The sequence below is a fragment of the Scatophagus argus genome, chromosome 10 (assembly GCF_020382885.2).
Source record: "Scatophagus argus isolate fScaArg1 chromosome 10, fScaArg1.pri, whole genome shotgun sequence".
Classification (NCBI taxonomy): Eukaryota; Metazoa; Chordata; class Actinopteri; family Scatophagidae; genus Scatophagus; species Scatophagus argus.
The window spans coordinates 19,632,378-19,920,735 of NC_058502.1; the positions used below are offsets into that span (position 1 = coordinate 19,632,378).

Genomic DNA, 288,358 nt, shown 5'->3' on the forward strand with positions numbered 1-288,358 from the left:
CACTGCGATGGTGCCAGCACCATTACCCACTTAAACAATGACTCCCTTGTTCACTAACAGTTGGCCATTGGAGCTGATTAAACTTTTAAATGTCATTTAATAGAAGCTTAATGTTGCTCCGATGTGTCTGTCAGCAGCTTGAGGGGGGGTAAAAGGATACCTGGTCACCCTCCTGGTGTGTCACACTGTCTGCTAAATTCCTCAGCTGGCTAGTCATCACCCCTAGTGTGGGATGTGGTGATGAGAGTGAATGTGGCCTAGACTTTAAGGGGACATGAGGGAGCAGCACCTCTGAACCTGCCACCTCTTTGTTTGACCCTCTTACTGCTGGCTGGAGTTTCTCAAGGTGTTATACAACAAGAGAGAGAAGGGAGACAGAGCCAAGTGGGTTCTGTGATACTGGGAGGCCATTTTAGTTCAGCACAATGTCAATGAATGAACAATGGCTTCTCTGTTTGAGGATTTGTTTGTTTGGCGACCTTTAGCTTGGACTCAGCAACTGATAATGGCATTCGTCTCATACCAGAATTGGATTATGGGTATTTTTGTGTAACCTCACATTCTTAGGAAATTCCAGCGGTCCGCCTTCGTCATCATTATGGAGCAGGGTCACATTTTCTCTGCGTGTTGCCCTGAGTTAGCTGTTAATCTGACCTCCTTGACTCCTGCCCGCTGAGTAGCAGGGTCACCTCCTGTTATAAATTGCCAGAAACACAGATTTATTCCAGACACCTTTGATGAGCTACATTGTTTCCTGAATGTTGACCGGATCTTATTGAGCTGTTCCCAAAAGCTAAAGTTGATGTTTGGACTGCCAGTGTGACCTGCCTTGACACCAGATGTTCTCATGACCTTTAAATGATATAATTACTATGTGCCACCACAAGTTGCATCTTTAATCACACTCTCACTACCCTTGACAGGAAATGCTGCCATAGATGAAAAGATAATATGTGTGTGGTTAGCTTTGTGCAGTGCCTAACATGCTGCTCATTTTCTCTGCAGTGTTGATGCAAGGTCCACTTTAATATTTCTGTAGAGATTTTATAAAAATTAAAATCCAATGGGAAAAATGAAGTAGTAGTTTTTATATCTGTACTTGCCCATAGATCCTTGAAGAAATGAGTGCATGTGTGTGCATGTGTGTGCATGTGTTTGCAGGTTTGCGCATCAGTTTGCAAGTGTGTTTTTAAAAAGCAAAGGATCACAAGAGCATGTGTGCATAGTGCATTCATTGCATTGTGCAGCTGCGTGCATATTGTTTGAAGCAATGTGTCTCTACGAGGGGGAGCTTGATTGACAGTGAAAGAGCGGGTGCCCAGCCGTGCCTGTGGTCGAGGCAGGCTGTGGGAGATGGAGGGTGTTAAGTCGTCAGTATGAGGCATATGTCAGAGATCAGTGCTGGACTGTGGAGATCACTGAGATGAGAAGGGAGGAAGGGCGTTGGGGGTTGAGAGAGACAGAAATTACTGGGGGCTTGATGCCTTGACCACAGGCAGAATGGCTGCTCATATCACACACGCACACACACACACACACACACACACACACAGTTCACATCACTCTCATTGCATCTTCTTCACAAGCAGTGGATACACATGCCCAGGCTCCAGATGTTGCTTGCAAAGCCCCATTTTAATAAGATTGTCTTCCTCCCTTGGTGGAAGAGTGCACCGCTTTGTCTGCAGAATAATGACAGGAGGAATAAGAGCCAGGCTCTTGAACCTCTTCAAGCTCAAGTGTAAGCAGCTGAAGGAAAACATTGGTGGGGATTAAAGCTGACCAAGTAGATGTGCCATGATAACGTTCTGTACAGCTCTCTTAACTGTTGTCCCAAACAAAATGGCACACCTGATGTCAATAAATGTTAAGGAGTCAGTCCAGTGTCTCATTATGTACTATATGTCACTAATTCCAAAATCCACCTCATCACTAACCAACTGCCATTGGAATAAGCCTCTGCTTCTAGTGTAGCCCATATTTTATGTCCCCTTGCTCTTGATCAAGAGACAAGAGCAATCCCTACCAGCTTTAGCGATGCTGCTCTTTCAGCTGACCCTCCGGTGATGGTGGTCTAAGATGTTTTGTGAATGTGAACAACTAGCCAACGCTAAAATTCAGTGACCTCATTGCTTGGAAAGTTACAGGTGAAAAACATAAAATTTCGTCCTGGCATCTAAATTCACAAAGAGACAAGCGGGTCCCTGTTTGTCACAGATGGGTAATGTTGAGTGAGCACCTAGCTGAAACAAGTATCTAGTACAGATAATGTACTTTTAGTATGGAGTATGAGTGTCATCTGTGTGAAATGTGTCAATATCTGTGCTCTTGATGAAGGAAAATCCTCACAGGGTAGCCAACTAAAGTTTATTCATTCAAGTTTATCAAAAAATACTCTGTAAATACTTGTGATCAAAGGCATTAATCCAAAGCTCAATTGGCTGTTCTGTAAATCGTTTTTGAATGAAACAATAATAATAAAGCAGCAACTACTGAACAACTCCAATTTCAGGCTCGAAATAACAACTTCTGGAGTGTCACATACAGTTCCAGTTTAAGAACTACATACTTCCTGTTTAAGCCCCGCCCATTCCTAGTACAGCTATACAGACAGTTTAGTTAGTTGTACAGATACAGATAATGATGAACCTGCTCATACCTGTGGGCGGGGCAAGGAAACAGCAAGCAGCTCAATTGATGACAATTTGGGAGGAGTTATTGTTGATTCCAGTCACACTACTTAAGTGGCTACATCCAAATGGGCTCAAAAATAAGTTTGATGCCCCATCAAATCCATGTGACTGATTCTGTGTTTGGTAATAGCATTATGACAACTCCTTGCTTGTTGCTATGGTGATTATTCATGCTCTAGAATCAAAACCACACCAAAATAAAGCACAGGAAAGTGGGCTGTAAATTTCTTTGTTCATGTTTACACCCTTGGATCTGATAACAGACTCCAGGTGGGCTGAATGGATGAATATAGCACAGCAAGTTCTGGAATACTGAGTGCATGTGTGCTTAGCAAAACCCTTTTCTGAATAAATAAATTATAAAAAGAGAATTGTCCAGGATCAACAAATTTGCAATGTGTTTGTGTTTATTCTCCAATTACCTAGATTACCTATCCACTGTTGCACTGTAATGTACACCACCATCCACGCAGAGGTGATTCCCTTCACTGTTGTTCTCTGTGTAGCAACATTACTGGCTGTGTTTGTTTGGTTTGTCAAAAGAAAGAGTATGCAGAGTAGGTAGCGATAAGAATAGCTGTTTTATTGTGTGCCACTGCCTTGGCCCCTAATACTGAAAGTGTTATCTGGGGGTGCAGCATGCCACACTAAGCTATGTGCATGTGACGCATGGCTGAGCAGCATTCCTCCTCCTGAGTGCATCGCAGGGCAGAGATAGTAGGAAGGCAAAGCATCCTGACTGCCAACAGAGAGGGAAAGAGGAGCGAGAGAAGGAGAGAGGAGAGATGGAGGGAGAGAGCAATGCTGGGAACATGTAGTTAAGTGGAATGAAGTACTCTTTGTTGCAGATAAGATCATTCTGCTTGCCTGGCTGGTGTCACTAAAGCGATTTGAGCACAACAAATGTAGCTTATTATGATGTCAGACCACAAAATACCTCAATGACAAGCAGATAAAACTAGTCTAAGTAATAAGAGACCGGAATTTTTCTTTCTCTTGTGCATTCATGCTGTTACTTTTATTTCATAATTAGGTACACGTGTGTGATCTGCAAGTTAAATTGACAGGACAAGGGAATGGGTGTGGAAGCAGGGCACTGTAGGAAATAAGATTCACATTAGACAGTGTTGCGGAAGAAGAGGCTGAATGATGGATCTATAGCCTCTGTGCTGACAGGGTCTCCCAGCTTCCAGCAGGGTTCATAGGCCCCAGGTCCTGGGGTCTTCTGTGGAATACACGGACAATACAGACTCCCAAACATACAAATAGTTTTTTCATCATGTCACCACTTTGAGAAATAAAAGTGGGAGGCTCTTATCCAAGAGAAGTCTGTTCTGAGACTCTCATTGGACATCTATGTCTGTGCTCTTTTCTTATCTATATGAGCTATGTTTAAATTGGTGCACCTTTTTTGTAAAGGTGTTATTTTCTATGACGTGGTATGGCAGTTATTCATAAATTCATAGTTTTAGTCTACAACAGATGGTCACAAACTAGCCACACTACTATTAATATAGTGTTGGACACAGATGTCCTGTGTGCAATATGAAATATTGGACTCACTGAGTGCACATAGTGGAGTCGTGGCAAGGTGGATTTGAAGCAGGATGTGATGCCTTTTGCTGATCTGGTCTGTGGATTATAGTGGCATGGAGAAGGTCCATCCTTCTGGTGAGATAGAAGTTATTGCAGACCGATGGACTAAGTAATTGACTGATTTGTGATCAAGCTGTAGACCACGGTTAGCACAGTTATTTATTTATTTATTTTTTTTCTTGTTATTTTTTTGTCAACATTGTCTCTATTAAAATTGTCAGTTAGTAGTAGCTTGTAGGAAGCAGTTTGTGTATTGGATAGAGATTTGGTAACTCGACAACTTAAAACCAGCCTGTTTAAACTTCAGCAAAGGATGCCACTCCTCAACTTCAGTATGTTGCAAACCAAGCAGAGCATATAATAACACAGCTTTCTTACCTTTGGTCAGATAATAAACTTATGGAGAAATGGGTTTCTTGTATTATTTTCATCTTAGGCTTACCTCACCTCAAAGAATTATTAGCATGTAATCACAAACATGGTTTCTTTACTTTGATCATGGAAGAACCCTCCTGCCGCGTGAACACAATCTTTTTTTTTTTTCCCTGTATTTGTTTTTCTCCCTTGGGCCTATAAGCTCATGGAAACCTGTTTTTCTACCATGCTGATACTCAAGTCATCAGAAACATGAAAATGTTAGAGGGACTAACATTATATACCGCATCTATTTTGGGGTCCCGTAGCCATATTTATAAGACCTATGACATTTCACTTGACTCCTGTCTTTATGACCTTTGTCGGTATCTGGGTGTGTTGTAGTTTTTTCACAGATGTGATCCCTGTTTCTGGTTAGTTTCTGTCAAAAGTGAGTCTGTCTCCTCTTCTCTCTCTCTCCTTGCCTTTCACTTCTCCTTTCCTCTTACCCACTAACACACATACTGGTCATCACCAGCGGCGTGCCACGCAGAAATAGCATCAACCCCCACCACCACCCTCCTCCACAGACATAAAACTGTCTCCCTGTCCCTGAACACATGACCAGCCTTTCATTTTTCAGCTGCTCTCTGATTCTGACAAAAAGAGACAAGAAGGTGTCTTTTCCTCTCATCTGCTGCTTGGAGGGATGACTACTATCATTACATGCCATTTGATCCCAGTTGCCTGCTAACTTGATCCTTGGCAACTGGTCTGCTGGGCCCCACATGCTTGCTTGCTTGATGTCCCAAGAGCAGCTAATGCAGGTGTATTTCACAGGAGCTGGCGGACAGTAGTAAAACTCTGTCACAGGTGTGTAAGTATGTGTGTTTGAGCCCAGGCACCTGTCCTACTTTAGAAAATGCTCTCCTGTGTGGTGTAGGTAACTGGCACATACTGTGAATGTCTGGGACACTATAAAATCTTGACCTGTTTTTGATAGTTGAATCCAAGAACTCACCAAATCATCTTGCTTTTTTGTCTTCTGAAATGACATGAGGTGCAATTAAAACACCATATCATTGATTTTCATGGATTGGAAATAACAGTCTCCATAGACATAAAAAATTATTGCATTAAATTGCACAGCAATTGATCCAGTAATTGTTGAGATATTTCACTCAAAAACACATATGTCAACCTCATGGCTGTTGTAGAGGAAAAGTCAAAGGATCACCAGGGTCATTAAGAATGATCCTATGGGGACCATGACTGTCTTTTCTGTAAAAACTTTAATGGCAGCCTATCTCATATTTGACAAGATTTTTCAGTTTGGACCAAAGTGATGCAACAACCAACAGACCAACATTGCCATGCACAGAGCATAGAAACTACAAGGCAGAATACATTCAGGCAGCAAGTTTTCGTGCTGCAGTTAAAGGTTGAAACACTCCTATGTTACAGCTACAGAGAGGAGGACATTTATTCATATGAAAATGTCTGGGATTATGACTTTAATTCAAACGGGTTTGAATCTCAAGGGAGGATTTGTTCCTTCTGAGCAGCACGTGCAGTCGATATTGCAAAAAAGCACAACATGAAAATCTAGGACACACAGTGGCCCCAGGATGGAGAAATTAAGTCAAATCAGAAAAAAGAGAATATATATCTTTTTTGTTGTGTTCCCAAACACCCTCGGCTCATTGGAAGTTGTTCTTTGGATGTGTGGAAATCTACTTCATTCTATTAAGGGGTAAGACGCAAGGCTCAGAGTAATGTGAAATTCTTCTCTCCTGTCCCAGGATGGAGCAAGAATCCCAGATGTAAACCATTAAGGCAGTTCATTTTGATCAGCTAATGTCTGTCCACATCCATCAGTTCAGCTGTCTGAATGGTCTCCGCTTTCAGTTAACTTCGCTGCGGGATTTGTGTAGCTGCTTAACCTTTGACAATAAACTTGTCTAAGAGTCGCTGTGACACCACTAACATCAGAAAACTGCTCCCAACTCTGCAGTAATAACACCCTCGGGATTTCTTAACGCCTTTCCTTCTCTGTCAACACTCAGCAGCTGCCAGCATGGCTCAAATACCCATCAGCTACCAGCATAGACACAAGGCCAAGGCTGCAACACTGCAATATGAACCAAAGCTGACTGGTCAGCTAGCACAGTGCCATAACAGGCCCTTAAATAGGGCAAATGATATGATCAGACACGTCGTGGCATCGGTTTTCCTTGACCCCTGTAGTTGTCATAACTAGCTCCTGTACAGCACACACCAGATACACATTAGGTCATGGCTAGTAACCAAAAGCTATTGAAAGTGCATTGTAATTAAGCCTTTTTGTGGGCAATGGAAAGACTTAATGGTCCTAATAACTAGTCTTGGTGACTGGATACTTACAGGTGGAAAGCTGATCCGTTGCACGGTCGAGCGAAACATCACATGCCTGCAGGGAAAGGAGAGAAGGAGGGGGAGGAGGGGGGTGACTGTCAAAACAAGAAAGAGGAAAACAGTGAGAGGAAAAAAAAAGTATAAAGACGTGCATGATCACAGATCACACAAAGAAAATGAGAGAGCAGGTTGGTGATTGCTCCTCCATCTTTGTGCTGTGAGGAGATGAGAGAGGGAAGGAGAAGCCGTATGAGGAGGAAGGATTCAGTGATCAAGCGATGACTCATGGATTGTCTGCTCCGCAGTGACCTGAGAGTTAAAGACAGGCTGTTTGTCGGGTTCTTACTTGCAGGGAATCTTCTCCAATGGTTTTGCTGTCACATTGTAGTCACATGGTGAAGTGTTTATGTGCTGGCACAGGGAATAAAGATAAAGAAGTGTTTAAATATATATATATAACAGTATCACCATGAGTTTGCTTTTTGTCTGCTTTTTGTCTGAGTCATATCACCAAAAGCTGGCTTCTGTTTGTAACACATCTTGTTTTTCATGGACAGTTAGCCTGCTGCAAGCACATTTTGAAGAGCATCTACTGTATTTTTAAGTAAAGTACTGCTTTGATGATGTGCAACAGTCAACTATACTTATATCAAAACAGAACAATTCATATGCAAGCAGCATATGAAATATGCTGAATCCAGGTGTGTTTATCTGATACTCATAACAACTCAAAATATAAAATAAACAGTAGCTTTTACATCACAGTGTGCACCCATTTTTAGGCAAGTAACAACAATATGGGCTACAAAGAGAGTACATGCCTTTAAACTGCTAGATAAAAGTGGTGATTAGCCTAGCTTAGCATAAGGACAGAAAGTGGGGGAAGCTGCACAGACTTTGAAAAAAACCCTGGAAAAATGGAAATTATTGGTTTAAGGGCGAATTGTGGTTTGGACTATTGCTTTGCAAACAACAACTGGACTGCTTCCCCAAATCTGGTCATCACAGTTAGGTTGCAAGGTTTGAAATTGTCTTGCCTGTAGCCAAGGAGACACTGCATAGAAGTATCAGCAAGGACGTGCAGAGGATGTTAAAGGACCAAAAGTTTCAAAATAAAATGAAAATGAACACTATATTTGTACTTTATTTGGCCAATTAATGTCTTGCTACTCATAACACTCAACGACACCAAATACCAGAAAGGAGGCATGATAAAGGGCTCCCAAAACTGATATTTTGATTCAGTGAATTTATTTTTCATCAGGGCAGGCTGTGTGCAAACAGGAAATTATTCATGTAAAAAAAGAAAAAGACCTCAGAAAAACAATAATTCCTCAAGGCCCCTTTGATGCATATGGAAGTGCAAGCTGGGCAGATGGATCAACTTTTGCTGCTAAGAAATGGCTTCAGCATGTAACTACTCTAAAACTTGCTTTTATAATACTGGTGACAAACAATGGTTTTTCCCTCCATCCAATACATGAACGAAGCGTCTCTATGCATGTCATGGTGATAAACAAGACTTTGACACATTGCTGTTCCTGGCTTCTTTTAGCCAAGAAATGGCTATAGTGCCTACACTACATAGACAAAAGTATTGGGGCAACTGACCATTACACCAACAGGGATTTCAGTGACATTGCGTTCTAAATACACTGACAGCTTTGCAGCTCATCAGCTTCCACTCTTCTGGGAAGGCTTTCCACAAGATATTTCTGTGGGAATAAGTAAGCTTTAGCTGGGTAGGTAGGTGTATTTTTCACTATTTCTAGTCTTCATCCTAATTTAAGCTAATAAAACTCCTTGCTTTAGCTCCATATTGAAATGTGTTTCTCACCAAAACATATTACTTGTGTTATTTAGAACAAATATGTTGAATAGATTTTCCTTCCATATAAAACATTTGTAAAGCCAAATCTTTAACTATTCTTAACCTACATTGTTTGCATCCATTCTTGCAGCTATTAGAGGTGGGAAAGCTAAACTTGGCACCTTTAAGGACCAGTGTTATCAAACTTCTTATATAACTCTCAGAAAGAAAACAAATAAGTGTATTCTCAAAAACTGTGAACTCTTCCTTTAACATGTGGTCAATGTCATATGCTAACAAGATCATTAAAGGTCATGTCTGAATCCCACCTTGTCTCTGATGCCCAAGGTGACAATGTCAGGCCGTGGACAGTTTTTGAAAGAGTAGGACGCCTGGTGCATCAGGACTTCCTGGATGGAGCTGGTGTGGTCATATGCCCCGGGTAACAGCCAATCCCCATTACGTCCGCCCAGAGTTTGGGCTTTTCTGCCCATGCCTTTGAACCCATAGGTCTTCCTCACTGGGTTCAGCTCAGCCTCTTCAATGAAGTCACGGATATGATAGAAACCTGGGATGGGTGTGTCCTGACAGGAGGGAAAACACTTCCATAGCCATTACTGGACTTCTGAATAAAATGGCTATTTCAATAAGCAGAGCTCATGTGTATTAAAAGCTATGTTTGCTGTTCATTTACAAAGAACAATTGTGAAGCCACCTAGATTGCTCCTATAGTATATATTCATTTAAAGAAGAAGGCAGTTAATTAACAGCTGAGCCTGAGAGCTGGGATCACATTAAGATTAACTGATAATAGATTAGTTCTATGCATTATTACCATGAATGCACTGTAAGACATTTAGAGACTGGACTTGATGGAGTGTAGGTGTATCAATTAATTTCTGGCAGACAGAACACTTTGGACACAGACAATGGGATAGTGCTTTGCAATAGAAGCCATTAACTGAGAATCTACTGATTCTACATGCGTAGCTAATAAGCCACGTTTGACAGCCCAGTGGCAAGTGTTTGGGTTGGCACGGAAGCCAATATGGCAGCCTCTCCTCCACAGACAGGCTATGAAACCATACTCACACCTACTTTCAGTGTTCCCAGCCACCAGTTCCCTCTGCCACACGGGTCCAACTTGTCATCGCCCTGAAGATAAGGACAGAATACAAGCCAAGACACAGTAGATTGTCACTGCTATAATGACACTGCTCTGCCAACAATGTGTTGATGCATCTGCTTCATAGTTCAGTGTCCCCATTAACCACACAGAGCTCTTTGGGGTTTGATGAGCCTTACCTTATCTGTTCTGTTATCACCCCTGGACATGTCACTGACTTTAGAGATGGCTTTGTTTTTCCATGTGGCAGTGTACTGCGCTGTACTCATTGTCGTTCACTATCTACTTAACTGGAGATCCGGTGACACCTGACCAACATTAGAACTGCAACTGTTACTATAGCAGCGACGCCACTATAGATCAATATTTCAACAAGCTGGCCTGGTCGCCTGCTAAATATAGACTCACCGGCCAGTTTAACAGGGAGTAAGACATAATGGTAAGCCAGTGCCGAGGTATATTCTGCACTTAGTTACTAGGTCATCCACCATCATGTGATATCTGGAGTTGTACTGTGACATTATGTAGAATAAAGATCATAAGTCAGTGCAATTTGCAATCCAGTACAAGACAAAACAGGAATACATCTCATTGTTCCAAAAGTCTGGAAGGGGTGAGGCTATTTATAAGCCCTTATTTCAATTCCAGACAAGGGCTTTAGGACCACCTAGGGCCTGATAAAATGAGGAACATTTTTATTACGCAACTTTTCTCCTTTGACGTTAGTAAAATAGGAGATCATTTTGATCCTCCTTCTGTTGTCACCTACCATGTACACAGCAGTGTAGCTGTCTATATTAAAAGAGTGAGAATGATACACTGAAAGAACTGCAGGTTTTAAAATGTGATGATCACACTGAGAAATTCTTTCAAAGTCGCCCTCTTCTTTGCGTATGTAGTGAAGTATCTCACCTCTCGTGGCATACTAAGCTGCAGTATGATGTCAGGCACAAGCACAAGCAGATACGCACACACACACACATTGCCTCTCTCAGTAGGGCAGAACTACAGACCATCACCTGAAGTGAAAAACTCGCTTAGGGAGCAAAAGCGCAACATTCGGCCTCGTTGCTAGGCTACATGAAACACATGGTTCGGAGGAACCAAGAATTCATGTTTACACTGCTGTCAAGGAAGTCTCATGTGACCTGAGAGTACATGAGACACACAGAACATAGAAAACACAAAGGTAGGAATAGGAGCTGCTGTCTGAGGTTCTGCTGTACATTGTCCTTTCCATCATGGATGATACACAGTCTTTTGGTCATTTGTTTGGACAATGCATGAAGGCAGAGAACTGGGACTAGTGTTACATGTGCTGTGTAATTAACAGCTTTTTTTAAGTAGACTGTGATGACACTTCGACTGTGAGTTCTTTAGGTCTTGTGATAATTGGTTTTGACAAGATGAGAACCACTTGTGTAATCAATTCACAGCTGACATTGCCGTGGGTCATGGTGTTTCTTTTTGTTCCATCTTGGAACTTAAGTTATTCCTATGCAGACTGAGAAGATAAACCACTATTTTTTACATACATGAGATTAAAGAAAATCAAATCAAGGGGTAATGTAAATTAATTTACAAGAATCCTTGGTTCATGAGTCGTTACTAACATTTCATAATGCTCTAAATGTTTAAATGTACTTCCACAGGGACCACTGAATAATATGCATGACTGACCAAGACAAACAACTACAACCCATAGTACTCCCAACAGGCGAAAACAGACAATCACATACCTTCATAAAGTAATGGTCTCATGTAATTTAGATGACAAGCACCAGTAAAAACACTGCATAGCAGCAAGGGCACAACCTTAAAGCAGTTAGCATAAAATTCATACAGGAGACAAAGCAGAGGTCCACAATAGAGCTTTATTTTGTCATTCATCAAAATAACAAACTTTGTATCTCTGCAAGCTACTGTAACAAACTCAATCAGAAGTTAACACAAAAAGAAAAAAGAAAAAAAAATAACAGGTACACCTCTATTTACACCATGTTTCTGACGTATGCTCAATCACCTGCACCTCATCACTGACGGCAAATGCCACATAAGACAAGGCAGTTCCTAGATGGTGCTGTGCCAGCAGTAGCAGACAACACATGGTCTATGTATTCAGTAGGGAGCTGGACAGTACAAGGCTAATCCAATGTTGAGTACCATCGTGTGCACTTCAAAATAGAAACCTTTGATCCCACTCAGTGCTTTTATTTTAATGACAATACAGATTTGATCTGAGCTTATCTGAACATTAAGAGGCATTGGCTGATGCTCCTCAGTGCTTTTGGGAATTAATGGGACACGTTAAACATTGTATGTATTCTAAGCAAAAAAAAAAAAAAAAATCTATCAAAAAAATAGAGCATCCTGTCCTTATTACAAAATTGGGAATTACAGGGTATACAAACGCAAGGATTGATTATAACTGAGAAAACAAGACAATTTTCAAATCTGGGTAGATTGTAAATTTTATTGGAAAACAAAAATATACAACTTGGAATGGATTATTTCAGGCATGACCAGAGGTCATAAAAAAAAAAAATAAAAAGAAAGTAAAAGTAGTGAGTAAAACATTAAAAAGCATGGTAAGATTACTCATTTTCTGGTATATAGAACAGCAGATACAAAAAGAGTTTGTACGAGTACCTAGGAGATACACCCGTGTCATTTTTTTGCAGTAGTGCAATGCTGAGAGATTTCCATATATACTTTGTCCGTAGTCCATGCAGAGTTTAAACTCCTCTACATTGTTTCCATGCCAACAGTGTTGCCAAGTGACAACCAGCTGACAGGTTTCCAATGTCGCCATGCGTGGAGGGGCCCCGAGCACACAAGACGGGAAGATTCGAAGTTCTCCGGCTCCCAGGGGCCTCCACAGGCATCTGGTTGTATGACCATTCCGTCACGCCAAAACACCATGACAGCAAAAGAAAGGGACATGGGGACAAGAGCCTATGCAGTTTACATGCAGTTCCTTTGGACAGCAGAAGGGGCAGGGACAAAAGGGGGCTATTAAGATTTTACAGATAAATTACACAAAGAAAAAAAGGCAAATTATTTATATACGAAATCTGTACAAGGCCTTCACTTCGCCGTCATCATTTGTACGAACTCTGCAGGAAAGGGGGAGAAAAAGAAATGTTGCTATTCAGTATCTGATGAGACCCAAACAGTATTTCTCCAATTACAATATTCTCATGTACACACTCCACAACTACCAACCTTCATAGTTGACCTGACCATCTCCATCAATATCTGCTTCTCTGATCATCTCATCCACTTCCTCATCAGTCAGCTTCTCCCCAAGGTTTGTCATCACGTGGCGCAGCTCTGCAGCACTGATGTATCCATTGCCATCCTGAAATATACATCAGTCAGTGAGCAAATTTTTAAAAACTGCTGTACATACACATACTGTACGTAGGAGTGCAGACAGCATTTACCTTGTCAAAGACACGGAATGCTTCTCTGATCTCCTCCTCGCTGTCTGTGTCCTTCATCTTCCTGGCCATCATTGTCAGGAACTCTGGGAAGTCTATCGTTCCATTTCCTGATGACAAAAAACATTGACTGAGGGATTTCAGTCCACCACATCAACACCATGTGTTTAAAGGCAGAATGAGTTCTCACCATCGGCATCCACTTCATTGATCATGTCTTGCAGCTCTGCCTCTGTGGGGTTCTGACCCAGAGAGCGCATGACTGTGCCCAGCTCTTTGGTGGTGATGGTGCCATCTCCATCCTTGTCAAAGAGTGAAAATGCCTCCTTGAACTCTGAAGGAAAAAAAAAAATTGAATGGGATTCTTATGTAAAAGCCAAGATGTCACACCTATAGCTACATATGCACAACAAAACTGACAAGATGGTAAAACAAACTGTAGGGCTAGGTCTATGAAAGAAAATATAAAGTTAAAGCCCATGTAAATGCATTCAGTCCTCCTACATAGCAAACGCTTCACCTTATCCTTCTGTGAGCCAATCACATTGACCTTAACCTGAATTAGCTCAAACTCAAAAGGGCATTACATCACTCATGTTTCTGTTATAAACTAGCCAAAGCATACAGATGAGCCCTTTTGTTTTGAGTTCCAACTGCATTCGTTTTTGGCTAAACAAGAACGGCAACCACGAGACGAAGCAGCATGGCAGTCAGGCTACATCAGCAGCAAATGACGGTCTGTGTGGTTTGGTGGAGCTGTGAGGGATGAGCAACAATGACACACTCATTAAGTGTGATGAGGCCAATGGGCAATGTGTAGTGGCATGCAGCAGCTTGTCAGCTTCACAAAAACTACAACCTGCCCTGCCATTTGCAGGGTCAAACACATAGAGCAACACCCTTTTTGTTAAGAGGGAAAGGTCTGCCATCTGCATCAATGGCAGGAAATATCAGGGGATCCAACTTCTTTTGCACAGGCCACTAAAATGACACATCACTGCAGTCACTTAGTGCACACGTTAATATTCCCAATTCAACAGAACACATCACTCTGGTCAGATCTGTAAGAATCCCTCCCTTGACGACATGTCAGCAGTCAAGCATGGTTTACTGAATAAAAGCTGATGCCATGAAATGCATAAAGAGTGTGATCAGCATACTGTAAAACCTGAGACCTGAGTAAAGTCAACAGAAGCCAGAAGATATCAGGGAAAGCACTACAACTGTGCCACATCTTGGACATGAAGTGGATACATTACAGCAAGTGTTCCTGGGCACTTACTGGCAACAATACCTTTCTCTTGCATAATTTAGATAACTAATTGTTGTCTTGGGCCACCATTGTACTAAGGCCAAGTGTCTGCTGCAACTGTTCTTGAAGCATTCCATCTAATGAGAACACTCCCTGGGCAAAGGACACATCATACACAGCATCTAAACTGACTGCTCACACCTCACCAGAATACACAACCATTCCAGATTACATCATTTATTACATAGCAACCATGAAAATGCAAAGTTTTCCATGAGGGAGTCCTTCCGCACTACAGAGCCAGCAGGCAACAGCCGTTTCATTCATTCCAGTTTTATGACCTGTAGGCTGCCCTGTGGAATGCCTTAAAAGGGAAAAGTATAAATCCACTGCAAGGGAAGCAAGGATCCATTATGCAGGTCACCTTTGCTGAATATGAGGGAAATAGATCAATGCAGCAATGTCTTACCTGCAATCTGCTCTTCTGTAAGCTGGTCAGCCTGCAAAATACCAAATGAAAAATTAACATACCAAACGGCAAAATATCAAGAATTAGCTATACTATTTCAGAACAACTTAAATAGTCATCTGAACTCATTACATTACATGGACGGCCGAAAAAAAACTATTTCAAACGCTGTAAACGCACCTTTCTGCAGCTGGTAATTACTCTGGATTACGGTTAGCAAAGACAGCCGTTACAATGTTAACATTACAGCTACACAAAATCGAGACGTTATCGTGCCGGTTAGCCCATAGTGATGACTGAAGTTGGGAGAAAACAAAAACGCGTTAATAATGCAATACTACGCGTGCCCTTCAGACGTTAAATTCAACGTTATCTGTATTTGAATGTACCGTGACACCAACTTCGCCACAGACAATGAATGACTTACAATTTGGCGGTAAATGTTAGCTAGGGAAGAGCTAAAGTTAGCTAGTTGTTGTTACGTACCGGCTCACAGATAAGACCCAAGATAAATGCCCATGTTGCACTCCTTTAGCAGAATGCCTCAATATAGCAGCAATCCAAGGCATCGGTTCGAAAATAACGTTTATCATAACATTACTTCATAATAATAACGCGACGTGGGACACGAATTTGACAAAACAGAGCTTGGCCACCATCACAACTTCGTGAACCAAAGAATGAAGACTTGCACAAAAGCAAGATTAAGGAAACTAACGCTGGTGCATTTTCTCGAATTCAACTAAACTAATACGGGAAGCAGAGTATTCAGACTAACACGGGTTTAGCTAAGGCTGCCCGAAAAGCTAGCATTACCTTGCAACTAGCAAGCTGTCGTTTATTCGGTAAGCACTGCGGTAACGTTCCTTACAGCGCACCGCTAACATTGGCTTCAGCTTAACCACTAGTGACGTTACGCGTTATTGACTTTAATTTCACAAATCTACATAAATGACAACTGCTAAGGCACTGCAAACCGATTCTAGACTAGAGTAGAGTTAAACCCCCGTTTTTCTTACCATTTGGATGTAGTTGCAGCGGCTGGTTCACGACAAAATCCGTAACAAACCAAACCTAATACAAGCCCAAACTTACTAACAACCTCTATGGACACACTGAGAAAGAGGCAACTGGACTCGCCTTTAACGGCTATCCTAAACTCCTCCTCTTTCTGATATCCATCCGCCAACTTCCCTTTTCCTTAGTTATTAAATTAATCAAAGTGCATTTTAAGGAATGACTAGTTACAGGAAACAATCAAGAAACAATTCAATACCCACGTGCAACTGCCGCGATGGGTCTGTTATCGATTTTACACATTATATAGCGTATAGTTAATGGTCTTTATAACGGCGTATGAATACTTTCTGCTACTCTGTGATCTGGCACAAGACGTTGCTGAAAGAAATCGCGCTCTCTGATTGGTGTGTTTGTACCTGCAATGCGTCACTCCAATGGTCTGCGCTGCCGCTGCATCTTGTCCATAGACATCACAGTCAGCGCCACAGGCGTACTGTAGCAGACACTCTTGTTGCATAGCGTGTATACATATGGGCATCATCTTTAGGGAGACCCAATAAGATAGTTTCGATAAGCAATTAGCCACCAGGATTATAGTTTGTTACTTGTAACTGGGGTACTATTGACCCAATTTGTGCTTGCATGAGTTTCTTTATTTTATACTGCTGCTGTTTTTTTTTTCATTTCTGATTGCACCATTTGTGTTTTCATTAGCATACTGGTATCCTTTTTTAAAAAAAATTGTTTCCACATGGTTACCAGAGGCTGATAGAGTTCAGTGTGACTTGTGAGTTAATTTCTTCCAGTCTGCTGTGTAAGTTTTATGCATAATGGAATGCAGTGTCAGGGCTGAAGTGTTTGTAATAGTCTGAAATAGGTAGTACTTTGTACATGTGTGAGTATATGTTCTGTCTGTCACTTAAATGTGTGGGTCTATGGCAGGTACTTCTGTCAGATGACTGTGGATTCTCAGGTATAATTGTGCTGCTGGTATGGATGGGAGTATCTGATAGCCTGATTGCTTATGCCTGACTGCTTTCCTGTCTCCCAGTGGCCACCTGTCTCTGGCTTGGTCCCATGGGAGATGCTCAGGAGGAGGAGGGTGGAGGAGAGTGGACAGGGATGTTCAAGGAGAGACATTTGAAGAACCACTCAGAGAATGTACTAGAATCTCCATGTCCAAAAACTGTCCCCCATCCTCTCAATTCTGCTCTCTCTCTTGCTATCAGACATTAGTGTTGCACTGAAGTAAAAGAACAGGGATTGAGAAAAGCTCTCTATCTCTTATGTAGATGTAAGAAATGTGGATCCAAAGTGGTTCCCATTTCCATCTGCACTGTTTGCAGAGGTGACGCTGTCTGTGCCATGTGATCTGCTGAGCAGCTTTAGAGCCAGCCAGGCTTTTTCCCAACCTACCTAATCTGGAGCACATTGGATTCTTTTCATTTAAATCTGTTTTTCTGCCACAGGGTTTTTGTCACTGTGCAGATTATGTAATGCCAAAGGTGACGGCACAAAGGCCTGTCACAAGAACTAGATAAGCCTGAGCATGTGTGAACGACTGTATGTGGAGGTGTACAAATTCACCTTTTGCCTCTCTGAAGATACTGTAAAATGTGAACCTAGATGCTGAAATGCAGTTGCCATGAACTCTTAGCTGCAGTTTTTCTCTGGTATTCACATGCTTCAGACATTAGGAACATCTATATGATACATTGCTCCAGTGAAACTGTTGTTTACAGACAATGGTTTACTGTTGGGTCATAAACATTTCAAATCAGAATAGCTTATTACTTTGTCCTTGTGCCCAATCTGCAGAATCAACTGTTTGGTTGGTTGATGACATGCCCTTCAATGATCCCCAGGTCTCACAGGACCTGCTCCAGGTCAAAGGTGATTTCAGGTTGGAGGTTAATATGGATGGGGAATATCGGAACTCAGGAGACATGACTTAATGCTCTACAAAACCTGAAACCAATCTCCATGAAGTGATTCAAAGAAGACTTAATTCACAACATGAAACACAATACATTATATGTTAGTGTTGTTTTTGCATTATGGATGTTAGGTGTTATGTTAACTCCATTATTTTTTTCTCAGATTGATCCATGTGTGTGCAATCGCACATGGATACACACTGCTCAAACCACTGCTATTCCTATTAAGTTTTGCCTACTCTTATCAGCTCTGTGAATATGTAACCGTCTCACATAATGACTCCTTATCAGACACAGCCCAACCCGGAACGTTTTTGTAAAACGGCAGCTTTCATTTCCATACCACAGGGGTCAAAGGTCACATTAGTTCAGCAGACGCAGGGCTAAAGTCACCCCTCCATCTTCATTAATGTCACCTCCCAGCGGCCTGTAACATCACTCCCACTGATAGCAGTTAGCATTGTTCCTTTTGCAGAAAAACCTACCATGTGGGTCAGTTCAGCTTTTGGTAATGGGGGCGGGTTGGCATGCAGCATGAGATACAGTCTGTGGTTGCACTGTGCAGTGGGGTGTTATTGCACAGTCGTGTTCTAAAATAAAGCAGCTTTCAAACAACAAGCTTAAAGAAAATGTTAATTTCTGTACCTGGGTGAGGACTTTGAGAGATGGATCGCCAGTGACAAATATGAGAAGATGTTTACCTGTGTAACTGAAAGACTTGGACGCCATTATTAATGAATGGGGCTTTGTAATGCACCTGCTGGTTCCATGCCAAGGGAGAGGATCACCTTTCATGGGAGAGAATGGCAGTTGTTTGTGCGTCATGGATGTCAAGCTACTGTTAGTGAAAAGAAATTTACATTGTGTGAGTGTGCATCTCTGTGCACACGCAGGCCTGCGTCTGTTCCTAGTGTGCTTGAGCATCCACATGCGTGTCTTCATGTGAGATTAGCCTAGACGCCTCTGTGCAAATGCTTCATACACTGATTTTAAATACGATGCAGGAAGAGGAGTGTTCATGTGTGCATGTATTTTTTATGACCTACAGGCAATTTCGTCTATAAACCTCTGAGAAGAATTCCTGATTATCAGTAATGTTTCCCAGCATATGTTGGCCAAAGGTTGTGGCCCAGTCAATGGACAAAGCTGACAGCCCACAGCAAATCAATCCCAGTGGGCGTGGATGATTTTACAATCGTGCAATAAGGGCAATTGCTGTATAAGATCCAACAATGGGCTAGCTGCATATGAGCCAATTCCAATGGCATTCTGGCCTACCTGTTACTGAGAAATGACATGTCTTCTAAAATTACATCATGAGGCAGAAATGATTAATGGCCTCAAATCGGATAAGAGGATTTGGTTGGTCCTGCTATTCCCTGCCTATTTCAATCATGTTGTGATGAAATGGATATAGTGTTAAGCATGCACTTAGTTTTCTAACCCCCTAACGTTTTTCTGTTTTGTTGAGCCTGGCGCTAGATCATTGAGTGTCACTAAACTTGCACATGTCAGTTGTTTTATTTGAGGGGATCTGAGGGACAAAACCACTTACTGGCTGTCAAATAGAATCCCTTCTGTTGATCTTCACTCTCTCACTTTTCATTTCCCTCCCGTCCTCTCTCTGGTTCTCTGACTCAATCTAACTCTGTCCCTCTCTGTTCCCCCCTCTTTCCCTCACTGGCTTGCCTCCAGCTTGTCTGCTGCAGTCGGTATGGAGCCCGAGTTCAAACACTGCAGACTTCAGCAGCATGAAACAGAGCCACTTGGAACCTTCCAGAAGTGTGGCACTACAAAGCTCTCTCAACAAGGTGATTTCATCCTCACTGGCTGCTATTCACTGTTAGCTGTACCTTTGCCTATAACAGGTGTCAGGAGCTGTACTTGCTGTGGATTTTTACTCTTTCTAAAAGTTTTCTGCACAAATCGTGTAAGTAATGTTGTAGCATAGCCTAATCTCAGTTTACTCTCTCAATCAATCGTGTAGAAGCTGAAACCAGTGGAATTGAGAAGCACTGCGGAGGTTATGCAGGGGCAGTTGTGTACTTTGGTCCCGAGACATAATAAGGAATTGACAGAGGCAGAGTGTTATAGCAGAGCCCTGTCCTTGACCCTGTCTGTAGCGTAGGCCAGGTCTGTCTCTGCAGTGGCAGGGACCTGCAGGGCTGTCTCGCTCCACACCCCCTTCAGATGATCTCATTCTGCGGGGGGCAGCAAGCTCCCCCACATGCTGCGGCCACTTCCAGCTGAAGGCTGCAGAGCAGGTGTCTTGTCATCTGTGCATGAATGTGTGTGTGTATGTGTATGACCATATGTGTGTCTGGGGCAACAAGAGTTCTGCCTTTCTGCTTAAACCTTACTCATAAACAAAAGGGATTGAGCTGCTTTGTGTGGAAGACTCAGCTGTGTTACCTGGTGGCCAGAGACGAAATTGCAGGGATCTGGCAAAACAGTAAAATTTGTAGCAAAACTTGTCTCAAGTACACTTTACTTGTGTATTTCCTTTTTACGCATACTCCTCTATATTTATATATACAGCCATTAATCACTAATTATGCTAATTACTTTGTGCAAAAAGACAAAATATGAGCATATTGTGCATTTTTATAAATTAAACTATGCAACAGCCTATAAAGTAGTTAACAGGGCGTTTCTGCACAGTGAGAACCTTTGATATTCAAAGTACTTATTGCTGATTTCTCTAAATGTTTACTGAAACAAAATGTTGAATGCAGGATGTTTACTTGTAATGGTATTTATTCCACTGTGGTATTGTGTCCTTTACTTACTTACAACTTCAGTCAAGAATCCAAATATTTTTCCACCACTGGGAATATTGTCATTTTCACTGTACTACGCTTTTTTAAACAACTATAGTTATTTGTTTCTTTCTTTTTTTGTAGATCAAGATTTAACTTAATATTTGACTTTAAGCATTGATTATCTTACAAGATATCATTTACTATTATCAGTTAAAAATAGTATGGCCGGGTTAACTTGTTTTAATGCAGGACAAAACATTTGTTGATGGTCCTCCTTTGTTTACCAGTGACCCAAAGCTAACCAGTACTAATATGCTCCAATACCTGGTCTTCTGTGTGTCAAATACTGTGGGACAGTTAAATAAAACGCAATTTAGAGACCCACCTCAGTTGTAGGTGGTGTAAATTCACAAAGAATTACCCAGCTATTTAAATTATTTACAGTCAGTCGACAAACAGTGTATCTTGGGTCCTTGGGCTTGCTCTGGGTCTGATGCAATTGTTTTTCTTTTCCTGCTTTATAATGCAGCTTTTCCAAAAAGAATGTGAGTATTAAAGTAGCTCTATTTTGACTAACTACATCATTTAACTACTACTTGTATTTTAATGCATCATTAATTAACATCCAATAACCCAATGCATTGTGAGTACTTTCACAACTTAGATCATTTTCCTGATAATACATTAACTTATATGGAGGTAACATTTTGAATTCTAAGACTGGAGTATTTTTTACTTCCTCCACCACTGAATAGATCAAAGATTCTTTGATTTAAAATCAGCATGTCAGCCTACATGTTGATGGTGATACTGAAGTTGATTTGACTTTGATTAAATGTATAAACTGATCAATATTGCACTGATCGTCATTGGAAAGCATGATTACAATACAGTAGCAATATTAGTGGTGGCTTTGAGTTCAGTATGTGACAGGCTTTCCCATCCTGGCAAAAAAAAAAACATCTGAAAATGACATGATTATTTTGCTATGATTGCTGTACTTACACGACTATGAGTTCTTAGCAGCTGCAGCTTGAAGCTTATGAACTTGCAAAAGAATGACAGTCCGGTGTTCATTTTTCCCTGTAATTGCAGGTCAGAGGTCACAGTGAGTTATAAAGAAAATGGTTGGTAAGGACTGACTGTCTCGGCCAAGGAATTCACTTTACCAAGATAAAGTTGCAGACCTTCATGTTAAAGGAAGTCTTTAAGGTCCAGTGTGTTGGATTAATGGCATCTAGTGGTGAGGTTGCAAACTGTGACCAGCAGAACAGCCCTTGTTTCAGCCTCTGCTAAGGTGGCTGCTAAAAATACTGAAGGCCCTCTGTAGAGCCAGTGTCTCGTTTGTCCATTCAAGTTCATGTAAAAAGACAGTGGCGGACAGGCGGGCTACGTGGAAGGGGACCTGCTCCTATATAAAAGGCTCATTCTGAAGTAATGAAAACATAATGATTGTTGATTATACACTAATGAAAACATAATTATGAATAATATATTCAATTTCTGCCCTTAAATCCTCTTAAATCCTACATACTGAACTTTAAACACTACCATTCTCTTCCCCCAGTAATAAAGTGGCATATTTGTCACAGCACCAACATCCAAGTTCCTTTGTTCTTAAAATAATATCACCACAACTCAATGTTGCTAAAGTGGCATTTTTAATGATTTATATTATATCAACACATTGATTTCTGACTTGCAATGACAGTCCAGCTTTACAAAAGAAAGCTGCCAGGACTGAATTACTCTGCTGTGTTAATTTAACTGGGATACAATCCAGCAATGAACAGTAATTTAGAGCATAAGTGAAATAAATGTTTTTAGAAACCAGTGATGCCTACTTGAAGTGTTTGCAAATTAATAACATATATAAATGATCTATTACGATTATGAGACTAAACTTTCTGATGTTAATGAGATACTGTAGATTCTGAACTAGAATCATGACAACCTTGATACTTAATATAACTGAGGGCAGGAACCTGATGCCAGGTATTCTGGCAAATACTAATGTTGCTATCAAAGAGACTTTTGGCCTGCTATCAGCTGGAAGCCAAAGACCACTGCAGTGGTTTACTTTTCATCACTGTCTCCAGCCAAGAGGTGGTCGAGTTCTGCTGGGTCAGACTCTGGCTGTAAACAGTTGTCGGGGCGAAAAGTCTTCTAGCTCGAACTTGACAGGTCCATCACTCAGCAGAGAGGTTTGGAAATAATTGACTTTAAAAGTCACTCAGTTTTAATTACTTATTACAGTAATAAATAAGGGTTGTTTAACTTGTTGTATAGAATATACATTGGCTCCAAAAGCACTGTATGGTTTTAGTCTGTGTTATCTGAGGCGCTGCCTCGGTGTGATATTGTCCAGGATCCGTGGGCTGAAGTGGGTAACGTAGTGAAGGGCAGGGTCAGAATAGTTGAAGGGTGGAGGGTTGTACTGCTCCTGGACGTAGTCTGGCAACAAATGGGGGAGGCTGGAAGAAAAAAATAAGACAATCAGAAGGCAGGAGTAGACAAGTCTACTTTTCAAGATGATGTAAAGTGACAAATAGGTTATCAATAAATATGTAAAATAATAAAAAAAACAGAGTTGTTGGCCTGTGCCAAGTGGATCATTAGTTGGTGTAAAGGTGATATATCTCCATCAACATCTACGTTTCTGCACCTTTGGCAGTGAATTTGAGGCTCTGATTAGTGTTGTCTATGATTCTCCATAAAGTAAACAATTAATTCAGGCAATTTATGGAAATGTTTGGATAGGCGGCAATTGTTGTGGAATATTCAGTGATTCATGAATATTCATGCAAGCTCTAACCTAGAAATTCTGGATGTTGAGAGATGCTGAAATCTGGGACTAAAGCTGATTAAAAACATGGTGCGAACATCTGCAGTGCTCCTCAAATCCAGATGTTTTGGATTGTATATCATTATAGTTGTACTTTCTGCAAATAAATGTATTCTCTCTGACAATTTGGCACAGCAACCTGGTGTGCCATGTATCCAAGAATTCTATGACTCAAAGTTGAAAATAACAACCCTTGCCAATGATTCCTTGGGAACTTCACTGTTAAAACCTTGTGACCTTTTGTTTTGTCCCTGACTACAGTTATTGTTGTGAAGTGTTGTGTTCAAAAGCGTAGTCCAAAATACAGTGTATAGATTTTAGATATTTTTTTTTTTAGACTAATTTATAGTACTTTATACATGCAATGGTCCAAATCTACATGGAAACATAGATTGTATGTTACTTAACTGACTTACTTAAATCATCATATCCTTTACCTTTAAGACCTTCAGGACTATTATATCATACCATATAATCCAAGTATGTCTCTGTCTTCACTGGTTTTTACATATTCAGTCTAATCTAACAACATAATCCCACAATGCTGGCGCTGACCATTATATCCATAGGGTCTAGTTTACAGACAGCAGAGAAAGCAGGACAGTCATCAGGGGGATTATGTGTCTCTATGGCCCACTAACACCTGGCCCAGATGCCATACATCTGTATACACATGCTAGAGCCAAGGACACATTATTATAATCATGCACAAACTCATGAATAGATACACTGCTGTGCACATTCACACACACACATATATACATGTGAATATAAGATGTACTTTAGCAGTTACAGCAGATTTTCCACATGGTGCATTCAGCTTTGCATGAAATCCTACTGTGACCCAATGTTTTTCTATGTGTCACTGAGAGTGTGGTTAAATAATTCCAGTCTCTTCACTGTGACTGATTTTTCGATCTGTATGGTCTGGTTAGCTAGTCTCCTCCTTTATTTAAAGAAACACTTCAACATTTTGAGAAACATGCTCTGTTAGAGAGTTAGATAAGAGGATTGATGGAATTCTTATATCTGTACGGTAAATATGAAGCTGCTTACCTTAGCTTAGCATAAAGACTGGAAACTTTATATCTTTGTTTAATCTGCACAAAAAAGAAAGCTACTGGTTGCAGCTAAGAAACAGTACGGCACATGATCTGGTTTAAAACCACAATGAGTCATTGTTACACTGAAAATAAGATAGGCCTAGCAAGTTAATTAGTGAGCTTTAGAGGGGTTGGTATGCAGATGTTGTTTTTCTGCTAAGCTAACCAGCTGCTGGCTGTAGCTTCATATTTACCATACAGATAAAAGCGACAGGAAAGCAAGCTATGAGATTCATTTAGCATTTTACATCACAGGGTTATGATGTTACATCACAAAACATTAGTTGTAGTCCCTTCATAGTACACACAAAGAGGCAGCAGAGTGAACAAGCTGTGTCTGGGGTGGGTGTTTTCTTTTAGCATACTGGGCTCTGCACAGGCACCTCACAATATCACTGATGCTCAGTAGATGGGGCAATGAGCCTGCATAGCCTTCCTCTCTTGGGCCATGCACATGCCAAAAGTAAAACTATTCTGTTAAGGAATTATATTGTTTGGTTTGATGATGCTGTTTTACCCATTTTCCTGTAAGTAAACAGAACCTCTCATCTGTGGAAGTGTTACCCTCATCATTACCTCAGTTTACTGTATATTCAATCTGCAAACATCCCTCAGTGTTACCCAAGTGCAGTTTCATAACTCAGACCAAAGCTGTTAGTAGGAAGTGTTTTTGTTTAATATAGTAAGAGAGTGGGCAGTCTGTCCTCCAACTGAGAAGTTAAATACAAGAAAACAGTGCTGCAGAAGACAGGATTTGAAGCCTTCAAGTTGCTTAGCAGACCTACTTGACTACTGTACCTTGGAACACTATCTCTCTCTCTCTTTTTCTTTCTGTGTGTGTGTGTGTGTGTGTGTGTGTGTGTCCTGGACATCCTCTACAGTAGTACATTGTTTGGCTGGCCAATCTAAATCTTTTTATTCATTAGTTTTAGTGATGGCCATTTAGCTAATCTATAAATATAGTATTAGTTGGCTGTAATGTTGATTACATATCAGAAAACATGTCTTATTTCCTATTTTTATATCCTTAGCGCTAGAGAGGCTAAAAACCTTTGTGCCAGGAACAGCCACATTGATACATAAATTAAAAGCACTGAAGCTAAAGTCTCTGGTCTTCTTGGAGTCTCCTAGTGGCCGTCTTTGATAACTCCTCAGTCTTAATTTTGGTGGGGAACTTCTATGTGGCCAGTCACAGAGAAGCCTCATTGGGATGACTGAGGAATTTTGTTTTTGTTTTTTGTTTTGTTTTGTTTTGTTTTGTTTTTGGTGGAGCATTCCTTTAAATACATTGTTTATCAGCACCAAATAGCCTGTGTAATATTTTTATTAACTTTCAAAACAACACTCTTTATAAGTCGGTCAGTCATGCGTGTTGTGTAGAAAGTGAAAAAAGAAACCATGTAAATTCTACTTCCTGTGCTTCTGGTGTAACTCACTCTCCCGTAACAGTCTTCTTGCAGCAGCAGAAGCAGGCCAGTGCAGCAAGGAGCAGCAGCAAAAGCAGAGGGATGCCGATGCCCAGAACCAGGCCAAGAACAAGATCCACCTCCCTATCATTCATCTGGTCCCTGTCTGCATAGGGTCAAACTAAATCAAGTCATGACAAATATTTTCATAAAATGCTTTCATCAAAGTGATAAAATGACTTTTTACAGAGTGTGAAATGACATAATAAATGTTAATGTGTCATTTGTAGGTTAGTAACTAGACAATGATTTTCTCCTAAATCACTGACATATGCTGTTAAACAGACAAAAAGCATTTCTGAGATGCATTTTGTGTGTTCAGCACAGCCATAATGCTGATTTTGACAGCTTAATAGCTTAAGATCCAATGCTGTACCTGCAGGATGGCTGTAAAGTGTGCTCAGAACCTCACCTAATATACACGACTGGGTTTCGTCCACATCAGTTGTGCCATTGCAAACACATCTGTAGCCTCCGTAAGTGTTGGCACAGAGGGCGGGATGGACACACACCGCCTCCCTGGCCTTACACTCATCCAGATCTGTAGGTTGGACAGTCCGAGAGCAAGTGGGACGGTAGTTATCTTACCAGTTTGTGCTGCAGTATATTATACAATACTATGACTAACTGAAATAGTGCAATATACTGTATGATATTAGTTATAGGTGTCATGTTGAAAATAGTGACAATCACTAAAAGCATAGCTAGTTTACCATCAACTTCTATGGCGCTGATGTCATAGTGGCTGCTGACTCGGGCCAGGTAGTCTCTGATGTACCAGTGGGGCGTGTCACTAGACACGTTGATACGATATTCAGCCACACTTGGACTGGATCCTTGTGCTGGATTCTTCTCACTAGCACTGTAGAATTTGTTCTGGAAACCCATCGACAGAATATCCACCAGCTGAGAAAGCAGGAGATAAATAATAAATGATCAATTATATCGCACTATAGACATTTGTCAAATTGTATTGTTATTGCTAATTATTATGTTACCAGCCCCCCACCTGTTGCAGTCCATCAGATCTGTTCTTCGTCCAGCCCACAGAGACATTGAACACATTACACCCTGCAGACACAGAACAGCAGCAGCAGCTGTATGGTGACTGAGAGTGTTCACCACAGTAAGACCAGAGGAAGAGCACAGCTATGATAAAGCTAGTGAAGCTTTACAAACAACCACATGGGAAGTCTTACCTGGAGGATTGGCAGAGTCACCTGCAGAGAAACACATCATTCAGAGCTCAGTTACATACACAGGTGGCAGACCGGACATGCACTCTACTGTAGAGCATTTTATTATTATTTATTGTAACTATAACAATGACAATTTCAGTTATTCTGGCTGATTATAGCTGAGTTGGAAATTAGTTGTTATTATTCATATTGATCTTGTTGATATTTAAAAATATTTTATAATTCCTCAGATTTGATGTTCAGTGAAGGTGTACTCTAAGTGAATACACTTAAATAACTTACATTTTATTTGTGCATGTCTTCATATTCTTATAAATTCATGCACATTGCTTTGAGACTGACCAGTGATTCTGCAACATGTAACAAGCACTTTAAGGTAGTTAGCGGCAAGTAAAGAGTAGGGACACACAGTTTTATGACTGTGTTGTGGACTTTCTGGATATTGTTTTGGACTTTTGCAATAAATAGATACAACTCTGATTCCAAAAAAAGTTAGGAAGCTGTGCAAAACATAAATCAATGGTTTGGCACAATGATTTTACTAAAGGTTCCTGAGCCTGAGTAATAATATCCTTTATACAGTCATATGTTTCACAAAGTGGTGAACTTCACCCCATCTTTGCTTATGAACGACTGAGCCTTTCGAGGATGCTCCTTTCATACCCAGCCATGATACTATCACCTGTTACTACTGAACATGTTTACCTGTGGATGTTCCAAACAGGTGTTTTTTTTTTTTTTTAGCAGTGCACAACTTTTCTTTTGTCTTTTGTTGCTCCTGTCCCAACATGTCTGAAATGTATTTCTGGCATCAAATTCAGAATAATAAGTTAATGAAGTAACCCATTAAATGTATTGTCTGCTAGCAAATTAATACATTTTGTTTTATTTATATATTATAGAGTATCCCAACCTTTTTGGAATTGATGTTATAAAAAGTGCCTAATTTTGTATATGGATTTGTGTGAAATCGAAGCCTGTTTTGTTTCATCTGCAAGCGAAGTAAGGTGAGCTGTGTGTGCAGTTTTACACTTTTAGATCCTACAGAAGGTACAGTATGCTGGGAATTATATGAGGTGACCAAAATCCATGTACATATTAGTATAAGGGGTCCCATCCTGTAAAGACAAGTATGATACAGTGTTTACATGGGCACTACTTCCACAATTATGTCACAAGGAAATTACAAGTGCCAGTTTTTACTATATAATAATATGGAATTGCCAGCCAAACATGGATGCTTCACGTGAGCCATATTCTTTATTTTGAGATAATGATGTGTGAATTTAATTAATACAGCGCCACAGTGTGTTTAACGCTCACAAGACCAATTCTACAGTCACATCTTGACTTGTTCACAGACATTTAAAATCTTGAAGTCATAAACATGGGAATCTGTCTTATCAGAATCTCCCACATCATATGACTTCTCCATAAGTCTTGAGAAGGGAGCTGATTAGGGAAAATGAATAACAACACCTGTGAAGGTGTACACCCCAAATCACAAATGCACTAAGACAATATATTTAATGTTTTATCTCATCAACGTTTTTTGTGAATATATGCTTATTTGGAATTTGATGCCAGCAACATTTTTCAAATAAGTTGTCTATTACCATTAGTAAATTGAACATATTATATAAGACATCAAGTGCTATTAAGTATTTGTAAATAAGGCTTGTACAGTACATTTGGCCTCTATGTGACAATGTTTCTAACTTACAGATTATCTTTTTTGTGAAATAAATGACTTGGGAGAAATAAACAAACATTATTGGTATATGTTCCCTTTCATTCTGTAACCTTTTTGTGAATGATTAAATATTACACTGCTGGCTAAATGTTAATGAACAGTTACAATTGTTCACTCACCGCATCCATCAGTGTCCTTCGAGTTCTGGTATCTACAAAAGCAGTCGACAGACCCGGGCTTGTTCTTACACTCAAACTTAGCATTGGGACAGGTTGAGAGCTCTGCACACTCATCTATATCTGCAATCGAAGAAGAATTTTGATTTGTTATATACAACTCATACTCATACCACAAGGAGAGCAAGCAAAGTTCACAAAGAAAGCCACACTCAAGGATTAGGACCTTCTTGATGTGAGGCAATAGTGCTGACAAGGACAGCTGTGTGGTTAGAACACTGTAAATAAACGTCTTGTTATTCATACTGAGGTGTTTGTTACCTGTGCAGTTGTGTCCATTTCCTGTAAATCCAGGCCTACATGTGCAGGTGTAGTTTTGTTTTGTGCTGCGGCAGTTGGCATCTTTGTGGCAGGGGAAAGGGAAGGGAGGGCTGCACATGTCTGACAAGGTATGCCGAGAAACAAAAATGAAATCAACGACAGGTAACGGACTTAATTTTGTTTTTCTCCAACCAACAAAGAGAAAATTCTGCCTACAAAAATCACAAATATGCTACAGACCACGTTCAAAGCACTTGTATCCCTGTTTTCCCCCAGAGACAGTGTTATCTGGACACTCCCCACAGGTGAACTGGTCAGGCTTTGACTCGGACTGGCACTGCACTCCCCGGAAACAGGGTTTGCCTCGACACACGTCTGGAGTGCTCCCACAGAACTTTCCACTGAATCCCTTTGGGCACAGGCACCCCACCACCTGGGAGACACAAACACGAATAACACAAATGGGCAAGGGACAGACGAAAGATTAAATTTTGACAGATTAAATTTTGTGGACAGCAATATGCTCCTCTTGCTTTCATAAAGGATGCTTAAGGGGAACTCTGAAACACCCTTTGTTAACATTTATAGAGTATGACCTCTTATCATGACTGCCACTATAATAATTCTATATAAGTTCACTTATGTAGAAATCCTCCTAATGCACTACACCTGTTTGTTCCTTTTAAAGGTCAGCATCAGCACAATCTAGAAAATTTGATGAATAAGTAAGAAAGAGTGGATAAGAGCATCTAAACTCAAAAATGTACCTGAAACCTTCCCTGCAGGTGGTTCTCAGTGATGCTGTCATATTGGCAGGTTCCTCCGTTGAGGCAGTTGCAGACGCGTACAATAGGGGTGAACAGAGAGCTGGTGAGCTCGTCACTGACTTTGATGGTCAGCTGGACAGGCTGTGTGGTGAGGAGCGTCCATGTCAGGAGGCCGTCACCTGCAGTGGAAAGCACAAGGGTTTTATTAACAGCAGTGTGACTTTGACTCAGTGTGACTGGGATTCGAACCCTCTTGCTGTGAGGCCAACCACTGTGCCACTGTGGGGGCTCTCTTTGGTATGTAGATTAGAGGTAAAAGTGTGTGTGTCTCGCACCGCTACTTATGGAAGCCCGTGCAGGCCTGGGGTAGAGCAGCGAGTAGGTGATGGGGTCTCCATTTGGGTCCTGAGCAACAATCTTAATGCTGATAGTAGAGTTGACTTTACAGCGGATCACTGTGGGCTCTGTCACTATGGGAGGCATATTACCTAGGAGACGACAGTGAAATCACATTGAATTAGTACAGATCGATGATGAAAGCACAAACTCATTTACAAAATAGCATCTTACCATAAATCCGAGCCAGGTCTTGATATTGCTTCTCGGCATCCAGAGTCCACTTGCCCAGGTCAGAGCTTCCAGAAGCTAGTGTGTCATGGACGCACTGCATGCTGCCTTTACAGCTCCTCCTCAGCTGCTCCACCTCAGCAGGACTGATGGTTTCCAGCAGACTCTTAAAAGAGACAGATTCCAGGGGAACCAGTGCAGGTGGAGAAAACAACAGGCTCTCCGGAACTGGAACTGCCCCTAGAAACACACACACACACACACACATCAGTACAGATGTGGGGACAGGTGTGTGTAGCTGTGCAAAACACCCTATCAGTTGTCTAGATGATGACCACCATACTGGACTGCATGATCACATGAATGGTGGAAAAGTGGAAGGATTTTACTCTTGGAAAGGCCTGAACAAAATGTTCAATACAGGGATTCCAGAAATTGTTCAGTGTCGTGCATGAACATTGTAGGGTCCATAATACATATGATAAAGTCAAGGTGGAGACCCGTGGATGCTATAGGCATGGTAGATCTTCAAATACTCAGCATGGTCCAAAAGAGAAGAAACTCTTGGGGGTGTGGGAGAAGAGGCAGCATGGATGAGGTGTTGAACTGTATCCTGAATCCTGTGTATTCATCTCATGTTCCAGGCAATCCTCAGTACCCATGAATATGAACATTGAAGCATAATTCTAATGTAGGATTAGATGGCAGAACCCCGAGAGGACTGGATGGATGGCTAATGATAGGACTGGAGGGCTAATGATAGAACGGTCCAGGTATTATTATTTGGTGCAACACTGCAATGAACAGGGGTCGAGGGCTCACTGTAAGCCAGCTAGTCATCCTGATACCAGGAGACATCAGCGCAATATTAATTTTATGCATTCAGTATTTTACAAGCTTTGTATGATTTAACTTTTATAAATTACTTCTCAACGTTTCTCTTCAAACACAGTTAAAGAGTATAACCATATCCATCTATGGTCTACTCACAGGACAAGCCAAAGTTATGCAGTTTCTCTTCTGAGGGTGGGTTGTGGTCCTCTGAGGGGAGGAGTCTGCCATCGGACATGAGGAAATCATCAGAGCGGTTGGAACTCCAGAGACCCATGAGACCCACAGTGCGGTTGTAGAAGGTCTGAGGAACCTCCACCATGGCCGCCAGCTGACTGTGGCCTTCAACCCGCCACACCACCACATGGAGACCACCTGCGTACACCGCTGTGCAGTGTTTCAGTGAGATACAGCGCACAGCAAAGTCCTTCTCACCCATGTGGATGATACCTGAAAGGTCAGTTAGGACATATTTGTCATCATGTCAGTAGATCATTTGGTCAACCACAGCATTTAGGTCTTAACTATATACTTACATTATACATTATACAGGCTTTTTAAAACCTGCTTCCACACTCTGGTGTCTCACACAAAAACAAAACTGCTTTTTACTTTTATGTCAGGTGTGTGTGGTGATCTTTACCAACTTTGACTGGGACCTCAGCATCATCCACAAAGACCTGCAATTGGTCTCCTTTCTCTGCACATCTCCATTCAATCTGAAAATCATATGTGAATATTAGGAAGAGGAAATTACTGATGCTCCTTGAAATTGATATTGATACTTTTTATAAGAGTAGAAATGTTCTCATTCTCTCTTTTCCCAGAGTTATCAGAGAAGATTGTGTGTTTTTAATAAGCTGGAGGCCATTAGCTTATCTAAAACACAGAGACTGGAAGCAAATGCAAATAGCCAACTTTGAAGTTAAAATATGCAGTATGTATGCAATATCCAGCATCTCTAAAACTCATTAGTTAACACATTAATTTAACACAGCTTGTAGCTGAAGTGGTAGTTATGTGCTGTAACCATTTCTTAACAAACAACAGCTTGTCTACCCATCCAGTACTTCTATGCAGCACCTGCACCTACAGGTCAGGTTGCCAGGTCTCTTTTCAGGTGCAATGGTGCCAAATCCAATAACCTCAGGGGGATGACGAGACTACATGAAAATTGGTCACAGTGTCTGCCAAATTAAACACCAATAAACAACACTGATTAATGAGTTTAGAAGTTGTTGGCAGGTGTATTTTTGAACTAGACTAGCTGTGCTAAGTTAGACTAATCAGTACCAGCTGTTTACATGTGAAAGAGGCATTAATCATCTATCTGTCACAAAGAAAGTAAAGAGGCTTATTTTTTCAGATTTAACAGTTCCTTTAAGACACACAAACTGCTTGTGGAATACACACACAGTCACGCTGTCTTCACTTCACAAACATCCTGACCTTGCCGATGCCCTGGTGGAAGGCAGCCATGCGCACCACTACTGGGACTTCAATGATCCCCTTTGCATCTATGTGTAGCTTGTCAGTCTGTCCTTGCAGAGTGAAGATATTAGAGCCTGTGGTGGAGGAAAGACGCAATATAACAAACTCTCCCAGGGCCTTGAAAGAGTACTCAGTCCCATCGAAGGTGATGAAATGGAGACCACCATACACCATCGCTGCAAGGAAAACAATGACGAAGGAGATTTTCAGAAAAATAATTTAAATTCATCACACTATATTCCTTGATGAAAGGTACAGTAAGTTTTCTGGCAATGATTGGATATATACACCAGTGTTTCTTTTCACTGGTTATTGTACAGATGGTGCTCTTTTGCTGGCTTTTGCTTGTGTATGTTTACTGGGAACAATCCCTCACCTACACCCTGTGTGGCCTTCTTGGCTGGGTTACAACCATTGGGACTGGCCCAGCTGTAACCTTGGCAACGGTCCAGTGGTCTCTTGTTGAGGTAAAGATGGCACAGAGGAGACTCAATACAACACCACTGGAATGGGAGGAGATCTTCATCTGGAGAGAGAAGTTTGATGAGATACAAGTGACTGTGGCAGCATGGGTTTCTGGTGAAAGGTTTGATCCCAGCAACAGACATGCATCACAGTAATCCTAATAGTGTAAACTAAAAAAACAACATTTTCTCCTTAATAGTATGTGAAAACATTATTATTTACAAACATTATTATTATTTATATATGTATATCTACAGACACCTTTGCTGTGTATCTCTCTCTCACACTTTGAATGCTGTGTTTACAAACAGCAAATCCTGCAAATTATGCCTTTAATTAATTCATTTCTGCTGTCAAGACTTTTTTTTGGACCTTCTTTGCAGCAAATCTTGACTTTGATTCAAATAATGCAGTATTTAAAACAACCCTGGGTAAAAACATTCTTACTTTTATGGTGGATTTAACCAAAAATCACATGTATTACCGATATGTTTCTGTATGCTGTGTCCGAAGAAGTAGCGTTCATTGTACCCAGCCAGCAAGGGACCATCCAGTTCATACACACATCTCTTTCCTGAACCATGTCTGTTAGAGAGGATGGACTGGAACATGTGGCCCCCGGTACCCCCCCATCGCTGTCCCCTCAGCTTTGTCACAATTGAACTTGAGTCAGTGGTATCCTGCAAAAACGACTGGTCCTGCAGAGCCTGGGTGCGGGTGCAGGGACATGAAAACAGCCCCTTTGTCCACTCAGCAGGGTCAGGCTCCTTCATCGCCCACACCTGGCACCTGATACGGGGATCTGACCCTGCTGGTCCTGTCAAATCATACACCAGCTGACCTGACTTCCCCATGGTCCCTGTTATCTCCTGAGGCCTGTACCTGCCCCCAGGCCCAAAAAGGTTTTCTGGGGGGACAGTGGGCTCCTTGTGGTATGAGATTCCATCTGTGAAGCCGATGAGAGCGTTATGGTATAGTCTCTGGCCAGGACCCCAGCGCATGTCCCCGTATCGCAGGAGAGCAAATGAACGCACTCCATCCGTGGTCAGGATACATTGGAAAGTGTTAGTCTGAAAATGGCAAAACAAAACTGTTTCAGTAATCAAGTGCAGTGAAAGCTCATATTAACTCGTTAATATGAAAAAACGGACATTGCAAAAAGACATACAATAGACATATGGCAGCAACTACATTCAAATCTTGATGATGAAACAGCCCCAAGGTGGCAGCAGAGTAAACAAAATAGAATGAGTCCTCTAAATGACAGAACAGCTGCTTTCCCTGAGCTGACAGCACGCATTGCATACAATAACAGCGTGCAAAGTAGGACAAGCACGCAAGTCAACAGTAACAGTCCCTGCTCCATCACACCTTTCACTAAGACTGGAACATTTAAAGGACAGGTAGAGCTTCAGTCAGACAAGTATGAAGTGATGATGAGTTTGTATTCTTATTGTGTTTAATATAGATGCTGGCATTATTACGCCATGTAAGACATGTTTATTTAGCACATGTCTTACATGGCATAATTATTTTTAGTAAACTATTCTGTTCAATTACCACTTAATCATCAATTATTGTGTATGTACTTTGTACTAGGGCTAACACAATATAAGATTCACTGATTTTCACTGTACCATTATAGTGGCCATACAAGTTCACAATAACAATATAAGATATCTATAGAAAATTAAAAGAAATACCATTGGTTAAATTCATGTTTAACTTTACTCATTGTGTGTTTTGTCTGTTTTCTGGCAAATGAATTACACTCAAAATACAAGTGTAGGCAGGTGGAGAGTCTGTTACTATAACTGTACAATATTGTACAAAAAGAGCAGTTACACTTAATGAACAGTGAAGTGGCAACCAGACAAATAGATAAACGAAAGATCCACAAGGCCTGACATTACCAGTAATATTTCATTTTTTAAATATGAAACATGACAGTGTTATTGATAAATATGTGTTGGAATACTTTTTCTTAATTTGGGGTGCAATTTTAGTTTTTAGAAAAAAAGAAAAACCTGTTTCAGAAGAATAAGATATATTCATGCTTTGTAGCTTGAAAAAAACAAACAAACAAATTTTTACCTCTGAGATGTTGATCTTCTGGTAGAAGACAGGCATTACATGGTCCCAGGTGATTTTGAGGATCCAGGAAGGGGTGAAGACAGGCTTGTTTTTCCGCTCCTCAAACTTTGTCACTTCCTCTGCTGTGCGATTAAACACTACCTGGGAGTAGATATCCGATATATCCGGCTCATGGTATTCCTGAAAGATTAAAACAAGAAACGGAGCAGTAATATGAAGCACAAGTTTCAGCATAAAGCTATTAATGATAACATATGGCAGGTGGAGACATCTAGCCTGATAGAACAGCCGTCCATTCCCATGGGTGAGGTCAGCATCATCCCAAAACACCGCTAATAGGGACAGATTCATGTTGTCAGGGAAACCATTGGCTAAGGGAGCTGGGAGCAGGTACTGCTGGTTCTCAGCAACAGATTGAAACTGAACAAGGCCATTGTCAGAAAACTGAGGAAGGAAAGACAGAGAGAGAGTTGATTTGAGACCGATATCCAACAGTCATCTTCGGCATAAAATCACAACTTGTAGCTAACTTTACTGGAGTTACAGCAGCTCGTCTCTTTTATTTATTTTTAATTTCATTTTGTCATTTATTTTAAGCTCCACAGGGATCACTTTTTGTGTGGGTAATGTTATGCTGCGATCTACACATTATAGATTGAAGTAAACCATGTTTGCTACAGTATCAAATATTACACTTCTGAATGTTATTCAGAGAATCCTTTATATTCCATTAAGCTTTACCGTTACTTCTGCCAAGGAGGTTATTAGATATGATGTTTGAAAAATATGTCAAAACCTTATCAAAACATACAAATCAAATGCATATATTTGTGTGCAGTGACATTTTGGATTCAGATGTAACTTTTCTCAATATTCTAAATTATTTGAAAACAACAATTTTTGAAGATTACACAACTGTCCCTTCAATCTTTCTGATGTTGTAGATTCAGTAAGACACTTACATAAACCCTGTCATGCAATTTTCCCATAAAGGGGAAACCCATTGGTGGTGTGATGTATGGGGAATTTCCATCCTCTGTGTCCATCTTTACTCCTTTATCACCAACCTCCGCTCCAAAAGGGTACAGGCTACTCTCTATTAGGAAACACAGACAGTTAAATGGCAAATTAAAATAGCTTTTTTGTGATCAAACCAAACATGTTACCAGCATGTGAACTGGCTGTTTAAACTGTTATTCAGAAATCAATTTAATTCATTTACTTAAGTACTGTATTTAAGCACAAATCCTTTCCAATTACTTGACTATTTCCATTTTTTCCACTTTCTCTTGCATTCCGCATTTTGCACACCCATATTGTACTTGAGAGCACATAGTGGGGCCAGACACACAAGGCTACAAGGCTACATTAAAGCCAAGTAGCACATTTTTAAATGCATTTATTTTATCGTCAATTGGACCAAAAATCCCACTGATAATAAATACCAAAAGCTTTAATGGACCAGGCCAATCATCAGTCTCTGATCTCTCTAATCTCTCTATTATGAATAAATTAAAAAAAACATACAATGACATACACAAACATAGATATTGAAGTATGATTATTAAGACAGGTGATTAACAAAGACATAGCCAACCCATTCTGCAGATTGTGCTGTTTTGGGGACAGGAACAGCTGTAAGACCCTGGCAGGTTTGTGCAAGATGTTTGCTTAGGACATGCCAAGGAAGACACGCACTCATTCAAGTCCACACATCCTCCTTTTCCATGACCGTTGTCTTTGGTAGCATTCCAGCCTCGACTGCAAGAGCACCCGAAGCCTCCTACATAGTTGGAACAGGTGGCAGTAGAGTGGCAATGCCCGTTAGCCTGTTGGCACTCATCCAAGTCTACACAGAGTGACCCAATACTGACGAAACCAGGATCACACACACATACAAATGACCCTGGGGTGTTATAGCATTGAGCTTGATGGTGGCATGGCTTGGTTACGGCAACACACTCATCCACATCTTTGCACCATGAGCCATTTCCTGCAAAGCCCAGAGGGCAGTGGCATGAAAAGGAGCCAGGAGTGTTCCAGCACCGTGCCAAGGGGTGACACACTGAATTCCCACATTCATTGGTGTCGACACATGCTTGTTTCTCCTCATGATATCCGGGAGGACAAGAGCAGTTATAAGCTCCAGGCAGGTTAGTACACAACTGGTCAAAGCGGCAAGTGGTGTTGTCCTTGCATTCATCTACATCCTCACAGCCCAAGCTAACAGACTTGTACCCAGGAGAACACAGACAGAAGAAGGACCCTGCTGTATTGTTACATAATGAGTTATCAGGGCAAGGGGTGATATCTGGGTCATGACACTCATCCACATCCTGACAATCTGCACCATTCAGAATAAACCCCTCATTACACGGGCAATGATATGAACCAGGGACATTGACGCATGTGGAATGGGGCTTACACACTGAAGAGTTGAAGGAGCATTCATCAACATCCATGCACTCTGTCCCATTATTCCAAAATCCTTTGAAGCATTCACAGTAATATGAGCCGATAGCATTCACACACGTGCCATTTGCACAGAGTTCCCCCAGCTCTGTGTCACTACATTCATCAATGTCTACACACAAGTCATCCATGCTGGAAAATCCACTGTCACAAATACAGAGGTAGCTTCCATTGGTGTTGATGCATGTGCTATGCTCAGGGCAAGTAGAGTTGACAAGGCATTCATTGATATCCTGACAGTCAGTGTTGTTGCCTTGATACCCGTCCCAACACTCACAGTTAAAAGATCCAACTGTGTTTAGGCAATTGGAGAAATTAGGACACTGGATGATGTCAAGAGAGCACTCATCTATGTCCCAACACAGGGAGTCATTGCTTGAGAAGCCTAGGTCACAGGTGCATTCATAGTCCCCCTCTATGTTAGTACAGGTACTGTTGTCAGGGCAGATGAAATTCCCCATCACACATTCGTCCATGTCCTGACAATGTGTCCCATTGCCTTGGAACCCTTCCCAGCACTCACAGATGTAGGAGCCATTAGTGTTGAAGCAGTAGGAGAAGGCAGGGCAGGTTTGGTTTTGTGATTGCTTGCATTCATCCACGTCCCAACATTCGGTGCCACTTCCTTCATAACCAGTTATGCACTGACAGTAGAAGGAACCCTGGTGTGTGTGGCACTTGGCAAATGAGTGGCAGACACTACTAGCATTCAAGCAGGTGTCTTCACTCATGCATGTTCCCTGGTCGTACACCATATCCAAGATACATGAACATGTGTAGGAACCAGGGGTGTTGCTGCAAGTCATATTCCTGCTACAGGTTGTGGCTAGCTGACACTCATCCACATCCTCACAAACAAAGCCATCGCCCTGGTATCCATCCTGGCACTGGCAGATGTAGGACCCGTTTGTGTTGTGGCACAAAGCCTGGACACTGCAGTTGTGTGGCAGAGTGGAGTTCTGCTCGCATTCGTTAACATCCTGGCAGTCAAAGCCATTGCCCTCCATACCAGGTGGGCAGGCACAGTAGAAAGATCCAGGCGTGTTAGTGCAGGTGGCAACAGGATGGCATCCTCCATTTTGGACTTGGCACTCATCAAATTCTATAATTTATCCAAAATTGTACAGTGTCAAGGAAGCAGCCCCAAATGGTGCTAAAAGAAATCTCACAAAAGAGTCTACTTATGAAGGGAAAACACACAACTGGTGCAATGGATGTTAATAATGAGCAATTGATGCTTACCAGAGCAGTTCTTCCCGTCACCTGTGAAGCCACTAAGACAGGAGCAGGAATGGCTGCCTACTGTGTTGACACACTGAGCAAATTCACTGCACTCCTGCTGCCCTGTCTCACACTCATTCACATCTAGAAAGGTAATAGACAAATACAGAGGTTAGTAGGCAGAAAGAGATGGAGGTTAACAGCTTCCCATTAGAGGACACTCAATTATAAGAGTTAACAAGTGATGTTAAAACCAGGTTTTACAGATAAACTTTCATTTTGAAGTGAGGCAAAACAATTTTTTTATTCTGGTATCATGTCAAGCTGAAATGTGGATTTACCTTATCAGCTTATCTAGCAAGAAAAGTGGCATTGTACACATTATGTGCATTTTATGAATTTTCCTTTCAAATTAGCACAGTTCATCATAGCCTGAATTGTTATTTTTGGTTCACTTTATGATTTGTTCATATGAATCACAGACAAATCACACTTGTGGGCAGCAAAGCAGAGTTTATAACCAGGCTAAATTAGCCACAGTTTATAGATTTATCAGAATAACAATAAAAGAACTGCATTTTACCAAGACATTGTGTTCCATTCAGAGCGTAGCCTTTCTTGCAGACACAGGCAAACGATCCTGGGATATTCGTACACTCAGTTTCATTTTGGGGACAAATGTTTTCCCTCTGGCATTCATCTATGTCAGAGCAAGTCAGGCCATCACCCACGTAACCCAGGTCACACACACACTGGTATCCAGCAGGCGAACGGTGGCACAGGCCGTGACTATGACAGGCAGGGTCACACAACGGTTTGGGTGGCACACAGGAGTCATTGAAGGCCACCGTACCATTCAAACATGAGCAGACGTAAGCACCAGGGGAGTTGATACACCTTGAGAAGGCTGGGCATTTGGTGTTAGAGAAGGTGCACTCATCCACATCTTCACAGGAAAAGCCGTCACCTGTGAAACCCTGCTGACATGAGCAAGAGTAGTCCCCTATGAAGTTGTTGCATAGTGCTTGTGGGTGGCATGTATCCTCTGCAGAGCACTCATCTATATCTTCACACCGGGTGCCATTTGCTGAAAAACCTCGCTTACAGGTGCAAGTGTGGGACCCAAGGGTGTTGAGGCATGTGGCATTGACATGGCAAGGGTTGTCTTTACACTCGTCCATATCAACACAGTCCATGTTGCTGGCAGGGCGGTAGTAACCAACTCGGCATGGGCACTCAAATGATCCATCGATGTTCTTGCACTCTTCATTTACTCCACATGGATTGTTCAGTTCCATACACTCATTTATGTCCTGGCAAAAAGTTCGGTTAATCAAAATGAAGCCTGACTCACACTGGCAGGAGAAGGAACCCTGTTTATTGACACATGTAGCTTTATTTCGGCAACCTCCATTATCCACCAGACACTCATTCACATCTTTGCACTGGATCACCCCATCTCCAGAATAACCCACCTGGCAAGTGCAGTTGTAGGAGCCCGGAAAGTTAATGCAAAGAGCATCGGAGTGGCACTGTTTAGCCAGCGAGCACTCATTCACATCCACACAGGTGAAACCATCTCCTGTATACCCTGCTGCGCACTTGCAGGAGAAGGAGCCAGGTGAATTTGTGCAGGCTGCATGACGGCTGCAGTGCCCTGCCACACACTCATCGAGGTCATGGCACTTAGAGTTATTAAAGATGAAGCCGCTGCCACAGTCACAGTAATATGACCCGGCAGTGTTGACACAGGTAGTGGTAGAAGGGCAAATGTTGGGTGTTGCACACTCATCGATGTCTTCACATGATCGGCCATCTCCTACAAAACCTCCTAGACAGGAGCACTCGTAACTCCCCAGTCTGTTGATACAAACAGCATTGGGGTCACACTGATTGTCTTCATTGCATTCATTTATATCTGCACATGTCAATCCATTTCCTACAAAACCACTTTTGCAGGTACACTGATATGACCCCATTGTGTTCACACAGTCTGCATATAGACTGCAGATGTTGCTTGCGCATTCGTCGATGTCCACACAGCTCTGGCCATTACTTTCAAAGCCATTGCTGCATGTGCAGCGGTAACTGCCAGGCAGATTTTTACAGCCTTTGTAGCCAAGTGATGAAGAACACACACGAGGAGTCTCTGAACATTCATCTATGTCAAGACACAGGTAGTTTCCATTGCCCTTATAGCCAGCATTACAGGTACATACATAAGACCCAGGGTTGTTGGTGCAGGTGGCATTCCAATGGCAGATTCTTTGGTTAGCACATTCATTAACATCAGTACACTCGAAGCCATTACCCTTGAAGCCAACTTTACATTGGCACTGTCGCCCACCCTCATAGTTTGTACAGAGTGCACTAGGATGGCAACCCCCATTTTTTTTTTGGCACTCGTCAATGTCCTGGCAGTCAATGCCATCTCCAACATATCCATTGAGGCAGACACAGCTGTAACTGCCCAGGGTGTTGTTGCAGTGGGCTTTCGGGTGACATCCGTGCAGGCCACTGAGACATTCGTCAATGTCACTGCACAGCAAACCATTGCCCTCGTAGCCCATGGTGCACACACAGGTGAAGTCGTTTCTGACCTTCAGACACTCGGCCTGAGGGTGGCACTTGCTGCCAGCTGCCTCACATTCCTTCAGGTCAACAACTGAAAAGAACATGAAAGTTAAACAATACTGGTTTTAATTATGTATGTGTATATGTGTTCTTTGATGGTCACAAAAACTTTTGTGATTTCGTGTCTGCTGTCTGGTAGTTGGGTAAAACAGTAATGACAGTTTATTCAAAGGTAATATACCTGCACAGCAGCATTTCAGCAATGCAAATAGACTTATCAACCACAGGGGTGGAAACCTGAGAGGGCAAAGAAAAGAAGATCATGAGAATAATCCATCTTCCTAATCCAATCCATTTTTTAGATTACATACTAATTTTTTTTTTAGTCTTCATATTCAGTACAAGAGAGATACGGGTGCACATGACAGTGCACTTTTTAAATCAAAAATACAGAATATTAATGCCACAAAGTTCTGTTCTTTAAGCAGCTGCACATCACATGAAGTCTGAAATGCCATCCAGCTGGGAGGTAAAGTCTCGATTTGACCTAATTGCACAGTATGTGTTACCTGTACTTTGTGTTTCCACAGCCTACTTTCATACCACTGAACAATGATCTGGTGTCTGTTGTTATAGTCAGTGTAACACAGAGAATGTTATTGTCTTATTCTGACTCACCACCCAAAGAGGTCATTTACCGTCTCCTTCTCTTGCTAATCCCACATCGTAAATGATCTTTACAGCCTATAGTTTGCCTATGTACTTTTTATTGTACTCAATTCAACACCATATTTATCTATTTTTCAATGTTTGTTATTAATTAAAGTCTAGTTTCAATACCTATATAATTCACTTATATGATAGAGGCTCTATGAACCACAGTCTGTAAATGCTGGACTTGTATTTTTTGAATTTTACGATGTTTTCAGCCTCAGTCTTTGAGTCACGGAGTGACTATGGCCTTGGGAGTGAGCACTCTGATGGATTGTTTGGATTTATGGTCTTATCATATGATTTAAGAACACTGCAGCTGATTGGTTAACTGATATCAGACTAGACACACCAGAGTGGTCTGGTTTAGAATCTGTTCTTCCACAATGATCTGTGCATGTCTGTCAGTCACCCCACTACTTTTTACAGACAATAGCTCAAAGAAGTATTTGAGTTGAATTCTGAGAATAATGACAACAATCCCATTTTGTTCTTATTGGGTTACCATCAAAATGCCAGTATTCTCTCCAGGCCTTTCAGGGCTATTGTCTGTCTATCAGGAGAGGCTCTGGATGAACAGTGAGAGTATGAGGCATAGTCCTATTACATAAAAGTAGGACTGTCTACTGTAAATCATAGCTTCCCTGAGGGACTGTAACTATGACAAAGATGATTATGATGGCTGTCATAAGGTCCAACGCCATCTGCAACACTTGTAGCCTTAAGACAACTTAAAACATGAGTAAATTGCCAGTGCCATTAAAGTCCACAATAGCACTAAAGCTATTGTTTTCTATAGTTTTCTATTTTACTCTAACATTCAACTTTTCCCTAAACTGAACTCATCTGATATTTCTTGTCTATATGAGTATTCTGTTCATTCCATTTTATAAAAACACTTTGACACTTTCAAAAATATGCTTAGATGCTTTCTTGTGGACAATTAGATGAGTAGACTGGTACCACTTATCTGTTAAATATAAAGCTAGAGGCAGCAGTTTACCTTTGCATAGAGTTGCAGAGTGTAAACAGTGGGAAACAGTCTCACTCTGACAAAAGGTACTATAAAAAATGCTGTCTACAAAGAACCTTAAAGCTTTCTAATTAATGTGTTATATCTTCTTTATTTGATATGTACAAAAACCAAAGTATGAAAACAACAAATTATGCCAGCTTGCCTACAACAGATCATGTGGCTAAAAAGTTTTAAGGGAGCTTGGGAAAATAGCATTTTGATCCTAAAACCAAAATGTGAACGCTTGCTCATGTCATGTGCCTTTACTCAGGAAGTTAGTGCTCTGCTCCAGTGTAGTGTGGTTGAAAGTGAGACAATATGCATCCCTCTCCTGCTGTCTATTGTGACATCATAGTAATATGTATATTTTATTTTACATGTTTACTTGCATCTCTTCACAGTTATTACAAAAATGACTTACATTCTGCTCTGCTGCATTGTATTATGTTTGTAAACTACCTGATTTGTTTTGTGTTCAAGTAAACTGGAATTTCCCTTTGAGATTAATAAACTACTTTACCTATATATTATATCTATATGTCATAATACGTAAGACCCATAAGGTTAGGCTTATGATAACAAAGTATATCATCAACTGACCTGTATAGTAATAAATCAACTGTCCTTTACATCCAGTTTAAACCTTTGTGCTTGAATTATACCACAATGAAATAAAGATCAACGATCAATTAAAAAATATTTAGAAATGTGGGCCAGGGTCACAGTAAATGGATTCATGTTGACTTCACCAATGAATCTTGTTAAGTATAAAAAGCTGTAAGAGTGTTCTGCTTCTACTAAAAAAAGGGCTCAGTGATATGAACAAACTAACAAGTACAGAATTCAGCAGCAGAGATTTCCACTTACCACATATCTCCCGGTCTCCTGGTGGTCTTTCTTGGGGGAGAAAGTGCAAACTCCTCTCCTGTGGATGTCTTTCCTTCTCTTTGTCAAACCTCTGTCATCAAGAAGCTCTTTCCATTTCCTTCTCCTCCAACTCTGTCGAGATTCCCTCACCCCTGGGACTTGGGACAATGGTCTACCTCACCATACTAAGCACTGCCCTGACATCTTAAACCTCTGGGAAGGGGAACACCCATATTCCCCTGGTTATGTGTCAGCTCTCACACAATAGGTGTACCAGTCCCCTAAAGCATTCATTTGTCCTCCTCACGGTAGACAAAAAAGCAAGACACCAAAAAACTTTGATTTACCTGTTCATTAGGGGAGAGTTTTGGATTTAATGCAGTGTCGTGACATTTTACTGTTTGAAACCTCTGTATTTGTTACAGATAGCATAAAAGATGTAAATTAAAAACATGTGGGTGACTGATACCCATGTAACAACTCAAATGTTTACTCAAAGCAATTTTCAAGAGGCAACAAACTGTATCAAGCTTTATATTTTTGCTTCTGGTTTAACTCATATTTGTATCATATGTGCCAAATCTCAGTTATATGACATGAAAATAAGCTAAAACAAACCAGGAATGTTTCTTTTTAAATACTTTATCCAGTTCTGCCAGGGGAATTTGCCTTGGAATAACTAATTCAAATTCCACTATCTGATTTTATTAGGTCTGGCATTTTTTCAAGCAGTGATCTTATAGACCTTCCATTCAGTCCTGTATACAGTATATGACACACAGAGCCAGAAATCCTTGGCAACAGCTTCTGGAGCAATAAGACGCAGATACTGACCTGGGTTATGAGCTCAGTCCACAGGTGGGAAAAGTGGGAGTGTTTTTATTGCAAGTTGTTGAGATTAGTATCCGATCAGTAGGTCCTGCACAACTTTTTAGCCTTGCTAAACCAAATAATGATATTGCCATTTTCAAAAATTTAAAATAGCAGCCATACTGATTATTTGGAGAATGACAAATGTTGTTTTCTAACTGGTTGTTCTATATAATTGTCAAAATGGTTTCCAAATCTGCAAAATGATGCTTCTGCCCATACTAATATTTTTTTGTGGTGCAAGGTTCTAAAAGATCTGCTTTTGGAATAGGCTCAGGCCTTGTCTTTGCTACAGAACTCAAAACAAAATTCATTTTACTGGAAGATGTCAGTTTGTACTCTTTACGTGGACATGGTCTACAGAAAGTGCCAGAGCCGCCTCCACTTTCTGAGGCGGCTGAGGTTCTTCAACATCTGCAGGACGATGCTGAGGATGTTCTATGAGTCGGTGGTGTCCAGTGCCATCACATATGCTGTTGCCTGCTGGGGCAGCTGCCTGAGGGTGAGGGACACCAACAGACTCAACTGCATCATCAAGAAGGCCAGCCATGTTGTGGGAGAGGAACTGGACTCTGACAGTGGTGTCTGAGAGGAGGATGTTGTCCAAAATAAGGACTATACTCTCACCCTCTCCACAATGTGCTGATCAGCCACAGGAGCTCGTTCAGCAAAAGACTCTTACTGGCACAATGCACCACAGAGCGACACAGGAAATCATTCCTGCCTGTCGCCATCAAACTGCTGAACTCAGCACTGTGATGGACACACTCACTCACTTTATATATACAATGTATATATTGGTTTTTTACACATGTACATACCTGCATTTTTAAATTTTCTTAAAAAATTTGAACACATTGTAAATACCTGTACTTTGAGATTTTAGTTTTTGTTTATCCTATTTTTATGTTTATCCTATTTTTATACTCTTCACTTTTCACCTTTCTTGGTCGGGAATACTGCATGTGCAACGTCTGTAAGAATAAGAATTTCCCTTCAGGGATAAATAAAGGAATTCTGATTCTGATTCTGATTCTGATTTACATTCATACAAATATTTGTGCGTGCTGTTAATGGAGAAGTAGTATCCACTGACATGTTACTGGTGTAGTTTCATTTCCAGTAAAAAGAACAACGGAAAAAAAAGCAAAAACAACGTGTTGCAACATCTGCCTAACGGCTTCCTGCTGGTTTCATGTTGTGACAAGAGACCAAAGGAAGCCTAAATTGTTGTTCAAATGCTAATGCAAATTCTTTAGAAAGGATAACACATAACATCCAGTACTGTAACTGCATTTGGGTTGATTATCTGATCACTAGGTCCTGTACATCTGTTCACCCTTGCTACATTTTACTGCTTGCTAGTCTGTGGCTGTAACAAGCGATTTAGGTTCTGCCTTAATGAAGTAAGTGCGGACTGTCAAAGCAGCTAAAGAACCTTTAGTAGAGCTTCTCTCTGGCAGATGAAAAGAAGCACACAAGGTCTCATATAGGTTCTGTCTTGTCCCTCCCCAGATCAATGCTAAGAATAGCAGGGCAAAATGGAAAATACATTTTTACAAGGACAAGACAAGCACAGCTATGCTAACAGCTCTGTGAGCCTGTACTTGGATACAACAAGGCTTTAATAACTCACTTGCAAAGACAATGATAACATTGCTATTAAGCAGGCAAAATGTTTAGCAGGTCTACCACCTTAGTTTAGCCATTGACTGTATATAAAGATGGACAACAAGATTACCCTCTGGTTTTGGGCTCCTGTAGAGGTCATGAACCCCTTCTCCTGTACCTGAACTTTGACCAAACTGAAAACTTACACATGTCAAATAAATTTATCCTAAAGATGGTTTCCGTTATTTCAGGTAGTTCTAATCGCACTCATCTGTATATTAAAGTTTTCCTTTTTCTGATATGTTTGGTTTTAATTAATTGTTTGATGTTGTAAAAAAGGAATGAAAAGTTATAACTGACAGCTGTAGAAGCTGTAAAAGTAATGGTGGGCATTTGTAAACTCTTCAGGTTTTACTGATTCATTTTCATTTCCAGTGAAGAGAACAGATAGAAACTGCACAAAAGATATATTGTAAAATATGCCCTACAGCTTTCTGCTGGGTTTTATGTTTTGACAAATGACAAAGGAAAGCCAAAATCACTGTCCCAATGCCAAGTCTAATTCGTTAGATCGGAATAATACCGGAGACCAGTGTGACTGCTTTCGAGTACACAGCAACGACATAAACCTTAATTTCCCAGACGTGCTGATGACATTACATAGAAGGGATACACACACACCTCTTCACAGACAAGTGCAAACACATATTCATACAACACAAATGAGCTGAGGTATGAAGCCACACAACAAAAGAAAAGCTCTTCCTATTGAAACATTCCATTTCCTGGAACATTGGTGGTATAGCAAAAGAACTCATGTTGAAAGTGACACACCGGCCCTCAGAAATAAATGTGAAAACAACTACTTTTAATCCTCTTAAACACATATGAGGCTCAACAAACAATATTTTCTGAAAACAAAGCTTGTTTTACCTTTAATATGCACGCACCATGAAATTTGCAATTTCAGCCCGTAGTGAAGACAGAACTCCAAGAATAAGTACATAGGCGGGTAAGAGCATTTCCTAAACAGTCAAACTATTTCTTTTAAATAGTTCTTAATAGGCTTTCCTGGTGTGTTAAATGACATAAAAATCTTGAAAAGTTGTTGAAATGTGGCGTAGTAATTGATTTAAAACTGTGTCCGCTAGATGGAGTTACGCAGATCATGACTAAGAGATAATATTTCATTCATTCACATTCAGAAAAGAGATAGATAGAGAGATATCAATGTCAATCACATGTTCTTCTATCTATATAAGAATCTATATACAACTGCTAGTGGGCATCTCATATGTTTCTGCGAAATCAAAAACTTTAGGTGCAGTTGTACTTTTATTTACATTAATTCAAAAAATAAAAATAAAAAGGGTGGGTACACTGCTCGGGAATATTTCTCAGGCAGGTCATGTCTAGGTAACCCGAGGCTGTGACTCAGCCTTGTCACCAACAGAGTGTGACTCACGGCACTTGAGAGATGTTTTCCCAACCTCTGGTTTCTGTCATGTACGATACCTGCTCAGGTAGATGATGATGTTATCATGTCACATAGTTTCACAGTTTTTAATAAACAAGATACATATTTATGCTTAATTGTTAAACACTGCATTCTGTGCATAAATGTTCTGTCTGAGGGAACACATACTACAGTGATAAAAATACAAGTTTTGTAAATCAATAACATATCATACATTATTATTATAAATGACTATAGTTGAATTGGGAGTACATTAATAGAATTAGTCACTGTAAACTTTCTAAAGTGATATACAACGTTGTACAGGCATATTAGCTTTGTACAATAGAATATATAAAGTTTACCCATAAAAAGGCGATATGAATGGTGATGATTAACCTCCTAAAGGAATATAATAGTGGTTTTTAAGTACAAAGGTCACTATAAACCACAGCCTAGAGAATAAGGGACACTTTTACAATGGCTATATAAGGCAGAATATGGTTCGCTACAAAAGATGAAATGCAGACATTTTCTTTCAGAAGGGTTTACTAACATAAAGTTGAGAACATTTAGACTAACTGACAAAGAAAATATGTCAACAGAGAGAGAGGGAGAGGGAGAGAGAGACAGACAGGGAGAGATCAAATATGGGCATGCCGGAACTGCCCTTCTCTCTTCCTTGACTATGCAAATGAGAGTGACGTCATGAAACTACTTTACTTATAAATTTATTGCACAGCAGCTTGTTATCAGTTCGACAACAAGAGTCGAAAGGGACTTAATCGACGATCGGCTCCACACAATAACCTGAGTTTGGTGCTTCTCGTGCTCTTTTTACGTGTTCTTACCTGTGCGTGCGCGTGTCCGTTGAGTTTCCACTCCAAACAGGTTTGACGAGGGCGCACCTGCGGGGAGAAAAAGGAAGCCTTGTCTTCTCCGACGCCATTCTTTACTGCACATTTGGACTCTGTGGACGACGGACGGATAGAAATACAAGAAGGAATTTTTTACTGTAGTAATTCGTTTGCGTTTTTTAAAGTTGATTTCATCATGAAGATTTGGATTGTTCTCATCCTCGCTGCTTTCGCGGCTGGAGCCTCAGCTCAAAGCTGTAAGTAATTTGGTTTATGAAACTTTGTTAGACTAATTGTTTTTGATACAGTTTAATCTAGGTTCTTAATGGCTTAAATGTAATTCTGTGTTTTCATTTCAAGAACACTTTCTCAGTACTTGAAATGCTTGAGTTGTAAAACAAATCATAAATTGAACTAAAGCCTTTTAATGTCGTTTCTAATCGCCTTTCTTGACTTTGGTGTGATGTTTACTGGTGTAAAAACGGCGTTATTAGCGATGAGAATCTGAAACATTGAATTTCGACTGTTTGGATATGAAGCGCTTGTGGTTGCTGAGTGGGGGTTGGGAGTGTTTGTCCCGCTCTCTGTGTGTTTGGAGAAACCAACGCCCAGGTGTTGGGCAAACCTGCTAGTCTACCTGCTCGTCTACCTGCTCGTCTCGGTCTCTTCTGTTTACAGGGCTATCTAACATACAGTGCGATAAAACATGGTTGCACTTGTCCTATTATACATTTTGCATAGGTTTTGTGTCGAGTCTGAAATAAATCGCACTGTTGGCCTTTGTGAAATTACGTCATTGTCAAACGCACTATAGTGTTAGCGGATAAACCATTACACATTTGAAATAAGTGCTGTTTAACTTGACATAAACTTGAGTTAATTGAAGTGTTCGTGTGAGGCATTACTGTCATAATTGTTTTAATAATGATAGCATTCACTTTGTTTTAGCCTGAATGACCAACCCTTTCCCCCTCCCTCTGTTTAGGTACATGTGAAACCATGAAGTGGGCCACCTGTGATGGAAACCCATGCCTGTGTTACGTTATGGTCGGAAGCAATGAAAAGCAAGTGCTGGATTGCACCAAATGTAGGTTGAATGTGTGTGTGTGTGTGTGTGTGTGTGTGTGTGTGTGGTCGGGGCATGAGCGTGCAGCTGTAAATTCCCCTTCCTGCTGCAGGTTGGGTTTTGTTCTCACGTCATGGTGTGCCTGTTGTTTCACCTGCAGTGATCCCTAAATGCTTCTTGATGAAGGCTGAGATGTACAGAGCTAGAAAGGGCCAGGACACTCGTTTGCTTGGGGGAAAGCCAGAAGAGAGTGCCTTTGTGGACAACGATGGCATCTATGACCCAGAGTGTGAGAACGACGGCAAATTCAAGGCCAAGCAGTGCAACGGCACAGAGGAGTGCTGGTGTGTCAACAGTGCTGGAGTTCGTCGAACTGACAAGGGAGACAAGGATCTCAAGTGTGAGAAGCTTGTGGAGACCTAGTGAGTACTTCATCCTGAATGGTGTAGATGTATTAGGAGCAATAGTTTAAATGTTCAGTGTTAACTCTTTTTTTTTTTTTTTCTTCTTTCATTCTTCCACAGTTGGATCCGTCTTCAACTAACACACAAAGAAACATCAGGGAAGGTTGATGCCGCAAATCTGAAGGCGTAAGTGTAATTGACAATTGTAATTGACTCATAAGAGAACCACATTAACAGCATAGCTTTAATGTCAGAATTATTTCTTGCCCTAATACAGTGCCATTGCGGACGCCATTCACCAGCGTTATGGCAACTTCAACAAAGACATGGTTGAGAAAGTTGAGGTGAGTGACTGTATGTGTGCACGATTTTCATTTCAAAAACGGTATGAGAAAATTGCCCACTAACAAAATGTCCTGGATGTCATCCTGCAGTATGACCCTGAGGCCCGCATGATTGTTGTGGATGTGAAGAAGCCAAAGGGAGAGCGCAAAACTGATCTGACCCATATGGCCTACTACATGGAGAAAGATGTACGTTGGGGCCTTTTTTCTCTATATAATTGTATTGCTTAAAAAGCAGTGCATTAACTGTCATTTTCACAATCTCCTTCCTGTAGGTGAAGGTGCTGCCGCTGTTCAAGGACCAGAACAAGTTTGAGCCAACTTTGGGTAGCCAGAAGCTGCAGATGGAGAACATCTTGGTCTACTATGTGGACGAGGAGCCCCCGACTTTTACCATGAAGAACCTGTCGGGTGGGATCATTGCTGTCATTGTAGTGGTGGTGCTGGCAGTGGTGGCCGGTCTGCTGGTTCTGGTGAGTGCATATGTCTAACTAACCATGTATTTGTTTATGAGCAAAAATTTTCTTAAAGCTGCAAGCCACTACTTTGAGAAACTTTGTGTCCTAATTTTCTCCTGTGTGTGTGTGTGTGTGTGTGTGTGTGTGTAGTTCTTCACCAGAAGACAGCAAAAGAATAAGAAATACAACAAAGCCCAGGTGAGATGAACTTCCTGTAACTTATTTTTCAATGTCGATCGGTCTCTGCAAAGACTTTGCTCTGCTAACAACCCGTTTGTTTTATGTGATCTTTTATAATTCAGCAAAGAGAGATGGAGGCCATGTAAAGTCTTCATCGCATGGGGAGTCTATGAAGAGTTGGCTTGTACATCACCTTTGGACTTTGAACTTTTTTTTTTGTTGTGGGAGTGTGCCATTTTCATCATTTTACTTGAGGAATGCTACAAATTGTATAGGAACAATCAACTTACCTTTTTTTTTTCTTTCTTTTATTTGACATTGCCACTACTGGTATGCCGTTTTATTTATAAATTGTGTAAAGTCTTAACACATTGTCCCACGCATATGCCATAAAGATCTGTGCTTGTCAGAATATGCCTGGCCATGCCACACTTTTATGTTAGTTGCTGAATGGTTTAAATTCCATGTCATAGATTGTACAGTTTCTTTCTTACTAATGTGTTTGTTGGACTGTTTTTAATAAAAAAAAATCTTTTAAAATACTTGGTGTGGAGCAGTTTTCTTTGTAGTGCGGCGTGTGTTTGTGTCTTCAGCAACTTTGTCCCCATGGTCGCAGTGGAAAAGTACAGCAGATCACATGGGGAAAGGGAACAAGCTAGAGGAAGTCACTGGGCACCATTTTGCATGTAGTAGTACTTATCTAATACATAATTATACATAATCAGAATCGTCCTTGTCGTCCATTGTCCTAAACCTGATAGAGACAAATGCTTGATAATATGTTGGCATTTTCTTCAGCCTCTTTGTCTCACCTGCAAGATGGCTGCTCTGATAATGGTGGATTGTAATAAGCTTGTTGTTTACCTGGGGCAGGTTGAATTGAGGTTTTTTTTCCTCTACATGGGTGTGGTAGCACTGTTTGGGTTATGTCACTGACCTGCTATTTGTTTCTTCAAAGGAAACTTTAATCCCTGCCTGAGAGCTAAGAGCAGGAATATGAGCATTTTTTATGTATTGGTGATACTGGTTGGGTGAGGCTACTTTGCTTCATGACAATCACCTGTTGGTGTAGAGAGAGGTGGTTAGTCATTTCTTGCTGCAATCTGAAACTGTTTGGCATTGCATCCAACCTGTCAGTCGGGTTCTGGCACACTCATAGATGGACACATGCAGTATGTACACAACAAATAAGTGAAAGAGTTAACATAATCCTTTATTAGTCCCACAGTGGGGAAATTCACCAGTTCAAGGGGAATTAAAACAACACAGCAAGATCCTTTATTCTCAAGTTAGGCGAGAAGTCACTAAAGCAGCAGAAACTCTTTAAGCAAAGAGTGTGATGTGGTAAACATGTATTGTGAAATGTAGGTGAAAATATGGAGGTTAAATTCCCTGGGTATCCTGTCACAGCATGATTACAAGGTTCAGTATTTTGTGTGGCTGTGCTCTACCTGAAGGCAGCACATGAGGCAGTCCCTGTTTAATCATTATGTCGCAATGTCCTAAGTCTTAATTTGTCACACAAAGGCACAGGCATGAATCCAATATATCTTGCATTTTTAACTTTACGTGTGAGTACATACCAGCAATGGATTTGATTCGTGAACATGAACACGGACTTCCTGTTATGTCCTTTATTGTTGATTATGCACCTTATAAGCCGGCAGAGTGACAGCATTAACCATTTGTCTATTATGTGCTAGTTCTCCTACCTTACCAACTGTTTCTCCGCCATAAGCCCTCCCTCTCTTCATCCCCATGGCAACACAGGGACAAAAGCATGTCTCTAACTAGTTTAGACAGGTTGGGTATCATATATCTTCCGCCACCCCTCCCCCCCTTCTCTCTGTTTTCTGTGAGATACTGCAGGAATGAAGGTGTGTCACTGGCTGTCAGGCACCTGCTGCAGGTATCAGCACGTCAGTTGTGTTTGCACCAATGAGGAGGAAGGAACAGCAGTTTTGTGGGGAGAGAAACTGTGAAGTAGGAAAAAATGAGTGTCCCTGGTTTCTATGGTATTGAACCGCTTCACACTATTAAATGTATATGTGAATGGCTGAAAAAGCAGATTGTCTCCGGGAGCTTACATGCTCAGTGAAACCAAGAAGTGATTAGCTGTAGTTTATTCAAGCATTAGACTTTTGCAATAATTATAACACTTGTTTAAAGGATGATTATTTTATATGACAAATAAATACAACACCTGACAACATTCATTCTATACAGGGTCAAGATAATACTGGGAGGGAAAAGTGTCTTCTTAAAGTACCTCACATAAGAAAAAAGCCATGTTTTTCCAGTTTAGTTTAGGGTTACATGAGTCACTAAATATGATCTTGTTGCTTCATTCAAATACCTGTGTTACAAAAGATATAAAGCAGAACAGAGAACACTGTATTTCTCCGGCAATCAGTAAATATTTCTACCATCATGTTCCTTCGACCTTTGTCACCTTCTATTACGACCTTCCTCTAAATTAACACATCCCCTAATCCAACCCGACAACGCTAAGAGAAGTTCCTGATTTGCTGTTCACTTTACCAGAAAGGGTTGCACATGACTAAAGTTTCACCACTCTCCTGGCTACTCAGTAACAAAGAACACACAGGGTCCAAAATGGTTTCCTATTATAAATTTCAGTCTTTCCCAACACAACCAACTCACCCCATCTACAGCTCACCAGTCACACATATTGTATTGCAAGTAAGATTCCTAACAATATTTTCATTGTAGTTGGTGTATTCACTTTGTGGACTGTTTTCTCAAGCTGCAGTTTGGTTACCTGGTACTGCCTCCCACTTTTATCATAGCGTTCAATATCCTTCATTATACAAGATCTGAGACCGAAGGGGTTTCAGCTCCTGGTTGACTTATGAGCCCTGCAGGAGGAAGGAAAAATACTCTCTAAATGAATCATTCCCTCTTCTAAACTGTGTATAACTGTGCATTATTTTCAAGGCAAAACACAAATCTTAATGTCCAACAGCACCTTTACAAAAGGAAATGCACACAGCGCAGACAGATTAATGAGACATTTTGGAAGGCTAGCTCTGTCTGTCAATAAATATTGTTAAGTTTTTCTCTTTGGAGTCAGCACGTAAAAGAAACACATTCATTAGGGAGAAAAAAATGTACCTTGGAGAATGTTAACCAAAGCCTCTGAGTTGTTATAGTGACACCTTTGCACCTATGTATACAGCTTACAGCTCCAGTTTCAGATGCAGCTGTTTTATGTCCTCTGAGGAAGACTGTGTTTCCGTCCAGAGTACCCAGAACCCAGGAACCGCTTTTCAATGAATTAAAAGGTTCTGTCCTTTGTTGTCTGTGTTTCCACTGCAGTCTAAAGACCCACAATGATAAGGCAATGAAAACGACAACTGCTTTTACACATAATTACTTGGGGCTATATGTTTGGAAAAGTTCTATACCACCAGGTGGGGACATTTTGTGGGGGTAAAACAATGTCCTTTCAGACCTCCGTCCCTGCAGTAGGAACAAGTTCCTCCAAAAGTTCCGGGTCTGTTGGGAAAGTTCCTTCAGTGGAAACGCAGTTTAAGTAACCTTTACCTGCTTTAAGTTAAAAACTGCTTCAAATTAAAGAATGCCACCTTCCAGACATGTTCTTTGGCAATATAAATGATATGTCTTCAGCAGCCATGGTTTAGGGACACTATATTTGTCACTTCCAGCAAGCAAAGAGGTGACCATTCCACATACCAGGATTTCATCTGGTTCAGTGAGATTAATATACAGGATTTGACTGATAAGAAAGAAGGGCTGTATGAGGATGTAATCAAGCCTAAAGCTGCTGTAAATTCATTTTCAAATGTAAAGAAGGTGAGAGAGACTATTTCTGATCAGGGTGTGACATTTTTTGTGCAGTCACAGCAAAGTGGGGGTCTTACTGGGGCGTCCCAGTGCTGGTGGGGATTTACTCCTCAGCTCTTTGCTCTTCAGGCTGACAGGCTGGGCCACCATCAGAGCCGGGGCAGAGAGGTGGTGGGCTGCTGCCTTCTGCTGATGAGCACTGTTGACATAACTAGAGATGAGGAGGGTGATCTCCCTGATCTGTTGACCAAACAAAACCAGAATTGATGTCAGTGTGTGTATTATGTTGTTTCCATGGATGAGTGACTGTAAATTCACTCACAAATCCTTATGGGTTTTTTTAAAGCTGATTATGGCACTTGAGTACTTGCAACATGTTTGTCAGTTTAGAATAAATGTCACAAACCCTCCCCTCCAGGGATTAATAGAGGAATTCTGAAAACAAGATTTTTCAAGGGGACAATACTGATATGTTAACACTGTGGCACTCATAGACAGCATTTTGTGACATTCAGTTTTCAGAGTTTCAGTGTTCCCCATGTGATACAGGACTTAAATCTATAGTCAGGCATTTTGGAAAATACACTTATTGACTTTCCTGCTAGAGGTTAGATGAGAACGTTAATACTCGTCTCAGTCTGTTGGTTCAATAAGAAGTTGGAGCTAGGTTAGCAGATCAGAGTAGTAAATGACCGGGATTGTCTACACTTTGTACTCATATATACTTTATACTGAAGTAATTAAGTTGTGAACTTTGTCCACCATTAACCGCAGAAGGTGGATCAAATAACTCCTAATGGTAGGGTTGGGCCGATGTATATGACTCAGCAGCCACTTCAGTTGAGCCCATAAGTAGAAGTGTAGTTGCACTAAGAAGATTTCAATCAAGTACAACTAGTTACATTTCATGTGCCCATGGCAGCCTTGCAAGTCAGCGAGTTACATGTTCCTGCAAGTGTTTCATAAGCAAAGCATCTGTAATAAAATGACTGATTTCTGTCTGCTGAAATGATATAGGGCTTTTACTTTGAAACACATACAGGAAGTGTTTGTGTGGTTTGTGTGAACAGCGTATTACAGTAACTTTAATTCCTACACTGAACCAGACCGGCAAAACTGGAAACCTATACTAACCTAACCAAATGGATGGTCTTTATGTCGGTAAACCCTAAGTGAATGGTAATGATGTGATTTAAGACCACTGATCGGACACAAATGTTCACGTAAAACCACAGTCCAATCTCTCACTAACCTTGGAAGCATCCATAGCAAACAGATGTTTCTCTGTAGGTTTGTCTTTGCTCGTGCTGGTACCGACATTCTGTCCAACAACCAGCATAAAGTCCTGTTTGCAGCCTCCGAATGTCATCAGGCTCTTGTAGGGATGGGACACCAGTGGTTTCTGAACACATAGAGATATTTGTGTTATGACAATGACTGAGACATACCAACACGCAAGGGTTAGATAGTAAGACTGCCTCAGGGTGTGCTTGTTGTTCAACATTCAAACAACATTCATCAAAAGAGTTTGTTGAGTAACTGAAACCCTTTCATGCTTCGTAGGTTGACTTGTAAATACCACCTCTCTTCACCTCTCTCCTCTGTACCAGTAACAAGTGTTAAGAGTGCAGAAATCATATCTGAACAGCTGCAGAAAGACACACAGAAATACTCACAACAGAACTGTGCTCCAGAACACCAACACCATCTTCATGCACTGCCAGCCAAACACGCACACCCTGCTCTGGAGAGGGAGTGAGGCACTGAGCACACAGGGAGAGTCATGGGAAATGAGATCAATTGCAAATTCATTTTAATAAGAAACTACAATATGATGTACTCAGAGTCAATGCACACATATTGCAATGTCAGCAGTTCTTGAAGTGGACATGCTGTCTGTCTTCGATAATGGAGTTTATTAAAAGTATAATAGTGGGCTAAAACGGAACAGTGATGATGGAGATTTTAAGATAGTTTTCAAGCATTTCATCACAAGTACAACAATCACAGTAATTCAATCATCCTGCAGCCTGTACTGTACATCACTGTGCACACACCACAGTCACACAAGAGATTATGGCATACTTACTTCTGCTTCAAATAATTTGGCACCAAAGAAAGGCCACTTCCTGGCAACGGTTAGGTAGATCCTGACACACTCTGATGAACTTCGGCCCCTGAGGGAGGCCCAGCGGGCAGAGAGACGCTGCAGCAGTTGTCTTAGAGGGGGGACACAATACATCCAACATTACATTGTACCACAAACTGTCATGACAGTGTTCATTTAGAAATTGGTTCCTACTGGTTAATTATACAGTTTCTCATTAGACAGATTTTATTGTGTAAATGAAATTTATATATATATGCATAAAATCCACAGTTTGGCAGTTTGGATCAGATTGGACTGGATCAGTCTGGACTCTGCAAAAACACACTGAAGTCACTGTATATTCAGGATGGTGACACAGGAAATTAAGAGCTTAACTGCCAACAAGCAGCTCCCTTGGGTGGAAACATACAGTTTATGACTGTGACAACAGATTCTAACAATATACCCGTGTTAGCATACAAAAGAGAGAAAATATTTATAAAAGATAGCCAACTAAATAAATAGATACAGTAAATTCATGTGAGAATCAGCTCCCAGTGTGTTCTGGTACCTGAGCTGCTCCTCAGATGTGGTCCTGCGGTAATGTCTGGGATAGAATCTCTCCAGAACCTGTTTCAGGGTTTGGTTAGACTTGGTCTGAGCTGATCCAGGAGCAGAGAAGGGGCGCTCAAAATCCCCAAACTCCACCTGAAGAGGGATGCACAGGTGTTCAGAACATGTATTTTATAAGAAATTGCAGTACAAAACTAAATGTGCGAGACTTGGTTGTTCTGTTTGCATCGTCTTCCATTAAAACCAGTAAATACTGTACACATTAAATAAAAATAACAATGTAAGCAATAAGTTAAAGTTACTTCCAGACCTGGGCCAGCAGGGCGGCCATCTCCAGAGCCAGCTCCTTATTGACGGGAAAGTGTCCCGCTACGATGGCCTCATTTGTCTGATAAGCCAGCAGCAGCCTCTCCCTCTCTGACTCCCCCCTGACCTGGAGGGAGAAGTACAACCTGGGGATGGAAAGGTGAAAACAGACATAGAAAAACAGAAACGGAAACAAATAGAAGGAGAGAATGAGGGGGAGAGGTTGGAAAGACAGACATGGATGACAGATGGAGGGAACATTATTGAGCCTCCTTTGTTTGCTTTGCATTTCTAACCAGTTGGTCTCCACTGCAGTCGAGCTGAAAACACTGAGCATTGCATTGACATGAATCAGAATAAATGAATTAAAAATACATTCTGCAACTGTGAAGTGAACCACTATCAAAATTTCTAGATATTCTCTGACCTGAGACAATTTGTGGCCTTTGCCAGTCTCTCTGTAGACAGACTCCATCAACAAAATGTTTAAGATCTTTGTATATTTTATGCAATAACCCTTGTAATCCAGAAAGAAACTTACTCTCACTCACTCATTTGTTTACAACAAGCCTATTTCCCCTGTGGCCATACATATTACAGCCTCTGGGTCTTAATATTTCTTTGGATACCCTAAACCATATTCAAAATATGGGACCTGCATTACCCACAATGCACCGTGACCACACAGTTTGGCTGGAAAATTGGCAGTGTTATGCTAGGAGTAGCTCATGAAATGTCAAGCTGAGCCTCAAACACAGATTTGTAGTCTTTAGCCAAAGGAGGCTGACTCAAGTGACATCACTTACTAACTTTATTGACCCAGTAAAGCTCCGTCTGGAGGCACAAAAGGCTTTACAGACCTTTTTCATACATGCAGGGGTAGACCAACACCTGTAAACAGACTGATGTGTAAAATGAGTGGAGCAAAAGCAAGTAACCCTGGATATGTTTATGGAATCATTTTGAATCTGAAAAAGGTCACATTGTATGTAAATTCAAAGCTGAACTATCAAATTTCCAGCCAAAAATTCTCAGATCAAATCCTCAGAGAATCCCTTGATATTCTGAGCCTGAACCAACATGTTGACCTTTGCCGGCGCAGAGCTTGTTGGCTCGTTCTCTACCTGTTCTTGTAGGTGAGGCGGACAGTCCTGGTGTTTTCAGATTTTCCAGTGTGCTGCTCTTTAGATGCTTGCTCCCACTTGGAGATAATGTCGCAAATCTGCAAATTGTGTGAAGAAGACAGATTTGACTTAAGTTTTAAGAATTCCAACACTTCCTATCTTCAAAAAGTAATCATCAGATGAAAGAAAAAAAAAAAAGCACCTTGATGGCTCCTTGCAGGCAGTGCTCCAGCTCTCGCCCGGTAGGGTCATCTGTGTACAAGCTGAAGCCCGACAGCCCAGTTTTCCTTATGCCGGTGTCCTGGTTAAGGCGACACTGGAACTCGTCCACTGTGGTTGACGCGTCAAAGCTCACCACCTATAGAAATGGATTTAAATGCAGAGTAACAGTCATGACAGACAAGGTGGTTGATTGGGTTTCACTCTGCATGATGTGCGATTACCTGGTAGGTGTTGTTGAGGAAGTGAACAGGCACGCTGAATGGCAGGGAGTGATGATAGGGATTCCTCAGCAGGATGGACAGGATCTCCATACGGGACGGCCTGGCCTGCCTCTCGCCCTTCTGCTGGGTTCGCTCCATGGAACGCTGGCAGTAGATGGCATACTTACCCACCTCAGTCCTGAAAACAACAGGGAGACAATGATACAGTGGTATTTAAGTGTTGCCAGCATGTACATCAAATACAATTACATACTTTGACTAAAGTACAATTTAGAAATTAAATCATGAAAATAAAAGTGAACAATGCATGTGTGCTCACTCGTTGAAAGGTTTTATTTCGTCAGGCCACAGAAGTCACGATTCTGTTCTGACAGGCTGAATAAAACTCCTGGTGATGAGTAAACTAAATTTCATCTATATAATTAGGCGGATTGCCCCTTTATTTGAATTCAATTTGTTTGTTATCCTCTTCTTTGCATCTGTGCATAATGAAGTACAGTCAGGAAAAGCGAGGTTCACAAAGTGAGTTCAAGTTGATGCACCCTTCAGAATATTCCCGAATTCAGAATCGGAATCAGAAAGACTTTATTGCCATGTAAGTGAAGAGGTTTCACATTACTAGGAATTTGTCTTGGTGATTGGTGCATACACAGAACGTAACAAGTAACATATAATAGAAGAATAAAATGAAATAAAATAAAATAAGGTAACACAAAATAAAATAAGATAAGTAAAATAAATATGTTTCTGAACTAATTGGAAGAACATCCGCATTTTATTCTGACAAAAGCACTTCAAAGCTGTGACAGGTGCTGCCTAAGTTAGCACAGTATGAGTAACTTAACTGACTGCTGAAGTATGGAAAGTGGGTCTATGATAATGAGATACCACTGTGCAAGTCAACTTGGGCCCAACGCAAGACTTGAAACAATAAGCTAATGAATCAATTAGTTCAACATATTGTCATCATTTTTGATTATCAAGGAATAGTTTTTTTATTTTAATTTTAAGCAAAAAGTCAAAGTCACAGGTGAGGTAATAAAAAATTAAGAAAACGATGATGAGCTATTTCAGCATGTTTTACACATGAATCTAAACTTATGGACACATTAATTACCGCTAATTGTAGCCCTGCTACAAAGTACAAAAATGTAAAGTTTTTGACGTGTTTCTATATTACTGAGTGGATCCCTGATGTTTTCGCACCTGGAGTCACCGTGTCTCTTGAGGTGGACCTGGAGCAGCCAGAGGAACGGATGCTGAGGCAGAAACAGTCCCACACACAAGGCTAGAAACTGCCAGCCCTAAAGAATGACAGGAAAACACACAGTCACACAGCTGGCACCAATATGAGGCAGAATCTGTCAGCAGAAGCATCAGTGCAGCGCAGATTCTCCTTGTTACATACTGCTTTACCAGAGAACTGTTTGCCTAAATTGTAACCAGTTTTGATCCTGTAATTCAGCTTCACTGAGGTTACTCATGTACATTGTCAGTAAGGAGCTGCTGGACTGTATTATCACACATTTTGAGATCACATGACTAAGGAGTCTAAAGAGAATTTCTGGTCTGCAAAAGCAGGTGTAGATTTCACTGCCTTTTCTGAGTGGAACTTCTGAGGACTCTACAGTTTTTAAGTCACAAAGACTGAGATGCTTTTAAACAGCTTGGATCCACGTTTTCTTCCAAGAAGTTTTTTTTAAATCAATTCAGTCAGTGAATGCTGATGATTCCAAACTTTTTCAGACGCCCTGTATTTCAAATCAGTCAGTGTTTCCAGTAAACAACGCATGCTACTGCTGCCACCGTGTGGTGAGAATGCAAACCTGCAGGGGTCCTGAATGGCCGTGCGGCTGCCTCCTGCGGGTCTGTTTAATGAGCTGGCAGAAGAACTCGTTCTGAAGCTCGGGGTGAGCCAGACACACCTGCAGGGCGCTCTGGGCCAGCGAAACGTGATAGTCGATGGCCGGAGCATCGATGGCCACGTTGATGAAAAGCTGACACGTCTGAGGAGAGAGGTGGTAGTCAGACACAGATTGTGTTCATGATTCAAATATTGTTTAAGAGTGAAGCTACAGGAAATTACATCCTATTATGTGTCTGTTGTGTTGTGTCATTAATACAGATTAGAAGATTTACCAGAGCCTCCGCAGCAACACTGAGACATATGCAGTGCTGGGCTCAAAACTGTGGTCACAGAAGTGTGTGTGTGTACCTTAAAGAGCTTAATGGCCTCAGTCTGCAGAGCTTGTGAGGGCAGAGTGGTGAGAGGAGATGACAGAGCTTCCTTACTGAAACACAACATGGGATGTCTCCAGCTCTGAGAGTCTGAAAGACAAAGACACAGACCACGAGCATAACGCCATCATCAGCACGCGTCCACACAGAAGGAAAAACATAGACAGACAAAGACAGAAGAGAGAGTGAGAGAAGCATTTACACCACAAAGAGAGGTGAATGGAAGAGACTTCAAAACACATTCAAAACAGTTATGACTGAACACAAATGAATTCGAAAACAAAAAACAACAGAAACCATGAAACATAAAAGACATATATACACCCTAAACATGAAGATGTTCTCAATTATTGCCAGCAGTACCATCTTGTTTTAAAAATAGAACATCTGAATTCAGTGATTTGTATTTCGACGTGACATGTTTCTAATAAATCAAGCAGGCAGGAGGAAACATCATCTGATTGCTGAGTTACTGATTCACACACTCAAGAACTTTGGTTTATGATTATCCATCAACCATCCATCCATTTCCTATACCGCTTATCCGTCAGGGTTGCGGGGGGGGGGGCTATCCCAGCTGATTACAGGCGAGAGGTGGAGTTCACCCTGGACAGGTCACAGGGCTGACACACAAAGACAGACAACCACACATGCACACACTCACACCTAGAGGCAATGCAGACTGGCAAATTAACCTAATGTGCATGTTTTTGGGACTATGGGAAAAAGCCGAAGTATTCGAAGAAAACCTGTGAGGCAACAGGGCTAACTGTATCACTGTGCTATTTATGATTATGTTGATGATGAACTGTAAAAATCATCAATCTCACAATCCGACGAAGTAAATTTGGGTTGTACGTCAGAGCAATTTTTTACTACTGGACAGGAATGAATGGTGTGTAATTTACACAAAGTACAGCGAAAAGCACTTTATAAGTAAATTGTGTTATTATCGCTGACAGGATGTGATGTATAAATTCACTTTTGAAAAAGAATAATAAAAATCACTCAACCGGAAAACAAAAACAAAGATTCAGTCATAAAAAAATAGCTACTCACTTGGATCTCCATCCACTTGGAAGAGTTTTCCCACCAGTTGCTCGAACTCGGTGCCCACTTTACCCAATGAGGAGCCCGCTGCCACAGACAGATGGTACAGCCACGAGTCCTACAGAGCCACACACACCAACATCAGTGATATCAGAGGCACCAACACGATGAATGTGACAGTGTAACACATTCTTACTGATAATAGAATTACATTTCATAGTCAAGTTAGGTCAAAAGGATTTCCCTTCCAATCCAATTTATGAAAACATTTACATCCGCTGTTATAAGCAAATGATTAACGGAAGTGTGATGGAACAGAGGTAATGAAGATTTACCACAGTCAGACACCCTCTGTGCTGTGAATCCTGAATCAATTTTAAAATACACTCTTGTAACTTTATTATTCTCATCATAAGCCAAAAGGCCTGTAGTTTCTTCTTTTCAGTTCCAAGTACATCCGATCTGAGGTGTTGTAGTGCCACAAAAAGCAGCAGTGCCTTTTGTGTTTTTTATTTTGCAATATAATCTACGTGGACGTGTGGTGTACTGTTGTGCAGACAGCAACAATGCAAGTAAATAAATAGCCTAAGTAATCATACCGAACAACACTGACTGGTTCAAATTAAAAGATGGAGCGATTTTTAATATCTGGAATGATATTAAATGATCTGTAACAGCATTAACACTTCTAATAATGGGCTGTGTTAAGTAATTTACATATATAAATGAATAAAGTTCTCTTCCATAGGCCTATGAGAGATTTTCACATCTATCTATCTATGATACTGGACAGTTTTAAAGTTGGTTTTGGGACTCTGTGGACGTTTGTAAGGTTGGGTTGACAGGCAAAAAAAAGCTGTGCATCACATAACTGATGTCTCTTGAGACTAATGCTCATTTGGCATCTCCTCCATCCTCACGTCTCTTCCCTGCATCTCTCACTCACTGGGAGGAGCTAAGATGCGAAGAAGAGCCGTGAAAAGACACGAAAAGTAACCTCAGACACCAGCAGTAGAAAATACAAGGAACAATAAGCCATCAGTGAGATGAACTTTCTGAGTGATGCTGACCTTCTCATGGCAGGACTCGATGAGCAGGTAGGTCGGTCCTTGCTCCTGAGGGTGGATGGCGATGGTAAAAGGTGCCGACTGGAAGCCTCGTCCACACGCCTTCAGGTCGTCGTCTGAATCTCTTGACCTGTCAACCTCCTCCACCTGGGCCTCCCAGAGTTTAATCTGACCCAGGGGGAACTGGGAATACACACATGAACATAGTGCGCACACTCAAACAAAAAACTAACAGCTTTTATTTTGCATCACTGGAATAAAGCTCTTTTCTCATTCACAGTTTAGTACAGACGCTGTATTCCAGCAACTTACCGCTATAGTTTAATTGCACGAGACTCTTACCTTGTCCTCTTGGCTGCGGAAATAGTACAAGGTTTTGCCAATCAAAGCACACCAAACCCGCTTGGAGTAGCCGTGCTTCACCTGCCACAGAGTAAGTACAACTACAGTGAGAATTTAGCAGGACATATGTGATGATGAATATATAAGAGATGTAGAAATGTGGGCAAAAACTGCTGGTGTACACAAAACCACTTTTTCATGTTTGGTAGAGTTATATATATATATATTGGAATTTTCTTAGCAGTCAGTGCAAAATTTCAAGGTACAGCTCACCTCAAAATCAAAAATACAATTTTTTTCCTCTGGTATGAGGTGTACGGTTGGTTTGACAGGCGTTACGGCTGAATTATTGGCTGTGGAGATGTCTGCTCTTCCTTAAATATAATGGAACTAGACAGGACTTTGAATGTGCTCCTCAAAGTGCCAAAAAATAGATTAAAACCCAACTGCAATGTCTCTTTCTGGAAATCGTGAAACATAGTCGAGAGACTAGCTTACATCTATGTACATCTACTACTGAGGGACAAGAGCCTCACACTTGAGACAAGGCGGTGGTGGTGGTGGTGTTCTACATTAGCTACATTAGCGAACATTAGCTAGCTTAGTTAGCGAGCCTCCTCTTCATGAATTGATGTATGCTTTTTTGCGTTGATGCAGAAAGAGAATAGTTATACATGAAACTGCTTACAACATAGTCAGTGAATTATTTTCATGTCATGATTTCTGGAAAGAGACGTTACTATAAGACAACGCCACTATGAGCAACACAAGGGAAATGCCATCTAGTTCTATAATATTCTTTAGACGGCAGACACCTCTACAGATGATATCTGTAGAAAATTATGTATTACTTGATTTGGGGGTTAATTGTCCCTTTAAGATCATACTGGCAAATTGTCGGACCTTGATGAGCAGCCCCTTCATGCCGGGGCGAATATCCGGCTGGGTGAAGAGAGGACTGGCAGCTTTCACTCTGAGCACGCTCTGCAGCACCCTGAGCCACTCCTCCAGCAGGTTCGGAGAGTCGGCCTTCAGGTAGTACACACGCTTCCCTGTCACTATCTACACACAGCAGCAAAAACGTGAGTGAAAGAGTAAAAGGGTCAAGATTTGACTAGATGTAATCTTATTTGAGCAGACATACATATTTAATACGTCATTACCTGGAGAACTTGTTTTCCCTCTCCACGGGCGATGCTGCTGGTGGCGTTGACCTCGATCTGCCCCTGAGGTTTCCTGATCACATCACTCTGTGAGAGAAGGATTACGTTTTACAGAGGCTGAGCTGAGCTATAGATCTACATCTAATGAGCTGAAAAAATACAAATGGTCAGTCAGCAAGAATATTTAACAGCAAAAAGAGTAAAACAAAAATACACAAAAAATGCCTGTTAATGATCAACACAAGTGTTTCAGAAAACATTTCATTAATTCTAATGTAGTGTGTAAGTGTCCCATGGAACATATTAAGTTCAAGAAGAATATTTCTGAAAAGAAAACATTGCTGTAAACCCACAGGCGATTTATAATAGAGCAGCTCTCCATCTTTGAGGACAAACCAGCGTCTCTTCCAAGTTTTCTTCCAGGTCTTCACCATTTTCAACAGGTAGCCTGACTTCTCCATTGGCTCCTAGAAGGTACAACACTGTTCAGTTTGATGAAGTACAATGTAACGCAGGGGAGAAGAGAGGAGTATTTGCTCTTTCCGTTAAGACATTTTACGTTTTGGAAATCTTACATGTAATGAATTATTAACAGATTTGCAAACTTATCCTATTGAGCTAAAGCAGACTGAGGTCAGTGTACTAATCTGTGTTAATTTAAGTTTAAAGTACAATTTATGTAGTTTGCTATATGTGAAAAATAATGCACAAGTAGAGACAAATCTGTATGGGTAAGACAAACGCCACGTTTTTTTGAAAATCACACAAAATAAAGTTCAGTTTTGGATTTCCCTACATTTTCCAATGTTTTCAAAAGTTTTTCTATAAAAGCTGCCTAAAATGCACTGAAATCACATAGTGCAATCTGTTGAACAGGGTTAAAACTAAATGTTCAAATCTGTTAGAACGACTGCAGTGTGGCTGCGTCATGCAAGACCCGTGAAGGATTGGATCCTGACCCTGTAGGCCTAAAAGACAACATGGCAGCTTGTAATCTACACAAGTGATTTTGGCGAGCTGCAGGTTAAGGTTACGGTTAAGGTTAAGGTTACTCACACTCTTGCCATTGTCGCTGGCAGCAGAGCAGGTCTTGGGGAGTTTTTGCTCTGGCTCGGAGCACTCTGTGTCGGTGGAGTAGGCATCAGGAGGGATGGCATAGTCGCTCTCTGAAGTCATTGAAGACATGGACACAGCTGGAGTAGAGGAAGAAAAATGGACAACATATATTGATTGATAATATTGGATTTTTCAGCCCTCATTATGAATGTACGACAGTAATTATCTACTTTTTATTTTGGACTGTGGAAGTTTCATAACAACATTCAGTAAAGTTCTGAAAACAATTAGCTAAACTCAAACTTTAACATTAATGCCTAATTAAAAATCTTCATTAAAATGGATATTGCTTCAAAATAAAAGCAGTGATGGAGAATGAGATTTCTGTGCTGTAAGTCTGTTGAGATAATACCCTGTTAAATCATTACAGAGGAATTCAAAAACCACAACACACATTCAGCTGCTATCTTTTTCCCAAACCCAAGAAAGAGACAGCAGAACAACGTGAACACACGAAGACCTCTGCAACAATGTTAGCTGTCACAATCACACCATGAAGTTCTAATGGAAACACTGCAGCTGCTGCCGTGTTCAAGGACAGTTTTAACTTGAGCTTCTGTGGGATTTCTGAAAAACGCTGCACCAGTATGTGTGTGCTGTACCTCTCTTGAGAGAGCGAGGGCTGCCTGGGCTGCTGTCCTTGCGGGAGCTGGAGGAGGTGTGAGAGCTGCAGAGGGAGCCGTCCTCCTCTCCTGAACTGGATGACTCCTCGGAGCTGGACGACTCATCCGAGAACGGACTGCTGCTCAGCAGAGTGGCTTTCTGTCGGATGGAAGCGGGGTGGTGGTCAGCACACACTTGCACAGAACTTCACAGATGATCAAACGCAGCAATGTAAAGTTTCACTTACCCCCTTTAGAGTAGTGTAAACTGGTGTAGTCATGTTTTTGTAGATGAGGGATGTGTACATTACAAAGGCAGGATAGGAGGACTGGAGGGAAGGGTCTAAAACACAGATCAGTGATTTGGTCAGATGGAAGTCTCTGTAGCTGAGACTGAGCTGGACGGTGTTGATGAATGACCGCCTTCTTAACTACCTGTCTTACTCCTGTCTTACCTTTGCTGGCAGGGTCTGTGCAGGATGTCTCAGACAGTCTGATTCCTGATTTAGCCACAGCATAGATACGACTCTCCTACAAAACCCCCCAAAAACAAACAAACAAACAAACAAAAAAAAACAATAAAAAAAAGCCAAATTATCAGTCAATATTGGAAAAAAAACACTTAAAATTTCACCACTAAAAAATCTATTTTCTCAAAGGAAATAGTCAAAATTGGCTTCCTGTGATGTTGGAATCGTAGGTCAAGATACAACAGAAAATGTCAATAAACTTGAGTATCATAACATTTTCTACTGTGATATTGCATCAATTCGTAAAAACACTGTATTGATTTTTAACTAATAAACTCAAAGGTTTCATTTTGTGCTGTGATTAAACTTCTGACATGTAGGTAGCAGTGTAGAAATCGATATTAATAATTAATTTTAATACAATATTAACTAGATCACAATGACCCTCTGCTGCCTGCTCTTCAAGTTTAATGTACACCTCAGGAGCAGATGGTACTGTGAGTACAAGAATAAAAACAATTGCCCATTGACTTGATATGACAATGTGGTTGTCACAGTACCAGAATTTTAAATGACCTCAGTACCTCTTTTGATACCATGGTAAAAAAGAAAATGGGTAAAATGGGGTATGGGTAGAGAAAAAGTCACTAAATGCTGTTTAGCCTGTACTGATTGATTATTGAGTCATTAATGACAGTGTAGTGTATCACAGGTTCACTACTGCGATACACAATATGTTGTAAAATAAAAATCTTTAGAGGCTCTATCACCCTGTCAAGCCACTTGTTATCGATCTGAGTTTAGATCATTCACTGGATTATCTTACCCAGGAGGGCAGCCTGTGTAAAGGGGGTGTCGGAGGTTTGTTGCCAGGTGCTGAGCTCTCATAGTCTTGCCTTTCTGGGCTGATGTCTGTCCCAGGTTCAGCTGGACCAGCTGGGGTCCGACTGGATGGAAAGGGAGGCTCCGCTTGTGAGCTGGGGAGGCCTTGAGGAGGTGTGTTCCTGCCTGTTTCCATGCCAACCTCCTGCTCCTGGTCGAGGTCAGTTTCCTGTGGCCTGAGGGGACGCAGCATGCTGAGAGCGTTACGTGTTTGTCCGTATGCTGCCTCACTGCTGTTTGGTGGCTGGCTCAGGTGTTTCTTGGCCAGCGCCACATTCATCAACCCGAACCCTGCCGGGGTTCGCAGCCGGGGCTGTTTGGGCGAAGCAGGGTTGTCCCTTAGGTCCTGGGGTGGGTTGGGTCGTTTAGGGGTGAGGGCTGGCGTGAGGATGGGGCTGGGGGTGTTAGCTTCGCTGGAAGAGGATGAAGAGTCAAGCCTCTGTGATTGGAAACGTTTATTGAGCTCCTCAGAGGTGCAGTCCTCCAGCTTGGCCCTGTCCGTCTCCTCCCCTCCCTCCTTGCTCCCTGCCAATGTGCCATCTGATGAGCCCAGCAGGTTGAAGCCGGGATGCTCGGCGCGCTGCATGTCATCGTCAAACAGAGAGCTGCTGTCGTCAGAAGCAGTGAGGTAGGTCTCACTGCTGGGCCGGCTGAACTCCAGACCACACACTCCACCTCCTCCTCCTCCCTCACCCTCTGAGACAGCGCTGGAGAGCACGGAGGAGACGCCACGAGACTCAAGTCCACATGTATTCTCAGTCAGGCTTTCAGATGCTCGGTCACCCACCAGAGTCTGCTCAGGTGTCTGTCCTTCACAGTCTGTCCCTGAGGACGCCGCGTGTTTATTACTCTTCCCTGTCAAAGCAAACATGAGAACACAAAACCAACAGATGAATCACGAAACCCATTTGACAACAACTGTAAAATCTCATAATGAATGACTAACAATATAAAAGTAACTCAATGAAAAAAAGTGAAATAAAGTACTTTTAAATTACAGTTTATAGTCATATAAGTTTCTGATTTATTTACAGTTTAGTCAGACATAAAGGACTAAATTAAAGGTTTGGTTTTTTTGCTAAATCTTTGCCTCATTACCCCACATCTGGTAAAAGCAGTAAATGTTGTTTTTTCATGTATGCAATACCAGCAAACCAGCAAAACAAATGGAATTTCCCTCAGCCTCTCAGCTGTAATTTGAGTTTACTTAAGCAAATAGCATGTTAGGATACACTACAATGGTGAAAATGGTAATGGTGTGTGATCTTACTGTCTTACAAGTACAAAGTGTGACTGATAAGTTAAAGGCCTACAGCAGAAGGAGTCAATTTTGAAAACCGTAGCAGATTTGTTTTTTCATTGTCATCCCCCCCTGATGACAATGAAAGTCCACTTAAGCTCAGTTTGTTCCCCGGGCACCTGACAGTGGCAGCCCACTGCTCCTGTGTGTGTGTGTGTTCACTGCATGCAATGTGCTGGGTGTTGCATGTGTGTTCAACCAAGAATGGGTTAAATGCGGAGGAAAAGGACTCCCAGAATCTCTTTCCAAATCCATAGCTGTGGAAGTATGGACACTTACCAGTTTTATCTCTGTCTTCAGTCTCTCCCTGGGTGCTCAGGGTCCTCTGGGAGGGTGCTGGTCCAGTCAGGACCTGAGGGTTCTTCCCCCTCACCTGGAAACAGCCAAACGTCAGGCTGCTGAGACGCTGGGCCTCCCCTGGTCTGCACAGGGCTCCTCGTCCAACACCACACTTCTGCTCAAAGGCTGCAAACACATACTTTAGTGAGACATTATCAAGCTCATTGTGACATAAAACCACATTTGAACAAATGTGGACAACTCAGGACACAAAAGCCTCTTACCCTTCACTTGTTTCTGTAAGTCCTCGATCTGAGCCTCCTGCTGCTTGTTGGTTTCTCTTAATGCTGCGTTCTCCACCTCAAACTAAAGAATAAATATGTTTCAACATGCAGCAGGGAATTGTCCAAGGAAATGAGATTCTGATGACCCTAACTCCCCATTCAGCTTACATTTAGACACTTCAGTTCAGGTTTATATCTAAAGCTAAAACTTATTTACCTCTGTCAACTTCAGCATCACCCATTCTTTGATCTTAGCTGCTTTCTCCTCCACTGTTTTAGCATCCTGAAGTCGGATCTGTTTCTGGAGAAGGAAGACAAGCTTGGTCAAGCATGCACAAGCACCAGCCATGTTTCTCTCTGGCTGAACACAAGCAGCTGTAAGAATGTTTCCAGACACAAACAGCAGGCAGAAAGATTCTGAAGAGAGGCCGCAGAAATTGCTTGTTGTATGCCAGAAAGGGTGGGAAATATCAAATGCGAACAAACACGAGGAGAAGATGGGTTCAGTAGTAGAGATAAACTCAGAAAAGTAGTTTGCTCTTCTTGCATCTTTAATGTCTTTATTTAAAGAATAAAAGAAATCTTCCAACAGTGGACCGAGACTTTGCTACTTTTCTCTGCTTAACTCATGCTTTAGTGGGGATACAGTGAGGTTTTCATGAGGACAGAGCTATTCCGTCTAAGATTATTGTCCACATTCCCAGACCTGCTTTTCAACCAGAAGTGCAGACAGAAGTGAATCCAAAGCTGGGAGAGTTTGTGTTGTTTGTCTGTGTCGACGAAGTCTAGCTGAATGCCACATCTTCCTCTACATTCTTTTGTACTTTGAAAAACAAAACAGGGCAGTGTATCTGTTGCTTTGATGAAATTCTTTGTGTGTGTGTTTTACCTGCTCCTCCAGCTGCTGTTCCAGCTGGGCGATGACATCCTCCTTCTCCTGCACCGAGGCCTGCAGCTCCTGGCACCGCTGAAACAAACGCATCTCTGAGTCTGCGGACTGACTGTCTGGAGCTTTCAGCTTCTCCTCCATCCATTGCATCTAGAATCAGACACACACATGCGGTATATACACAGAGACACATATGGGTACATATGTGGACATGTGCACATGGACACTTCTGTTTGGATCCTTACCTGCTGCTGAGCTGTGAAGGCTCGTTTTTCTGCATCGATCACCTGAGTCTCCAGTTGTTGAATCTGGAAAAGGAAGAGCACACTATTATATTTTAACTTAACTCACATGATCTTGATTTGACATGATGAGAATTTTTTAAATTTTATTCTCCTTGTATCTTACATATCTTATTACTCTTGTTGCTTAATTATAATGAGTGCATCTTACATAAGCACATATAAAAAGTACACACTAACAGAACTGTGCACCATCAGATCTGAAGTTAATCCTTCATTTCCTTTTAGCTCCTCTGACCAAAATATTCATGTACGCATGGAGGTGGAATATCAGCTCCACATCAGTCCCAAACACAACAGCACCAAATAAAGACAAAGAAAGTGCGTTATGTTAGATCCAAATGGGAAAACCAGTCCAGAAGTCACAGCCATCCTGGAGAGGAGCAGATGCTTTGCAGCTGGTCTTGGGCATTTATGAAGAATGATGAAGAATGTTCACAGATGTATTTTATATGCAACTCACTTAGTATCAATTATCTCATCATATAAAAGTGTCTGGTTTATATCTAATTGTTTTCATTTGCAGCAAAATATTCTCTATTACCTCATTATTGTGTAGTTTTTTTTCATTAGCTTGCATGAATACTCAGGCAGTGTGTCATATTGAGTTTGTGTTCAAATTAAAATAAACTATTGTCATTGGACTTATTTTATTATTGCTTAACGTGCAACGAAAAAGATAAACAAAATGATGTTATGTTTGAAAATTCTGCCAAATGATTGGTTTGTCAGTGCACTTTCTTTCAGCGGTGTTTCTCAAATGTACATCCTTGTCTCGACATATATGGATATTTTTTATCAGACAAAAACAGAAAAAGCCTTCTAAAGTGGAGTCTTACAAAACTCTGGATTTTGTGTAGCTGTGTATACATGTGAAACAGAAACGATGGCGTCATCGCCTCAGTTTGTGGATGGCGGTTGTGGCTTTTGTTTCCGTTGGGTTAGCACTGCCAGACAGTGACCCAGATAGATGTTAAATATACAAAGGTGAACAAACTCGTGTCCAATAACTATAAAGTTTATTTATTTTCTTTTTACATTTATCATATTTTAGAAATATTAAATAAAATGTAATATAAAACTTAATGTTAAATCTTTTCCACTTTATTCTGAAACTTAGGGCAAACTACACAATCCACAGTTGGAGTTGGAATAACACAACAAGCTAAACTCGTGTTTCCGGATACATTAAATGTTTGTCTGCACTTCAGTTCATAAATGTTGCATGTGCCGCCATAACAATTACAGTAGACTTCATCGCCACCTGCTGGACCAGCATGCTTGTTTTAGGGCTTGTTTGAGCAAAAGACCTCCTTCTCTTCTGCTGTGTCACTCTTGCGTCTACATATCCTGAAAAAATGTTGGAAGATATATTTCAGTAGTATCATTCTTCTGGCTGTCTTTAGCTCTGTGTGTACTATACAACAATCCAAAAATGCTATAAAATGCAGTGCACACTTCAAGGAGCCAATTATTTTTCACAATAGGTCCATAATAGGTTTACACCTCCATGCTTATGTTTCAAAACTGATGAAGCAGTTTTTCTTCTGTCCAAGCGCTGCACATAGCACCTTTAACTTGTTACAGGTGCTATGTGCTATTACAGGTGCCACATCTATAAAGATACAATCTGCTCTCTGTGTGCTGAGATCAGAGCAGAGCATGTGGAACCTGGTAGGAGACTGTTAAAACTGCAGCAACACCAAAGGTCAAACAGCTTGGAAGCAAACACACACACACACACACACACGGATGGATGGACTCACAGACAGATGCTGACATGTGAAAAAACCCTGTGGGAATCAAAGAGAGAGAGAGAGAGATGACTTTATGAGCAACATTCCTCTGAAATTCCTCAGCTCAAAGTGACGGAAGCAGCAGAAACCAGTGTCTTCTGAGAAAACGCGCTCGACCTTCAGTGGCTCTATGAAGGAAAATGTGCAGGAATGTAGATGGAAATTCTCCGCGTGGCAACACCATGGCTCCAATGTTTTTGCTACATGTGCACATTAGACTAGATTAGAGGAAACTTTTAACAATCCCTGCGGGAAAGTTGGGCCCACTCACCAGAGAATCAGATGCAGCTAAGAACAGGACAGAGTACTTAAGATAATCCAGCAAACAAAGGCTCATCTTTTCCAGTGACAGATTCACATGTTAATCACGACAAGAAAAAACATATTTCAGTCATGGCTGCCACTCTTAAAGTCAGTCAGAAGTGGTTTCACTTTATATTAACACCGTTTAGTGTTTCTTCCACCAGCTTTTGGCCGTGCACATCTATAGAACCAAAACAGGACGTCTGCTGGGTTCAACGGGAGACATTTAACTGTCACATTTCAATTTAAAGCCCTTTAACACAACTGGAAAAGCTGAAAAACTACAAATTTTTTTACAAATTTTATTTTTAAATTTATTTCATTTTTTAGAATTTTCCAAATGAAGTTTAAGACTTTTTAGTATCTACTATGAACACATTTTAGGAAAATTAAGCTAATACTTTAAGCACTGTTTCCAACAAAGATTAATTTCATTGAAGATCAATTCGAAGACTAGGTTTAAAACGAGTAAATCCAAATGTAAAATTAAGTAGAAGTTAAATAAATTGAATCAATATGGAAATGCTTGCTTACCCACATTATAATAAATAAATAAATAAACAGAATTTGAGTGCTGTCAGGTAAGGGGTTCAACTGTTTGGTGGACAAATGGCGCACTGCTAGTTAGCCTGCTCATGATTGCACAGCAGTGGAAAGTTTAATTCATCTCCTTTCAGGAAAAGCTTGTACTGGTGCTTCAGAGTTTGATTTTCCTGGACAACCTGCAGCAGGTAAAGCACACTTGGATTTAATGACAGTAAGGAGAACTCAGTTCCATTAAGTATCCCATTAACAGTGTGGCAGTGAACAGGCAAGCATAACAGGAGGACCTCCTCTAAGTTAAATGCAGCCATCTTTAATACACCTGCTCGTTTCCTGTCGGGACATGTCAAAATGTCTGCTGTTGAGTCTGTCTCACCAGCTTCTTTGAAAAATGATCTCGAAAAGGCATCCATTTTGAAAGTTACACCCCATCAAGTGTAGGAGTTTTGGAATCAAATTTAATTCATGTGGAGAAAAAAAAAATGAAACTGAGATTTAATCAGGTTTAAATGTTGGGACAATCCAGCCAAAGACTTTATTACTGGTTCCATTCAGCTTTTTTTGCATTCCTCCACCCAAATTCCAAAAGGTAACTCAGTTTTCCTTGCAATTTGCCTTAATGTTTCAAAAGTGGACAAGGACTTGCAGCCAAAACACTCATGTCATAAATACTATGATGCTGCCAACTACGAGGCGCTCACTGTGGTTCAGTTAAATGCACTGTAGAAATCAACAAATTAGCACTCAAATTACTTCATAGCTCTGCTGTTATGTTTCATAACCAAACTGTGGGTAAACTACCATGAAGCCCGACGACTGTTGGCTGCAGTGTGGATGCAGCCGGCGGGGACTGGCATGGCCCTCCTCCAGTTTTCTTCTGAGTCTGTTAAGAAGCGGACCCAGTTCAGTCCAAAAGCAGCCACACCCTGCCGGAGCCACTCAGTGTTTCCACTGCACAACGTTCTCTGGACCAAAGTGGAAGCGAAGCCTTTATTCAGCCACAGTTTAACTTGACATTTCAGAGTGATTTTGGAGAATCTGATCCTACAGGCAAGATTTATTTTTATGAGATTATGTCACTGTATGTCCACACTTAGCCTGGCTATGAGTGGAACTTGAGTACTTTCACATCTGGTGTTGGAAATAATTTGACCAAATTTTTCCTTTTGTGCAGATAAAATGTGCTTTGAAATGACAAATACAACAACAACTCTGTGTGAATTCTCTTGATTGTTTTCTGTGGTTATTTTGATCTTAGAAACACACACAGATCACTTTCACTTCCAAGAAGTATCTGAAAACTAAACCAACTGTTATGTTGTGATCAGAAGCAGACGTGAAACAGGTTAATATCTCTCTCTCTCTCACACACACACACACACACACACACACACACACACACACACACACACACACACACACACACACACTGTATAGGTCGTCTGCAGTGCCACAAACCACATGCGTCTCTGTTAGTAACAGATATAGCATCTGGCAGAGGACAGAATGATAATTAGAGGGCATGTATACTGTAGGCTGGAGCTGGAGACGACACACACACCAGACATAGCAACATACAAAAACCCATAAACATATGTTTGATGATGATGATGTTCTCCTGTGTAACCAACCATGTGTGCAAGCGTGTATGTTTTTCTCATCCTGTATGTTATATATAGGATGAATAAGGCCTGTGTGTGTGTGTTTGTGTGTGTGTGTGTGTGTGTGTGCAGCTCTGTTTGCATGACCAATGAGAGGTTTACATTAAGGTAATTCTAAGAGGTACCTGCTCTCTGAAATGTACTCACACACACTGTGAGTATTCCTACATACACACACACACACACACACACACACACACACGTGACCCCCCTCCCCTCTGCCTCGATCTCCATAAGATCTGAAAAATGCTCCATCACCTCTGCAGTCAATTCCCTGTTCAGATCCAAACTCCAGCTCAACTTCCATTCCTGGAATTCCACAACTGGTTCTCTGTGGCCAACCTCCCCCTGAACTCCATCCACCTCCCCCTCATCGCTCCATCAGCAGCCAGACAGCCACCTCACAAAGCCTCTTTCTGTAGACGCTACGAGTCATGGTGCTGACCTACAGGTTTAAAACCATATATAGTTCCAGTTAGGACTTTATTTTCTTATTTCCTGGGAGACATGCTCACCATGACCCTAACACTATAGTTAAAACTTGTTCATTGTCAAATATGTTCAATAAGATGAAAACTAAGGACAACTGTGGGAGAGATGAAAATTGATCCGGTGTAGAAGAGCATATCCAGATGATCGGTGTGTGTGTGTGTGTGTGTGTGTGTGTGTGTAAACCATAGACTGAGATTAAGTGTATTAGGGTAACATTTTGACTTGCAGGTACATGATACTACAGTATGTCTGAGCCTGTTGACGGTGACTGTGCTGTCCGATCTGATACATGACTGGGTGGTGTGGCCAGTGAACTCCTCCTACTGCATAGGAGGACATTTTATTTTTTACAAATGTGGAATCAATCAGAAGACCAAACCACAATATACCACTCCACCCCTTGTGGTTTTAGCACGTGTCTACTTACTGCACAGTATGGGCATACAGTGTGTGTGTGTGTGTGTGTATTCTCAAGAGTCTTCTTTTCCTCTTAAAGGATAAGTCTGGCAGTTTTGTGTATTTTACCTTTTGCCACCAATATTTGTAAACATCCATAGATGAACAGTACATCTTATTCCTCTGTGTCATCAAAAAGGAGTTCAATCCATACACACTACATCTGAAAATAGTCCCCAACCACTGACTGAGTAACGTTTGTTAATGACTACAGTGCTGAAGGAATTACTGAGGCGTTTAGAAAACTAAACAATATATTAGACACTTTATATTCGACTTCAGCTGGCTTCTGTGTGCGCGGGGAGTTAAAAGGATCGAAATCTATTCATCTATCATTTGCTTTTCATCTAATTCTCAATGCTGATACGTTGTTTAGGGTGAGCTTCACAGGCAGAGAGAGAGAGAGAGAGAGACAGAATAAAACTGATCAGTGAGGTCGTTTGGTTGAAGCGGGGAAGAAAATGCAACACACATGGCCTCTTTGTCTCCGTCATGAGATGTGTGGCCTGCTGTTACAGCTGGAGGCCGCTCTGGCCAAGACTAACAGCTGCACACCCACACGTATCACCTATGTGCAAAAATCTGCCTATATTTAAAAAAAAAAAAAAAAAAAAGTTAAAAAAAAAACAGTTTAGAAATTAATTCAACTTGGCCTCTTACATACACGTGCACACACATAATAACTGTGTGCTTACAAACCTCAAACTCACTTCTGGTGCAACACACACACACACACACACACACATTATTTACTAAACTGGGTATTTCCTCTCCTGGGCAGCTCAATCTTTACACAAGGCTCCATTTTTTTTCTAAGTTGCTTTTTCGTCTCCTCATTCACTCTCACACGCTTTCCAGGACTTCAGCGATTTGCCGAGTCTACCCACATTCGTGTGCATTCATTTTCACCACACTCAGTTAGAAAGATTTTAACATTCATATTAGATTATAAAAGCAAACATTCTGGTTTGTAGTGGAATCTTAATAACATTTGTTGTAATGTTATAATGTTTTTGTTCACAAACAATACACATATTAACAAATCACAAAAATCTCATTTCCTTATTAAGCATCACAGAATCTGTCACTTGGGTAAGATTGTTTTATTCTAATGCTAATTGTCTTCTGTTTTCAGTGCTGCTGATGAGTTATCTGCTGTCATTTTAATTCTCAAAACTGATAAAAGCTCACAGAAAACAAAAGGAAGTGAGTATTGCTTTCAAAACACTGACATTTTGTTGATCTTTCTCATGCAGCTTTTTCAAATGATTCTGAGTCTTGAGCTGTACACTCATATTATACACAGCTGCAGTCCCATCAGTGAATGGGCACCAGAGGGTTCGACAGCAGAGCGAATCGCCTCTCGAAATGACTTCTTAGTGCGTTTACAGGCTACCTCCACAGAGGGATATCAGGGGGATTTTGTAGTGACGTACATGCGCCCCCGCGCAGCTTTAAAACAACAAGCTCTGGCTGAGGCGGTGGGAGCCACAGTAGGAAAAAAACAGCAGCAGGGCTTTGAATGTTCACATGGTGAGCTCATAGCATCAGGAGGTCAGTGAGCACAGGGTGACCAGTCATCCTAACAGCAAACCTCCATGAGTAAAATAACTGCATGTTAATTCTGACAGCTGCAGTGCAACAGAAAAATCCAAACGTGGTCTGAATACACTGAGAAAGCTTCCAGACTGTGTCTGGGTTTTTATTCAAACAACTGATTCAAAAGCAAATTTGAAAATAGTTCTGATCACTGTAGTTGGATTAATTGTCAATATATGAGTGGTTTTGGCCAATCAGGTTGGCTCATCTCTGATATGATGGATACGATGCCACTAGTTTGGGTTTACTGGAACATTTGCAGCTTTTTTTCACACTACATGACCAAACTTCTATCGGATTCTTTGTGTTTGTTTTTGGATGCAGTTCTGAATAAAATATATTGAATAGCAGCTATAACATCTGTGGTATTTTTGTGAGCATTGATCCTTGAGAATAATCGCTGAACTCTGGCTGAACTCTAGATTCTTGGGAACCGAAACAGTGATCTTCTCTATGTGGTAAAGATGAAAGGATTACTGCTATTCTTCATCAGATTTAAAACAAATGCACTGACCACATTATTACAGTGTAGTGAGCAAAGCAGTCTAATACAGGCTGAGGGCAATGAGGTGGGGAACCCAACGCAGAGACTATTGAAATTTAATTCAGACAAAGCAAGTAAGCTCGAGTCTACTGAATTGAGCAAACACCACTGAGGGAGAAAAAGTTAAGTTGAGGTGGATTATATAACATTATAGTTGGGCCGTGGCTTGTTGAAAACACATATGTGTTATTCTGAGTTTAATGGTGTATTTTATAGTGTTGAGTGAAAAAACAGCTTTAAACATAGTTAAAGTCAGCCTGTCAACCAGGATGGATAAGGCCAGAAATATGCAGCTCATGCTTTTGCATGTACTGCATGGGCTGCAAAACCCCCCCAAAGCCAATGTTTCATCCAAGTCTCTCCAGGAGTTTGTTTGGCTGTCCAGCTGAGCTTACTTTGACTCTGTAATTGACTGGAGCTGGGTCAATCCCATCATGCAGTGCATGGCGGAGCCCTGTGGTCAGACTGCTGTTTACATTAGAGCTCTAATCAGCCTCCCTGGAGAGCAGCTTCAGATCTAGGCCACTGAGCAGTTTGGGCCGGCCCAGTGCCGGCGAGCCGAGAGGGACGGTCTGCTCTGTAGCCACCAGATACACCACAGCTCTCTGTTTCAGAGTGGACGTCCCGCTGTACTGAAGTGGATCATATGGAGGCAACCTTTTGGTGCAGATTAACCTGTCCTTTGTCTGCTTTGTGTGGTGGCTGGTGACCACAGCATAGGAACAGCCACACATGCTTTTCTTTGAGCTATTTGTGCTTCCTCCTGTCCTCATGCTGTCCTCCAGCCTGTACCCCGGAAATCGGCTGGGGTCTGCCGTCATTGAGGAGGTTCCTATCACTTAAACGAATCTGGCAGTTGGCATGGAGTGAGGAGTGAGGAACCACAGGCGAACTCTGTGCTGAGGTTTTTAACAAGCAGGAATCAGTTTAGTAATGAGTTATCTGATCTGATGGGACAGTAGAAGGAGCGGCCAGCTGTCGATGAAACAGTGTTTCCGTAAAATAAATATTATTGGATGATCGTAATAATGTGGGTTCAGCAACCTACACATGGAAACAGGAATAACGGCACAATGAGTGGCCCCAGTGCTATTCCATGTTTGTTCAAATAAAACAGTTAAATTGGATTTATCATTCATGAAAACAAACTTTACAACTTTGTCATTTTTACTTATTTCTTCTTCTCATACATTCTGCTTTGACAGCATCTTGGCTTCAGTAACCCATGCTAATATTTGTTTTATACATCCTACACATCGACAGCTGTGGTGGTAGTGGGTCTTATACCAGCCAATTTTTTCTGTTTTCTCCCTCACTCATTTCGTTATATCGGTCACATTCCACGACACCGATTGTCCATAACGTTTAGAGAATTAGGTTTACTTCAGCCAACCTTGTCAGCAGTGAGTTCTCGGATCTTGATGATTTGCACTCTGAACTTCATGAGCAGCGCCTCCAGGACCAGACACTTCTCCTTCCAGTCTTCCTGGCTCATGGCCTCCTCCCCCTCCGCCATACCGCCTGACCCTTTGAAAAATACGCACAGACAACCACGCAGCAGTGAGACACAGAGAGTATGTACATAATAATACAGAGATCCTGCTATATGTTTCCTGTGGGAAAACACTCTTTTCATTTCCCCTTCCACAGGGAGGTGAGGCATCAGAGTCAGCCGGAGGCGACTGTCCCAGGAGGGGATTAATTTACCGCTTACCTTGTTTTGACAAAGACGTGTTTCTGAAGGACAATCTAAATGATCTTTGTGCTGTTATTGAACATCTGTAGGTCTTCAGATTTATGAGGACTGATTACTGTAAATGTTTGGTTCTGTAGACAACATGAAATAAATCTAATTTTATCTTCTTCATCATGAAGTGGAAGACTTGATTTAAAAATGCTGGAGGGATACTTAGAGGGATGTGGTACATACTGTACCACATCCCTCTAAGTCTAATACTAGGAAAGAAGGATTGTCAATATTCTTCATTTTTCAGACTATCAGTACTGGTGTTTTAGTTTTTGTCTAATTGGCAATAAAATAAACTGATTTAAAAATGTGCTACTCTAACGAGCTGATGCAACCTCCTCTCTGTCTGTAGTCACCGCTGCCTTAATATTCCGCCCAGAACACAATCTGACTGGTTACAGGTCACGATAATCTGTTTTTAACACTGAATTAAAGCAACTAACGACTGAAGTTATCAAACAAATGTTGTGGACTCAAAGTACAAAGGAGCAGAAAATGGAAATTCTCATGTAAAGTAGTTCAAAATTATACTTAAGCACAGTACATGAGTACATTGTGCTTAGCTACATTTCATCACTGGCTATTCCAAATATGACTGCAAATGTAAACTGATTCTTGAAACAGTCATAGGTCTCAATGAATACTAATAATGTAGATTAAAAAACCCCAAAACAAAACAAACAAACAAACAAAAAAAACCCCAAACAGATTGGTCATTCCCTTCCCTACCAAATACCCACAAACACACTGTATCTAGACAGAGACAGGGAAAGAAAAAAAAGAAACAGACAGAGGGTTTGTTGTTGCAGATGTTTTGCCAGCCAGCACCTGAAATATTCCAGGGTCAAACCCAGTTGGACCAGTGTGGGCAGTGGGTGTATCACTTAGCCGAGCCAAACAGAAAAACACCGCTGTTGCTCCAAAACACCTCGACACCCACCGAGGGATGAACTTGTGTCATGTTTTCCAGCTGCACTATCGTAGGAAAACAGGCGGTAAATACAGAGCGAAGAGATGAGAGAGAGAGACAGATGAGGATCTCTGATGGAGGAGAGCAGCAGGAGGAGGAAGATAGAAAGCCTGGGTTTCTCTTCCAAGTAATAACCTCTCATTACCAGCCTGGCCTCCTTGCAAAGAGACTGCAAACATGTGTGGAGGAAGGCCATAAACTGGTTTCCACAGGCTTATTTCTGTTGCCCGTTTGCTGTGGTAAACATTGACGAAGGCAAGCAAAAAAAAAGAGCTCGCACCCCGCAAACAAAACAACATAAATAACTAAAGGCAATGAATTTAATAAGGCATACCTCATGGGGACAAGGTCTACAAATAAAAACCATGTCATAAAAGCGTAGCAACTGTACATATCAGTTTAGTTAAGGGGTCAATTCATTAAATTTTTCTTGTAAGTAAATGTTTCATAGGACTGAAGAAGATCCTATGAGAATATTTTCTATAACTGAGGACAGAAAATTTTTCTGCACACTCAACTATTCCTTCTTGTCATTCATTCCACAGCGATGATAAAAGGATGTGGTTGTTGGAACACATGAAAGGCCATTTAACCCCTGAACCCTGAGTTTCTTTTTGTCTCTTTCTCTCTGTGATTATCTTTCTTTCCCACTTCCTGTTCAGCAAAAGTCAGTGTGGGTGTAAAGAGACAGTGGAGCAGATTTAGCTGTTCGAGTGTTTCCTTGTGTCTTTGTCTGTACTAGTGATGTAAAAATGAGCCACTGAAAGCCATAAGATCCATGTTAGTCAGAGTTTAGGTATTTAAAATGAATGAGTTACAGTGGGGGGATTAATACACTTCTCACTAAAATAAACTAATAAACTAAACATGGAGATAAAGTTGTTGTTTCCCTCAAATCCTTTCAGTAATCACACAGACTGCAAATAGCCAAGAGTGCTTGTGGTTCTTTAAAATGAGTTAAAACTTACTATAACACATCACTGATCATGTATGATCGCTGCATGTGACGTCACCAGCATATTGTGACATTTCATCTAAAAACGTATATTTCGCTGCCTAAATTTTAGGGCCGTAGAACAGAAGACAAAGATGAATTCAACACCAGCTAGTAAAAGAAACAAACAAACACTTTGTTTTCTTCAACATAGTGAATCCACGACAAACAGGATATATTCACATTCACGAGTGTCAAATAAATAGTGCTTCTCACGTCACTGTACGACCAAATAGCGGCCAAATGGAAATCTGGTATTCAGCAAAGGTTTCAGCGCCAGCTGTCTTCCAAGTGTACAAAAACACTGTATCTTTGCTATAAAAAGACCTTTATCTATAACTCTGTTAATTACATACACAACCCCCCTGCGTTTCCCATTTAATTGAAAACCTGCATTTTCACTAAAGTTTCGCGACTTACCCTAAGATATTTGATGGATAGAATCTAAACGAGGGACTTCACGCCATGTCAACTCCAGCGTCTATATATCCCATGTTATTCCTGTGGAGAAAATCCTAATTCACGAGTGAAAATGTTGAATTTCTCTCTTTCCTACAGGATTTCATTTCAGCTATCGGGCAAAAGTTGGAGACGAGTTGGATTCAGAGGGTGTGGTTTCGCACAATACGTCCAATCATGTATTCGGTAGGCGTTTCTCATAGACACAGAGCAGTTAAATCAGTGTTTGATTGACGGATATGATGCACCAATAAGAAACAGGAGCGCTATTTTATGGACAGACCATCTTCTTAGGGCGGTCTGGAACAGTTTGTAGGAAGTGACGTCTACCATGTGCAGCATGACCCAAAGGTTTGTCAAATTTACGAGAACGACACAGGAAGCGCGGCTTCAAATTGGTGATTTATAAAATACAAGCAAGTTTGTGAATCCTGTTCAAGCACAGATTTTGCTCAACATATTTTGTTTTTCGCACTACATTAAATAAATAATAGAAATGGCGTCATAAGAAGATATGAGTGGACTTTTATTTTGTGTTACCGGGCTAGGTGACTAAAGTTTTTTATACTGAAAAATTAATGCCGGAAGTAAAAGTTTCTTCAAGCTTAAACTTGACATCAAACACAGCTACCAGCTGAAACAGAAGACCTGCAAGTAAACCACATGCTGAACTGAGGTGAATGCTCTTATTTATATTTAAGTTTACTTTTTAAGTTAGCTGTTCGACTCTTTCCGAGCGTTTCGTTGTTGTATTGCTTCATTGTTTTCTTCATTGTGTCTGTTTCACCTTTTAATTTCAGACGCAAACTCAGTGCCAGATAGCTAGCAATAGTTGGCTAACAGTAGTCCCAACATTAGGACTGTTAGCTAAGGCAAAACGAAATATGCAGAAACCAAAGAAAGTGTTGACATAAGGTTGTCATATCCTATGTGTGAGTGACAGATAAACGGGGTTTAGGGGTGACATGTTTTTTTAAAAAAATGTTAATTTGCAAACACTAGACGAATCATTTATCCAAAAGTACTACTTAAGAAGTGAAATTTCGTTTATTTTGAATTGGCTATTATTATTTATTATTTTGAATTTTGAATTAGAATTAGTTTCTGTTGCCTATGACTAAGCCATGCTGTTTTGGATAAACACTGATGCTCCTCACACAGAGTCATGGTGGTGAAGAAGAAGACCGCCAAAGTCGAGGCTGTGGTTTTGGATGAGGACAGACTGCATAAGCTATTAGGTACTGTGTCCAAACTGACTATGATTACTAAGAAAACAAAGACATGGAACTTGACTCCACGTCTGCAATGTATATACCTCAGTAATTTCATGTTTAGCTATGTGTGATCGTTCTTAGCGTCCCTCTCTGTGGATGGAGGAGAAGATGGAGTCAGGCAGCTTGCCCAGACCCTGCAGTCCTGTTTGGAGCTGACAGAGCCCGTGCAGCAGATCCAGCTGGTCAAAAAGGTTGGTTTTGGGAGCGCGATATCAAGCAGAAAGATTTTTGTGCATTTGCTTAGATGTGCATTGTGTTGACATTAATAAACTAACCATGTAGAGGAGCGGGGTGCTGTAACACAGAAAATGACCATTGTGTGTTCATACTGCACCAGGCGGGGTCCCAGCTGGAGTCGCTGAGTGAAGAGCAGCCTGATGGAGTTCTTCTGGGAGCCTGTCTACACACCCTGTCTCTGATCTTCACCTCCCTGCAGGCCAAGAACCCCCTACGACGAGCCGTTGCCAGGTACATAGCTAAATCTTAGTATTCTTTGAGAAACACATTTGTTCAGGTAATTGAGATGGAAAACACAGTCTTTAATGCTATCTCAGTGGTCAGATTCCAGTGAAACAACCAGTTTTTCATCTCAGATTTTATTTTGCCTTCAAATGACAAATAGCGGGAAATGATCCTTCTGTAACTGAAATCGTAGAATCTAAATCCTCATCCAAACAACATCAGTACAAAATGTCGTGACCTGGCCTTATAGCTATGGAAATATAATGAGATGTGATCATTAGTATAGTCAGCTGCTGTTAGGGTGTGTGTGGATGTGTGGTATGATATCATGTAAAAGGTACAACATAGTAAATAGTAGTTTACTCTGGCTGTAAGAATAAACTTTCTGATGGCAGAGATGAAAGTCTGTAGGTTTGAATAGTTTAACTTGTTTCTCACTTGTTTGTTTGTGTTTGCTGTGACTGTACTCACACGGGATCTTATCCTACCTCTAAGAGCTAAAAGTTCTTTACTAAGGGTTTCCTATGAAGAGCTGCTCACAAAGCTACTAAGAACAACTTTTAGGCAGGAACAAAGAGGACTCCAACCTCCTTTACTATTTGCTGTAATTCTGTTAGACAGCTGAGGCTGAGCTACAAACTTTATTTTGTTGGTGTCCAAGTAGCTTTGAGTTGTGTTATCTCCAGTGTTTTTGGTTTGTTTTTGATATGTTGGTGAGAAGGTTGAATCCTGAATTAAATGGATGCCATCAAAATATGGATTAAAAGTTAATTATTTTTGTTTTTCAACCTCAGTGATTAAATGAGAGAGATTGCCTGCAGCAGCTGACTGGACTGTTAGTTCACTGGTTTACGTCCAATTTAGGAGCTACTTTACTTAGCACTAAATGGCTTTTTCTGTCTCTGCCAGGAGCAACTTTTAGGCTGAGGATGTTTTGTGAAAATCTGACAAATAACACATCTATGTTTTGCTTTCCTCAGTGCCTTAGGTTCAGTTCCAGTTTGGCTACAAGAGCGAACTGTGAACAGTTTATCTGCCTGCTTGTCCGACTGTCTGTCCCACCCAACATCAGACCGATACCCAAACATCGTTGACACCATCACGGCCTGTCTGGATGGCTTCACTCTCGGTGAGAGTGTTGTCGTCTGTGCTTTTGTGGCTGATTTGTTTAACTCTTGATTCCTACAAACATCAGATAAACCTTACTTCCTGTTTTTAAAATAAATAACTCCCTTTTCAAAATTCTTCATTGCCAGGTGAGGGATGTATTAACAGACTTCTGCCTGAAGGTTAGTGTCAAATATTACTCATTTAAAAAGGATCAAGTGAGGAATGTCTTAATTGTTATGAAAGCCTTTCTTTGATTTTCTTCTCCTGTCTGTAGTGTTGCAGTTCCTTCACAAGGGATTGAGTGAATACCTCCACCAGAACAGGTATAGAGGCATATGTTGTATTCAGTATTCTTCTCTTTCATATGTTTTGTACTTTATTTTTATTATTTAATTGAGACTCAGTTTTAAACAATGAAAATTAATTTCTCTTATTCTTTCCGTGATGGGATAAAGTGTGCCATATGTGTGTGATTGTAGCTTATAGATAATCCATGTGTCTCTGTCGCCCCCTGCTGTCTTCCAAGTGGCCTAGCAGGACGTCACATAGCCCAGGCCCAGCTAATGCAGTCCTGTCTGGCTGCAGTAAAGACCTCCATGTTGGTGATCCAGAGAACCCAGGAGACCGTCAGTACTGCCCTGCAGACTGAAAAGAATCGTTGCGAGCTGGAGGACGCACTGAGCAGCCTCCTCGGCTGCTACATACACATCCTCACTGATGGTAAGGAACAAGACTCAGAGATATTAAAACATATACAGAGACCCACCTGATGGAAATGGACATTCCAACCTAAAGATGATGATCTTGGATATAAATGTCAGTCTTTAACACTTAACACAGTGAGTGTAACATGCATATGCACACGTTTAGCATGAATGTATGTCTAGCAACTACATAAAACAATAGTTCCTTTTCATCATGTTTTTTTTATTCAGATTTTACACATATGGTGGTGTCTTTATACTATAACAGGCCCCCATAAATTACATTTAAAAACCTACATATCACCCTATTACAATATTGCGACAGTGATGTGTGTCGTATCACCAGCTTCTTGCCAGTCTGCAGCTCTAGTTGCTATGTCTCTGTTATATTCAGTGGAAATGTCCCTGTGATTACAAACATTTTGACCAGTGCTGCTTATGTTCACAAGCACTAATCTTGGCAGCTTCATGGGAGCAGATGGAGTACAATGGAGCCTCAGTTTTAGTAACTGGAGGTCAACAAAACTCTTTCATTAGCTTACCAAACTCACGACTGCTAAAGAATTTTAAATGGGGGCAGTTTAATCTCTTAAATGAAAAATATGAAACTGCAAACCCATCAGTGTCAGTATCTTCCTCTCACTTCTTTCTTCCCTTTTTTCTTTTTGTCTGTTTCCAGAGGAGTTCATCCAGTCTGTCCAGAGTACAGCCGGCATGGCTGTGGTGTTATTGATCAGGTCCGTCATGGGTTGTGGAGATGATGTTGCCTCTGTGGTGAGTTATGCATACTTTTCTGTGCTGAAAGAGATTAACTCAGAAAGTGATGATCTTGGATATAAATGTCAGTCTTTAACACGTAACACAGTGAGTGTAATATGCATATGCACACGTATAGCATGAATGTATGTCTAACAACTACATAAAACAATAGTTCCTTTTCATATTAAAACATTCAAAGCAGCAGCTCAAAATCAGTGTGCAGTTACCTTCTTGTTTAGCTGCTGTATTACCCGAATATATGAAATATTAATCTGCAGATCATTTTATCAATTACTTGATGTATGAAATGTCAAAAGCTGGTGAAAAATGCCACTCAGTTTCCCTTGATGTAAAGTAAAGCAGTTGGTACTTCATTAAAAGTGTAAATTTGAGCAACGTTACGCACATTTGTGCGTAACCTCTGTTCACCTAAACCTAAATAGTCTGTACCTAAATGGTTTCAAAATGACTTTTAATTTGAGCTGAAATGTGCTATAAGCATTTACATTTGATGCTTGTGGTCATTCTTGTGTGGCAGGTGTGCAGTTTGCTGTGCAGTTCAACGCAGGGTTTGGACTCAGCCCCTTGCTGGCTAAAGCAGAGGTGCGAGGGTCTGTGTACCCGTGGTCGCCCGCCCGGTGTCGCTCTGTATCTGTGTCACGGGGCTCTGGCCATGTTGAGCTGGAAGAGCGCTCTCCCAGGGCCGCAGTGGGAACGATTGTTGCTGTCGGTCCCAAACACGCTACTGGATCTTGATGTCAGGTAGGTCTGATCCATAATCTCATCTCCATACTCGCTGCTCAGTCCTTTCATCGCAGAGGAAGGAGCAAAATTAAAAGTTCATTGATGATTTAAGTGATTAAAATCAGTAATGTTATATTTGAAAGCTTGATCTGCATGAACCATCTCTGAAAAAAAAAAACCAAACAAACAAATCAAGCTTTCCTGAACAGTAAACAGCGTGTCTGTTTTTTGTTCTTCTTCTGCTGTAGTATAAAAGAGTCCAGTACAGCCATGGTGGTAGCTCGGGTGCTGACCCTGTGGAGCGGTGCTGCCTTGGACTGCCTGCAGGGGGGGGATCAGCCCTGCCCTGCCCGCCTTGCGCAGTGCCTCAGCGGGGGTTCAGAGCTACAGCAACATCTGCTGGAGCACATCTATTCTCACTGGGAGCACCCACTGGATGGAGTCCGCCACCAAACCCGCTCCCTGTTCCACAACCTCCTCCTCCTCCATCAGCGTGCAAACCCCTCCACCACTGACCCAACCAAAGATTCTTACGTCACGGAGCTCACCCAAAGCCTGCTGGGGCTGGAGTGGCACATGAGGGGGAAGTACGGCTCCTTGGGCTGCCTCGTGGATCTGTATGGGGCAGGGTACCTGCTTGACATCCAGCGCCAGCTGCCTTCAAGTCTCCTGGGCCTGATGGGGGACCAGACTCTGGCTCCTTATGCCAGCGACCTCCTGGAGAGGCTGTTTGTCAGCCACAAGGCCCAGCTGGCGAGTGAGGCTGGTGCAGCACGCAAAACAGCTACTGAGGATTGGATGGAGTGCTGGCATCAGACGTGGGTAACCCCTCTGCTACAGGTGCTGTGCCGTGCCAGACTGGACCAGACCACATACATCCTGGACTATTTCCTGCCCAAGCTGCTACGCTGCAGCCCATCTAGTCTGGCGCACATGGTACAAGCTTTGCAGGACACACCACCGTGCAGCACAGGTAAAGGTACAAATACACAAATCTCTGCACATAAATATTCTCATATATCTGCTGCCATTTTCTTTCTTTCCCTCATGGTATGTCGGCTGTGTATTAATGTATCTCAACTTTGCAGAGCATTCTTTCATGGCAAGGAAGCTCTTCTTCAAATCTTGTTGTTAAGGCTGTTCTATCTATCCTTGTCAGGTCCTTCCGGCAGCAGAGGAGCTCTCGGAGCACTCATGACATGTCTGCGGGCAGCCAGAGCCCAGGGTGTCGTTCCATCGTCGGAGGAGGGTCTGTGGGGAGGACTGGTGCCGCTGTCCTTACTCAAGCAAGCTCTGGTACACAAACATGATCAAGTGAGTACGTCTGTTTGATGCCTGATGTGTGTTTGTTTTTGATATTGCAAGTGTTTTTATTTTTATCTTTTTATGTGTTTTCTTCAGCATTTCATTAGTGTGTAATCTAATCCGCACAGGTGAGGATGGATGCTTTGGGCTTGGTGTGTGAAAGCCACCGCAGCACTGAAGTTCTGACCTCACAGGAAATGGACCTGATCCGCCACTTTCTGCCACCTAATCTTAACAGTCAGTCACCAGGCGTCAGACAGCAGACTGTCAGCCTGCTGAAGAAGGTCAGCTGTTTACCTCACATACTCTGTGGTGTTTGAATTTTTTTGAAAATAGATTTTATTTCCTTACTGAAATTGAAATATTAAGCTTGTAATGTACAGTCAATAGGTGGGCTGGGAAATGGAAGTACTTGGATTTTGATTTTCAGAGGGTTCCTCAATACTAACAAACCTTTCCCCTTTGATTTAATGATCAACTGAAAGCTGTCACTAGCCTGAAATCCTCTGCTCCACAGTTGCTTTGTAGAATGAAGGACAGCGCTCTGATGCTGCAGAAGAAACTCATCCAGGAGAGAGACCAGGAGCAGCGAGAAAGAGACCAACACACACTGCATCTGTACAAGGTATTACACACACACACACAAACAAACAAAATAACGCAGAGCTGCATCTTTTTGTTTCATAAAAACAAACCGAAGGCTTGTTGTGTGTTTGTGTGTGTAGGAGTTCCTGCACTGGATGTGTGTGAGACTGCTGGAGGTTTTGCTTCCAGGGGCTTCCTTCTCTAAGTGCCTTGTGTCCCTCCACCTGCTGTGTCTGCTGGGCCAGCTCTTCACCTTCAGCACAGGTACACCCACTGCACGTCACTAGAAGTCATGTAAGACTTACCAAACTTTACACCTCACAGCTGTGTAAAAATGTTCCCACTGTCAATAACTACTGTATTCTCATTTGTCTTTCCGATCATATAGTATAGTGCATAACAATGTCACAAAAGTTCACCAAAGAGTTCAGTGCTTTACTCAAGGACACTTCAGTGATGATGCTTGGCACATTTCTTTGCAGCACCATGGTCAGCTCACAGCATCTTTCTGTTAGTGCCTGAACCAGCAGACTGTCCGTTAGCAGCCAGCCTCTTTACTTTTATGCCAACCTGACGCTCCAGCTGGCTTGGCGTCTGCTCTACCTGTTGTCCCTCTCCATCCCCTCCTGTGTTTTTTCCACCTCTGTCATTTTGTTTTCCTCAGGGCCTGAGGTGTTTGCCCTGGGCGAAGTAGTGACCTCTGCCCATGCTCAGAACGTCCTCTACTGTGTTGCCAGCAACTTCCTGGAAGTCAAGCAACTGGGGTCAACGTTACTAAGGCAACTCCCACCATCAGCTGTGGGACTGCAGGTTAATATGAAGACCAAGCACAGTTATTTTCGCTGAAGATAATATACTTATCCAACCTAAAACAACAACAACAATAATAGAAAAGCATGTTTTGTGCCAGCATAAGTTTTGTTGTCACTGCCACAGTTTGATATCTTTCAAACTGTTTTGCTGACCTCACCTTGGTATTTCTGATGTTAGGTCCAGGAGAGGATGCGTTGTGTCCTTCAGGCTGCTCTGGACCTCAGCACCAGCACTAAGCCCTTTGACAGTGTCACAGCAGCCCACCTCCTCAACCTGCTGCTCCACCAGCCGGACCTGAGCCAGGCTCTGCTGCACTGCGCGCAGGAGCAGGGCCTCCTTTTCCAGCCTCCGTCCCCACCATCCCAGCCCTCTGACACTGTCATCTTGGAGCTCAACACACTGGCCGGTAAGCTCCAGATGTGTAGTCCTCAGAAATGCATGTATGCGTTTTCACGTTAACAATGAGAACTTTCTTGTTCTTTCCCCAGTGGTTCAGTTCTTGCTGCACTCTCTGAAGTCAGAAGTGTCAAGGGCCGAGTCGTCTCTCTTGCAGGCAGCTGCTTCCTGTCCTCTCTACGGCAGAGCCCACTGCATCACTGCTGTCCTGCAGCATCTAAACACTGAGTGAGCACATGAATCACTACAACACGTACATATTTTAAGTGACTTACTTCTATTTAGATCTGTTGCTTTGCTGTTTGCAGTGGAGGAAAGATTTCACGACCTCCCACAAGTACAAAATCCTGTATTTCCAATTCACCCATGAGTCATATGTTTACCTTTTTCCTATATGTTTGTGCGTTCAGGAGTTTGAGCCAGACTGAGCAGTGGAGACATCTGGTGTCAGAACTGATTACTGTGTGCTACAGGATGTCTGACGTGGTCTCCCCTGTAGTCCAGAGCTCCTCCCCAGAAGGGCTCATCCCCATGGATACTGACTCAGGTAAACATTCAGTTTCCATAATACAAGAATATTTTCAGAGATAGCGAGTATAAGATTTTACTCTGCTTTGCTTCATTGAGGATATTCACTTGGACACTGCATAAATACCTTGAAGTAACTAGTATTTTCCTACATTTCCATTTTTTCCATTTATTTTCACTTTCCTTCATTTTAAGTAAATATTTTAGGAAAAGCGGTTTGCGGTTCATGAAAAAACAATAATAAAACATCTGAAATGATTCACAGCTTGTGTGTCCAAAACCTGTGAAATTGTTGGAAATCCTGCATTACAAAGAGTCACTGTTTATTCTAGACAGTAAAAGATTGAGGATAATATGCTAACAAAATTACAAAAATGTAAAATACTGAAATACATACAATTTTTTCACATTTTTGATGCAGATTATATTCAATTGATTGTCAACAAAAGGAAAATATTACCATTGAACTTTTAGAAGAAAACAACATGGAGAGGATGAATTTTGAGAATATGACTTTTTTTGTGTGTGTTTGGACAGACACTTCAGCCGGTCTGCAGAGGATCCTGCAGGAGATTCAGCCCAGAGACACCAATGACTTCTTCACTAGCGCCCGAGAGTTGGACACACACCACGGAGAAGATCACACACAGACCCAGATCAAACACACACCGTCACTGGACACTGGTGAGTTAGAGACGGTTATACTGATGCTGTTCAACATTACACTCATAGATATCTTGCTATGCTCTGTTATTCTGAACAGTCCAGTACACCTGCTCAGATTTACTCTTTTTGAACTTTTTTGAAATTGTGAATGTTGAAGTGGGGTTACAGTGATAGAGACATGAGGTAAAGCACTCTGATGCTGCAAAGATACTACATGAGACAGATGTATGTCAGTGTTTTGAAAACAATAGTTAGTTAACAAGTTAATTCTTGTTGTTTGGCTGCTGATTTGGTCTGTTACTCGACACAGTCAGAATGAATGAAGAATGAACGAAGAATGGCAAATGGCCATTTTTGATTTTGTACTTCAATATTTTTTGACCAAGGCTTAGAATATTCCAGCTTTACGTCTGTATGTTCACAGATACTCAACACATGGCAAACAATTCGAAATTGGACCGAGCAAATGAGAGGGATTGTAGAGGGGGAATCACAGTATCATACACTGAAAGCTCCTGGCACTGGTTGTGTCATATCATTATTATTATTACTGTTTTTTTATTTAATTTATTACCTATGATAGAAGAGGACATTTCTGAGGTCTGCAGTACTGGTAATGTCCTGATGGGGGTGGTGTTTGACCTCATTTTTGCATGGTATATTTACATAGTACACAGTCCAGTGCTTCTAGGAACTTAATAAATGAATACCTGAACTACTGTAACTTTACAGTGATAGGGAGGGAGTGTGTCTGTGTGTGTTTGTTTGGGCTTGGGAATGTACAATATGTATGACCCAACATAAACAACTAAAGCAGCTACAGGATAGGATATGAGCTTCATCAGAAAAAACAATATTTTACTTATTTGTTAATGAAACAAAAATTGATCAAACCTTTCCATGTCACTTTTTCATATTTGTGTGTGTGTCGGCTCCAGGCGGTGAGGGCTACAGGGTGACAGCCCAGATGGTGCTGGTATGCTGCTGGCGGAGCATGAAGGAAGTGGCCATGCTGCTTGGACAGCTGTGTCAGAGCCTTCCTCTGCACTACACCAGTGACAACTCGGACCCACACACTGGGCTCATCACAGAAGCGCAGGTGAGATCCTGACGTGCTACACACCCAGACACACACAGACAAACCTGCTTCTCATGCTCTTGCTCCTGCTGTCTCATGTACAGTAGCATCTAGCCTGCTTTTAAGTAGGTTGGTTTTAGCTCATTGACCAGCCAGTTAAAGGATGCTGTAAGTGTGGTGATATTCTATATTGTAATTAATATAAATAAACTGCATGAAAACCAGCCTTACATCCAAGCAGGGTCAGCGTGGCTGCCATCCTGGGTCTCTCTTCTCTCCTTCTGAGGCAGTCAGCTAATCTAGTTCAACGACTGAAAGGTCCTGTCCACAGTGACCCAAAAATTAATCCAAAGGAGAAGGAGACAGCGTTTTTATTACTGAGATGTAAATGTGATCACAGGAAGTTGAACAGGGTGTGGTATCCACATTTTTAATGTGCTGGAAAGTGAATGCTGGTATTGAAAATCAATATTGGAAGAGAAAAGGTCAGTTGGATGCAATTCTACATCTCATTAAGAATTACATAAAAATCCTTCAGCTTGCTGTGCTAATCCACTAGCAATATATCACATTATGAACTAAAATATAATAGCCTGAGATCCCTCCTCCCAGTATATGTTTTGTGAGTCAGAAGCTTTGCATATCTGACAGAGGTGACTTCAGACATCTGCTACCATTGCTCAGCTCTCCCACGCCGTCATCTGGATGAACTTGTTATCCATCCTTAAACATGATGCTCATTTAAAAATACAACTAACTGACCCTAAGGTGGACGTTGATGTTGTCTCAGCTAATCTAGAAACTCCTTTACTTTTGTAATTAAATCAAGTATGTATTCCGTCTTTGTATCTATATGTACAGTAGTGGGGAATGATGTTATGTGTGTGTTTGTGACACCACGCTGTGAGCCTCTTCAATTAGCATCCGCCCTCGTTAGCTCTGCGCTTTCATTTGAGGCCCGACCCTGCTGGTTTAACGGCCGCGACGCCCCTCCCTTTCCACTGCATTCTTTCCAAATCACTTCCACGACCAGCAGGAAAACATTGAGCATGGCAAACAACGCACAAACACACATACATAGACACACAGACAAACTCACACAGGAATAGTTGTCTGAGTGGTTCAGCATGTGAACATCCATAATAACAAGGGCACCAGACATGGGCTGTGTTTGCCTGCATAGGGGATGTAGTGTGTGTGTGTGTGTACGTGAGCGTGTTTGTATTTGCTTGTTGACCATTCATGTGCACTCCTGAGAGAGGAAGTAGGAAGTATCATGCTGTACTCTGTGCTGAGTATGTGTTTTTGTGTTTGTGCGATGTTCTTTACCTGCAGTGTTTTGGGGAACGTCTTTGTGCTAAGATATCATCATCAGTCAGTTTACCACAGGGTTAGCAGCACGCCCTGCATTAAACTATATGTTATTTTTGAGCAACTGGCTTTTACATTTCATATTGTTCATTTTTCTTTCATATCTATTCTATCAATTTTTGGTTTTTCTTATCAATACTCTGTTTTCAATTGGAAAAACAAACACAACATCAATTGAGATATAAAGTGACTACAATGGCCCAGGTGTACAAGTGGGAATCATTATTCTAAACACTTGGATGTTGGAAAGAGACAATTAACTAACTAACTAACTAAACTTATCATTCATATTCTCTTGTTTTTGACCCACATTCTCTTTATTATTATTGTATTGTATATATTAGTGTAATATGATATGATATCACTGTGTTTAGCTAATTAGTTAGTGAACTTTAAAGGTGCTGGCAGATTTAGCTACTTTTGGTCATAGCTAGCTCCAGTCTTTGTGCTAAGCTGACTGGCTGCTGATTGGTCTCTCATATTTGCCAGAAAAATATCATCTTTTTTCCCTGGCAAGAAAGTGAATACTAGTTTTTCTCAAAACTGCATCTTTACTAATCCAGTAATGTTGAGAGATACTTGGGGACCAGTTTAGTCAAATGCTAAAAGTTAATGTTGAAAAGTCTTCTACAGTGACTTTGCCAATGCTGACTTAATTGTTTATGGCACTGACCCATCTACACAAAAAGTATGAAATTATTTTGACCTGATTGTGTATAGATACATGAAATTTATGTATGCATCTCAGTTTGGCTCATCACTATTCTTCGATTCCATGCCCCATTAATTTTATTACATTTGCTCAGTGTTTCCTCTAAACCAAATGGACACTGTCAGGCTGAATATCAAGTTCTGTAAAGCAGCCACAGTCATCTTAACTGTTGCTGCAAAAATTGACTCGATAATGATGTCACAACCACAGTGTCCTGAAGAGATCATTGATGGCGATTTCATGGATGCCGTGTTGTCCGCTGTGGTAACCATGGCGATGGGTGTCCTTACATAACCAATGGGGAGGACCACGTGGACTTGAGGAAAATGTGAACTCCTGTCCTCTGCGTCTTTACCGCATCTCTTTTTCTTTTTCACTCGCTTGTCATCAGTTCCACGCTTGGTGTGTGTGCGTGTGCGAATAGTGTGTGTGTGTGTGTGTGTGTGTATGTATGTGTTAGCATTAACAGTCAATGGTGTGATTCCAGTAGTGTTTGGAAAGTTGGGTCTGGCGGACGTAGTCATTCTGCCCTACCGCAGTGATGACATGCATGGGCACATATGTGTATAGTGTGTATGTGTGTGTGAGTGACCAAAACACATCTCTTTCCAAAATGGGTGTGAGCCCAACACCTCCTCAGCCAGCATCCTGTGTTCCATCCTTGTTGGCCTGGCAACGCTGCACATGTTTCTGTCGCTGGGTGGCACCATAGCAACAGCAATAGTTGTGGATGGAGGCAATTAATGGCAATGGTTTTATTACTTTATTTTTCTGCTGGTGATCAATAAATACATTATTTTTAGACTTTTTCAGCAAAGATGATGCATTGTATTACATTGTGAACTTTTGCTGATGATGGCTGGTGAAGGCAGGGAGACAGAACCACCTAACAAAGAGAAAAGGAAAGGTGTAGCACTGTTTTGCACTCTGTTTTTAGTGTGTTTTGTTTTTATGTGTGCGTGACCATGCTTCCACTGTGTGAGTGTGACAGACCACCAAGGTTGCTGGTCAGCTGGAGTTTGACAGCTCTGGTGTTTATTGGCATAGGTTTGCCTGGATCGGTTGGAGTCCCGGTTGCACGGAGAAGACAGACCATTTGTTTGGCCACTCTAAAGCAAAGGGAGAAATACACACACGCACGCACACTTACTGTTTTTAACACAATAGGAATGCTTTGACCAGCATGACTCTGTATTTGCTCTCTAAAGCACAATATTTACTTTTACACCATTGTGGTTGTCAAAATTCTAAAAGTAGTTTGTATGCCCCCCTAATATTGCCCTCAAAGACTCCCACAGTGGAATGAAAAGATGTTCTGTTCATGTCACGTATACAACTTTTTGCTACAAATCTCCTGTGCCTGTGAGAGATGGTCCAAATGATGATACACACAAGCAAGTATCCTAAATCTCATTTTATTGGTCACTACAGAATGAACTATGTGGTGTTTATTATGCAGAAATCTGACTTTGAAGTTTGAACACAGACTTTTTAGGCTCTAAATCTGAAGTAATAGGTAAATAGGTAGTGATATCAGGCAGTCGTGCTTGAGACTATAAAGCTGTTGTTCCACTTGTTGTTATTAACATCAATAAGTGAGATATGCCATGTGAAGGACAAATAAGGACACTGTCAACTGTGGTACAGATGAAGACAAAAAAGAAAAAAGTATTGGAATGAAAATGGTGTTAGTTCACTTTCGTGCAAGTGAAAAATGTTAAATCATGTAATGGTTTTCCTTTGTCCTAATCTGGTTTACCAACAAGTCTCTCCGTTGTTGTCATGGGTGGATTCAGGTGCATATCAGGTATTCAAACACGAGGACAAACCGTGAAGTTGACAGCGGGAGGTCTGCCGATAGATTTGGTTCAGTTCATATCGTGCTGACACTTAGAAAATAAATTTGTCTTTTTCACAATACAGTTCTTGACTTGTAGGAAAAGTACTGGTGTTACGAATAACATTAACGATGGCGCTGATCAGTTCAATTGTCCTGGCGAACATGTGGGAGAAATACACAAAAAACCCCTCTGGGCTCTCAGTGAAGGCTTTCTCCATTTCAGGATAAAAATATAAAACTGCCTATAATGGCATAAAGTATCTCGGTCTAGCACTCCAGAATTTCTTGTCCTGTCTTCTTCAGTTTTTTTAACAATATTTATACATGGATCCTTAGATCTAAGCAAGGCTCTGTAACCTTCTGCTTTATTATGGGTCAGACATTCTTTCACTGACTTTTAAATTACTTTACAGTCCTTATTGTCAAGTCACAATTGTAGGTAAAATATTTGTATAGTAATTTACTTCTCTGTACATACATCTAATATTACATGTCAACATCTATATGATAGCAGCACTGAATCAACTGAGAATAACATTTGTTTATTGAGTAGTAGTGAAAGAATTTGAAATAGTAATTTATGGCTTTTTGTTGTCTGTACCATTTAGAAACCAGAACTTCAAACAACAACAACAACAAACATTATCAGAGTGCTGTCTAACCCTCGACCTCAAGGGAGAAGTTGGCTATTTGGGTCACTGTCACAGCCCCGAGCCATACATGTAATTAAGACTTTGGAAACTTCCCTCTCCACACATGGAAGTTTTTCTGGGAAACGGGAACGTTTGCAAACAGGAAGTTGACATCTAAATAAAGTACCCCCCCTCGTACCCGCCGCTGCCCCATGCAGGAAGCTTGCTCGGCTCTTTTAAACAGTTACACAGACGGGAACCTTTGGGAGGGAATCTTTAAATAGGCGAAGCCACGGCCCGGCTCGTCCCAGCTCAGCACCGCAGCGGTCTGGGCCCCGGCAGCCACGGGCCATCTAACAGTGACTGTTGCTGCCATTTTTACCTCGGTGAGGTCAGGCCTGTCCTAGGAGTCCACTCTGGCCAACAATGTGATAAGTCATTGGGCTTGGTACGGCTGTGGTTTACTCAGTCCATACTTTGGTGTTTAAGTTAGTCCACTTTAGGTCTGCAGGGTCAGTTGAGTTTACTGACCAGTCATGTAGCCAAAAACAGGCTGGCCAAGCCCTGCATTTTTCTTCAATTTATTCTTTTTTGTAATACTTTCATTTTACACATATTTTGTCTTTCATTCATTTTTTTCAGTTTCAGAACCTCTCCCGCCCTTTTTCTCTTTGTGGATCATTACTCTTTCATTGGGTGACATCAGGCTTCGTTGCTGACGGTTACAGTGACTGGCGTGCTCCTGGTTCCTCTGCGGGCCTGTGTCTGTGTTAGTTTAGATGTTGTGTCTAACCCTACATCCCCCAAGGGGCTGTTGGGACTTTTTTTTTTCCCCCTTTTCACACAGGGTGTTTTTGCACCGGGGGCCTTGCCACCCCTCCCTGTGCCCTCCATGCCACCCCTGACTAAGTCGAGCCCTGGCTGCCTCTGCGGTGGCGGTGATACCACAGCCTTAATGACAGGGCACTGGAGCTCTGCGTCCGCCTCGCCCTGCCGCCTCACCTGCAACACACTCACCAGTTTACACACTGCCACAGCACTCAGTTGTGTGTGCTGTGTGTATGTGTATAGTTAGAATAATGTTGCTAACACTATTACTAACTGGATGGTTTTACTGACAGTGGCCATTATGTGGATGTCTCAGCGTCCTTATTTGAACACACTTGTCACGCTACTGACATGCCGCTCTCACGCTTGACATGCTCAGCGCTCACTGGCTGAAAACTAAGAGGTGTCTCTAAAACAAGAGTGTAGCCAGTGTTAGAGCTTCGTTTTGCCGTCCAAATAGAGGAAAGGCTGTAGTTAATGTAGTTCAGCCTTTGATTGACTACGAGAGGAATTATGTCATTTGTAGGCGTGGGGTTGGGTAGGGGGTAATTCTTTTGGCTTTGTATTGGCTTTATAGCATGTATTTAGATGTAATTGCTTGTCTTAACAAAATGATTCACACACCAGCGCAAAGTCTACAACAGGGGTTTCATTTAGTTCTTAGTGCTTCCCGGTTTTGTTTTCATTGTGGCAGTGGAAGTATTCTCACTGAATTTACTGCCCATTGTTTTTGAGGTGCTGAATTTTGCATCCACAAAGTCGTTGCAAAGTGTTTGAATGGTGAGGATTTGTACTGTTGGACTCATCACACAGACAATCTCTGTGCTTTGTTACCCAATAATTACATATACATTTAGTTATTTGTATATACTGATTGCTCAAGTGATAGTAGGTGATGATGTTTAAATCTAAATCAGTAACTGAAAAGCTTGCTTACATTAAAAATAATATAGTTTTGAAACAAATGTCAGGAGCAGCTTTTTTTCTTTTGCTTTTCAGATTATAAATTGAATGTGTAGGTATTATTGAAGCACATAAAATCAAAATGTCACCATTCTGGCTGGGGGTCTTTAACCTGGCTTTTGGACTGTTGGTCAGACTAAACAGATAATATGAAGACATCACTCTGGGCTCTGGCATGTCAGGGATATTTTATTTCAGTTTTCTGAAGGACTGTCTGAATGCTTCAGAGCTTCGGCCATTGCCATGGTCGTCAACGTCGAATGCTTTGGGGGTTCTAGCTGGAGATGTTGCATCAGCATGCGCATGTAATACGAGAGCACAATGAACATCGGCGAGAACCTCTGCTCCTCTCCACAGTAACAAAAGGTCAGTCAGCAGGGTACTGACATGTTGAGAGGCTACTGTAACTCGTCCTGTTTTCAGCTTATAATTACCATGATAAGTAATGACCGCAAGTTTGGGAAAAGTATCATATCTTGTGGTGGTTGACTCTATCCCTCATCTGAATCTGCATGTATACATATGTCACTCACCTGCCACCCACCCAATGGGATTGTTTTCTCTGCTTTATAGAGCTGCATCTCTACTGGTTCCTGTAGGCTGTATTTGTTTTTAAATTATAGTGCAAGTTTTCCAGGTAAATACTTCCCCTGTAGTACTGTTTATCCATCTAGATTGATTTGGTGTGAGTTGCTGAATTTTGGATGTATCTCCAGCAGAGATTTTGAATATAATGGAACTAGATGACACTTCACTTATGGTGCTCAAAGTGTTAAAAGAAAAAATAACATAACCCCCCCCCCGAAAAACGGTCCTGAACTAACCTGTATGTGCAAAAGAACAATAATATGTGAATAATAGTGTGAACATAGCCTCATTTACGTGCACAGGAAAATGCAGCTCTCATGTCGTCCTGCTGCCTCATTCTTCAACCAGTCTAGTCTGCTGCACTGCACACTGCCTTTCACCTAATGTGCAGCCTGATGTGTCACATTATATGTTTTTCTTCCATTTCTGCTTGGAGTAAAGCATGAGGCTTTAGGGTCATAAACACACACACACGCACTTTCAGTATTACTCTTGTGAAAGTTCATTTGCTGAATCTCTCTGTTACAGGTGGAGGGAGTGGGTCTGTACTTCCGTCAGCAGCTCCTGCAGTCCCGTCATCGTGGCGCCTTTGAACTGGCTTATGTGGGCTTTGTACGCCTCACTGACATGCTATGCAGGTGTGTGTTTTCACATTCAGGGCAAAGGGCTGAAAGGTAATACTGCTTGGATGGCTGTGGGCATTGGCTCCCTTCAGGACACAGAGTCTCAGTGTGTCTTCTCATTAGCAAATCCTCAGTATCACTCTTCAGGTATAATATACTTGATTATATCAAGACCGGCGCTCTTCATTATGGAGAGCCCCCTGGACAGCCAACGCAGATGCATAGGCATGAAAAAACTAAAGCGCTGATGAAGACAGTGTGTCAACTCACGTTTATTTAATGAATTAAAAAGTAAAATAAAATTCCATTTTTATGCTTTATGGTTAGCACAAAGACTGGAGACGGGGAACAACACCGAGGCTGATTCTGTCCAAAGAGAATAAATACATACAAGTTGAAAGCTCACTTACTGTTACATACATAGATATATTATCACATTTGTTAAGGTTTACACAATCAGGAATGTAAATGTGTGGTTTTAGGGGATTAACATATTGAGACACGGTATCCATGTGGAGGATCTTCAGCTATAGTTAAGGTTGCGGTTTATGTTACAGAGTTTACAAGTTACAAGTTTTGGTAAGGATGACTGGACTGAGCCCAAGCCCAGCAACCTTCAGGACCAGAGGCTGTGCACAGACTGTGCACATTATTGTTGCTCACCAAGATTTAGATCCTCCACACAACTTCCATTAAATCCACAAACTGTAGGTTTTTTTTTTTTGCAAAACAAATAACCGAGACTATCTTATATGAAAGCAGATCTTTGGAATATTCCTTAAAGTACCAGTTACTATGTTACATCAGCCTTCTTATGTTGGTACATAAAATGACTGCAGTATTGTGTGTGATTTTCTCACTTTTACCTGATTTTTACCTGGAAGGAACTAAACAGTCTGTTAATTCTGAACGACATGAAAGACCTTCTCTCTTCCTTGAACCTCTCCGTTCTCCTCAGTGGTGGGATGTGGAAGATGTCTTTAGCCCTGCGGCAGGTGACAAACCCCAAAGCCGTCGCAGCAGCGTTCCCTTTGAACCACCCAGCACCGAGCAGTTAAAACAAAACTCTCTTGTTTTGTTCTTGTACAGAAACCAGTCTCGCAGTGTGTTGTGTAATGAGGGCGACATTTTAGTGGTTGCGTGTGGGAGTACTGGGAGTGTGTGTGTTCTGCTTTGGGCATGTGTGGATGTGAGTATGTGTTTCCAGGAGGGGAAGAGCAGTGTGTGGATGGTATGCAGGCCGTGTGCTGGGTTACGGGGTGTTGATTGCGGGGTGCTTAACCACGGCCTTTTGATGCTCCGCCTTGGGATCTGGCTCCGGCGTGTTCCACTGTGTTTGCACTCTCTCACTGTGTCTCCTTGTCTCTGTGTTCATTCTTTCCCGTTTTTTCTTTCTTTTACTTTTATCGTCTCTCTTCACTTTCTCCGTTTGGTCTCTCTTAAACCAACTTCCCTTGTTAGGCTTGTTTTATTCATATCTGCAGTGGTCCCCAACCTTCTTTTTCAGGCTCACGTTGCAACCATTTATCACTTTCGTTTCTGAACCAGTCTTAACGCATCATGTAGGGGTCGGGTTCTGCACTCAATATGAAAATTTGAGTGTAACTGTAAATATTATAAGTGCCCCTGATTTACTGTACCCTGCATACTGCATATTGTCAGCGAGAATGTGAGAGTCCCTGGTGTGTCAAGTGTGTGTGATGAAGTACACTCGCCCTCGCTCTGTCCTTCACATTGGGTTGTTTTAATTTGTCCTCTCTGCTCCACTGGCTCTTGTTAAACAGCTGCCCCTTACAGAAATGGGCAAAGCGGTTTCTTGTGGGTGTGGGCGTGTGTTTGCTAGACCTGCTTCAGATCATATTCTTAGCATTTGTTTTAAAACGCTCACCAGATGCCGCAGAGAAAAGTGTAAATGTGTCACAGTTTAGAGCAGATATTTTCTTTTGTGATGTCAAGGAAGGAGTCACATCTGTACAGTAGATGAGATGACTGATGATGAGTTATCATTTTTCCAGAAGCCCTTAAACACTCTCTTTGGGCCCACTTGTTTTGTGTTGTGTTGGGAGAAACAGACTGGATTTATTCATGAAATTAAGTAAATTAATTTGACTCATACCAAATCATGTATTTATAATATATACAGTGTGTGTGTGTGCATATACACATATGAAAATGGAAGGATTTACACCTCTGTTGTGTTTGTGTGTAAGGAGTGGAAGTCAGGCCCTGCAGCAGCTTCCGGCCCGCTGGTTGACTGAGGTTCTGGAGGAGGTCAAATCCAGCGACCCGTCGTCCAAGCTGTGTGCCACTCGACGCAGCGCTGGAATACCATTCTACATCCAGGTGTGTAGACAGTGTTGATGCTGCCAGACTCACACTGATGATTTCAAGGGGAGGAAAGAGGCAGTTGTTCGAATTTAAAAGACTTCAGGATGCAGAAGATGCAGACTATCATCAGTAAACAGCACATTCCTCACATTTAGATTATTCAGAGTGCGTGGTGGAGTGGCTGTCACATGGGGTTAGATAACCATTAATGAAACTAACCAAACGCTGTTTGTGATGCTTTGGTGCCACTTAAGCACTGAAGGATCACCTTAACGTATGTTTCTCTCTTTATTTGTGCCTGAGAATTTTTCCACTATCATACCAGACACCAGACTTGTTGGTGCCTTATGTAAATTCTGCTGTAATTTGATGGATTTAGGTAAATAAAAATATTTGACTGCAGTTTGCATTCTGAGGTTTGAAGTCCCAAATTAAGGACAATTTGGCAGAACAAATTCTAATCCACTCTGAACTGTAACACGAGATTATGTGATGGTTAAAGATATAATTTAGTCGAAGCTGATGTTATGATATGGAATGTGTTGCATGGACATAGTGAGGGTTATGGTTAGTGAATGAATGTTGGAAGGCTTTCAGAGGTTTAGCAGTAGAAACCCTGTGTGTGTGTGTGTGTGTGTGTGTGTTCTTGTGTTCCTGTTTACTCCTAAAAGTAGTGCAATCAGCAGTTCTTGGCATGCCACTGGAGCAGTCATGCTGGAAGAACATTGAGTTTCTTAATCCATCTGTCTTTTTTACTCAGTGACTCGCACAAACACTCATAACATGGACATACACACACACACACACTCGCTGTCCTTTGGTTGACCCCTCTTAGTAGTCACCAGTCCCCCACACACCTCCAACATTGTATCATAATCTCTGACTCACCTACCTTTTACACTCGTCTGACTCAGTCTGTTGTTTAGCCACAGCTCACCTCCCCTCTTCCACTGATTACTGATATTAAAAGTAGACGTGACAGATTTCATGTTTTAATATAACAGTCATTTTGGAGTGGGGAGCTCTTTTTTGTGGTTATGGGTACGAGGTGCATGGCTGTACTGCTGACATCACTGACTCTCCTCTGAAGCAGAAGTCGACACCTTGGCAGAGCTCAGTCCTGCATTCCTTCTCACAGAAAGTCAGGTCTGGGAAGGCAGGCTCCTGCGCTCCCCTCACGCTGGTCAGGACCGACCGGGGACAGACTTCACAGGAACTAAGCTATCCTTTCTCTTCCTTTCAACCTTCCTCCACCACAACCCCCCAAGAGTTCATATGAGCTAAACTGTGCGTCCTCCTCCTCCTCCTCTTCCTCCTCTTCCTCCTCCTCCTCCTCCTCCTCCTCTTCCTCCTCTTCCTCCTCCTCCTCCTCCTCTTCCTCCTCTTCCTCCTACTCCTCCTCCTCTTCCCAGGCCTGACTGTTAACCCAGGCCAGACACACAGCTGGCTCCCATCAGCTCCCACAGTAAGATAACTCCTTTCTCACACAGCAGCCAACTGCTGTCACCTCCTCGCTCCCACAATCCCAACTCTCACTCCTGGCACTGAAAAATGATGTCATATCAGTGAAGCCATCAGTACAGACAAACTTATGCAATTTTATAGCTGAGACTGTCTGACAGAATACCACTATACACAGTGATAAGCATAATTTGGTTCAGTTAAGGGGTTGTCTGGTACAATATTAAAACAAGAGAAGTGGCGCAAAGTATACAACTCTACTGCTTGAGTCAAAGTATAGATACTTCTGATCAGTTATTACTGCAATACAAGTGAAAGTTGTTCAGTGTTGGTAATCCCGTTTTGTTTTTAATGCCAGTGCGTTGATGTCAATCCTCTGCCTTTATGTGCCCCACCAATAGGACTGTGTTTCTTTGATACAATTAAAACAAATTTCTAAAAGCTAATGTTAACTCTGCTTTTTTCCCAGCTAACTATTAGTGTTAGGATTCACACTGGTCCCAATATGACATTTTGGTCAGTAAATTTGTTAAAATCCATAAAAAGTTATTTGATTTGACCGACTGTAGCATAAAAACCGCCGCTAACAGACGCAACTATTTAAAATGTTTAATTAATTAACAAACTAAACAAATGTTTACAGACCTCAACATATTTTCTCAGGTTGGATGAAGAATTTTTGTAGGCAGTGATGACGTTTCTGCGTGACAAACATAAAATACATTTAAAACAAATCATTCTTAATTTCAGAAACCTCAAACATGCACTTCAGATTTGGCTGTGGGTGTACTGATGGGGAGGAATCGTCTTTATCTTCTGTAGCATCGTCACTGCCACCAAGTTCAAACTGAGCTGTCCAAACAAAACACAGCCAGCGCTTTGAAAATGACTGACGGGTGCAGGAGGAGGAGTTCACTGTGACTGGCATTTCTCCTGTTACAAACAGCGTCTGGGCAATCCCGCTTTCCAGAAAGAAAGTTCATCTGCACACTGTAGCTTCTCACTTGTCACTTTGATCAAACAGCTTTTTTACTTTTACTTATATGTTGATAGGTAACTAACTTAGCATTATTATATTGTAGTTTTTATGGTCTAATAAAATTGAGTGGCATTTGACTGTGAACTTTGTATGAACTTTCAGAGCATATGTTTCTGGCCTCATTAATGAAAAACTGCACAAATGTACAGATTCTTACTCAGGAGTTTAAAAACTTTCTGGCTGCAGATAACTATTGCTCACACTATAGTTGCAGCTCTACTTCATAGTGCAACGAGTCATCCCGTAGATGAAACGTGAAAAACTAAAGCTTTTTGTGTCTGCAGAGGGAGCTGTGTGAAATCTGGGCCTGAATTTCTGGAGGTTGGGGATTGAAGACTACAAGTTTTGAAAATGAAAAAAAAAAAATAAATTACCTAAATCTACTATGACTGAACTGTCAGAAGTCATCTTGCACCGTGGGTGATGTGGGCAGCAGGTTTTGACAACAAGAACATGTGAAATAAAAAAGATGGTATCTTTTGTTCTGCTCAATCAGTTTTGACCCTTTGTGAGTCTAAGACTAAATCGGAGCACTCTTTTAACAAGATCAAAATCCAGTGAAGAGACAGTAATAATCTTTGAAATGTGCATATGGTTTTTCTGTATTTCTGTTATGTTTTGCTTCTGCAGGCTCTCCTCTCCTCTGAGCCCAAGTCGTCCAGTTGTAGCCTGTTGAAAATGACCATGAGGGAGCTGATTGCTTTGGCTATGCCCTCTGCTGACAGGACCACTGACAGCTCCACCGTCCCTCAGGTTTGACCACCCAGCACCTTCTTATATAAGTCTTATATCTACTCAGACTTTACCTGGAAGAGATGTTTTTGAAAAACACTTTCATCAAGAATGCAGCCGGACTAATGCCCTGAGACATTTGAGTTTTATCCCTGATGCATCCCTCTAAATTATCTCCTTTAAAGTTTATTTAACTTGTACTGTAACCAAGCAAGTGGGAAAAGTTCAAATCAAGTGGTGTTGTGATGACAGTGTCAGTGTGGCATTGATTCTGGAGGAGGATGGCATTGAAGAAACAGTCTTGAAATTACACTGGGAAGGAATAGCAGTCAAACTGTGCTGTATTTTTGACTCTTACTGCTTTTAAAAGAAATTAAATATTCAAAAACACATCTCACAGTAAGTATTGATGAACAGTCGTAAGCTATGGAAACCTGTGGACAATTGTAACATTCTTATGGTCATGTAAACATTCATTTTTCCCACGATTTCATAAAAGTTGTTAACAAATAAGTTATCTTTTATCACGGTGCGATGAATTACTGTGACTGTGCTGAAAGGTTAGAAGTTGTGTGCTTGCTCCACCACAGGTCCATGCTCTGAACATCCTCAGGGCTCTGTACAGAGACACTCGTCTGGGGGAAAACATCATTCCCTTCGTCTCAGATGGAATGCAGGCTGCTGTGCTGGGCTTCACTTCTCCTGTTTGGGCGGTGAGTTTCCTCTTAAGTGTCCTGCCACTGTTTGTCTCTGATGTCTGAAATTTATTAACAGATGCACAGTGCACTCTCAACATCACGCACCTCTACAGGGAGGTGCTCCTAATATTTGGCCACCACTGTTACATCTACGAGGCCAGACCACATACGGCAGCCTCCAGAACAGCCATAAAATTGAGTCAACATTTGTCTGAACGGTTTCTACAAAAAACAAACATTGTAAACTTCATGAAGGTAGCATTTACTGCAAGACTGTTGGTCTGTTCAGCAAACCGTCATATGAATGTCAACCTATGGCAGTGTGTTTCTGCAAAATCCAATATGGGTGATAAGATTACAGCTCTCTAATTTCTCTTTCTGCGACACTCATGTTTGCTCTGTTGTCACTTTTGATGTTCAACACACCTACCTATACACATATACTCTCTCTCTCTCTCTCTCTCTCTCTCCCTCCCCTGCTTGCCTCTGTTTGTTGTGTCCCAGGTGAGGAACTCTTCTACTCTTCTCTTCAGCACTCTGATCACAAGGATCTTTGGAGTGAAGAAAGGGAAGGATGAGCACTCAAAAAAGAACAGGTCTGCTGCTTCTCCCTCTCTCACTCCACTCTTCCATCTGAAGTGTACTGTCATGTGCATCGGTGCAGAATGAAATGTTTACAGTTAAATGGGGGAAGTACAAATCAGTGGTTATCAGTCATCTATGAGAAATGCTACTGACGCTCATTTACTATTGTATTTTCCTTTAAAACAAGGGAAATTCAGTCAGTTGGTTGAGGTAATTCCACCTGCCTCTTGTGTAGTTTCACTTGTGTAAGTTTTTACCTGTAGGCTGTCGTGTATTGAATATAATAAATGTCAACAGTCTGCCGATTCGAAAGGGAGCAAATAATTTACAGTGCATTACTTAAAACCAAAGTAAAAGTAGCTACTGTGGTTGTTATGCACCACCAGGGGGCACTGTTGTAACACCACTTAGCTGAAATGCAGGCATGCACGCTTCGCTCTACTCTCGCCAAGGCCTGATTGTTTCTTGTGGAGGGCCAGGTCTCCACTGCTCCTGCACCAGTGATATTGCAAGGACACTAAAGAGAAAGAATAAAGGGCAGTCTCACATTAAAACATAAAAGAGAACACAAAATATTTATTATCGTTACTATTATTATTATTATCATTGTTAATGCTTTTTAAAAACACTTAGCTTCAGGTACTTTCACACCTGTTGGTGCCCAATACAGCACAGTACAATACAATACAGTACACTACAGTACAGTACAGTAATGTGTGTTACCAAGAATGTTATGAATAGTACAACCAGAGACAACAATCTACATGTGTGGCCTTATGAGAGCCGGAGTTGTTCACTGATGGCACATCTGTTAACAATACGCTCTGGATTACAAAAATGTACTTTTGGAAATGTTATTGTCTGAGTAGAAAAATGAACCGAAACAGCATTTTAACTATAAACCGTAGCATAATAAAAATTGGGTTATGGTAATCTGATGATATGATATTAAATAATCAACTTGAAGATGAAACTTTTAAAGTTGAGATTTAGTGAAAAGTATTCTTTGTGCAAAACGAAACATGGCGTCTGCTTCCGATCTAGCTACAACCAACCAGTTTCAGATAGTCATATCATGACGTTTACACATCAATCACTATTCATCCTTTAGTGCACAGAGTTAAGGTTCATTAGCTGGCTGGCTGGCTAGCAACAGCATGGAACAGAGTTTCCCTATATAACCTGTGTTACAGGCCTCAGAGTACATGCAAAGTACTTTATATTGGACTGCTTTAGCAACTGCATGGAGCATATGCTCCGTCTCTGTCTTCCAGATACTGCAGTCCTATCACTGTACGAAGTCGCTACACGCCAACCTTTTAACATTCAGTTCGAATTCTTTTTCATGTTCTAGTTTCACTGACAAGTATTTCACGATACAGAAGCAAGGTGCTGTTTCATCCGGACTTTAATCATAGGCTCATAATAGTAACAGTATAGATGATGCTTGTCACTACAGCCACTGATATGACATGACAGGACATTTAGACTGACATGCCTTCTGGTAGCTGTTTGAATGGTGGAAGTGTATGTAAACAAATTCTATGAGTTGTTGTTGCTTAGTATGACTTTAACCTCAGCAAGGACAAGTGATAAGCAGGACCAGCAGGTTTTTTTTTTTATTTACATTACCTAACATTCTGCAGTCACGATCAACAATGAGTTTGAGTGAGTTTGATGATCATCAATTTAAAACTGTCCTCGGAAGTTTATCTGTTGTTAGTCCAGCTTTGCTGTTAAGGAATGTTTGAAAGATTGTGGACTTGTTTTTGAGGTTTCTGGAAAAGAGTCTTAAATTATAACTGGCTCCTAATGCCTTGTCAAACAGCCATCCAAGTATTTGGAAACTTTGATAATGATAGCTGACCTGGGTCAAGTGTTTTTCCACATATATTTTCTGATTTGTTGTATAATCACTGAACAATATTTGATGCTGTAGCAGGTGAATCTTTCCATATTTGCTGGTATCACATGGTGGAATTTCTTGTCTCCCTTTAGCTGTCGTCAAGGTGTTTGCGTGATAACATTATGCATGCTGAAAATCATCGTGTTATTGCTGTCATTGTGAGTATGCTAATGTTGGCTTTTAACTAAAAGTATAAGTGTGCCTAAAAGTAGAGCCCACCGACTCAACTTCCTTCCACTGTACAAAGTTGAGGACAAAACATTTTGGATATGAATGCTTCCATCGTTTGCTTTTGACGTCATTTTGAGGCTGTACGGTGGTGATCAAATGGTGGAGTCGGGATATCAAGTTCCATACACCTGCCTGATCCAGTCCCAAGTAGCCCTTATCTGTCAATATTGATGTTTCACACTCTTTTTATAACATCAAATAACAAATAAAAATCAAACTTTTAAACAGCGGTACAGGAAGCATCCTGGGTTTCTGCCTTTAGCTTGTTGTTAGCCCAAGATGCTTTGACCAATCATGTTTGGACTTTAGTTGCACGTAGGTAAAACAGTCAGTGTAGGGATCGAAGGAAGCGAACAACATAAAGATGGCAATAGCAGTGGCAATTTAGTAAATGTTTGATCAATTGAAGTACTAGCACCACATACTTATAATTTACTTTGCTTGCATTTTACCCTTTTCTCGTGTCAAGTTCCTAAGAATTACCAGCAAACAGAGCAGGACGTCTCTACCCAGTTGTTCATTACCGTTTGCTAAATATCTGCTGGCTACACTGTTGCCCGTAGCGATAGCCCATGGATCCTGAGATGGCAGGGTTTATGCCCTATATTGGAGCCAGCAAACGGGGCGCGATGGAGATGTTTTGGCTAAGTTTTGGGGAGCTGTCATGTTATCCATTTTTCTATAGAGTCAAAGGTAGAGTTCCAAAGAGTTGTTAGCATGACTGTAGGTTCTTAAACTTGTTACCTCTGCTGTTTTGAAATACAGACTGGCGTCGTACATGTTGATGCAACGGAATGTAAAACAGTTCTATGACTATCGCACTGGCTCCTGTGGGAACTGATAGACAGATCCATCAAGCAGTGAGAGCATATTGAGGCAAACACGAACAATAATATGCTTGTACTGTTTGGCTGTTGGGCTATATGATAGCTGTATTGAGGTCTATATTGAGCTCAGAAGTGATTTGTTACCCTACAGATAATCCAGGGTAAAGTTTCACAGGGCTTTGTGATCTGCTCTGTCTATTGGCTGCTGCTCTGACAGCCTGTGGACACCAAGCCAAGGCTACTCCTGTTTATCTTGTCTGTTTTCACTTGTGTTTTTAGTCTGCTGTCCCTCCTTTTGTACAGCTCTCAGTTATCTCACCCTCCTCTTGTCTGCAGCTTCCCTTCTTATTATTGCTGTGTGAGGTGATGTCTTTATATTTATGTGGGAGAGTGCATGTGCTGTGATTAATAACAAAGCGAGTAACGGCAAAAAAAATAGCATTTGAACTTGTATTTTAGTAAGATGTTATAATGTTTATACATAGTTAGTTATAGTTTTAGATTGCTAGTGCTCAAATGTCGTGTCACTTGCCATGCCAGTAAATCTAATTGTATTGACCTGAAAGTGTATGTATGAGCAAGAGGTCTGCAACTCATTTATAATTGTGTCTCGAGTTCGCCTTTTCTACAGTCGCTAACAGAGACATGTCTGGTCTATGTTATTACAATGATTTTACGGTTGTGATCTTTGGCAGCAGAAAACGCATTGTGACAGCTTGTCCACTCTAATATTTGGCTGAGTGTGTTGTGGGGGCCTCTTGGTCCACTGAAGCTTGAGCATAAACACATTTCCGTCTCGCACAAACCAGTTTATTTACAGCTTTCTGTGTATTTGCGTGTGTGTTCTTGCTGTGTGTGGGAATCTCAACTGTGTATTTTACATAGTTACTTGAATCCGCCCATGTTGTTTGTTTGCGGATCATCGTTCAGCTAAGCTCAGGCCGGAGCTTCTCCGCTCCATGCATCCATGTTCATCTGATATTGTTGCTGAGATAATACGATTGTAAACAAAGCTGACAGAGTGAAGATTGCTCTCTGCATTCCAACAAAAGCCTCCAGCTTTATCTCAGGCATGCGTCAAACCCTCATTTTGCTCTACATATGCTCTTGTACATGCAAGAATGTCCACATCAGTGTCGCCGAACAGCTTTCCTCAACTTTTTGAAAAATCAACCTTAAATTATATAAAAAGCTAGTTTATCAATGCATTTGGCTTTCTCATTCTGTTTCTTCTGTGTCTTTCCTTGAATAACCTGTTGAGTGTTAGATTTTTTTACTTCAGCAAAAGTGCTACTACAGTAACATTGAAAAATAGGCATTAAGTAAAATTCAGAAGTATTATGAACAAGTATCAAACAATAAAGTACAGAAAAGTGGTACCTGCAACTGATGAAGCCATGATATCTGTCTTATGTTATTACAATGTAAATATTGATGCATCAGTATATAAGTAGGATTTTACTGTAGTAGCTGGTCCGAGTAGAGCTTTTTTTTAAAAAAAATACTATAACTGCTTGTAGTTTGATAGTCTAGGGCAGTGGTTAACAATGAAGGGACCCTCCACAGGGCCACAAGAAAAAATCTTACAGATCAAGAGATGAAAGTTTTTGGCCTTTTCACTTATCTTTGCCTTTCTTTTCATAACGTTGGATAATTTGACATCTTTTCAGTTTTGAATGGCTAAATCATGACATCATCTGAGACATTTAGAAGTGAAACGTCTCTTTGGTGTAACTGCAGTTAACTCATGGACATCAGAAACGTCTTAGTGAAAATTAAAAAAGTAACAGACCAGAATATCTCAAGTAAAGCACAAGTATCTGAAAGCTGTAATGAGGATATGTACTTTAATATCCTGCTCTGCTTATTATATAATATTTTATGTATGCGATCTGAAAACACATTTTTGTGCCGTTTACCTTTAAGGTAATATAGCCTGCATGAGTGTGCACACACAGCTGGGATACCACAAACATGAGCGGGCCTTTCACTTACACCTCCTCCTCCCCCGGTCCTCCCTCTGTCTCCTCTCTCCTCCTTTGTGACCCTCACCCCTTTTTAACCCATCTAATCTGCTCCGACACAACCTCTGACCTTTGTCCTCCAACCAGCAGAGTCTGCCTCAGAGACTGAGAGAGCAGAGGAGGGTGGGGAGTGTGCACGTACACACACACACACACACACACACACACACACACAGCCCTCTGTTTGCACAGGCATAATGTGAACGTCAAACGTTTAGAGACACTTTCTGATTTTTGGTTCATTTCTTGTGCTTTTGTACTTGTTTCCTGATGCAGCGAATGTGTGCAGCTATCCTGCCACTTTGCATGAGTCGGGTCACAAGAGGTGAGGAGTGTGTCATGTCCAGGTTGAAAGGGATTTTAAAAACTACACACTTTACACACTGACTCACTTTCCTACTATGACAGTCCCTGCTGTTAACTTGAACCAGGCCCTGTGTGTGTGTGTGTGTGTGTGTGTGTGTTAGTCCAGAATCGGAGTCAGTCGTGACTGAAGCAGTATGCGATCTCTCCAGTCCTGTGATCATGTGCTTGGCAGACCAGAACTCTTCCCTTTAGGAGCGACTTGATTTAGACCGTCAAAGTTAAATAAAAACTTTATTGGCCCTCAGGCTGAATGGCGGTTGCAGCAGCAAGACCGCCAGTGTTAAATTTAAAGTTTTTTATTTTATTGACAGTTGTGTATATGTGAGAGTGAATACATAAGCGCAGACACACGTGACTGAGGCACATGTAAGTGTTTATTTCTAACTGGAGGAGGGTCCAAGCCAACATAAAGTCTGTTAGCTAGCTAGGGAGTATTTGGCACGTTTCCACCTCCTCATGAGAGCTTCACAACATTTTACGCTGCTCATCCTTTCGTCTGCTTCTTGTTGTTTCTTGTTATGTCATGTCATTTTATGTCATTTTTATTTAGAACATAATCGCTACTTAATTACTTCTATCAGGTAATTTAAAGAGCAGAAATTCAAGTTGGATCAGGGTAAATCCGCTAGTATCCCGGATTATTTCTGCTCTCTGTTGACAGTGATTCACGACGGCGGTTCGTTTTACACTTTTCAATTTAACACTGTTTAACTTCTTTCTAATCCTGAAGACGCTGCTTGTTTTTCGACCAACACCACATGTCCAAAGTGCGTGCTCTCCGACAGTATGTTCATTACCTCCCATCTTTGATTTCACTTTATGGGTTTGTTTTAAAGATCAAAAGGGCCAATTGTCGGTAATTCTCCTTAATTTATTAATTCACTTTACTATTTTCCAGAAGCTCCTTTTTTCCATGGTTCTTTACTGAAAAATCACTTGGTAGAGTTTGTCAGCTTTCATTTGCACCTCTTCCTCAGTGGATGGAGTTTGTAAAAAAGAGCTATTAGCTATTAGCTTAAAACAGCTAATAGATGGAGCTTTTTAGTGAAGATTTTTGTGCCAAAGGTCTGTTTTCAAGGTCAGGAATAAACTCTCTCTTTATGTTTTGTGGTTGTTACATAGATGAAAGAGCCATCCGCATATTCTATTTGTCAGTCAGTTTCCTAATCACAGGCAGTACTGTTTCCATAGATCGGAGTAGTCCTCTCCTTCTTAAGTAGTCTCTGTTTGGGAATGCAGGCTACTAATTTTTAATATAAATCCTGGGTGGGCGTGGGAAAGTGTAGGATCTGTTGTTTTTGAAACCTGACACGTTAGGGTGTGTAAGTCAGGATATGTCGGCCTCTTTTGCTTTGGGTTGTGCCAGTCTTTCTTTGAATGCAACACGAAATGCTGCAGCTGAATCTTTTTGGAAGCATTTTGTGAGCACGTTAGCGATCCGCTAACCACGTGTGCGATGCTTGTGCTTTTCAATGAAATGTCTTGTCAACAATAACATAGATTTATTATGCATTTTATAAGAGCAAATGACCAGGATGAACTGTAATAACTTTTTAAATTGCATAATCATCAGGTCTAAATTTTAAATTCTCCTGTGCTTTTTTTCTTTTCTTTTCTTTTTTTTTTTCTCCAAAACAAGTATTTACAAAAACTATAAAGTTTTGCACCAGCCTGAGGTAAAATAAAATAGTGAACATAGTAAACAGGTATGAAACCACTGCTTAAACTTTTGAGACCCTTTTGTCTTGTGCATCAGAGTAAAATGTGTCAAGGCTTTCTTGGCTCTACACAGCCTGTCGTAGAATCCTTGTTTTCTTGGGCATATGTCTAAGCGCCCATTTTACAGTAGAAAAAAAAAAACATGCTCTTTCTGTGCCTCTGTCTCTCCCCTCAGGATGACAGGCCGAGAGTTTTTCACTCGTTTTTCAGCACTCTACCCGTTCCTGCTGAACCAGCTGGAGGAAGCTGCAGCCACGGTGGAAAGGTGAGGTGGTCTTCCTTAATCCCCATGCACAGCACACATTGAGCCACTGCCATGGCCTTTCATGCTGCCATAATGCCATTATAGATTTAATTTTACTCATGTTTAAGCCATACGAGACAGGATTTTTTTTGTTACCGTAAGCTGATTAAGCATTGGTGCTTTTGTGCTGCGAGGCTTCCTGCATTAACACGGACGAAAAGGTGAAGTTAGTAACACTAGATTTTCCAAAGTGGGAGCATGAACTGTGAACTCAGCTATTTTCTCCAATCAAGTAGCATTGAATTCTCAGGCGGGCTCATTTTCACTGTTCATCTGTACAAAGTGTAAGACTTTTCAATGGAATAAAGTAAATGACTTGTCAAGGTTTAGTTTAGTTTTTTGCAGTGGGGAGTTGAGTTTACTGAGGTTCATTGGCCTTATCTTATTTAGCTCAACACAGACTCCCTTTTTAAAAGCATTTGATTCGTCCAACAGCTCCCCAGGCAGCCTTATCTTAATATGGATCCAATTAATTGAATGCTTTTTCAGACTGGCTCTTTCACAATTCCCCTCACTCCCTTCGACCCTTGTTAAAACATTTGCAAATTTCCCACGGAACCAGATCTCGGTTCTCCGACTTCCCACATCATCTCTGTGTATCACGCCACCCAGAGAGACCAACCGCACCACACTGTAGCAATACACAGCTGTACAGGAGGCAACAGAGCTGCTGTTAGTGGTTTTAGAGGGTCTTGTGGAGGTTACACTACAAGTGCTTTACCTAAATGGGTCACAATATATGAAAGATCATAGAAATGAGATTTGGAACTACATGAACTATATACATACTACTATATACATACAACTATATGACTCCATGTACATACATTATAGTCTGTTTAATTCATCCAGCTTCCACAACTGCTCTTCCCAAACAAATACTGTAATAAAAAAATACTGTTTATGTCCAGAGATGGTTGAATGATCAAAAATAACATACAGACACATGTAAAGAGTTTTGAAAGTGCAGAAATCCACAATAATGAACAAAATTCAGATTTAGTGTGCACACACATCACCAGGCAGCATTATTTGTTGTAACATGTAAAGAAGGTAAGCTTGATGAGTAGGGGTGCACTGATACTAATACTGGTATGATACTGTACTCATGTACTCCCATACAAACACATCTGATGCCGTTTCACAGTGGCACAGCATTAACGTAGCTGAGCAGGTAGGGAGAGAAGGACCTGTGTCAGTAGTTTGGAGACATTTTAAGAAACTGATGATTACAAAAATAGAGCACACTGCACACTACATTCTGCTAAAGACTCCCAAGACGTGCCGACCTGCAGGAACAGCCCGCACTGCATGCCACAGTCTCTCACTGACCAGTGGAAGAGGCTCTGTGTGTCAGTTAGCTCACCACCCCCTGGCAATGAGCCAGAAAGTCTGTAATTTATATTTCACCTGTTCTACAGAATCAGACTTCATCCCCTCTACTCCATGGACCCACTACAAAACCACCCCCCTCCCAGGCTGACTGTTCCCCGGAGCTGACAGCTCTTAGCACACAGCTTGTGCATTTTATATGACCTGTAGATCCATATGTCAAACTTCTTATCTTATTATCTCAGTGGAGCAAACAATCATGTTTATCTCTGAAAATATTTCAGGTCAGCACCCAAACTTTAAACTGCTATACAGTGATTTGTAGCAGTGCATACTATCTTATCTGCAACTCCTTTCGCTGCCAAATCATATCATATTCCACGTATTTTCAGTGTTTCTCTTTAGCTGACTACTTTGACCTGGTATGTCTGTGTGCGCATGTGTGTGTGTGCGCGCGTGTGTGTGTCAACTCGAGTGATGTTATCCGCTGGATCAGTTAGTTTAACACTTAGCGCAGCTAATTACTGAAACATGTCTTTACTGATATTATAGCAGTACAATAAATACACTTAACACTGCCAGTGCAAGATGGACCTGATGGCAGTCATGGATGAATTTTCTTTGAATGTATTATAGATAAGCCTTCTTGCCGGTTTTGCCCAGTGTCCATTTACTGTATTGCAGAGGAAAAAAATTTCCTGCAGCCCAAAAAGCAATTTCTGGTGATTTCTGTTATATTGCTATTGATACGACACCTACTAGAAAACTAGAAATGAAATGTTTTTGGCGTATGTGCAAGTTGAGCAATGCTCACTGGACTCAACAGGTCTAGTTCTATACATGTATGGCGGATCCTGTTGGCCTGGCAGCCATCACAGGGGAAACGCTGACTTTTCTCAAATTTAATAGTTCAGTGTTTTGTTTGCACTCTCTTTAAAAGATGTAAAACAAAGAGACTGCGGAGTGTAGGGAAAGAAGACAGACATTTGTGGAAGACCTCTGCGTGGAATCTGAGTGCCATTAAATGACACCGAGTCTCTGGATGACCGAGTCATCAAGTGTTTCTGCCTCCAGTTGTATCCCAACAAGGCTTAATATGTTTGCAATCGCCCTCTATCTCTCCTGTTTCTCTGACATCACATCCTGTCCCGCTGTGCTCGACTAAACTCTGACACTAAACACATTGGACCAGTTACTAATTGGGCTGCTATTACATTTCCCATCTTGCAGATCTGTGGCAGTCCCAGTGGATGGTTGTGTCTGTGTTTGGATGTCTGTGTGTGTGTGTGTGTGTGTATATGTGTGTTGAATGAAGTAATGAAAAGCATAAGTTGTTTTTGCAGGAGGTCTGTTGTTCTGTCTCCCATCCTCTTGACTAATGACAGGGCCCGAAGGACACACATTGCTCGCCTGACACACACTCCCGTAAAAACAGACCTTACTGACACATGGCTCAACTACATGCGTTTTCCCTTGATATTTTCACCCTATACACACTGCTAAAGTAACCCAACCAAAGTCAAAATCCTCCTCCTCCATCAGATATAAAACTCCCCAAAAAGTTTTCACCTTTCAAAGAACTGAACTCTTGACAGCAGGGTGAGAAGAAATGAAACTCTTTACTCATTCTCCACATTGGATACCTTTTATTTAAACATTTTCATCATTTACCTAACTTTGGCGCTTGACTTCTTGTCTCTTTCTCCATTTTCCTCCCTCCTTCCTTCACTGTGTCTGAGTAAAACTGTGAAACCGCTGGCAGAAACGGTCGGTTTCCATTCTGACTCAGCTGGCACTGATGTGTTTTGGATGGAGCAAAAGAGGGAGTTGAAAAGCAAAGCTCAAGGAGGGATGAGGAGATGAGTGCATCGGAGTGTGGGTGGTTTTAGATATCCAGTGTGTATTAAAGAGCTGGAGGGCTTATATTGGTTTTGAATGTTGATTATATCTGGTTTTCAGATGTTTAATCCTGGTTTTGAAAAAATGGACAACACACCAGAATTGGAACCAGACTGCTTATTTCTCTTACATTACTGTAGCTACAGTGTATCAACAAAGATAAATAAATGAAGGAGTATTTTGTTATCATGGGAAATACACTCGGATCAATACTACTTTCGTGTCTGTTACACAAGCTACATATGAAGCTAGAGCTAGCAGGGAATCAACTTAGCTTAGTGTAAAGACTGGAACTGAAACTAGCTATGTCATAACTCCATGAAAACCACAGCTCAAGCCAGCTTCATGTATGCTAACCCAAATCACAAATCACACTGCCACGGTGGGCTTTCCGATCTCTACAGTGTGCAGTAAGAATCTAACTCTAGCAGTATTTGGAACCATTTTTGCTAGCATGCAGCAGACCAGACAACAACTGATTACAATAACCAAATCTGGATGAAACAAATACATGCATTAAGATCTCTGCGTCAGCCAAGGACATTTGATTCTCAAAATATGTAAATATTCCCATAATGTATATCTATAGAAAATATGCTGATCAATGCTCCTCAAGAGGGTCACAGTCTTGATGAAAGCCTAGTTGTTTTGGTCATAAATTTTAAATGAAATTGGCCAAAATAATCAAAAAGAAATGGCTACATTTAAAGCCATATAGACCCCCCATTCATTACTTTTACAACACAGCTGTCATTGATGTAAAGGCTTCTCTGGTCGTTATGCACTGTTGTCCCCTGCACATTTCAGGAGACAACAATGTTGCATTGTTAAAGATCTGACTGACTGTTTTTGTGTGTGTGTGTGTGTGTGTGTGTGTGTGTGTGTGTGTGTGTGTGTGTGTGTGTGCGCTCACACAGTGACAGTGGACAGGTGAAGCTTCACCCCAGTCTGTTCTTGCTGCTGCTGGTGCTCAGTCGACTCTATCCTTCTCCCATGGATGGATCTTCTTCACCTCTGGGACTTGCTCCTTTCATGCCCCTCATCATTAGGTGGGTGCCTTAAAGTCTCTAATAACATTAAAACAATAAAAATGTCATTACATTAGTTTCACTTTCATGTGGAAAATCAAGGTGGACCCTTTAGAAATGGCAGCTGAGAAAACAATTTCACATCTTTTTCATCATTTAGTAGCTCTTTGACTGTATCACATGGTCTTCCTTGGCCAGTGATGTTTGCCCTGTTGTTCCGTTTTCTGTGCAGATTGAGGACTTCTTATCCATGTTAGCTTTAAGGTGTAATTTGTTAATGTCAGTTCATCTTTTGAATGTTGTCAACAGACAATGAGGAAAGTTATGTCAAACGTGTCGCCTCCCCTGGTCCTGTAGGATATGTCCAGTCATAGTCTAATGTCCAGTTTTGCACAGAAGACGAAAGTACTGGGACACACCTCTAGGTTATTGAATTTAGGTGTGGTATGAGGCTGTTTTTCAGGGAATGGGCCCCTTATTTCCAGTGAAGGGAAATCTTAATGCCTCAACATACCAAGACATTTTGGACAATGCTATGCTTCCAACTTTGTGGCAACAGTTTAAGGAAGGTCCTTTTCTATCAAACACCTTTGGGATGAACTGGAACAGATGTTGCGATCCAGGCCTTTTGGTCCAACATCAGTGTCTGACCTCACTATTGCTCTACTGTATGAATGGGCAAAAATTTCCACAGAAACACTCCAGCATCTAGTGGAAAAGCTTCCCAGAAGAGTGGAAGCTGCTATAGCTGCAAAGTTGTCTATGTGTTTAGAATGTGATGATATTAAAGTCCCTGTTGGTGTAGTGGTCAGGTGTCCCAATACCTTTGTCTATATAGTGTAGTTTTGAAGCTACCTTTGAATTCTGGCCATATTTTACAGGTTGCTCCTTTAAAAGCTGAGACTAAAAGTCCATTCTTTACTTTCAGCATTGAAAATTGATAATCTCTATTGATCTTATCTACTAAGTGGGCCTCATGTTGAGATGTTTTTGTCCCCAACAGCAATAAGATTCCAATCACTTTTTTGTGGTGTCAGAATGAGATATTTTTTTGTATTTACTGTGTATATAAAAGTAGAAGCATTCAGATTTACTGCAAAACTTGGACCATGCATGTTCTTTACATGTGTGCACACACACACACACCCACCAGCTGGCTTCTGATGCTTGCTTAGAAACAAGGTTTTACAACATCCTTTTTAATCTATACTGCTTCAGTTTATCTTTATCTCAAATAACCTTTTTCCATCATCAAAGACTTGAAGTAACCTTGAACAGGAGTTTTACCTCCTAGATGCTCCAGAAGCCCTAGCAGAGCTGCTCAGCGTCCAAAAGTATCAAAAGACAGTATGTGAATGGGTGTGTTGTGCTGCCTGTCAGCAGTTCTTCCCTTGTGTCATTGGTGACAATGTGTTTCCAGTCAGCTTATATTGAGGTTAAAAAGAGACGTAAGGGTTGGGAATAGTCTATCAAATGCAACAAGGTCACACACCTGCTCTCTCAGACATGATAAACCTCTGAAACGTTTCTCCGAACCAGAACTCCTTCTAAGTATAGAACAATCCCCAAGACAAAACACCTGCAGTCTAAACATTCGTGTGCGTGTGTGTGTTCGTGTTATTTTGTTTTGTTTGCACAGGTGCGTCTGCGTCTTTTATATGAACTTCTGCCTCGCTTCATTTGTTTGCTGTTTTTTTTTTAAACCCTCTCCAAAGTCTAGCTAATATATTGGCTTGTAGGAAACAGGCTAAAAATAAGAAACACTGAGTGTTTATGTGACTTTGGGTGAGTTTCTTTGCACTAAGACAAAACACCTGTAAAATAGACAAAACACCTGTTGACATATAAAACATATCAAGCGTTCAGACAAGCTTTTACATGATAACACATGTTATGAGCATAAACCGTTTAAGCACTATATATAATCATTTACAATGCCACTGAGTATGAGTTAAAATTGTAAAGCTTAGTTCATCTGTAGGGTAAACTGCCTTGGAGTTGGTGAAGATAGTGTGTTTAGCTAAATTCAGTGCATTTTACCGATGGAGAGGAAGTATTATGTGCTGGAGTGTGCTGTAAGTTGTGTGTGTTTGGCAGGAGATTGGAGGTGGTGGAGGGCCTGCTTTGAGACCTTGAGGTTGGAATGCTCTACTGACAGTTTAGATAACAGAACTTGAGTGTGGATATTTTTTCATCCATGTGTCTATTAATACTGCATGTGTGTTGGTAGTAGCCCTGTGCATTGGCTATACATAACTTATAGGCAGATGCAGGGGTTACCATTTAGTATATTTTGATTTTTGTTTTTTAAAGAAACGTGAAAAGCTATCTAAGAACACTTTATCATATACATATAAATCAAAGTTTTAAAAACAAGTTCTTTTTTTATCAAAACAAAATGACCTTCTGCCACAAGTCTTTGATTGTAAACTGTTCATTAAAAAATGAATCTGTTTCTGTGCGTTGATGCAGTTTCACGAAACATAATATTGGAAATGGAAATTAAACTATTTACAGATAGCCATGGTAGTCTGAGGATGAATCCTAATAACTTTGCTGGATGGTTCCTCTAGAGCCGGCATGTCAGTAAAAGATCCCTTCCTAATGCCTTTTCAGTGATGAAGGACAGAATCCATATAAAACCAGATCCTAAAGCTTATCTAAAGTTATTAAAGGGCGTCAGCAGTTCTTTTATCAAATATTAGCTGACACACTAAATTGAGATGGTAAACTTGCAAATGGTCCTGTACATACATTAGCATGTTAGCATTTAGCCTAATGCATTGCTGTGCCTAAGTGCAGCCCCCTTCTTTTGTTGTGACCTTCATTTTCCTGTCTGCACTGTCACAGTCAGGCATCCTACAATAGAAAATAATCATCTTGCGGTGTTTATACATGTGGTTCATGAAGCAGCACTGCACATGGGAGTGAGAGGTTTTCTCACGGACTCACATGACTAAATTGTGAACTTGTTTAATCTAAATGTATTTGTCCTTAGTTACTGAATGGATACAGCTGTTGTAAGTGAATGGGCTACAGCAGTTAATGGCTGTAATTTAACAAAGACTTGTCTTTTCCATTTCATTTCTGCTGAGAAGAATTCCCACTACATTGACAAAATAGTTTGTTGTTGTAGTTGACAGACGGTATCAGCAAACTGTTACTGTGACCGCAGATTTTTTTCAATTTGCTGTTTAAATTTATAGATATTAAGAACAGAATCAACATGAACAGCCAGGTAACGTCACTAGCAGAAACTGAATGATGCGGTTAAGTAAAACTGGATAAGTTTTCTCTTACTTGCCTTCATCACAAAGTTGGGCGAGACAGCCCAACTCTCAGTGAGACACCATTCATTCATCCTGTCTGGTCAGAAGGTGACAAATGGAAAGTGAACTGAGATCACAGAGTGACTGGGCTGTAAACATCAACAATTACCATTTGGAGCTGCAAATGTGCAGAGCTTCCTAAAAAAACAGATAAATTCTTCGAAATCAGTTGTTAATGAACTGGTTTAGCGGACCTTTTCTTTTAACAGATGAGTAATTTAGTGAAATCCTCCGATAATTCCTTTAATCTCTTGTGGATGCAGTTAACGGGCCAGTAGCTTGAGGACTGCCTTGCTGGCTGACTCTGAACTGTCAGTGAAGGTATGCTGCACACACATCCACCCAAATGAAGCCCACATGTTGGAGATGTTAAATATAGCCCAGCTCTAATTTCTCTGGCTCCAGCCGTGTTTCTCTTCACCGAGCCCTCATCCCCCAAACTCATCTTCCTCAGGCGTGTGCGGACGTGTCTGATGAGGTCGACCACTGTCACCCGCCTCCTCCTCACCCCACTTCTTTCCTCTCTCCATATGATCTGACCCACCACCTCCAAGGATTAAATGTAACTTAGCTCCTCTTCTGTTGACAGGACGGAGCATCGTGCCTGTTAATTCATCCCCTATATCCCTCTTTCGCACCACATAGCATTTAATCTCCCACCGCTGAGATTCCTTTGCTGCCTGCCCTCAGCATGCGTCTCTCCTGCCTGCATAATGATGAAGAAAATGATGACGACAAAGAGGGGGAGGATGATGGTGATGGAGGCACATTAATTCTGATAATTAATTGCTGCTTCATTCCAGCGTCTGAAGTTGGCTGAAGTTTGTCTTATCTTTTATAGTCTTTCTTTTTCCCTCTCCCTCTTTCTCTCTTTGCCTTCATGATGGTGATTTATGTCCTGTGATATCCAGTCCAGGCATCTCTCCTCACCCGCCCTGTCTCACTCGCTCCCTTTCCTTTCTTGTCCTCACTGCCTCGTATCTCATTTCTTTTTGAAAGGGCACGCAAACTAAAGTGAGGATTCAAGTAAAGCCGCATTTCCTTCCCAGCAGCAACCTGCAAGCGTTTTACATATTTTTTAATTGTCTTGTTTGTGACCAGCTTTTTAAACACTCAAAACCCTATGCACTGAATTTTACTATCAAATAAGTACACTTGCACAAGTACCATAGTGTATGGTTTATAGGTGTTTGACTTGACTTGATTACTTCCATTTTACGCTGCTTATGGTCACATGCTACTTCCCTTCTCAAATTAACCTGCTGCACAACATTTTTTTTTTTCTTCTGTCACATTTTTGGTCATTGCGGATTTGATTTTTACTGCAAAGTCCAGCACTTCTATGGAAACAGCACAATTACAGCTTGAAGGAGTGACACTATAGTGCAATATAACACAGTCATATTTCAGTAAATCATAAAGGAGAAATAAACACAGACTGAATTTCTAATAATTTTCTTTACAAAATATAAAAAGGAATCTGTTCGTAAACAACATTATCCAAGTCTCCAGAAGTGTTTGCTCCACACGCTGTGCATACACTTCAACAGCCTTTACACACTAAATGTTTCCAAACTCTCCTGTGCTCTGTGTAAACACGGACTGCACTTCTGTCGACTTTTCACTGGATTTTTGCACAGACATGACTGTCATTCAAGACTTCCCAGTTGCAATGATGAGAATTTAATGTTTTGTTTTGTTTTTTTACAGCATCTGGTTATTTCTGGCTGTATTTTAAAGAGCCATGAAGAATAAAGTTCTCTTGATTAAACCTAACTATTTTAAGCTTAGATTTGATTATTTTTCCTGTGTGATCATTTTTACCTTAACAGACTTGAGATTTGTACTTTTGGTCGAACAGCACAAGCAAGTCGAAGATGACTACTTTGGCCATCACAATCCAAACAACTAAATAAAACAATAGACAGATGAACGTGTTAATTTTTTTCACCTGAAGATATATACACACCTGACACTGATGCACTGTCAGCAGCAGGATAACTGTGGTTCTGTTCAGTGGGCTGTACATTGGTTGACTTAGTGGATGTGCTTAGACAGTCCACATTCATATATTTTTGTGGAATTTGACAGATAAAGATGTCATCATACAAATTTACACCTGTTTCCCCCACAAGCTCTTTTTTATTCTACCACTGGTAGCACCAGAGTGAGACATTTCCCAATTGTACACATAGACTTTTCACAGTAAACTAAATTATTATTGTCACAGAAATAGATGTTGGGTTGTAGAGTAAAATAACAATTGTGCTCAGACAGCTATATGTCGTCCATATGAATGAATGAAACACACGGAAATCCCGTCACTGTCGCCATTCGTAACTTACACAATCTGCATTGTTCAGTGACAGACTTTGATGCTTGGGCTTGTTTGGCAAATGTGCTACAGTCTACAGAGGAAACTGTTCCCCCAGTTCTTCAAAATGAGGCCCAGATGAGTCTCGTCCATGCCAGTCAACAGTCTGCTATGACCCCACAGGGGTGTTTCTAAAATTACACCCTTCCAAACTGTCATTTCCTTTTGCAAAAGTGTTTCAATGGGACAAATTAGCACAGATAGTTCACATATGGGCCCCAAATGGGGGCTGAGAGGAGTGGAAAGTGAGGAATGGGTCTGTGTGTGTGTGTGTGTGTGTGTGTGTGTGTGTGTGTGTGTGTGTGTGTGTGTGAGAGAGAGAGAGAGAGAGAGAGAGAGAGATGCTCGTGCACGTACATTCACTTGTGCGAGCGCTTAGAGCTCAGGAATGCAAACTGTTGTCTGCATTTGACACAGAGTCTGTGGTTGTCTATCTGGCCATAGGTGTGTGTGTGTGTGTGTGTGTGAGAGAGAGAGAGAGAAATGGGGGGGAAGGCATGCTCACAGCAGGTGGAGAAGCATTTGTTGACAGTTGACTTACTGCACAGCACTCTCTTTGTTTAAGTCCATATAGATTTGAATCCATTTTTTATTTCCTCTGTCTCATAGCAGTCCGACTAGCAGTTTCTTTTCTGACAAATTATTTGCAGTGCTCTCAGAGAATTGTTTCTTTTCCTCACACACTCTATTTTTCTCAGCATAGATTGCATACAGCTGCATGTTCTTGTCTATGCACATATTTCTCCCTTGCTAATACCAAAGCCAAAAAAGCAAGCTTCCTTTTCATCTCTGCATACCGTTCTAGTGATGGATCGGTGTTTCTCGTTTCTCTGGAACGGTCTGCTGAATTTTCCACAGTGGAGCTGAGCTGCTCGTTTGGCCTCCACAGCCAGATTTAATGCCATCACAGACCCTAAAAACAGCCTGACACCTTCTATCCTCCTTTGACTCATGTCCTGTATGCGTGTGTGTGGGTGTGTGCTTGCTTCTGCTCCCATGTGACTTTACTGCGTGTATGTGTTCAGTATACTCTCCCTGTACATGTGTAAGATAAATTTGTTGCCTTCAAAATCAATGTGCTAATGCACAGGTTTACTTTGTGAATATTCCCAGAATGTGACCCAGGCCATGTTGAAGTCCGCTGGGAGCTTTAAAGATAGAAGTACAGTTATATGTACTTTGGTCCACTCATATTGCAGTAATGCACCGGCGTGACCTGACAGCTAAATGTGTGGATGTACAGGAAAACAATAAACACAGCTGTCAGAGCCACAGTGTAACTTCTAGGGATGGAATGTAACATTTCTAAGATAGTACATTTACTCAAGGACTGCGCAGTTTTAATGTACTTGTACTGTATTTGAATAGTTCCTTTTTTCTGCAACTCCAGTGATAATTTTAGTTACTAGTTAATAGAGCCAAAAATTAAATCAGTTTGTTTTATCAGCAGTCAATAAACCTGATTCAAGTAATTGGAAAAATGGCGAATATTGGATCTAATTGTCATTTTACTTGTATTTTACGTTTACGTTCGACAAGTTCATTTGTTGCCAGTAAATTACTTAAGTACATTAAATGGTGCTTTGACAGATAATTCTAAACTTTTATTCAAGAATTTTCAAGTTTCACTTTTACAAAAGTATTATTTTAGCACAATATGCTTACTTTTACTTAAGTCAGCACTATTTACAACGCTAGAAATTTCAAAATAATGATTAAAGTTATTTATTTTTGTCCCTACTGTGCCTCTAGAGAAAGATTTTAGGCGCGCTAGCGGTTTGGCTCTATAGATGGCAAGGTCGGTCGGTTGGTCCACCACTGCGGGTCACACTGAAATATCTCAACATCTGCTCTTTGGATTGGCACTAAATTTTGTACAGAGCCCAAACAATGAACACTACTGACTTTGATGATTTACAGTCTTTGTGCTAAGCTTAGCTAACCAGCTGCTGGTTTTTGCAAATGTAAAGAAAAATCTGCTAAAATTGCCCACTTTCTTTGGCACCGTGACTCCCCTGCCCATTTTGATCAGGCTCACTCCTCCCCCTCTCATCTCATTCAGGTCCTGGTCATGTCCTTCCCTCTTGTCAGCTATGACAGTGTTATGACACTAGAGAAGGAAAGACTATCAGCTTGTAAACAAGGTTAATTTTAGCCCGCACTCAGAATGACTGGCCACATTCTCCATCAGCGGCAGATACTGTAAATGAGCATGTGTTTGCGTATGAGGAAAAGCGGGAGAGAGACATCTGTGGGCAAAAACCAAATAGAATAGATGATGTTCATGATATTCCTGCCATGATTCAAAAATATTTTATTACGTTTTTTTGTTTTGTTTTGTTCGTTTTTGTTTATCAGTCATCTGCTGGCCTGGGTGCTGTTAAGGCTGTGATCCTTTGCCCTTTGCAATAGGGGAGAGAGAGACAAAGAGAGGAGGAAAGATGGAGATGTTACATAACATGTAACATGTGCATAAAAATAGCGATCAGCTACCTAAGTGAAAAAATCATGGGTGGTTTTGAATTTGTCCATGACAAAATGTGGCAGGAGAACAAAATAATAATGCTAATTAATAAAGATAATACACACAATAAGTGCATAATTTTTCAGAACAAAGTAACATCTGTGAAATAAATCGAACTCAGTTACAATAACAACCCGTGATCTATGATCATGGGAACCCTCACTACTTCCTCCATTAACTCAAACATACGATGCAATGCAAGACTAAAAGATTATGATAACAAAGCAGCTATACATGTTTCATCACTTTAATAACTTTCCGTCATGCTAATGTTTCAGTCCTGCATGTGTGTGTCTGTGTGTGTGTTCTGTAGATGTGGTCGCTCAGCTGTGTATCGGACCAGAGAGATGGCGGCTCGGGCCCTCGTCCCCTTTGTGCTGGTCACCCAGGTCCCATCCACCGTCAACACTTTACTGCAGGAGCTTCCTCTAGAGCCCGGGCCCAACATCCAACACAACCACATCCATGGGACTCTGCTGCAGGTCTGCGCCCACGCACACAGCAACATAAACCGATGCACTCATATATACATAACATATGCCATAACATTCAGTAGGAGCTGTAATCACAAATCCCTTAAATGACCACAAGCGTGTTTTTAGTGATGGGAGCCTCAGGTGGAGACTGAATGTCAGTGCAGTGTAATACTTTATTGTACTTTCATGCAGAATGACTTACTGAAGACAGATGCATGCTATTATCACAAACAAAGGGCACAAACATTTTTTTTTGTTTGTTTTGTTTGAACTAACAAGTTCTTCATTCTGAGTGAAGAAAACGCAAGCAAAGGAAAAATGACTAAAGCTAAAACTAGCTAGAGCTCAGTGCCAGGCACAAGCCAGCAGCCTCTCCTATCTTTCCTTGGTATGAGCTGTGAACAGACCAGAGCTATTCACGACCCTGTTTGACCAGCACACCCACAAGAAATAGAGCATTACTTATGAGAATGAGTGGTGAAGTGAGGGCGAGTGATGGCGTGTGTCCAGCGAAGCAGAAGTGTACGCAGAGTTAAACATAAGATGTAGTTGACTGTAAATGTCCAGTGCAAGTCACAGTAAGTAGGTAAATAAATGCTACGACTTCTCAAGACCAAGCAGAGCCCCCGTGTGCTGTTTCACCGCTGTTTGTAAAGTGAAGGGGTTAGCTCCAAAGCAGAAGTTAGCTTTTAGGAAAATCCCCTGCTTCCCAACCACGGTCCGGAGACTAAGCAGAGAAAAGGTTAACGAGGCTTCAGAAATCTGATAAATTAGGTCAGCCCTGGTAAATTTATAAGCACACTGTAAAATGATCGAAGAAACTGTCATTTGTTTTGCTATATAAATCTGTTGCACCTGCTTTTGTTAAGTAAAGTAGGAAAACCCAACTGCATTTTAACATAAACATAGGCTAATTATCCTTAGCTTAGCTGTCCTTATAATTAGCCTACTTAGGGAGTCTCCAGTATTAACGCTAACACTGTGTTCAGAACATAGAATAACATTTCTGAGGTAACTTTCATTTTGGATGTGTGTGATTATGTATGTGTTTTCATGGGATACCAACCATTCGTGACCTCCAGATCTCGCCAGCTGTCTTTGCGTCTTCTCCAAGCCAAATATCATGCTTCCACAGACAGACAGGGTGTGCACGAAGAGGAACTATTCACAGGCCAATCATTGGACAGTCTGCGTGTGTGCGCGCACATGGCAAGGGAATGCAGCTATGAAAGAATAAATACACTGCGTTTTTAAACAGCCTAGCATAAAGACAAGAAAAAAGCTCTATGTGCTGTCAGTGTTGATATTGCCACCACAAATTAGTCAATGTATGGGAAACGCTGAGAATAAAGATAATTTAAAAAAAAAGAGATTTGTTAGTTGCAGAGTGGTTTAAATTCACCAATCTGGGACATTGCCAGTCTGTAATTGTGAAACTTACACAGTTTATTATTTTGCCCACTGTCATTATTTCAAAGAAGCTGGACAAAATGTGGACCAGCTTTTACGTAAGAGTAGTCAAGGTTAAAGGAAGACAGGATGTTGGCTGTCTCTCTGAGAAGTCTTGGTTGCTCTTTCTTTATAGCTATTCTGAAATATGGAGAGATATGGTGTATCTAGACACACTATACCCTGATACACATGCAAAGTATTCAGAGCTAATTAAAGCAGACTTGCACTTTATTTTTATTTAGGGCCTGCCTTAGGATTAAATGTCCTTATAGATGAGTTTATAATCCTTTCACTCATCTTCAAACATGTTCAATCATAAAAATGTTGAGACCTAAGAGGTTTTCACTCAGCAAAGACCAAATATAAAATGCAATTACCAAAGCAGCTATCACAACATGTATGTGCACAACCACACAGATTATAGATATGATGCATCAAGCTTCAGCACATACACACACACACACACACACACACACACACACACACACACACACAATCCGTCAGTCCCACACACCCAGTTTCTACACAGAGCCTGTCCAGACATGGCGGTTATCGCAGGGTAAATACCAGAGTTTAGTTCTGTCATCACACTCTGACAAACACAACCAAACAGTCTGCTGGTAATATCAACACACACAGAGGAGACGGGGAGAGGGAGTTTCCCCAGCCTTTTATTGAACATCGCTGATGGGGTCGGTGAGGGAGCTGGGGGTGTGGAGCGGTAAGAACCAGGCAGAGAGAGGGGTCAACACAAAGGATAAAAACTGCACCGTTTTCTTCGGGAGTTCTGCCTCCTTCTTGATGGAGCACTTATGGTTTGGTAGCGGTCTGGACTGCAGGGAGGTCTGCTGTGGGATGAAGGCTAAGGATGGCGAGGAGGAGGAGGGGAGGTGGACCTCTTAAAAGCTTAGAGGAGATTTCAGGAGGAGAGTGGATTTTAGTTTGCTTTCCTAGCCACCATGTGTGGTGCTTCTCCAGATGTCTCCTGAACTTGTCTCTTCTCTGTGTCTCTGTTTCCTGTCTCTCCTCTTTCTTCTCTTCTCTTCTTTTTTTTTTTTTTTTTTTTAAGAATGTTACCTGTCGACTCTTTCTGATGTTTTGATGCCTGTCTGTCCTTCTGCATACATACAAACATTTTGATATAAGACAGTTTGTGTTCTACTGTCTCTAAGGCTTTTGTATAACATCCTATTGGTGCAGGTTAATCTACCAGATTAATTAAAAGGTCACCCTCTAGTTTTAGACCTGAACTAAAAAATAGCTTTTCCATATGCTTACATTTTGCTTGAATGTGTGTTCTAGTGCAGTACCCTGGTGACTACAGTGACACCATTAATATAGGGGTATAAGTACTTAATTCAGGGGCCTGTACTTTGCACGCCAGTGGTTCATTCTGAGCAGCAGCCCCAATTTTAAGCCCTGTTTCCTTTTCTTCTATTAGAAATCATTTCTTTCTTTCTTTTGGCTTTTTTCTATCCATCCAGAAGAAAGAATAAAGATATTTATTACTTCACACACAAAAATGTCTGTATATGATATAGCCCATCTGTTGCCTTTAGCCCTTTTTGGCCTTTCAATTTCCTTTTTCATTCCACCAAAAGCACTCCAGCCCATCATACCTCATACCATCTGTTGAGCTTCACCACATCTATTCATACATCTCCTCTGGACAATATGAGAATATAAGCAATAGCTCACCTCAGAACATTCTGAATATACAGGAGTCTTACATATTTCTACATGCCTTTGTACTCATAATTACTGTTTTTCATCAAAATTTAAGATTATTTATAATACCCTTTAAAATGTGTTTGCTCCTTTTTTATGTAGTCTGTTACTATTGTTATACCGTTTCTCACCAGTGTGTTTTGTCATTTTGTGAAGTATTTAAATATTTATTGAAGTATTATATAAATATCCTAAAACTGTAAGGGAAGTATAAAGTTTCCCTGATAGAATGAGCTGAATCTTTATTTTCTTAATACTGCTGTATAATGGAAAACCACACACACATTCAGTTCCTATTTGAATGCCTTTCACACATGTCTTCCATTCTGTGTTAGCCAATAATTATGCTGGCCATGTCATATTTACAATTAATATGAAAGGCTCCAAACCTCTCAGTTTCTCCTTTTTTTCATTGCTTTCAGTCCAATTGAAGAAAGGGCTAAAAATAAAAGACAGTTAAGATTCTGGAAACTGACCATTCAGAGACCATGAAAAAAAATGAACGGGAGAAAAGGTTTCTTGCAATTTCTCTCTCTCCTTTTTCCAGTCAGTAGAATACGCAGTCAACTCTCTAATACACCTCCTTGTTTTTCTCTGCAGAGCTTTCGCCGTGACATTGACAAAAAAAAAAAAAAATTCAAAGGGTTTTCTGAGTTAATGTCGGCAGACCTGATAGTGCTGTGTATATCTGTAGGGACCATCTGTAACCAGGCTATAGATAGCAAGTGTGTAGGTGGGTGGGGGCATTATGGAGATGGTGGAGGGAGATATGTAAGGAGTATCTAGCAGTGGGAAGCAGGATAGAACTGCGTATGCAGGTGAAGTGGTCTAAACATAGTAAAACAGAGATAGAGGTCTGCAGCGTACGTGTGGAGGGGAGCATCTCAAACAGAAACGCTGATAGTGAAGATAGTGGCCATGGAGTGTGTGTGTTAAATGTTCTGCACTCATGTGTGAGCTGGGGAGGTAAGATGTTTAGACTTCAGAAAAATTAACAGACAGAGGAAGGGAGTGAATGTGTCTGTACATGGATAGCACACACTGGTGGTGCATTTATGCTAAGATGATGAAGACTTTGTGTTTGGCCTTTAGAGATGCCTAATGTATCATAATATGCTTCAGTGTGTGTGTGTGTGTGTAACAGGTAGCAGATGTTTTTGCTTGAGGGAGAAATGACTTCCTCTGTTATTGTCAAAGAACAACTGTTAGTGGGCCAAGTGTGGTGCTGGGAACCATCACAGCTACTGAGGCAGGCTGTACCACCCTGCTGACTTTCTCACACACACACACACGCAGAGCGGCGAGGTCTCATAGCCACACACAAGGAAGTGTTTCAAGCCAAACCCAGTTCTTTACTGAGCTGAACTGCATCAAGATTCAGAACCTCAAATGGCTCAAGGTGAACGCAGATGTCTCAGCAGAACTACATTTTCACAGCTTCTAGTGTAATAACTGTTTTCACTTGTCCAAATCAGCCCAAAAAGACCTGAATCCATATTAGTCAACATAATCAATAGCGCTGGTCTTTATAGGCACATAAGCATTGGAATTTGTTTTTGTCCGATCCTGTGTAACAGTGCAGAGGTTGTAAATAGCTCACTGAGTAGTAGCCTTTGTTATTTATGGCTCGTGATGCTTTTGTTCACATTCCAGTATTTGACCTCTATGAAGTCGGTTTTTAGTGATACTGCTTGCAACAGTATCACTAAAAACCTCCCATGTAGCCGATTACATTATTTTATAATCTTGATATTCGACTTCAAAATTCAGAGATGCATTTATGTCTCTTTGTAAGAAAACTAGATTAGACTAGACATGTATATGTAGTTCATCAGAAATCTCAGATTCACCTTTTCATATCACATTCATTTTCAAATAGTTGTGGTTACTTTGAGAGAGAAATTGTGCAATGCATTGATATTTGAAGATGTTGAGAGACTTTTAGAGGCTAATAAATGTAAGTAGTACAACCAGGGGCTGAAAGTTATGTGAGCAAATTAGAAAATCAAATCAGAATAGCCAGGCATATGCCACATGCTGTAGTGCTATGGCATATGTCCACATGACTGATAGGTCTGTCACAATCAGCTGTGATGCTTACTGCTTGTCCCTCTTACCTCAAATTAAATTTTTTGACTCCACTAAAGGCCTGGTCCCGCCAGAATGAGGATCAGCGACGTTCATGTACACATCTTTGTGAAAAAGACGTGTACATGAACACATCTTTGTGAAAAAGATGGTTCTAGAAGGATGACTAAATGGTAAGCTACAATAGCCATAGAAATAACCACCAACATGGTAGCCAGCTGGAAAAATTCAAGCACTAATCAGTCCCAGTTCTCTGTGCTCGCTAGCTTGCCAACTGTCGGTAAGCAGCCTGCTATATCAACTGTCGGTTTACAAGCTAGCTTGCTTGCTCTCTTACATGACAATAAATTAATGTTGTTTAAAGAAACCAGTCCTCCATTGTAGCGCACTTTGCATTCCACCAGAGCAGAGTTATATAAAAGTTATGGTACACTATGGTATACTGCTAACAAGCTGCGATAGCTTCTTGTGTCTGGGGCTCTCTGACTAACCCTCAACCATCAGCTTTGTCAAATGCAGCTTGCTGTTAGTCAGCAGTACAAATTGTGCGTCAGAGTTCACCAAAGTTGAACTTCATGCTGGTATGACCAGGGCTTTGCAGAGACAGATCCTGTAGTGTGACATCATTTCACAACAGGGCATTTACTGTAGGTTCCTCATTCAACTTAGGTTAACATTAATATATAATATCAATGTAATCAGATGAGACAGTGCCAGCTGACTAATATCAGATTTTGAATGACAGGCCAAGATCAGCCTAATTTATTCCTTTATCTCAAGGCAGTTCTGTCCTCTGGATAAGTGAGGCCTTTGTTTGGGATAAATCATCTTAAAAACATAGTGGAATCACCAAAGTCTCTCCAATGTGCCCCTTACAATGAGAACCAAGCTTAACAAGCCTATCGCACAGAGCGGCACTAACCCAAACCGACACTGGACTCCTCTCTCGACACGCGTCAGCAGCAGCAGCAGCCCTGGTTCACAATGTCTGTGAACGACAGGCCAGACGAATTAAAGCTGCAGCATGTGGATGGCCGACTCGCCCCATGTAATTCTTTGTGTATTTCCACAACAGGGGCTAAATGAGACCGAGGAGAAGGAGGTTTGAGAGTTCTAGTTTTGCTGTCTCCTTTACTCTGGCAGCGGTGATGTTGTTTTCCCAAATGCTTTCTTCCCTGTTCTCTTCCAATAATTATATTTTGGTCTGCTGTTACGACGACTGCTTTTGGCCAGTGGTCTGCGTGGGCTTTCTGAGAAAACCCTCAGGGTTGAACCGGTGAAAATGTGTGGGCCTGAAAAGCCAGTCTGCTTGTTATTTAATATGACATGAGATGTATTGAATACAGAGGGAATCCCAAGCCTTTGATACTGGTGTCTGACATTAGCCTTGAATTTATAATATTGTAAGCTGGCGGGGCCACATAAGGACATCTGCTCTGCTCTGTGGTTATGGACATCTATCAACAGAAACATTGCTTTAGCTTTGGCGACTCTATGTATACGATTCTTTTTTACTGCCTAAACTGAGTTCCACATGTCATATGATTGCATGTTGTTATATTCATTTTATCCTAGTGGTAGCAATCCCTTGTCCCACCAAATTTCAATCACCACTTCTCTTAGACTCTGATCTTAATCAATTTTGGTTTTGTATTCACATAATCGTCTTAATTCACGAACCTCTTTATTAGTTTTTCTCAGAGCTTTCAACCACATTTCATAGTATTCACCATAGAGTTAACTCTCTGCTGTAAACTGTGGGATTCATCCGAAAGCTCCCACGGAAGCTAGTAAGTGAACATTGAGTTTAAAATGTTTTAGTGAATTGCTGTTTCTGAGGTAAAGGATACATTTTTCACACTGAAATTAGTAGGTTTTCAGAAACATATAATCCACAGTGTCAGCTGGCCTGGAGTCTTAGACACAGTTGTAGTCACCTTCATTAGGGACTTTTCCTTTAGCTCTTAATATAAAGAATGAAAAATGTATCTGAAGTCTGAGTCCATACTAAGACATTTTGACCAGATAATATTTCAATGTTGTCAGAAGGAAAGCTTTTCATGGACTTGGCTCTGGTTCTAATGCAGATCATGTAGTTGAGTCTGCATGAAATGCGCAGACTGACACTTTTTGTGTTTTGTTGAATGTATGAAAAAAATGACTAAAAGACTCAGATGCAGTTCACATTTTGAGATGAAGAAACTTTTTTTTAGTCGTGTTGTTGAAGTGGTTCATATTTTACAACTTTAGGAGACACTACTGTGAGTGATGACAAGGTCCTACTGCATGTCAACCTTTCACACATACACACAGCTCATACTGCCAGTACAAAAATATATAGGAATCTCTGGACAAAATGGAAATAACAAACATCTCCCTTGGAGAGTGTTGAGATACGCCGCTGTAACTTCTGACATAGATGCAGTTACACAGTTGTTGCATGCACGCACAGACAAACACAGGCCACTAAGTTAGGGTTGTCACACCCATGTGCATATGCATATGTGGGGGAGTATGACTTGTTGTCTAGAGTGCATATGTAAGATTTGTTTGTGCAAGGATACGGCTATATAGAGCAAGAGAGTGTGTTTATGTCTTTTTATACTTAGCCCGCCTTTATTGGGATCTCTTTTTGCCTAATTGGGCGCGTCCACACTATGCCTAACCTCTATCTGGTTTTATGTGAATGCCGATTTATATGTTTCTTTGTGCATGTGTTTTACTGGACTGAGCCATGAATTGGTGTGCAATTATTTGCACTTGCACTTGCTGTGTGTATGTGCGTACGTGTGTGCGTGCGTGCTCGCTCGCTGCAGTGTGGTCAGTCTGTGGTTGCGGCAGTGGGAGGGACAGAAGGGCAGGCTGATAACAGAGTCTGAAGGGACCTCACATCCACCACCACTATTTTTACCAGACCCAAAAGAGGAGCAAGGCTTGTTGCAACACACATTCACGAAAAGAAAGACACACACGCACACACACAGGCAGTAAAATGTCTGACTAGAAAACAAGGCTTACAAATAGATTTTAAAATTTTTCATATTTAGCACAGCCACACCAAGTTTTTTTGCTCCTTGAAGTGGCAACACAAAGTTGTAAAAGGAGTTGATTGTGCTACTATTGTCATAAAGTAGAAAGTATATTAGGGAATTAAAGCTGCACTAATCAACATTTTTCTGTTCACAATGTTAGAAATTATATCTAATGTGACAAACCCATAGAGAATTATCATCCAGCTGTCCAGTATCTTACTGTTTTCTCAGCTTTCATAATGTTTTAGCTGCAACAGAGGGGTGTTTTCAGCCAAGAAAAAAGGTATGATAAAGTCACTATGCACTACCTGCCTGTCACTAAATTACAAAATTCAAGATTAGCTTGTGCACACAGTGGAACATGAATGTTCATTTCACCCAGAAATGAAGATTCAACCATTATCTACTCAACCCCATGCCAAGAGAAAATTAATGTTAGTCCACCAAAACATTTCTGAAGCTTCATAGTAAAACAATATTGCAGCGTTACAACTGAAGTTGGCTTGTTTTGGGGAAGAAACAAACAAACCAAAAAAAAAAAAATAATAATGAGAACTCGTCTAGTGGCACATATATGCCCATTTTGAGCTTGTGTGCCCACTTGAGACAGGTGGCTGTGAAGCTCCAGAAATTCTTTATGTACTAAGAAGCTTCATCTGACTGTTCACTGGCATGGGGTTCACTAGAGAAAAATCTGAATTTTCATTTTGCTTCTTTAAAATTAAGAATCAGGGCCTTCGGCACTTAGTTAATTATATTTTTTTTATAACTATGCATGTAAAAGCAACAGGTTTTTGACTAAAGAAAAACTGGCTTTGTAAATGCTCCTTCACTTGAGTGTGTAGCAGTTAGGTTTGAAGGAGGAATCCTGAAATTTTATTAACAGAAATGAGCCTGCAGCAGGTCTATATGCTGCTGTCCTATCATCTCCCTTTCATTTGAGCTTGAGCCAATCCCAGCATCTCCTCCCATATGGGGTGTAGCTCTGTACTCTGTCTTCAGGAGGAGGAACAGGGAGGCAGCATTTTCTATAAATATTCCGGTTTTCTCTGTGCTGGGCTGGATTGAGCCGGTTGAGCCTCCCATGAAGGGACTTCCCAACTCGGTGGATGAGGTGTAGCCGTGGAGACGAGGGAGAATGAATGAAGGCATAGGGCTCTGCCACTGGAACCAGAGCTGGCACTGGCACTGCTACAAAACCAACCTTTTAATGAGCTGCCCTGTGCTTCTGAATGAGTCAACTGGTTTCGTTAGTAGATGTAATAGCACACATTCTTCTGAGAATGTGTGCAGGTTTTCACATCCTGTAAGCAAAAGAAAAAACAAAAAACTTAGAGTTCCACGTCACCTCAGACATGATTGTAGTAGTCAAGTCTGATGCCAGGTTAGATTTGTTGACCATCAAGTCTGAATTTGCAGTCTTAATATCAGGACACCATTCAAGGGTGCAAGTTTTTGTATCTTCCTCATTATTCCTGAATTTTTGCTTGCATAAAGTTTTACTTGGGTTTATATGGTGAAATTACCCTCCAACAAACTCACGCAGCCAGAACTTGCACCCTGCACTCTGCACCAAAACAGATGCGATGTGAATGGTCCAATATAGGTAATCAAGACCACTCTGGTTGGTAGCATTGTATTCAACAGGGAATAATGGGACACATACCAGAATAATTTACTTCTCCTTTCTTAGGCGCAAGATGCAATAAGAGATCATTGTGTCAGTTCGTCAAATGTGTACGTTTGCAGATTGACGCTCTGCACAGGTGAGGCTGTGACCTTAGAATCTGCCTAAAATGGTTGGAGCCAACTCTGAAACTGGAGGCATATTCTTGGATTTGTGAGTCACATGAGATTTCAGAAAGTCAATATGAATCTCAGTGAATATTTGCAGTGACTAGTTGGAGTGTGACTCATCCTTTAGAATCAGTTTTCTGACAGTGGAATCACTTGGAAAGGTTCAGCACTCAGGACTCAGCTCCAACACTGGCTACTTGTAGGTGGAAAAGCCCCTAGAGAGTTACAGTGAGAGGAAAGAAGGACCCACGGGTGTGGAAGCTGTTTGTATGAGCCAGTGGGTGTTGCCTGGGCGTGGAGACTGCAGGAGAAGAGAAGGGGCAGGCCAGGACTCAGTGGCCAGGCTTGGTGCTACGTGGTCGGCCTGGTTTTTCCCCACGTTTCCTTCCCTGTGCAGCGTAATGAATGGCTTCCTACTGGTCTGTGGCCGTGGCCCCGGCTTAAAGAGTATACTTACCAAGGCCCAGAATACACACCCCAGCCAGCCAGCCAGCCAGCCAGCCAGCCAGCCAGCCAGCCTGCGTCCTGGCCTCTGAGCACTCCCAACCTCCAGTCCACCTGCTACAAACTGGCTCAGTCACACACTGTCACATCAGCCACAATGAAAAGAATGATTTGATCTCCATTGGGAAACTTTTGGGGAATTTTCTGTCACTATTACATAGAGTACAGTTACTGCAGGTGTTTGCAGGTTTGCACCACAGGGGCCAGAGGTTAAGTGACAGCAAGGTTGGTTATCTAGAGGGGGTGGCATGTTTATCGTGTGGTTAAAGGACACTTCCCAGTGCCCAGCAGTTGTTGAGATTACTGGGTAGTTTTGACATGCCCCGGGCTGTTTGACTTAACATTATATTTTCAAACATGAGTTCTTCTGGTGTCCATTTTGGAGGGATTCTGTCAAGACTCACCCAGGCTGAAATCTGAGATTAACCTTGAAAACTGCCACAAGTCTGCCTTAACCACATATCACTGAACAGAAACATTTCCTCATGTTGGTATGTACTTTATTTAAATAAAATTTCCTCCTCTTGCATTACTTTGGTTTAGTCAATACCCAAGATTTTGAATTAAACATCTAAATTGCACACAAGCGTACAGTCCGAAAGTGGGGTTTCCTCAAGGCAATTGGTTTGTGTCTGATCGCAGACGTTGATGTGCACTTTACAAAGTCCAAACTTTAAACTAATTTCAAGTTGATACAGACTATTGGGTAAAGTGTGTACTCAGATGAAACTAATTACGGCCTTATTTAGATCATTTCTTCTCTCAGATTAGCACCAGATTGTGACTGACCGGGTTATTTGTCTCGACTTTTTCAGCTTGTGAAATCTCAGAAGGTTTTTTTTTGTTTCCAACATTGTGTCTTGCTTCCTGGACTTATTACTAAGATGTTAACATATCTCATATGTGAGTGGAGATACTATATGACTGTTTAAATATTTGGATCGCTTAACTTCTTAAATATAAGGTTGACACTGTGTGTAGTGTTGGTGCTCACTTTTTCATCAAATGATAAGCCTGTTAATGTTCTTTACTTCTCCCTCAACCTTTATTTATACTCGAGAGATAATTGAAGGGTGACCCTCATTTACAGTGTCATCAAGTCAATTCCAAAACAAACAAAAGAAAAAACATCAAAAAAGAAAATGCAATGCCACTGTTGGCTGGTAGAAAGCCTTTAACAACTTTTTTCCTCTAAATAACGTTATTTTAACATGCAGTTGTAGAATTTCTGCATGTCTTAAGACTGTGGTAGAAGAGTGGAACATCCAGAGGGAACCCATGTGGAAGCAGAGAGCAGCCTCAGCTGAACCAAGGACCTCTTTTGTGTGCTACCAAATACACACACCGTAGGAGTGTTAACATGTCTTTTGGTTTGAGTTTCTGGAGTTTGTGAATCCAGGACACTGACCACACAAAGCAACATGTCGGTCAGAGGGGCCGACCGTGCCTTATGTATAAATGTAATAGATGATGGTTCTCACATGTGTATCAGTTCAAGAGTGTGTGCATTTGTGTGTATGCAGGTGCTGTTTCTGCTGCGCTCCTACCAGACTGACTCACACAGACCCCTGCCAGCAGGAAATGGCATCAGTGAAGCCCTCTGTCAGCGCATGTGGCTTGCTTCTCGGTAATCCTAGACACACACACACACTCACACACACGGGTGCATGCACAGATAAGCATCCCTCCCGCTCTTCCAACTGGCTCACCAGAAGAATAGCTCCTTGTTTCACTGTTCGTCCCCTCCCTGGCCATGTCCGCTTCATGTCCTGCCCCGGCTTCCATTTCAAAGAGACCGCTTGCTGTCCCATCCGCAGCCCCCCTTTCTACCTCTGGCCCTCTCGCCCAAGATCGAGGCTTCAAGATGGGGCACAGATTACCCTGTGGGCCCCCCTCCTGCCTGGCTGAGGTCAGGCCTGGGTCTCCAGTCTCTCCCCATGCTGTGGCCTACAGCAGATAACACAGGGTCGCTGGGTTAGCAACACCAGCCCTGCTAGCTGCGCTTGGCTACACTGATGAGCCTTTATTAAGATGATGAGGTGAATTCTTGCTCACCAGAGCGCGCCCGCCGTCTGTCTGTTTGATCATGCAGCACCGCAAAGCCCAGCGCCCAGATCTAAGGACAACACAGGTCAGAAAATCTCTGTTTTTGGAAAAAGAAAACCTCCTCTCTCTTCCAGAATACCACTAATTTGAAGCGGCCACCTTCCAAAAAGGATGGAATGCATTGTTCGTCTGGTGTGAGTCAGTGTTGGGTTTTGGCCTCACACCATCTCTGCGTTGTGTCATTTTGGAATTTTTCTGGCTCCAAGAGGGTGTCAAGGCTGTAGCGAGACACTCGTGTAGCTTACTGCAGTTGACTTTGGCGTTGTGGTGGCACCGGAGGCCTAGCACCAGCCTATTGGAAACTCTCCAGTGTATTGTTTGGATCGTGATCAAATGATTCATGTTCCTACAGCCTGTTTTATAATGTTACCTCACATTCATACACACAAACACACTCAGCCCACTTCACAGGACTCATCCCTGCCCAAATCTGTTCTCACTTACGCCCCACACACACACACACACACACACACACACACACACACACACACACACAGCCCTCTTCCCATACTCCATCACGTGTGGATGTGTGTGTATGTGAGAAGAGTGCAGAGGACTTTGTGTGGGGGGGCGTGTGTCTTAATAATATCTGAGTGATGAAATTGTGATGTCAAGCTCACACACTGTCTCCCTTGTTTTCACACACACACACACACACACACACACACACACACACACTTGTGCGCTTTCACAGCGCTGTGGTCAAACCCTTGATAGAACATACACACACACACACACACACACACAGAACACACATGCTCACTGCCCACACATGCTGCTTCACTCTCACAAAAGCCATGGGCAGAAATGACACATTTATGATTTCTACACAGTAAATCAAATTATTGCCCGTTTATGAATAACGAGGAAAATAATTACTGCCTTTTTGTCTCAAGCTTTCGCTTATTTGTGTGTGTATAAACTCTAAGTGAATTATTCAAATGTTCTGTCGTATAGCTACAGGCATCTCATGTGATGATCCCACATATTAAGGGTTTGTGCTTTAGGGGATCACCACAAATGAAAACAGACAACTACACATCACTGTCTTCTGCTGCAAGCTGGTGATCCAGAAATACAGTGACATTTTGTTTGGGTCTAACTCTCATTTGTTGTCCAGTCATGGCCCTATGCTGCTAAGAAGAACAAAACCGAAACCATTAGTCAATCAGTTCATTATTTTCATTTTATATGATCTTTAAGTAACGTAGAGTAAAGTAGATGAACAACCTCTCTTCCAAGTGCCTTGGCCAAGATAGTCAGACCTGTGACAAGTAGACAGACAACATAAATGTTTCCCAAAATCAGAATTAAACAGAAATCTGATAATAAAGTCATGAATTTAGGGAACAAGCAGATTCCCTTGAAGGGTGGGAGGGGTCTGGAGCCCTGGAGCCAGCGCCTATCCCAGCTGACCACACTGGACGAGTTGCCAGTTCATCATTGGGCTGACATATAGAGACAAACAAACCATTCACATTCACACTTACAGGCAGTTTAGAGTCACCAGTTAACCTAGCCTACATGTTTTTGGACTGGACGACGAAGCTGGAGCACCCGGAGGGAACCCACACAGACACGAGCATGCAAACCCAAGAAAACTACTCACTCAACAGTGCCATCTTATCGACCTGTGATATCAACAGAAAATGTGACTCAGAGTGTACACAAAAGACCAGACTGGAACAATACCAAATTCGAGGTCACAAGTACAGCTGATGAGAGAAACACAAACACATCCAATATATAAAACTTGCAGCTGAAGCTAGTGTGTGTGTGTGTGCTTGAGTTAGAATTATTTTACCTAAGGCCAAGAATGAACTTTCACGCTCACAATTTTGCCATCACACAGACAGGGATCATTAATAGCCACTTTTGCCTGTTTAAAACGGCAGCTGATCAGGACAGGGGAAATGACATCAGATCTAGAAGTCACACTTAGATCCTTGCAAGCAATAGATTCATTGAGTTACAAATGTCCAATGACCCAGTTCAGTAGTTTGTGGTGAGACATGAGCTTGTTCTTTAAGAGAATCATCGTCTGTGATCTTGACTGAAAGTAGATAATCACTAACTGGAGGCTTCAGTTTTATCTCTTTAATTTGAGGTGATTTAAATTTAATTTGTGCCTTCATTGTAAAAGGTTCTCAAGTACAAGCTTCTTGAGTCTAAAAACTTTTCTTTCTCGGGTCAAGCTGATTTTCTGGGCTTGATCAAAAGCAAAACTGATTGTCCAAGGCTGAATGTCTAAAAGAAACACCCTTTTTGTTTTCTCTCTCTTTTCAGTCAAAATAGCTGCGTGGTGACCAGAGGAGCCCTTATAGATGTGCTGGTGTGTCTATGTGGGCCGAAGGTCAGTCTTCTGGATGGTGAGTAATTACTGTGGGTTAGCTACGTTTGCCTCACATTTTCAAGAGGGACTGTAAATGCAACTCTTTCACTTTCTTACATGCTAGAACCCCATATCTCCTCTCATTAGTCCTGTGATTGTTCCGTTTCACATCACACACTAACTAACTACACAAGCGTTCACCTTGAAGTAGACGTAAACCTCCTTTTCAGTCTGTCTAAGCTGAAATCCGGTGTGTTCTAAACAACCAGAACGCAGGTTCAGAACAAAATTAAAAAGCGCAATGAGAACCCGTGTGTCCAAGGCAAAGATGCAAAACCTAATGATCACTTTTGCACAGCCTCCCCTGGTGCATTTGACAGCTGTTGTCTGTTTGGGCCAGAAGGAAGGTCTGACTTCAGGTTAGGCTACTGCAGGTCTGACTGGAGTGCTTTAGTGCCCTCCGCTTTCGCTATGGAAAAACATTCTTCATTCATCGTGTGGTGTTGACATGAAAAGTGACCACACAGTCAGTGTCTCTGCTCATCTTTTTTCTCCATACCTTCATGAATGTATTACCTGTAACTTTGTTCTGTATGTTAAATGATATTAAGAGCAAGTTGTCATTGAATTTTAAATGTTATTAATTGGGCTGTCTCATTATCATTAACAAATGAATATGAACTTTATGGGTTAAGTTATGATGGAATCTTTGCAATGAGAACGTCTAGCACAGCTTCTGCTGTGCTGTGTTTTGGTTTTAGTAACATCACACAGCCTTTAAAAAGACTCCTCCTAAAATCTGTCTTTTGACTCCCAAGTACTCACAACACTGTGTCTTCATGGAGGATGTAGGCATTGGACAGCTCAGCTTCACAGCAGTTAGAGCATTTGACATAAAATTTGTCATGGCCAAAACACAGACCACATGTGTCCTAGGAAACTTCTGAAGCCACTTCCGCACCGTTTTTTAATATATACACACACACACACCCATTTGCCAAACTATGGCTGAATACAGTGTTTGTGCTTCACAGTGCTGTTCAGCTTGTCCTAGCCCATTATCTGGCTTGCCTGACAAACGTTCTGCCTCGTTATGTTGGTCTGAACCCTTATGGTATTTGACTGACGACAGCACACTCAAACAGTGACTTCTTCAATGACAAACGCTGTCGTTCATGGTGGCAGCGAATGCTTTCTTTTATGCGGTTAAAAAAGCATTCGACCGAACGAATCAGAATAGATTGAACATATTTAGAATACTAAATATTAATTTCATAAATGGTAAATTTCATGCCCCATCTGAGGATTAATGATCCTTGCAGTTTATGAAATCTGATATTGTTTGTAAAATATCACAAATTTGTTAGTCTTGAATATGGTTTTAAAGATGTTTTATTCTTTTGCTGATGTCAGCCAGTTGTCGGGGAGTTTATCAGCTCGGTAAACAGCAACTGCGTTCCCTCCCATTGCTGTGAATTTGACTTTGAATACTTGTGTGCGTGTGATCAGACGAGCCCTCAACGTTTGCTGGCCAGGCTGTCCACTGCACTCTCCATTTAGACTGATTGTTGACAGAAGTCAGCTTCCCGTCTCGGGTATTGCAGAGAACCCCCCACCAGTGTGTGTGTGTGTGTACATGGTGTGGCTTTGTACACATGTGTGCAGGTCGGCGGGGGTCTCCGCAGTGGAAGAATGTGAAACCGAAGGCGAGCGATCTCTGACAGATGGTGGGATTGTGCTTCTGACCCAGTTTATGTTGGAGTGCTGTACAGAGAGGAAAAAGAAGAGAGAGGCGGGGGAGGCACTTATGTTTTTGGTCGGCCATGTGCTGAACACATGTTCGTCTTGACAGTGGAAATACCGAGGATTTCTCTAAACAAGCCTGTAGATGGAGGACCAAGCCTGGCCCGGCTTGGCTCTGCTCCTTACATAACCAAATAAGCTCCCTCCAGCTTACACACCTCTAATGCCTCTCTATTATTATCATAAGTCTGTCTCTGGCTTCACTTCTCACCCTCCCTCTCGTGGTGTGGTGAGTCCTCTGTTGGTCTGTCTTTCTACTTCTTACTTCCAGTCCCTCTCTCTTATGCTTTTGTGTTAATTGCACTTTTCAGACTAAGAATCAGAGTTCAAGAGCCACATGTTGGGCAGGTCCATCTGAAAGCAGCAGGCTCTTAAAAGTGCCTGACAGCAGGGGCAAAGGAGGTGAACAACTTGCTATTTCAATATCACTTCTCTTTTTTTCCCTTTTCAGCTGGCACCCTGCATTAAGTAAAAACTTTGTATTTACCAGACACTTCTTCTCAGCTCTGAACACAGGTCTTTGTGTGTCTGTGTGTGTGTGTGTGTGCCTTCACACACATTTCTGTGCCTCAGCCCTTTGATCCATGCGAACTCATAAAAACACCCCCTCTGTCCATTGCTTCATCTTTACCCCCGCCATCCTCCTTTTTCTCCGCTTTCCCGTCATGCCAGCGAAATGTTTGGTGTGAGGAGAGTAAAGGAAAGTAGAAAAAAATCTACAAAAACATTTCATGTATTAGTGAATTTGCTGGGTTTTCATGTGTTTCCAGGAGTGTGATAGCAGATGCTAACGGTAAAAGATTATGTTAAATGAGTCACTATTCCTGGGAATTTGTAATAATTAATGAATTAACAAAAATCTTGGTAAATATTGATTCTAAGAAGAAAAAAGTCAAATCAGAAATTTAATTTGATATTTTGCAAAGCTTTTGACTTCTTTACAGATATTAACCAGGAACAGTTTTATACATCATGTTTTGTTTATAAGTGCTGGGGAGGACCACTGCAAGTGTGTAAAAACCATTTGTGACTCCGGAGGGAGTTTCATGAAGTCTGATAAATTGCCTCAAGTGATGTCTGAAAACAGACAAAAAAAATAAAAATTGTGGTCTGAAGTTACTAAGTGAGTTTATTGGACGTCTGTAACCTGCTCCTCCCCTCTGCTTGGGGCTAAAGGCTGAATGGCTCCTTGTTTTGTTTGTATGTCATGCACAGGGACACATGTGGACAGACACAGTATTTCCAATATTTAACAGTAATATGCAGCAGTTTCCTAAAAAACATAATAAAGACTCAAGACTAAAGTAATTCCTCTCAATCATAGCTTGTGATCTTCTAGAAGTGTGTGGTGGTTGTGTTATCTGCGGAGACCGTGCCCTCTTTGTGTATTTCCTTCTTTTCTTAGTACTTTGCCATGTCGGGATCTTTCTCAGTCAGTCGCTGTGCCCTCTTCTTTCTCAGCCGACACTTCTCCCTCTCCCTCCCTCTCCCTCCCTCTCTCTCTCTCTCTCTCTCTCTGGTCTGTTGGGCCACAGATGAGTGGGCAAGTTTGAATTGTGCATTTACAAATAGCAGGAGAAATATATTCTATATATTATGCCTTTAAAACACATGTTAATGAAATGAAATGAAAAATGCGTGTGATACAACTGCTACACCTCCGGGATACAATCTGTTATGGTGAGAAACACTGAAAGTAAATACCAGTTTGTTTATTTGCAGAGAACCCTACAGGGCACCTTAAAGCTAGTATGAGCTTTCAGTAGTCAGGAGTCCAAAAAAACCATGTGTATCTTCATCCTGGTAGTCACATGTTCGGTGAATGAATGAAACCATTAGAAGGTATCTCCTGAGATACAAGTCCACTTTTAAAGGAACCCACTGGATTTGTCTTGGACTGCTGAAACTTCAACTTAAAGGCAGAGTTCGTTTTTACACAGAGCAAGACCTGATTTTGTCCACCATTTTTTACAGTGGTTTCTTGAAGGAAGAATTGTCGACTTGCTCATGTATCTATGTATTTCTATGTATGTATCTATGTATTAGAGATTACGGTGTCCCTTGAAGCTTTTAGCGTTTGTGCATATAGCATGCAAGCCTTTTGTTAAGATTGATATAAAATTCCCAAATCTATCCTTTAAGTTTAATCTGTCATAGTACACACACAAAAAAAAAATCATTTTACCATAATTAAAGTTCTTGCAACTTTGGCTCATGAGATTGATGTTCATCTGTGACATCTTGGTAAGCCATGTAGTTCCATATTTGGGTACTCCAAGCCCTTTTAACTTTGTGTTTTTTTTTTGGAATTGTGCACCAACCATATGAAATATTACAGTCCAGTCCACACATTATACTCTTTAGGAAAATGGTACCCAACCATTGTGCAGGAACCCCTAAAGGGGTGGCGAGATATACAAGAAAAAAAAGAACACTTGTGCCTAAAAATCATCGTTTTTTTTCTGACATTTTTTTAAATAAATGCTGAAATGTTTCACATGATTAGATGAAAACTGAGACCACGGGTGACGAGAAGACATCGTTTCTCTTTTAAGGATCACAAGCCAAAGAAGTTGAAATCAGTGTACTAGAGGCATCGATAAGTGAAAATGAAGCCTTATAATGTAGCACTGATGTTGGCGAGCAGAGCTGGGGTTTTCTGCTAAACTGTTTTTCATTTGCTCCTCAATTTCCCTCTATGCCTTCGTTCTAATTTTTCTGTGGTATTACTTAACAGTAATTTGGCCATTAATGTAGTACAACGTCCTCATGATTTTAAGAATCTAAGAGCTACTATGGCTGATCAAATCATTTTCTAGCTTGCTTTATTTATAGCGTCTATACACTTTTAGGACAACAAGCAACCCACAAACACACCCATGCATATATATTTATATATGTAGGGACAGAGCCTTTAGGTAATTAGAGGGAGGGACCTCAGCAAATTGTTAAGCTCCATCAGCATGAGAAGGAGGTCAGACCTCTCTCACTGTCAGACGCACACACACACACACACGTAGCGTCTGGGGTTTGTTTTTCACAGTTTGGGTAATGACGGTGGAAGCTGATGTGAAATCCAGCTGTGTGCTTGCATGTGAGCACACGTGCAAGTGTCTAGCCAGGACTCTAGCTTGACACAGCAAAGTGCCTTTACTGCCAGCTTTAAGTGGGCTATGAGCAGTGCTGATTGAGAACCAATGAGCTTACTGGCCCACTCACTCAGACACACACACACACACACAACCTCACCTAAATTCACATCCAGCACACTTTCTTTGAGTTTTAGTGGTACATCAATAAAAACCAAACTTGATTTACTCAGTAGAACCCAAAAGGACACTTCGACGCACCATCGTCATCTGTGTTCAAATGCCACACATCTGTTTTATTTGTTTAGAAGCATGGAGTTAAAATGTTAGTGTTATTGGAGGGGGACGTGCTCTCTGGACCAGCATGCTGACCCTCCGTCCTGCATCCAAACGTAGTTCAGTGCCCATCTAATAACCTAAACCACCAACTGTAAGGCTGGACCTGGGTTTATTCAAACCAGATGTTGTGGTTACATTTAGTTTAAATATTTGACCTGTGCTGTAAAACAGACCATCACATGTGTTCCTTTCTCCTGCTCACACATAAAACCTTTACACAGGTTAGCTCAGATCTCCCCTAAACATATGAACCACAGATGATGTGAATCTAGCTCTCCAAAGCAGTACTTTATGGGGAGTATCTTCAGTTTTCTTCACTGACTTCCAAAGTTCTGCAGTTCTACTCCTGTGTTTTCGTTTTGGGCGTCTACAAAGGCACGCTAATAACACCAGGTTATGGCCCCTTCTTTCAAGTCTCAGGTTTCCTGACTAAAACATGACAACTCATCAGTGGAAATCAGCATAACCACTGACCATAACCAAGACTGACTTCTTTCCATGTTTAGATTCCAGTGAACCTGGTGTGTGCTATTACATTGGATCATATGTTTCCGTTTCCCTGTTCTCTCACTTTTGTAGATCTGAAAAATGTTTCCTCATGAGATTAATGTGACTATCGACTGTAGAATGTAAACTTTGAGTATTTGGGAATTCAGATTACCGCAAACATTCACTCCATTTTCATAATGATTACTACCAGCCGCTTTCGTGTCAGTGCAAGATTCTACAGCTCTGTGAGGTTGTAGCTAAGAGTGGTAGTTTTAGTTGAGTGCTACAGTGACAATGAAAATTCTAACATGCTAGTTTAGCATTATGGCGTGCTAACAGTGGCTATTTAGCACTAAACGCTAAGTACAGCTGAGGCTGATGGCTCTTTAGGTTTCCAGAGAATCTTTGTCATTGAAGTGATTAACAGACTAACTGATTTGATTCTCAATTGTTGGTTAAAGATTTGCTGTTTTGACATGATCATAAATTGAATATTTTTGCGTTCTGAACTGCTGATAAGACAGTGTGACTTATTCACTGATTAGATTATTTTTGGGTTAGTTGAGAAAATAATAGGCAGATTAATTGATGCTGAATGGAAAAAAAATGTTTGTTGTAGCCCTAACCTGTAGTATACTGCAATATTACAATATTTTATCTTAATCATAGTGGGAGACAAAGTCAGGGTGTGACCACCAATTTTGCAATTCATTCTGATGGGATCCTGCCTTTCTGCAGACAGTCCCTTCAATAGTTGTTGAGATATTTCAGTTTGGACCGAACCGAGCACAGAGCCACGTTAGTGTGGCTGAAGTTTCAATGCAAGTTGCATTGTTCCCTTCCCTCTGACTTGTTTTTGACAGCCTATAAATCTCAGACACACATAAAATCTCCACTGACACCTGAACCTACACCAACATTTATTAACACACAAGTCTGAGTGATCTCACATTATAATCTAGAGACGGGCCTCACCCCAGAATATCCCACAGATATCAACTAGTAATCACAAGTTAATGGAGCCTGGATAGAGTCCAGCGGCAAGTTTGCACACGAGCAGCATAAAGAGACACAAGCGTGTGTGGACACAGATTTAAATAAACACAGCTGTGGGAGAACAATGGCTCTTCATGATCAGACATGAAAAATCACATTGAAACGGCCTTCACAGGAGCACCTTTTATTTGCTGAGGGGAATACTCCCCTCCTCCGCACACACACTATATTAATAAAGGCCATCATAAAAACAGCTCAGCATCCTGACTAATGATGTTTTTCCTTTCTCTTTCTTACCGTCTTATTTCCTCCCTCATTTTCTTCTCCTTCTTTTTCCAGTTAATGTTTTCTTTCTTCCATTCATTCTTTTATCCTTTCTGCCTTTCTAATGAGTGCATTTGGAGAGTCGGTTGAAAGAAAGTGTTTTTTTTCTTATTTCTTGATTTGCTTCCCTTGTAGTTTGTCGAGGGTGTAATGTGTAATGATCTGGGGGATTTTTTTGTATCTTTGTTTAAGAATCAGGAATGAAGCAGGACTGTACTATTACAGTTGAATGTATCAGTGTGTGACAAGCTAGTAGCATGCTGTTTCGACCGTACTGTGACACACACACACACACACAGACACACACACACAGCCGTTTTCTCTTTGACACGCTCACATTCTCCTTCCGTCATCCTCCTCTCTCTCCTCCCTTCATCATCGGTGTCATTACTGTGCCCCTACCCCCCATTATAACCATTAGAGTATGCTTATTTGGCCCCGGACCCCTTTTGAGGATCAGGTTCCATAGTAACCTGGCCTGTCTCCACGGTAACCTGGCCCATCTCTGGAGGAATGCGGCATTTCCCGCTCTTTTGTCAAGCCACGTTTTGAGTGGCGCTGCAGGGCCAGATTGAGTTGCACAAGGTTTCATAAGCTTTCTCGGTGTGTGTGCGTGTGTGTGGTCAACTAATTGAGTTGGCTGTCAAAGCGGGGTCTGTGTGAGTCCTGGAGCAGTACTGTAGGGAGGAGCACAGCTTTAGAATGGCATTGGATTACTCTGTAGTTGCCTTGCCACTGGATTATACTTATATTACAGAGGAAGTACGTGTGTATGCACATGTGTGTTTATTTGCGTGTCCATCACTTCCCAAGGGTGTATGTTCACAGGTGGCTGGGTTGGCACAGCCATGGGCATTTCCAAACAGACACTGACGCAGCCTTTCCTATAAAAGTGAAAATAGAAAGGAACAGACGGCACTGGCTTCTTCAGACTGGCCTGCTGTCTGCATCTGTTTGTCTGTTTCACAAAGGACTGTGTGTGTTTGTTTAGCCTTTAGAGACATTTGAGACATCTGAAAACATGGAGCCACTGGGATTAGGTCAATAAACTTAGATGGTACGATTTCAGTTTTAATGGAAACACTGGTTCAGTGGGATGTGTAACATTGTTTGTGTCATCTGTTAAAGTAATGGCTTTTTGACATTCAGACCAAGTTCTCCATTACAAACGGTAAATGTTCCGTAATGCCTTCGTTTAAATGTGGCAGAAGCATTGTGGGTAGTGCTGTACTGCTCGAGCTGTGTTTGGCACCTGACCATGAACAGTCATGATTCACATCTGAGCAGGAGCCTTCTGTGCATGTCAGTCCCTGTCTTTCTTTGCTCATTTCCTCTCATCTGTCTGCTGTCACCTATCTAAGAAAGGCATACAGTGGCCAGAACGAGAAATGATGATTACATTGAAATACCGGAAAACGCGTTTTATACACTGCTCTGATCTTATCTCAACATCATGAATGAACATTGGTTCATTGACAGATTTATTACAGTCTTCCTAGTAGGTCGGCCAAAATACATATCATCATGAAATAAACTTTTTCTGCTGTGGCATTCCGCTAATCTGACGGCCATGTTGGAAGTGTCACAGAAGTGTTATACGTCTGAACAAGTTAGACTGCAGTTCTGGTTTGAAGTATATTAAAATCAGACTGCAGTTCTGATTTTAATATACTTACATACTGCCCAAGGACACTTTAACTAAAGATTTCAAAGACATGCAGTATGTCGAGATAAACTAGTCATTATTAATGCATAACTGCAGTGTCTCTGACAGAAAATTTTATAGCTGCATAGTTGACATGTTTTTGGAGGTCAACCTGAAAATTAGCTGGTTCCCCCAACAAAACGCCAGTGGGATGGTTGCATTAGATTTTTGCATTTTTGCAGAAAATTAAGCTCTGTGGTATGATATTTTTGTGTTTATGTTATGTTCAGCAACATGAGCTTTACAAATTGCTGGGAAAAAAAACGGCGGTAGGCTACAAACTACACCAATGTCAAGTGACTTCAAAGTCACCACCGTTGCACTTCCTACTACACTTAAACACACTTTATAAGTTGATTAGTTTGTGTTCGATTTCTTTGCAAGAGTGCGAGTATAAGCGCAGTGAGGCTGTAAAGATGAGTAGATGTGTTTCCATGTTCTGCCTTTAATGTCCCCGAAAGCTTCTGTCGTCTCATTTAGCTACTTCTTAGAAACCGACATGTATAAACTTCAGAACTCACAAGTGGGTTATTTACTGATGTGAAACAAGACGTGATAATGTAACCACACACCATCTCAGGCAGACAGAAACTCATTCCCTGGTTTTAGGACTCATTCCTGCAGCTCTGTGCAGGGCTTTGTTTCATACTTAAGTTCTCAAAAACTCAACATTTAGCTCAAATATTAAATAACTACCAATTTTGTGTTGATGTTACCACCCAAAACTAGCACCACCCAGTGTCAATAATTGTTTGCAAGAAAATATCATATCATTAACCACCCTGAGTGTCCTCATCCTACATTATCAGCTAACATGAAGGCTGTGTTTTGTCAGATTCAGAAGTCGGTGATCTCCGTCAGAAAGCTCTGTCCGTCCTGATGTCCTCAGACCTCGTCACCTCTGACACTTCCTCGTCCGCCCTGGGGCCCGGCGGCACCCAGTACCTGCTCAGCCTTGCTCGGGTGGCCCTCAGTGCCAGCGTGGAGATCCCCGAGCTCTGGGGGGGCCCTCAGCTCACAAGCCGGCTCCTGCAGGGTCTGCTGTGCTGCCCACAGTACGAGGTGAGGGAGCTGGCACTGGAGGGGGTCCTGAGGAGGCTACAGGAGGAGCAGGAAAAGGAGAGGAGAGCTCAGTGGCTGGACGAGACCACCCTGTGGAACCTGACCAGCCTGGCTCTTCACGAGACACACCCTCAGTGTCTGGCCAAGGTGAGACCACACACACACACACACAAAAGCGCTGTAGGAGGTGCATTTGTTTGTTGTGTGTTTATTTGAGAGCCTGTATATGTGTCTAGTTGTTTTATGGTTTTCCGTGTGTGTGTGTGTGTGTGTGTGTGTGTAATTTCTCCAAGCATAACTTCAGTCCTGTCATCACACAATAATGAACCCTTTCCAAAAAATATGTTTTTGCTATTCATCACAGTTTTTACTTAGCCGCAGGGACATTTGCTGCAAATTGATTAAATGGCCAAATCCATCTTGCAGAGGCTTGCGTGAGAGGCTAATCGGCCACAGGGGGACACGCCAAGCACTCTGGCAGCGAGCTGACTCGCTCACTTACGCACACTCATGAAAGGTTTGCTAGGCTTCCACCCTAACAAGTTTTGGAGGGGAAATTGTAGCCTATTTCCTGTTTGGGGACAGAAGTTCTTATTTCAATGTGTTCATAAGCAAGGCAGCCAGCAGATCTGCTCTGTCCTGCTCTGTTACTTCTGTCCTTAACACTTCTTGACTCAGCACTGGTGGGACTGGCTGGTTGTATGTGTGTTCCATGCTGCTATAGAGTGTGCATTTTATGTATATTGCGTTTAAGCTTTTTTTTTGGGGGGGGGGGGAGTTGTGTGTGTGTGTGTTTGGCTGTGAATTCTTTGCCAGGCACTGCTTTACAGGCCAGCCGTTAATGTTTAAAGTGTCGGCCCCGTTAAGTGTAGCCTCCCCTGCGCCAAGGACACGCCAGCCCAACTGGCCAGTTGCCATAGCTCGCCCTGGACTGTGATGAAGCATTCTGGGAGAGGAGCAGCAGTAGGCCAAGGACATAATGTTGGTCTTCTGTTCTATGATAATGCTTCCAAAGTCTGGAGAAAACTATCCTGTCATCTTCAGTCCTTAATCATGTGTCACACATGTGTTAAAGGAATCTGCTGCTTTAGAGGACTCATATGGGGAAACAAGTCACATGGTCGCCTGAATAGCGCTGAAATATGTCTCTTCTCATACTCAAAATTAAGACAATGTTCAGTACATAGTAATGAAGCAAAGTCACTTCTTGTTAACAAAATGAAATTATTCCTTAAGTAAGAAACCAAATAAGGAAATAACACATGGGATCCGTCTCACACCTGTGTTTCCAGTGGTCAGTGTGTGGACATTTAACAGGGACACTGCTGGTTAGTGAAGACATCCTGTCGTTTGTATGCATATATGAGGATACTTGGTTTTATTTCCCCATACAGAAAGGAACAGGTAAGTCGGCTCAACCATACAGTGTTACAGAGGACAGCAAACAAATACACATTCACGTGGCAGTTGAATAACACAGTTAACAGAGCTATTAAATGGAGCTGTCTAGGAGTACATACTGCCCAAGGAAGGAACACATTTCTCAAAAATTTGAGTAAAGAATATAATCTTGAAGATTGTGACAGACATTCAGTGTTACTTTTATCACAATTTTATTATAATTTTGAATAGTAATCATTTGTGGGTTCTGTCAGAATTCTCAGTTGGCTAAACCCTGAACCTTTAACTACTGTTGCTACGCTTGTCAAGTGTTCCATTCACAGCAGATGTGCCGTTCTGGACCTTGATTTCAGACAAAAGCAGCATCTCGTTTCTACCTCACAGTCAGCAAATGAATAAAATGACAAATGTCTCTGGCAGATTTTATCAACTGGAGCTAACTATCTAACTAAGCTAACTTCAGCTTCATGGATTGGTTTAAAACACTGTGTATGGTAGACTCATGTTAAACGATTGAGGCTAAAACTGCACATTTATGGAAAACGTTAGCATCCTTAGCATCTAATGATGTAGTGTATCTCTGAAGCAGTATTAGTGTGCATTAATGTGTAGTAAGTTAACTGTGTGTTGGCTTGTTTCAGACCTGGGACACACTTGCCCACTACCTAAAATGTGAATTTGCACTTTGGTGCTCAAGGCAGATCCATGAAACCAAGGCTTACCAAGTGGAGTGTTTCAAGACAAATACTCAGCATGTAGTCTGTTTTTCTTTCTGTTTCTTGGAAATTTTGGTTTTGTGTTCTGCTTTCACCAAAAGAAATACAGATAGTCATCACAAGCATTCACATGCATAAGCAGGTGTCATCTTCAGATCACTCTGCTTTGAACAATGTTTTTTTCCCTTTTTTCTTTGCACACACGATACCCAGATTGTGGTTTGGATTCATGATGATTTTTTGACATTCAAATAAAAGTCATGTAGTGAAATTTCATCTGGCAGTCTTGCCGTATTTGGTCAGAATCTTTCATGGTTTGGCACAGGATGTGCTTGGCCCAAGATGCCAGAAAATACCAGTGAAAAGCAGCAACACCTTGAGGCTGTCAAGGCTAAAAAGACAAGTGTAGGGGCTGGCCTGCACTGCACTTCAAACTGGGTAGAGTGTAACATTTATATTTATTAACTTTTTTGTGTGTGTGTCTGTTCATGCAGGGTGGGCGTCACTGTTTATTTGCATGTTACAGCTATGGAAGTCTGTACGCCTGAGCTGGCATGTTTTCCTGCGACTGTGTATATTTGTGTGTGAGGGCAGTCGAGTGTGTTGCAAGACAGGAGCTCATTAAAGCAGGCTGTAAAAGTCAGGAGCAGCAGAGATGGTCAGAGCAGCTGGACTGGAGTTAGCAGGCGAATACCTGGCAGACAGATGGGCGGATGAACGGTGAGAAGCACACAGGCAGAAAGCTGGGATTTAAACTGTGTATGTTTTCAGTCATGAAATAAAGAGGGAGAGATACATTTGGCAAATGACTAATGACACTGGCTTGTCATTACTGGCTCAGTGAGTGATTCACTGTCATTAGAGTTGAGAGGAGCCAATGGACTTCTTGAAATATTGCCTGAAGAATACACTGTATGTCCACCACTACCTCCCTGAGAAGTGTAATGGACTGCTGTGGTTATTTGGCACTTCTTGTTGCTGCCTTAGAACATTTCCAAATGACTTGTCTCCAACAGAATGAAATATTGACAGCCTTACCTCTGTGTGTACGCTATGTACTGTTGCCAAGAATTCCATCAGAAGGCGAACTCTCTTGTTTTTGCAGTGCACTCTAAGTCGCATTAATGAATTATTTTTTACCACTTGAGGGCCGCAGGGAAGGAAAACTGAAAGCGCAGCACAGTATTGACATGATATCACATTATAAAGTTTAGAATTAAAATTTTGATAGGTGTTTCCGCTCACCTCAAAAATAAGTCTGGCACCATAAGCTCATCCACAGAAATGACTAGGCCCCTGAAAAGGTCCAATGAATGGACCCTTCCCCAATCTCAATCTCCCAATATCAACGCATGTGTATGCTCACGCATGCTGAAGGTTTCAGCATCATGCTCTTTGGCACAGCTGATGGTGGCTCCTTCACTGCTCATAGCTACCTCTTTGTTAGTAACATTAGCCTCCTGGTTCTCGTGCGCATTTTCAGTCTGACTGGGAGCAGCTTTGGCTCCATATTACTAAAGCAACAGTAATGAAAATATTTTTTTGGTGGAGAGTATTTTGGTTCAAGATAAAATTTGGTAGTGATTGACTACATTTAGGCTGGCTTATGGGTGGTCCTGGCCAGTCTCTGGAGTTTCTCTGGAGTTAGCTTTGTCTGTCTCCTGGTTGGTGCAGGACAGATCGTGTACAGCTGGTTCAGCAGCTGCCTGCTCCTTGAGCGTGGAGTTTGCAGGTCCGAAAAACGGAACAAAATGCTTCGTAGAGATGAGGGAAAAGTGCAAACTGTTGGAAAATAGGTCTTCGTGGCTTCTTCACTATGTGCGTCTCTTTTGACGTTATACAAAGACTTAAGATCCGTTTCTAAAACAATATATAAATAAAAGGTTCAAGAGAAGAACTGAATGTAAACAACTCATGAATCTGTCAGGACAACAGACTAGCAGCTTGGAGGTCTACCTTGCTACTTTGTGCTTTGTACTGCTCACTTGCACCAATACTCACACACAGATGCTTGCACACATACACTGCATGTGCCCGCTCGTCCCGCTCTCCACCCACACAGATCCTATAAAGCAAGCTTTATTTTAAAGCTCTAATAACAGGTTGGGGCCTTGAAAGAAATAATAATCATTGAGATATGCAGGAGGAATGTCAACATGTGTTCTCGGCTGGATGTGTGTTTTTAACGGGGGTCTCACGCAGTGGAAAACTAGTCTCTTCCTCTTCTGAATCGGTCAGCTGCCTCCATCTCTGGAGGAGGGATCAGGCAAAGAAAACAGCATTGAAAGGATGGAGACGAGGGGGAAGCAGCAAGGGGTGAAGGAAGCAGAAAATCAAGTTTAGGAGGTTAAGCTGAATGGCTGCTAAGTGTCAGCAAAAGACAGGAAACCAGACAGGGAACCTGACAGGGAACAGAGTTACTGCCCTGAATGAAAGAGGAAGATGTAAGTGAAAGCTGATTATGTCTGCAGTTCTACACATCTTTGTGTGCTTGCACATTCATATACATGTACATATTTCCTGTATGTGTGAAGAAGAGCAAGGCAGCTGTGTACCCATGGTTAGGGTGTGCATAGGGAGGATCTGACTGGTGTGGTAAAAATACCCTCGGGGCAACTTGCCAGCCACACTGCAGAGGGGACACCAAAGCTGTGTTGATGTATGGCCTTGAGCAACTACCCTCACCAGTAGCTCTGAGTGTGTGTATGTGTGTGTGTGTGTGTGTGTGTGTGTGTGTATGGGCCCATATTCCTGTAGTTGTGGAGGTCTGTGTTTGAGAAAGACTGATGAAGTGAATACATTAATCTTTTTTCTTACTCCTTTAACATTTCTTCTGTGTCTGTCTGTCCTTCTTTTTCTCAGGTCCTCACAGTGTTGTGTGTGTTGAGCTCCAGCAGTGAGCTCCAGTGGAAGGATGGTGTTCAGATTTTGTCTCAAGAGGAGGTCCTGCTGCACCTTCTTGACATGGCTCAGAAATCTGCTTACAGGTTAGAGAAGATGCATGTACATATGCAGTCATCTTCATATGAAGTTTGAAGTTTACACACTGTACACTGTGTTTTCTCAGATACTTTGATAGTATGGCCACCAGCAAGATTTGAAGCTGCAGTTCTTACCAATATTTATTTATTTCAGAGATTATAAAGGTAACATAATTGAAATGCATACACAATGTTGACAAAAGTATTGGGACAATTGTCCATTACACCAGCAGGGACAATACATAGACAACTTTGCAGCTATAACAGCTTCCACTCTTCTGACATGGTTTTCCACGAGATGTTGGAATGTTTCTGTGGGAATCTTTTGCCCATTCATGCAGCAGAGCATTTGTGAGGTCAGGCACTGATGTTGGATCAAAAGGCCTGGATCACAGTCTCTGTTCCAGTTCATCCCAAAGGTGTTGAATGGGGTTGAGGTCAGGACTCTGTGTGGGCCAGTCAAGTTCTTCCACACCAAACTCATCCAGCCATGTCTTTATGGGCTTTGCTTTGTGCACTGGAGCACAGTCATGCTGGAATAGAAAAGGACCTTCCCCAAACTATTGCCACAAAGTTGGAAGCATAGCATTGTCCAACATGCCTTGGTGAGCTGAAGCATTAAGATTTCCCTTCAGTGGAAGTAAGGGGCCCAGTCCAACACCTGAACACACCACACCTAGATTAAATAATAAAGAGGTGTGTCCCAATGCATTTGTCAATATAGTGTCCTAATAATACCACAGTAGTTGCATAGAACTGAATGTCTTTAACAGCCCTGGCTTTATATGTATGTATAGGAAATAAGTACATAAGATGTAAATTTTTTCAGAGCTCTTCAAAACTGTCAGCATTTCTACTTATCTTTTTTGAAGTATAGGGATCAACAAAGTTGCTCATCCTGTGCACATCATGGATATCTTGACCCAACTTTATGACAATCAAAACAAACAGCAAATATCTGGATATTGTATTTTTATTTCTGGATCTTCTAAACCATCATAAGCTGAGTATTTTGTATATAGTCTCTGTTCTCTGTGCACCATAGTATACGACACACCAATACCTCTAACTTTAATTCATTTCAAGGTAAATGCAGGAAAACATAGGCAACTGTGTGACTCCTAAATGTTTGCTCCATCCTGAAAACCGTTATGGATGGAAGAGACATGAATGTATGGTCAGGATGCAACCACACACACCCCTCCAGCTCCTCCATTTCCCTGTTTTTTCTGGCTTCCTCCACCTGTGAAAGAGCCCTCATGCTGCTGTGGCAGACTGGCTGTCAGACCTTCATTCAGATTCCATGGAGGAGGGACACTCAGTTTCACTGGCTGCACCTTAACCCTGCACCACCTGGGTACACCTGGACCTAATTGTGTGTGTGTTTGTGCCTTTGCTCATGTACCACTGAGGGCTTTAGGTGCCAAACTGTCCACCAGCGACAGAGACTGGTAGTTCTTCAAAATACAAAAAGTAGGTAGTGTTAGTAGAAATGGATGAAAGCTGATATTCATGCTCTCAGAGGCATCACGTTATTCCTACTTTAGATTATTCACACCTGTCAGTCTCAAACCATTGTTTATGTCAGAGTTTACCAGAGACTGATGAGTCACAGGGCCCTCTATTACCGCAAACTGATTTGGCACATGCTTTTCCAGTATTTGTGTGTGTGTGTGTGTGTATCCTGTAAGCCCTTTGACATGCATTGGCAGATACACACACCTTCCTTGACAAGCTAGTGCTGTACTTTTCTCACCCCAACAAGAGAATACAGGCTTGAATAAGGATTGGATTACAAAGGCTTTTAGCCCAGTAAAGCCTTTTCCTGGCCACGATCTCTGGACCCGGGGATCCACTTTCCCCTCAGAGCGGCCTCAGGGTTATGATTAGAGGCGGGGAGGGATGAGATTGGGTTGCTGGCTGCCCTTGTCTGCTATGTGATTGAATGGCACTTGGGCTATTGTGATCCACAATGTAGTGGTGAGTACCAGCACACTTCTTTTGTGGGTTGTAAGTCAATACAGTTGAGTGATGGAGGTGTTACGTGTGTGTCAGGCTTTCCACATAAAGACCTGAGCAGCTCACTATCATTTTCAGACTCGGGCACTGAACTGACATGGAAAATTAAAGGGTTCATTCACCCAAATTGATTTTAAAAAAACGTACTTCTAAACGTGTCAAATGAAATTCTGTTCAACTCCATTGCACTGGAGTGGACGCCCTTTAAAATCTACGAAGATGAAGTCAAGTCAGTTTTCTTTGTCAATATTATATGGTAATATTTAACCCAGAATTACAAATCACCAATTTGTCACAGAGTGCTTTACAGTCTAACTTTGACCATCATTTGTGTTCCCTTAAACCCCTTCGAGTGGAAAGAAAAGAAGAGAAACCGAGGAGAGGGTTTGTCTTCTTGTACTTACATTAAAAATAAGCTAAGTTGGAAGCTGGAGTTGGAACAAGTTTGGAAGCTGGTATCAGATGTTTGATTTTGTGTTTCAGCGTGGAGCTCCACTGTGCTGCCCTGACCCTGCTCTCTCAACTGGTAGTTCAAATGGTGAACTCAGACCTTCAGGTAAAGACTGACTGTGTACTAATGATCCCTCACCTGGCGCAGAAAGGTGTGATGGCAGCTTTTTGTTAAATTACATTTGACAGCTGGTCTGATGTGATGTGTTTTGTAACTGTTCATAAGGTTTTGTTGGATCCTTGAAAAGTATAAAATCCAATATTGTTAATTTTATTATTATTATAAATTCTGATTATTTTTATGCAGTTTGATTAGCTTCAGTATCACTTATAAATGTGTTTTGGGGAAACATTTGTGACCACACAGTAACAAAACTACACAACAAAACCAGCATAGAAGTTGGGGGCTGATGTGATGTGTCTTCTCATCAACAAAATAGCTACTTTTAGAGGTAATAAGTTTAAATTGTTTTATGTAAATGTTACTTTCATCTGTACCTGTGAGTGCAACTTCAACGAAGCCTCTTTGAAGTTTGTTGAAAATATCGAATTCGACACCCTTTGCTTTGTGCATGAAAATACTCAGATTAGGAGCTTTGAATTCAAAGGTATTAGATTCACATGGAGAAAAACATTAAACTGCTGTAAAAAGCCACCAGCTCATTTACCTCTGATTTTCTTTTATATCCTTAGGACTTTTCCCCCCAGTATGTATAATAGGTTGGAATTTACTTTCATAATAATCTTTAAAAGTCTTAAATTGAACTTTTTGAAACCTGCAGAAATCCTACTGGTAGCTTAACTTTGTGCTCTCTGCCCATAACACAAGACGTCTTGTCACCTTTTCATTTGTAGTTCTGTTATCACCCTTGGTTGAATGTAGAAGGTTAAAAGTTTTACAATTCAATTAACTCTATTTAGCTATTTATTAAGCTGTTTTATATTAAAACCAGCCAGCCATTGCAGCCAGTGGTCTTGTAAGCCAGTTTTCCTCTTTGCAAGTGACAGTAAAAAACAAAACAAAATATGTTGTAGACTTTCAACTCAGAAACCAAATCTTTTTGGACGTTTCCTTACCAAGAAGTCATCATGTGTGACCAAAATAACAATGCTGAGACAACCATCTGAATTTGTTGTAATGGGGGTGATTAAAAGTCATCATATCTCAACCCAGCTGAACAGCTGTGGGAGCTTTTGAAGTGATATGTCATATCATATGCTCTGCACCACCATCATCAAATCACCAAGCACGTGAATATCTATTGAAAGATGCTGTTCACAGAGTCTCTGCCCAGTAGCACTGAAGCTGTTCTGTAGACTCGCATTGGACCAGCACTTTACTGACAGCCTTTCTATTGGCTTTTCCCTTTGTTTGTCACCTACCTTCATCATTTTATGGCCCCATCCAATCAAAAATAGGATGTTTCCCCACCATCAAATCATCATGTGTGATCAAAAAAGGACTGCGGAGAGCAAGTGTACATTTTGACACGTTAAGCCCATGTTCATCAGACTCATTCTGTGTGATACAAGTAACTTTGCTGAAGGGACTGACTTATTAAAAATACTCCTGTAAACTTTTATTCTTGTGTTTCTGATCTGTCTGTCATCCAGGGTGCGAGTGCAGTGACTTGTTTAGCTCAGTGGGGGGTGCTGGTATGCTCATGCTGCAGTGAGGAGCAGCCAATGGAGGTGAAGCTGACGGCCGCCAAGGTGTTGGTCAACTGTACAGCCACAGTGCTGAGCAGCCCTCACCTGCCACTGGGTGGGTCTTAGTTATAGAACCACTTGAGGAAATTTTTACCTCTCAGGCAGTCAAGATAAATATCAACAGAACAGAGTGTCAGCAGTAGAAGTCACGTTTGTGTAAAAAAATAAATAAATAAAGAAGATTCTTTATGAAATCATCATGTTCTGAAAACAGTTAAAGGGCAAAAAACATCATCTTGTGACTCAACAGTTTTTGTGTCTGTGTGTATGTCAGGTCTGTCCACTACAGTTTCTCTGTGGAAGAGTCTGTTTACGCTGCTGCAGGATGAAGACCAGGAAGTCCGAGATTCAGCCTCCGACTTCATCTGTATGCCAACACCTCTTCTCAGCACAGGTACACCCTCACTTACACACACACAGGTCTGTGTAAATACACTCTCATAGACTATGCAGTATACCATACCTGATCAGCACATATATAAATCCATGGTCCATGGTGCTCCCGATATGCACGTTTGATGACTTGGAACTTACATACACGCTCACTCAAACACATGCTATGTGGCTTAAGGTCAGTGAACTTCCACTTAACATAGTTTATGGGGGGGGGTTGTCTTTCATTGTTTAGGGAATGTTTGAGGTCTGTTTTCTGAGAAACTGTATGATGGCAGGCCTTACCAAATACCTCAAGTACACACACACTAATGACAGTCTTATTCCCACAAAGTGCCCACCCAGTTCTCTCTCTCACACACACACTATCAGAGGCCTGACAGCTGCCAGCTCTCAAGTGTCCCTCACAAACAGCCACAGTGCAACTTCCTGTCCTCACAACACTAACTTCCTGTATTTTCCCAGCTTTCTTCCACCCTTATTGTGTCTGTCGCAGCTGATAGTATCTCATAACATAACACAAGACAGCAAAACATGTCCTCAAATGTCTCTGCAGCCCCTCATGGCAACGCTGTTTATGGATAGGAGAGTAGAGTCATGGGGGAAGGCTCAGCTCCAGCAGCGGTTATTTTAGCTGAAATGGACGTGTGACCACAGTTTTAGTTTATCTACTGTCCATTTACGACAACTGAGAAAACTCTTTCCTTTAAAGGCAAAATGTGTTTTATGATCAGGAAAGCCCTTTAAAATTCCTGGATGTGTTTTTGATACCAGGATTTTATCTTAAAGCGATGTGTGTGTGTGTGTGTGTGTTCTATATGTGTTTGTGTACATACGGCCAGACGGGGTCAGATAAGCTGTCAGCTAAATATCAGATAGGATCTCAACAGCATGACGAAGATGGAGAGTTTTTCTCTACTACAGGAAGAGAACACAATAGGCATAATTACACAGTGGGTGTGTGTATGTGTGTGTGTGTGGTGAAAAGAGATTTGGGTATCCTTCTTTGTCCATCCATATTCACTGCTCATTTGGAGATTATGGTTTGTTTGTGTGTGTGTTACTTACCGTAAACTGTGCGTTTGTCCCAACTCTTTTGTGTGACTTCTGTCAACCGGCAACAGTACTAGAAAACCTACTGCAGCCTTTGAACATGCATTGTACTCACAACAGGAATTTAGCACACAGAACACTCAAAGAATAAGTGAGACACTAAATTGGTAATCTTGTATCAAATGAATGAGTGACTTAGCCAACAAAGTCGAATTCCTCATGTAAATGAAAAACAACAGAAAAACCCGAAAGAAATCACATCCCTCTGGCTGTTACAAAAAAAAAAAACCTTCAATTAGAAAAATATGTCATATTTCTACTTTCAAAGCATAAACTTAAGTGATGCTTCCAAACTTAAATACACATCAGTGAGCCAGGAGGACATTTTGGTACTTGGGTAGCTATGGCATTTAATGAAGTCATCATGACTGCATGGTTGCACTTACTGCTGTCACAAGCAGTGTATGACTGTGTGTTAATGCATGGTTGCCAACTTCGTCTACGTCGTCTACACTACGTCCACGTTTCCATTTTAGGGCAGACTTATAAAACAAAAATGATCTCCATCCAGACAAACGTTTAAGCACAGTTTCTAATTTTTGTCCTTACTAACATGCCTAAAAATACATATCATATGACCATTCTCGTAGAGACGGGACATGTGCCTGCTATCGGAGAGAGAATAGATGGTCTGCTCTGCAGTTGGTCGTTTAGCTGCAGAAAATACTTACATTCACCTTTTTCTTTCTTTTTATACTTTGTATTTTACATTAACAGTATCAGGGCTGGTAACGTCAGTAACACAAAATGTTCATTACTGATCTTCAGAGTTACTTTGGAGAAAACCTGTTCATTGGCTGTTCGTTATTCAGTACAGCTGCACCTAGGCTGCAGAGTTCTGCTTTGTGTTCAGAAATTGATTTCGAGAATGGTCAAGAGCTCAAGTTACTCTTAAAGTTCTTCACCACGATGGCAGACCTGGAGTTTGATTTCGGCAGTTGGATACCTTTGGCTTGGTGACCAGCAGATTGGCTCCCTGCTGTCAGGAAATGGACACGGACTAGCCTGACATGCTATTCCACACCATAGCTGTATAGTGCAATGCTGTGCCAGTGGAAAAACAACATGACTGTGTGTTTGTGTGTGTATGTGTGTGTATGTGTTTGTGTATGCCTTTCCCATTCCCAGCCAGCCAGCTAGTCCGCCCATGTTTTGTGTGTGTGTGTGTGTGTGTTTTATGACCTGCTGTTGCAGAGTCAAGTATCTGAGGTGTTAGCTGCTTCAGATGGAGGTGACGACCCTCAGGCCCTTTGATATGGAGGACAGTGGAACATAAGACTCGTTCTGCTACACCCACACACACACTCACACAAAGGGACAAAATGCAAAACGCAAAACACTCATCCCCCGTTAGAAAGAAAGAAATTTAAATTTCAAATGTAATTTACATTTGTAAATCTGCTTGAATTTAATCCCAAAATAGAAAATAGCTCAGTATTTGGTTTATATTTAGTGACAGCTTAAAAACACGCTGACACTGTTGTGTCTATAAGCAGAGTATTCCTAAAATGCTCAAGTATTCCGTCAAAATTTGGTGAAATCACTCCGGTTAGTTTGGTACATTCAGTATGCTGTACTCTTGGTGTGTTTGCAAGTAGAGGGACTATTTAGTATCACTGGCTAAGACAGTAAATAGCAGATATTCATCATCAAGCGAGAGCAGGACTCACCTTACTTTTATTAAAGTGCATGTGAATGCTTTGCAACTTTTTTGCTTCATGTTAAAAAAAGGATAGATTTTTCTCTTTTAGTCTGACGAAAATATCCTTTGATTTGAGAGCAGGCAAAACCCAAATAAACCACTTTATTGTGTTTAGTGAGAGAAATTTGTGCAGATTCACATCAGGTTAGTCGAGGCTCCTCTTCCCAGAGCTGTGAACCACAGTGGACTCATTGTCTTGGACAGGAAGAGCAAATCTAATTTAACTCAATCCCACCCTCCAATAGCATCATCACCACCACCACCACCACCACCACCCACATGCCTCCAGACTAATTGAGTCTGAAATCAAACTCCACTCGCCCTCACTGGACCTCCAGCACTGTGACAGACTGTGGACAGGAACAGAGGGGTCACTTTATATGTGGAGCACTGAAGGGATTTGGATTGGACGTCTGTGTGTAAAATGGCACTGATTAGAATTCTGATTGAGAAGACAAAAAGGGCTAAGGGGACTGGAACCACCATCAGTCACACAACAAAATTTTTGTTGATTACATATCAATTTGCAATGAGTATTATCCCATGAAAAGCTGTGACAGTGGGACAGAAGCAGAATAAAAACACAACTTGCAGACTGCAAATTAAAGCAGGATATAATAAATCCTAGATTTATTAGGTCATACAGATCCATAGATTCCTATAATGAGGCTTGTGTGAATTGTATTAGTATTTACTATAGGTGGCAAAGCAGTTCACAGTCAGTGGACTCCTCCACCGGGTATCTTCTGGAATATCGACTTCCTGCTCCCATGGATGTGAAATGCCCTAAAATAGGAGGCTTATTTTCAATATAATAAAACTTAACAAAACAGATATTGAACAGAGAAGTTGTCGAAAATTGATTGGAAAACTGACTTCAAACATCATATCATTGTGGCAAATAATAATAAAAAAACAAAAGACCGAAAGCTTTGATCAGCCATTACCCTGATTTACACTTTGGCTTTTGTACAAATAAATCCATTAAGACATTTCATATGTGTGCTTCAAAATAAAAAATCAACAAAACAAAAAGGCAAAGGTCATGCTTGAGAAATCATATGAGATCAGACTGAATCACAATAAAAAAGGGATCGGATAAGAATGGAATAATAATAACCACACAGTCTAAGTCTTGGTAAAAGCTTGTTTAATGACTGTGTGTTTAGTCTACCTTTAAAACAGAAAGTGTTGTATTCCGGAGAGTAAAAGGCGGCCTCGGGGATATTAGATATTTACTGTTAGCATGCTTTTGTCCCCTTTATTTCCAGTCTTTGTGCTAAGCTAACAGGTTGCTAGTGATAACCTCATGTTTGCTGTGCTGACATGAGAGTGGTATCTAACTCCTCATCTAGCTTTCCACCAGAACGTGAAAGCGCATATTTCCCAAAATGTTGAACTGCTCCTTTAAATAAAGCAGCTTTTCCATCAATATATATGTAATTCCTAAATTATTTCAAATCTCCCATCCTGCTTTTTGTTTGTCAGTCATACTGAAGTAGAGTTCAACTCTCTTCAAAAATGCAGTCGTGGCCACACACCCATACACACACACATGCTGACCTTTTTTTTTTTTTTTTTCAGGCCGTTCTCAGTGAATCATTATCAACCAGCTTGCCTTGGGTGACCTACTTACAATAAAGCCAACAAATGTCTATGCAGAATATGCCATTCAAGTGTCCTTTCCCCCCGTTTTCATTCATTTACAGTGGGTGATGCAGATGAATGGACGTGAACGACCTGACAGTGCTGACAGCCATTTATTTTGGCGCAGCACTCACTCAGCCATTAAACCTGGATTTGTTAGTTTATGTTGGCTGGGTCGCTGAACAAGGACGAGAAAAGCGTTGTGTCACTAATTTGAGAAGAAAGCAAAACAAAACAAAACAAAAAAAAACAGAACTTGGAGGAACTTGTTGCTTTTAGAGAATTACTCAACTTTTGATTTGCAGCTTTAACCTTTACTTTTGGAATAAATAAGCAGTTATTTCACCCTCCAGTGAAAACACACCAGCAGAAATGGTGTTTTTGCTTCTTTCGACATGTTTAACTGAAAGGGCAGCATGGGGAATGAGATTTTAATGATTTAGTGGGTGGTGTGAAATAAAGTCACGTCTGCAGTAATGACTGCTGTCTGCACGCTGTGCTGAAGCTGTGCACTCACTGCAGTCCAAAGCAGAGGGTCGTGGTACTTGACTTTGGTCAGTTTTGAAGATGTGTTTCACAGCTCAGACTGAGTTGTCCTCATCATACATTTTCTCATATTGTGATTGATGATAACAGCAGCTCGAGGAAGCTCTAGAATTTGCTATAGCTGCCGCTGTTCTGACTTCTAAACACCACGCTAACACTTTAGTTGTGACAGCTTTCATGTACTAGAACTGTTATATTTTGTCCTGATAATTTCCTCACAGAAGCAAAGAGAGAAAGAATATTTTGGACTTATCTTGTCAAAGGTAAACAAAAAACAAAACAAAAAAACAAAATTGCTAATATTTCTTTACCATTTCCAAGATGAGACAAGAAATGACACACTGCGTTGTTCTTCTCTTTAAGGTCACCGTCTGAATCCATCAATCAGTTTTCACCTCCTTCGTGCTGTGTTAGCCAGCCAGTTTTACATTTTGTGGAGATTGTGATGTCAGATTTGATTTTAACTTCACACTAACCTTATCAAAAGAAAGACAATGTCGCCGTCTTTTTTTGACGTAAGCGTTGGGGTTGACAACAGAAAACCAGACAACATAAAGCCATAAGTACTGTTTACGTGACGGACACTTAATTATGTCTGAATAACACAGCACAGCACTTTTGAAGGGGCTCTTTGCACATTTTGCACAAAAACTTTAGTGTAGTTGTCACAAGGAGGACTACTCAGCCTGTGAAAGCAGTTGTGTCATTTCTTCTGCGGATCAGGAGGATCCATCTAAAGTTTTAAAATGTAACCATGATGGTGTCATCATAGGATCTCGATTAAAATCTGGTATTGAGTTGTATTATAGGAAATGTAGTATCCAGTGTTTGTGGAGCTTGCCCCGTACTAGGCCCAAATATGCTGCATTTGAGTTGTACTCGTAAGTCGTAACTCCGGACTAACTCTGTTAAAACGGAGTTGGATGCCTTCTATTTGCCACAACAGAAGATGGCGTGTTTCTAATGTTATTCAGCCATTGTTGTGATCCAACATGGACCTACAAGCAGCACCAGTTGATACAAAACACGTTACGCAGTATTTCATGCCTAACAAGACAATAGCTATATGCCTATCGACAGCAGTAAGACAGTGTTGTGTATTCAACTCACTAAATTGGACACAAAAAAGACAAAAGCGCTAAAAACATGCAAAACCACAGCTTTTATTTACAGTCAGTGCTTTGGGCAGCCATCTTAGTTTATAAACTCGGTGTCCTCTGAGGCTGACAGAGTTGCTGATTTGAAATTCTGACTTCGGGTGGCGTTCATCGGAAAAAAACTCAGAAAACGACTTCCGAATGCAAATCGAATGCAGGGAAAGTCAGGACCTCTCAGCGTCTGGTGCTCTGCGCTCTTTGTCTCATGTCTCATTGGAAAACAGATAGGAGCCTCTGTAGGCTCCCTGTTGAGGCAGCTATTGGCTTGTATTTGTTCCATTGACTGAACTAACCACTGACCGGGTTCTTGACAAATGCTGCTACTGTGAGCTCCAGCATATTCTCAGACCATTATTTTTATGGTAATGCTCAACATTCACACATTTTTGTGCTGTTATTATTCGAAGCTGTGTTTCCTGTTGATGATGTTGTTGTTGCTCTTGGTCTCCACACTCCCTGTTTCTCGTCAGCCACCAGAGGAAGTCAGGGCTGTAAAGTGTGTGTTTTTATTTCACACCTCCGTCTCTATCTCGCACCTATGCTTCCTGGTGTCTCGGCTCCACTCTAGCGTCTGCCCACAGATGCTCCGAGTGAGGAAGAAAGTTTGTTCCTTTGTTCTTTTTTTGAAGGTGCGTGTTGTGAGTGTTTTTCTGTTGTTGGGTGGAAGTCTTTTGGGTGGATTTTCTGAAACCCCAACACCCACTGAGATCACAGTCTTTGTCCAGGCTGTATAGAATAAAGACATGACAGTGGGGCAGAGCAGGTGTAGCTGAGGGACCTGTACAGTACTATATTGGCAGGTTGGAATGGGTGTAGTTGAAGCAGTAAGTGAAAGGTGGGTGGCTGAGCAGACACATGAACTCCCAGTACAGTGAACATGATGACACCAGTGAATGGATGAGTGTGGGGCGGGAAGTGTTATCTCTCATTTCACTGCCCTGACAGCCCGCCGTAATCGCCCCCCCGTACCCCCCCTTCCACTCCATAGGACATCTGACCCCCCACCCAGCTGCAGAGGCTGAGTAAGGATTTACTGAACAGCGATGGTCTCTTCACACTCTTAATTTAATTCGGTGACTTTAATGGCACGACTGTTGATCGGACACAATGAGGCTGCAGCACTGTGCAGAACCTTGATATTCCAAAACCAGTAAACCATTTTAACCTATATTGTTGTTCCGTTGTACTGATAGTTTGTAATCACTGATGTTCTACATTGTAGCACATTCAGTCCTTCATAAAAATCCTCAGAAAAATTTGTTATACATACACTGTTCATATTGATCTGTGTTTTGTCAACAATCACTTTAAACAGACTATGCAGTGCACTTATGCACAGCCGTTGTGTAGCACAGCAGAATATTGAGTATTGCCCATGATGATATGAAGGCTGGTAACAAATAAAGCCAACTGCGGTGAGAAAGCAGAGATGCAGGTTGCACACTGTAAGCTCTTCAGCTCTTGTGCCAAAGCAAGAGGAAGAGCACACAACTCAGTGTCACTCTGACAAAACAGTCAGTGCAGTGCAGTGAGTCAGGGGCATCCCGCTGATGAAACTGCATGAAAGTGCAGGAAGAAGACCAAGAAGCAAACCACAACCCGCACTCCTATGCGAGCAAGTATGACAAGCAAACACTCATCTGGTCTAAATAAAGTTCACCTCACTGGCTACAACGCTAGTAGCAAGCTAATATTAGATAGCCGATCCTGAACTAGACTGTTTGCTTACCATTCACAGACATTGTAAAGGGGAGGAAATGACTCAGGATTAGTTTGCTTTTGTATGAGATAAGATCAACATCTAAAATCTCACAGTTGTGTGTGTAAGTTGTTCCTTGTTTTTGTTGGACTACTTTTTCACCTTTATTTACCTTTAAATCTGACAGTGGAGAGATGACGAGAAATAACGGGAGAGGGGCGGAGGTAATGCAGCCAGACTCAAACTGTGGATGCTGGGTTGCAGGATTGTTGAACCATGTTGAGTCATTGCACTGTGGGACAACAGTACACATCAGCATCACCCTCAGAAAGACTTTTTCTAGTGTGCATACTGTGGCTTGCTATGGTTCCCTTACATTTACATATAAAGCACTATCTAAAAATGAGGTTGAGTCCTTAATAAGGAAGCCAAAGAGCTACATTCACTTTAAGAAAAAATATTAAGAAGCTCAGAATGGTTTAACTGTTACACTGTTTCCACAAGCAGCACAAGGTTAAGTTTTTCCCTGACACTCCTGCCCTGCCCAGCTCAAATGTACTAGAAGAGTGCCAGTAGATGTAGCGTGTGCCAGTGGATGCCAACTGCACAACACACACACACACACACGGCCTCACCCCTTTTTATTCAAACCTGTCCATTCGCCAGCTGGCACTGATATTGTCATCTGCAAACACAAGATTGTCTGACATCAACTCATACAGTCTTCCAATGCAAGCAGAACTTACTCAGGAATAAACTCATGCCAGCACACACACACACACACACACACTACACATGCAATGCACATGCCAGTAACACTGTGAAAGACAATCCCCTTGAGAAAAGGACTATTCTGCGCCAAAAGCCAGAGGAGGGAAATCGCGTTAAGCGACGTGTGAAACCTCCGTAGAAAAGTAGATAAATTGAATGCAGCTAAAATTTCCTATTATGTTCCTATTATGGGGGCTGCAAAGGCTTGACATCAGAGGCAGAGCTGTCCCAGAGAGAGGCGGCTTCTTGGTAAAGAAAGGAATTTGTCACTCAAGCTCCCAAACTCTTAAATCTCCTCTAATACGGTACAATCAGCAGCCTCTAATGTTCACAGACCAGACTCCCCTCTCCGCTCAGACTTCAGGCTCTGCTTCGATTTTACGCCTCTTCTCTGAAGAGGAAAAACAATCTGGGTTCCCAGCACTGAGTGTGTGTGTGTATGCATGTATGTGTGTGTTTTCTTTTTTTTTTTTTTTACTGTATGTGTGCTGATGGGGGTCCATATACCTCCATACCCTCCCTCCCTCCCTCCCACCTCTCTTCCCATAGTGGTAGTGTTTTGGCTAGTGGCTCTCAAAGCCTTTTGAAGTCTCTGGTGTTATCTGGGTGTCAGCTGTGGTGCGGATGGTCAAGGTGGGAGAACAACACTCTCACACAGTCACAGACACACAACCTCTGTGTCAGATAGTTGCTGCATGGACAACTGGAGTCGTTAAATGAAGTCATATGTTATGTTTTCCCTCTGTTTGAAGTGTGTGTGTGTGCTCATGACAGGCCTGCCCCTCAGTGTGTGTGTATGTGTAAAAGCATTTCATCAACAGATGACTGCTTGTAAGAACTGAAAAAATGAATTTAGTCACTACATGTAAAAAAAAAAAAAAAAAAGTCCATTCATTAACACATAAACAGGAAGCTAAGGGCATGTTTAAATTCGCTGCACATCTGTATTGGTGCAACAAGCAGAATAGTTTTGAATCCGCTCACACACTCAAACACACACACACACCCTGATCGTGGTTGGGTATGTGAGTTATAGTTTTGTTTCCCAGAGGGCCATCCAAGCTCAGAAACGACACACATGCGCACACACTCACACTAAGTTTGGAACATAGCATTAGCCCCGTTAAACTCTGCAAGCACCAACGGCTTCATACACTCAGGAAACAAGGTTACTGAGAGAAATTGGGTGAATTGTTTACATGCAGATGCCCATTAGTTAGATTGCTAGTCTTTACTTCATATTTGATAACCTTGAAGCCTGTAGAGGGTTTTTCCGCTGGGAAACTTAATTTCAGTTTGTCTTTTAATTAGACCATGGAGACAATACTGACTCTATATCATGCACAGCCAGTCTTACATATACACAGCATGGCCTAGAAATCTGTTTACCGCTGCAGAAATCTAGACACAGTAATTCTAACTGCTAATATATGATCATTGAAAAGAAGAGATGTCCAACAGCTAAGTTCGGACTTAGCCTTTTTATATTGTAGGATAATTAAGTGGTGATGTACACGTCGCTACATTAAAGCACATACAGGCTAGTTCATTAGCTCTGTTTTTGAAGGATAGCATAATGGCTGTCGTTATCTGTCGCTGTCACCACTCGTTTGTCATCTGTCAAGTCGCTCATCATTATAAATGTATTAAGTACATTTGTTGTTCATTAATAAAAGGGTTAGGGTTAGCTAAGCTAACTGAGTGCTAACAAACACCAGCCAGTCAGGCATAATTAATGTACAAACATCTAGTAAACTGGAACAGGTGACATCATCCTACCTGTGTAGCAGACTGTATACAGGGACATTTTGTGTTTTGAATCTTATTCAGTGTGTAGTGTTTTGTGTTAAGTGAAGCAGTTCTTTTTGACATGTAGAGTAAACAGCCAGAAGGTGGCGCTCTCATCTTTGTACATACATGCCAAAACCCTGAGTAAAATGATTCTGTGTAGACTGCCAGAGTGTAACACATAACATGTTCGACTACATAATTAGTAAAATGTCTCATTTACCCAATAGGTCTCCACATATTGAAAAGTGAGAAAATGTTTGAGCTGTAGTCACACCGCCTGTTCTTGAGTCCTCCAATCACAGCCACTGCACAGCCACATGATCTGATTTTTCTTTGTTGCTCATTCGATTCGATTACTTATTTAATACTTAAATAACGGCATTAGAATTAATTTACACCAAGTTACACTGACTTGAATAAATCGAGACTACCAAACTAAATGACAAGTGACGGCTGATATCCTCCAAAAATGTCCAGTTTGCTGTTGATGACTTCACGTTCCCTTAGCATGACTTTCAGAAAACATGTCTTCACTTTTGAGATTTTGAACTCTGAAGTCTCTTTTTAGTCACAACCTCTTACCTCATTTTGACCTTGAGCATAACCCTTATCTCAGCGCTGACGGCCTCTGGTCATTCCAAATCTGCACTGTAGACTGAAGGTGAAGCAAGACCAGCCACTGCCTGGTTGACTCAGTCTGCTAATGACATGGCCACTGCAATGGAAGCCATGTGAGGGAAAACTGAACAAAATCGCATGTACCCAAGCTGTTTGTAATTTGTAAAACAAAGATCATTTCTGATCACTGAGCATGCTTGTATTTTATTCGTTCATATTCTGAGTGAGTTCGGTACTGCTTACTGTGCAACTGTAAACTTTGGCATGTCTTTAATAGAGTCCTGTTGACATGAACGTGTGGTCTCTTCTATCCTGACATGTGGCAGGTGTCTCCGTGTGTCCTCCGGTAGCAGTGGACTCGGGCGTGGGTCTCCTGTGTCGGCTGTTTGAGCTGTGGGGACAGGTACCGGCGGGTGTCCTCACTCTGACAGAGTGGCTGCTGGGAGAAGAAGAGGCCAATGGTGAAACAGTTGCAGACGAAGCTTGCGGTCTGGTGAGACACTGTCATGTGGCTTTGTGACCATAGTGCAGAAACATACCGACAGCTAACATTGTTACAGAGTCATACAGGAACATCGCAAACAGTACAAGGAACAGCGAGATATTTGCAGAACACTGAACTATGTGTACCTGCGATGATTTCCATCAAGTGAAACCGGTGACAGATGATGACTGACGTGGTTTCATTTTCTACAGAGATTGTTCATTGACTGGTCCTCAAGAACCAATTTGATTATCAACTGATTTTGTAAAATCTAAACTCACCACTAGTTCCTCTTCTTAAGGCGCCTGGCAACAGCTGACCAACTGTTGAAGGAACAACATTTCAGTGTGGCTGAGTTTCATAACAAAAGACTGGTTGACACTATATTAATCCTGTGATTCAGGTTGGTTTAATACGCTGTCTGTAAAGTGTGGGGTCACAGGTGCAGACAGCACTACATTTAATGTTCCTCTCTTCCTGCTCTTGTTTTGTTCTGCTCACAGTGGATGTCAGAACAGCTGAGTGCTTTAAGCCAGTTTACCTGTTTACTTTTGGTTCCTATTTAGTTGGTTGTTTCTTTCAACTCAAAGTAAATGGTTGTAGCTTCTAAATGTCTTTGCCTGTAAAATGCATGGCACGGTACTCTTGAAGCTGTACTGGTCAATATTTAAGCACTAACTTTGGGTCATATGGTAATGTGTGATGCACAAGGTGTGGCAAGCCTACAGAGGGAAAGATAAAAGCAAATGAATGTTGAACTTTTATTAGCTGGTCATAAGTACAAGTCCAGATGCTGATGTCGCTCTGCGTCTGTTAATGTGTAAATAGGCAACAGCTTGCTGGCAAGTCCATCACCACACTTTTATAATAGCTGATTAATCAGTTAGTCAGTTCAAAGAAAATTAGCTGCCAACTATTTTGATAATGGATTAATCATTTCAGTCATTTTCCATGTAAAAAAAAAAAAAGTCAAACGTTTGCTGTTTCCAGTTAGTTTCTTAATATGGGAAATTGCTGCTTTTCTTTGTCATTTATGATAAGAAATGAAGAGTCTTTGGGTTTTGGACTGTTGCTTGGACAAAGAAGCAATCTGAAGATGCCACTTGACTGTGGGAATGCCTTATAGACTAATCGATTAATCACTTAATCGTGAAAATAATATTTAGTTTTAGCCCTACTACTACTACTGCTATTATATAATGTGTTGTTTTCACAGCTTGTTCTGTTGCCATAAGTGGCCAAAAAACCCAGGACATCCAGTAAATTGCCTCCCATTTTGCTTGTGACCAGGATGAAGAGGACTTCCTGTTCGAGAAGGGGGATCTGAACCTGTGGGCTGAGCCGGTGCAGTGGGTGAAACTGCTTCACAGACACCTGGGCTCCCTCATCCTGACCTTCAGGCAGGCTACAGGAGGTGCAGGACTCGACCTGGTGCACCAAATCCATACTCTGTCAAGTCGGGCCCAAGCCAAGGCACTGAGCTCCCAGCAGGCCCTGGACTCCCTGCCTGCACTGCCCCAGTTCTCCTGCACCATGGAGCACGCCCGGCTAGTGCTGCGGCACCAGAGGGCCACTCTGGCTCTAGATGTTCTTGACAGGCTGAGGTAGAGGAGTCAGCTATGTCTGCCTTCAATTAGACCAAATTTTGAATTTTAGGAAAGATGTGTTAAATTCCACCGCAGATTGGCTTTGTGGTCCAGTCTTTTTATTATCCAATCAAGGGAATGACAGAAACAGCTTCTTTTTTTTTTACTCTGTACTTAACTCTGACAAATGTTGTCCTCACTGAGTACAAAGTGAGCTTAAACTTTTATGATGACTGTTCCTCGATGGCTTTTAAATTAAATATTATGTCAGAAATTACAACATTTTTGATTCTAGTGTTCTGTTCAAGTTCAGTGTCTCACTTCAAATAATAAAAATGGACACTGATAATATTATCACTGTGTGAATATGTGTGGAGAAATCTTAAGCCATAACAGTAACTGAGGCTGAGCGAGTGAAAACCAGCGCTCCATGCACTGTTCTCTTATCAGTGGGAATGTGTCACACGACAAACTTCAACAGTGTCAGTACTGAGCACGCAGAGCGTCCTGCTTTCTCCACGTCCAGCGGGGGATTTAAGGTCGGAACAAAACAACTCGGCGCCTAAAGCTTCGAGCACCAGCTTCAATGGCGCGATTGTGCAGCAGCCGAGCTTTATGACTGAGACATGGGATTGTGAAAGCAAGTGTTCTCTCTGACACGTCACCAGAGTTGTATTTCAGTATATGCTCTGACTCCTACTGTATGTTTATACGAGGTGTTATTTTCCTGTGATATTTAATTTACTGCAGGATTCTTCCCATTGGACTGTGTTTTTATGCTTCCCTCTACTTTTCCTGGTTATGTAATTAGGACAGCACAATGGACTACTGTCCTCTGTGTGTGTGTGTGTGTGTGTGTGTGTGTGTGTGTGTGTGTACACATGCGTAAGAATATGTGCGTGGATTCATGCTGCCCTCTCATACAGCTGGACCCTTCTCCCTCTCTGGTAGCCATGTTCCCTGTTACAGTAAAACTGACGTAATGTTTTGGAACAGCTCAACATCCCCCAATAAAAACAGAGCCGTGTGATGGGAGAGCGGTTTCTGCGGACGAGGACATGTTCAAGGGATTTCTCAGGAGCCTCTCCTCATCTGTCCTTCACATTAAACTATTTATCACAACTTCCAAAGCGCAAATAGTCCCGGGGCAGCCCTCAGCCTAATTTTAGGGTTGGTAGTAGTAGATTCCAAGCTCTTATGTCACTTGTTTTTCGCCTGTTGCTATTTTCTTTTTTTTTCTTTTTTTCTTTTTCCTCACTCCCTTCTTCTCCAACCAAACCATTCAGCACAATATTGAATCATATCACAGAAAGAAAATCATTTTTATAACCACACTAAAAATTATGATCCAATATGGAAAAGACTTAATGGTAACCAGTGTGTCAGAAACTGGTAGTTTCTTTTGATATGTGTTGTGCAAAGTTTTTCACCCTCCTGACCAAAATATCTGCCTTGCGCAGCCCTGTTGTAGAGCCCCATCCGTCTGCTGCCAACTCTGCAATTTTTCCACTGTGGTTTTTGAAACTTGACATGACTCCAACAGCAGAGTGGAGTAGTTTGACATTTTCATGTGAACATTCTGCCATCCTGGGAAGGTTACATCATGCTGAGACAGGGGCAGCTTAATGGCAACCGCACTGCACTCTTTGTCTACAGAGGAAGGTCTGTGGTGACTGGGTGGCTTTGTCGAAATGACCAAAACATCCCTAAACATGGGTGCTTCTCTGTGACTGGAACTCTATTTTATCCTCTCTGTGAGAAGAGGAGACATAAAGACTCCACATTTAGGAGGATGACATTATTACAGCCAAATGGGCCTGAATGTACCTTGAAATTTTTGCTCCAGCTCTGCTCGGCAGGTGGCGCCACAGTCTGTACCTGTCAGTTCCCATTTTGCTCTCATGGGGGCAGTGTTGCTCTGCTGTACCACATGAAAACCGCATTCCTGCAGTCTGGGCTCTGAGATTGGGAAAACAAGTTGGGGAGGTACTTGGAAGAGAGGCTTAAAAAGATTTAACCAAAGTAAATCCATTCTGTGTTTATAACGACTCCACATGTTGTGCTTCAGGAGTGACATTTCTAATCTAAAGGTGAAGTCAACTGTTTGAAGTTTGACACAATACTAAAGTAGGTCATGTGAGCACAGTGGGCATGAACTCGCCTGTTTTCCATGTCTGGTAGACTGGAATAGGCTGCTGTTGCACTGTGGATGTCGATTATGCAACCAGTGGATTCTAAAAATTGTAATGCACTCTGCCTGGACTCCTCTCCTCTCATACTTGTGGTCTCACCCCATCCACATGGAGAGAGAGAGAGAGAGGGAGAGGCAGAGTTTCCTTCCATTACAAATACATGTGGCAGCTTCCAAGTGTGGTGGTCCAGAGGCTTGAGGGGTGGCCTGTCACTGGTAGGTCGCTGGCTCAAAACCCCGGGACTCTGCTGGCAGGTAGAGGGTGTCTGGGAAAGCTCTTCATTTAAATTCAGCCATGGAGCTTTAAGGTAAGGCAGCCTTCCTTACACCCAGTCCCCTCTTCTCACCACACTGCTTCATTAGAAGACCCAGGTGTGTGTGTGTGTGTGTGTGTGTGTGTGTGCATGGTTCATTTGCTGGAGAAGGACTTGAATGCATGCATGATAGACGTCCCTTGATGGTTCTACATTCTTTCTCAGCGAGAGTCAACCCCAAAAAGCAAAACCAACTTCCACAAAATTGGTTGTGTGATTAAAACAAAAAAGAAAGAAAGAAAAAAAAAAGTTTTGAGGAGTGTGAGGGGGATTGAGGTTGGAGGGGCTGGGGTTGGATTTCAAGGCGTGGTGTTAAAGAATAGGCGGCCAACCGGTGAATGGAAGGTTTTTTTTTTCGTGAGAGGAGGGGAGGAGGCGGCTCCTTGCAAAAGTTTGCAGAGACTTGCGCTCGCCCCTCCCTGACCACCGCCAGCCTTTTAAACCCTGGCAAACAAGTCAGCGCGCACAGTGAAGCACTCTGGCTCAGCGCTTCTCGAGGGGAGGCAAATAAAAGCCACCTACAACTCAACAATACAAACCTATCCCCCATTTTTCTGCCTTCTTTTACGGACTTAAACTGCACATAAACTTTTAAAGCAACTTTTCTACAACCAAAACCAGTCGTGGCACAAGTTACCGCCCGTCGCATTCAAGGATCCTGGTCGGTCCTCCATGAAAGAGGGAGCGCGGCAGCAAACTTGGGGAAAAGAGATGTCTGCGACCGTCTTGTCTGCCTTCTACGACATGGACATGCTTTACAAGGTAAAACGTTTGATAAGATATGAGGTTAAAGTGTTTGCACTCGGGGACGAAGCACTTCAGCGTAGCGTTTAGCTGACTTAGCGTACATGAGCTTTAGTGGCGTTAGCATGTGCTCAGCTGCAACAAGTTGTAACGTTGTGGGGAGAAAGGTCCGAAACATGACATGCGGACAAAATAGTCCCTGAGTTTGTTGCATTGCTAACTCTTGCCTCTTTTCTGTCCTGCAGCAAGATAAAAGCATGAACATGAACGCCCTCCACATCAACAGCATGCTGGACAAGAAAGCGGTGGGGGCTCCGGTCACGACTACGGGCTCCGGCGGCTCCTTCACGCCAGGATTTTTCCGCAGAAACTCGACTAGCAACGTGGAGGCGATGAACAACGGCAACAAATACTCAATGGGCTCCTACAGCAGCCTGAAGGAGAACACACCGAGCAGCAACAGCAGCGCCACGGCCCTCATGAACAAGGAGAACAAGTTCCGCGATCGCGCTTACATTGAGAACGGAGAACGGGCTGTGCTCCAGCAGAAGCCCGGCTCCCAGATCAACTCCACCCGCTACAAGACCGAGCTGTGCCGGCCCTTCGAGGAGAACGGGTCCTGCAAGTACGGGGAGAAATGTCAGTTTGCTCACGGCTACCACGAGTTGAGGAGCTTGTCCCGCCACCCTAAGTACAAAACTGAGCCGTGCCGCACCTTCCACACCATCGGTTTCTGTCCTTACGGCCCCCGGTGTCACTTTATCCACAACGCAGACGAGCGCCGGCCTGCTCCGGCCGCCAACGCTAACGTGCAGGCGGGTGAGGCCAGGTCGGCTCGGGAGCTGTGTGGCTACGGCCACAGGGAGGTCCTGCCGCCGCAGCAGCTCGGCTACACCCAGAGGGACAGACCAAAGCTTCACCACAGCCTCAGCTTCTCTGGCTTCTCCACCCACCACGGACTCGAGTCTCCCCTGCTCGACAGCCCAACGTCCCGAACCCCACCGCCACCCACCACTGCCTCCTCCTGCACCTCTGCCTCCAGCTTCTACGAGGAGGTGCTTTCCCCCAACTCCGTGTCCTGCATCAACAGTGCCTTCTCCTTCCCCAGACAGGACCATAAAACCTTACTGCCCCTCCTGGCTGTGCACACCCCCAGCAGCTACGCCAACAACCACTCCACCGGTGCCTACTACGGGAACATGCAGAGCAGCGTGTGCCCGCCCTCCCCTCCGACCTACAACATGAGCCACTTGCAGGCGCTGCGTCGCCTCAGCGAGTCGCCGGTGTTCGAGCCTCCTCCCAGCCCGCCAGACTCGCTCTCTGACCGGGAGAGTTATGCGAGCGGGTCCCTCAGCTCTTCCGGGAGCCTCAGCGGCTCCGAGTCCCCGACTCTGGACGCTGGAAGACGTTTGCCAATCTTCAGCAGGCTGTCGATTTCAGACGACTAACCGTGTTATGTTTTCATGTGGATTTATGGACGGGTCAGGCAGGGTGGTAGAGGAGCCAGGCGGTGTCAGTGACTGAGGTTGACTGTCCTTTTAAGCAGAGGATTCCCCGATTAAGCCCCCTCACCCCCAGCCCTCTGTCCCCGTTTCAGAAGGACCCACCCTGCCGAAGTGCCTTTGAGCAAGACAGTGAATCCCTAGCAGCTCCACGGGTGCTGACCCTACTCTGACCTCCCTGGAGGGGGGCAAGAGAAGAGAATTACACCCACAGGGATCAATAAAGCTTCATACAGTTTAAAGTGTCCTTGACCTGGCATTAGTTTAGTATTTTTTTTTTCCTTTTTGTATGTAATATAGCTGTATTAAAACTTAGATAGCAAACAGAAGGCATTCCATCAGTGCCTTGCCCAAGGGCTCATGGCAGCCCCTTTCTCCCTTTTGCTCTATCAGGCAAGCCACACTTTTCCTGGGATTAGATGTGTGGGTAACATGACTTGACAAGAAGAAGAGACTGTAAGCGGTTTTCAGATTTCCTCCCATCCTGCCAAGAATATGCCTTGACTCAAAGTAACAATTTTTTTTCTTTATCAAAGTGTGTCATTTTCTTTCCTCTCTGAAAGCTTCAACTTCCATTCCAGATCTGTCTTCTCTCCCAGCGCCACCCAGTGGTTCGTTTGGTTAGTCTAGTTTGTTGCTTGGTTAAAAAGCACTCTTGAGTTGGGTTTGTTTGGGGAAATCACTGCTGATGGTTGAATATATATTTTTTTAGCTGTTTTTGAGTGATTTACATAGCTGTGCATAACTGGCTATGGACTATTTAACTTATTTATTATCTTGTGAAAAAAGTATAGGCTACATTGGTAATTTGTGTCCATACTGTATTTATCAAGTATGATGAAGCAATAGATCTATATTCTTTTATGTTTAAATTATGATCGCCATTATTAATCTGCATAAAGTGGAGTGTATGTTCTTTTCACAGTAATATATATATTTTGTTTTTTTTTCTCCTTTTTGTAACTTCACTTGGTTATTTTTATTGTAAATGAGTAAAAAAAAAATCTTAATTTAAGAGAACGTATGTGATATTTATTTCATTAATTTTGTTTCCTTGTTTACGTTTATTAAAAAGAAAAGTTTGCGTGATTGCTGTTTGCTCCTGAGGTTGTGTGTCAGTGCTGTAGAAGGTCTCTCTTTTTTTTTTTCTTTTTTTTTTTTTTTTTTTTATAGGAGGATCCCTATTTAGATGTTTCTGTAGAATGTATAAACAGTGTGGTTGTACAGGCCGTCCAAACCTTACTTTTTGTTGATCTAGATCAGACATCAGTGACAAAGAACCCAAGTCAATAAATTAACCAAAAAGTATTTTTTTTTCTCTCTCTCTCTGTTTGCACGAGGTCACACTGTGATTCCAGCCACGTGCTAAAGAATGTAGCAATCCCTTGTGCCCCAGTATTATTGTGTAGTGCCTATGGGGTTCACCATCTTGACATGCCTTAAAATTAACCAAATAAAGTATTTTTTCTTACATGGCATCTTTTATACACAGGTTGAATTGAATGTAGTGTTGGATTCTGAACTTTTTTTTTTTTTTTTTTAATTAAGGTTGTTACCACTCAGACACTCTGATTAAAAACAACCATAACCTTTCTAAATCCCCATTCCTTTGATTGTTTTGATTTTCTTCGCTCCGTTTTTCTTTTTTGATATTGAATTCTAGTCTGAGTCTTGAGTTTGCTGGAGAGGGAAGTGGATGAACACGTTTCGTTTGTACATAGTAGGTACAGGGGGATGCGCACTATGTACTTTTGACTACTTTATCAGAAGTAAAGCTTTTTGAATGTAACAAAAAAAATGGACAAAAAGACAACGAGAGTTGTAATATTTTTTGGGGGAGTCAGTTCACTACAAATTGAGTGTGAGACTGTTAACTTTGTACTGTACATTTTTTGTAGTTCTCCCAATAAAAGTCATTTAGAAAAAGTTTCAGACTGTCAGGCTCTGATTTCTTCTACCTGTGAGTATGATGGCAGCGTGACATCTAGACGTCCCATCAACAGTGTGAGCCAGTGCTGGCTCTCGTGTTGCCCACACAGATGTGACAGGCACAACTACTGTCTTCCTCCTCCAGTGGAATAGGTCTGAAAGCAGAGGGGATGGAGTGTGTCCTGGGCGCAGTAGATAGAGTCCTAGTTTCCTTGCTACACTGCTTGCTTTGGGACCTTTAGGTGGGCCTGGCACAGCAAGTATTTCCCCTTGTTGTTCATGTACAGTAAAAACACTGACAAGTTAGTTTCCAGAGAAAGGCATGACACTGAAAAAAGTTCTACAAAAGTAGAGCTAAAGAGCTATAGGTGCGCTCTGGCACAGGCAAAATCTGATCATGAGGTCCCTGCAGGAGCATGAAAACGCACATCACAACATCACCACAGAAACCTGAATAAACTATGTAATATTACATAATCTGTGATGTTGTGTTACGAGGTAGTGTGATGAGTGATACGTCTGCACCATCTCAGATATGACATCTGGAATTTTAAAACGGAAAATGTGTAGGAGCCACGTCAAAGTCATTTAAATGTGTTGATGGCTCAGACTGGATCCATCAGGATAAGATTTTAAACTTTTATTATGTCATAATCTTTTTTTTCTGACGTAAAGTACACTGGCACTCATAAAGTATATAAGGACACGAACCAGAGGTGGACAAGGCAGTCAGATCCTCAAAAACTGCCTGGTATACATCGTAAATAGACTATGATACAAGTATACATTAATTGTAGTATTGCGCTACTGTTGCTGGTCAAAGTGAAGTTATTTTTGAAGTGCTTTATACAGGGTTAGGTAGCTCAGTCCAGTGGTTCCCAATTTAGGGATCAGCCCCCCCCCCAGGGAGTCACAAGATAAATTTGAGGGGTCATGAGATGATGAAGGGGATACGAGAAAAGAAAATAACAATTTCTTTTATGCATACAATGGGTGATTTCACATGGGTACTTAAAGGAGAGTATCTGAAGAGGAAAAATGTGTTTTTGGTGGAACTGCGAACAATTTATGATCAAGGGCTCCATTTTTTTTCATGAGGGGTTAACAAATCAAAATGGTTGGAACCTTCTGGTTACACTTTGAACTGTGCTTTTTGTGAACGTATCATGTGTGTTCTTATGTAAAATCCCAATCTAACTAGCTGGCAAATAAATGTCATGAAGTGCAATATCCTCCTCTGAAATGCAGAAGTCGGAGAAGACATGTAAAGTAGTATTAAATGGAAGCACTCAGTCGTGATAAATGCTCAAATCAATGAGCTTCAGTCACATTGGAAAGATCCTTGCTGTTGCACCAATGAATCTTTCAAAGTAACCCATCACAAAGCTGTTACGGTCAGTGATACCACTGTGGTCTGAGGTCAGTTTGGCTCAGATAGATGTATCAGTCTGGGAATTGAACACCACCCATTAACCCATAACTGATTAACTGTGCAGCTGTAAATGTGTGTCTACTATCAGTTCCTTGTGCAGGTAAAATAGGGACCAGCCTGTAGCGGGGCAGCTTAGGCTCGGAGAGTCCTATTTGGTCACGTCTAGACCAAATAAAAACCCTGGCCTACATTTTAGTGTGAAGCCACCGTTGTTGTGGTGCCTCCATTTCCAGGAGTCTTTCAAAGAAGAACCTTTTTCTGTGGGCTATTCTGTGAAGTTATCAGTGGTAGCAAAGGCATTAAGAAAATAAAAGGCCCAGGAGTCATGTGGTGCCGGGAGTTCACGCCAAGATAAGGCGGGCTGATAAGAGTCCTAGCAAATATTTACTGTGTCCTCGGATTTCATAATGAAGTGTTTATCAGAGCAGAGCCAAAGAGTGCACAATGCGGTAGGCCCTGCCAAGTAGGATCCACGTACCTGTGACTCAGTGTGTGTGTATTTGTCTGTGTGTGTGTGAATATGAGTGTGTGTGGCTCAGTATGTCAATCAACAAACCCACATATAATGTTTGACTGAGTGTATTAACGTACATATGTTATGTCTATAAAAGACTAATGTTTCTCTATAAGGATGTGTATGTAATGGTGTGTGTATGTGTGCACACACACAGGGGTCTTGCCGGTTAATGGATCTTGAGGTCCTACAATGAAAGGAAACACTCTCTGACTTGTGATTAGGGCAGGAAGAGTCCCACTTCCCGGCCACCACCCATTTCCACCTCTTCTTCGTCCTGCTGTTTTTTCTCCTCCTTCAGTTTCCCTCCTCCTCTGTAGTGACGGCTTCGAGAAGTTACTATTTGTGTTCCACTGCTGCACTGGGAAGCTTGGCTCGTCCTGGTATTGTTTCAGCATGCTAAGCCTAGACATGGGGTCAAGTACTAATAGCACATGCTTGTTAGACTTTGCTTTAGTCTACATTGGTGCCAGATGGGTGGCAGTTTGCCAAATAAGAAAGCAGAGAGCAGAGGTCGTTAATTATCTTTTTTGAACATTCCATTTGATATAATTTTTCCCCCAGGTTTGTTTTTGTTGATTTAGTAATCAGAAGATTAAAGAGATTTCAGTGAAATCTTCCGATCTTTAATGAGGTATAATTGATGCTCATAATTAAGCAATATAATTAACTGGTAATCTGGTTCCAGAGGCCTGCAACCTGATGAAAAAAATGCTCATCCTTTTACAAGGAAATTCAATCGAACGCAACTGGACTTAGCTATTTGTCTTTGAAGATGTTTCACCTCGCTTGACTACTAGGCTTGGACTAGGACGCAGGACTAGTCCCTTGGACTAGGACGCAGGACTAGTCCCAGCCTAGTCAAGCGAGCATGAACTGATGAAGCCTCTTGGATGAGAGGTGAAACGTCTTCAAAGACAAATAACTGAGTCCAGTTGCGTTCGATTGAATTTCCTTGAGATAACCATGACCTGGATGAATGAGAATATTCACAGGCTCATCCTTTTACACTTGAAAAGTTGAATCCATAAACAACAAAACACCCTTGTTCACTTTCGTTGTTGTAGTATACCTCGGCTGGTATGACACAGTAGCTAAGTACTAGCTAATGGTAGACAGCAGCTAGCTGGTCTCTGTAGTGGAGCAACACATTCTCATCTTAGCTTGTCACTGACACTTTGTCACCTTGTCACCTTATGTGCAAGGCACCCTTTAGCATCTATGGACAATGTGCACAGCCTCAACTTGTGCTGAACATGGGATAGCACTTTGGTTAAGTTTAGGAAACAACATTTGGTATCACATGGGATACAAATTCCTCTTCTCCCCTCCAGTCAACCCTGAGGATGTGTTTGCTGTGGAAGTACATTAAAACCTGCTGCATCTCATCCAGACATAGAGATCTCTTAGACTGCCAGGGGCTCTCCCATGATGCACTGAGCTCTCTCTTCCTCTCCCTCTCCTTCTGCACACATTTATGTCCCATTAATGCATATCACAAACCCAACTTCTTCCCTGGAGTCCTTGTGCTTTCTCGTCTCGCTGGTTCCCATGGATCGTGGCTGGACCTCCTGCTGCGGTCCTGCTTGAAACCTACTGCGATTACTACTGTTCAGTCATAATTTATTTTAATTCTCTTACTACTCTGTACAGCTACTACCATTATTTTTTTTACTACCATCGTTATTGTAATCACTATAGTACCTTCTGTATACTTCATGATTATCATTATCTACAGTTCCAATACATCTGGTATTACTGCTGTTGCTACGCATCTCTGTTTGTGTGCTCCTTCTCTAACCCTGCACTCCCCTCTCCCTCTCCCTCTCCCTCTCTCTCTCTCTCTCTCTCTCCCTCTCCCTCTCCTTCTCTCTCTCTCAACCCAAGTAGTCAAGGCAGATGGCCGCCCATCTAGAGCCGGGGTCTGCTCCGAGGTCTCTGCCTTCTTAGAGGCAGTTTTTCCTCCCCACTGTTGCCAAGTGCTTGCTCATGGAGGAAAGTTTGGTTCTCTGTATTACAAAATTTAATTATAGAGTTTGGTCTAAACCTGCTCTGATTGGAAAATGTCATGAGATAGCTTTTGTTGTGAATTGGCTATGTGACTGGCCTCAAAGAGAAACATATTCTCTTCATGGGCTGGTGGATACCAAACTGAAGCTAAAATTAGAGGTAACATTGGACAACTCCATATGAATATATATACCAATCCCAATATCTGTACCTGCTAAATGTATAAACAAATTTTGCTAACAAGATCATGAGAACCATAACATTCATGAGGTAATAACGTGTCAATGTTGTGTTTTTCACTTGTGGAGCTGCCTCTTTGTGCCCAAAAAACCCAACAACATAAACAAACAAACAAACAAAAACCACTAAACAACTGAATCAAGAATATATTTTTGATTCTTTTCTGTACATACAGACAGTTCTTACCATTCATAAGGAACAAATGGCAGGCAGAAAATCTCAGCAATTACAGTAAATATTAACCTTAAATAAGACTGTTGTTTCAAGAAAAAGCTACAGTGTACCACATTTGGGTATATTTTGTGTTTTTTTATGAGTTAAGAATGCTATTGGAGTGACTTAGTTTGGCAGTAACAACATAAATCCTATCTCTTTGCCCCAGCCTTCAGTTTTATGAATTATGTACAGTGATGCAGTGAAAACACAAATTACACACAAATGATGCATATATTTTAGATGCCGCTTCACTTAATTAATCATTTTTGCAGGTTCACATTTTATAATGTGGCACTCTTCTGAAAGTCTGAATATATAACCATTCTTTGTTTTTTTCCCTAACCATTCATCTCAGCATGACCACTGACAGGAGGTCACAGTTTACACTACCTTTCAATTTACCTCTGCCTCTCTTATTGTGAGGAGCTAAAAACATAATCTTCATTTTATATTCAGGAAGCAGCCTTCGGCCCCACACTCAGCTGAGGCGACCTCCCCAGCTGCCGCAAGGTAAGCCAAGGTAAGCCACAGTGCACAGATCCTGAATAAGGTAATGTTGTTTTCCCAATGGATTTTAAGTCTGGTGATGGTCAGAGGCAATGGGGGATGGAGCGATTGGACATACTCCAGGGAGCTGACTGAGGCTGGTCAAGTTCGGCTAGCTCTGCTTGGTCCGCCATGTTCTTCTCTCCTCAATGCCTGCCGAGCTGTAAATATTTACAGTGTATCTTGTGAGAGGCCTGAGTGTTTACCACCAATCCATGTGGCTCCTCAGCGCGTGTGTGCATTTGTATGTGAGCAATGCAGACGAGATGCTTCTCTTGGTCCTCGCACAGTGTAAACCCTCAGCTGTGTGTGTGGGTCGGATGAGGTACTTCCCTTGGTTTGTCCACAGTTTACTAACACTGGCCCCTGGCTCTTTTTCAGGCCCCAGCTCTGAGCTCCATCTATGAATCAACGATGACAGCCAGAGAGCAGAGAGATGGTTGCACCTCATCCTACCTTCTCTGATCCCTGCAAATGACAGAGAGAGAGAGAAAGATGGAAGAAATGTTTGTCGTTTGTCCTACCTCGCCTCACCCTGTATGCGAGGCTGCAGCAGTGACATCACGTCTTTGTGCGTGGAACATTCTCATAAAACATGTTTTCTTTACTTCTTTCCCAATGTAAATAATGTGAAGGGTGTAAATACCATTAAGGGCCCAGCCAGGCCATTTTTAGGTTTTTAGGCAAGCAGCTCTGTATGAGGATGTTTCCAGATGCAGCACAGTCTGAGCACATGGACGGAAGTTGGTGTGGTTAATGAGGTACACCCACATGCTAACCTGGCTTGGGTCTAATTCTGCTTCTGCTTCATTTTAGAGGTCAGAATATTCTTGGCTGCCTTTTAATCTGCTACAGATACTTCGATAATCTTACCATGCAAGATAAGACACTGTTATACTGCCCACAGGGCAGGAAACCTCCCAAATCCATGCGCGAAGAAGCTAATTATTCCTTATCAAATGAGGCTGAAAAGATATAAAACAATACACAATATGCAAGGACTGCCTTCATCTAAAAATATATTTAGCTTCAGTAAAAGGTCAACTTACACAAGCTCTTTTCTCTCAAATCCACTCACAATAAAACAAAATCTGTCAATGCTTTCCCATTATGTAGAGCTACGGAATGGTTTTGCGTTCTTTAAATATGTAAAGGTTCTGTTTGAAAATGTGTAGTTATGTTTTGAGTATTAGCTTTACAGTTAGTGCGCCTCTATCTAGTATTGCTACTATCACACATGTTAGTCTAACTCTCATTCTGTCCTTACTTACCCGTTTCTTTGTGCTACAATTTATTGTTTTTGCACAGCCATTTCTTTGCTTCTCTGTGTTGTACGCTGAGCTAGGCCTACAAACATATGCAACTATGTTGATTTTAATTTATCTATGTAACTTTAAACAGTGGCAATCATGACCACAAGTGACAATTACAAGATAATTATGCTAAAACACAGAGTAACATCAGCATAAGTAGAGTCATAAAGTCTGCAAACTGATTAAGTAATGTCAGTTACGCAGTAATATTGTTATGCACCTTAAGCTAGTGCTTAGGGGCAGAGCCTTTGAGTGTTTGAACCCTGCAAGGATGTATATTATTGTTAATGAATTCCACTTGTGATGTGTAGGAGAAAAGTATTGCTTTCAAAAGCTATATATTTGAAATGCTAGCATATCGGCAGACACACAAGAGTCCTACAATTAGCATTACTAGCATGCAGAATGCTAAAATTAACTAGTAGCCATACCACACCAACAAAGGCCCAGAGTGTAATAAACTTAATAATATGTACTAAAATAATAATTAAATAATTAATTAATCAATAAAAGAGTGTGTTTTGCTACTTTAAAATTATGTTATTTCCTTTTTTATATCTTACATAAGAGAGGATACCATTATGCAAATGAAAATGTTGGCTAGTAACTCAGTAAACATCTGTCTGTCACATTGCCTTGTCAGCTAACTGCTTTGAAAACAAATACGATTAGCAAACAGTTCAAGTACCCAAAAAGAAGAGGAACCAGAAACAAACAATCACTGTCTCTGTGCTCTAACATGACCACTGTCTGAAGCTCACACAAGGTGAAAAGGAAGACAGTGAGGGCAGGTGTGTGTAAAGTCTCAGGGCTGGGTATTTGAGAGATGTGGCTGTCAAATTTAACATGTCCTATCTAGTTCAGTAAGGGGCTTTACTTAGACTAGGCGCGGTCTCAAAATGTGATTGGCAGCTGAGCTCAGAGAGCGATAAGGAAGAATCTGTGAGGTGAGAGGGTGGTGCTGCTGAAGAAGTGAATGTAGGGAGTGTGTGTTGACCTCGCATGTGTTTGGCCTACTTACACTTTCTGTCCAATGGCGTCAAAGACAGAGAGAGCCACACATGAGATCTCAGCTGTGATGAATGAAGCTTCACGGTCAGTGCTGCGGTTTGAGAGAGCAGAGAGTGAGAGAGAGGGCAGTAAAATTACGGAGTATGGCACTAAGATTGACATGAAATATTTAATGGAGGTGTTTATTTGGAGAGGATCTTGGCACTGAGCATGTCCCTGACTTCTTTCATTTGCCTTATTACTCAGTAAACACTTTTCAGCATGGAAGAGAATCCCTGAGGTCAGTGTGTGCAGGTTTGTGAGTCCATCCAAAGTCCACAACTGTGTGTGTGTGTGTGTGTTTGTGAGTCAATGTGAATATCCATGCACCCTTGCTGCACCGAGTAATTACATATAATCATCCAAAATGTTTATACTGTACAAATAGCATAACTATGCTGACTGAGTGGCTGTGTGGGACGGGTATAGTTGGCGTTGTGAATGGGCCAGGCCACTCCATGATTACCCAGGCTCAGGGCCAGGCTCAGATTGTCATGCAGCTAGACAAAGTGCATGGTAACACTCTTTATAACCATCCATACCGCACCTTACAAGATATCACAAAGACATAGTCACCATGCCTTTTGGTCGTCTGATAGTGGAGGCCAAAGGAAGGAAGTGACCATTGTTCATACTGCATGCCTATCTGCGCCCTGACAAGCTTCAACCACAAAACTGTTTTTTTAATTAGTCCAGTCCCTTTTATTAATCATTTCAGTTTATTAACTAATGCTTTTTAAAAAAAAAAAAAAAAATTAAACCAGGCTTTGATGCGCACCTGTAAAATAATGATCATGATAAATCTCATTCTACTGCACATGTCATTTTGCATTTCCTTGTTAATTAGTGCATGGTGTATCATTTCCTGGCTGAAACATTATGTTTGGTATTATTTCTATTTAATCAGAGACCATTATGTTGTTCTTGAATTAAATGAATGGTACTTGGAAAGGTTTTGAGTATAGTTTTTTGAGCTATGCTAAGCAGCTGGATTCTATCAAGGCCAGCGTTGGTTTGACAATCCATCGCCATGTGTAAGATTTAGTGGCATCCAGTGATGAGGTTGCAGACTGAAACAAACTGAACACCCCTCACCTCACCCAACCTTTCCAAATGTGTAGAAGAAAGACCCTCTCTAAAACCAGTGTTAGGTTAGTCTCTTCTTGTCTTCAGTAGAAACATGGCAGATTCTGTGGAAAAGACCTGCTCCTTGTGTAGAAATTTGCTTTCTATTAAACTGATATTGTTATTCTGCAAAGAGGTGACGTACTGTATTATGCTGTCCAAAGACTAACCATGGTAAGTACCTACTGCTATCTACTTCATCTTGTGACAGTTCCGGAGCAGTGCTGCCAACTTGGCAACTATCTCACTGAATTTGGTAATTTTACTTTCAAAAAGTGACTAGCGACAAATTGCGTTGTCATTGCCATGTCATTCACAGTTAGTGTTTGCATAATAAAGTTAATCCAGCCATCCATGGGAAAAAAATTAATAAAAACCCAAAAGGCAACATGTTGCAAGTTATCACAAAACATTATAATCATTCACAGTGTTGTCCGGCAGAAGGACACTGTCCATGTGTTGCCCATGTCAGTCGTATCCCAGCGCTTTAGCTGATTTAAATGTGGATAACAAAACTGCGCTGCATCAAATTAGTTAACAGGTGACGGTGACAACAATGATGAAAATAAAGACAATTATCCAAAGTTTATTTGATACGAACATTATTTTCTTGGGAGGTGAATGAGTAAAAAAAGTTAAATGAAGTTATATTAAGACTAAAATAGAATATCACTTTAAAAGATCAAGTCTAAAATTGTCAGTATGGCAAGAAGTGTCATCTCTATGACTCTGATGAGGAAGGGTCCTGATTTCTTATCTGTTCATTATTGTATGAGCCATAAGCGTAAACCCGGCAAGTCTTATCTAAGTAGGCTAATTGTATATCAGACGCACGGCACTGTACTGTCTACAGTCTGTAGATACTACAGTGTAGTCTAGACTGTGTCATCCATGATACAATGACTTCTATTACCAGCAGCTTTTACTTCTTCTTAACACAAATACCATCATATATCTTCACATGTCAGTATATCTTGGTGAAATGTAAGGAAGGTATTAAAAAACTGCTTCTGCTCAAGCCTACTGTGCACATGACATGGTCCCTTTACAACAAGCTTTTAGTGTCAATGTCACATCAAGGCATGTCTTTTGATGATCACCATCAATAATCATTTGTATCTACAGTCCTTTTTGTATGTAATGCATCACTTGACATCCATATGGCTGCATTATGAATGCTAATTAGTAATAACAAAAAGCGAGGTATGGAGGCTCTCAGAGGTAAAGATTTCAGACTGCCTTTTAGGTTTGACCTGCATCTGGCAGAAAGTTAAAGACAGCTAAGGGTCATATAGTCCCGGATGTGTATCTGTGTGTGTGTGTGTGTGTCTCTGTGTGTGTGCGAACAGAGGAGGAGGGGTGTTCGTTAGTGCTTCTAAGTCTAGTTGCAGTGCTCTTACTCACGTCCATATTTCATATCTGTGGCTTTCAAACAAAAGCCGTATGTTGATACAATCTTTTGGCCAGCCAGAGGAAATGAGTGTTTGTGTGCTCTCTAATGATGTTTCTATTTCTCTTTCTAATGTGATCCAGTTTTTTCCACTGAGCTCATTAGACTGCCCTGTTTCATTTCACAACTTAACCATACATCTATTATTCTTTGGGTAGAAAGTTTCATCACACTCATGTGATGATGAAAGGCACACTGTGTGCAAAGTCAAATCATGCTCTATGATTCAGCATGAGTGCTGCATTTGTTATTGTTAACAAATGATGATAAAAGTGATCTAGGTGAGACTGTGCTTTTTTTGTTTAGCTGAAACTTGTGATTCACTGTGATATCAGCTAGTCACTGTCATCTTCCACCGTAATGGTGCGCTCAGACTGATCGGGAAGCAAACTTTAGGAGCAGTGCAATGCTTCCAGAATCAATGAAACAAGTCTGTGGATGCATGCTGAAATCATGTGAAATGTGAAAAAAAAATTATGTAAAGGAGCATGTGCAAGAATTGAAGATGCATTCCCTTGAATGAGGGTTTATGATTAATGATTACGATTATGATTGGCTCAAATTTTAGTGGCCTCAAGGAAAATAAGATAAAGAACTGCAGTACAGCTATTACAAAACAGCATATAAACGTTCAGTGCACATGAGGTCTTCACAAGTCTTTAGTTCTTCATAACCGAGACCCAACTCAGGGCTTTAGATGGATATACATCATATAGACAAAAGTATTGGGGCACATTACCATTGCATTCTAAATACACAGTAATATGCAGTTAGTTCCCCCTTTGCAGCTATAACAACTTCCACTCTTCTGGCAACACTTTCCACAAGATTTTGGAGTGTTTTTGCCCATTCATACAGTAGAACAATAGTGAAGTCAGACACTGATGTTGGACCAAATGTTCTGGATGGCAATCTCTGTTCTAGTTCACCCTAAAGGTGTTCAGTGGGGTTGAGGTCAGGGCTTCAGTCAAGTTCTTCCCCTCATCCAGCCATGTCTTTATGAACTTTGCTTTGTGCACTGGAGCACAGTCATGCTGGAATAGAAAAGGACCTTCCCCAAAGTGTTGGAAGCATAGCATTGTCAAAAATGTCTTGATTAGCTGAAGCATTAAGATTTCCCTTCACTGGAAGTAAGGTGTCTGTCCCACCTCCTGTAGCCCCATCCCTTTTGTCTTTATAGTGTAGTCTACATTACACACTATTCAGTTTAACTTACTTGGGTAGTGTCTTGTTTGTTAATTCAACATATTGGAAAATAGATTTATTAACTTTATTGCTGAGTGAGATGAATGTTATCCAAAAGTGATTCTACTTCTGGATAACATTCCTGGAGACTTGTCACCATGAGGTTGCTGTGAAGCCAGCGGAGATTCCTGGAAGTCACCGTGCCAGGCCAAGAAATACTCTGGCACATAACCCGTTGGAACAAAGTGTTGTTTTTACACTTTGGTTTTTGTATGGATTAAACAAATAAGATAAAACATGTTAATTACTTGGCAGATTTAGGCCTTTTGTGACAAAGCCAGGCTGCTTGTTTGGCCTGTTTTTAATCTCGATGCTAAGCTAAGCTAACCAGCTGCTGGCTGTTGCTTTATATTTACCACTGTTCTCAATTTCTCAAACTCTCAGCAAGAAGGGAAAAAGTCATATTTCCCAAAATGTCGAGCTATTCCTTTAATTTAGACATATGTAATTCACATACAATTCAGTTGTTTAACTGATGACCACAAATACACAAGGCATCATCTTCATACACATTTATACATTTGCATACATCTTGCCCGGGCAGTGGTTGACCACTGACAATGGCCCTGGGACTACAGTACCCACTGGTTGCCATATGTTCCTTTCTTACTGCAAGTTGACTGGTATGCACTATTTTAAATGAAAAGGTCTTTGGGAAAATGAACAACTAAAGCACAACCACAACTGACATGAGGTCCTGGAGCTGCAACTGCCGAACAGTCTGCCCATCAATGCCTCCTTTAAGGGTCAGTGGAGCAGGGCTGGAGCACAGACCACCTTTATCTAGCACTCTCTGGACACTCATTCATACACCGGAGAGGGGGAGCTATCTGCAGCAACACACACACATACAAGCAAACACACGCACAGACTGAGCAAAGTCTGTGTATGTGCTTACTCAAACACCATCGGGGAGCAAGAAAACACACCTCATGTGCCCATTTGCAGACTCCTTATGTACATCTGTGTCTGTGTGTGTTTTACATCTGGGACTAGGCATACACACACCTCTGTTTACTATAAACAAAGATAGATTTCATTTTTTTTAAACAAACTCTTGTGTATTTGAATAATCAGTCTGAAACTTGTGCTTGTGTGCAGCCATTCAGCAATTTCTTTTTTTAGAAAGCACCTTGCTGCCGCTTCTCCAAGATGAACAACAGACATCAATGATTGTTTCCCATGAAGTTTACCCAACAACAGTTTCTCAATGGTGGATTACACTGTGATAATAAAGAAATTGGTATTTCAGAGATGAGTCACAATCACCCCTGGTCATATTTACTGTTGAGTTTATTTGGGCAGGATACACACACACCCGCACACAAACACACACACACACACAGTGACCCACTCACACATACACATACCTTTGTTGTTACTGTTACTGTTAGCCAGTGGAACTAACCTGAATAATTTCATTTAAAATGTTGAGTCATCTTATAAACACGCAGTCAGAATAGCCTCAAATCACCCTGAATCCAAACAAAACAGATGGATGGATGTTACTAAAGAGGAAAACATGTGTCCTGAAACAAAGGAACATGGATTTTGTTTCTTTTTTGTTTTTGGTAATCATATTCACTCATTCACGAATTGTGCTTATTGAGTCACATTACATAGAAATCAGTCTTGTTCTACCTCGATATAAAATGCTGAAATGTAACAAAACAAGACTAATTTCAATCCCAATGACAGTATTCACTTTAATCAAACAAACAAACAAAAAAAAGAAGCGCTACATAACAGTATCACATTTGCATGTTGGTACTGTAATTGGTGGCAATAAGGAACATAATGACAGATGGTGAGTCATTAGGCCTGAAGCCTGCTTGACCCAAATCACAATCTCTTATTTCCATGTGTGCGTCACAATAATACAATGCATCAGTTATTTACCCAGGACCAGACCTTATGCAACATTATTTTCAAGAGAGACTGTTTCCGAAAGTCCTTAATTCTATTTAGCGAAAGCTAGGTCTACACAAAGTCACAAGCATCTCAACTCAACTAGAGTTATACAGTGGTAAAGCTCTTCCTCTCAGTTACCTGATCATGATTTACAACATAAGATATAGATTTTAAGTTAAGGAGGGCATTTTCTCTAGCACGTAGGATTTGATTGTAGCCATCTATGATAAAATCTTTACTTTACAATGTCATGACAGTAGCTACTTTATGTTGGTCAGTGACATAACTTATTACCTATGTAGCTAGCTATGGTTTGTATTAATGGTTTGGATGAATTAATAGTTTTAACGTTATAAAGGAAAAAGCTTTTAGGATGAGAACTAACTAATGTGTACAGCAAATCTAACACTATGTCTGCTTTATTGTTAGGGTTGTTGAAGGTAATGCTGAAAACATTCATAGTTTCATCAAAGAGCACAACAGAGGTAACGTATTAGTTGTCCACAAAAGATTGCATCTTGCGTTAGAATAGATAAACACAAAATATTATTTTTTTCTCTTCTTTCTGTAAGTGCTCTGAACAGAGCCACATGTACACAGTGTCAGCATATGGAAAAATCCAAAGCTTGACAGGCCTGTCATGCCTAGCTGTGGTTGCTAAACTCTTGTTAATGTTTTAGCTAATAGTCAGTTCCAGCTGGATGCATTCACAGCCATATATTACTGAAATAATATTGATGGGAGAGTATCATACCATCCTCGCTTTATATCCACACAGAAATCCCCAAGGACTCCTGCTCTCCAGAGGAAATGAGAGGTTTCAGATCTCTCTGCTGATAAAGTGGCAAACTTGTCACTGTGGGTTTATACAGCAGCATGTTTTTTGCAGCTTCCCAGGGCAGTCACCCGGGCCAAAACTTCCAATTTAAGTCCTTCTCTGCTGCTGTTTATTAGAGGAGCGTTAGACAAACTATCTAAGAAAAAAGTTGTTTTCTTTTTTCATTCCTGTAGAAGTGTATAAAGTCATAAGTCATTAATTCCTTGTGAAACACCTTGGCATGTGAATTCAAATTCACAGAAGTAGTTTCCAGCACTGAGGTTGACATTTACTGATGGGTTATTTCACTCTCTTTTAGAAGTATTTCCAAAGGAGGTGAGGTTGTTAGAGCAACTGAAGAGGCAAACTGTGTGATGACTGCGAAAGAAATAAGGTAGAGCTTAAAGAGACATCCACAGCTAGTAGTTCTCACAGGTTTGAGTTTCATGTCAGATTCTTTCCATAATACAGATGTATGAAAACTGGTCGAAACTTGATGGTAACATTATACAGAGTCAGATAGGATGGTTCTTATGTCATCATGAGGAAAAAAAATCTGTCAATAACAGTTATATGCTATTCTCTGCAGACATGATAAACCTTATTCAGTTTGCTTTACATATGACATTGAACAAATATTGGCATGCACACTGCAGTTCTCTGTAGCTCTACAGACCTTTTAGCATCTTTTCAGCTTATTGTTGAGGGCTTTACCATACACTACTTCACTGTTTTGGTTCAATCTCACTGCTATTATTGGCCTTGTTTCCCAACAGCAAAAGATAGCTGTAAACAGACAGAAACAGTTTGCGAGTTAGCGGCCAAAATGTTCCATATTTCCCCTCAGGGGTGTTTATAAATGTATCATGTTATTTGCATCTATGAAGAGTCTTAGGGCCCCATCATGTAAAACGTTGTTTGAAAGGTTTTTCCTCCTCCAGCAATCAAATATAAGGGAAACACGTGTTTCATTGTTCTAGGCATAGAAACGCTAAAGTGATTATACCTACATCATGTGGTGCAATAAACAGACTACTGCTGCGAAGAAATCATTCAAACAGGTGTGGTGGGCAAACATAATATCTCATCATCTCTGTTCTGATCATATCAAGTCAAGTTTGTTGACCTTGTTAAAACCTGCAATATCATATTGTCATCATATATAACTTTTCAATGGGCTGTACGGGACATCAAGAGCAGTGGTTCCAGACAGGGTCCAAGCTTTCTACGAAAACAAAGAAAACCTTAGTACAAGTATAAGAGGAAAATTCAAAGACTGACTGGACTAGTGGAGGTACAACAGGAGCTGCTGTTTGGAAAATAGCAATTACAGTAATGTAATAAAAAGCTGTAAACATGGGAGAGTGCAATCCAGTTACCAGCTGTTTAAGTTTTACTCCATCTCAAGTCAAGATTTCGCTCCTGGCCTGCTCTAGTCCTGGTTACAACACTGAAACAGATTCTTACATAAAGATGACTATGTGTTCACATGCACATATGTAACATGATAAAAGACACAGGTGGTCACGTTGCTGTTCTCCATCACTGTTCAAAAAGACCACAGGCTGACTTTGTTCAAACACAGAGCTATACAATAGGGCTTCGCACACTTAAATACACACACACACACATGCTGTACTGTAGTTATTGACTAACGCCATAAGCCTTCACTCTGCAAACAGAAACTGTGCACATGATGAAATGTACACGGAGTACTCATATAACCTGGTAACAGGAGCAATCGTTGTACGACATGAAAGGAGATGACATTAATCCAATTACAAAGGTCAGATAGTTATTCGTTAAGAGTGAATGATGAGATTTCTGATTAGTTGGATTACATTTTACTTTGGATAGGTTATGGTTTATGAATAGACTCAGTGAGACAAAAAGCGGTTGTACTAAGGACTAAAAGACAAACACACAGACAAATACATGATGGCATTCACTTTCCAACCCGGGCACAGTAATATTCGATCCCCAACAGTGAGACAGCACGTTAAAGCGTTTAAATTCCTCGCTCTTGCCCGTAGGTGTACAAAGAGGAATCTCAGGCACATCCAATAAAACAGAGTGTGTTTGTACGACTCCTGACCACTGAGGGCTGTTTTTCACATTACCAAATACTGTACATTCCTCCAAATGGTAAACACATCCCTGTCCCGCACACACACAAACACGTACACAAACTGAAATATTGCTATGTGTGTGTGTTGACACACACATAAATCTGGTGAGTCAGAGATAGTTGATGTGATAATAGTGGTACTACGTGTGTAAATGAGTGTGTCCAAGCATGTATGTGTGTGTCATTAGCAATGAACACCGCCCAACGCGCCTGAGGAACCAGGTAGAGAACAGCTGGAACCAGGCAGAAACATCTGTCTGTCGCGTCAAACCCACATCTACCGTCTCTATCCCGTCTGTATGAGTCTTTCTGAGTGCTTGTGTGTGTAGAACGGTTGCATGACCGTTTGCGCACCCAGCAGGGTGACCCGAGAGCTGACATCTGACAGCCCTCCAACCCCTCACCTCCAGAGGTCTCGGGTTAAGCTCTTGTCGGCCCTCAGAGAGCAATACTGCTGGAGCGTGCTTGGTTTGTGCTGGGAATGAGAGCATGCTCCTGGCAGCTGAAGGTCAGCTCAAGAGGAAATAGCTATGAATAAATACCAAGAAAAATCTGATAAGACAGTCTATCAGACCAGCATGGGAGAATAAGGCCTGATCAAAATATTCTCACATAGCAGTGTCCATCTACATTTTAACCTGTTATGAATATCAGCAATCAGTGAGTCACATTCTCAGGTCAGTTTTATTGGAACTGGAATTGTATTAAAATTTTCTAAAAGAGCCAAATTCTTTCCACATCAAATTATTAGTAATTATTGACCCAGTGAGATAATTAATAGATGTTGGTTTTTTTCTATGTAATAAAAGGCAAAAGTTTCTCTTTTAAAAATACATTGTTTTCTATACATTTTCATTCATGGCCCATTTGCCCAAAGTCTTTTTACAGGTGTTGTGAAGCAGTTCTGCATATGTGAAAAGAAGATGGCTGCGCAGGTAGCTGCACAAAGTCTTATAGATGTTCAGGTGATTCAGCATTGGTTGGCGCTCAAGATTTAGAATTTAATTAACATTAAGTGGAAAAGTGGATCACCAGTCAGCTACTGACTGTCGGCACAGGAGGAGGAGAGATCCCGGCGCTGTTGATGGTAGAGAATCATTACAATATGATATACTTTACTGATGGTCTGAAAAGGTAGCTAAATTTACAAGTAGTTGCTTTATAGAAATAAAGTAGCTAAGAGGATCTAAAAGTTGCTGAATCTAACGAGACAGCTGGCACCACTGATCCAGCCAGCCTGCTGTTCTTGCAGAGATATCATGGGAAATAAGCCTGTCTCCATGTATCACATGCTGGTTCACACAGTTGAGATCTCTTACGACTCAATCACGTCACCGTGTATTCAGCTACTCTGTGAAAACAACACCACATCCATTCAGTCTTTATCACTGCATCAACAGTCAGCAGAACTATCAAATTTCCCTCTCTGTCTCTGTCCTATTCTGTCCCTACACCAGGAGCAAGAAAGACTATATGTAGTACTTGGAAATAGTTCTTCAGGCCTGAAATAGAACATTTGGTATTATAAGGAACCTTTTTAGGAAGGGCAAGTTACACAAGTTATTTATTTGATTTGCCTTTTTAAATTAAAGGGTTATTATAGCTCCATATAGAACCACTCACAAAACCAAAGAACCAATGAAAAGATCTTCCTTTTCTGGAGAGACATTTTTGACACTCAGGAAAACAGTTTTTAACTGGTCTGGTTGGACTTGTTTTCAGTAGCATAAGTTCCAAAGAAACCTGACTTTCAAACTGTTCGGGAGTTATATGTGTTGAGGGTGGATGTCTTGCCATTTACCACCCTACTGCCTATTATTTCTGACCAGAGTATTCGTGTGTGTGTGTGTGTGCGCACGCGCGCGTGTGCGCTTTTCAGGGTACATGACTTTCGAATGAGTGTTTTTGTTGGTTTTGCTTGAGTGTTTGTGTGTGAGAGGGAGAGAATGTGTGTTTGCTTTGTGCGGTTTTCCTCCGGCTGTGGAGGGCTTGCCTCAGCCTACTTCACCATCATTACAGGCAACAGGGCGGCAGCGAGACAGAGAGAAGCTGCAATTTATGTTTAATTTATTGAGAACTCAAGTTGATGAAATGGAACTTTACGAGGCACATTAGCCGACAAGATTGTCTCAACATGAACAGGCGTGTGAATTTAAGTATGTAGGCTTTACGGCACATCACGTACCACCAACTACGTTAGTTCATATTTAGCTGATGTCCTCTGGATACTCTGCTTCAACTCTGTGTGATTAATAAAATCTCCTAAACGCCACATAGCTTTGCTCTTTGCTTAAGCAACTGCTAAATGTACAGTAGCTGCTGTTAGCTGCACAGCTTAGCTGGCCGTGCAGCTAACCAACACTGTCTGGACCAGAATGGGAGCTTGGAGTATGCCCATGAAAGTGTTGGTGTTTACACTGTTAGCACAGGAGCTTTGGACCGCCGGGAGGAGAGCAGGAAAATGCTGGTGGGAGCAGAGCTGGAACGGGCACCAGAACCAGAGCTGGGCAAGAGGCACTGAAGAGGATGTTGAGAGAGGAAGCTAAGAAGAGAAAAAGAGAGTGTCTGAGCCAGAGGACAGACAAGAGTAAATGTCAAACAGGATTTGAGTTGCTGGTTGGGAAATAAAAAGCTGCGAGACAAATGCCAAACTAACCCTCTTGCTACTGGACAAGTGCTCTAATATTAGCTGGCTTGTTCTGTCTTGCTGCACGTGCTTGAAGTTTGGCTGTGTGGGCCAAGTAGTCGACTTACTAGTTATTAGAACTGTGTAATGATAACAAATGTACATGTACAGCTGTCCATACTGACAATAGTGAATATCAATCTGAAACTGTACGCCAATTCACAACATCAATCCCTACACAACCTTAACTTTAATATAACAATGAAGCACCTGAAAATCTAGAGAAAGTCTTTTGCAGTTGAAATGCTTTGCAAACTGCAAGTTAAAGCAGCAAATCACTGACTCCCGCTTGAAGGTCAAGTACGGTAAATGTTATTGACTGTCTCTTGATTTGCTTTTTGAATTGTGTTTCAGGGTAAAAGTGGGGTGGAAATAATAAGGTAAAAGACTTAAGGTACAAGAGAGAAGTGGAGAGCTAGAGGCAAGCCTCAGGCAGGTTTAGGGTTACTGAGGTGACAGACACAGTCACACTCAGCAGGTGGGAAAGAGGCCTGGTGTGTGTGTGTGTGTGTGTGTGTGTGTGTGTTTGAAGGGTCGGGGAGGTCAGTGGGAGGCTGCCTGGATTCCTTCATACTAGTATTTAGCCACGCTGCTGCGGACCCTGTGTTTCAGCCATGACAGCTGCTAATCTCTCGTCTCATCGTCCCTCTGACAACCTGACTTGCTGGAAAGAGAGGTGTTTGTTCATATGCTTGTGTGCGTGTGCATTCTGTCTATTGAGTCTACATGCTTTAACTTGAGTCTCCTTAGTTAGCCCCGGGGCGGGGGGGTTAGCTAAGGATAAGACACATGATGTACAGACTAATATCAACAACAGGATAAATACACAGACATCTTACATCACGCTTGTTCTTGTAAAGCTGCATTTGGATTCCCATGCACAAAGTGCTTCTTTTTTTTAGCCTTGCACAGCCTCTAACATTTACATCCTGCACATTTTAAGAAACATTTTGACAAAAACTATTGAACTAACATGTGATCAGCGTTATATTCTGAGTGAAGATACCGCTCAAACAGCATTTAGAGAGATACAAATGTGCAGAATAAAACAGCTTGGCATTAATAATGGTGTGGCATTAGGTGGATCTGGATTATGATCTCAGCGTTTCTAAAAATCTGGCTACGATCATGCCTTGTTGGTGATTATGGGACTTCCTGTACATTAACATTACTTTGTAAGGTGGACTTCTGTGTTGGTGATTTTCAACTTTGATTCAACATCTACTCCATATTAACTTGCTTGAGGTAAATAGCTAACTGAGAGATAATATCTGAATTCCCCTGCAAATATCCAAATTAAAACCCACTGACACAGTTACTTACTTATGTGCTACTATGTAGGTCACCAATCTTCCACAAAGTCAGGGGCATTAGTTTTTTTGCCCACACTACTAGATTTGTTGTTTTTCTATGCTTGTTCAGCACAGAACTTAATGACAGCTTAAGTATATATGTATGTTTCTCTCCTGCAGTCTCACTGCTGCTAGGCCTCTACATGAGTGACTGACATGAGTGAGGTGACTGAGTTCACAGTGTATGTGTGTGTGTGTGTGTGTGTGTGTGTGTGTGTGTGTGCGTGCATGTGTGAATGGGAGAGACAGAAAGAGGGAGGGAGGGAGGGATGGTGGTAGAGATAGACAGGACAACCGGGGTCGGCTGACCACAGAGGAATTCTCCCTGCAGGCCTCAGGGCCCACAGCTGATCACAGCACATGGTAATTACTTTACCACACACATACACGCACACACACACACTCAAGAACTATACCACACTCCAAAAACCAAAAACACATCCTTTGCTCACATAACATGTATAGACTTTCCTGAAACCCAGCAGAAGTTGCACACACACATCTTGTTGAGCTGCACACTTACACACTCTGTCCGTCTGTCTCTGTCCCTGGGGAAGGTGGCATGCAGTCAAATGACATAGGACTTTGTCACACACATGACATTGCAGTGTGGAAGTGGGTCAGGTAGTATTTGCAAAATGCGTTGTGTTTATTTTAATGTGTGCGGACAACAGATGGGTGGAGCAACCGAAACCGGGACAGTCCAGGATAGTGGGTGTTAAACACTGTCAATTTTAGAAAAGCACACAAAGTCAGGGACATACTGCATCTAAGCCTTTTTTTCCTTCAAAGTTTTATTCTTGTCAGGGTGAAAAAGTATCTACAGTTATATTTTGACTGTCACAGAACACATTTTTCCAGTGAAACCCACAGTAGTGACAGTAAACCATAACCATGCACACACACATGGAATGTGCATCACATAACACTAGTTCAGGTTATTGTGATTTTCTACAAAGCATCTCAGCTATCTAGATCAAGCACTACAGCATTTTTGTATTTAAGTATTTTATTGTATTTTCATTGTTTCATATGTGAGAAAGACAAGAGAGCATCAGCTCATGAGTAAGATCAACAATCATATTATGGTTGTTAATCAGATTACATCTGAGAGTTCTGAGAAACTGAAGTTGTCAAATATTTACCATTACTGACTTTGATAAAATGACTTAATCAATGTTAATTTTCTAGTTGATCGATGGATTAATTTATTAATGTGAAGCAGCTGATGGAAACCAGAAAAGCTGAAATCCTTTAACAGCTTAAGATAGAAGAAGAAATGGAACAAAAGTTGCTGTGAAATGTCTCTCTAAAAACTATTCAAGCTGCTACTCCAGCTGGGACTATTTTGTGCAAAATTTCTGCTTGTTTCACATGTTTAGTCTCACTCTGAATACATCTACTATGCATATGGTTTGCTATTTAAATGTACCGTATGTACCGAAACTAGTTCAAATGTACCTCTCTGTGACAAAGGTAATGTGCGGTATTGAGGCACTAACCATCATATGACTGGCTCACAGCACTATAAAACACAGATACATAATCTATGTGCACACACACACACACACACACACACACACACACACACACACACTGGTCAAATAGGAAACATCACACCTCCACCCTCAATCCTGTCCTCCTGGTGTGAACTAATTGATCATGAGACTATGGAAACACACAACACTGAGGGTGAGAGAGAGCCAGAGAGAGAGGTTACGAAATGGAGAGAGGGAGATGCACACAAAGAAAGAAACAGATGTAAACAGAGATAGAAAGAAAGATGAGGAGAGAAGGGAAAGTCCAACATGTAGGGACTGAGTTAGTTTACAGAGTTATTGAATAAATCTGATTTAACTCAATTTTTCCATTACTGTACAAACTCCAGAAAACTATGGTCCAGGACTTGAAATTTTGGGTAATGTTTGTCATTGGTGTGTCTGAGCATTTGTTGTGTACATGAGGGAAGTAAAGATTATGGACTTAAATGCCATTTTGTTATAATAATAATTTTATACCAATGGCTTATTTACAACATGAGATGTTTTGCCGTAAACCAAGGTATTACCAGAAAAACAAGGTTCCATCTGTATCTTCTCGGGATCTCCTTGTGACCTACAGTGTAATTGCCATAGTTATGACGTGTACAACACATTGCCTACAGTCTGCCTACAGTCCATGTCATTATGAAAGTTACTGCTCAGTCCCACATACACAGGGCAGTCGAGGAGCCTCTGGCTGTACTGTGATAAACCACTGATGCAACTCATTTTAAAGACACAGCTTGGTCCACATGGTCTTGTCTAGCCAAATGGAAAACACATGACACTGTGTGGATGTATTGTAAGTTGATCTAAATAAAACAGAAAGGTCTCAAAGGTTGGTTCATGAAAAAAATACAATAAAAAGGCAGTGATCCAGGAGATGGATTTCTCAAGGCCTGGACAAAAGAAACCAGCATATTCCAATAATTAATATTAACTGTCCGTTTGAGTCTCAGTGTGGTTTAAAGTAGACATAGACCCATTAACTGCTTTTACAAACTATTGGTATCAGTGGAACTTGACATTAATAGTGGCTGATAGCTCGGCAGCCTCCATCAGTCAGCTTCTCAGCTGGAATTGGTGACTTTGAGAAAAAAACAATAATCACCCCCACCGTGATTTTTACAGTTAGTTTGATCAGGTCCAGATTTGTTTATTTATTACTTTGAGTTAGATGTTCAGTGTTCCAGATTTATCCGTTTAGGTATTTACTACTATGACATTAAGCTAAGCTGTTAAGCAGAGTCTGACAGCGTAATTTTTTATTTTTTTATTATTATTTTATTACATTGATCTTTGAAAATTCTCTATTAGTCGATGGATCAAACCGCTAATGTGCAGGGGCTTGGGATCACCAAAAGACTAGTTTTTACTACAAAGTTTTACCCCACAACTAACACATTACCCTACTAACAACACGCAACTGTCCTGATTTAATGTTCCAGCGAAGCACTCAAATCTAACTCACTCACTCCGAAAATGTGACTGAAACACACAAAGTGATCCTTGTTACTCTTGATAAAGCTTATCACTTAAGAAAATGCCTCCTCTGTCACTCCACCAGCACACAGACACACCCAGCCCCGCTCAGGCACACACAAACAGACATTAGTTAGCAGTCTGGACATTAACATCACACATACTGTGCGTCTCAACCTGAGGTCTGCACGCTGATGTCAACTCTTTTTGACCTACAAACGTGGCCAACCTGACCCGTCTAATAGATATCTAATAGAATCATCTACTGCTCATCTGATGTGTGTGCGTGTGCTTGTCTCTCCAGACTGCTGATAGGCTGCCCGGCCAACATGGACCATGGACCTCATTTGACGTGGGTGTGTGACTGTCACTCCAGACTGTTGATAGGCTGCTCGGCCTACATGGACCATGTGATGACCCCAGCTGACCCCTGTAAACAACACAGGAAATGAAAGAATAAGGGCTGTGCATTTGTGCATGTGTGTGAACAATTTGTAAAGAAAACTCAGGTGCTGGTATGTGTGTGTGGTATTAGTGTCATTTGACTGCATTAGTCAGACATTGAGTACTGAGTGAAGTCTTGTGCTGTTGGTCAATGGTACAATGTTTTTTAAAATACACAAAATACACAATTTTGGCTCAGCTTGCATGACCATACATGTTGCCTAATGCATGCAGCTATGTTCTATTTGCATGTTGTAAATTTGAAACTATGCAGGGACTGAAAATATGGTTTAACCCTCAAACCACTGACTCATATTGGCCCACTAGGGAACTGGCTTTGTCATGCATTTGCAGTGCTGCTGAGAAGCAACCTTTTATCTCCCTTCTCAGAAGGTTCTGGATGGATTTATTTGAAATGGTATTCAGATTAGAGTGAAACTGAAAAGAGCTCTTGTGATATAAGCCGTTTGTGTCTTATCTATCCCCCTGATGAACCTGATCTCTGACTCAGACTCTGGTTTCTCACTCACTTATGCCTGCACGCAACAGTGCCTAGTGAATATCCCTCTCCCAGATGGCCTGTCTATGATTTTTGGGTAATTGAAAACATCCTCTGAGAAGACAAAACTAGAAAGATAAAACCAGAGCTTTTGGGGGTTTTGCTTGAATGGAATTTGTGAATACCAATAATTAATAATAACACAGGATATTAGAAATACACTTGAGGCCATTGTAAAATATGCATGTTTATTTGTCAATAATCCATTAACTGAAAATCTAGCTACAGTATCAAAAGGCGCAGCCCTGTTCAGTCCTATGAAAATTGCTGAGTAATGCATGCAGTTTTGATTGTAAAAGGTGCTATACAAATAAAATTGAATTGAACTGAATGAAGCCAAAAATGTTTGAGCTTCCACATTGTGGGGCCCATAGAGCAAGTATGCTATTAACTTCCACTGGTAAAGAGGATAACTTCCAGTTTAGCCCTCCACTAACTCAAATGGGGATTAAATAATTTGATCAAAATATGTATCCAACTTTTTACAGGCACTGCTTTCACAATATAAAATTATGGGGAAAAGTCTTTTTGAGCCCACGTCTCGCATGATGTTGTAATTACACAATTTGCCCACTACGACATATAAAACATGATCTGTTATGTTACATTAGCCTACATATAAGCTACTAGTCGTAAGGCTGTTGCTGCTGCAAAAATCAGAACAAATATGTTTTGTGTCTGGTGAAATCCCCCTTTTTCCTTTGCAAGAGGCACTGCTTTATAAATAAAGACAGCCGGTGTATTCGGTGCACTGACGTTAGCTTTAGGTAGCTAACAATCTAATGTCGGTTTACTATCATCTCCTTATTTGTCTGATATGTTCCTTTTTCATCTGGCCTCTGTATGTTTAAGGAGTGGATTCATACAGGTGTGCCAATGTGCACAAATGTTTCATTCAAGTTTGTGCGTAATGTGTATAAACTTCAATCACCTATGGAATTAAAATGCTGTTTACAAATATATCAGTAAAAACAATCCATTAGGCATATAATAAAACAACAATGAGTATTTTTAATTTTGACACATATGAACATAATTATAATATATGTCCACCAGTAAAAATTTGAATGCAGGTCTTTTACTTGTAATACAGTAACACAGTAATAATGTCACTAAGTGTTTCTTCCATCATTGGAATGCACTTGTGTTTACACTTGTATAGCTAACCGTCCAGCTCTACTAAAAGTCGAAACAGATAGATGATTGATGAAATGTCACTAATGTAACTTAAGTTACATTTATGTCTTAACAGAAAGGTAAGAAGACAAATAAAGAAGATGCATAAACTCTTTATTACTACACACATACAATAAAGATAGGACGACACATTTATGACTGCTGGCTGTGGCAACTGTTTTACTAAATAAAGAGATGCTACTTGACAAAGCACAGATGGTGTTGACTTTCACCTTTCAGTTTTTGTCTGTGTGTGTGTGTGTGTGTGCGACTGAGGCAGTTTTATGCAATACTTGATCCGTGTTTCCTGCTTGTCCTTGTACTGTGTCTGTGTCTATGGCTACAGAGGCCCATTTGGGACAGAAAGGCCTGGGGGACTGGAATAAAAGCTGGATAACTATATCTGGTTGTGATCAGACCAGCCATAACTCAAAATGTAGCGTGAGGAACGTCTCTTGCCTGGGGGTGTAAAAGGTTATGAGACAATACTCTGGCTAATGCTATTTAATATGGTGGACAGCTGTCTATGTGGGCGTCTACCTGTCTGACTGCCTATCTGTCTCTCTATATCTTACATCATTTTAAATCTGGTGCTGCATACCTGATCTTAGGCCTTTTTATAGAAACTCTATCCTCCCTGATCTGACTGTTCCCTGGTCTCAAGCCTCCCAGTCACGACTGACTCACTTTATGAGCTGTCCCTGCAGACAAACAGGCTGTCATGCTTCACATACTGCGTTGTGTATGTATTGGGAAAGTTTTACTCATTCTTAATTGCTTGAATGTGCACCCGGGCACGTCTTGAGGTTTTGCAAAAATGTTTTTGTGTTGTTTTAGGACACTCACATTTCATAATTGTAAGATATCATCCTGGTTTTCAGTGTTGTTTATATGGATACACACTTGCTGAGCACTCGGACAGTGCTTTGTACACATGCATACTAACCGCATAACTGCACTGCACAATTCAAAACACAGAAATAGTCAAAAAAGTTCAGTCAGACACCTCTGACTGACATTATGAAGTAAAACGTATCTGCAGCTTGTACAGCGACTGCTTTTGCCAGTACACACATTCACACAGTCACACACCTCTTACTAGTTTTCTTACGTTGAGCTCAGTCCCGTATGTAGGCCAGCTGATAAGAGCAATAGCACTAGATAAGTAGTTATCAGACAAATATACAGTGGTGTCAAGAAGATTAATTTCTAACCGTCAGTGAGTGTAGTCTTATTTAATAATGACTGAAGTATATAAGGAGTTATTTATCCTGTTAACCTCCCAGCAAGTAATATCTGCTCTAATAAGGTGGCAGCTTTTTTCTGAACCTCTACAATGTGATGAGAGGTGACTCAGGCCAATATGGAAGCCCTGAAGTTAGCTGTGAAAGGCAGGTCAGTTACAGTCTAGAGTCCAGTGCTGATAGGGAAGAGGGCCTAGTTTAGATTTTTAACCTAGAAAGCAGTTATACAGTAATATAAGTCTGTGCTCAGCACTTTAATATGAGGCCATGTGCACATAAAAGCCACCTGCTCTTGTGGTATCTTTGCAGTTAAGCTGGTTTACTCACAAGAGAGAAGAGCAGTTTTGGTTAAAATCTAACAGACAACTAGCAATGTCAGCTTCTATCTGTCCCATTACAGTGAACTCTAAAGAAACATTAAAAACAGCACAGGACCTCACAATGAGGACAGAAGAATATTAAAGTGAGTATAAAGGTCTTTCACTAACTTGTTGCAACATTCAAATTTGCAGGAAAAAGTACATGAAAGAAAAGAAAGTAAAACTTGTGGAGTTGCAACACATACATGTCATTAAACAAAACAGTAGTTCTGTTTTTGGTAAAATGCAGAACGTTGCCTTTTATAGGAAAGTGTACAAGCTGAAAATGAAACCACTTGAGCTTCCCTATAGGTAGAATAGATTAACAAGCACACTTTAAAAAGCATCAGAAAAATGTGGAACTCTCTCCACATACAGTTTACTCATAATTTATTTTTATAGATTTTATAGTATTTTTAGAACAACATCACACTGACAAGTGCTGTGTGCACTGTGTGTCCCTAAAAAGAAGACACTGACGTTGCTAAACAAAAAAGATGCTTTAAATCTCATGTCACATCTCAAATCGTCTTCAAAACATTTCTGCTGGTTAAAGCTTGTCAAGACAGTGTGAGGGCAGTGCAGTGGTTAGCGCTGTCGCCTCATAGCAAGAGGGTTCCAGGTTCGAATCCCGGTCTGGGCCCTTCTGTGTGGAGTTTGCATGTTCTCCCTGTGCCTGTGTGGGTTTTCTCCGGGTCCTCTGGCTTCCTCCCACAATCCCAAAAACATGCACCTTTGGTTAATTGGCTACTCTACATTGTCCCTAGGTGTGTGTGTGTGTGTGTGTGTAGTTGTCTGTCTTTGTGTGTTAGCCCTGACATGGACTGGCAACCAGTCCAGGGTGAACCCTGCCTCTTGTCTTTAGTCATCTCGACTCCAGCTGACTACAGGCAGCTGACTCCAGGCCCCCTGCTACCCTGGTGGTTAAAGCGGGTATAGAAAATGGATGGATGGAAGATGGTGTGATAGAATGGCAGCTTATAGCAATAGCTTACCATACACTAATGTTAAGCAGGCCTAGAGTATAATGTTCTGGTGTGATCATTCATAAATCCAATTATTTTTTTTAAAAGAAAAGTCTTTCCCATTCCAGGTAGCATCTTGGCTATACCAAGGCTAATCCTGTTATGTGTCACATTTGAATAGATTGACCATCAGTTCTATTGGTTGTCATAAAACTTAAAACAAAGTTAACTGCAACACAGCGACATTGCTAAAAAGAAACCACCCGTGTAATCACACCTCAGAAAAGTATAATTTATTTATTGTTGTTTGCTGGTGTGTGGACACAGTTGCTTGGTGACCTTTTTAAGCTTTGTTTTTGTTTGTTTTAATGGTTCTTTTTGTTGTTATGGTCTAATTTATTCATTAACAATTTATTTAGCAATGAGGGATTATTACTGATATTGGAAGCATTCACTCTTGGCTAAACCTCCAAATAAAGTGGTGAATATAACCCTATAACCTAAATGTCATTTGTTTGCCGTCTTGTTTTTCTCAGTCTTACACTTTGTTGCAGCGATGTCACTGTGTTCTCCGAAGTCAGCAATCATTTTTGTAACTGTAACGTCATTATAACTGATAACACATGAGGCAGTCAGAAACATGAAGAGTCTGCCAAAAGGGGTCATGAAGAGAAAACCTCACCTGGTCTAACCTCATCCAGCTGGCCTCCATGACGCAGCACTGCTGCTAGTTCCAATATTCAGCACCATATGTGGTCTGCTACCTGGCTGCAGGCAGAGCACACAGTAGTTAATATGGAAGTGCTGGAGAGATGCATGTATGAGTAATGGATAAGAACAGAGTGTGGGGGCAGGAAGGACACTAATGGTAAGAATTTACTACCCAGACTTGACTCCAACCATATGTGTGTGTAATGTAGTATGGAATAGTGAAAAAGTGGCTAACAGGCACAAAAAGGCTAACCAAACATTCAGTTGATGCGGGGTATGTTTAAGTGTGGGGTATTCCCCCCCCGCCCCGGGTGTGAGTATGTGTGTTTGGCAGTCGTATGTGAATGAGTGTGTGAGCGTGTGTGCGTCAGTGTGTATAGCGTCCTGCTGACAGCAGTGTCCTGGCTGTGATGTGGATGGTTGAAGGTGCTGACAGGCTTGTGTTGTTTCATGGTCCTGCAGGGGGCTGTCAGGGCAGGCAAGGGCACTTCAGCCTGGTCGCCTTCTGACCCCATCGTGGTCAGGCCTGTCGGTTAAACGTACAGCCTTCCTCTCCCAGAAAACCCTTCACTATTTAACTCTCAGTGGCTTTTCATACATGTGTGCTTTGCCAATTTTGTCCTAAAAATGAAATTTATTCATAGCCTATTATATAGCGTTGCTTTGAATTTTGCGACTTATTAAGTATGTGTAAAGTGAAGAATGACAGTTATCACCCAACATTGCAGTTCAACTCAGTCCTACAGAATATTTTAGCATCTTTCAGCTCGTTGTTTTGGTTCTAAGATCAACAGCTTCACTTTTTTTGTTTTGGTCTCACCGTTTTCAGGATATGCTGCTGTTCTGCTTTGATAAGCTGGTTGGCTACCAGCTGGTTAACCTGATGGAAGATTTAGCAGCTAGAGAGCTGGTGGAGGCCAAAACTGAGCTAAAAGGAATGTAGAAATTACACTTCTATTGAGAAAGATGCATAAATAAGCCATTACTTGCTTGAGAATCTGACATATGAACTTTATAAGGGTACAACACATCACTGTGTTTACAGCTTGATCTGCTGTTCCAAAGCAGACAAACGTATAAATTAGCCATTAGGCAACAATGAAGTGATTCACCAAACATTGGGTTACAAAGTCATCGTCCTCATAGTGCTACATATGCACTGAAAGCAGGATTAGTTTCTCCTCATAAAAAAACAACAGCACTGTTTAAAGCAGGTGGTTTCTGTGATCAGATAATTAAGTATCTCAGCAATCACTGAATCACTGAAACCAATTAGTATTTTTACCCAACAGATAAAGGTATCAGGTTGGAAAAAAAAAACATTCAGAAAAATACCATAAATTGATGTTTATGTATAAGGAGACTAGTTTAAGTGTTTTTAGGTAGGGTAAATGCTCCTTTGTAATCTCCCTTTGTGTGAATCATGTCCAATCCAGTCATGACATATTCACTGCTAAGAATAATTTATTACACAGGGTTTTCACAGATCGTTAGTAAAATCCTCCTACGTTACCCTGAAATTCGTTTTCTTGTCAGGCATAAGAAATATAGTTACATTCTTTTGTGATGTCTCATCAACATCCAACTGCAGGAGGTAGGGAACCTCCTTCATATCAGACCTAAATAATGGCTGATCCTATCTTTAATAAATATGTCTAAATCTGCAAAACAATAAATACGTCAGTGTAGCATCCCCATTTGTGCTATTGTTATCCAAGGTATTCTGCCCTGTAAACCTGAATGTATATCGGCCTTTGTGGTGCCTGTCATGTTTATGTTTCTCTGAAGGTTGTTAGACACTGTAAAAGTCAAAGTCATTTCCACCTTTACTGTGAAGGCTGTGTAACTCAAACCTTATAAATGGATATACGGACATGTTTTGTGAAGAGAGAAGGGCTTATTTCATGGAAAAAAATGACCAGATGTGAAGTGACATTTACATGGAAAAGGCGGACATCTGATCACAGTGTTAGCCTGATTGACCTGTGTGTGTGTGTGTGTGTGTGAGTGTGTCTGCATGTGCGTGAGAGAAAGAGATGCTGTGCATGTGTGCGTGTGTGTAAGGACAACCTGGCCAGCCCGACCGGCAGTCTTTCCATATCTGTCATATCCTGTTAAGAGGAAGAACAGTGAAAAGGAACACACACCCTCAAATTCACACACACGTAAATGTACACGTTTATGTTGACTGTGTATGTGTGCTTAGCCACACTGTATAAAGAAATTATTTTCTAGTGTGTCCTTTCACTGTACAGTTTACCTATGTGTCTGTGAACCTCTTGTCATATGTTGTTTACTGGTCAAAGTGAGCTGTCATCACATGCAACTGTCTTGGAGTCAGTCATGGAGTGGAAAGATGGAAAAAGGAGAGGACAGAGAAATGAGGACGATGACAGATGTTGAGAACATCACCCCTTGCCTCATGAGAGGAGATGGACGAGCCAAAACTGACATTTGTCTCTGATTTAGATCTGAGGTCCGGTCTAAATCTTCGTCAGCGGTCTACTTTTTCCTTTTCTCTCTCTCTCTCTCTCTTCCCCCATTCATTCCATTTGCATTGATCATGCTCCAGTGTTTCTAGTGAGAGAGAGAGCGAAAGACCCTTGCTTTAGCAAAGGTCACTTAATCATCTCTGTTTCACGCTATCTTTGATTCTTTTTTAATTTTGTTTTCTTTCACATTTCTATCTCTCACTTCCTGCCTTCTGCCCTTGGAGAGCACACTGTATGATAAGAAATATACTAATTATAGCAAAGTAGGCCATTGTGGCCAAGGACGTCTTCCATAATGAACCCTTAACAGCAGACGTGGGCACTGACACACACTCATATTGTGCTACCCTGTTGAGGCTATCTCAGCAGAGATACTTGGCGGAGTTGTTTGAAAGAGATAATGACTCTGACCCCTATCATCCACTCTGTGTGTGTGTTTACCATGTGTCTGTGTGTTTTTATTTATTTATGGATACCTGTGTGATAGCTGTTAGTTGTGCATTGTGTCAATGAGTGACAGGCACCATTCTATTTCAAAGTCTTTGCCTGTAATTTTTTCTTGTTCACTACACAATTGGCATTAATCTGGAAGTGTTAATTTGTACGAATAAGACTTAAATAATGATTGACTATTAGGTATACTTGCTTGGTGTATTTATATATTGTAAGCAAGGTAGTGAAGTGTGTTTCTGTTTGGAATGCAGCCAAGGAGTTAGACCATCTGGATTGAAGATTGACCTGTCATACCTGTGAATGATCTACAACCTACTGGAATCCAACACACATACACACGCACACACGCATACACACACACACACACACACACACACACACACACACACACACACACATCATGAATTGTGTTTCCATCATTTTTGTGGACATGACTTGCATTCATTTCCTGGAGGCTTAACCACCACCTAACCTTAACAATAAACATTACTTGCCTAATCCTAACCCTCACCTCAACCTAACATTAAAGCAAGTCTTCATCCTAATATTTAATGATTTATGTTGTGGGGACTTGCATTTTGTCCCCATAAGTAAGACAGGTCCTCACAATGTGACTGTGTAAACAGATTTTTTTTTGCCCTCAAAGCTACTGGAATATGTGTACACACACAGACATACACACATGCCTCAGCTGTTGTTCATAAAGGCTTTGACAGAGGGACACAAATGACACATTAAGCAATATACACAAACATTATGGCCTTCACAGACAATTGCATGCATTAGCAAATACACACAACCCTGCTGGTAATCTCTGTGACCTTCACCATGGCGGCAGACATGCTCATGCAGACTCACACGTAGACTTCAACACACTTACAGGTGCATTTACACACAAAGGAATGCAGTAATATCCAGGTAAACACAGTGCAAATGTTGACTGTGTAAAGTCTGATTGTTAATGTCGCCCATAGGCACAGACTGTATTGTATGGACACTGAAACCACTGCTGTTGTAAAGATAATAACTATGACCATTTTGCATGATTTTTAATGAAAAATGCTGACAAGCCCAACAATCTCACAATGACAAAGCTCTAGGAATTTTCTGCCATAGGCCAAGAAATAATCCTGCATAAAGTTCCTGTGAAACCACAACTTCTGGTTTTTACACTTTCACAGATTAAACAAATAAGACATTATGAGCTTTAGAGATGCTGATGGTCAAATTGTTTTTACCTTTGGAAAGATCCAAGTTAGCTTTCCAAATCTTTAAAATACTTATCTTAATGAAATGATAATGTTATTCACAATAAAGTAAGGTTAGACCTTTTTAACTTAAGCCATGACTCCACTAAGTAGCTAAGTAAATATTATGAAATAGATAAATATTATGTCCTTATAATAAAAAATACAGCCCAGTGACTTGTGTTTACATCCAGACATCACACTGCAGTCATGACTGGAATGCCACCAGTGACACCAGTGAGGGGCAATGGCCGCCCAAGGGTCACAGTATCACTGGGAGGGTGGAGGAGTAGGGAGAAGATGAGAAGAACAGAATGGACAGACTGGAGGAGGACTGAGGAGGTGAACAAGAGTAACAGAGGGGTGTGGGAGGATGACAAACAGCTGAGCAGCACTCCTGCTTCACTACATTAGCCCTCGTGTGTGTTTCTAGGTTCATGAGTTTGTGTTTCTGTCTACATGTTTTTGTACGTATTGGTGGTGCTTGTGCCTAAATGAGGTTTGAAGTGTTGGTGAGTGTGTGCATGTGTGTGATGGTGAAAGAGAGAGAGCAACAGACACACAGCAGCTAACTAAACAACAGCAAAAGGACAAAGATGAGTAAAAGTGCAGCTCTGCTCTAGGAATAGCAAATGGCCTCACAGTGGATAAACCAGATGGGTGGTACGCACACACGCACACACACACACACACACACTCACTATGCCAACCATCCTGGCCTGGTGTGTGTGTGCAGGTTGTGGTTTGATGGATGATCTGGTGATGGTCATTTGAGGAGGATTATCTCTAAACCAGATTCCACTCTACACATACACACAGAGGGATGAAAATGCACCAGGTTCATTTGAAACATTATGCATTTAAGTCAATGAGAAACTGCACTGAATTTTGAGAAGCAAGCGCAACCTCGCGTGTGTGTTTCGGGTGTGTGGTTTACGCCTGAGTGGTCATTTTAGTAGACACGCTGGCACTTAACATCCCAACCTCATGCATATAGGACGCTAAGCCAGACAGAGCTGTCATTTCTAAACATAAACATTGCAGTATGTAATATAGACTGTGCGTTGGAACAGTTGTGACACCGTTTATGTGTGTTTGTGTGCGTCTTCGGCCGTCTGTTCAGTTTCAAGGACGGGTTAAACACTGCTGTCTTTTTATAGCACCAGCAATTCAGCTAGTGCGTATGTGTGTGTGTCTGTGTGTGTGATAGTAAGGAATTCAGTGAATGAGAAAAAGGACTTGGGTGTTTGTGCAAGTGTTTTTGGGAAACTGTGCAAAGATAATTTTGATAATATCAGTTCTGTGATAGTGAGAAAACTCGATATGAAAAAGTAGTTGTGTATTTATATGAGTGTGTGTGTGTGTGTGTGCATGTTTGTGCGTGAGCATGTACACTCCTGCATGTCCTTGGGCTTTTCAGCACAGCTTTGTGCCCTGCTGTTAGGGCAGTCATAAAAGCATATGAATCAGCCTGTGTGTGTCTGCTCGTACACACAAGTATTTTTCCATTCAAGTGTGAAAAAACAGACAGCGCTGTCAGAGAAGGAGATGACTCACCTGACCTGCATTTCACACACTCATTGCACTTGCCTGGGAAACAAACATATCACTGTTATTTTCAACACATGCATACATCTACTATGGAAGGAAGGATACACTGTAGTTTTTATGGAGGACTGATGGTCAGGTATTCAAGTTGGATAGTGCGAACCTCAGTGAAGAGTGAGTTGTATCTTGTGTCTTTGACCTTATCAGGTAGCCAATGCATCTAAATTGTTAGTTTTTATATTCCGTGCCGGACCAGATTACACAAACTTTGTCCTGAGGTGCTAGTGGAACACTTTGCATTTGGATGGCAACAGCAGTGCACACCAATCACACCACATTGTTCTGCACTGGATACTTTTTTGGACTATCGCTGACCTCAGTAACTCTCAACTGTTCAACCAGTCAGTCCAAGCCACCCCAGGAGGAAAACCATGCTGGTCCAACTTGGACTTTGGGCTGCTTCTGGCTAATGTCCACTCACAGGAAAAGGAAATGGATAAAATGGTACTCAGATGGTGACTGAGTGTCATTTGCATTCCATTAGCATCTTATTGTAACATTCACCAATAACCATACATATTCTTAATATGTATATATGTTCTATGTGTTCAGCATAAGGAGGACTAAAAACTATAATTTAATTTAATCAAGAATGAATTAATTTAATCCTTGTGGTTTGCACAAGGACAAATAAAAAAACTTTGATCCTTGATGAAGATTAACATAAAAATTGTCTGAGACAGGTAGTTCTTTTAGACCATGAGAGGTGTCATTATGTATCCTTCATTTTGTTCCCTGGTTTAAGTTATAGTCATGGTAAATCCAGTTCTGTGTACTAACTTGAGTCCTTCCGAATCACTCAGTATGCTAACCCAAGATGCTTGATTACTTTGAATCACTTGAGCCAGTATCACCAAGAAGCTGGTGAAACCCAACCCAAGTCTTCTTGTGTCATTCAAGCATGCGTTCACATGATTAAGGGTGCAGGCAATATCCCCATCACTATAAAACGCATAACAAACGGTGTTTCACTTCACTTGGTGCCATGTCTTTGGGATAAATAAATTAAATTAAATTAAATTAAATGCTGACAACCCATGTAAATTCAAACATTAAACTGTGCCATTCTTTGTCCATAAAACCTACTCTATTTGCTCTAAGTAGTTGTCTAACAGTTGAAGCTGTTGCAACAAACAACATAAATTACATGGACTAGCAGTGGTCGCTACCTTATTCATCATCAAGGGACTCAATGCAAGCCAATGGACTCGAGTTAGAAAAACTTCTATTGCAACCTCTGTTGCTATTTGTTGCAACAGTTTCCTGCTAACATCTACTTAGAACAAATGTCACAATTTATTTATTTATTTAATAAGTTCTATGTGTTGTTAGCAGCAAGTGTAGCCAAAGACTCAGCAGATCTGGGTCAATAAGGAGGGGGATCAGTGAAACTCTGTTATTTTTAGGAGCTGAGTGAATTATGCGAGTGGCTCAGGACGCGTACATGTCTACAAAGTTACCACTAGCAGCAGATCTTTGCTCCAAGGCCACAGACTGTTGGCAGCTCTCCTACTAAAATATCATCACTGGTCTCATCAAGTTATAATTCTGTTTGATGATTACTCAGATTTTAATTGCAGTGGTACTGTTTAAAGACATATAATTCCAAACTTTACCTGACCGCCCCCCCTGCACCCCCCTCCCCCCTCCCCCCCACACTGTTACGCCTCCCCCCAATCTAGTTTTCACTTCTGCAGCTTGGAAAAACACCACAAGCTCAGAACTCTCTTTGCTGTCTCTGCTATGCCTGGAATGACAGAAATGGCTGCTTGTCAGTCATCTGAGTCACTGCACCCGTTTCTCTGGGCATTAAACAAACTGAAGCTCCACCTTTTTAATTAACCCTTTTGGCCCAGCGTGTGAGGTCAAAACAAACATTCAAGCCCCAACATGGGTTGTTTTTCTTTTATAGTGTATTTTTAAAGGAATCTGAGACCTTACGATTCCTTGTCGAAAGTCCTGTCAAGTTCATACAGTTTCAGGGGCTCCTTTTCAAAAGGCCAGTCTTGACATGTGCTTACAGATCACAGGTTCTTACTGATTTACAGCTATGTGACACCTACCCTGTGACAGATACAAGCATTGTATGTGATTAAAGTGAATAATACAAATCAAACATGGCTGACCGCAAGTTGATACATGTGCCTGTACTGCTGTCTGCACCCTGTTGTGTCTTGTAGATTCCGAGTCTCGTCTAAGTAAAGACCATGGATATTGTCACGGGGATGAAATACGAGCGGCTACAGGTATGTTCCTATTAAAGTTCAGTGTGTGGGAGAACAATGTGGTTATTATGTCTGATAACAGGAATGGAAAGGAAACCCAGTCACCTGATTCGTCTGTGCTTGGCTTTCAAAGTGTTGCGGGTGTTTTGGGCCTTTTTTTGTAGTCACAGATAGTCAGATTATGGGCTAAGCAGGATATGGTGAGATGTAGAATATAAACTTTAACCAAAATGAGTAACCAAGCTTGTTTTTTGTAGCGCTGGCCATTGGCAGCAGTAGAAAGTAGCTATATATATGTATATGTATATATATATATATATATATATGTCAGCACTGTTTGTGTAATTACTCTCACTGCCAGAAGGGAAGACGAAAGTTGCACCCTTCTGGTTTAGGTTCAGTTTTGAGGTACTTGTACTTAATGTGAGTATTTGTATTTCATTAAATCTTTTACTTCTATTCCACAACAGAGAAAGAGAGAAACAGCTTTTCACTTCACTACATTTAAAAAAAAAAAAAATTTAATCTATTTAAATTTATTTTAAAAAATAAATACAACTAACTAATAAATGACTGTATTATTACACAACATTAGTGATCCTTACATATTATCATTAATTATTTATTATAATTGCATATTACTACATATTATCATTTCACTATTATAAATGGGTATTTCTACACTGTGGTATTGCTACAGTTGCATAAGTAAAACATCTTAATACTTTCACCACTGGCAATATAAATGTTATATATAAAAGTTATAATAACATTAAACTCACCAAAGTTTTTACTGAACACTTTTTTAAGCAGCAGGCTAAAAATAGTTCAAACAGTGCAAAACATGAGCAGTTAGATAACCAGACTGGTTTGCCAAGTTAGCTTAACGAACTTATTAACAACTGTTTTCATCCAGCGTTTCCATTTAAGCACCACTTTTTCCTCCAAACTGGTGACTTATTACCTTCATACTGAACAAATAGTTACAGAAATTGTCATGTGATTGATCCTCTATCCAGTATCATATCCTAACTTCAGGGATGTCTAGTGATGGATGTAATGGGGAAGATGTACTTAAGAAAATGAAAAAGCACAAAGTCTAAATTATATTTGCGGGTGAACTTTGACAAGTTCTAATTACTTTCTTCTCTCAAATCTTCACTTGAGAAGTTTGTTCCCATGGGATGTTCTAAATTAAACTGAGAACAGACAAGGTTTTTGCTTTAACAAGTCATAATGAAGAAATGTTGATTTCACAATATCTTGACTAGAAAATAATGATATCTTGCACATTTAAATTGGTTTCCTTTAATCTTTCATATACAGTCTGACTGTCCTTCACATGTCCTGAGAGTCATTCATTTGATCAACTTGCGAGGACCAAAGGAAGTGAAGTGATCTTTTGTGATCGTTTAGACAAGAGATGTTAAAGGTATAAAAAGAAAGCAGTCAGATTACCTTGATGACCTCTATAATGCGGCAGCAGCGCAGGTGTCATTTTTTCTTTTGGGGACATTACATAGACTTGCATTCTTTTCCTGCAGGTTTAACCACCATCTAACCACAACAATAAACATTACTTGCCTAATCTCAAGCCTTACCTTAACCTTAAAGCAAGTCTTCACCCTAACATTTAATGATTTACAGCGTGGAGACTTGCATTTTACCACCATAAGTAAGACGATTCCCCACAATGTGACTGTGTAAACAGATTTTTTTTCCCCACAACAAAACTAATACATGTCCACACACACACACACACACACACACACACACACACACACACACACACACACACACACAGAGACTGGCTTTGTTTGTGACCAGTGTTGCATGCCAGTGAAAACAATGTCGATTTGTGAGAAACAGGAGGGAGTCAACCTCTCGTTGATGCAACAGGTGCAATAGCAAAGCCTATCACATTACACCTGTAATCATTAACTTATTGTAGCCCACTTTCTGTGTGTCTGTGTGTGTTTATATGTGGGTTTATGCACAGTTGTCTTAGTCAATGTCTCAGTCTCACTTGGCTTTCTTATGCAACAGGTCATTGCTTTAGTTGACAAATGACCGTATCAGGCCTCTGCACACAATGATGTCATTCCCAGGTGTGTGTGCATGTGTGTGTGTGGCTGTGTGTGTGTGGGTGTGTCTGAGTAAGAGTGTCTAAATGTGGTGGATGTCTGGTTTACTTTAAATTTGGGAAATGTTTATAAAAAAAATGTCTTGTTTGCACACAATCATATTCCGTCATATTTAGTTGTACATGTGGTATGTAGTCGATTTCCCTCAGGGGGATATGGAGGTCATTCATGCACAGGCACTTGAAATACATAACTGCATCCTGGCCGCTGCAGAAGCCAGACACATGGATTGATCATCAGGAGATGTGAGGAAAATGAATGTAATCACACTGTAAATCACATTCAACCATCTTACCTTTCCAGGAGAATATGACCTGTCAAGTTCACCAAACCAACACTCTTATCACCCAACTTTGAAACATTCAGTCCTTGTGAAAACACTGCTGTCGGTTTCAAGTCTCACAGTCCTCATGGGAAGTGGCCTTCTGAGGCGTCCACGGTACAACACAATGAACTCATTTTAAACAGAGCCTATATGATGTTCTAGTTGGCCTAATGTTGATGACGTTGATACCTTCCAAAACGGTCGGTATTATCCATCATTATAATGGATGGATGAAGCCTTTTTAATGTTAGGGGTTCACCTCTAAAGGGCAGAGGACATCCTGCTTAGACATTGTTGCCAGTGGATTTAAACCATACTGCAGATTTGTCTAATACAAACTTAATTCCTTGAGCTACTGGGATGTCAGTACCAGCCTGGTTGTGTATGGAAAGTGTTCAGGGTGAATTCACTGAAAGGTGACATTTTGATCACATTAAACAAGTGCAAATGAACGACGGCCACAAAGATAGTTTTAACGTTGTTTCAACTGAACATAAGCCTTCAGGTCCAGAACTGTCAGCAGTACAGAAAGAGTTAAGTGCAGTCTGAAAGTTTTGTATTGGTTATTTTCCATCCACTTACTGAGATATGGCACCTGATTAACCCGCACTACATGTCTAATGTTAGTCTTGGAGCAGCATGAGGGAATCTCCAGCTGCCCAACTCTGTTTAGTCAAACTTTTTAGTCAAACAGCTTCTCATTACTGCACACAAACCCACACTGATACACACTTTCTTGTTCCATGACACACACACACACACACACACACATGCACTGACACAACAAAAACTCTGAGGTGCCAAGAAATTCCTGTCTAATTGTAGAGTTCAGGTAAATTAACTATGACAAGTGCAAACCAATCTCTTTCTCTCTCTATCCGTCTATCCCTCTTTCTACCATCCGTCTTGCTGTGTGTCTTTGTTTGGCCTGCTCTCAGTTCTTACATAACTGTGTTGGTGAGAAACTGTTGGCTGTTCAAACAGGTTGGAATCACAGAGGATTAGAGACTGATGGACATGACCCACATACTGAGACACTTTTCTGCAGGTAGCTGTCAGCCTGTCAACCCCACCCCCTGTGATACACACACACACACACACACACACACACACACACACAGAGGTAAAGAGAGAGATACTGTATACACATTAGTACATGCCCATACAGAGGACTCTGCCCCTGTCACGAGCATCAGGGTGTTACACAGATAATGAATGGCTGCCAGTGGTGAAACAGGTGACTGCGATGCAATATGTCTTACAGTGAAACTTGTCTCAAGGCCATGGATAGAGTTTCCATTGTTCTGCTCCAACTTTTTGTTTGAGCTGTGACTCATTTCAGATAAGTGGCTAATTCAGATTCTGCAAAAGCACCGTGTGACTTATTACTGTATTGCTTATATTTGTAATTGAGAGAAGGATGCTGTTTCTAGAAGTGTTGGAAAGGCCACTTTTAAAGAACAGGATATAGATATTCTCAACAAATCCCAATAAAACCACCGATGTGTTAGTCTGTTTCTCAATCCTTTCCAACCTGTGTGTCACACTAAGTCTGTTCTATTCTACACTTCTGTTTCTACCGAAGAGCTAAATCTTTACAAACGGGTCACTCACAATGTCGACTCTTTTTTGGTAGTAGTTAAGCTAAGCTAACAACATTACACTTTTGTTAAAAGTTTAGTAGTAGTAGTAGTTTATTACAAGAAACATTTGCATTTAATATATATACACATGCTGGGTCAACAATTGAATCATTTCAGGCTTCCATTATCTACTACATTATTTCTACTTCTGCTACCTATCAGGGAAACTTGCTTAAACCTGGTTACATGATTTGAAAGTTGCTCTGCAACCTGAGAACAACAGGGAAACATAGCTTAGCTTGTAGTGCTGCTACTTGTAGCATCGCTGCTATGAAATTTGTACCATTACCACTAGTGCCATAATATTAAAACTGATAAAAACTAGCAGTTAATGGTGATTCTGTGCCATCATTCCATATCTATATTTGACATCTTTATATCAAAAAATAAAAATTACAATTTAATCCACCACAGTCTGACAGACATGTCTCAGCATGTGCCACTAAGATGCCAATTATAATAATTAATAAAAATCAAAATTCATACATATATATATATATACATACGTGTGAAGCCCTATGAATGTATCATATAAAATGATATTTAAATAATGCATTTTAATTAAATATCAGCACTAAGTCTCAGTGATTTAAATTATGCTGGTCCAAGCCTACACAACTGAACAAACAGGCATAAACATAAAACATGAGTCATACAGTATGCTCTCAGTGTAACCCTGCCCAGGAAGATCAGTGGGGCTTTATATTGTGCCGCAGAGTTTAGACAACCACAGGTTGTGTGTTTATACTGATTTCCAGTTTCACTGACAATAGTTTAATTATTCTGCTGTGACTGACTCACTCAGCTGGTTCTTCAGGCAGGGTAAAAATAATTTATAGCAAAAACTGGTCAGTGGTGACATCATGTCCCTGGCCAAAAATGGTTCTCAACCCACAACAACTTCAATGTTGTTATGAGGTGAACATGTTTATGGAATTAATGTATGCTGAAGGAGGCTGCAGTGGATGAATTGAATAAGCACAGTTCTTTCATGTTAATGTCATTTTGATGTTACTAGGATGTGCAGAAAAGATCATTGAACGTCTCAGTTTTTGCTAGGATGTAAATGCAGAGCTGCTGAAACGCACGTTCAGAGAGCCTGTCCTGGTCACTGGCTGATAGCTGGAGCTTCACATTTAAAATGGTCAAGATTTTATTGTTGTCACCTGTGTAAAAAAAAAAAACTGAGCTGAAATCATTAAAACTAAAGTTCTCTTAAGGTAGTGACAAAGTAAAAAAGCGCCCACACATGCAGCTGGGTACTTGAATCCGGTTAGGATTTTACGAAATGGGCCTTTGTTGATCAAAATATCACTGTTAATGAAGGTTACAGAGGAGATTCCACAGTGTGGGGGCACTTACTAATACATCATCAGAAAGCACACCTTACATACATAGAATCGATACTTCTGTACAAAAACATTTTTAGGGGCAGAAGATAAATGCACGTCATGGTTCTCAGTTTCAGTATTCATGTATCTCTTTCTACATGATGTAATGGTTAAAAGAAAAACCCACCCAACTTCAAAAACAAAGCTGTGCCATATCTTTAGACTACGTGTCACACTGACTGCACCGTAAAGTAACCCAAAAGTTATGTTCCTTTGTTAATATTTTCCTAACTGTAAGTTTGACTCTGAAAGAAAGTCAGAACTTAAAGGCAAATCAATGTAAGGACATTTAATGAAGAAACACAGACAATGAAAAATTTCCGTATCTATCAGTAAATTGACAATACATTATTTTTACTTGTGTTTGTTTTTTGGGTTTTTTTGTTTTTTTTTTTACATATGTGTGTGACAAAAATGCCTAGAGTTAGTGAGCAGGTGTCATGAGACTGTGTGTCATTGAGGGGGCTTGCTACTCAAAACACACACACTCACTTTACCAGCTGAGCCTCTAAACCACAGGCCTGACTCACCATGCAGTTGTTATTCTTGTTGTTGTTCATGGGCTTTCTGTTGTTCCACGACCCTCACCTTTGCTCTACTGTGTCCCCGGGGTGAGCGAGCATTTCTATGTGCTCCCTGCCCTCTCCGTCTCTCTGTCTTTCTTCTGTATTTTGCCTCTCGTTTTCTTTTATCTCGAGTTGGAGCGCGCTTCCTGCCTAACAATTGGAGGAACCCGGCAGTCATAGGTGTCACGCTCTCTCATCTCCCTGTATCTCTGTTGCATGCATAGATGGAGTGCACACACTCACTCGCACACACACACACTCACTTGTACACACACACACACACACACACCGCAGACAGCTGGGGAGATGAGGGAATTCTGCAGGAAGAGCTGGTTCCTGTTCAGGGGTTCATGGATGATTATCGTTCCGACTAGGGGTGAGAGTTTGTGTGTGTGTGTGTGTGTGTGTGTGTGTGTGTGTGTAGAGTAGCTCCAACAGTTTGCAGTGGCTTCAGAAGAACAGTTTTGTATCACATGATTTCAGTGCAAAGGGTTTATTATTAAAGCAAGATGGCTGTTTAATGGTTTTCATTTACCGTTGGATCTTGTTATCATAGGATTGACCATTGTTCTGATCAGTTATGATAAAATTGTACTGCTACATTTAAGAGATGCAAATAAAAAGGTAGCCCCGAGGCAGCTAAACGTATGTGGAGGGGAAAAGGAAGGCAAACAGCAAATCACCAGCTAGCTGTCTGCTGTAATCATCTGTAACAATATAGCAATATAACAATGTAGAGAAGTTAGTGGTTCAACATTGACTTTTGCATGTTATAAACTGAGCACCGACAGGTAAAATGGTGAAGAACTGGAAGAATATTAACACTGACCACTGACGATAAAGAAAGGAATGGACACAGTGTCAAAGCAGACTACTGAGTGTGGATCCACTTCCATGTTTAACTTTCTTGCTGTCATCCCACAGTCCCCTATATGTTTCAGTAGTTTCATATGGAAAATGAAAATTCATTTTTTGTTGTACTTGATTATCCGTAGTCGTTTAATTACCCATTCTTATCATCAACTGTCTGTTTACGTTTTGCTCCAAAATAAAGTGGTTTGTACAGTTATCTCGTGTTTATCATCTGATTGTTTGTGTTTCCCACGTTGTCATTGTTTTAGTGATGTTGGCGTGTTCCCAGATCTCAGCAATTCTCTTGGTCGGTACAATGTTATCAACTGATGGCCAAAACAATGAAAATAAGATCCAGGTTAGAATAAACCAGAGTTATCCACAGCGCTTCATGTGTATCTTTATAAAGAGTTGCATACATACATACATGGCGTACATACAGACAGACAGAGGAGTTGGACAAACAGAGATCTGAAAAGGCTTCAGCTCCTGCTGTGTATTCAGACCACTGGTTGAGGTTAGGGGAAATCCTACGGCCGCTCTGTTGGACGGCACTTTGTTTATCAGCTACATTTTCTACAGCAGTCTGCAGCAGTCATGGTGACTGTGTAAAGTTTGTCTTTTCCAAGTCGTGGGTAAACTAGCCCTGAATGATTGAAGTGCTGGCTTTTTGTGTTTGTGAGTGTCTGTCTCAGTGCCACAAGTGGTTATACTCTGGATAAATATGCTTATTGGTAGTGATTTTGTGGAAAATCAGAATCGTAACGACTCATGACTGATCTTACCTAACACAGTCACACAGAATCAGCACACACAGCTCACACACACGCTGTAAAACAGCTGGAGGTCATCCTGTGTTCAGTGGTCCACTGTGATGACTGACAGGTGCTTTAACACGCTGTGATTGGTTCTAATCTCACCTGAGATGGACTGGTCACTGCCCACCATCTGTGGTAACAACACTTGACAGACACACACACACACACAAATGCACTCATACACACACCTACCTAACCCCCTGCCTCTCTACACTAACAATACCTCCTCAATGTCTCAAACTGTGTCCCTCCAAATTTTGTCCATCACACGTTCATTTGAAAATGAAGACATTCTGTTTGATCTGCATAGGAATTTTTCTCTCTCCCATCTCTAGGACAGAGGGAGAGAGATTTGCACAATGTACTAGTTAAAAAGACTTGGTCTCCATTGAAACTGGGCCCTCTAAACTCCCTGTAGAGCCCCCAGGGCCCCCATTACGGTTCTGGCCTCTAAAGAAGGAGCTGCAGTGTTGAACACTGGGCCTCCTTGTATTCTCCCGGTGCCCCAACCGAGAGCCATTGACAAGCCCCACAATGTCCCAAGCACTCCTTTACAGTAGAGAAGGGCTCTTTTCTCTAAAGGGTGGCTCGGGACTCAGAGAGGGGGACCTACTTTTTCACAAGGAGTCCCCTCCAATAGAGGCATCTGCAATCTGTTGCTTGCCCCCAGCTTGGTCCAGCCCCTCTTCAGCTCCTTTTTTATTGCAAACTGGCCGCAAACAAGGACAAATCGACCATGAATTCCTCAGCGCCTGGCAGGCGCTGCCCGCTCCAGCTCTGTAAACCCTCTCTCTTTTTTCTCTTGTACTCTCCCCTCTCTCTAAGCATTCAGTCTCCCTCCCTCACCCTCAAACTCTGTCTTTTGTGTAGAAAATAAAAACAGAAGGGCTGGGTTTTTTTTCTACCCTTTTACTTCTCTCCAGCTCTCTTCTCATGTGTACCTTTATAGGGTGGTGAATAGGAACCTGTTTTACAGGACATCCACCCATCTATCAGCGATTCCGTTCCATGTCCTTTTCCCGCCGTGAGATAAGTAAAGATATGAGACAATATAGGAGGGAAAATATCATGAGGACGAGTTGCGTTGCAGTTGGGTGACAACACTGTTGCTGACTGCATACTGAAACTGTACAAATCTACAAGCACTTTATGTGGAAAGGTTGTTGAATTTCACATTTGAAATTCTTTTTTTCACAATTCTTCAAGAAACATGTAGAAGTTAAAAATAAGCTGTCCAAGAACACATATGTTTGTCTGACATGCTGTCAATAAGTGTCTGTCAGTATCAGTATGTCTGTCTTCCTGTCCGTCTGTAAAGGAACTTCCATTTAGTGCCTTTGAGGGTCACATAATAGCTGCTGTATAATGGAACCGCAGACTCAAAGGAGGCTCATTCAAGCCTGAACACCATTTAGACCCACCTGTTTTCCTCCTCCTCCTCTCCATCCTCACATCCTTCCTTTACAGAGAGGCAGGGTGGAGTTCAAGGGCTGTATAGCTTGCTGTATGGCCTCTGATCACACAGACAACACACACACACACACACACACACACACACACACAGTGGGTGTTTAACATTAAAATTAAATATGCAAGCCACATACAGAAACTATGTGAGCTTCTTCCAGCCTGGCTGTCCAGCACAGCAGATGGAGATTCAGATTTACATCCAGCATGTGTCCATTTCTTGAGTGGTATGACTGGTCCAAAGTTGATTTTCAAATTACTATAAGCATATACTATAACTACATCCACAATGAACCATATACATATTAAAATGAAAAGTTCTTTAATCAGATTTGCAGATGTCTGTAGAAAATTTCCTGTGTTTCTAATACATCACACATATTTATCATTATTTTACTTGTGAGGGATCATGTACATTATTCAACACAGCTTAAACTTTCATGACTTAATTTTATCAGATTTGAAAACATTAAAATTGAATAACCTTTTCAATTATGATTATCTGTATACTATAATATACTGTAGCTGGTGGAAAACAAGATCATAAGAGAAGGCATGATCAAACACTCACACACTTGCACATGTATGAACTCAAATGGCCACCTGCAGTAAATATAAGCTCTCCACGCTCACAGGACCTTGGTCACACAAGCCCTCTGTCAAGGCCACTGTCATCGCCTTTCCTCCTCCCTCGCCCTCTGTAAAGCCCAGGGGATCCAGTCATCCAAGGCCACTCCTCTGTGCACATCTGCTGTGCTGGACAGCCAGGCTGGCAGGCGAGGGCCTGATCTGGGCCCCTTCGGTCAGGGTACTTGGCTTTGGAAAGGCTGGGGGGCTGAAGGCTGGATGGAGGGGGGTGAGATGCCTCAGAGCAGTGTGCAGGCTTCCATGGAGATACTGTCTTACAGTGTTTACAACCTCCCAATAGCGTGTCCGACCTCTCCTCCCCATCCCTCTATTCCTCCACAGGCCCACTGTGTCCTTCCTCTTCTAATGTAAATGTTGGGGGTTGGCAAGCTGATGAGTGTGAGTGTGTGTATGTGTGTGTGTGAGAGGGTGGGTAACTTGTTTTGGTGATTCTCTGCCTTCCTTCTGTGTTGGAGCGGTGCTTTATGGTGTAAGCCTTTCATTTTATAACTTTCGCTCTATCCTTTCTCTCAGTTTTATAAGAGGTTCTGTTCGTCCAGGCCTGCTGCCCACCAAAGTCTGCTGTTAGTGCCAGTCAGCATTCACACTGCCACCTATTAAAGTGAGTGAAAGGTGGCAGGACTTTAAAGTGCTGTCTGGCCTTGAGCAGTGGGCACCTGGTAGTGTCCATGTGCCAGCCTGGACACCAGGCCAAAAACATCCATCCAATGACCAACTCATTTAATCCTGGAATCGTTTTTGTTTTTTTGTTGTTTTTTTTTTCTCTGCAAGGGGAGCATTTGTTTTTAACTTCGACAGTCAAATGTTAGCTCCACTGGTGTGATTTCCATGTAAAAAGAACATACTGTATAACCGGTAATGATGAACAGCTATTGGGCTTGCTTGTCCATGTTTCTATTAAAAGTAACAACAATTTCACATATTGGCAGTTTCAAGCCTCTGAGAGGTGTTTCCCATGGAACTGATTGACATCTGATGCCTGGCATTACTAAAGGGCAGCCCTATGGACACCTGTGATGCACTACCAACTGGAGCACATAATAATCCCACTAACACTGATGCAAACCATCTGCTCTACAAAATTCAAGATTATGCCCCTTTGGTCACTTTGCATTTTACTCAGAAAGTGAAAACTAGTAAACTTAAACTAACCTCCACTCAGAATGTGGAGGCTCCACTCAAAAAGTGGAGTTTAGTTGACAGTGAAAGCACTGATTCTTACTATGTGTTACTTTGTGCTGTGGCTTTATCACCACTGGCGGTGCTATCAGTGGCTATAGTGACCTCCACAGCTGTGCAAGTGTGTTTGTTAGAAGTAACATAACAAACTATTTTAAGCGTAGGCTCACAGATATTGGCCTAATCAAATCACCACTACTGTGTCAGACTGTTCCAAAAATTCAGATTTTCTTATGAACACATGAATCTTATGAACATATGTGTCACACCAGAAAAATAAAAACATCTTTTGGGCAATTACCCTGCAGCTTGGATCACATAATTTTAAGTCAAATCAAGGTCTGATTTTATAGCAGAAATACTATAATACTCTACAAGATTTAAGTGTAGCTACCTGAACCAGCTTTGTAACTTTGCACATGAACCTGCATGTAAGCAAAGGAGTTTCTCAGTAATCTGCTCATCTCAGTGTCTTTAAATCAGTTTTTGCTTTCTTTGAATACAGCAGAAATGAAAGTCCTTTAGAATATAGCTCTACCAAGAAGAAATCAACAAATAAAAGATTTGACTGAAGGCAAATTAATCTGTGGGTTGAAGGTAATGACTCACATGCCTGCCTGAGACAAATGTTTTGAATCTGTGAGATAGCGAGGGGAACGAACAATGAATCAAGTGAGAAACTGTTTAAACTTCAGTGAGTCATTTCTCTGCAGACAGCACTTTTTTTCTAAGAGTTATCGGCTTTGCAATAACTCGCCTACAGTCATATAGTCAAAGGGAGAAAGACACACACACACACACACACACACACACACTCACACACACGCACGCACTCCAACACCATTCAGGCAGCCAGACAACTAGCAGACTGCTGATTGATTTCTGTGGGTAAGAACAGAAGCACCTGACCATTAGTGAAGAATGAGGGGTGGAGCTCGAACAGAGGGGCTTTTTACAAGCCCACTGTGACTGGCAAAACCACCAGGGAGCCAAGTGCATGTTTGTGGGTGTGTGTGTGAGAGAGAGACAGAAAAAGAGACATAGGGGAAATCTGAAGGAGTGTGTGTGTGTGTGTGTGTGTGTGTGTGTGTGCGAGTCGGAAAAAAAGAGGAAACTTTCACTCTCAGTGTGTGTGTGTGTATGTGTGTATTTATGGTGTGTTCATGCTGTGTGTATGTTACGGGGGAGAGGAGGAGGCTCTCATCATTCCCATCAGTCCAGCTGTGCCTCTTTTTATCCACACTTCCGAAGCCCATCAAGTTTGCTTTTTCACGCCCCCCAACCCCATCCACACACACACTCACGCTCACGCTCTTCCCCACTAGTGCACTTGACAGAACCTCGGTCTACCACTGCACATCAAAGGCAGTGTGAAGAGAAACAGCCTCGTTGAAGGAAATAAGGAGAGAAGAACTCCCTCCGCCTCCTGCTTCCATCTCAATACCCCCTGCTCAGCTCTTTTATTGTGTCTCTTTTTCTTTTTTCCTCTCCCTCTTTTGCTTCTTTCCCCCTACCTATCCTATTAATTTAGGAGACTGTAAAAAAAAAGGAAGATTGCCAAGTTCATAAAGGGCCCTGCTCTGCTCAGGGGTCTATTATGGGACTGGGAAGGTGGTGATGAGGGGGGGCTAAAAATCAATATGCCTGCCCAGTGGGTGCAATGTTGGGTCTTTCTTTCTGTTAGAAGAGGTTTTAGTGAGAAAAGGAAGGGCTAGTGTGAGGGAATGATAGATTTATGAAGGAATGAGGAGAGAAACAAGGTCAAAGGTTACTTTTAATTTTTAAAATTTCTCTGTGGGCTGGTGTTTACTCACATTTGCAGGTTATGTGATCAATTCAGCTAATCAAGCAGCTAATCAGCTAAAACTAGGCCTTGGTTCTTTAAGTTGATCTCATTGATTTGATGTCATACACTGATATCACTGGATTCAAACAGTCTACTCCTTAAATTCATTGTAATAGCAAGACAAAGATGAAGGAAATAAAATAAGACACAGTATGGAGACATTACTCACATTAAACCAGATTAAATTTTGGAAATATTAAGTGTGTATACAACACAACGTCATCCTAAGTTGTTGGAGAATAAAAGTTTTTCCAGCAGTAACTTAAGTGTGTTTACTGTAAAAAAGCTAAACCGAGCTCCTCTGGAAACAATTAGTTGAGCTCATAGAACACATGCTAATAGACATACTTGTTTTTGATCTCTTAGATGAAAAACTGATGATTTCCCATTAATGACTGACTCAGCCGTCTGTTCCAAATAATGAATTACTGTAAGTGAAGGAGTCTGCTCAGGATGTTTGTACTGTGTAGGAGATATTGAAAATAGTGGTTTTCTCACACATCGAGCAGTACTGCAAACACTGGGCGTTTATTTGAAATGCGGACAAGCTTGAATCAGTTTTGTCTTTTTCTAAAAAAACAAAAAAAGACAGGAAATGCCTGGAAATCATGTGTTCTACAGTCACTGTCACCTCACATCTCGTGCAAATTACCTGTGGTGTTTGTTTTCATATCACTGGAGGAAACCTCATCTCCCATTTGGTTTCTCTGCAGCAGCGGTGGTGGCTGTGCAGACTGCTCTGCACAAGTAATATGGTGGGAGGGAGAGAGAGAGAAATGCAAGGGTGATGGAAAAAAACAAAGAAATGGAAAAAGAGAGACTGCATCCCAACAACAACTATAAGCGAACTAAAATACCTCTAATGGCAAATCAAAATTCTCACTTCAGAATATCAGGTTATTAATTTATTATATATCAGCACAGAGAAATTACCTACATAGGGATATCATAATGATTCATAATGAGTCCTTAACACCTAAAGAAACGACCACAAAATGCAATAAGGTTGCAGGAACTGAGAAACTGAAATAAAATATTGTAGTGATTTTTCTGTCAAGAGGAGAGAAAAAAGAGAGAAGGGAAAATAAAGCGATGAAGAAGGGTAACGATAACATCAGAACACAAAGTTCCTTTATCTGTTGGTAAGGGGAGCAGAATGACTGGAAACCTCTGTGATGCTGCATGTCTGAAACCACATCACACGCACAGACACATGAATGCTGAAGTAACAGTGATGCAGTGGAGCAGAGGGCGCACGTTCAGAGCATTCACCAACACACTGCTGCACTATACCCTGTGCTGTTTTCTTCACTTGGAAAAGAACAGAATGAGCACATGTGAGCACCCATATGAACAGATGTCGTTACCACACCAAATACAAAACCGCACTGTTAGCACAACACACTACAAATGCAGACGCACTTCCCGTCTCGTACCTGCACTGGCAAATGTGGGGCAGCGAGTTCTAAGTGCTTCTGTACGTGTGTGTGCAGATTGTGATTGGGTGATTGTGTGTGTGTGTGTGTGTGTGTGTGTGTATCTGTTCCAGGTGTGTTTACCCATCCGCTTTTGCACGTGTGTGTATCTATTTTTCTGACTCATTGTGTTTGGTTATGTGTATGTGATGTGTGTGTGGTTGTGTATGGGAAATTCACAAATCATATGCTGTATACATAACATTACTGTGTGTGTCCAGAGTGTTGGTGCGCACGGTTAGTCAGCCGGTGCACTGACTCAGTGTGGGAAAACAGAGCCAAATAGATGAATGAGAAACACATATGTACTTCCCAGTTTCAAGCACCCATTAAGTTGCCCATCGCTCCCTGGGAAAACAGCAGTGATCTGTTACAGCCTGCTACTGGACACTCACGGAGCCTCTGGTGTATCGTGGGCCCTGTTTGGATGGTGAAGTAGGCCCCTGTTGTGAATGAGGACAGTCTGTACTGAGCTGGGGTACATGGGCTGCACAGATGAGATATGAGATTCTTTGAAGCACAGAGCTGTGGCGTAGGTGGGATTCACACACATGCACACTGTGGCCATGGGCATACACCAGCTAAAATAACAGTCTGCATATTTCCATGCACAAGGATTATACTTTGTCTGAGAGAAAGGAAATGTTTCAATGAATATTTCTGTAGTCTGGACAAGGACAGGCAAGGGACATTCATTTATATTAAACAATAAGTACACACACAAAGTGTTTTTCATAAAGCATTAAATCATTTAATAAGAAGTAAAAAGGAATGGTCAGAGTTGGTAAAGCAGAGGTGAAGAGAGATTCTGACATTCAGTCTCAAGCATGAGTGAAGCTCCATTCAAAGGAAGTCAAACATCTGCTCTAGTCTGAAGCCATAGGCTTAATCCCTGTCTGGGAGCTGTTTGTGTTCTAAGTCTTTTCTTTAACTTTAATAAACTTAATCCAAAACTAGAAACTTACTATAATATGATTTCCAGGACAAGCTGTTAATACAACACTGACATGCTCTATAATGTTGACGTGGTTAACACGTCCAGCAGATGTGTTACGTCACAACTCGATTAGCATTCATTTGAAGTTCAACATTCACTCTCCTTTTAGCTGTTTTTGGTACTCCAGCTCTTTATCTGTGGCTAACATGACACGACACAGAGATAAGTGGCAGGGCTGTAAAACAAAGACGAGTTAAAAGATGCTAAAATGCTGCACAGACCTGAGAGGAGCAGCAGAGTCTGTGTTTGGCTGAAGTGAGAATAGCAGCATCACGGTAACACAGCAAAAGAGACAACAATCCAAACATGCATATGCAGTCAGCAGGCAACACGGACACACACTATGAAGTCACATGCTCATGCAAAACGACATTAGAAGTGACATGTGCAGTGTACTTTGCATGGTGTGTAATCATGTTTTTATGCATGTTTTCTCTCTGCGAACAGTGTTCATATGCATGTCTGATTGCATGTGGTTGTGTGTGTGCATACGACAGTTGGTGTGCTAATCGTTCCCTCTCATCTCCTTCACATCAGCACTCAGCCGGTGTACCTGTCTGCTTTTACGTACACTGTGGTTTCTCAACCCTGCACTATGCTCACAGCCACAGATAAGAGCTGTTTATCTCACCACAGTGGCTTCCTCTTCATCAACACAAACACTCCGTCTCTCCTTCTCTTTGCCTCTTTTTCACTTATTTCTTTTCATGTTGACACAACCTTGAGTGCTGCAACCCTGACCACGTTGTACTGAGCTTTCTCTTCAAGTCTTGTGCTAATCTTTTCTGCGCAAGCAAAACTTAAGACGCACATTCACATGCAGAGGCACAGGCATTTGCTGGATGCATGCAGTGACAAGCAACCTTACAAACTCCAGGAAACAAACACACACAAAAAGAGAGATGCATGTCAGGAATCCTCTTACACAACCATCCCGCATAGCTCTGCTATCTCACATGGGAAAATCTATGTTAGAATTCAATTTTGCAAAAAGGCTGAAGCCACAAGCCATTCAGCAAGCTGATGATTGACAGCCTTCTCCTCCCATGTAATCTTCCTCTCTGATACAAGTATGAGCAGCATAAAGCTGTCTGTCAGCTATTGTGCACCTTGCATGCTGGTCTCCATTTTCACAGAAGTTGGACTGGTTGCTCTGTGTGCTCTGAGTGTAGGTGTAGATTAAAGGTGATAAGGCGAGTCTTAAATACTTGAAATTCTTAAAAGTTCTGTAAAAGCTTCAGTGGGCTAGCATCATAGATTTAGAGCACTAAATGTGATATTATGCCATAGCTCATGTCAAAACCATCCACCATCACACCTGAGTGTTGTCAGCTGCACAGCCCCAAACTGCTTCATCACAATGGCCAAGGAGGCATCACTTCACACATCATAAAATATGAAAAGTTCACGAACTAGCTTAGCAAAGTTACCAAGTCTCAAAGTTAATGTTGATTGCCTAGTTTCAACGGCACTGATGTATTGATGTGCTCAACAGCAGGACTGAATAACCAGTTTAGGTTTGTACCCAGTTTAACCACAAATCAGAAGATCAGAAACCTCTGGCTCTGCCAAGGCCTGTAGGCTTATGTCTTGAGTTGCTGCTTGTGTTTTGTGCTTCCCTTCACTACCTCCTGGGTGGAGTTTGTGTTTGTACAACTTGCTGAATCTGACCAATTCACCCAGAATTCATCTAGGATTCATTCTCTCTCACTCCTGCACCAGTTCTCCCTTTTACACCACAGGATTTCTTTGGCTTGGTTTGGTCTAATTGTATTTGTCTTTTGACACAATACAGCACTACACTTTCACACATCCACTATCTAACACTACTGACCTACTGATTGCTTATTTCATACATTTAGGTAATGTTTACATTTCTTTCTCTCACTCTCAAGTGTGATTTTTTTTTTGGCTTTCTTTTTGCTACATCATGGAGCGCTAACAAAACGGGCTGACAGGTGGGGGGGGGGTAGACGAGAGAGGGACAATAAAATGAGAGAAAAATGGGTTGGAGATGGAAGGGGTGGGTGGAGAAAGAAAGTGGGGTAAAAAGAAAGTGGGAGCGATGGCGTGAGAGAGCACCTGTCCCTCTGGAGTTGGGTCCACTCGTGGTTAACCAGAGTTGGCAGTACCTCAGCTTGACCTTATCCCCCTTATGCTGCCGCACCCCTCTGATCCCATTAGGGGCCAGGGACCATGGTAAGACAAACCCCCTCCACTCCACCACACACACATGCACATAAACTTTCACCAACACGCACCCTCCCGTGTTGTCCTGTCCCATATCCCCCCCTCATCTTCGGATGGGGCTTGTCCTGATGGGGGCCCACAACAAACATCAGCCCTGTGGAACAAACAGGCCGCTAATGTGGGCAGACAGGTCAAACAATTAGAACCAGCACATGCTGTATGTGAACGCGCACAAACTGGATGGGGGACGCATAGACAGACAGCACATGCACAGAAGAAGGCACGATGGGATTGCAAGTATCACTTCTTGCTAAAACACTGTACTTTACCTGTTTCAGTCACTTTAAATGCAAGACCTCACAAATGTGTGCATAGACTGACAGTAAAGCAGTCCCAATTATGCATGCACAAGCAAAGATTTCAAGGAGGTCAGTAACCCACATCAGAGCTTCTTATGGACTTTCTCATCAGGCCCCAAATTTTAGGCTGACTGCTAAATCATGACCTAGATATCGACAGTTCTCTTCACATGAGCATATGGAGCAAATATGCTTAAATTAAAATAACAGCAAAATTACAAACACATTGTAAGGAGCAGAATGGGCAATGTAGAGCACATACAGCAAATATTCTTATGACACGGGGACAATGAAGGGGTAGCACAATATTCTCCCACTGAGTTTCAGGATTTCCCAAAAACCGTTTTTGTTTCGCGCTGTTGAGAAACTCTGACCTACTTCGCTGATTATGTAAGACTAAGACGGGGAAGTGGAGGCCCCAAAAAAACTCTTAAATGCTTATGTAAACAAAGTGAGTGACCTTGTCTGATTCGGAGACAGCCTAACCGCAACGTAGGCATCCCTTTCATAGAAAACAGACATATATATCTCATCCTTGCAACCCTTAGCTCTGCTTTTCTTCAGCTAGAACAAAAGAAAACCCCAGCCTGTGCATTTGTGGTTGTATATACAAGCAGTGTACGTACACATTATACTAAAGTTAGCATTCGTCTGAGAGCTTGGCACTGCCACAGCTCTGTCATAGACCCGAATGCATTCAGACTGACTCATCCACACAAGCAGAGTGCAATACAATCCTTTGTCATTCTGAAAAAGAGAGAGAGAAGAGGGATTTGGTGGAATTTTCAACTAGAAGGAGATGGGGTCTAAATCACTGTCTGACTCGTGCTTTACCCCCAAAATGACAAATGCATATATATACTTTGCCATAGATATAGTAATACAAGTACACAAGCACAAATATGGAATCCAAGCTCAATAACACAAAATCCTGTTCCAGACATTTTCTCCTACAATTCCCCCAACTCCCTCACAGGCTGATAACCTGCTGTGAACCTCAATCCATCTGCACACACCTCCCGTCACACACACACACACACTCACACATTTACAGACAAACGAGTTGAGACCTGTTGCTCACAAGACAGACTGCCTTCCCATTTGGAAGATCAGCCGACACATCCTCACATAAATAGGTTGGTGTGCTGACCCACACTCACATGAAGGATATATAAGAAGGCAAGCGTGTAGCTGCACATACTGTATATCCACACACACCTCTCAGTGTCGTGCAGACTGACATACCATCGGTGCAACACTCCAAAAAATCAGGCCTATCAAGGGCCTTGCAACAAGACATACATACAGAGGATTAAATTTTATATACGTGAGTAAAACAAGTCCATGCTGCTGTGACTGTTAAGAAATTAGAGGCAGATGGACATATTGAGGGCCAGAGTGACCCAGAATTTAGACAAAGCAGCCCTAAACACAGCAGCACCATGAGAGAGGAAATTCAAATGGCAGTGTGGCTTCACAGTGAATATGAGTGGAAACAGAAACAAACAATACACTGGGCTGGATCCAGGATGTGTTATGACTATTATTTCCTATAAAAACAGTGAAGTATTTTGGTTGGATTGAACTCATGTCCAATGGAAAAATACAGTTTTCTATCAGGTCAGGCCTATATTTAATGTGAAAATGACTGTATCAGTAAGGCCTCAAATTTTTACTTGTTTCCTCTGAGTCTCTGGTGTCTTGCACTAATAGGACAGCTGCACTCATATAATGATTAAGAACATTCTTGCGTTAATTAGAATTTTATTGAAAAATATGGGAAGATTTCACTTGCCAGATTTTAATTGCCTCAAGAATAACTCAGAGTGGCTTAATAAGGTGTATGCGTGTGAGCCAAAATTTGTTTTCTAGCTGCTTGATGTGACACTAACCTTGGAAATCTATAAATGTATATGTAACATATTAAATGAGACCCAATTGGAGTACTTTGTGGAAATGCTACTGTCCTTACATTGAGATAACCGCTGGTCTGTAACTGCTGCTGTTCCTGTCACGCCTCCAGGAAACCAGACAGGAGTCCCTTTAGGTCAGCTCCCACTTCAAAGGCCAACAGTAAGCCTTGTCGCCAGGCTGTGGGCAGTGAGCTGGAGCGTCCTGGGGCTCCTGCTCCCTCACACAGTAATGGGATTAAGGCTTCCACGGGGCAGATTAAGGGGCTCCAGGTGCCACCCTGTTCCCCCTGTCAGTCTAGGTGATTCCCAGTCATTGCATTCGAATTTATTGGCAATGGCAGAGTGGGAATGGTCCCTCTCTCATGGAAGAATTCATCCATAATGATACGACCTGACATAATGTGAGATAAATGCCATCTAACATGTTTAAATTTAGCAACATCATGTGCAACGCAATGTAACGTGACTTGATTTAACATGACATAACATAATATGTCAAAAGATGGCATGACACGACATAGCATATTCTAATATAACAGTTAACAGCTCACAAGAGACTGTTGATCCAAGATTCAATATTCAAGATTTTTATTTGCCATTCGTGCACAAACAGTCTATGCACATAGGAATTCTTGTGCAGGGTTCTCTTGGAGTCAAGTAAGTTAAAAGGAAAAGATAAGGCACATAGCCTAAAAATAGAAGTACCTAAAATGCTATTAAGAAATAATAAAAAGAAAGAAAATATATGATAAAATAAAAATACAATAAATGAATTATAAATTATGAATACTGCAGCTGAGGAATGAACACCACAAATAAGGAACTTGTAGCGTACTGAAAAATATACACATTGTAGACATTCATTGCACTTGTCAAGAAATATATAATGAATATTTCACATAGTATTGCACATGAGAAGCAGAGTGAGGTAGTGATGGGTTAATGCACATTCTACATTGTTTTTGCCATCAGTTTCACTGTGGCAGGGAAAAGAGTGTTATGATATCTTGTTTTGTGTGTAATGATACTGTCCATGGGAGACAGATACATGATACTGTTGATATGACATATCCCTTACATAACATTACACGACATTACACAACACGACATAGCATGGTGGAGCATAAGAGGACGTGATATAGCTCATCATAACTTGCTGTAACATGACATAATTGTATGCAGCATGCACAAGATGTTAAATAACATGAAAGACTGTACATGTGGCATGATGTGACATAACATGCCACTGCATACAACATATTGTAATTTAGCATGACCGGACATATTGTATGACATATTGTATAAAGTTTAACATTATGTAAAATAACATGCTGAAACATAAAATACCATCACATGACATTAGATTACACACAGAAATATAACATGACAAAATGTGAATTGGGGGTGGGGGTGGTGTGGAAGGCTGGTAACTGGTCATTCTAAATATAGGAAGGCTATAGTGGATGCAGTTATTATTACACACACATGGCATGCATAGACATGCTTCCACGGGTTTAAATGTACAAATGTTTATGCAAACACAGACTGTCACACAGCTACACTTTACATTCTCATGCATGCATATGATATCGTTACACAGACTGAAAGGTTGGGGTGAGAGATAAGTTTACGTCTGTTTTGTTGCTTTTGTGATGCGTTCCAGGGTAAGTTGAGGACTTTGTAATTAAAACCCAGAGAATAATAACATTTGAAATCATAAAAGGATTATATAACAGGACATCATTAGATAGGCTACTATAGACAAGACAGGGGCAGATGCCTTTCTGCCTGGTCGTGGCTGTTGATTTGGCCTGCAGTGAGAGCAGAGAGTCAGTTTGACTCACTGGGGATGATGGGTGTTGGTACTGCTGCCACTCACTTTACTCATAGGAACACTGACCCCTAGTGTTCACTGCAATTTTAAGAGAAAAAGCACAGGAAAACTTCTTTTACAGAGACACATTTAAGCTTTTGATTTATCTGTAGCCTTGAGAAGGACAGAAACAGCTAGAAAATAAGATTATTAAGTTTATATCAAAGTTAAGTGATCATACAGCTCTGCTGGGTTTGAATCTGACCTCTTGCTTAATTTTTTGTATTGTTTGTAGAATGTGTATTAAATGTATAATGCATTTGCAACATAGTGCACAATGTGTAGAGTGAAATGAAAAAGAATTTCATTCACCATAGCTACTACACACACTATTACACACTAATGATAAATCAGCGTGCCTTACATGCCTCATCTTCTTGCTCACTCTTTGTTCTCTCAACTGTCACAACTCTCTTTTACTCGTGTTTTTAATACTCCATTTTGGTGAGAAACATCGGTGCATGCACACACACATACACGGAGACACACACAGACAGGATCCTTTGCAGCAGCATCTCTGGTCCCAACAATGTTGAAGTTTGCCTCTAGGCCCAGCTGGCAGAAGTTACAGCGGGGCAACAATGTGCCTGCAGGATGGGCCAGGACGGGTATGGGACAGGGGCCCCACTGCCCTGCTGAAAGGCTCCTATTGTCCGGCCCCACCTCCATCAGGGAACATTAATTATGCGCTGTGGAGCACGGCTCTGAGTCAGAAAAAGTCCACCCTCCAAATCTCCCCCTCCAAACACACACACACACACAGAGCTATGTTCCCCTCCTCCCCCCATTACAGCATAAAAACACTAATGGGACTTAGGGGAACCAGCTCCTCCTTCTCCCTTCCATCCCTTTACCCCTCAACCCCCTCTCTCATCTTTGTTGGCTCTTTTAATGAAGCCAAGCTGAGCACTGAGCAGAGAGCCACTACAGTTTGCTGCTTTTTTTTTTTCAAGAATTTACACTTGAGCCCTGCTGGGGATAGAAGATGAGGAAGGGAAGGAAGGAAGGTGGTTTTTTTTCCACATTTCATTGCTCACCCTTGCACATTCACCTTTATCTGATCCTCCTATCTCATCTAGGCAAAGAAGAGTTGCAGTTAACAACTGATGTCGGATATGAAAAGAAAGAAAAAGACAAGCATCTTCTTCATTTGTAGCTTTCTGGGACTATGACTAGAGTTTGCACAAAACCAGCTGGATTGTACAACATGTCAATCAACCAGAGTTCTTGGCTCTTCCAAAATACCAGACTTGACAGTGAACTTGAGAGAAACTTCATATCTCTGCAACTGGCCACAACAATTATGTGTGATGGCTTACACAAACATCCCAGACAACACTCACATAATGGGAAACATGAACCATATAACAAATATGGTATATAAGAAAAGAAGTAATGACAACAACAACTACAGCTGACAACGAAATTCTGAGAGACAAAAGAAATGTCAAGGAGTTCACAGAAATAAAAGCATCAAATACAAAATGAATTGAATTATTATAAGATTATGCAATGAAACCAAAATGACATCCTCATCTGGTTTCGTTAATACAGTGTACTGTTCGATCAACCTTGGGGATGACACATTACATTACACATCCCTCAGTTATGTGACGCCACCCAAGAACAGTTACTCAACACAAAAGTCCATTCTGATTTGGACAGTCACCTGTGGTCTAACTGTAGACAACAGACACACAGATACAGGTTTTACAAAGTGATGCGTTTGAGGACCTAGAGTAGGTTAAAGTTCAAACTAAATATGCTTAGTTATCAGGACATTATATACATATATATATATATATATATATATGCACTGTATCATACATCCTAAAACTGTATGTTACAGTGCTGCACTTGTGCTTGTGATGCTACAGTGACTAGCACTAGCATTAGTCTTTATTAGCTAAGACATTCCTCATTTTCAATGGTGCAGCCTGATTCAGTAAATCTCTGGTTGGATTTCAGTTGCCGCAAAGAACGTAAAAAGGACTTGACACAAACACTTAGTGACAGATAGAAAAAAGTAAAAGATGCCATTTGGTCCAGGGCTGAAAGAAAGCAGGAGAAAAATGAGAAATGTGTTTATATGTTGGTGGACAGAATGGGGGACAAGTGGAGATGTATTTAACAGTATGTGTTGGGGTGTTTACATAAGAAGCATGGAAAGAGCAGGAGTGAAGGAAACTGTGTTGATATATGAACAAGTGAGATCAGAAAGAGAGAGAGTTAGAAGCAGGCCTCTGCAAGTCATACACACTCACACATACCTCAAAGAGAAAAAAAGACTGAGAGGAAAATTGTTTCTCCCTCGGTTTTCCCCACTCATGACTTTCCTTCTCTCGTCTTCTGTTCTTCTGCCTTCATCTGACCCTCGCCTCTCTTTTTCCCCAGAGAGGAGGTTACATAACATATTTCCAGCCCCCAAACACACACACACACACTACAGCTACACTTCATCAGTTCCTCTCCCTTGTCCACTCCCCTACCTCTTCTAGCACACACACACACACACACACACACTTGTCAGCTGTGAAATATTTCTCCCCCAGATCTCCTCCGCTGGACATTGAACAGACTCTCAAATGCGTCGAGAACCTTCTCATGCCCTGATTCTTCTCTCTCTCTCTCTCTTTCTACATTCTCTCCCTCACTCTCCCCCCACCTTCCCCCCTTTTCTCCTCTTTCATCTCTCAAACAAACACCCCGTTGCATTAATCAGAGCCCAACCGCCTCCTGACAATGGTTCTGTTTTACATCATTGATTGTTGATGTGACTCCCCCCCAACCACCACACACACATACACACACACATATTTAAATACACACTTGTGCACACTCACCCCACCTCTTCCTCTCTCTCTCTCTTTGCTCGCTGTGTTTCCCATAATGCAGCAGTCAGAGAAAACCCCACAGGCTTGGAGAAGGGGTCGCAGGGTGGGGTACAAGGGGTTGACACCAAGGTCAGCCATCTCAGGGTGGGAGGGTGGGTGGTTTTCAAGGGTTGTGGGGTGACAGACAATAGGTCTCTGTGACACCCAAAGAGAAAAGATGCACAGTGAAGAGGCCGGATATCAATGACCGATTTGACACAGTGTTTTGTGAGGTCCACTGTTTCCAGTGAGGGGTATGCTGGGGGTCTTTTTGTGGAAGACAAGTACAAGTGTATGAACTATGATGTGCTGGACAGCTTTGGTACATTAGCATAAACATTAACATTCAAGATATTTTATTCTCCTACTTTCAGATTAAAGCAGGAGAAAAAGAGTGACATGAAAATATGCATGACGGTTGACGGTAATGGCAATTTATTATCAGCCTGTACTTACAAATGAAGTAGTTCTGCTTCATGTTACTCTCTACTTTTCAGTGGCACGTTTACAATGACTACAACTTCGGTTATCTGATTGCTTCAGTCAATTGTGTTTCAGTCAATTTTACTTGCAAAACATCACATCCTAAAATGACCTCATGTTTGGGTTTGCTGATAACATTACACATTTTCACTTGAAGCTGCTGTAATCAGCATGCAAAATCAGTAATTTAGCAATGGATCAAATCATTATGTAAAAGGAATTTCTCATTAATGTCCAGCTCTGAGGATGACAGGAGAGTTGCTCACTGACATGACTACCCAGTGAATATAGTGGAGCATACAACAGCAAAAGATATTTCCCTCAGGAGCTGGTGGAGACCTTAACATTCATCAGGTCGCCAGAAACACAAGTCCAAATGACTGCTAATGTTCCTCTGTGCATGCTGCATATGTAAATGTGTAACCTTCTGCTGACATGCTCCACACTGCAACATTACAAGGTCATAAAATGTCATTGTTGTCTTTAGAGCTTGATCTGCTTTGAGTGAATAATTTATATTTAACCTTTAATTTTTTTTTTGAATGAAGGGAACCTATTGTAATAGAAGCAATTCATTTTATTTTTATTTTATTTTATTCATTTTTTTTAAACCTTGGACTCTGTCTAATGGTTCCCATTTAAAATAATAACATTGTACTATAAATTGCTGAAAAGTCGGTCAAGACAAGAAATATGAGCAATCAGATTATCAGGCAGGTTTTAAACAAATGCCAATGGTAGCCATCATATTTAGAAGACAAGATGAATGTAAACCCCCATAACAGTTTAGAAACCCACTTCACTGTGCAAGTTGCCCTAAATTATTTCTGACAATCTGAATAACTCATTTTAAATGTTGGCTCCTATCGAGCAAAACTGTTGGCTCGTTTACAAACTGTCTGACTGCTCGTGTTTTCTTTGGACCTTGTGGAGATGTTGCTGTGCTTCCAGATCTCACCAATTATGTTGGTGAGTACATCATAACCAAAAAATGGCTAAAACAACAAAAGCAAGACCTATGTTTTTTAAAAAAAAGACACAATGACATTTGGATACACTGATCAAATTTTATTTATATAGTCATAAAAGTATTTCCTGAACATTAAAGCAGAACATGTAGATGTATAACAATCAGAATCAAAATCACAAAAAACAACACACTTGCCGTAATCTTCATGTTTTTCATTCTTTCCACTAGAACAATGGAAAACTAGTGTCACTTAAGTCACCTTAGTGGAGCTGAGGAGTCTCATATGCGTCACAAAGAGTTGGATAAAAACCATGGCATGCAACATGAAATTGAATATTATATTGTTATTAAGTAAAGTCAGTATGTCTGCACACTTGAGGGCCAGTTTGTGTTGTCTGTCTGTTATTATCTAACAATGTGAAATACTATGGAGTTGACTGTAATTTCCAGGCCTTTGCTGTCACACTACACTTTCCATAATATCACAGGGATTTGCACTTTAATCCAGGGCGTCGTTGGCAAGTTACTGAATTTAATTATGAAATAATATTTGGTTACATCATGTTTAATTATTGTTTACTGGCATTGGAATCAAGGAACATCCTTGTGTGTAACCCTAACCCATGACTTTAAATATTGTGTGTGTGTGTGTGTGTGTGTGCGTATGTATGGATCTGTGTATCCACATGTGGATATTACCCTTACAAAGTTTTTCCCATGCCTCATCGGTTGGTGATCATCATGAGTTTAGCTAAACCTTTGAAAACCGCAGTGAAGTAAAGCTGTGCTGGCTGTGTTAGGTGTTAGGCTGAGTCCACCACAGTCTGGGTGGCAGACTGAGGGCTGAGACTGACTCAGCTGAGAGCCTTGTGACTTGTGCAGTGTGCCCAGGCTCGGATGGCTTCAAGTCACATCAACACATCTGACACAGAAGCAAAGTGAGGCGGGGGTTTACAGACTGGCACAGTGCTCACTCAGACTTGGCACGGGTCACTGGATCAGGGGCAAACTTTCTTTAAGCAGTGCTGGTGGTTTGGGGGAGGGATAAGAGCTGGACTGTTTTGGGATTCAGCTTCATAGCAGGGACTTTTGTTCGTTAGATGGGGGGGGGGTTGTTGAAGAAGTAGCAAGAGTAGGTGAAGGGGCTCAATGAGTCTCATATTTAGCATCTCTAAAAGCCAGCTCCGACAAAAAGAGAGGCGTCCGTTCCCCTGCCTGACCCAATAATGCACGGCAGGACCCAAACAGGGGCGCCATGCTAATGAGTGCATGCGATTAGTGCAACATAGTGAGCTAGCAGTGGCATGGGGGGAAGGTGGGAGGGTTGGGGGCGGGGGTGCATCTACTGGCTCTTAATGAGTAGCGAAGGGCCCCCCCCCTTTCCCGGCAGTGGACCCTGTGGGCTGGTTTTTGAGGGGTCATTTAGGGCTGTGCTGCAGATTAATGATGGGCCACATACCAGCAGATAGAGAGGGATGGGGGGTCAGTGTGGTGGTAGTGGGAAGGGTTATCTAAGACAAAAGTAAAGCTGTGGAAAAATGCTAATTCACCGTTGGCTCGGCAAAGGGAGTTTGGGGTGGGGGGGCACGACAAAGAGGCAGGGGCTGGAGGTGGAACGAAAGGCAAGAGTGTAGTGTGCAAGAGATATTTTGGGAAAGGGGCTTAGAGTGTGTGTGTGCGTGTGTGCGCGCGCGTGTGTGTTCAAGTGTGGGCACGACTGAACGATGGAAACAAAGGCAGTGGGCAAGCTGTAAGTGATAAATTGGGAAATAAAGAATTAAACACTATAGATTACAATAGACTATAAGTTGAAGTGTCATATGGATACTCATCTATACAGTCCTCAACAAAAAACTGTGGTAAAGACTCATAGTAAACTGTTAAGTAAACTGAAGTACAGTGAAGTATACGTATCTCTAATAATGCAGCCTTCATCATACTGTTTCATTGTCAGTTGTAAAAATACTATCTATGGTGTATCATATGTGATTAATAAACTTTAATAAGCTTACTATGAGTCCTTACTACAGGTTGTTGATGAGGTGTGTATATGTAGTTAGAAAAGTTATTCATTGTTGTATTTCTAATTCTAATTCAGAAAGTTACCACTCCTGCTTATATCTTGTAAGTACGGATGAAAATTAAGCTTTAAGTTTCAGAGCCTTTGCTGATGTTCCCGCCTGTGCTAAATAGTTGGCTTTATATGGTATCTTTCATCACCCAGCCACCCAGAAGCATAAATGTACTAGCCTTGAGATTATCACGACGTCTCTACATCCAGTGTGATTTGTTAAAACTTCAGAACCTTTTTTATTAACACTTTTTCAACAATTACGCAATTGAGAAGATATTATTTGTTAGCTGTTATAAATAATTAATATAGGTCAGTAAAGGAAAGATTAATCTTAATTACTGTCCTTATGGAGTGCTGACAAATAAATTCTCTCATGGTGTTTGCTTTCCATTAAAAGGATGAAAACTCCAAGATCAAATTTCCTCTTACTGAGGCTGACATAGAGTGAGTCCTAACAGGCACCCACACAGCCAGAGGAATAGGTGGTCTTGCATTCCTGCTCCTTTCAGGTGGTTCCAGTGTGGTTTCTGTTGACCCACTTTCCCTGCTGTCTGCTGGCTGGATAACACTGTGGTTTAGCAGCAGCAAGAGTTCACACCCTGGGAATAGCTCGCAGCCATGGAGGGAGGGATGGTGGAAGAGCGGACTACTGTAAGAGTGTGATTAATGAGCGAATGTTATGGCAGCACCGCAAAGAACAAAGAGACTAATCTACAGCACATGGAGAGTGGAAAACACTGCACATACCAGACGGTGTATCTAAAAACTCGACCAAGTCTGCTGGTTAGTAACAGAGCTGATAACACTGACTACAGACATGCTGAAGGTGAATACTTGCTCAGTGATGTTGCGTTACATAATGTCTACTACTGAAAGTCCCCACAGCTTTAGAGAATGAAGAAGGGGGCATTCATTTAACAAAAAATGAGTGTGTGTATGCAGGTGTGTGTGATTAATGCCAGAGTGTGTGATTAATCCGGTGGGCTCAGACTTCAGGCTTATATCCCCTCTACTGTCTGTAGCAGGTGTTAGTGTGTGTGTGTGTGTGTGTGTGTGTGTGTGTGCGGACCCATATTCCTGTAGTTGTGGGGGCAAAAATCTGTTTACAGTCACATTTTGAGGACCCGTCTTACTTATGGGTACAAAACGGAAGTCCCCACAAAGTAAATCATGAAATATCAGGGTGAAGACTTGCTTTAAGGTTAGGGTTAGGTTTAGACAAGTAATGTTTATTGTTAAGGTTAGGTGGTGGTTAAGTCTCCAGGAAATGAATGCAAGTCTATGTAATGTCCACAAAAGTGATGGTAACACGACTGTGTGTGCATGTGTGTGCTTCCACAGAGAAAAGGCAGGCTCAGTCACTCACCTCACCCATAAATCACACACTAGGGCTAATTGATTCAGCTCTAGTTCTTATGCTGCTTCCCCACCAAATCCTTGAAGAGGTGTCCAGGCTGCTGCTGGGTTAGGCTCTGTTGTGCAAGCCACCATAAATTGCTCATGTTGTCTTCAAAAGGCTCTGCAGAGAGGATTCATGACCCATGGCCACCAGCTCCAGAAACTTTCTATGGACTTCTTAGTCATAACCCTCTGGCACTTACTTGAACAGAAGCCCCATTTCCCATGTTTTTGAAGTATCGCCAAACCTTGGGGCTGACGGAATACTTATTTTCTATCCTGAATCCATAGACGTCAGTGAGCAGTGTTGTTTCTGTCTATGGGCCGAAATTTTCATGCCTAACACTGACAATGCCATAATTTTATTTACTGTGATTTCAACTTGAGACATTTTGACTTCAGAATTTTTTAAAATAAAAAATAAAATGTACCCGACAAATTGGGGGGTCTCAGACCTACAATGCCAGATTGCTTTAGAATCCATTTAAAAACATGCTCTATAGCAGAGCTTGAGTTATCTAAAATATCACATTGAATCTTAAATCTACATTAACTGTATGTCAGCATTACATTATCAGTGCATGACAATGCAGTTTAAGAACAGATGGGTTTGAAAATGTCTTTGTCATTTGTCAACCACAAACATCAGGGCAGACCAGACCAGTGCAACTCAAATAAGCTTCAAGAGGTGGTTTCCATATACAGAAATGAATGGAAACCATTTCTGTCTGGAATGGTAAAGAATGAAACAGAACATGTTTTGCAAAATGGCATTGATGTAAGTATATATGCAGAAAAAAAACTGGCAAAACTGCTAGCATGGTCTTTGAAGACCATATCTTCAGTTTAGTAATACTGTATGATTTACTGTCAGGTTTCTGTGGCTGACTGTTTGTCTATCTCTCTTTTACTCTTTACTCTGGAGCTGTGTTCTTTTCTGTGGGTCCAGTTGGAAGCAATCTGCAGGCTGGCAGGGAATGAAAGAGCTCCCTGGTTCATCCCTGATGGACCCCAGCCGCCGTCCGGCCGACTCTCTCCACGGGCCTCTGTCTCCAGCCCTCCCCGATGGGCTAAGACCTGCTCAAGGTCCCCTCTGTGATGTGGGCTGCCCAATAAAAGCCAATGCTAGCTGGATTCCCAGGCCCAGTTTCCCCCTGAGTCTTTATCTTTCACAGCATTGGCTGAGGGTGAGGGCTGCCAGAGAATTAGGTTTCACTCTGCTCACACACACACACACACACACACACACACACACACACACACACACACACACACACTGTCTCGGTCTGTGCCTCTGTTTGGCTGTGGCAAAACCGTGGGTGGAAGGAACTGAAGCAGCTAGAGCAGTGTTTGTATGTCTGTAGTTTGGTTTCCATCTCTGCATTTTCCATTCCAATCAAGAAGGCCTGATTGGAGTGGATATGGTTTTCACGAAACAATTCCTCAATATCTCAAAATAGTTCTTAAAACATAGGTTCAGATGTTTGTGAGGTGATCTTCTTACAGTACTCACATACCATATGCACAGAGAGTAACTGGTCAATGTATTTTTCTCTGCTGAGCTGGGGCCACGATTCACATTTGATTTGCCAAACTCAGCCTGAACTTGGGGAATAACTTTTGCACAGAACAAAAGTGTGGGTTTTTCTGCACACACACCCCCACCCCACCCCATATCTGACACTGTAGTTTAGCTGAGGTGCAACTATTTCATGGCTGCTAAAGAGAGAAGGAATCATTTTAACGAGCAGCAACTTTGCCATCACACAACAAAATCAGTGGTTTTAGGCATCAGGAGGCTTTTGTGCTTGAGTGAGTGAAATATGGTAACACTATCATGAGACAGAATGTTGATATTTGTCAAATTTGCAACTAAAGTCTAAAGTCTGAGCATGACAACCAGGCTGCTCAAGAAGATCGTGCAATACATTGTCTAATATAAACATAGTTCCTTCACTGTACTGATTAGAACAATAACAACCAATGCCAACACTACACTTAAATACTTTTCTTCCATTTCACTTGCATTATGATGCATGTATCAGTTTTCAAGATGTGTGAAGTCAGTTTTGCATAGTTTTTGCACAGTGAGACTAAATCATAACCATCAAGTGAAGCACCAAACTACATTTCCATCACTCCATATTGTGAGGTTTTTTAATTCACTTTCTTAACTCAAATGGGTTTGGAAGTATATTTGCAATACTTGAGAAAATTGATGATGTAGGTCTGACTTTTCTCTGATGCAAAGCGATGACAGAAATGAAAGTGTCTGTGCATGTCAGTGTAATAATGTTCATGTTTGTGTTTACAGCAACTCGACAGCTGTCCTGACTGCTCCCTGCTTCACCGCTGAAACAGGAAAAGCCTTATATAACACACTACATACATGAGTTAATCTATTGCACAAACAGACACGGAAACAGGTGTGCACACATACATGTTGATCTACACTAAGGACTAAGCTGAGCTGACACAAACATGCATTTGTGTAAAACTACACACACACAGACACACACGGACAGAGTTCACCCAGTCATTCCATCCTTGTGACAGTGAAGCTGTTTTTCCATCGCTCGGCTCTTAGCGTGACATCGTGATCCAAACAGCAGTGAAATATTATGGGCCCAGGTTATTAAAACTGCTATTAGCACGGCCAATTGGGGCTAAACAGGACCTGACTGTCACCCTAATGACAGGGTGGCTGAGGACTGGGAAAAGGGGGGAGGTGGGCTGCTGAAACCTCTGACCATCATCGACCAAACAGTCCCAGTTGATTCTCCACCACTAACATCCAACCACCCCTGATCCTTCCATGTGCTCATAACTCACTGGGGCCTCTGCTGCATGAGACACATACAACTGTGGTACTGACATACAAGGCCACAGATACACAGAGACAAGAAGACAGATAGGAAAACAAATACGGACACTTTCACACAAACAAATATTGACATGTGGGTGCACAAATATGTATATAAAGACACATTTTCATATGCGTAAACATGTGTGTATAGATGAATAAACACAGGCAGCAACCATGAGATCTTTTTCTCTTTTAGTACAATATTTTCCTCTTCCCTGTCAACTGTTTAAACTGCACATCAGATCACACAGAGAAAGTGATTTTGAGGGGAACTGAAGAGTGATCATTCTCTGCGGGTTTGTCACTGCAAGCAACACCTATCACTTACATCAGTCCATTGTTGATATGAAAATATTGATTGTAGCCACTGTTGCTACTTCTACTCAAAGAAGGGATCTGAATGATCTGAACCTGTTGTTCTGTTATGTACTCTGGTTCTTACCCAGAGGTGTGCTTCCAGGATAATGTTGTTGATGGTAGAAAAAGTGGAAAAAGAATAGCTAACTTGTTGGCTGCTCAAACGTTAGCTAAAAAACTGATATTTACCTCAAGCTAGATTATTAGCATTAGTATTATTTTACCTTTTATTAATCTAAAAGACAATCAAGAACTTATTCTTTGCTATACAACCAGTTAAAATGCGCAGGCATGTTACTAGCTAACATGACTTGTGACCTGCTTGACTTATTGCAGGGACTCGATATGACTTGCTTGATCCTCATCTAACTTGGGACTTGCTTTAGACTTGAAGGTTAAGACCGTCTGTATACACCATCACAATAAAAAAATGCCAATGAAGAAAAAGCACTGAAACAGAATTTGTTATTACATTTCTGTCATGCCTCAGATCTCTGTCTTTCCACATAATTACTATTTTAGACAAATAGCACCCAACCCTACAATCTTTAACATCCTCTGATCTTTTTTTCCACCAATATCTGCTTTATAATAACAATATGAAAGACCGCCAAAACAGAAAACATGTATTTACACAAATCATTCAAAAGCCAATAAGCACATATCAAATCTCTTTCCTCCTACTCAGCTCTATATCCCGCATCTCACCCACCAACTCACCCACTCTGTCTGTCCTTCTTTCTCCTTACAGATTGAGCCCTGCAATAAACCAACTCAATATCATCATACAGAAGACACACACACACACAGCACAAAACATAGCTGTAGCCCAGCTGTGGGTGATGCTGACCAACTACACTGGGGTTCAGCTGGAGCCAGAGAGACCACTGTGGTTATCATCATGTCTTAGTATCCAAAACAGAGTGAGGCCAACCCCCATACCACTCCCTCTCAACCCCCATCACAAAGGCAAATCCACTCAAAAATCCAGACACACAATGGATATAAAGCTCATCATACCCTCAAACTTTCAAGTTAGCTTTACTGCTTTGAAGCCTTAAATTAAAAGACAGTAAATCACACATTTCTCCCCCTTAACTCTGACATACAGTAGGAAGCAGTGGAATCAGTAAATACTTACAACTGGTGAAAACAAGAAGTCAAAAGGCCAACATCACTTTTTAATCAGCTTAGTCATTCCCACTACTATTCAATGACTGCTATTAGCAACTACTACTATTCTGCCATTACTACAAGATATTTATGAATGATTACGATTACCATTCACAACCTTTATGAATAAACTACAGCTACATGGCATCTCCCACCTTTCAAACCCACTTTAAAGACTATTTGTACTATTTACAAGTAAAGATTCTGCAAGTACTCAATTTGCAGAATGGCTCTTTTATATGTTACATTATTAAACACATTCACACTAATATTACAGGTGCATATCAAGTAGGTAGAGTTTCAATATAATTAACATAAATTCTGATGTAGTCTGATCAGTGCGCTTTCTTGAAAGTTTTACCCAAGTGAAGTTATTATTTATTCTATTAAAATCTGAAACATTGGCTACTCCGAATGACAAGAGTGTGCTTCTATTGTCCTTTCCAGTTACAGGTAAATATGAAAATGTAGTGTATGCGGACTGGAGACATCCACTGTACATGCATCCACATTCAACCGACCATTTGTCCAAACATGCAAAGAGAAGGACAGAAAGAATATCCCCACCTCGGGCTTGACACATGGAGTGGGTTTGAAGCAACAAACAAGAAGTCTGCTCTATGAAATACGAGTGCAAAAACAAAGTTCTCCCTTCATTGGAACCCCCCAACCCCAGCACAAACACACACACATGCACACCTCAGTCTTAACCCCCCCCCCTCTGGTGCAGGACACACTCGTTCTCTTGAGACCCTTCACCTTCTCCACTTCCAACAGTTAATCACACACATGGGGCTGGGGGGAGGTGAGTTGGAGGTGACGCCGGGGCAGTAGTGAGTTGTGGCCCTTCAGAGAGTCAATATGGACAGAGCTGGTCGATGTGTGCAGGGATCTCCTCGAAGATTTACCCACAATTCCTTGCGTCCTCTGTGTTTCTTTGGTCTCAGTAATGGTGGCTGTCACAGTCAATCCCCAGAGCCGGACGCTGATTTACTCCAGGTGGCGCTTTGGCTATTGTCCAGCTCAAGAAGCTGCCCTGACCCTCGACCTTCGAACCCTGGGGTCTGCCCCACGCCCTAACCAGAGGACGATGCTGGAGCTGTTGCTGAGGGGAGAGGCGACATGGGGATTAGACCAGACTGAGAGGTTTGTGTGTGGAAATGGATATTTCCACAGCTTCAGAGCCTCCGTCCTCACCACTCACAACCAATTCTGATTTACACACATCTTAAGTGTTGGAAGGGTGACATTGGTGTGGTTTAGCAGTTGCTGATATCTGATACTTGTCATGTAATTTCTTTTTGATCAGTTGTTTATTCTACAACTGACTAAAACTAAACTTTCAGCAATATGAAATAACACTTTTGATCGTAGAAGTGGAATTACACTCAGAGGCCTCTTTATTAGTTACGCATGTAAAGTCTAAAACAATCTAATAGAACAGCTCAGCCTTAGGTTGTATGTTTTTACCTCGGGGAGGTATTCATTTAGCTATATGTTTATTATTGCAGCTTGTAGTGTTAAACTGGTCTATGTTATTTTGAGACATGTTTCTAATGTTTTGCCCATACCATGTAATAACATTAGGGGGGAAGAATATTAGAAACACATTTCAATTTCATGCAGTACAACACCACCACCAACAACCTCAGTAATATAGCAGAATTAGCTTTTAGAAAGTTTATTCCAAAAGCTGAATATTATGAGCTATGAAGAGGGAGAATATGTGGCAAAGTTCAATAGTTTGCTTTATTATAGTCACCTGTTTTATATACTCAATCAAGTATGTGCACAGTCCATGCAAATATTTGGTGTTCATTCAGTGTCCATACAACAACACTGAACTCTACTGTAAGCTCACATGAATGTAGCAACACGCTTCGCCCCCAGTCCTCCTCATGTCTGATCATTTAGTCAAGCATGGATTTTGAATGTTTACAATGTGATTAGGTCCATCTACTATTGTGCATACGGGGCTTCTTCAACATATTGGTTCATTCTTTCATAGACTGTGCACGAATAAGCATTTGTATACAGTGATACACTTGCCAAAGAGAGACAGTTGGGCCAGTTAGGGATTAAGGAAAACATGGTTATAACTTAGAAGACTTGAATAAAATTGTTTTAGCAGTTACATGTTACAAAAACTTCACCTCTCTGGCACACACAACCCGACTGCAGTGAACACAGTGGGACACAAAGTGGTGGCTAAGTTGATGCTGTTAAGTTTGTCCCAGTGGAATATATAGCCATATGACCAGATGTACAGCAGATATATCATCTGACCTTTGCACCACCCACAACAACCACGGCGTGCTTAAATATAGATTGGGTGTATAACACACGATTAGTGGTTACATTATATATGACCTTATGAACACAGGATCTGTAACATACATATACACACGGTACATGCAGTTGTTGTCCACTGGTAAGCATGCCAAAAAAGGTGCATGTATCATATCATGTACTACTTTATAGTACTGCATAGTTTAAAAGAGGTTCCTAGCGTGTAATTACTGGATTTACTATTGTTTAATGAATCAATTATTATTACTTTATATATTTGATTGTAGATACCTTTTTTTTACATTAAAACAATTTTACCTCCAAATTCAAATTACAGCATTTGCACAATTTCCTTTGTGTTGGATATTTCTGTTCTTTCTTTATACATACATGTACCCATGCCGGCGCTCTCTGTGATGTGGACTATATATATGTCCTGCATACAGCCAGGTGGTTGGTGCTGTGGTTGGTATGTACATGCTGTTGGTACATGAGTGGAACTGATGACAGAGAGTGAGCAGACAGACAGCAGCTGTCAGTCTGGCTCAGTTACAGCCGATGACAAACACCACCAACAGTGATACACCTCACCAGTACCCTGAGGTCCATGTCTGGGTCATGGAGCTGTGGCGTTCACTGTGACCTTTAACTCCTGTCTGTCCTTCTCACACTGAGCTGTTTGTTCATGTGACTCTTCTGTTAGATGGAATCTGGCACGGATGAAAATACAGTGTGTTTTATTGCAAACCTTTCTCCAAGATGTTGGGTTTATATTGTATACCATTAATTTGTTTTCCGTAATACATTTTGAAAGAAACTATATCACTGTCTGGGTCATGTATCATTCATCGCTTTTATAAGTGAAAAAACTGCTATGTTAAGTGTTTATGCTATCTTATATTTTATTTTATCAGTGATTTCTCAGAGGTGTAGTACAGTAACACCACAGTAGGAAGGCCATAACATGAAAAACAGTTTATCATATTATACACAGATTTCATTATTTGTTTTTCTCATCACAGTATGCTTTAAGCCTAAAAACCCTAAATAATATACTTTATTCTTTTTCTACATTCTCATGCCATAATTGATGGTTGTGTTATACTAAACGCCACCATTATTTACTCTTTATTTATTATAATTTCTTCTTTTTGCCTTTAAAACCTACTGCATAGATCCCATTTTACCCCCTGAGATTATTAAATTTCATTTCATCCTCTTGAAAGTCATAATTTAAGTAATTTGTGAATTTCTGAAAGGGAAATTCAAGGTTACCATCATCGCATTTTACAATCCTTCCCTGACTAGACTGCACTTAACGCAACACAGACCTTTGCAAAAAGACCAAGACTGTAATTCAAAAGCCCCCCTGTGTTTTAGTTATATAGGCCCTCCCCTAGTTTACTTCCCTGTTCCGCGTGACTGGCATGGCGTAGACATGGGCCCTCTGTCTGATGGGCTCCGGTTGCTCTGGCCATAATAAACCTGCTGGAGCTGAGGAGATATAATTGAGCAGTGACATACACACATATGTTCATGAAAAGCATATACATGCACATACTGGCAAGGCCGTTCTTGTAATGAACTGTTTGATCTCTTTGCCTGGGTCTTTTCCTGGTTAAATAAGATCTAGTCATTAATAAACACATAGGAAAATGAAAGAACGAGAGAGAGGGAATTCAGACAGTCATGAGAGAGAACGTCTGGAGCAATAAAGGCTGGTACCAGCGTTCAGAGTTTAAGGGCCAACAGGGCTTCGGATATGAATCTCGCCCAAGCAAGGCAACCTCTGACCTTCTCTCAGAAGCCCCTGTGGGGTGCAGTGCAGTTATTGTCTTCATCTTTCTGTCCCACTCTCCCTGACCTCCTCTGTCTTCCATCTGCACAACTCCTTTACATCCATTTATTTCATCACTACAACTCTGCATATAAACTGCTTTTTTTCTCATCTCAGCTCTATTCACTCTCTGTTGTTCCAGTCCATTCATTGCTCGAACAGAGCCATCGATTCATCGGCCGGACATGACCGTATTGTGTTAGAATGCAAGGATGAGAAAGGGAGAAAGACGGAGAGTATGTTTGGCTGTTCGGGCGACGCTGAAAAGCGAAGAGCAGCCCTGAGGTCAACATGGAGGACAGAAGACAAGGGTAAGTGGGATCAAAATGGGTGCAACTTTAGACAGTTCTGTGTATTGCACGACATTCGGACCTTTCAGGCAATTGATACCATGGCTCAAAAGGACTCCACGCTGCCTTAACAGCCATCAGTCATCCACTGTAAGCTGCAACAGATTTGACATTACATGTCATGGGAAAAGGCCTTCTCTCTGTGCTAATTTAACACCCATTACTCATCTATTAGATAGCTAACATAAACAAAGATTTTACATTGCATGTCACAGGAAGAAGGCTTTTGGGAAGTCTTGTAATCTCTTTGCGTCATACTCAAATTTGTCTCTGTGTTTTCAGTTATATCTGTTTCCAGTGGTTTTGTATTATCTTTGAGGGTCAGCTGCATGACTCCATTGATGTTTATAACTGCCCTGTGGCAAACTCAGTTATAAGTCATGGGAAAAGCCCTCCAGGGGGGTTTTAGACAATTGCAGAAGGGAGCCACAGAACAGAATTCTTATTGGCAAACGTATGGGATTAATTATGATACAAAGATTGTTGTTGTCAGAGTGAGTCGCAGCTCCAACAAGACAGCACTGTCCAACATGAAGATGTCTCAGTGGCTCTGTGTGTACTTCAATGCTTAGTCTTACACTGATTAAATTACTGTATTTGTTGCACAAAGGGAAATCTATGGAATTGTGCAAACATCAGTCAAACAGAACATATTAAATATCAAAAATTTAAAAAAAAAAGGAATCTGAGAGAGAACAAAAAAAAATCACTGATGCAAAAGTACCACAGATTTTAGTACTATTTTTATTTTGATTCTATTAGTTAAAGTGATTATCTTGGTATAATATGGCACTTAAGAAGACATATAATATCTATCTATATATATATACATATATAATATATACATATATGCACATACATTATATATCGTTGCTGCCTCATGAAAAAACATATCTCCAAAATTCGTTTTTTCCAAGAACATTTTTTTCACTACGCACTCCAATGATGTGCGGTTATTTACAACCCTCCAGTCTCATTTTTATGTCCCATCAAACTTAATTTCAAGCTATTCTACAGTACAGTACAGTATAGTAATCTGATATTGATGTGCACACATCAGTTTGACTGATGGTCATATAAACACCCAACACCTCAGTTGCTAGGAGGAATGTAAATGTAAAAATGTCAAAAACTACGATATGTTAGAGTTGTCCTTCAACAACAGCACCTTATCCGTGCTGAGAGAGCTTCATGTCAGACATGATGGTAATCATGCACACCAAGTAAACAGCAATGGGTCTGTCAGTGCTAGACAACCTGGTAGTCATTATTCCTTGGTACTAAAATTAAGGTTAAAATTCTTCAACAAATGTGCCAGATGAGCAATTCTCATTGGACTGAATAGACATCATCTTTGTACTGGCATCTAGCTCTTTTACATAAATCTACAATATATGTATTTCTTCTTCAAAGTCAGAGACCTAGGATTTCATTGCACTGGACAAACAGTGTCACAGTCAAGTAAGAATCAAAACAACAAACTTTTTTGTGAGATGTGAAATCATTATCTTCAGGACCTGAGGGAAATCCAAAGCTTTCCAGCAGTGTTCATTCTAACACTTTTAAACATGACATCACCTCGCAACATGACAACAAACAGAGCAAGATGTAACTGGATGACCTTTTAGTTTAGGGACAATCAGTTACATCTCTTTCTCCTCTTCCTCATCCAACTCCTACAAGACCTACTCCTTTTTCCCCCTCAGGTCTCCTGGGACCTCCATCTCACAGATGAATAGGGAAGGAGGGAATAAGCACGTAGTTAGGATGATGCATTTGTGAGTGGAGCCTGACAGACTGACACTCTGGGAAAGCATAGACAAAAACTTTGTAAACTTTGAGGAGGTACTGGACTATGCCACTCCAGACGATGGAAGCCTTAAATGAGAGCAGAGACAAGTTTGAGGGACTAGTTTACTTCTTCACTGAGCTTATGTATTAAGTCACACCAACTGCTCAGGCCTAAATACTTTCCTATTATTGGAGTTGCAGTTAGTGAAGGTTTTGCCATCAGTAATTTTTGAAAAAATGTGCCTATGTGTGCAACCTTTCCTTCACCCTCTTGGCTATTACTGCGAAAAAGAATGTGTTTTTAGTGGACCTGCCTGTTTAAATAAGGATTGAGAACTTCCATCTCGACCCTGCCCCGGTCAGTCCTAGCAACACACATTCCAGAGCATCATGGGCCACAAAGCCTCACAGCTTAATGAAGATGAGGTGAGGTGTGATGGGAGATGAAGTCATCAGGACAGGGGAGGCGGTGGGAAAGCAGTAGTTGGAGTCATAAATCAGAACCCATTGTCTCTTTGGTTCTGAGGGGTTGTGGCTGGGTGTGAAGGGGTGATGAGGGTTCAAAATAGGGCAGTGGGAGAAGGGGGTCATTGCTAGGGGATAAGGGATGTGATGGAGCTCTGGGTGCAGTCAGTGTGATGTAATCCGCTGGACATCTGTGCTTCGATGACAGACAAGACATGCCATTTTCTAGCACCACGAATTCTCAGACACACACACACACACACACACACACACCTCCCTCCCCCAGGGAGCTGCGGTGCTGTCCCTGTCTGTGATCTAGAGACTTGGTACTAATGAGACTAAATGAGGCTGGAGCCTCTCTGTGAAGAGGTCACAGCTTGTCAAACAGTCAGTCAGGCAGCTGGTTACAATACTGGTTTCATTATACCAACTAGTTTAACAACCTAACTATTCATTCATTCAGTTAGTTAATCTGTCATACACAGCTGAACAGCTGACTAACCATTTTACCAATCAGCATTTCAGTCAGGCAGGTTAGCTCCTACCAAATATTTAAGCCTCCAAAAGACCATTCAGATGGACAGCCAACCATTCGGTTGTTCAAAAATCCAACCTGTTAGCCATTCAGCCAATTAATTATTCAACTATTCAAGCAGCCAAGAAAAGAGTCACTTATCAGTTAGTAAATAAACCAGTTGGTCTCTCAGTGAGTGAGTAGGTTGGCTAATTAAATAGCAACAACTAGCTAGCTAGTAAAGCAGTAAAATTGCTAAGTGGCAAATAAACCATTCAGACAGCCACCCTATCTGTCAGTCACCAAGAGCTGAGTTTAGCCATGCATGTGCTGATTAAAGCAATGGGGGAGACGGGTGCAGGCTGAGTAGGGGGGGGGGGCAACAGGCTTATGTAAGGCAAGAGCTAGGCCAAGCAGAACTGACACAGCCCAGGTCTTAGATTGTCTCAGCATGGGGCAGAAATGTGCTGACCAAGGCTGTGAGTTGATTGAGAGCCCAGAGGGGTCAGGGGGGATTGAATGAAGTTTATTTGACTGTGGGTAACATAGGCTTTCTTCAAAAACAAACAGCTATAATTTTGTTTGCTATGTGTTTTAGCAGCTGTGACCTCCCATATGACTAAGCTTGACCCCCATCCTTGCAGCCTATGGGGGATTCCAGCTACTTGAATGTCCCACAGTGGCTGGACAGACCCCAGATATATGTGTTGTTCTGGTGTATGTTTAGTGTGTGTGAAGTTCTGTAATGTATGGGTAGAATTATGTGTGTTCTGTGTGAAGTGTGTGGTGCGTTCACAGTAGGCCGATGTCCTTGGTGCAGGTGCAGGATGGAAAGATATACTGGACAATGGTCACCACACAGACTCACATACTCACACACTCAAAGGCACACACACTAGATCTCATACAGCTCAAATAAGAGACACAGCACAGTCACTCTGGCTCTTTTTAAAGCCAAACCAAGTCTTGGACCAGACTATTCCCATGACTTAAGGCCTGGGATGATGATTACACTGTTGCTATAGAGATACTTCAGATGACAAAATATTGTCAGTGAGGCATTCATGACAAAGTATTACAGCAGATGTTTCATGACTAAAGAATTGGTGTAGTAAAACTCCTAATGGACATTTTGACATTTTTCCTAGTACATTTAAAATCATAGATATAAGCACAATGACGAAGGATTTGTCATTCAAAAACACATTTGGTTCACATTTCACAGCAGACAGTCTTATTTCCTTCCTGAATACCAATGAATCACCCAAACCTATGTAGAACACAGAGCGCTTTGAGACACGGTCATGTACAGATATACAGACACAACTGCAAAATGCTAATATTTACTGGCGAAAATTTTCTGTGTGAAATTGTTGAAACACTGACAGAAGCTGAGGCAAAAATGGAAAGTCTGAAAGAAATTAGTTTCCATCAGTCCACTGAGCACTGAGTAAAATATCACGTGAAGTGATAGTACAGAAGAGTTGAACATTCAGTTGAACTTCAAGCACTGAAACCAGTTGAAATGCAAGTTGAACACTGTAGAGGAAGTGAAAAAGTCTTAGTTTTTTGTTTTGTTTTGTTTGTTTGTTTGTTTTGTCAACAACCTGACACCTGCAATCACTGAAAGCAGATAGAAGAATTAATGGCTGCAAGGTCACTGCTCTCAATCCAATTTCCCCAAGGGATCAATAAAGTATTCTGATTCTGAGCATACAGTGATGTGTTGCATCACATCACTGTATGCTCTGTATATTTTATTTCTATATGATGAGTGAACAAAGAAACAGTTACGTAAACTGCCTTCTTACAGAGGAATTCTGCAGATGGACTTTTTTCCTTGACTCTTTTTCTTTTCCCCCTCTTTGCTGCTTTCATTCAAATCCAGCTAATTAAACTTCGAGAGGCTGCAGCCCCCCCCACCACCACCACCACCCATCCACACACACACACACATACAGATACACACACTCGGCATCTCCACAACTTTCTCACAGGGAGCAAAAAGAGCTGGAGGAGAGACAGAGAGGGAGAGAAGAGAGGAGTGAGAGAGACTGAACAGAGGACGGATTCATGGCAGCTCTGCTCTGCTTCTTATCAGTATCCTGGGTCTGTGAATGAAGCTCTTCAGAGGAGCTCCTCGCCCCTCGATACCCAATACACTTCTAAAGCTATCTCTGAATCCCTCCCTGTTTGTGCACGCACATACACACATGCAGACATATACTGCACATTGACAAATATACAGTATGTGTGGAAATGTGAGTAAACCTCAGTGTATGCAATAGTGCAAGGTAGGGCTGCAACTAACGAGTAGGCTGATAGATTAACAGAGTTGATTTATTTTTTTGTTGCAACTTTATAGGTCTATTTCTTTCTATAAAACGTAGAGCTCACAGAGTTTTGTCCAGCCAAAAGTCAAAATCCCCAAATCACTGAATCTCAGCTTTTAGAACAACACCATTCTTAACACCTTAGAAAAAAATGGCAATTTTGACATCTATAATACCATGAGAATTAGGAAACCTCCATCTTCTGATGAAGGTCACGTGACACAATTATATGAAGTTAAGGTTAACTAAGTTACCATGACACCGTGTGGGGAGCTTCCATGCAAAACCATGATATACGTGCCTGTGCGACTGGTGGAACCTGTGCAACCTGTGAAGTGTTAAATATTTATTTTAGCAGTGTGTGTGATGGCTGCTCACTATAATTGAATTGTCTATATACAGTTTGTCCCCAGGTGTCTAGTAAAAGAGCGCTATATCTCAGCTAATTATAACACTTAACAAGAGTGAGCGGTGAATGTTGACTCAAACTCAAACTTCCTACCAAGCTAACATGCAGTTGCTGCAGCATGCTGCAGGCCTCTTTCTCCTGTCCTCCTCTGTTTTCTCTTAATCTGGGGTATATCGATCTGCCTATCAACCTAAAACCTCCATGAAAACACACAGGCATGACACTTTTTGGTGCTTTAGTATTTCACCTGGCATCGCACATCTCTGCATATGGAAGTTGTTAGAAAAAGCCGTGATAGAGTGATGATGTCAGAGCAACAGGCCAATCAAGAGTGAGCAGCAACATTGATGACTTAATGGCAGACTAACAATGAAATGAACCGGGAAATCACGCCACTAACCACAGTGTCATAATATTGATACAGCTCAAATTTATCAAGGCAAATGACACCCCAAAACCTTATTTCCCAACACTGAATGAAAGTAACATTTTGTTCTGATTTCTTGATTCTCTTTCACAGTCCTCCGTGATGCTTATTTATCCAGCTCACAGTAGCCTCTACTTTGTGGCCTGTCTGTAATGAGTAGGAGCCGTTGTGCAGCTATGCACTGGTTAGATGCAAATAAAAGAGGGGGGGATATTGAGTATCCTGCCTTATTTGCGGTGTGGACCCCCCCCTTCTGGTGGAGGCTTTTCTGGCGATGAGTGGGAGTGGGGGTGGGGGTTATATTATAGGATATTAAATGGTAATGATGGGCCTGGAAGAGCTGGGTCCATGGGAAAGTGGTTGTGTGTCTTGCTGTGGCCCGGCGTCGGTCTTGATAATCTGGGAGCCAGGCCTGGGTCACTGTGCCGCAGAGATCATTACAGGGCAGGGAGATGGTAGCAGTAGGAGTGAGGGGATGGGAGATAGATTGAGATGCCAGATCCCATTGACCACTTCACCCCTCACCACCCAACCCCCATCTCTGGTCCTCTTCCTTGCTCAAGCACAAAGTCTGCTGACCGCCCCTGCCTGCCCTGCGGAAAAAGACTCTGGTGGCCAGGTTTAACCAACACCATTTCCAACCCCGTCACCATGTTGACAAAGCATCCAGGCAACATTTAACAACCTTGAGGAGGACAGGAAACCAAATGCACCATGACAAAAAGAAGGAGAGAGCGGGAGCTTGTACTGCAGCTGTCATCAGGACCGTCCAGTGAGGAGATGGGAAAGAAACGCTGAAGCTGCAGTGGGGACAGCCATAAGAGGTGAAACAGGGAAGAGCAGGAAGGAGAGGAGGAAAAGAGAGAGGGAGACAGGAAGAGAGACGGAGGGAGGAGGGCGAGCTCCTATTTCACTACATTCCTTTAATTCAACCAAGCAGTCAGCATATTACTGACAAAGCCCATACTGACAGCTCCTCACAGTGTGTGTGTGTGTGTGTGTGTGATTCTTACCTTGTGGGGACAAAATATAAGTCCCCAGTGAAGACTTGATTTAAGGTTAGGTCTAGGTCAAGGTTTAGGTTAAGATTAGGGTTAGGCAAGTAATTGTTATGGTTAGAGTAAGTCTCATGACCTACGAAATGAATGTAAGTATGTAATGTAGGTAAGTATGTATGTAATGTCCTCGTAGGTCATGAAAACTTAAACTGTGTGTGTGCATGTGTCTTTGCATCTTAACAGAATATTTCCCCGTCTTGGATACACACAGCTCTAACAAAGTGTGTTATGTAAGCAAGTGTGAGTTTGTTTATGTGCACAAGACAACATAGTACATCACAGTGCGTTAGACTGCATGACGCATGTTTGGTAATGAGCTCATGTGTATACAAGACTTCCAAACACAAATTGCAGTCTCCTCTACAAATGTATATGCTTTATTTTAGCTTCAGTCACACTGTAATACAGTATGATGTGTTACTGATGAGTTAGGATGTGTTTTTTTGTCTGCATGCAACAGGCTGCACAAAGTTTTAAAAACTGTAGTTGAAGATTTTGGGAAATGTTTCCTCTCTGATATTCAAATGAGAAGAGTGTTATTAAAAGATACTTTCTGAGTTTTAGTTTTGTAGAATTGGCTTTCTCTTCTGTTGGTTATAACAGTGCAATCAACAATAAAACTGCCACACGTTTGGTTATAGCAGTTCCATAAGTGGGTGCTGTGGCATCCTATGGTGTCCAAAGAATGAGGTCAAGGTGCTACCCTTTTGCTCTTATTTTCACCACATAAAAATCAAGATGACATCTACATTAACTACACCACAGTTTAAGATTATGTTCACAAAGATATTTACATGGAATGAATAAGCAATAAACCTTGAAATCAATAAACAGTGTTGGAGCAAGCGGTGGAAAGTTTTGTCACATCACAAAGAAATGTTGATACATCTCAGCCCTCATTACAGCCTCAGAACCTGAGAATGCCAAAAGAACTCAAATCAAACTGAAAGCTGCTTGGCTTACAGCTTTATGTGGAGAGGGTAGCTGCTAGCTGTCACAAACTGGAATGCCTCATCTGAGGAGGAAAATTGTCAGATCTGGCATCGGTGGTGAGTAAGAGACATATCAAAATAAAACAGTCCAAAAACCAGGCATTAAAACTGCTGACTTTGCTCTGAGTGCTCAGAGTAGGCCCATGTTTTTTCACTACATACTGGCCTTATTTCAAATGCAGTATGTCCCAGCTTACATCTACAAAATTTAGTATAAAGTGTAATAACAGATTCTTGGTGTTATTTCTTAAACTAAACTAAACATTTAAAGTGTTTTATTTGCTTGGAAAACAAAGTGTGCTCAGCGTGTGCTCTGTGTGTGTTTGTTTGGGTGTATGTGTATGGGTGTGTGTGTGCGTGTGTGTGTAATTATTGCCACTGTCTCACCTACATGTTTAATTTTTAACTGCACATTGTAGACTGGTCAAACAAAATTTCAATTTTCTGTGCTAACCCCTGTTACCCCAGATTTTTGACAATAAAGTACACTTTGACCTTTGACTTTGACTTTTGAATTACTTGATTTCCCTTTCAAATTGGGGGCAGCTGTGGTCCAGAGGTTGGAGAAGCGGCTTGTGATCGGAAGGTTGCTGGTTCGATTCCCCACCGGACGGGCAGGAAAAATTTGAGTGTGGTGGAGTGATAATGTCCCCACCCCCCATTAGCCGGCTGATGAGCAAGGCACTTAAACCCCCAATATATATGCTCCCTGGGTGCTTGATGCAGCCCACTGCTCCTGTGTGTTTCACTGCATGTTGCATGTTGCATGTGTGTGTGTTTCAATCAGTGATGGGTTAAATGCAGAGAAGTAATTTCCCAGCTTGGGATTAATAAAGTAATTTTAAAAAACAAAAAAAGTAAGCCCTGTTAGGAATTTGCTCCTACATTCCTAAAAGTCAGAAATTAACTTGGCGAGTTCAGTGTTATTATCAAGTGAAATGAGTTAGTCACCACAGACACATTTACAACCCCTACAAGACAGAGCAGGAGAATAACGATAAGGTCACTATAAACTCAGCACTGCACAGCCAGTCGCATACAAGCATATCAAATCATAGTGTGGTAACTATGCCACTGTGACAGCATAGGAGATCGAAGGAGACCATATGGTGGCAGAGAAATCGACTGTTGGGCACCATAGAAACATTATATACTAATAAAAGCCCCATTGAAGTTATTATTAGGACTCTTACTGGGATGGTGATCCCACAGGAAATTAACAAAAAATAAAGCTACCATAAGTACCGTTTTATATTTTACATCTCATTTGACAGACACACTGTAAGTGTCTATAGGAGTATTAGAATGACTTTTCCATATAGGGAATATGCCGTGCCAGCATTCCTCTTCTCCTCCCCTTTTCCTCCGCTTGTAGCGCTTCATCCTCATGGTGGTATTTTTGACCCAACCGTCCAACATGATCCCATATAATTAAGCAGGTTTAAGGCAAACCGATCCCCTCGGAGAACCTTGTCTTCCATACATTCCAATTAAAAGCGATTACGCACAGTGGTCTTTTACTGCAAAGAGACCTCTGTCAGCTCCTCATCAATCCCCCCCACCCCCCCACTCCCCACCACACCCCCACCCACACACCAGAACTAGCCATTCCCAGGGTTTCAGCTGTCACCCATCACCTCAACACATCAATCTCAATGCAATTTTTTTCCAGCCTTTGTTTTTCTCTTTCTTCCCCCTCGAGCGATTAATTGTATGTTTTGAGTTCTGTGTGTGTGTTAAGCTAGCCCAGACATACTCTCTTTTTCCAGTCAAGTTTTCTGTTTTACATCCACAGCTTCTGTTTTTGCGATTGCTAATTCACGTGAATTGGAGATGCAGAATCATGTATACTCACTCTTAAATGCAGGCCGAGACAATAGCTTGAGCCGGGCAAATCCTTAAATCTTGTCAACTTTCACTCAAGCCACCCCCACGCCCCTCATCACCACCCATGGTCCACTACTCTCCCCTCCCTTATTCTTTTTGGAAAGAGAGATGAATAGAAGCCCCCACATTTCCACATGAAGTGAGGAGCCAGCAGCGATCTTCTCTCCCCTGGCAAAGTTTACTTTTCTTCTAGCTGTGAGAAAGCTTGGCGGGACTGTGGTTATGAATATTCATGCTGCTGAGTTCCCTGTCAATCAGTCAAAGAGAGCTGAGGGGGAATTCATGTCTCCTGTGGTTCATTTTGCCATGGAAGGAATGTGTGCTAATTCAGGTTTAGTCCTATTCCATTACCAACTTTTGCTGTATTTTGTTTTGTACTATATTTATCAATGTCTCTCTTTTTCCCCCAGCAAGCACAACATTAACGTGATTTCAAGTGTTTTCATTTCACATTGACCATTCACATTTATGTAACCATATCCATTTATCACTATAAAGGAAAAAGTCATGCTATTGGTAAAATATATCCATGTCCTCAGTGCTGCTGTGTGACTGCCATGAACATATTCAGCCTTTCTGGCAGCACTGTTATATCTCAATGACTGCATCACCACTGCATTATGAGAAGCCTTATGAAAAATAAAATACTTGAATTAAGCATTATGAATTTTATTGAAATTTATTTCAGCCTTAAAACCGATCCAGGCAATAGCATTGCTACATGTTGAGAAGCTGCTATTTAATTTAAGTGTCGGATGGCATAGCTATTTTTAAACTCATGTTAACAAAGGAGCAATCCTAGGGTGTCAAACACTGTCTTTCTGGCAAATTCAGATGCAGAATGTACCCTTGTGCGTCCAGATGAGATGGGCTGGGCTGTAATAAACCTTCAACGCAAATACATCAACATCAGTATGAGATGATCAGAGCAACTGCACAGCATGACATAGTTTACAAAGCGAGAAAGTCCAAAACTAAACTTGTTGTGCTTCATGTTAGGCATGTATAGTTAAGCAAAGGGTACCTTGCCTGTCTGGATGAGATGCACAAGCGTGTGAAGGTTGGTATGTGACGATCTGGGATAAGAACACATTTACAGTTGCAAGGTAAGTGGGGAAGGACAACTTAAAGCAGCAGCTAAGAAATCATCAAAATGTTGCCCTGGTTGCTCTCGCTCTAAGTACCATTCTGTCGAACTTCCACTACAAGGACTAACCAAACAGACACCAAACAGGCATCTTAAAACATACCTGCACCTAAAAATGCAATGGTGTGTGTTAGTGTGGCTATGTTCAGTTAGCGGTGAGGCAAAAATACAGTACAGAAAGGACAGGTTGAGCAACACATTCAAAGATTTGAAGGCTTATTAGCGACCAGTAGGTTATAATAATACAATCTTACAAAGCTGGAAAGTAATCATTGTTGCAATTGCTTTAACTTGTCTTGTAATGATTTTGGGCTAAACAGTTGAAATCTGGTGTTCATGTTACAAGTAATCTATCAGGAATGAGTGCACATGTTTGACTAGCCAACAGAGTATATACAGAAACAAAGAGAAAGACAAAGAGTGCACTGACTTTGGAATTTAATACTTATCAGTAAAGTGTGGATGGCTGGACCACTCTACACCCCTCATAGTAAAACAGCACAGATTTAATACTTATTGATATCTCTGTGGAAATGACCAGGGTTACATTTTTTGTTGAAATGTACAGATTATTACAATATTAACATGAGAATTCTTCATAAATATAACATTTATAGAAGTATAACTAAAACAATGACCAAAAACTTGTTGTTGGAACCATGGAATCCATGACAAACACAAGCCTGCCCATTGCAAACAAGTGATAAGGAAGAGTGGATGTGGGACAAGGGTGAAGACAATGAGGGGAGGAATAAGGAGCGCAACCCAGTTAGGGAAGACGAGAAAAAGGATGGATTACAGAGAGAAAGTCAGAATAAAGCACTGCTGGGCACCACTCACAGAGGCACAAATCTCCAAGCCCACAATTGGATTCAAATGCAAATCCAGCACCTAGGACCCAATGGAAAGGCCAACCTCAATTTAGCCAAGTCCCAGTGTGTGTATGCTACCCCCAGCTGACAGGAACACTTCATTCTCCACACTGTTTGTCACTGAAAGTGTGTGTGTGTGTGTGCGGGCATGCTTGCCTGCATGCATAAATATGCACATGACAAGTATTTTTTTTGTTTTGTTTTTTTTTAGCTAGGCCTTTAAAAAGGTTACTCATAAAGTTTCTTTCTCTGCACCCCATTTCCACTTTGGATATTTCAGATTTTTGAGTATGTGCATCTTAAAAGAGGTGGGAGCTGTACTGCCTTCCATGCACACCCATACATGCACATCCCTGCCCATCCCTAGTCTCCTCTCTCTGTTCCCACCTCCCACCCCCTCCAGCAAGGCAGTCAGAAATGAACCTGAACTGATTGAGAGTCAAAAGCAGTTGCCGGGGCAGGTTCAGTGGGGCAGAAGCAAGTTGCTGGGGCAGTAGTGATGGTGGTTGGTTACCAAAGGGGGGGGGCAGGAGAGCGGGTAGCCCTGCTGGTTGCCAGGGGGCAGCCTGCTGGTTGCTTGGGAGTGCCGTAGCAATTGGGTGAGTGTAAAAGCCATTAGGAGGCCTTACCATATGAATGGCTGGGTGGGTGTGGCAGGGCCGAAGATGAGTCCTAGGAGGATAGCCCCACTGTCAAACAGCAGGAGTCTTACAAAAGAGCCTTTCACTAGGCCATTACTGCCCCCCACTCCCCAAACACATTTTCACACAACCTCCACCCTGCGCTCCCATCCCAGCAGGGCCCATTCAGAGCCAGCTACCGTGGCCACAGAATAGGGGAATTTCCCCTTTAAGTATAGGAATGACAGGTCAAATAGAGGAGGGAGAGAAGACTCAAAGAAAAAGTGTAAGCAATGACTTAAAGCACAGTGGCCTACCACCAGTCTGTACAGAACTGTGTGCTTTCCACTGAGTTGGCATCCAGACTCCAGAGAGGCCCCATGGGACCCCAGTCCATCCCCTGGGGAGAGACTCATTACTGGGGGCAACAGCTCCTTGGCGCTCCCCATCCTGTCCACAAGTAGAAATCTTAATTTTCTTCTTAGCTACAAGGAGAGGTAGTGTTTACTGTGCCGTAATGAAAAAAAAACACAGAAAACTAAAAATAGACTGAGCCAAAGCAGTCGAAAGTGCCAGGAAAGGATACCTGGGTGTATGTAACTGTACATATATGTGGATGTGTGTGTATGTCTGTACACACTTAGCCGCAAGTATGGGCAGCAGTGCGTAGAACCAGCGATAAAACCCAGCCTCTGTTTCCTGTCCTTAACAGGCTAATGGTGGGGATTTACAGACCTTTTATTATGATTGCTCCAATTAGCTGTAAAGCAGTGCAGGACCAGTACTTTAACTGCTTGTTTGTCTGTCCCTCAGTCTCAGCTTCACTAACTTCACTGTTTCATTTTTCTATTATGTCTAAAACATAACAGAAAAATGATCAGATATGATAACAGTATAGTAAAATAACACACTGCAGAATAATTATGGGAATTTCTATGTTATCAGTTAAATTATCATTATACTTAAGTTAACTGATGCAATCTAAAGTTCTGCAGTTATAAAGAAATTTGGACACAAGCTGACATTGTAAAGGGTCAGTTCACTCAAAGTACAATGAAGAGAAATTTTATCAATGATGCTCAATGCTGTGACTAAGTCTGGCTCTGTAAAACTTTAGTTTGGAACTGCTGTGTTTTAAGCTAATTGCTAACATGCTCATAATGAAAATGCTAGTTGATGTTTAGCATTTTTATGTGAGCATTTTTGAATTAACATTAAACAAAAGGTTAGCTGAGGTTGATAGGAATGTTTTTAGTTTTGGTTATAGTTCAAATTACTGGACTAAAAAGTCCTAAATGAAAAATCATCAAAGTTGGTGCACTTCATTGTCTGGAGGACCAGCCATGCCTGCTCTATATTTCCCAATGATCATTCCAGTATTTGTTGAGATATTCAGTATGGACCGTAGTGGTGGAGCTTCTGACAAAATGACATATTATCTACAGTAAGGAGGAGACCCTGATGTTGGTTTTTAAAAAGGTGTGATCTCAGTGCTGTTATCACTACGCGTAAAATACCACCTCCACTGTCTGCTGCAAACTCAGAGATAGATATCTCAAAACCTCAGCACAATGCACAACAAACGCAAACTATGCATTGGTCAGATACCACAAGAGATAAGTGAGTAAAAAGTCATAACTGTCATCTGGTTTTTGGTTTGCTAGCACAGAAGGAGTTTGAGACCTTTAAAAAAATCCAAGAAACGTGCAGTTCAATGAAGTAACCCTGACTGACTTAACTACCCATCTGCCTGTCTTTGCCTTCAGTATGTTTCTTAATTTGTCCATGCATTTTCTGTTTTGTGTTGTATTTTGCAGTCCAAACTGTGTATTTGTGTCGGTCCGTCAGTTCTTTCCTCTCTGAGCTGACCTCAGTCCAAGCTTTGTGTCGGTCCAAACATCTGTGCTGAACTAATCTTAATGCAGCAGCTTTTTATGTTGGTTTCGTTATACAACCACTCACCACATTTTGTAACGTCAAGACAAAATACATCAATTATCCGTCCGCATGTCAACACAGAACATTTTAAGTAAGCATTAGAGAGTCTTGAATTCCTTCTCATTTAGGGCTTCCTTTTGTTCTCAGTGGTCAGAGGGTTTTATTCTTCAAGAAGACAAGAGGAAGCAGACCACTCGGGATGCAAAAAGGAAAGAAAACAATATTTGTTGAAGCTTTGTTCAAGTTTCACTGCGAAACCACTGAGTGAACCGTTGCACTGTTTGATCCCACTTGTCCGCTAATTTCCTGATAATGAGTCAGCAGTGAGGTTACGAGTGAGTCATTGCGGTGGGTGAGTGTGTGTGTGTGTGTGAGAGAGTGGGAGTAGTAGGTGTGGGTGTGAGCCCTGTGGTCACAAGTATGACTAAGGGGCAACTTAAGAATCTGTGCATGATTGTGAAAGAGACAGAGGAGAGCGAGAGGGGTGTGTTCAAGATGGTAACATGTGATTGGCCAGTTTTTATGGCAGAAACAGAGGCTGTATAGACACTGACTGGAACACAGTAAGATTACTCCTTAAGCCAAGTGACATTAGTGTTGCTGGATGTCCTTCAGAAACACATCGTTTCAGCTGTAACCGTTCATGTGTGGGAATGTGTGCCTTGGTGGTCGGTAAAGGAACAGTTTAACATTTTGGGAAATATGATTAATTGGTCTCTTGCTAAGAGTTAGATAAGAATACCATCTGTTTAATATCAAGCTAATAGCATAAATAACCGGCTAGATCGGAACAACTGAAACAATGGGTTGCACTAACATCAATAATATTCTTGAACCAGACCCCACATTATGATCAAATTGTGAAGGTCTAGGAAGGGAAATGAACTAAAACCATTTTACAGTATGCATCATTGCAAAAACATTACAATTAAAAGCAGGGAATTGTGGAGTAAATATTGATTTCATCGTGTTGTTCAGGCTGGTTTAGGAACAGAAGGATTGTTCTTGGACTGTTAGTATCTTTTGCATTCACTTCTCTGCACTTTGATTTAGGTCAGCATGTCTGACCTAAATATAAATAGACAACTACAACTCAGCTACATTTATACTAATTGTAAAAAATATTTTGTCCCACAGTTTAACTGTAAACTACTGTATCATTTTATTACCTCTGACAAGGGTATCGCACTACGCCCAGTTATACACAGGCGTCAGTGTCACACTGACGAAAACTGTGAAAAAAAAGTGAAAGAAGAGGTTTGTGGCTTGAGACCATCAACGGACGGGATGAAGATTGTCATCTTTCACCTTCTAATAATGAAACTTCTAAACAGCATAAAGAAATGTAGTAGTGGGGTTAAAGCAGACCTGTTTTCTGCTTCCTTTGGAAACAGTAGGAAGGAACAGATCATATACCTCATGACTAAAGACTGCATTAATAACTATCAATCTATCAATAACATTCAGATTTTTTGCCTGAGCTGATCATGGGAACCCCTAAAGAGTGAGTCGTCTTATTCCTTCCCATCTCTTGTAAGAGTTGCAAGTGCACAATCCCAAATGTCCCAGTGACAGTGTTAATGTGGTTTCTTTTTGACATCTTCAGTCTCTCTTTCAAACACAACCTGATGTTCAAGCAGTGCTTGAATGGATGGAAAGTGTCTTTAACTTCAACATGTGTCATTGCATTGCGCCAGAAAAAGGGTGAAAATTAGCATTTCCAACCGGGTGTCATGTTTACATCACAGTCGATCAGAGCTGGAGAAAATAAATACCCGCGTCTACTGCAGAGTCATTTGATGCGGGAATGAATGCCAATTGTTTCCATTGACAACAAAAGCCAGATGTTAGTGGGTGCTAGTGAGTTTATGTCCATTGTGAAAGGGATATTTTTACATATGCAGCAGTAGCAAAAAATGACATTTTAAGCTTTAATAATTTGATATATATTTATTTTATGGTAGCATTTAAGTTAGGAGATGGTCTCTTTTTTCAGTATATATGATAGTCTTAAAAACATAAACAAACAAAGGCACACAAACTAGGGATTGAGCAATTTTTTGCCAGGGAAAAGAGAGTCAATTTCATATCTTGGAATTCGTGATTTTTTTGGAGATGAGTTTCAAAACAGAATTTGCATAGACCTGTTCTGGTATATGTTCTGCTGTCCCAAAAGAAACCATAATGCAAAATATTTCATGAAATGTTCTGATGCACCTTTCTGGTCACAGTTAAAGTGAAAGCAGACAATATTCACTGAGTCATGGGACAAATTGTATTTTGGTTTCTTCTGTGTGTTTCTGTGGTTCTGTTTTGGGAAAAAACCAGACAACGAGAAGCTGGCATGACACAACAGCAGACCGATGATGCTGCCAGTTTCTTAGTAGTGCCACTCCAGTGGGGGCTGCAGACTTCAGTGACCTGTAGAAACACACACACACATACATGCTAGCAGCACACAGCAGCAGCCAGAATGATTAGTCACGGGGTCCCATTCCCTCCTTGTGTTTATCAATTAACACTGAGAACGTGGGAAAGGGAGGCAGAAAAAATCCAGGGATTAAAAGGCAGACTGACAGCAGCACATGTTCCTTGACTCCCTCCACTCTCTGCCTCTGTCCTGTATCTCCTTCCTCTTCATCATTTTTTTTCTCCTTTTCTTTCTCTATAATTTGTCCATCTGTCCATCAGTACAAATCTTTCCCACCAGTCCTGTCTTGCTTTTCTTTGGTGTTTTGTTCATTTTATCCATTACATGCCATGGTGAATGTAGTATTAAAAAATGAAGTTTGTTTTGTCTCAGTTTGCTTGCAGCTGAATGAGCTATCTCACATGGAACTCCATAAAGATTAAAGGTTTACAAGAAGTCAAAAGTCATTAGAAAGTACGTAGTGTACTTTCTAATGACTAAGGATTAATAAGGATGAATAAGGATTATTGACAGTGTTACTCCAACTGTTGTCATGTTGGGTTAATTAGAACAGGGTTCAACACTGTGGCACAAAAAGTATTTTCAAATAAAAAGTTATTTTGTCTTTTCATAGTATCAGATGACACGATATACTAAAGCAGACATGCTGAAGCTGATAATGTTAACATGCTGATGTTCAGCATGTACAATATGTAGCTTACATTCTACCATGCTAATATTTGCTAATTAGCACTAAACACACAGTAAAGCTCAGGGTTTTTTGCAATTTCCTTCTCATAATAAAAATCAAAAGATCACCAAAGTTATTAGACCTCTAGGGACCTTGACTACCTGTAGCAAATTCCAAGGCATTTCATCCAGTAGTTGTCAAGATTTCTCTCTGAACCCGCTCTGTTTGTGGCGTTACAGTAAATTCAAGGGATCACCATGATTCTCTATAGGGATTGAATGCACGGAGCACATTTGAGGGGAATCTGTTCAATCATCACTGAGAAATTTTAGTCAGGAGCAAAGTGACTGGCATCAACCTGAGCACCATTCCAATAGCGCAGCTAAAAAATCCAGTCCAAGTTGAAAAAGCTTTAATAGCAAAGGGCTAACACATTATCCCTTGTTGTTCCTAGATTTTCTTTATTTTCTTCCTAAACAATAACATTTATTTCAACTGCAGCAGGACCCTGACCTGACTAGAGTTTCTCAAGTTCTGCAAACCTAAAAACTCCTAAAAAAAACCCACCCCATCCAGACAGCCCCTCTATGGGAAACAATTTCACCCATTGCAGAACAGAATAACATCTCCATGTTTACGTTTCAAATATCCCACTTTGGCCCAATTGAGCTAAGTCTGTGGGAGAGGAATGTGTAGGGTAGTGTGAGCATTACTGTTCCTGCCGTTTGGCCATTTTGGATCCACAAGGCCCCACATGGTGCCAGCTGTTTCTTCAAGCCCAACTAATCTCTCGGTATTGGAGCTAATTTGACCCATGGAGGGCCAATTGGGACCAAGCTGGGGAGTCAAGCTTAGATCACTGGTGCGAACCCTGGACCAATAGTGAGAGCAGAGGCTATAGGGAAGTATCTTCCTCTAAGCTCCAAATCTCTTCTTTCTTTTCTTTTATTCTTTGCCTTTTTTATTCCTTCTTTCCTTCTTCTCTTTCTTCCTTCTACCCATGTCTCTTTCATTCTATTTCACTTTCTTTCTTCTTTATTTTCCAGCCTCATTTCCTTCTTTAACTTTTTCTTCTCTCTTTCTTAATCCCGCATTGTTTTTTTGCCCTCTACCATCTATTCCTTCTGACTTTACTTTCATTATTGCTTCCTCCCCTCTTTCTGTCTTTCTCTTTATGACATTTTGTAGGTAAAATGTTGCTTATGAGCTCTTTTAATTCATCAGTTGTTTTATCATTTATATCACACTTTTCTATATCCCAAAACAGTTTGCTCTATTGCCTGTTGGATCACTACAGTTTCATCTCATCATCTCGTAAATCAATCAGTTGTTTGTGTTTTTGGCAATATGATTTGGCTCTGTGCCTCTCCTTTCATCTTTCCTTTGCTCTCTTTCCTCTTCATGAAGAGTAACAGCCCCACTGCAGCAGCCAGCAGACATGTGTTGGTCCAGAGGATAACGGTGGCTTACAGACCTGTTGTCCTGGTTGCTAGTGTCAGGGAGATGGAGGGTCATGCATACTGATGCTGTTTGAACTTCTCCTAAAGTGATTATTTATGCACAGCCAGACTCGCTTGGCCGAGCCAGGATTAACTTCATGAAAATGCAAAAGGGCATGTAGGCAGGCATGCACAAAAGCACGTATGCGCACATGCACACACATACACACACACAGACACACACAGTGGCGTGCTTTCATGGCCCAGTGCCTAGCTTTCCCCCATTGCCCCTGCTTCGGTGGTTTGAGGACAGGGCACTGCTAAACCCCCATGGAGCCTTCACGCTAATGTCTCCATGGAGATGCTAAAGAGATTAGCAAACTGTGAGCTTGTGTGTACATGTGAGTGTAGATGTGTGTCACCCATGATGAGAGTGGTGGCAACCCTGCATATTAGTTTAAAACTTTATCCATAACATTTTTTTCTGCTGTCAATCTTAGGGTAGCACTAACTGGTAGATGAGAAAAGGACTGACAAAAATAATGTCTTTGTCTTCAAATCACATCTTTGTAATAAAATAATGTCTCACTAACTAAAAGACAGGCATGTATTCTCCCATCCATCCAACTATCCCTACATTCATTGATTTATTTACAGGGCCATACATGCCTCAATGGACAGAGCTCAATACAATTTGAAGTTGCGATTCCCATCAGTAACCCTTGCTGCAAATGGATGTTCACACAGGATAGTTTCAAGTTCTACAAAACAATAAAAACTGTCAAAATGCCAAATGACCATCAATCCATTCAGACAGCCTCGCAATCGGAGGTAGCTTCATCCATTTCAGTAAATAATATCATGTTTACATTTCAAATATTCTACTTTGGGTCAGGCTGAGCTAAACCTGAAGAAGAAAATGGGAGCATTACTGTTGTTACTAGTCAGTCATTTGGGATCCATGTAAGGCCTCACATGGTGCCAGCTGTTTCTTCAAGCCCAATAAAGTTCTCAGTATCAGAGCTAATTTGACCCATCAAGGGCCAATAGAGACCAAGCTGAGGAGCTGGACTTATGTGATTCTATAGGAGTCAGCAGCTTCTGTCTGAGTTTGAGGCAGTGGTAATCTGACAGAAAATGGTTGATTGCTTGCTTCCGGTTGGAGGTGAGTTGCTCTCCCATGGTGAAAGAGGCTAAATATTTCAGGCACAGTTTACAAGTGCTATGATGAATCTCTGATCAATCTATGTTCAAATTATTGCCAAGTTTGGGTAATGGCCAAAAGAATTGGTGTTTCAGGCTGCCAAAATGGGTTTCCTTTTCAGAGAGCGGGGAGGTCAGACATCCAGAAGGGGATAAAGGTGGAACAAATGCTTCTTCGTGTCAAAAGGAGCCAGTTAAGGAGATTCAGGCATCTGATAATGTTACTTTCTAATTTCCCAGCCATGCCAAACTGGGAGGTGACCCCAGGGCAGACCCAGAACATGCTGACCTTTGAACACCTTGGGATCCCCCAGGAGGAGGTGGAGGATGTGCCAAGAGATGGAAGGATGCCTGGACTACCTTGCTGAGCCTGCTGCCACTGTGTCAGGGACTTGTATACATGGCAGAAAATTAATAATATGGATGAGCAGTAGTATTTTGTATAAGAATTAGTTTTGGTTTTTTTACTCTGATATCAGCTTAAAGCAATGGCTCACCCCCCTTTGTTCTTAGCAGTGACTGTTAAACAACAGTGATTAAGCCCATAGTTGCTTTACATGATGTTACCTGACATATATGTTCTTTTCATTCTGCTGTTGCAACAAATTGCTTTGGGCCCTATTTCTGTATTGATCACTCCTGAGTATAAGCCTGTCTTTGTCCCTGTCCTTCTCCTCTTCTGTCTCTTACATCCCGTAGCTTCTGGCCTCTGCAAACACAACATCCTGAAAGTTCTACCACTATCAAGCTCTCGCCTTTTTCCTGACCGTCTCTGTCTCACCAGAGGATGTAAGGGAAACATTTCCATCCTCTTTGAAGTATCAGACAGTGTTTTGTAATATGGGGATGAAGAGGGGTCAGGACTGCACACATACACAGACACACACAAAATCAGCCTTGGGTAAAACAGGCAGCAAAGCTCATGAGTTAGAAGCAAGCCAAGTTATTATGGTAACCCCAGAGAGGCCTTCCTCCCTGCATTCCCCTCCCAGCCCTCCTCAGGGTTGCTTTGAAATGAGAGCGAGAGGGTGAGCATAGATAAACAAGGGATGAAGAGGAAGAGCAAGGGGGGTGTGGGGGTGGGGGGGCACGAACAGCATCCCATATTGAAGAGGTCTCCCCCTTCCCCATGGAGAAGGAAAACACAGTGATAAGGACAAGGGGAGCGGAACAAGAGTCTTCTTCCTGTGTGCTGTTTAGAAGATTGGGATGGAGAGAAGAGAAATAAAGATGATACACAAAAAATAAAGAAACTGAGTCGAGATGTGAATAATCTACTTCAGGGACAACAAGATGAGAAAACAGAAAAAGAGGAATGTATTAAAGGATGCACAACATGGTGGCTGAGGAAAAGAAAAAAGAGAGAGATACTGGGTTTTAAATTTGAAGATTAGCCCAAATTGTTGTAAAGTTGCAAAACTTTGATGCATTTTCAACCCCATGTGTCCCTTAGTTAGCTATTAGCATGACTAGCCTATCCACTATGTGGTATAACAAACACCAAATGTTAGGATGCTTGTGAAAGCTTTTTAATTACAAGAAACAGGTAGATAGCCATAGTACATTAGTAGTCTAGTATACTAGCTTCTGCCAAAGGTATATCTGTGCTCTGGCTAGCCCTAACTACCTCTCTGGAATGCTGTCACTCTGGGGTTTTTGTGTCTGTTTCATGGTTTCTGAGGTTTAAATTTTGATGTGTCAAAAAGTCAGTTTTAACTCAGTTTTGATCAAATAAATACAGGTTAAGGTTTTAGAGTACAGAGTAGGACAGGCCAGATGAAAGGAAAAATGAATATCTTAATATATTAATTAATATCGCTAATGTTTAAATAGAGATCCAGATCCAGAGGGGAGAGTACTGCCTGAGTTTAAAGATTTAGACATAATAGTATATTTACAGCTTATTTGAATTTGGCAAATTTTAGACACATTAGGAAGGCATCTAAGTTGTGCTTGATTCTCTCACATGAAGCAAATTTTGTTGCAGGTTTTTAAAACATTAGATAAAAAGTTTAACTCTCACTGAATATATTTCTAAGTAGCATCACATCTCTCAGCTCTTCCTCCAACTCTGTAAACAAGATTGGTTACTGGGCAGTTATAAATTTGAGTAGTTTGTCCTTGTGTACTCTTATGTGTTTTCTTTCAATATTTTATTTACCATGAACCTGCCAGGAAAATCAGATAAAAATTAGCCTGTCTGGCTAAATCTGACACATTTACATGATGCACTCAGGCACTCAGGTTCACGGCCCCTCCTTAAATAAAATTAAAATAAACACAGGGAGAAGGTCCAAATAGGTACAGAAGCAAAAGGAAAGGGAGAACAAAGTGAAGAAGACAGAAGAAATGAAAAGAGAATAAAAAGATGAGAAATGAAACAGGTCAAGGAGAACATTTGCAAGAAACACTCAGAGGGAAGATGAGAGTGAAACTAGAGGAGGATAAGGAGGGGAGGGAAAGACTCCAGACATTCAGAGGAGGAGGAGGGGGATTTGTTGTTTTCTTTCCTGTGTGTTGATAAAGCAGAACAGGAAGGAAGCGTCCTAGTGAAGACCAGTAAAGTCTACTCACTGTGCCAGAGCCATTACTGCTGCATTGTTCTCCATCAGCCTCTTGTTACTGGCTCCTGTCTTCATTATCTCACCACTATTGTCTCAGGACCCTTTGGTGATGAGCCCAACGACCCGACGACACCCATGGAAACACACAACCTCATGAGCACGCATGCACATGCACACACACACACACACGCTGGGAGGCAAAGGGGACCGACTGAAAATAGAATAGTAATGACCATGATATGTGTGCCTTTGTGTGTGTGTGTGGTTGAGCTACAGTAAAAGGCCAAAACAGGACAGATGGCCACTGTCAAGTCATTCTTCTCCTGGTGTATATCTTTCTCTCTTCAACTCTCATGGATTTGTTTCCATCACCTCTTTAAATCCCTTCAATCTTTAACCAGCCAAACTCCATCTGTCTCTTCAGCCCTTCTTTCTAGGCCTCTTCATCGTATTTCCAAACTCTATTTACGTTCGTGTTAGTGGGTTGATCTTCTGCTTCTGTCAAGATGTTGTTGTCTGTCAAGTGTTGAGCAAGAAACCCCAAATCGATCGATTCCTCATTCATTATTTAATTGTACCGGAGCCAAAGCCTATAAAACATCAAGAGGTGGAGCACACACATCTTGGTTGGTCTGTTGGTAAAATTAACTGCACAGAAAGCTATATTATTTATTTGATATTAGGATGAAAACTTCTTCAAAAGGCATCAACACCACAAACACAGCCAACAGGTCAAATTCTATGACTCAGGTTAGCTGAGATGAAGCCTAGCTCACAGCTAGCTGTCACACATATGGTGTGTTTCCACTGAGCAGTACAGTTCAGTACGGTACGCAATTATTTGAGAATATGAAAAGTTGTGAAGCATACCAAAATATGCGGACCGTACTGGTATTTGGCACCCTTCTGTTGGGGCACCAAGTGCGGTGGTACGGTATGGTATGGTTTAAGCCACACCCACTGCCGTTCATTGATTGGTCAATAGGGAGTCGTCACTTCCATGTGACAACATGCTGTTCTTGTTCTCCTCCTCCTTCTTCTTCTTATTTGCTGTGTTCTTCACGCGCTTAAATGATGTCATGCCACTTACCTAGCTGTTGCAGCAATCGCCATCCACCATGCGCACCGCCTATCATGTAGGGTACTGTTGGCAGTGGGTACACAACCTGTGCCAAACCATAGTGTACCAAACCATGATGATGTAATGAGCCAAACTGTACTGTACTGCTCGGTGGGAATGCACAAGTAATGGCCATTCCCTTAAGTATGCATAACTTAGCCTTTATATAAATGTATAAATGAGAGAGTTACATTAAAGTTTACCTCCTATACAGTTGTCATGAAAAGGGAACTTACCTATAAGAGACAAAAACTATTTCAAATGTTTCTAAACATTATAATTCCTGTAGTAAAATTGGCCGTTTCAATATGGAGGCCTACAAGGATTCACTCATTTTGGTGCCAGTCTCATGTTTCACATTTTGAGGAACTGCAGTTTTTTGACACAGCGTTAGCTTCATTTTTCAGCCTGAGAGGATGATTGGAACACCTCATTGTGACGCTTTGACTTTCACTTCTGATATTCAAAGACTCAATACTGGAAACAGATTACACTTAAACACAGAAAATTATCAACATTCTGCATCTATGTGCAGATCCAGATGTGCAGCAAATGCCGAAATGACAGGAGTATGTTTGGGGGTAATATTCTGTGTCTGTGAATGAATCCATGCCGTGACTTAATGTGCACCAAACACAGACCTGCCAGGCCATGTGCCTTTAAGCAAGCAAACAACTCACCATTAGTTTCTGTGGTCTAAATCAAAACCACTGCTTGTCACAATATCCTGCTGTTTTAGTGTGCTCTCACATGGCTTTTCTTTGCTGGTTCAGTTTGTGGCTGACAATGTTTGACTGTTTAACATTTCCCTTTTTCTTTTTCTTTTTTTTTTCTTTTTTGAGGGAAAATTTGAGTCCCCTTCACAGAACCTTTGAGACGATGCCATTTGGGTTGTAAGTCGAGAGAACTAGAACTGTTTTAAAAGATCTTTTCTCTTTTTCTCCACATCTCTTTCACTAAATCCCTCTTTCCATCAGTGGGGAGGTGCACTGGGGAGGAGGGACTTGGGTTGTGATGTTTTCCGTGCAGCCATAAATAAGTCAGTCCCTGCTCATGCTTTATGGAATCCAAAGCCTCTTTATCCCTTCCATGTGTTCCCTATGAGCCAGGGCCCTGACCTTTGGCCCCTGCGCCCTTGGGCCCTTGACTCAGTTATCTCAGGCCCAAGAGAGAGTGTGTGTGTGTGTGTGCATGTGTGGGTATGTGTGAGTATGTGTTGGTTGGTGAAGTTGATGGAGGGTTGATTATCTCATGACCCCATTTTCCCTCCCTGTATCACCTTATCCCCATCTTCATTTCACAGGCTATATACCACATACATACGCAGACACAGACACACACACCAGGTGGAGAGGTTCAACTGTCACATCACAGATCACCTCAAGGCCAGACAGACCTCAGCCATGTCACAGATACTCTATTCTTTTGGTGATCTTACAAAAAACAAGTGACCATGTTCCATTTTTTCTGTGATAGTCATGATAAGAGGCGTCATTTCATATTATAAAAAATGATATGTCATTTGGCTACTGATGTAGGTGTAGGGATGGTAATGATGGTCCATTCTGGTCCAGCCTAGTGTTGTCATCAACTCAACATTTGTAATTTCTTCAGTTCTTTGGTTTATGAAAGTACATGCAAATCTGACGTTCCAAAGATACCCTGGAAACTTGCCAGGTAGTGTTTGTGCACCAGAAATGTGGAGGCTACGTCCACAGCAGCAGCCTGAGTTCGATCCCAACCCGTGGTCCTTTGCTGTAAGTCATCCATTACACCGCCCCCATTTCCTGTCCATCTCAATGAGCTGATTTTTCACTTGGTAAACACGATACCTGTTTAATTCATCCCAACACATTTCTGCATATATAGTAGGTTTGTTTTTTCTTATGGCACAGCTCCAAAAAACATGCATATTCTGATCAAAATTGAAGTCAATATGAAGAATCGCTATAGGCCTAAATGAGAGGGGTAAAGGAATGTAGTGAGCCAACCAGAATGTTTCAGTTTTATTAACTGAAGTGCAGCCTCTTTTCTTGCTTCTCAAGGTGCAGTACAATGACCTCTCTCTGTCAACTCTTTTAATACTGTTATCCTTACATTAATTCAGCAATGGCACATGGGAATTTGTCAGTTGATTACATTTATAGAACACAACTGGCCGTCCTCCCAGACACATATGATATTCCTTCTGACTGTCTTTTAGTATTTCTTGCTGTAATGGCACACTGTCCCAGGGGGAATCATTAAAATGAGTCTTATCCTAGTATAAGTATCAAGTCCAATGATCTACTTGCTGTTTGAGATGCTTGCCGTGCCAGGAACAAAACACTATTAAACATGAATACTTGTATAATAAAAATAGCCAAATGTATGGTGCACAGGGACACATGATTATGAACATTTTTTTTTTGGACTGTGACATGCTATATTATTAACACATGGAAACTCTTTGACTGAATGATCCTTTGAATGTTCTCTACAGAGCTCTGTGATCAAGGGAAGATGGTAAGTGCACATGCCTAAAAGTGAGGAGTTTGAGAGCAAGCGTGTGTGTGTGAGTGCACGCTTCGTGTTAAAACAGCAGGGTGGCCAAGGCTGCTCTGTGTCAATGGGACACAATAACTGCTCTCCACACACACACGCACACACACACATGCATATACTGCCGTCTGGTTCTTTTAGTGGTTCCTCCCAGGTTGCTCTGATCTGAGGGGAAAGGGGCTAAAGCTCAAAGGTGAAAGGTCATCTTTACAGAGACCCTTCTCCCTTTGCGCCCAGTTCCTAATTAGGCTTTAATCAAGCTAATTAAGCTTCATTAACTGGCCATGGGGGCTGCGTCTACTTAACCCAGGCCAGACCTCACCTATTTACAAGCTACAGATGGACAGGAATTGGGGGTCGGTGAAATGGGGAGGAGGCAGAAAGAAGAAAGTTTGGCGGTTCCTCCTCAAAAATTTAGATTTATTCCACTGATGAATTTGTATTACATAACACTCAAATGGGAGAGAGACCATGCACACCTCATGTGTACACCTCACACCTGTGTGTATATTTTTACGTATTTCATATATTTCATCAAAACCAGCATCAACATTACATCTGCATTACAACAAATACAGAAATTGAGGTCATGTCTTAAAGGAAGCTTATGATCCTGTAGCTATGATAAAATTATAAAGAGGAGAAAACTTAGGAAACTTTTGAGAGACGCAACAGCAATATGTTCTTGAGTGCCCTTCTGTCTTTCCGGGTATGTGTGTGTTCACTGTCCATGTGTGTGAGTGTGTGTCAACCTCCCTTTTGTAGTCTGACGTCCCCAGTGTGAGTCCCAGGCCGCTGCAGACCTGTGGTCCAGAGAAAGGCCTCTTTGTGTCAGTATGGGACAGATCGGCCACTTCTGCACTTTTGGCTCCCTCTCAAGCCCTGGCCGACCTCCAGATCCCAGAACCAGGCCAGGCCCTGCATCTCTGTAGTCCATCCCAGACAAAGAGTCTCTACACTGTGCTGACTCTTCTCTCAACTGCCCCCCTTCCCTCCCCTTCATCGCAAACTGGGTTACAACAGTCCACCCAGCCATTAAGGCTGATATCAATACCTTCCATTGATCCAAATGAAATTTCCCTCTCTAAGGCATGATTTCCTATTGAATAATGTGATTTGCTTCTAAGTTCATGAGCAGAATACAGTCCTTAATAATTTCTTCAAGACCTGTTGCTGTATGTTCTCCTTCAATTTTCTAGGAAATAGTCTTTTCCTGAAAACATTTGCACAAGTGGAGGGGGAAGACTTTGGATTGTTTTGCTTTATTTCTAGCAAAGAATAAGAACACGGACTGTGTGCTAGACATATGTTAACTTTTGCATAGTGCTCCCAAGGTAAGATAACATGCAGGCCAAGTTAAGCATAAATGCCGATATGTGATTGCAGATTTTGTGTGCTTTAAGTTTGTGTAATCTGGATAATCATGTGCCTTTACATTTGCACACATTTCAAACACTGTACAGTTATGATTTTGTATCTATAAGCAGGAAAGATAATAACAATAAACCTATTAGGTTCCACTGTTTCAAATGTATGGGCTTAAATTTTCAAAAAAAAAGTCAAACTGCAGGGCCTTAAACAACCCCAACAGTGTCCAGGAGGACAAAGGTCAGAGGTCAGAGGTCACCTTCCTCTCTCTCCACTGTGGAGTGAGATGTTCCAGTGACTGTCTACTACCATGTTAATGGAGTCGTTCTGAAGATGTAATGGGTCGATGGTTAAGGGTTACTGGGTCTATTGATTGTTTTGCTAAACTTTAAAATATTTTGTTGACAAAAATATGCCATAATGGATCCAAAACTGATTGTTCCACTCCAAAATTAACCTTGAATCAGTGGGAAAAGCTCTCCATGTACCGCGTATCATGTACAGTACGCTCATTCAGGCCTCAGAAATCTTGCCAAAGTGTCTCTTGAATAACATTACCCCAGGTAAAATACTGCATCAAACATTATTATACATTACACAGTGACTTTTATTCAGACTGCAGCGTGAAAAATTTGCCTTTCATCTACCAATAATAATGCACTTCTGAACATGCCTTCAAGGTTTCAACTCGTGAAATTTTATGATTCATTACAATATTTTTTATTTAGTGTAACTTAAGTCCAAAGTTCTATCTTTGCCTATAACGTGGGTTGGATTGTTATGCTTACACATCTGGATTGAACAGCACAACCTCATTAGAGCGCTCACTGTAATATGTCAATTCTTTTACAGGATGGATTTCCCCTCATGGAGTGCTTGTGGAGCGCCTCTCTAAAGAGGAAACCATCCTATTGATGAAGGTTTAACCGCCTTTAATGCAGCCGCAAATTGCTGCAAGTCAATTATCCAAATCCAGGCTGATAATTAGTGTGCCAGTCACTTCTTCATTTTCATGGAGGAAGAGATTCACACCAGGTGAGTGTTGTGGCAGGTTGTCCTGTTGGCTTCAGTTTCCTTTTTTTTGCACGCACATATGTATGCCCACATACAGAAAAGAAGCTCAAAGACACACTCAAATCATATTAGTAATCAACCTGAAGGCCTCACTGAAGTGCTCTTGAGCAAGAGGTTGAACGTCTACCACCTCCAGCAAAAACCAAAAGATGTGGTGCAGTCACTTTACTGTGAAAAAATGCTGCAACAGTGAGTGGCAGACACATTAAATCTACCCACAGCTGGCAGGACGTTGAGCTTCCCAAAGCTGATCCTCAGGAATGCGAAGGAATTCATGACGGACACACATACACACACGTACGCACATGCATATAGTAGAGCAGAAACCAGAAGAATCTCCCAGTACACTCTGTGTGTTTGCACACCCTCCTCTTGGTCTAATAGCAAATCATTACCCCCCCTTTAACCCCTTAGCGTGACATGTCAGCCTTCCTCTATACATGCAGCACAGTACATCCTGTGTGTGTGTGTGGCTGGGTTGGTGTAGGGGGTTTTCCCATAATTGTATGGCAGCCAGCCAAAAAGACCTGTACATCTGGTTTGATTGTATATGTTATATTGAGCTCACTCACACATTAACAACAGTCTTCTCCAGAGTTCCATTAAATCATAGTTTGGACACACGCAAGCTAAATCACAAGCTTTCTAAACACACACACACACTGCTGCCCAGCCTCGTCCTTGTGCATGGGGAGCTTGAAGGCACAGAAAATACACCCTCACAATCGCAATTCCACACCTTTAGTGTTGTTGTCAGGGCCGTCAGACACGGCTGTCTGTGAATATGGGCAGGGCAGAGGCTGGTTACGCTGTATTGTATAGAGGATAGGGGTATAAGCCTCATCCGCACGTCCATTCTCCATTCCACCAAACAGGTTCTCTCATCCGTCACGTCCCCCCTCTCAACAAGCAGAATCCTCCCCTTTCGCCTTCTCCCTGCCAAGAAAAAAAACAGCCTTTCAGCTCCAGAGAGAGAGGTGGATTTAAGTTACACACAAACCAATACACATCACGACCACCCGCTTCCGGCCCCGGGACAAACACAGGCCTAGCTGTGACAGTGTAGGTGCCTTCAGTGTGGAATGAAGAGCCTGGCTAAAAATAACACATCTGGTCAGAATTTATTACTTAATAACCACAGTTACATATGCACTCACGCACATGCAAGGACGAAAAACAAATCCAGGTCAATGCTTTTAAAGTTTTTTTTTTTTGTTTTTTTTTTTACATGCTA

General features: G+C 41.4%; 8 protein-coding genes across 13 annotated transcripts; 3 read left to right on the plus strand and 5 right to left on the minus strand.

Annotated features, from left to right (window-relative positions):
* Positions 1 to 3,692: 3,692 nt before the first annotated feature.
* Positions 3,693 to 10,955, minus strand: stpg4 (sperm-tail PG-rich repeat containing 4). 2 transcript variants are annotated; one of them, XM_046401873.1, is made up of 7 exons: positions 10,153 to 10,633; positions 9,946 to 10,002; positions 9,177 to 9,431; positions 7,384 to 7,448; positions 7,047 to 7,092; positions 4,257 to 4,361; positions 3,693 to 3,918 (listed from the first exon to the last, which is right to left on the minus strand). In XM_046401873.1, exons 1-7 carry the CDS (start codon positions 10,240 to 10,242, stop codon positions 3,811 to 3,813), a joined length of 726 nt encoding a protein of 241 aa, XP_046257829.1. In that variant the 5' UTR covers positions 10,243 to 10,633; the 3' UTR covers positions 3,693 to 3,810. The 2 variants fall into 2 exon arrangements, with proteins under 2 accessions (XP_046257829.1, XP_046257828.1); XM_046401872.1 differs by lacking the exons at positions 3,693 to 3,918; positions 4,257 to 4,361 and adding an exon at positions 10,886 to 10,955 and having other exon boundaries at positions 6,192 to 7,092; positions 10,153 to 10,281; positions 10,382 to 10,485.
* Positions 10,956 to 12,426: 1,471 nt separating this feature from the next.
* calm2a (calmodulin 2a (phosphorylase kinase, delta)) lies at positions 12,427 to 16,303 on the minus strand. The gene is made up of 6 exons (XM_046401874.1): positions 16,157 to 16,303; positions 15,138 to 15,168; positions 13,607 to 13,750; positions 13,420 to 13,526; positions 13,199 to 13,334; positions 12,427 to 13,089 (listed from the first exon to the last, which is right to left on the minus strand). The coding sequence occupies exons 1-6, from the start codon at positions 16,157 to 16,159 to the stop codon at positions 13,061 to 13,063; spliced, it is 450 nt and encodes a 149-aa protein (XP_046257830.1). The 5' UTR covers positions 16,160 to 16,303; the 3' UTR covers positions 12,427 to 13,060.
* A 6,197-nt stretch (positions 16,304 to 22,500) lies between these two features.
* Positions 22,501 to 31,512, minus strand: LOC124066285 (neurogenic locus Notch protein-like). The gene is made up of 13 exons (XM_046402554.1): positions 31,494 to 31,512; positions 30,997 to 31,233; positions 30,762 to 30,914; positions 30,427 to 30,605; positions 29,900 to 30,092; positions 29,660 to 29,779; positions 29,342 to 29,461; positions 27,470 to 27,490; positions 27,280 to 27,341; positions 26,984 to 27,176; positions 26,683 to 26,811; positions 26,241 to 26,376; positions 22,501 to 23,330 (listed from the first exon to the last, which is right to left on the minus strand). Exons 1-13 carry the CDS (start codon positions 31,510 to 31,512, stop codon positions 23,189 to 23,191), a joined length of 1,704 nt encoding a protein of 567 aa, XP_046258510.1. The 3' UTR covers positions 22,501 to 23,188.
* A 463-nt stretch (positions 31,513 to 31,975) lies between these two features.
* LOC124066286 (fibrillin-1-like) lies at positions 31,976 to 42,551 on the minus strand. The gene is made up of 11 exons (XM_046402555.1): positions 42,383 to 42,551; positions 40,151 to 42,232; positions 39,589 to 39,711; positions 37,472 to 39,448; positions 36,837 to 36,970; positions 35,875 to 36,318; positions 34,265 to 34,850; positions 33,692 to 33,841; positions 33,274 to 33,491; positions 32,468 to 32,543; positions 31,976 to 32,274 (listed from the first exon to the last, which is right to left on the minus strand). The coding sequence occupies exons 2-11, from the start codon at positions 42,135 to 42,137 to the stop codon at positions 31,976 to 31,978; spliced, it is 5,994 nt and encodes a 1,997-aa protein (XP_046258511.1). The 5' UTR covers positions 42,138 to 42,232; positions 42,383 to 42,551.
* A 6,866-nt stretch (positions 42,552 to 49,417) lies between these two features.
* epcam (epithelial cell adhesion molecule) lies at positions 49,418 to 52,522 on the plus strand. Its single transcript, XM_046401922.1, has 9 exons — positions 49,418 to 49,785; positions 50,514 to 50,615; positions 50,755 to 51,016; positions 51,119 to 51,184; positions 51,276 to 51,342; positions 51,433 to 51,531; positions 51,618 to 51,815; positions 51,951 to 51,998; positions 52,103 to 52,522. The coding sequence occupies exons 1-9, from the start codon at positions 49,725 to 49,727 to the stop codon at positions 52,124 to 52,126; spliced, it is 927 nt and encodes a 308-aa protein (XP_046257878.1). The 5' UTR covers positions 49,418 to 49,724; the 3' UTR covers positions 52,127 to 52,522.
* Positions 52,523 to 54,086: 1,564 nt separating this feature from the next.
* Positions 54,087 to 84,037, minus strand: plekhh2 (pleckstrin homology domain containing, family H (with MyTH4 domain) member 2). Of its 2 annotated transcripts, XM_046401919.1 has the most exons (31): positions 83,853 to 84,037; positions 81,115 to 81,248; positions 72,271 to 72,333; positions 72,026 to 72,175; positions 71,354 to 71,437; positions 71,137 to 71,218; positions 70,853 to 71,038; positions 69,218 to 70,128; positions 68,377 to 68,452; positions 68,170 to 68,264; positions 67,922 to 68,081; positions 67,260 to 67,396; positions 66,557 to 66,670; positions 66,204 to 66,290; positions 65,944 to 66,102; positions 65,041 to 65,121; positions 64,702 to 64,881; positions 63,641 to 63,749; positions 62,559 to 62,671; positions 62,170 to 62,349; positions 61,550 to 61,647; positions 60,344 to 60,521; positions 60,103 to 60,258; positions 59,901 to 59,998; positions 58,781 to 58,922; positions 58,469 to 58,605; positions 57,898 to 58,027; positions 57,485 to 57,571; positions 57,061 to 57,210; positions 55,886 to 56,048; positions 54,087 to 54,859 (listed from the first exon to the last, which is right to left on the minus strand). In XM_046401919.1, exons 2-31 carry the CDS (start codon positions 81,235 to 81,237, stop codon positions 54,807 to 54,809), a joined length of 4,482 nt encoding a protein of 1,493 aa, XP_046257875.1. In that variant the 5' UTR covers positions 81,238 to 81,248; positions 83,853 to 84,037; the 3' UTR covers positions 54,087 to 54,806. The 2 variants fall into 2 exon arrangements, with proteins under 2 accessions (XP_046257875.1, XP_046257876.1); XM_046401920.1 differs by having other exon boundaries at positions 54,087 to 56,048.
* A 419-nt stretch (positions 84,038 to 84,456) lies between these two features.
* thada (THADA armadillo repeat containing) lies at positions 84,457 to 179,444 on the plus strand. 4 transcript variants are annotated; one of them, XM_046402875.1, is made up of 38 exons: positions 84,457 to 84,567; positions 85,053 to 85,129; positions 85,247 to 85,356; positions 85,503 to 85,633; positions 86,608 to 86,756; positions 86,884 to 86,916; positions 87,012 to 87,060; positions 87,264 to 87,457; positions 88,121 to 88,215; positions 88,739 to 88,962; positions 89,193 to 89,923; positions 90,104 to 90,258; positions 90,378 to 90,533; positions 90,767 to 90,874; positions 90,975 to 91,098; positions 91,499 to 91,644; positions 91,825 to 92,053; positions 92,136 to 92,271; positions 92,454 to 92,590; positions 93,109 to 93,255; positions 94,176 to 94,336; positions 101,778 to 101,887; positions 104,083 to 104,215; positions 107,331 to 107,453; positions 108,023 to 108,145; positions 108,635 to 108,726; positions 115,964 to 116,053; positions 120,241 to 120,372; positions 128,892 to 129,060; positions 141,179 to 141,282; positions 144,048 to 144,130; positions 153,674 to 154,047; positions 158,880 to 159,004; positions 161,501 to 161,573; positions 163,082 to 163,232; positions 163,452 to 163,571; positions 174,941 to 175,107; positions 176,389 to 179,444. In XM_046402875.1, exons 2-38 carry the CDS (start codon positions 85,057 to 85,059, stop codon positions 176,704 to 176,706), a joined length of 5,775 nt encoding a protein of 1,924 aa, XP_046258831.1. In that variant the 5' UTR covers positions 84,457 to 84,567; positions 85,053 to 85,056; the 3' UTR covers positions 176,707 to 179,444. The 4 variants fall into 4 exon arrangements, with proteins under 4 accessions (XP_046258831.1, XP_046258832.1, XP_046258833.1 ...); XM_046402876.1 differs by having other exon boundaries at positions 89,193 to 89,917; XM_046402877.1 differs by lacking the exons at positions 161,501 to 161,573; positions 163,082 to 163,232; positions 163,452 to 163,571; positions 174,941 to 175,107; positions 176,389 to 179,444 and adding an exon at positions 156,612 to 156,737.
* A 171-nt stretch (positions 179,445 to 179,615) lies between these two features.
* Positions 179,616 to 183,362, plus strand: zfp36l2 (zinc finger protein 36, C3H type-like 2). Its single transcript, XM_046402879.1, has 2 exons — positions 179,616 to 179,951; positions 180,179 to 183,362. Exons 1-2 carry the CDS (start codon positions 179,862 to 179,864, stop codon positions 181,379 to 181,381), a joined length of 1,293 nt encoding a protein of 430 aa, XP_046258835.1. The 5' UTR covers positions 179,616 to 179,861; the 3' UTR covers positions 181,382 to 183,362.
* The last annotated feature ends 104,996 nt before the right edge of the window (positions 183,363 to 288,358 follow it).

Excerpts from the sequence above, each read along its gene's own strand:
- stpg4 (XM_046401873.1), bottom strand. The coding sequence starts at position 10,242 with ATGAGTACAGCGCAGTACACTGCCACATGGAAAAACAAAGCCATCTCT. Across the intron at positions 7,449-9,176 it reads CCTTGGGCATCAGAGACAAG|CACATAAACACTTCACCATG; the intron begins GTGGGATTCAGA and ends TCCCTGTGCCAG. Across the intron at positions 4,362-7,046 it reads AACGGATCAGCTTTCCACCT|AAGGATGGACCTTCTCCATG; the intron begins GTAAGTATCCAG and ends CTATCTCACCAG.
- calm2a (XM_046401874.1), bottom strand. Across the intron at positions 13,751-15,137 it reads TACAGAAGAGCAGATTGCAG|AGTTCAAGGAGGCATTTTCA; the intron begins GTAAGACATTGC and ends TTTTTCCTTCAG. Across the intron at positions 13,335-13,419 it reads CATTCCGTGTCTTTGACAAG|GATGGCAATGGATACATCAG; the intron begins GTAAATGCTGTC and ends TGTATATTTCAG.
- LOC124066285 (XM_046402554.1), bottom strand. Across the intron at positions 27,342-27,469 it reads TGACTCTGCCAATCCTCCAG|GGTGTAATGTGTTCAATGTC; the intron begins GTAAGACTTCCC and ends CTGTGTCTGCAG. Across the intron at positions 26,377-26,682 it reads AACCCAGTCGTGTATATTAG|ACAGGGACCAGATGAATGAT; the intron begins GTGAGGTTCTGA and ends GACCCTATGCAG.
- LOC124066286 (XM_046402555.1), bottom strand. The coding sequence starts at position 42,137 with ATGGGCTACGAGGGCAATGGTTTGCTGTGCAGTGACATTGACGAATGT. Across the intron at positions 34,851-35,874 it reads AGAAGATCAACATCTCAGAG|ACTAACACTTTCCAATGTAT; the intron begins GTAAAAATTTGT and ends TGCCATTTTCAG. Across the intron at positions 32,544-33,273 it reads TCCACCAGGGCATCGGCAAG|ATTGAATGGAGATGTGCAGA; the intron begins GTCAGGATGTTT and ends TATGATTTTCAG.
- epcam (XM_046401922.1), top strand. The coding sequence starts at position 49,725 with ATGAAGATTTGGATTGTTCTCATCCTCGCTGCTTTCGCGGCTGGAGCC. Across the intron at positions 51,185-51,275 it reads GATGCCGCAAATCTGAAGGC|TGCCATTGCGGACGCCATTC; the intron begins GTAAGTGTAATT and ends GCCCTAATACAG. Across the intron at positions 51,343-51,432 it reads ACATGGTTGAGAAAGTTGAG|TATGACCCTGAGGCCCGCAT; the intron begins GTGAGTGACTGT and ends GTCATCCTGCAG.
- plekhh2 (XM_046401919.1), bottom strand. The coding sequence starts at position 81,237 with ATGGCGGAGGGGGAGGAGGCCATGAGCCAGGAAGACTGGAAGGAGAAG. Across the intron at positions 72,334-81,114 it reads GAGAACTCACTGCTGACAAG|ATTCAACAACTGGAGACTCA; the intron begins GTTGGCTGAAGT and ends TTCCTTTTCCAG. Across the intron at positions 68,265-68,376 it reads CACAGACCCTGCCAGCAAAG|ACCCTTCCCTCCAGTCCTCC; the intron begins GTAAGACAGGAG and ends TCTGTGTTTTAG.
- thada (XM_046402875.1), top strand. The coding sequence starts at position 85,057 with ATGGTGGTGAAGAAGAAGACCGCCAAAGTCGAGGCTGTGGTTTTGGAT. Across the intron at positions 87,061-87,263 it reads GAATACCTCCACCAGAACAG|TGGCCTAGCAGGACGTCACA; the intron begins GTATAGAGGCAT and ends CTGTCTTCCAAG. Across the intron at positions 90,875-90,974 it reads ACACACTGCATCTGTACAAG|GAGTTCCTGCACTGGATGTG; the intron begins GTATTACACACA and ends TTGTGTGTGTAG.
- zfp36l2 (XM_046402879.1), top strand. The coding sequence starts at position 179,862 with ATGAAAGAGGGAGCGCGGCAGCAAACTTGGGGAAAAGAGATGTCTGCG. Across the intron at positions 179,952-180,178 it reads ACATGGACATGCTTTACAAG|CAAGATAAAAGCATGAACAT; the intron begins GTAAAACGTTTG and ends TCTGTCCTGCAG.